The sequence below is a fragment of the Desmodus rotundus genome, chromosome 12 (genome assembly GCF_022682495.2).
Source record: "Desmodus rotundus isolate HL8 chromosome 12, HLdesRot8A.1, whole genome shotgun sequence".
NCBI lineage: Eukaryota > Metazoa > Chordata > Mammalia > Chiroptera > Phyllostomidae > Desmodus > Desmodus rotundus.
The window spans coordinates 91,863,794-92,131,610 of record NC_071398.1 but is presented as its reverse complement, the minus strand read 5'-3'; the positions used below and the strand labels follow the sequence as shown (position 1 = coordinate 92,131,610).

The 267,817-nt window shown below is 46.9% G+C and overlaps 3 protein-coding genes, 1 long non-coding RNA gene and 1 pseudogene across 4 annotated transcripts; 3 read left to right on the top strand and 2 right to left on the bottom strand.

Moving 5' to 3' along the window:
• Window positions 1-1,035: 1,035 nt before the first annotated feature.
• QSOX1 (quiescin sulfhydryl oxidase 1) lies at window positions 1,036-37,359 on the top strand. Its single transcript, XM_024552952.4, has 12 exons — window positions 1,036-1,378; window positions 9,693-9,793; window positions 17,672-17,717; window positions 18,196-18,298; window positions 19,962-20,052; window positions 22,209-22,354; window positions 23,858-23,992; window positions 25,845-25,974; window positions 28,571-28,693; window positions 29,700-29,847; window positions 33,454-33,633; window positions 35,493-37,359. Exons 1-12 carry the CDS (start codon window positions 1,114-1,116, stop codon window positions 36,278-36,280), a joined length of 2,256 nt encoding a protein of 751 aa, XP_024408720.3. The 5' UTR covers window positions 1,036-1,113; the 3' UTR covers window positions 36,281-37,359.
• A 20,069-nt stretch (window positions 37,360-57,428) lies between these two features.
• Window positions 57,429-97,529, top strand: LHX4 (LIM homeobox 4). The gene is made up of 6 exons (XM_053915501.1): window positions 57,429-57,633; window positions 74,385-74,556; window positions 89,519-89,721; window positions 93,948-94,102; window positions 94,452-94,623; window positions 96,671-97,529. The coding sequence occupies exons 1-6, from the start codon at window positions 57,558-57,560 to the stop codon at window positions 97,063-97,065; spliced, it is 1,173 nt and encodes a 390-aa protein (XP_053771476.1). The 5' UTR covers window positions 57,429-57,557; the 3' UTR covers window positions 97,066-97,529.
• Window positions 97,530-113,825: 16,296 nt separating this feature from the next.
• Window positions 113,826-245,118, bottom strand: ACBD6 (acyl-CoA binding domain containing 6). The gene is made up of 8 exons (XM_024552942.4): window positions 244,375-245,118; window positions 238,218-238,282; window positions 235,421-235,517; window positions 202,727-202,809; window positions 187,184-187,289; window positions 176,223-176,312; window positions 133,166-133,196; window positions 113,826-114,111 (listed from the first exon to the last, which is right to left on the bottom strand). Exons 1-8 carry the CDS (start codon window positions 244,594-244,596, stop codon window positions 113,957-113,959), a joined length of 849 nt encoding a protein of 282 aa, XP_024408710.2. The 5' UTR covers window positions 244,597-245,118; the 3' UTR covers window positions 113,826-113,956.
• Window positions 161,342-168,212, bottom strand: LOC128779682 (peptidyl-prolyl cis-trans isomerase A pseudogene; annotated as a pseudogene).
• Window positions 245,119-258,307: 13,189 nt separating the features above from the next.
• On the top strand, window positions 258,308-261,373 carry LOC123478433 (uncharacterized). The gene is made up of 3 exons (XR_006653637.2): window positions 258,308-258,537; window positions 261,040-261,146; window positions 261,275-261,373. It is a non-coding gene; the product is annotated as an uncharacterized lncRNA (long non-coding RNA).
• The last annotated feature ends 6,444 nt before the right edge of the window (window positions 261,374-267,817 follow it).

The window sequence follows — 267,817 nt, the reverse complement described above, 5'->3', positions numbered from 1 at the left end:
TCTCAGTCCCTATTCCCACTAGAAGGTAAGTTCCATGACTGGAGAGTGTTGGTTTTGTTTACTGCCTTATTCTTAGTACCGAGAGCAGGGCCTGGCACAAAGAAACCACATGGTAAATGTTGAATGAAGAATGAATCTAGTCTGAAGTGGCTTACATGCCAGGTGGGCTAACCCAGCAAAGAAAGTGGAAAAAGATCATTTGTGACAACCAACCCTCTAAGGAGCACCTTCTCCCCTTAAAATAACCCAGCATTAGAGCTACAAAAGGTGACAAAGGAAAATTAACCATTAACATCTTAGCACACAAGAACACGAGAGTAGTTATCAGGTTGCTTGTAAGAGGGACATTTGAGTAAGGAGAGCTGCAAGGACGGGGTAGACGTGGGGCACCTGGGCTGGTGGGAGCCCTAACTGGAGTTTCACGCTAACAAACTTAAGAAGGTGGCAGACCTGTGTGCCGAGGAACCCCCGATTCCAGGGCAATGGCCATGCCAATCCAGCCCAGCATAAGGCGGGGAGGGGGCTTCTCGTCCACGATTAGGAAGCCCTCAAATAACGTTTCCCTTAGAAGGTCACGGGCATCAGGGGGTGTGGGCCCATCTAATCCCTGCGCGAGTCATGGTGGTCAAAGACTCAGACACCGTCCTGCCACCGGTCGTATTCTCTCCCACCGGCTTTTAATTTGCAATGTCTTATCGCTTATTCCAACTCATTTTCGGGTGGATACGGGGCCCCTGAGAAGCCAAGTGACCTCTCCAAGTCCCCCGCAGCTACAGGAAAGCTGATCCGGTCTCTGCCCCACGGACGCCCCACTCGTTTCATTTGACGGTGGAGGCTCCACGACCCGGGCCGCGCTCCTGGATCCAGGAGCGCTAGCGCGGCTCTGAGGTTTCGGTAAACCGCAAAGGGGGCGCTCGCGGCCCAGCCTGGGCTGCGGCGCGCAGGTCCCGCCCCACCCACTCGCCGGCGCACTGGCCAGGGAGCAGGCGGGGCGGGCCCGTGTGGGCGGAGCCACGTGGCTCCTCCTACCGGACGGTGGCAGGAGGTGCGGCGGCGCCTCCCCACTCCAACTCACCCGAAACTTGCGCGCGGTGGTGGGCGCAGCCGCGGAGGATGGGGTGGTGCAGCCGCTGCTCGGGGCCGCCGCCGTTGCTGTTGCTTCTGCTGCTGCTGCTACTGGCGGTGCCCGGCGCTGACGCGGCCCGGCGCTCGGCGCTCTACTCGCCCTCCGACCCGCTGACACTGCTGCAGGCGGACACGGTGCGCGGCGCCGTGCTGAACTCCCGCAGCGCTTGGGCCGTGGAGTTTTTCGCCTCTTGGTGCGGCCACTGCATCGCCTTTGCCCCAACGTGGAAGGCCCTGGCCAACGATGTCAAAGGTGAGGAGCCTGGGGCAGGAGGGAAGGACCGCACCCCTCGCCCCATCTGGGCCGACCCTCCTCACCCACCTGCCCCGCGGAGGGCCCCTCACCTCCACTTACCTCTGCCTCTGCCCCTCCACTCCCCCCAGTTTCACATCCTTCAACTCCGATTTTGTTCCCTCCCCTCTCTGCCTTTTCCGCAGGCCCTTGGCCCGAGCCTTTCTCCCCTCCTCGCAGCCTGGGCCCCCAGACCTGCTCCGCTTTCCCTTCCGGGCCTCTGCCGCCTTACTGCCCCCACCCCTGCGATGGGGTCTCCTTTGTTCCGTCTCGGCTGACACCTTAGGGCTTCCTCTAAGTCCAGCCGTGTGGCTGTCTCCTTCCTCTTGCTCAGGGACCCATGTGGCCTTCCTGCCAGGTTGGCCAGCTGCTGTGGGATCAGTGCTGGGGAGAACAGGAACTGACATTCGCTCTGCCCCCCACCCCATCTGTCCCCACCCGCGTGGCCAGTTGACCCAGCTGGTACGCAGGTTTCCTTTCTCAGCGTTATCTTTGAGGCAGACTTTTTCTGTCTCGGTTCCAAGCCTCTTGGACCTGCTGCCTCCAGCTCCTTGGCCTGTGGGCCACATCCTCCTCTCGTCCCCAGGTCCAGGCACCCTCTCAGACTCTTGTTTTAACCTGGTGAACCCGCGGCCTGACTGAACGCAGCCCCTTGGTGTGCGCCTACCCCTTGCTCCGTGTTCCCGTTCACAGGTCTGACCACTGTAACCCTATTGCATTGATTCTAAGAGCCCCATCAGGTGTGAGACACACCATTACTTTACTAAGAGCCTGGGGGACAGAAGGATAAGACCTCTAAATGTAGTACAGTGTACTCTACTACACAAATGTTAAAGTTTTTGAAAACTTAAAACTTAGAGCTGAGGAAATATGGTAATAATAGGAATCAGTATTTAGAGAGTGCTTACTATACGTTCCGGACACCTTCCTGAGTAAGTGCTTGACATGCATTGTCTTAGAGTTTCCGTTCCACAATTTAAAGACCCCTGTGACTCTGCCTGGCCCAGGTGGTGGGTATTTGGGGGGCAGGAGTGGCTTGGTGGAAGTGATTTGCTCCCTCTGAACGGGGCCACTTCCTGACTGTGGAGCTAGGGCCTAGCAGGGCTCCTTATCCAAAATGGTCCCTGAAAGAGGACTCTGGGCCTCCTAGGAAATGGGCCTCTTTATGGAGAGAGGGGAATTGGAACCTCTGGTCCCTTGCTGTGCTGTTGGTATTTTTTTTATAAACTCAACTCTGTGTGGTTGTGTAGCTCATTTGTAGGTGTTGGTTTTTAAACTCGGGCTACCTCTTCTCCTGAGTAGCTTTTTCGGTGGTTACCAAAGTAGCCCTGTGGTCCTGGAGCGTTATTTCTAAACGAAACCGGTAAACCATTTTACCTCCAATTTACATGTAAACACTTGTCTGCATGCTTCTCTGGTCCCATCACCTGAATGTGCCATTTCTCAGCAGCTCTTCACACTACTTCAGTGATGTCAGCACACGCAGTCAGGGCAGGAGGGAGGGAGAATGTTGAACGTGGACTTGGAACACCTGAGGGGACACCAGGTGTTGAGGAGACTCCAGGGGCCTGAACATCATAAAAATCCTGAGACGGGTTTCTGCTTTGAGTCTATAAGACGTCTGTAATGGCTGTAGATGGACTCAACCTAGAAGATTATTGTATCTTCAGAGTGCTTAGCTTCCAGCTGACTCATGTGTTTGTTTGGCCTCTTGCAACCCAGAGTTTTCCCGTGGATTGCACAGCCGGATGCTGACCCGGCCTACTTCTGGATGAGGGTAGCCACTTCCAAAAGGTGTCTTTTCCCCAGTGTGTGGAGTGACACCCCCCGCCCCAAGAAAAGCAAAAGCAGAACGTAACCTCAGAAAGGAAACTGGGAGCGTAGGTCTGTGGGGATGAACCAGTCAGAGGGAGGGGAGAGATTTAGGTGGGAAGTGGGGGTCTCCCATGAGCGGCAGGGGCCGAGTCAGCCCTCTAAGCAAGGTCATGTCAGGGAGGGCACTGGCGACCCTGCAATGGTGAGGGACGCCCCACTCCCATTCAAGGGGGTGTTTCCCAGTGAGGCCCTGCTGAGAAGCCAGGTTGCTCGCCTATCACCTTTATTCTGAGGTTCCTTGAGAAAGTTTGGTCGTGGGCCAGCAAAGGGCTGCTCTCACACCACCCGGGGCCACGGGAGTGTGGCCCCTGCCCCCGGCCGATGATATGAGTATCTTGGGTAGGAGACTATGGAAGGCTTTGGCGGGGGGAGGAATTCTGCAACCCTGCCCGGCTGGCCTCAGGCATTTAATCGGACTGGCTAGGGCTCATTTCTTCAGGGACTTGTGGGGTAGGTTCTCTGGGGCAGTGGTTGCCTTGGGGGCAGAGCACTTGTTTCTAAGGACCTGGCTCACCTCTTTCTCGTCCGGAGCATCTCTTACTTGCCTCTCTGTGTGTGTGGGAAATTGTGTTCATCTTAGACCTTGATTACTCTTCACTGGCTAATCAATCAGCAAATATTTATTGAGTGACCTCTGTGAGCACAGCGTAGTTTGCATTGTAGTTGGGGAATGAGCTACACATGGCAGGAACATCGGCACCAGGAAGAAGCTGTGTTTGCAAAGGGCCCAAGGAGCGGCTCAGTCATTTCTCATGGCAGGAATTCAGGGAAGGGGAAAGTCGCAGGTGGCTCTCTGGTCACCGAAGGCCTCCTATCAAGCACTTTTGTACTCACCCAATGCCTGGCACTTTGCTAAGGGCCTTTCTAGGTCAGTGTTCTATGTAACCTTTATGAGAACATATCTGAACAATAGATACTGTCTTTTTTTTCCCCAAAAAGTAACTTGCCCACGATTACATGGATGCTAGAGGAGGGCCTTGGACCCAGCTCTCTCTGACTTGGCAGAGCCTGGGCAGTGGGAAGGTGGGTGGAGGAGGACGGGAACGCCAGGTGGGGCATGGCCTGCGCAGAGCCGTGGAGAGGAGATTGGTAAGGCACAGATGTCAGCGTGGCGTGAGCAGTGTTGCTTTGCCTCCCTTTCTGTCCCTGGGCGTAGACCCCTACGCCTCCTGCTTGTACCCCTGCAGTGCCTAGTACAGGGGCCAGTGCCGGGTAGGAGCCCACTGAGCGCTCACCGAGGCCGGTGGCATGCGCCTCACAGCACTCATGTGAATTCGAGTGACCGAGCCTTCCGCTGGTGCTGTGGTTCCTCCTGACTCAGGTCTGGGGTGTCAGCCAGGCGTGAGGGGTAGGGAAGGTATTTTGTTCATCTGTGACCTCAATGCCCATAAGCCTGCAACAAGGAAGGAGGGACGGGGTGGTGACCTCATAGTATTGGCCAGTCTCATGTCAGGGCAGTTCCCAGAGACTTTGGTAGGGCTCTAGTTGTGACCATCCCACCTGACTGCCCTTGGTGGGTCCGGCCTCGGCCCCCACAGAGACCCAGCCTTGCCTAACACCCACAGGCCTCGCAGCCATTTTTCTGGCCAGGTGTTTGCCATGCAGCATCTCCAATGGTTGTCAGAGATGGGAGGGACAGGAGAGGACGTGCACCCTGGCCCTCGTTTGACCTGTGAGGAAACGGAGACAGGAGAGGAGACACGTGGAGCCCGGGGCACATCGGCCAGTTATAGCTACAAGCGAGTCTAAGACTCTGGGTCCGGTGCCCCTTCCTGGACTTGTCAGTGGGGGTGGGGATCTGCCCGTGACTCCAGAAGTAGCCCATCTGTCCAGAAGTAGCCCATCACCCCCTCACCACAGGGTGTCCCCTCAGCCACCAGCCCAGAGTCCTCAGCTGTCCTAGACACACTCGCCTCTCCACCCTCCCCGTCTCCCATCTGCTCATTTCCTTCGTTGTTAGCAGAGAAATTACGTTGCCAGGGCAGCAACTGCACTAGGAAATTTCTTCCTCCCCAAGAGCCGGGCTGGACCGACACCGCTGCTAATCCTTTGGTGTTAGGCCTGCAGGTAGTGGTCTTTAAGTCACCTGACACTTTGAAAGGCCCCTCTCCCCCTTTGCTTTCCCCTTCCTCACCCCGGTAAGGTCTTCTCTATTCCTGTGCTGTTAGTAGAGTGATGAATAGTCAGGCCCACGGTGACTCGTGCAGACCAGATCTTTATGTCATTATGGCTCATTAAGGTATTGATGTTGATATTCCTGAGGAGCATTCCTCAGCCAGGACTCTCGCAGCACCTGACGGGCCCCAGCCTCTCCCTCCACTTCCCCCTGGGCCTGGGGCAGGTGAGAAGAGGCCCTGGTTCCATTTCTTGGAGGTATAGTGAATCAAGGTTAAAGAGAAGGAGGCAAAGACAGCCCAGGAGCAAGGGGCTGGGAACTGCTGCGCGCCACCTCTCCTTACTTCCAGCACCCCACGCTCCCTGCGTCTCCTGGTAGGGGAGCCAGCAGAGCAGCTCTCTGCTCCGTCCTGGGCCCTCTGGAGACCAGCAGAGGGCTCCCATTCTGGGTTCAGATAGCAGATTCACCGTCGATTGGCTATTTCAGATCCCAGATTCACCATTAACTGGCTGTTCCAGATCCCAGATTCACCATCGATTGTTTGTGTGCCTTGGACATAGAATGCTAACCTCTGTTTTATAGTCGAGGAAAGCAGGTCTCACGATAAGCACCTTGTTTTCCTCATGGGGTAGTTCTGAGCATTAAACTACATCACTAAGGCGAGTGGCAAACTCTTGGGCCATATAATACAGCAGTCCCCAACCGTTTTGGCCCCAGGGACCAGTTTCACGGAAGACAAGTTTTCCATGGACTGGGGGTGGGGGAGTGGGATGGCTTTATAGTTTGCTACCAGATGCAGCTTAATTGTCACTTGCCACTTACTGATAGGGTTTCGATGTGAGTCTGCGAGCAATTGATTTATTGTGGTCTCTGTGCAGTGACACCTTTCTGCTGATGATGATCCGTATTCATCGCTTACAGCTTCCCCTTAGATGATCAGGCGCTAGATTCTCACAAGGAGTGCGCAACCTAGGTCCCTCGCATGCGCAGTTCACAATAGGGTCTGCGCACCTATGAGAATCAGGTGCCACTGCTGATCTGAGAGGAGGTGGAGCTCAGGAGGTAATGCGAGTGATGGGGAGCAGCTGTAAATACAGGTGAAGCTTCGCTGGCTCGCCCGCCACTCACCTCCTGCTATGCGACCCGCTTCCTAACAGGCCATGGACTGGTACTGGGGGTTGGGAACCTCTGATATAATATCCTCCTCATCAGAGTCAGAGCTGAGTCTGTGGTAGTGACCGTGTAAGGTACAGAGAATGGTATGGAACTGGAAGACAGAGCTGTTTCGGCCATTCTCTCTTTCCTGGGAGGTTATGATCGAACAAACAGCAAAAGTATAAAGGTAGCATCCTGACCCTGGCAAGGTGAGCCAGGGAGCCGTAGGACAGCTTGGAGGCTCTCAGTCCTGTCCTTGTGTGTAAAGCAGGGAAATGACGGCCACCTCCAGTGGGGGTGGTGGCGTGGGGTCACCTGTAGTGTCCTCTCGGTGCTCTCTGAAGGCCAGCTTTCTCTTCTCTCTCTCCCCCTGTGTCTTCAGAGTTTGCGTACCCCAGTGGGCAGTGGGCACTGGCTGCTTTGGCCCAAGGGCTGGTGACTTCCATTCTTGGAGAGGAGCAGAGCAGTTAAGGCCCGTGGTCCTTGGCCACCTTCCCTGGGCCCTCACTGGTGGAAGGATGTGAAATCGCTTCTCCTCGGCCCTTTGGTTTAATTCACTGACTGGCTTTTTGGAGCACCGCCGGGCCTCTGGTGTGGGTCTCCCCAAATAAGGTGACCAGAGCTTTAGATGCAGAACAGAAGGAACCAACTTGGGCAAGGGGAACTACAGAATAAAGGCCCAGGTCCTCTTTCCTGTGATCCAGGGCAAAATCTTATACCTGGGCAGCTCTTCTCTCCTGCATTTGCAGGTGACTGGCGTTAAACTCACTCCCTATCTGGACCCTCGGTACTCTGAGGCCGCGAGCAGCCCTTCCTGGCCTAGTCGACTGTATCACCAGTCAGCAGTCACTGAGCCCTATTGTGTGTTGGGTGATGGGGAAGCTGGGCAGTGGGGATGCAACAGCGAAAAGTCATTTAGAGATGGATGGGCTTGTGACCTTGTGGTAGGAACACAGGCAGGGCCCTGAGCCTTGGGCTGTGAGGCACCTCTTCTGGAGGGTAGCCAGAATTGTGTTCAAACTGAGTTTGTTCCTGACAAATAGGAGTGTGTGTGTGTGTGTGTGTGTGTGTGTTGGGGGCGGGCATGGCTATAGCAGTGAGCTAGATATCGGGGAGGGAGGGAGACAGGGGCCTGGGTGGGAGGGTGGACTGGATTTGGAGGCTGGTTGGGATCCGTGGATCTGTGTGGGCCCCGACTCTGCCCCCATCAAGTGGTGCTGGCACTGGGGCAGTGGTGACAGGGTCAAGCAGAGTGGGGGCGGGGGGGGGGGGGATGCTGTCCTAGCACGGCTACCCTCTGTGCAGGCTGCTCTGCCCAAGTGCTTGAAAGCCGAAGGGTGCACACCAGCTTGCAGCTGTTTGGACAAACCCAAACTGCCCTTGTGTGCCGGGGAGCCAAGAGAGCTCCCCCAAAAGAGCGAGATGGGGGCTGGGGAGATGGCATAATAGGATGGGGCCCACTGTCTCTGCTAAACACTTCCATCCTCTGCCTGTCTGTCTTGCCCCCTACTCCACCCCCACTCACTCCCTCCTGCCAAGATCCCAGAAGCTTCAGTGCCAGCCTGGATTGCCAGCAAGAAAGGAAGAGCGGGGAGGAGGGACCAGGAGGGAGAAGGTGTCGCCTCGGGCCTGCTGCACAGTCCCAGCCCCTCCCTCGTGTGGCCCCAAGAAGGACCGGCTTAGTTGTTGCGAGTGTTCCCTTGGAGGGATGGTCCAGGGCTGTGTGGGAGGGGTCCTGCATCTTCCTGCATCCGAATGGTGGAAGTGAGGGCAACACTAGTCCTTGGGCATAAAATGTTCTTGGGGGCGCTGACGCCTTCTGAAATGCGTTTTTCAGACGTCCTAAGGAACAGGTTCGGGGTGAGGGAAGAGGTCCTGGCAAAGCCACGACTCTCAGGGATGTTGTTCAGACATTAGGATTCTGTACTTAATGGGTGCTCGGTGGGCTGCCTGTGTAAATCCCCCCCACCCCCCACCCCATCTTGTACTCCAGATGGGAGGGGCAGGGCCCTGGGGTGGGGGGAACATGGCTGCCACCTGACAGGCTTCCTCCTTCACTCCTCTGCCAGAGAAGCCAGGGGCTCCAGGGTGCCAGGGGAGGCAGCCCCGGCCCCTCCAGGCAAAGGCTCACACTGGTCCTGCCTGCCTGCCCGCAGGGCCTGCTCTCCAGCCTTCTGGTCTCCAGAGGAGCCCCTCACAGCCCCTGCTTCTCGAGTGGCTCACACAGTTCCCTGTCAACTTACCTGGGTCCTGCTCGGTTTCCACCTTCCCTGCCAGGCCCGTGTCAGTCCCCAGGGCCGGCCTCCCCGCATCCAGACTCCTTTAGGGCTCTGCGGCACGTGGCGTGGCCACCTCTCCATCCCTGTGGCTTCACGTGTGTGTATCTTGCCTTCCAGCTGGAACTGTGGTGGGTGTTTAAGGGCCACCTTGACCTTGAATTGGAGCTGGGAGGCCTGCCTGGTAGATGTGTTTGTTTTCTGTTTTCCAGATTCTGGGCTGTGGCCCAGAGCAGTGCCATTATTCTCTCTGGCAGTAAGTTAGAGAGGCCTTGCAGCCTGGGCTGCTGCTGGGAACTTTAATCTCCTTCCAGGCTCTGGCCTCAGGGCCCTTTCCCTGAGGCTCCTATGTTCCCGGTGCCTTCCCCTTCCTCCTGGAACACCCTGCCTCCATCTCTGGCTGGGGAGCGGGGCCCCAGCACCCTATGCCCCGCCTACCTGAGCTAGGCTGAGTGCCAGTTCTACTGAGGGTCCCCTGGGAGATTCCGGACTTGCTGAGACATGCTCTCTGGCCTTCTGGCACTGGTCCTCTCTTGAGGGCAGCAGGGACGGAGGAGAAGTCAAGGCCGTTCCCCCAAGGGCTGTCTCTCTTCAGCCCCCACATCTATCTCTTCAGCCCCCCACCAGTTAGGGGGAGCACAGATGCCATTGCAAGACAGCATTGCTCGTACTGTCTGTGTCCCAAGCACACAGAACAGCCAGACCATATTGGAGGTCTGGCAGAAGGGGAAACCTGTCCCATAAGAGTGTTGGGGGGCAGTGGGTGGGCCTGGTGGACGTGGGGTGTTGCACAGGGGAGGGGAGCAGCAGAGGCACAGCCCCTCCCTCTCACCTGGTGTTTCTGTCCTTTCAGACTGGAGGCCGGTGCTGCACCTCGCCGCCCTGGACTGTGCTGACGAGACCAACAGTGCAGTCTGCCGAGACTTCAACATCCCGGGCTTCCCGACCGTGAGGGTGCGTGGGGTGCGGGGGAGCAGGTGGGGGCGCATACTGCCAGCTGCTGTGTGTGCACCTAGCTCCCGGGGCTTCTCTGATGCTCCCGGTCTGTTTAAATCCCAGCCCCTGGCGCACTGCGCCTTTGCTGGAGGAGACACCCGTTCTGCAGGCAGAAAGGGATGTAAGTTGGGAGGCGGAAAAGAAAGAGGTTCACTCTGTTTTGCAAATTCTCTCTTTTATTTATAAGGGGAGGGGCTGTGTGTGGGTGCATTGGGGTGAGAGCTCCCAGCGGCCCTTCCCAGGCCCTCTACCTCCTGACCTCCTAGCCGGGGAGGTCTGACCTCACCCTGTAAAAGTCCTCCAGGGCTCAGGCTCGGACTCCAGGGCAGGATTAGACTCAGGTGGCCTGATGGTCCCCCAGAGAAGGACCCCGGAGATATGGGCAAGCCTCACCCTCCTCCAGCAAGTGCCTGGGACCCAAAGATTTCGGAGGTGACCTGTCAGGATGGCCTCACCCCGTGGTCACCATGCCAAAATGCCTCAGGCAGCGGGGATCCCCATCACGTCATGGGAGGCTGGTGGCACACCTAGCCCATGAGGGCTCTGTCACCCTCACCGCCACTCAGGCCAAAGGCAGCAAAGGCCTCGCTGGCCTCACATCTGAATAACTTCCATGGCTCTCCGAGGGGAGGCCTGGGAAGCCCAGGGCAGCAAGGCCGTGCCCCCTCCCCAAACCTCTGTCTCTCTGTCTCTCTCTCTCTGTAAATAATTAGCCTCCCCCCACCAACATGGCATCCAGAAAAGCAGTTTCCTCCGAAGTCACTAATAATAATCACAAAGTGCCTTTGAAAGCTGCAAGCCAACCACGGTCCCCAGAACAAGCTCTCTCTGGGCTCGGGGGCTTCCAGCTCCAAGCAGAACTTGAGCCGCAGCTCAGCCTGATTACTCTGGAAGAATTCACCTGCGGAGCCAGGCCGCGGCTCCGACAGCACCCAGCTCTAACTGCCTGTGACCTTTCTGTCCCTCGTGCCCAGTGAGGTCCTGCTGGGTTCGAGGTTTCCACGGCCCGATCGAGCTCGCTCCTGCACTGCTGTGACCAGTCAGGGTCAGGGTCAGGCCGGTCTGGGAACAGCGTGGTGAGCCAACAGCCCTGGCTCTGTCATTTAGAGGTGGCAGCAGAGAGATTGTTTATAAATCATTCCTTTCAAGTTAAAAGACCTTCCTGGCAGGGCTGTGGCCCCAAGATATGTACCTGACAATATTAAAAGTCACTCCGGAGGGAGAGGACGGGGCACTCTGTCCCTTTTGCTGAGCCAGGGTGAGCAGCCCTGAGTGGGAGCCGTGGGAAGACCAGGGTGGCAGCAGGGAGTCCCTGTGCACAGGCTGCTTTCTACCTCCCCAGTGGGGGGCTCAGTACAGGGGTACGGCCATTGCCAAGCCCCGTGGCCAGGTCAGGACGTCCGGTGGGGCTCCGTGGGGCCCAGCACATGGGCCTTTCCACTTCTGCTTGGGAGAGGCTGGGGCTCAGCAGATGTGCGGGAGGCGGCCAGGGAGTCGCCATCCAGAAGCTCCTCGGAGCCTACCCAGGTCACGTAGCGCACGCAGCCCGAACGCCCCGAGTGAGTAATCACCTCCTGAGCCACCCGGCTGTCTGTGGGAGGGGACCTCCCCCAGCACCTACGTGGGCCAGGCCCATAGTCATCTGTCCATCTTTTAAGAGCCCCAGAGACAGTGGTGTGACCTCCCTGTCTCTCCTGAGGCGCCTGCAGGTCAGTTTCAGCAGGGAGAGCTCTCGATGCCCTGTCCCCAGGACTCGAGATCGGGGTGCAAGTGGGCCACATGGGCAGTGGCCCTCTGCTCTGTGGCTCGTGTGGACGCCCTCAAACCCCGTCAGTGTGACTACGGTAAGGCGTGGCCATTTACCGTGTGATCCTGAAGCTGGCCTCTGTTATCACTGAAGCGAATATTCCATAAAACAATATTTTTACTCAGTGCTGTACACGCTGAGGCTTTCTGTTCTATTGAAGTTTTAAAAAATACTGTGACTCACTACACTGACTTCACAACTGACTATTAGATTGCTTCCCATGTTTGGAAAACACCACTCCAACAGACTCCTGGCTGCAGAGATCCGGGTCCCCTGAGAGCTGCCGAGAGGCCAGAGATACCCCTGTGGCCCGGTCTCCTGTCCTCACTCCTGCCCTTCGGGGCTGAGAGAGCTCTAAGATACAGACACGTGTTGAATAGAGGAGAGAGAGTTGCTGATGTGATGGGGACAGGCCCACACAAGAGTCTGGCCACCCCCAGTGACGTGTTATTGTCCCTTTCCTCTGCCTCCTGACCTTTGTCACCGTGAGCCAACAGCGAGCCTCCACCAGCCCAGCCTGTTTGGCAAACTCCCGGCCCTGCAGGGCGGGTGGCTGTGTCAAGGCCCATTAGGCAGGAGCCCAGCTGGGAGAAAACAAAAGGGCAGGGGAGGGACTGGTTTGCAGCAGGTTCTGGGTGGTGCTAGGGGACCTGGAGGCTGAACCTCTGGAGGGCAAGGGCCACAGGGGTACCCCTCAGCAGGTAATGGACCAGGACCCTCTACGGCCCATGATTACAGGGACCGGCAGCATTGGGGTGGGGAGCATCGAAGTTTCTCCTTTGCGAGGTTCCGAGGAGAGAATGGATGTGGGTTCAAACCCCGGCTGCACTGCTGACTGTCTGTGACTTGCGGAGTTGCTTAACAGTGTCCCAGCCATGGGCCTCAGTGTCCCTGTCAATAAAAGTGGGATGGTGGTATCCACCTAATGGGATTGTTGCCAAGTGTGAAAGGAGGTCTCATGTGAGAAGGTGCGGTGTCACCTGGCATTCACGACACAGTTGTCTTTGTCCCACTGCCCTGGGGGCTCATGGTGGCTCCCCGTGGGGCACAAGATTCGAGGCCGTCCACCCATCAGCAGCTACTGGGTGTGTGTGCTGGGCGCACAGCACTGTGCTCACCATTGTAGGAGAGGCTGGGCGTGCAAAGCACGGCCAGAAACATGAGAGAGGCCGGGCACAAAGGTCGTGTCCACATTCACACCTGGAGCTCACCACCTAGTTGACAGGCAAGGAGTGATCTGCAGGCCGCGAAGGCTGGGGCTTTGCCAGCTCCCAGAGCTCCTTCCCTGAGTATCAGAGAGCATTGCGTGTAGCAGGGAGCACCTGCCTGGTGCTGAAGGATGGATGGGGTTTGGCTAGGAGAGAGGAGGAGTGTGGGCGGGGTGGGTGGTGAGAGCTAAGGCCCTGGGTGGGAAGAAGGTGTGGTGTGCCGAGAAGACTGGTCTGGCCAGAGCGGAGGCTCCAGTGTAGGCTGAGGCCTTGCTGGGAGCCAAGGGCCCGGCCGTGACAGGTCCTTGCATTTAAGGCTGGGAGTGTAGACACCGGCGGGACACACAGGGCCTGGGCCGTTACCTTGTGTGGCCCTTGCCAGAGGGTGAAATGTCAGGGAGGACTCAGGCAGATGTCACCTGAGCCTCTCTGGAAGAGGGTGGCGGGCCCCCTCTCTGCAGTCACCTGCCCTCTTCCAGCCATCTCCTTCACTATTGTCCACAACACAGGGATGCTGAAACTTGCAGCTCCTTGTGGGGGAGACTGAGTGTTTTTTCTTAAAACTTCTGAAAGCTTGGATTCCGTGCCCTTGATGGTCACCACTGGGAAGTGTGCTTCCTGTTCAGCCCTGTTTGGCCCCTGGAAGGCTCCTGGCTGGGCTGGTAAAGGTCTGCCCATTGCAGCTGGTCCCTTGCCTCGGGAGATGCAGAGGCCTTCCAGGGGCCCTGAGTTGGAGAAAGACAGACACTCCTGTGTAAAGTGAGTGAAAGGAAAGGGACCCGGGGCCGACTGCCCCTGGAGGAAAACACACTCACTGCTGAAGTTCTAATTACCTGTTTCCAAGGCATTGTGGTGGTTTTCCTTGGGTAGGGCACATGCCTCCCACATCTGCCTTCATAGGAACACAAAAATGTGCCCTGACTAGATTCTATTGTGATTTTTACGTGAGCTTCCAGGGTGATCAAAGAGATTCTCAGTTTTGCTGAACAGATGCCTTTTGAGTATTCCGTGTGCCAGACACTGTGCTAGGAGCCGTGGGGCTGGCAGAGGTGAGCAGGCTTGAGCTGGTCCTGCGCTCCCAGTCAGGGAGGTGGGTAGCTGGGTGGGTGGGAAGTTCAGATGGAAGTCCGTTGTAGCTGAAGTGTAGGGGATGGGGGGCAGCGGGAGGTAAGTTTGGGGTCAGATCCTGGGAGGCTGGGACATTATTCATTGGCAGTGCCGAGTCACAGAAGAGTTTTGAGGAATGACGTGATCAGATTAGAATGATGCTATAGAGAAGTAAGCAGAGTGGCAGCGAGGAAGATGGTCGCAGAATGAAAAGGCTGTGCGTGCATCGAGGATAGGCGGGGACAGTTACAGCAGGCCAGAGCTCAGAGGCCGGCCCGGGGCTAGACAAGGCGGCGGGTCCAGGGGACCGTTGGAGCAGTAGACAAAGGTCAGATCCACGGGATGTGTGCACTGACTGGATGAGGGGCAGTGGGAGAGGGCGGCGCTGGCCTGGGTGATGGAGGAGGATTGTCCCTGGGTGAGATAAGAGCTCAGCTGGAGAAACAGGCTGGGGGGCGGGGTGACTCAGGCCTGGAAAGGGGGGTGTGGCCCCGACACCTGTGCGGAGGGCCCCAGGAAGAAACAAACAGAAGTCGAGGACCTGAGGCAGAGGGAGCACGTGGCCAAATTGTTGAGACAAAGTAGATGACATTGGCAAGGGGGACACACAGTAGGTTTGTTTGTACCTTCGCTCATTTATCCACCCACTCATCCGAAAGCACCTCGTTTGTGACCGTGCCTCCCCAGGCTGTTTACACGGAAGAGTACCACCCTCTGACGTGTGTCTGTAGGAGAGACTGTGGGTAGGAGATGGTGAGGGCTGTGGGCCTGGGACGGGCGAGACGGGGACAAGGGCGAGGGGCAGGCCATGAAGGTGGTAGGGCAAACCAGGGGTGGGTGGTGACATGAAGACAAAGAAGGAGGGTGTCAGGAAAATGAGGCACACACACAAAAAGGGGCCAATTCTGGCCATGGGGGAGCGCAGGCAGATAACATCAGACATTGCAGAGGGAGAGAGGAGGCCATTGGATTGGCCGAGGAGGGAGTCGGCTGAGTGGTGGGGTCCAGCGCCGCAGCAGGCTGGTCGTGGGCATGGAGAGAGAAGGGAAGCAGAGCAGTGAAGCAGATTCTGTTTGGGGCATTTGGCTGCACAGGGGACCGGCCAGCGGGAAAGCTAGAGAGAGAAGGAGGGCTACTCTCTGTTCCCATTCTCCTTCCCTTACTGTCCTTTTATTCTTTTTTTGTTTTTAAGAGATTTTATTTATTTTTAGAGAGTAGGGAAGGGAGGGAGAAAGAGAGGGAGAGAAACATCAGTGTGTGGTTGCCTCTCACGTGACCCCTACTGGGGACTTGGCCTGCAACCCAGGCATGTGCCCCAACTGGGAATGGAACCGGCAACCCTTTGGTTTGCAGGTCAGCACTCAATCTGCTGAGCCACACCAGCCAGGGCCCTTACCGTCCTTTCTTTAAAAAAGAAAAAAAAAACTAATTAGGATGATTTGCATCTATTTGTAGGCATAGGGAAGAAGATGACAGAAAAAGGGAAAGAGGAAAGAGATTAATTGCTAGGAAAAAGTTCCTAAAAAGCAGGAGGTGTCGGAGCGAGTGCTGGGCTGGGGACATTGTTCTGGAAGGTACAAGAAAGGCTTGGTGGGAGCAGAGGTAACTTGAAGGAGGTGGGACCTTCCTGTAGCCCTGCCCCTCATTGGGCGGGGGCGGGCAGTTTTGGAGTGCCCGCATTCCCCTGGGCCACTCTTGCTAACTGAGGCTGCTGTCTGACTCCATGCTGCCCACGGCTGGGGCCTGCAGAAGGTTCGGGAGGCTGCCTTTTTTTCTTAGGTAACACTGGTATGTAATAGTGTATGTTCCAGGCGCACAGCATTATAGTGGAGGCTGCCTTTTGATGGATGTAGTGCCAGCCTCTCTTAGTAAGGGCCTGAGTGGCCCCCCGGCGGATGAGGAGGAGTTGCTGTGTTACTTTGCAGTAACTAAACACTGCCGCTGTGGCCGCGGGAAAGCTGCCCAGTGTCAGGGTACACGATGTCAGGGGCGCTTTCTGCCTATGGGACGCGCCGAGGTCTGTTCTGTCCACATAAACCGGCTTGTGTCTGAGAAACGACAACAGTCCAAAAATGCCTTAGCGTGCTTTTCCTGTTTGATCCCATGTCACTGTGCAAGGTATTTGTGATCGTTTTTACAGGTATTAGAGGCTGACCTAGGATTTTGTTAATTCCAAACGCTGTTCAGCTGGTGCAGAGAAGTCCATTATAAGCATATAAATACATGGGGCCTGTGTCAGTGGATGGCTTTCACCCAGAGTAAAAGTTTGTAGTAACGCTCCAAAAAGAGAGAGAGGATGAAGTGGTGAGCAGCGTTAGGTCCAGGCGAGGCCCCAGGGAGCAGGAGGAGGGTGCGGGAGGGGAGAGATGGGCAGCTTCTCTGCATCTCTGTTCCTCGGGTGAGAGACGGGGGCAGGTGGCCTCCTCAGGGTTTGAGTTTTCTGCCCACAAAGGACTGGAACCAACAAGTGCCAGGTGTTTCCTGGTGTTCGAGAGGTAGGAGCAAGGGGAGGGGGCAAAGATGGTGACAGTGACGATGCAGCAGTTAATGTTTGGTGACCGCTTACAGCGTGTCCCGGGCACCACGCTAAGCACTTCAGATGTATCACCATCGACTCCTCACAGCAGCCCTCTGGGGTGGATGGCGTCATCCTCCTTTTAAAGACGAGATGGTTCAGGGGGTTAGTGATTGCCCGTGGTCACACAGCCGGGCTGTAGCAGAGCCAGGCCGGAAGCCCAGGTCTGACGGACCCCAGGGCCTGCACGCGGCCACTAGCGTGGGACGAGGCCAAAAGGCCACGCTGTGGGAGGCAGAGCCCAAGTGCCCCTGAGGTGAGGGATCTCAGGAAGAGCCTTCTTCCCAGCCTGTGGGCTCTTTGCCAGGCAGTGAAGTGGCTGTCAGCTCTGTCCCCTCCTGAGCCCGGGAGAGCGCAGGCCAGAGCTCTGGCAGCTCTCTCACCACTTAGGCAGAAGCCCAGATTCTGAGGGCTTGTCCTCCGTTCTGTCCATCCTCTTGCCCAAGGAGTGACAGATGGGGCCAGGAGGACCATGTAAGTGGGAAAAGGGCTAGGCTGTGGGTTAAACTGGTCTGTCTGTAACAAGACTTGCTTCTGCAGAGGCTCAGGCCCACCTGTCAGTAGGACTGAGTGGGGAGCATCTGTTGAGCCAGGCGGGGAGCTCTCCGTGGACAGAGACAGCAGCCTCTGAGCCCCTTTCCCAGATAAGAACAAGGACAGATGGCCTCAGAGGGTGGCTAACATTTCACCCGGGGGGGGGGGGAGGTTTAAAGTGACTTCACTTTATTTTTTCAGATGGGTCTGCAAGGGAAAATAGCAGTGGTCTTGGCATTCATTCCCACAATAAATATTTCCCAGTCGTTACATGCTGGCTCTGGGGCTTTGTAGAAACAGTCCACCTCCTGCCAGGTGTCTGCGCTGCTGCCTGCAGCCCGCCTCGGTCCGCAGAGCTGTGGGGCTAGGGGCTGGAAGCGAGGACAGTGGGGAGAGGAGTTGGGGTCCAGCCCCAAGAGCAAAACTCTCCCCGTTCTGATTCTCCGCGTGAGGAAACGAAGGCTCACCAAAGTCAAGTTCTTTGTCCAGAGCGTGCCACCCCCTCTCGTGCAGGAAGCAGCTGGGTCTACACGCAGCCCCAGGTGGCAGCGCGCCCTGTGCTCAGCTGTACTTGCCACTGACTCTTGCCTTTGTGTTCCTTTCAGTTCTTCAAGGCCTTTTCCAAGAGTGGGCCGGGAACGGCAATGTCAGGTGGGTGTCGTGGCTCGTGCTGGCCTGTGGGTGTCATGGCTTCTCCCTCCCCCCTGCCTCCCTTTGTCCCCCGTTTTCTTCTGCCGAGTGAAAGCGCAGCGACAGCTGCAGAGGGATACGTTCCCCAGCTGAAAGCCTTCAGGAAAAGGCTGAGGATCCCTTCTGGGTTGGTCCATCCAGGGTCCTGGGAGCGGGGACAGTTCCCAGAATCGCCCTTCACGTCAGGGGCTGACGGCCGGAGGGGCAGACCAGACAGCCCCTGGGGGCGCCTCCTGGGCCCAGGCCCGAGGGACTCTTTCTTGCCCCCGAGGGAGGGGTCCCCTGCACAGCTCAGGGCTATGAGTACAGGGGGGGACTGACCGTGCTGCGGTCCCCTCAGAGCTAGCAGCCCTGCGCCCTTGGTTCCTGTGAGCGAGGCTGACAGAATTCCTTCTGCTGCTGTCCTCACGCCCCTGCCCGTGTCTGTCCTCCCTCACAGTGGCCGGTGCTGATGTGCAGACGCTGCGGGAGAGGCTCATCGATGCGCTGGAGACCCATAGTGTCACGTGGCCCTCTGCCTGCCCCCCACTGGAGCCTGCCAGGTACTGCGGACTGGGGCAGGCTGGGTGCAGTGTGAGCCAGGAACACAGGCCTAGAGGTGAGAGGGTGGTGGGCAGGGTGAGGAAGGCGGCCCAGGTTGGTTCTTCCTGTTGCCTTCGGGGCAGACATCTCCGTGGGCCAGAGGGCTCCCTGTTGCTGGAGGTCCTGCCCAGGAGCCGGCTTCCTGGGGCTGATCGGCAGGTGCAAGGACCTATCCCACCGGGTGGGAAGGAAAAGGGACGGGGGCCCTCCAGGTCATAACCTGCTGCTGCCTCTCACACCTGTGTGGGGATACAGTAGAATTTCAGGTGATCTAACCAAGAGGGCGACTGGGAGAGTGGGCATGGGTTGGGGGGAAGGGGTCAAGGACCATTTAGAGGAAAAGGGGGCGGGAGCCAGGGAGAGGAAAGCTGCATCTCTGAAGAGTGAAGGTGGCCATTTTTTCTGAGCAATGGCTGTGACCGAGGGTGGGGGTGGGGTGTGACTGCGTCCTGCGCTGCAGAGGGTCAGACACGGTGGCTGGTGTCCTGTATCCTCCAGGCAGGCTTCCAGGATTGCCTCTTTTCTAAGCAAATGGGGTGCTGAAAATGCACCAGGGGTGGTGTGAGAAAATGAGAGACAGAGGGTCACTGAGAAAGGAAAGAAGTGAGGAGCAGGGAACAGGTTGGCAGGCAGCACAAACAGATGCGCCAGAGAGGTGGGCGCCAGAGCGGATGCCTCTTTCCGTCCATGACTGGGGTACGCCCTGGCCCCCTACCTCTCTGGCATATCCGTGTTTGCTGCCACTGGGCTGGGCTCCGGTGCTGGCCCCGCGGTGTGGCTTCTGTTTAGAGGTGATCACCGCTACGTCACTGGGCCCAGTAGTGGAAGCTAGGCCTTCAGGTTGGGGGTAAAAGGAAGATGTAGTCCCCCAATGCCACCTCACCTGTTGGCCTCTTAAGCATGTGTGATGATGTTCTGCTTTTAAGTAGAGTAAGGAGACCAGCCATTCTTGTGTTATGCAGTTATTTGCTGTTGAAACTTTGAGTTATGAAAACAGTTGGTAGCTTAATTCTCTGATTTGGGGGCACACTATAAAGTTTGTCACCTTTTGAATTTCCACCTATGCTCTGGGCCTCGGTTTCCTCATCTTAAAATAAGAAGGTTGGATTAGATAGCTTCCACAGGCTCCTGTACCCGGGACTTTCTGAGTCTTCAGTTCCCTTTTCATGCCTCCGCCAGGAGAGGAAGAAGCAGATCTCCCACTTGGCAGTGACTTGCCACAGATCAAGGCTTGTCTCTGGCGGGCACTTACCGCCAGTCTCTCAGGGAGCCAACACAGCCCATGTTCTCCAAGCCTGGGCCTTCCCCAGAACACGGAGACAAGTGGTCTCCAAGTGTCCCTTCCCAGTCGTCCTCCCCAGGCCACCTCCTACTCACTTCTCACTCTTAAAGAGACAGGATGGCAAAGCACATCAAGAGGGTGGGTGAGATGAAGACCCAGGGTTAGGTCAGGGGTACCATCCTTGGAGCCTGAGGGTTTGGCTGACTCCCACTAGAGGGCAGGCAGGGGTGACTGCCCCGAAGCCTGGAGCAGAGGGGGTTTGTGTGGCTGTACTCACAGTACTGTGTCAGCTGGGGTTGCCAGCAGTTTTGCTTCATTCCCACTGGCCTCATCTCTTGCAGGCTGGAGGAGATTAATGGATTCTTTGCAAGAAACAATGAAGAGTACCTGGCCCTGATCTTTGAAAAGGAAGGCTCCTACCTGGGCAGAGAGGTGAGCTGCCCTTGGGAGAGAGCCCAGTGAGTTCAGAAGCAGGGCTGTTGCTGCAAATTCTAGGATCTGTCACTGCACTCTGAGCCCAGCACGGGCCTGACCCCTGCTGGGAGAAACAGGAAGTGCAGGAGCTGGATTTTTCTGTTTAAAAACCTTTGTTGGTTTTTGTTGTTTAAAAAATTGAAGTGTAGTTGACATGCAATATTAGTTTCAGGTGTACAACATAATGATTTGACATGTGTATACATTTCAAAATAATCACCACAATAAGTCTAGTTACCATCCGCCACCATACAAAGTTAGAACATTGTTACAAGTCCTGTGTCTATTTTTATCTCTTACATGGGAACCAAAGTTGACAAGACCTGCTGTTTATTGAGCACGGGCTTATATTGCTGGCCCACATAGTTGCCAATCTTTGTGATTATCTAAGATGATCCTATAACATGTTGAAGATCGCACAGCCAGTGACTTAGTAGAACAGAGCTTTGAACCAGCCAGCTTGGTCTGCCCCCAGAGCCTGTGTCATTTCCACACCGGCCCTCCTCTCATCCCCGAAGATTTGGAGCAAAGAAAAATTGGGAGGGAGATAACATCAGAGGTCGTCCAGCCCCTTATGAGGAAAGAGGGTCCCTGACCATAAGATGAGGCAGATAGCAGAACCAGGCAGGCTTGGAGTTCCGCCCCATCACTTACATCATATGTTGTGGCCAGGTTACTCACTTTTCTGAGCCTCGCGTCCCTGTCTGTAAGGTTGTGGTGATCACCTTTCTTCAGCGTGCGGTTGGGGAAGCCAAACGAGGTAGTGTAGGCAAAGGGCCTAGGTGAGTAGCTGGCTCAGACCTGGTGCTGTAGAACCGTCCAGTCCCCAGCCTAATGCAGACACAGGCCCTTCCCCCTCGGGCTTGTGGGCTGCTCCAGGCCATGGGTGGGCTTCTCCCAGATGCAAAGGTGGGTCGGGCCAGAGCGTGGGAGGAGCCTAAGACAGTGCAAGGGGACAGAAGTGACCTGGCAGTGGGGACGAAATTAAACACCACTCCCTGTTGGCCCTGCACAGCTTTCCCCCGAAACTCACCAAGCTCTGCTGAGAGCTCTGGGCTGTCTCCAGGCCCCTGAGCCCTGACAGGGGAAACACAGACTGGTGGGGAGGGGACACAGGGCTTTGCCGAGGAGTGCCTGACCATCCCGGGGTCCCAGTCCAGGCTTGGGGTCACGCCTGCCCACGAAGAAGTGATGGATAACTGTTCATTGGAATCAGCTCTTCCCCCGATTTCCCCCAAGTGCCCTGAGTAACCAGGGACAGGCTCCCCTGTCGACTGTGCCCATCAGAGGTTCTCCGGGGCGATGATTAGTCTGAGAGGCAGCAGGGCACGGTGGCCAAGGGCCCAGGCTCTGGAGCCAGTGCAGGCGTGTGCTAGCTGCGTGACCTGGAAACACGACTTCACCTCTAAGCTTCCATTTCTTTGTTGACGGTAGTTTTATCTTTTAAACGAATACTGATGTACCTACTATTCGCTAGTCATTGTTATGAGCACTTTTATAAAATTAACCCATTCAGGTTGGTATTGTTATAATTCTGCAAGTGAGGAGATTGAGTCAGGGGGAGGGGGCCAAGTTCCAACCCAGCGGCCGGCCCTCCCAACCCGCGCCACCTCACCTGGCCTCCTACTGCTAGTTCCTGCTTCAGTGTTATTTTGACGATTAAGTGAAGCAATCAAGATACAGCACATAATACGTGCTCAATAAATGTTAGCTGCTCATCTTTTTTCCCTTCCTATTTCTTTCTAAAAATAAAATCATTGTGGCTGACTCAGTATGTTTTTCTGACTTGGAATAGAGATAGAAAACCTTATAAATATAAGAGTAAAAGGAACCCACTTTTTATTTTGCCTCTTGCAAATTGCTTTCATTGGGAAGAAAATGATATTAAGTTGGGACTGTCCTGGAAGAGCCGAGATGCGTGGCGGGCACAGCTCCGAGTTGGGCCGTGATTGGCTCTCGCTCCCTGTGGGGTAGATGCCATTGGTGGCCGAGACTCTGACTCATCACAGTGGTCTATTGTTATTGGAAAGGTTTAGGGAGGATGAAGCGCTGCCAGCAGGTGCCTGTCCCTCTGCCCCATGGCCGGGCCCCCTGATGTCTGACTGTCTCCGCAGGTGATCCTGGACCTGTCCCAGCGCAAAGGCATCGCGGTGCGCAGGGTCCTGAGCACGGAGGGCGACGTGGTGAGCAAGTTTGGTGTCACTGACTTCCCATCTTGCTACCTGCTGTTTCGGAATGGTTCAGTCTCCCGGGTTCCCGTGTGAGTGCGGGGTCTCACTGCCCCACCCCGTCTCCTCCCTCCCTGTGCGTGTCCTTTCTTCCTGCCCAGAGAGCCTGCAGCCTGCCACCGGGGCTGAAGGGTCCTTTCTTCTGTGAAGCTTCTGAGGAGCCCATGGGCTGCTGGCAAGTAGCGCCCTCTGCAGGGCAAGCAGTCTTTACTGCCAGGGGCAGCCCAGGACCCTGCCCTCAGAGCCCAGCCCGGGAGCCCTGCCTCAGCCCCCTGGCACGCCCAGCTTGGTGCTTCGTCCCCATCCCCACCGCAGCCCTGGCCCTTTTCCCTGTCCGCCTCCGTTCAGACAGACTCACTGGCAGGCTGCAGCCCTGGCACACACTCAAATATGCCTGACCCTCCCTCCCTTTGGTTTTCTAATTGCAGAAAAGTTCATTAGGAGCCAGACAATAGCCAGTTCCAAAATGCCAAGAGAAAACAATCAGGCCAGCCGCAGCCCCCTGTCAGGCTCCTGCTGCTGAATGGCCCGTTAAATGGCGCCAGATGGTGCCTCGGTGCCCTCCCTGGGCAGATGATTGATGTCAGCGTGGCCCTGCCCACGGCTCAAGGGCCCAGAGAGCAGGGCTTGCCAGAGGTGCCCAGTGAGCTGCTCCTTTGGGCCACTGGGGCCACCGCACCCTGAGGACGGGCAGGGCGGGGCCCGATCTCCAGGCAGCCTGGGCCAGACCTTGTCAGAGCCTTCCGCTGGGGGAAGGAAGTATGATGGCCACGGGGGAAGGGGCACTCGCTTCCTGCACAGGCCCCGAAAACACGGTCCTGGTGGGGAGAGACGGTGGCATTGTTTCCTCCCTGGGAGTTGGTGGAGGGGAAAATTGTTTGTGACGACGCTGCTTCCGAGCCATCTGCTCGTCGATAAACGTCGGGCCAGGACAGCGGAGTGGAAAGCGATGCTCCCTGAGGTGGCTCCCCTGGGGGCCCCACCACACTGGCACTGGTCCTCGCGTCCCTGCCTCCCCGGGGCCCTGACCAGGAGATGCCTCCTGCCCTTGACAGCAGCCCTCTGTCAGGGGAGAGAAGGAAATCAAAAGGATTACAAAAAGGATTTGAGAATTCGAATGGTTTCTTTGTTGCTATTTTGTAAAAGTCACATATTAAACTCCCTTGACTTCCATGGGGAGTGCTGTCGCCTCTGGCACCTCAGAGCGAGGACAGCTGCCACTTTGCACCTTCGTTTCGGGGAGGGTGGTCCTCCTGTCCCCAGAGGGGCTCTGTCCCAGTCTCCCCAGCGCAGGTGGGCAGCTTTGCCAGGTAGGGTTTGGGCCTCAGACAGGGGCCCTAGAGGCTTTCCACAGCGTGAACAGTGACGAGAAAGGTTAAGGTGCAGCATGGGTGCCCGGTTTTGACCTCACTGAGGATGAGAGCGAACCAAGTTCTGATATTTCTTAATAAACGTGGCTGTCCAATGAGCCCTGGCCGCCTCTCCCGACAGGAGCTTGCTCACCGCCTCTCCTCTGTGGCTCTCTGCCCTTGCAGGCTTATGGAATCCAGGTCCTTCTACACCGCTTACCTGCAGAGGTTTTCCGGGGCCATCCGGGAGGAGGCCCAGACCACCGTTGCGCCAAGCACTGCTAATACGGTGGCTCCCACCGCGTGGAAGGTTGCAGACCGGTAAGGCCGCACTCAGTTTTCCTCACCCCTTCCCCACCCCAGCCTCCCCTCTGCTCACAGATGCCTCCTTTGTACCACACTCTGTCCCTTGTCGTGGGCTGAGCCCGCGCCATCCTGAGCCCTGACCCTCTGAGGGCCGGCTGTGCCCAGGAGAGCCCTGGACTGTGGGAGCGGCAGCCTCTCCTTGTGCTCTCCGTGAGGGAACAAGTACTTCCCAATGCCCACGTTCCCGAAGCTTAACTGTGTTCGCAAACAAGTGGAATCCGCTTGGGACGACAATGCGTGGCCTCCAAGCCAGCTTCCCACTCACACAGTGGATTCTTCAGTGAAGAGTGTTGAGTGCCTGCCGTGTGCTAGGCATCGTGAGTACGGATTGCACAGGGCCGTGGATGGAGTCCCTGCCCACACAGGCCCTTCACGGCAGCCCTTCCAGGGAGGCACCCAGCTTCACTTGAATGTCTCTGGTGCCAGGGAGCTCACTGCCTTTTGAGGTCGCCTGTGTCCTTGTGCGCAGCTGCAAGCATGAGAAAACGACTCTTCTCCCCGAGGCTCCGAGGCTCTGCACTGGTGGTAGAATTCCTGCTTTTGGGGGGAGAGAGACAAGGCCATCAACCTCTTGTGCTGGCACCCAGCAGCATACCAGGTGGGATTAGCTGACCAGGGAGCTCAGAGCTACGCAAGAGGACTGGAGGAAAAGCCATCTGACTTCTGGGAGGACTTTCCATCCCAGCCCAAGGGGCTTTAAGGGTAGAAGGTGCTAATGGAGAGAGTTTCAGTGAATCAGGGGAGAAGGAAGGAGAGGCTATGACTGGAATGGTCGTTAGGATCATTGAGTCTGTGAGTATTCGCATCTCTCAGATTGCAGTAGCTGACGCTGACCAGCCTCGGGTGCCAGGCTCTGTGCTGGGCACCCGCCTTCCGTACATTCTGTCCCTCAGCCATGAGGCCACTCCTCAGGCAGAACACGTGGGTGGAGAGGTGAACTGGGGCCCAGGGAGCGGAGAGGAGACTTTGCCACGAGAGCCAAGTGCAGGTGGTCATAGTGCCCACCCAGTTAGCCCCCCTTGTTGGCTCCCTACCACTGTAGGAGGTGATATGACCCCTGAGGCCCAGCCCCCAGAGGTGTCTCCCCGCAGAGCAGAGGCCAGAACTCGGGTCTCAGGAGGCTGCTAGAGACGTAGCCGCACTCATGGAGCCCTTCCCATCAGAGCCCTGAGCCCAGACCCCTAGTGAGCATCGTCCGGGCACAGTGTGGAGCAGCCGCCCAGAGCCTGCACCCTTCCCCCAGGGCTGGGTGACCCTAGGAGGTGCGAGTGGGAGCCCTGCCCCACACCCGAGGTCTGGCAGCTGTGAGGACTTCAGCCCCCAAACCACGCACACACCGCCCTGCTCCTGCCTGCCCTGCTGTGCCCAGCCTTTCCGGAGCTGTGTTGTGTGGACGTGCCTGTCAGTCGTCTGTCTGTCCCTGGGGTCTTTGTTCAGAACTTAGGATAAAACTCACTCTTCCTCTTGTGACCTGATTAAAACACCATTAGTGCATCATGGGAGAGGCGGGGCGGGGCCCGCGGAGGGGTCCTGCTGCATGCCAGGGGCCACTGGTGGGGGGTGAATTTGTGCTTTTGTGTAATCCTCTCAGCTGCCTGCCTGTGAGTGGTTTACTGTTATCCCCATCTCACCCATGAGGCGTTAATATACTCAAGGTCACAGTTACTGGCAGAGCCAAGTGACAACTTGCAGGACTCTGGGACCGTCGGCGATGGCCATCCTCGTCTCCCCCGTTGGCCCCGGGTGCCTGGCCCAGCCCTGCCCTGTGGTTAATACCCCACTCTCCCTGCTTCCCTCTGGTCCTCAGCTCCAGGATCTACATGGCTGACCTGGAATCAGCGCTGCACTACATCCTGCGGGTAGAAGTGGGCAAGTTCTCTATCCTGGAGGGGCAGCGCCTGGTGGCCCTGAAGAAGTTTATGGCAGTCCTGGCACAGGTGAGCAGGGCCTTGGCCCCGCTGTCCGAGTGGCTCCACTGGGGGTCGGTGCTCAGCCCAGCCTGGCGGGGTCAGCCCACCCCTTCCTTGGGAGCTCGTGGTCCGGCTCCACGACAGTTCTAACCCATGTGGGCTGCTGCCTTGCAGCCTCAGCCGTGCCCCACACCACCCCGCACTGCCACGGTCAGCCCCGGGCCGGGGCGTGGGTGGGGTGTGCCCAGTGCCCTGGATTTCCCAGCTGCTCCCAGGGCTGCGGCCCTGCCCCCTGTGGTTGTGCACTGTGGAGTGAGCCTGACACGTGGGCTCTCACTCCCTGCCACGGTCACTGGGAAGCAGGGCCCGTGGCGCCACAGTGGAGGAAAGGAGCCTTTTCTGAGTCTCCTCTGCGCCCTCCCAGACATGGAGCGGAGTCAGACCCAGGGCCCTGGCCGTGGCCTGGCCCTCCCCCTCAGTCCTTTGTAGTTCCCTGCCCACAAGGCCACTCCGGGAAGTGCAGCTGCCACAAGCTGAGGGTCTGGTGTGTGTCAGACATTTAATGCTCCTAACTTTGCTGCGAGGTGGCAAGTGGGACCCCCAGTTAAGGGGCCCGGGATGATCAAGGCCTTGCCTCCTAACCCCCAGGTAGGAGGAGGTGGGATAGAGATTTGGACTGAGCTCTCAGGCTCCAGAGCCTGTGCCCTGTCTCTGCCATGCTCCTTGGCCTTCTCTGAAGGTGACCTGTGGCCTGCCTCCTCTCTCTGCACCTGCCTCCTGCCCCCTCCCTGTGTCCTCTCTGGTGGCAGATCGCCTGCTGTGGAGCCCTATCTCAACCCCTTGACTCTGGCCTCTGGGGACTGCTGCTGAGTCAGATCTGGGCTCTGGTCCCCTTCCGAGCCTCACTGCTGACTCAGCACCCACAGTGCCAGGTACCAGGTCTGAGCCTCTGGGTGCCGGTCTGCGGGTGGCTGGGGCTGTCACCTCTTCGGTGGCCTGCACCTCTCCCTAGGGAGTTGCCTGCCAGCCTGACCCTCAGTGGGAGCTGGACATGAGTTTGGGGTGAAGGACCCTCCCTGCCCGAAGCCAGGGACTCAGACAGGGACAGGGCTGGCCTCGGGAGAGAGAGATGCCAGCACTACCAGGACTGGGAGCAGAGGGCTTGTTTGAGCCGTCCCTCCCATCCCCCGAGACTGCGGAGTGTTCTGGCGCTGCCCTTGGTTGGGCAGCCTCTCCCTGAGCAGTAATAACAGTAGCTGCTACCGTTTCTTGAGCTCTGACAGGGTGCCAGGCCCTGCGAAGTGCTCTTTGTGCTTTGGTTTATTTGTATTTCTCAGAACAAACTCCACAGTGTGGGTATTCCATCTCAGGGGAAAGCACTTTGTCCCAGGCCCTCCAGCCAGTGGTGGCCGATGTGTCATGGAACCTGTGCCCTTGCCCCCTGTGTGCTTGGGGCACTGAGACCCTGAAGGGCAATGGTGCTCCCTCAGCCCCTGGATGGTCGTGTCCGTCCCACCCTCCCCGTCCCTGCCCCACTCTTGCACTCTTGCTCACCCCAGCTGGGGTACTCCCTGCTCCCTCACGTGAGTGGCTGGTGGACTGGCCACTGGGTGGCGTGTGGTCACCAGGGTTTCCCTGCTGCCCGCAGAGAGGGGGGGTCCCTACAGCCCAGAGCCCCTTCCTCCATCCTTCCTCCTGACACAGTGGCCTCGGAGGGCAGAAGGTTCCAAGTCCACTTGACTGGTAGTCCGGTGAGAGAGGCTGACTTGAAGCTGTGAATTGGTGCTGAGAGCCCAAGAGGGAGTGTGGCAAAGCCCAGGATGCTTTCTGGCCGCTTCCCCCCCCTGGGGGCATGTCCAGCCCAGGAGGTTTGATAAGATTAGGGAAGGGTTTTCGCAGAAGACTGGGCTAGTTGGCAGGTTTTTGCTGAGTGATCATTGCTGTCTCCAGAGCCTTTCTGCTCTCGGATGGTTTTCTTTGCTCGGATTTCCCTCTGCAGGTTTCTCAGCGTGTCCTCCAGCCTGTCCGCTGCTGCCCCTGGGGCACGTGTGCTCGCACACACACGTGCACACGTGCAAACGCACATCTGTCCCCTCCCTGGAGCCCTTGTGGTTTTAAAGTGCTGATACTAATCAGATTTGAGCTGACTTATTGTCAGAGCAGCTTTTCATGTTCCCCAGACTACGGGGAGCTCCCATCAGACTGGAGTCTTGGCTGGAAGCCCTTGGGCTGCCTCGTCCCCACGGGCAGTCTGTGGGGCACAAATGAAAGGCTCTGTGTCCGCCTCGCCCGGCCGGTCAGTTAGTCAGCAAGTCAGCCGCTCTGTCGGAAGATTGCCTGAAGAGGGGACTGTGTGGCACAGGGTTCCCAGCAGCCCTGGGGAGCAACCAGGCACTCAGCCACCCACCCCAGGTGGTCTGGGGTCAGCACAGGAGCCCCAGCCTCTCCCCACCCCCCACCAGCCCCCTTGCCCTACCAGGCGCCCTGGAGCCAAGGTGGCAAAGGACCGCGTGTGAGTCTTGGGCAAAATGTTTTCCCACCTTGGCCCACCACCTCCCCGCTGGGGACTGGGGGCCTCTGGGAGATGCTTTCTCATTGCACCTTGCACTTGTCTCTCCCCTAGCACTTCCCTGGCCAGCCCTTGGTCCAGAACTTTCTGCACTCCATGAGTGACTGGCTGAGGAGGCAGCAGAGGAAGAAAATCCCCTACAGCTTCTTTCAGACGGCCCTGGAGAGCAGGAAGGAGGTGAGCTGGGTGGCAGGCGAAGCGCCTCTCCCATCTCTGTGACTGTGTGTGTGTGAAGGGGGGGGTGGGGGGGGGGTGACACTGACCTTGGACCTCCACCAATTTACATTCAGGGAGGAGTCAGTGATCTTGCTTGGGTCCTTTTGTTAATAATTAATAAATGACTATTGATTGCGCTCTCTACATACGTATCTTTCTTAATCCCCCAACATTAGTTGAAGGTGGATATTATCCCCATTTAGCAGATGAAGAAACTGAGGTGAAGCCCTGACTGGTCTGACTTGGTGTATTGGGCGTTGTCTTGCAAACCCAAAGGTCTCTGGTTCAATTCCCAGTCACGGCACATGCCTGGCGTGGGTTCAGTCCCCAGTAGGGGTGTGTGTGAGCAGCAACCAATCAATATTTCCCTCTCTTTCTCCCTCCTTTACCTTCTCTCTAAATTTAAAAAAAAAAATACCTAAAGAATGTTTAAAAAGAAAGAAACAGGTTAAGTACCTTGTCTAAGCCTGTAAGTGGTTGGGCTGGGACTGAAAACCGATGGTGAGACGCCGGCTGTGCGTGCCCGTAACCACTGCGCTGGGTTGCCTCCCAGCGCCTCCTGCTGCTGCCTCAGCCAGGCTCCTCTGGGCCTCTCCAGGTCACCTGTCTGCGCCCCGGCTCACACCGCAGTTTGCAGAGGGGGCCACTGCAGAGGGAAGAGCCAGCTAGACTTGCAGGATGTCTGGGCTGGCAGGAACCTCTGAGATGGGCCCTCATTTTACACATGGAGAAGTCAAGGCTAGAAGGAGCACGTGACTCGATCTGTGTCACAGGTCCCTGTTTCTGATGCTCCCTTGGTGGGTGTGGCCAGAGGAAGGGAAATGACACCTTGAGGTGGTAGCCTGGGAGAGGGACCTCGCTGGTCTTAGGGCTGGGTGTGGACCTTGGAGTCTCCTGGAAGCTTCTCTTCTCGGCTCCCATCCTGTTCCTCTCTGAATACGCACTCACGTTGGTCTCCGTCCCTCAGGGCACTGTGATTGCCAAGAAGGTGAACTGGGTCGGCTGCCAGGGCAGCGAGCCACATTTCCGGGGCTTCCCCTGCTCCCTGTGGGTCCTCTTCCACTTCCTGACCGTGCAGGCGACGCGGAGAAATATAGACCCTTCTCAAGAAGCAGGTGAGTCTGTGCACCCCCAGCCCTCAGCCTGACCCTGGCCTGCCCCCCCTGGCTCCCTGCCGCAGGCCCCCCTGGGAGGAGCCTGCATTTGCCTTTAGCCACACACAGCCAGCCTGGCACCAGGAGGCCAGGACCTGGGGAAGCCACCCAGTCCTGCCCCCTGCCCTGGGGTGGAGCCCCGCACACTCGGGCGTGAGCTTCTCCCTGGCTTTCATGGAGCCATAAGTTTGCTTTGTTTCCAGTTTTCATGAAAATGAGTGGCTTCAAATTTACACTCCCCTGCAGAGAAAAGAACTCTGTCTACGTCACAGTTTACATGCTGGTACCACGTACTTTGAACCATTTTATTGTTTCCCACTGAAAAGTCATTTTCTAGGGGCAGCTGGGGAGACACCTCACGCCCTGCTGCCCGCACCCCCCCCAACACTGTGCAGTGGCGCCCCACGACCCACCCTGCCTCTCCCCTCACTCAGCAACTGAAAGTGGGGCATCCGGTTCCATCCATGTTTACCGGCCACTGCGGGAGAGGTGGGCAGGGGAATGGGCCAGGCCCAGAAGCCAAGGGGAAGAGAAGGATGTTCGGAAAGAAAGGAAATTCTTTGGGAAGGATAAGGGGAGGTGTTATGTTATCCTAGAAATAAAAGGCCAGAGTGAGAGACAACAAGCGTTTATTTGAGCTTAAAAAAAAAAGGTACTTGGGAAGTACTGACTCAGGCAGCAACCCAGACGGTGTTCTGAGGAGGACGCGGGTGTCTGTGAGAAAGGGCAGGGGATCGACGGCGTCCGCAGAAGGAAGGCATTTCTACGGGAGCAGATGAGCCAACACAGAGACGCTAGTTTTTAGTAACGTTTTTACTCTTCAGTCGGGTAGCCCTCAGTCCAGGAGTCATGGGCTCTGCTTTGCAAACAGTCCTTTGCACATAATGCTGCTTTCTGCCCACTCAGAGCCCCAAGGGGTGAGACGGGCCAGGCGGTTCCTCCGGGAGTGGGCAGCTCCGACTCCCCTCGAAGGGCTCCCTGTGTGTCATTTTTACAGTCGAGTGTTGTCGGGAAAACCGGTGTTGGAGCTAGGAGAGGAAGAGCGTCCCATCCCCGACAGAGACAGAGGACACTAGGGGAGCTGCTGGGTGTGGGGACAGCCAGCCAGGCACTGTGTCAGCCAGTGCTTGTGGAGCGCCTCCAAGGTGCCAGGCCCTGCTCTAACAGTGGGGCTCGGCGAGCCGAGATGCGAAGGGCCTGCCTCGAGGGGACAACATCCCAGTGGCCTGAGAGACAGACAGGAAAGAGGGCAGAGCAAAGTGGGGTGCAGGACGGGGTAGGGAGGGGGGTGTTGGGGTTGGGCAGGGAGCTGGGGCAGCCTTTCTGAGTTGACCCTCGGTGGTGAGGAGGGGTGCAGCTGTGGGGCACAGCTGGAAGAGAGCCTTCCAGACGGTGCTGGTTTGCTAGGGCCGCCATAACCAAGTGCGGTGCACAGGGGCTTGGACAACAGACGTGGATTTTTGCACAGTCCCGGAGGCTGGCAGTCCAAGATGCGGGTGTTGGCGCACTGGTTTCTGCTGAGGCCCCTCTGCTTGGTTTGTAGGTGGCCTGTGTCCAGATTTCCCCTTCCTCCAAGGACACCAGTCAGGACACACTCCAGTGACCTCATTTTAACGTAATCACCTCTTTAAAGACCCTGGGTCCAAATACAGCCACCTTACAGCCAGGAGGCCTGGGGTTTAGGGCTTCAACACTCTGGTCAAGGGGTGAGCACGGGGCTCGGGTGTCAGCTTCTGAGGACCTACTGGAGAGTGTAGGCAGGGCGTGATGCAAGTGATGAGTGCTTTAGAAAGATCCCGGGTACAGGGTGGGCTGCAGTGGGGGTGGGGGTGGAGGCAGGGCAGCCAGTTCAGAAGCTGTGGAACTAGGTAGTCCAAGAGAGCCCCAGACTGGAGCTGGAGGTGTGCACATGGAGGAAGTGAAGGCAGAGCTGATGGGACTCAGTGATGGCTTGGATGAGGAATATGTGTGATCTAGGGCTCACCGTGGAGCCCGGAGTTGCTGTGCCTGAGCATGTGGCCAATGATGGTCCTATGAGCTGAGGAGTGGGAAGGCCCGGGTGGGAGGGAGTAGATTGGGGGGGAAGTGGACTGAATAGTCTGTGCCCATTAGACGTCTGGATGGACAGGTAGACACTGAGTCTGGAGTCCGGGGGAGAGGTCCAGGGTAGGGATGCGCATCTCGTGATCATTAGCACACAGATGACAGTTAAAGCTGAGGGACGGGATGAGCCCCTTGGTGGGTGGGCAGAGAAGAGAGCCGAGGCCTGAGCTCTGGGCCCTGCAGCGTCTGGACCTCCGCTAGTAGAGCGGGGAGGCTAAGGAGACTACGAAGGAGCAGCCACTACGTGTTCAAGAGGGCGCCCCAAACAGAGCGATGCAAGCAGGTGTCATCCGTCAGCTGAGTGGGAGCAGGACCTGCGTCTGGGGAGCAGTGGCCAGAAGGCCCTGGTGGACCGGACTGAAGACAGCAGGGCAGGGAAGACATTGAAGAGAACGGGGATGTCTCTGGGGCATAACCGGGGTCGGAGAAGGGATTTCGTTATGTAGCTGTTCTCACCAGTCGGAGTGATCTCACATTAAGGGAGAAATTGGTGATGCAATAACAAAACAAGATATTCATAGGAGTAAAACCTTAAAGGAGGTGAGAAGGGACGAGGCCCAGGGCACAAGGGCCAGTGGAGGGGGTGGGAACAGCAGCAGGGCAGGCAGAGGGTGCTGGGTGGCTGGGGCGGGTGCAGGAGAAGGTGGGGGCTGAGGGGCCTCGGAAGGAAGAGGCAGGGCATGGGTGGGCATGGGCGTGGGCTGTGGTGGCCAGCGGGTGGGAGAACAGCAAGCTGACATCCCAGGGGGACAGGAGGGTGAGACTAGATTGGCTTTTGAAGGGCTGGGGGGTGGCATTTGCAGCAGGAAGGAGAGAGAGTTTGGAAGCAACAGCGCAAGGCTCCTTCCCCACCTGTGGCCCTCAGGTGTATGGAGTGTGTGAGACAGGAGAGCTTCAGCGGGGCCTGGTGGGGGGAGTGACACCTTCAGGGAGGAGCCCAGATTGGGGAGGCGGGGGCCTCATTGGGCCTGGGCTGCTAGGGGTCCAGAGGGCCGGTGGGAGGGAATGCGGGGAGGGGAGGTGGAAACACCCTGGAGGATGTGCAAGCCAGGTCCAGGTGGACTCCTGGTGCCAGGCCCAAGGGAGGAGGACTGGCGGGGAGCAAATGGGAACAGGGGGCCCAAAGCAGGTGGGAGCACAGGGGCTGGGGGGGGGCACTCTGGCCTGCCATCCTCTCTAGCCACTTCATAAGGAGCCCGAGTGTTCTGCTGGCAGGTTTGGACTTCAGTAAGTGACAAGGGCCCAGATGAGTGGCAGAGGTAAGAAACAGGTTTTGGGGGAGACAGAGTCAGCTCTAAAGTGGCCCTTGGAAGGTGGAGAAGCCTGCAAGGAGCCCCTGGGCCCCTCATCAGATGGGCTGGGGTGGGGGTCCCTTGCAGAGGTGATCGTGGTGGGCCTGTGGTGGGGCTGGCAGGGACAGGCTGGCTGAAGGGCCCCATGCATGGTGTCCCCTCTCCCCTGCAGCCAAGGCCCAGGAGGTCCTGCAGGCCATCCGAGGCTACGTGCACCACTTCTTCGGCTGCCGAGACTGCGCTGACCACTTCGAGCAGATGGCTGCCGCCTCCATGCAGCGGGTGGGCAGCCGGGACGATGCCGTCCTCTGGCTCTGGTCCAGCCACAACAGGGTCAATGCACGCCTTGCAGGTAAGGAAGGGCCACCTCCAAGGCTGGAGTCACCTGCAGAGGGAGGATGAGGTGAGAAGCTGTGGAGTCTTGGACCAGAGCAGGAGGCAGGACGCCCGTTGTCCCCCAGGAAATACCCCGTGGGTCTCAGCGTTTCACAGCACACAGAGCCTCTCTCCAGCTCTACCTGCCCCGATGACGCATGTCAGTGTCATTGGACCCATTTTCCAGATGAGGAAATGGAGGCTTTGACACTCTGAGATCCTGGTCTCTGGATGCCCTCACCCTCTTTCGCCTGCACCAGGGCCCCTCCCTCTGGCCTGTCCTGGTCCCTTTCCTGCCTCCCCATTGTGCTTTCTGGCTCTCAGCCCCTGACTCAAACCAACAGAGAGGAAGAGAGCTGGGCTGTTCCACTCCCTGGGAGGGGCTCGTGGTAAAACATGTTGGAAAAGAAACACCAGGCCCTCCCTAGAAATAGCAGGGGGTGATTTCATGATAGGGGCGCTTGTCTTCTGAGGTCCCTCATTGGCAGGGTTCCTGCTCCCCGGGAATTGGATGGATCCAACAGGCAAAAGCTTTAAACTCCCATGGTGACCAGAGCTGGTGGGCATGGAGGGAGCCTGGGCTTGTCTGTGGGGAGAGAGGGGTGGGCCAGCTGGGACAGATCTCCCAGCGGTGGGAGGTGGGAATAAGGCCTGGGGTGGGGAGGTTAAGGGAGCTGAATAGAGCAGGTGGTGCAGGCAGCTGCACTTGGTCTTGGTCTCCTGGGGCCTCCTGGTGGGCTTGGAAAGAAGACACGTGCCTGTCGCTCCTCCCACCCCTCCCCTCCCCACTCCACCCCTGCCTCCAAATGCCCCATCTGACCCTTTAGCCCTGTGACCTCTGCCGGCTTCCAGCTTCCCTCAGGGCCCAGCTGCCCCGGGGAACCACGAGCCAGGGCCTCTCTAAGGGACCTAAGGCCGGCGGGACCCTGCCCTCTCTGGTGGCGTCCTTTCAGATCAGCCTCATCATGTGAGTGGCAGGAACCAGCCGAGTGCTCACTTTGGAGGCCCGCTCATTACTTCTCGCCAACCCTTGGGGTGTACTTGTCGCTCCCTCCCCAAAATAACCACACCACGTCCACACCCCTTACCGCTGCTTCGTCCTAGCCAGCAACTTTTTTTCCTATCATACCCTTCAGAACAGGTGCCTCCTGCTGGGCGGGCATGCTCTGGAGACCCTGAATGAAGGGCTGTGGTGGCCCTCGGGGCTAAGCCTGGGCTGTGCCCGTCTTCCTGGCCCTGCTTGGGGCCCCAGCATCCTTGTGGGTGGGGCAGCTTCCCACCTCTCGGGAGTGTCCTTCTCCTGTTTGGGCCCCAGGCCTCCCCACATCCACCCCTTGCAGCCCACCTGGGAAAAAAACCTCCACTAACTCCTACCCGCCCCAAAGGGCTGCCCTGGGATTACCTGTGGAATGACTGTGGGCCACGAACTCTTGTTTTAAAAAATATCTCCCTGTATAAAACTTGGAAATTTTCAGAAAAAGGCTAAGAAGCTCCCTCTAAATCTTCTCGCACTTTCCCGTGTCTTGTCCAGGGGTCCAAACCAGCAGAGAAGTCGCCAAGGGGAGACCGTGGGTTAATACAGGAAGGGAGTGACTGGAAGCAAGCGGATGGCACCCTCCTGGGAAGCTGGCATGCTGGGGTGGGGGTCGGGCAGCACTCCCCCTCACCCGGGAGCCACCAGGCCTGGCTCTGTGGGCCCTGCCTCCTCTCACCCGTCCTTCCCAAAGTGAGCCCTCCTCGCAGAGGAGGACGCTGGCATTCTCAATGGGAGGAGGAGGCCTGGGCTTCTCCGTGCGTCCCATGTCCCAGCCAACCTGTGTGTGCTTCTCTCCCCAGGGGCCCCCAGCGAGGACCCCCAGTTCCCCAAGGTACAGTGGCCACCCCGTGAACTCTGTTCTCCCTGCCACAACGAAATCCGGGGGACACCTGTGTGGGACCTGGGCAACACCCTCAGCTTCTTGAAGACCCACTTCTCCCGGAACAATGTCATCACAGACTTCCCCCCAGCTGGGCGGGGCCCCCAGGCTGGCGCACAGTGGATGGCAGCCTTCCGAAAGCCAGAGCTGCCGACCAGAAATTCTACTCTGGGCCCTGAGGAAGCTGAGATCGGGGTAGGCCCAGGGACAGAGCTCCCCGGGACTGTCGTCCTGGATGTTTTAGCGGAGAGACTTGGGGCAAGTCACGCTCCCCAGGAGATGCAGGCGGGCCTCGGTGTGACCAGAGCCGAGCTAGACCAGGGACCTCCTGCGCACATAGCAGAGCTTCAGAGGGATGAGGTGGAGCAGCCAAAAGGGCAGCGGCCCTTGACCAAGCGAGACACAGGAGCCGGATTCCTGGCTGAGTTTCTGGCCGAGGAGATACTCCCCAGAGGCCCCTCAGAGCTGGGACGAGTGGGCCGAAGCTCCAAGCAGCTTGCCAGTGTCCCCGAGGGGGAGCCAGAGGCTGGGGCCTTGCGGGGCCAAGGCCCGTGGCTGCAGGTGCTGGAAGGGGACTTATCCCACCTGGACATCAGCCTCTGTGTGGCGCTCTACTCCCTGTCCTTTCTGGGCCTGCTGGCCGTGTATACCTACTTCCGGACCAGGGTGAGGGCCCTGAAGGGCCCTGCCAGCCACCCTGCAGCCTGAGCCGCCTGCCTTGGGAGGGCAGCAGGAAAGGGAGCTGCTACCGATGGGGCTCCCCCAGCCCCCTGCCCTTGTCTGCCCCCGTTGCTCCTTGGCCAGGGAAACCCAGTGAAACCTCGGTCCTCATAGGAGGGAGTGTTCGGAGGCACAAAGACACTGCATGGCCCAGGTCCACCTGACAGCGAGGGGGGGAGGGCATGGGGAGGGCCGGCAGCCTTGGGCAGTGAGGGTCGGAGGCCCGTCCCTGGCCTCTCAGCACCAAATTCCTCTTTTGCAGCTTATTTGAAGACCTGCCTCATTCTTGCTGAAGCTTCAATGTCTCGTGCTTGGTCTTGGCCCTCAGTTTCCAAGGCTTCCCACCATGGGCGGGGCCCTGGGCTGAGTGGGCTGGAGCAGAACCCCTCGCTCCTTTCTGGGGCCCCGTCCATCCCACTCCCTTCTCACAGGAGAAGGAAGGGGTTGCCAGTCCTCCAAGCACTCAGACCTCCTGGGTCGGGGGTCAGGGGGGCTTTAGGGTGGGGGTTGGAAGAGTGTAGAAGTCTTGCTGGCTTCCCAGGGGCCATCTGTGGCAGCAGCACCTCGGCCTGGTCCTTCCCAGACCTCTGCTGCAGGAAGCTCACAGGCTGGGCTTAGTGTGGGCCTGCCCGGCTGGGGGCTGACGGTCACTGGGCTGAGGTGGGGGTGATAAGTGGCCAGCTCAGCAGGACCTGGCGGAGGGGCAGCATGGGGTTTAGCTTGCAGGGGTTAGGACCGCTAGTGCCTTACTCTGGGCTCGGCCTTGGCAGGTAGGGTGAAGTGCAGGAAAAGGGTGGTTGCTTCCTGTGTGCTTTGGCTCCTCCCACTGGACCCACGCCTCCAGGAGCGGGGTCTTTGTTGATTTTCATTTCCAAAATAGATGCTAATCTTTGAACATGGAGGGCCCTGGAGTGAGGGGAGTGTCATCTCTCTCCAGGGTCCACCTCCCATCACGTAGAGGTGAAAGGGTCAGAGGGCAGGGGACGCTGTACACATGCTTGGTTTTCACTCTGCCTGCCCACTGCTTAGGGGGGCTGTGGAATAAATTATTTTTGTTAAGGCAAGCACCCATGTGTCCTTCACCTTGCTACTTGGAGACCTTGTGTCCCGGGTCTGGGCAGAATGTGCAGAATCCTGCCGTTGAGGGACCCGGCCAGACATGATCTCCCCTGGCACACAGAGCTCCTGGCTTGTGTTGGGGACAAGGTGCCCTGGTTGCAGCCCCTTCCTCCTGGACAGGCCCTTCCCCCCTGGACTGCCCCAGCCCCCACCAGTCTCCTTGTGTGCCAGGGCAGGCCCCCACACCCCCAGGAGCCCCTGCCCAGGTGCTCTCTTTCCTGCTGCAGGCACCAGTCTGCACCTGCCTGGCTCTCCTGGGCCTGGCATCCTGCATCGCCAGCTCCTGGGAAGCAGAGGGCTTGTTTGTGGGGGGAGGGCCTGGCCCCACTGCCCAGCAGGAGGAGTCAGCCAGATTAGAGGCCTGCCCCCAATCCGGCCTGCTGGGCTTTACAGGGATCAGAGCACTGATAATGAACCTCATTAAGGGGGAGCAGGAGCCTCAATCCGATTTAGGGTTTTCTCTTTGACATCACTCTGCTCAGACCGTCTGACTCTGGATGGAGGGGGTGGGGTGCCAAGCACACCCCCGCTGCTAAGGCAGCTGGGGTGGGGGGACAGCAAGGGTCAACCCCCCTCCCCTGCTAGTGTTCCCTTGGTGGATCCCAGCCTGGCGCTGCTCTGCAGGCCTCTCATCTGCCCGAGGGTCCCTGTCTGTCCCTGCTCTCTTTGTCCACCTGCCCCCACCATCCTTCTGGGCCAGCTCTGCTCATTTCCCCCTGCCCCAGTAGCCCTGGCTGACCGGTTGAGGGATGGACAGGTTGCGACCCTGGCCTGCAGGGGTGTGAGAGAGGCTCCCAGGGAGCAAGTCTGTTTGAGTCCACCTGTTCCCCCACCACCTGGTGCCTGACGCAATGCCAAGTGCAGAAGATTCTCATCCGCCAGCCCTCAGCTCTCCAGTAATCATATTTTCTAAAACCAAGTTCAGGTATTCAGAGTTAGGGCCTGGTCCTTGGGGGGTGGTCTCCCTCCTCCAGCATCTTTCCGCCTTGCCCCAGCCCCTCTGATTGATAAACAAGGGATGGGCCTCCTCCTTAGCAAGACTGCTGCCTTTCACCTTGATTTCCCCAGGGCTCTTGGCAGCATCGATAAACCGGCTTCGCCCACCAGCTGGTCCCTTCCCCCACCCACTCTGCCAGGCCCGGAGCCGGGGCTTCTGTGACTTGAGCTCCACCTGCCACCTCTGTTCTGGATTGTCCTCTGCTCCTTGGGAGAGCTCCCGCACAGGAGGGGTCCTGGGGAAGCCCCGCACAGCAGGTCTGGGGCCGGACAGAGGAGCTAGCCTCTGCCTGGGATGTTGCCTACTGAGGGCTCAGGACCGGTCTCCTGGGGGAGGAGGTTGCAGCTGGGCTGGACTGGGCTGGGAAGAGGTGTTTGTTAGCAGGGCCAATGGGGAGGGAAGGGGCATGCCACCGAGTCCAGCAAAGAAAAATAGAGCATACCAGAAATTCTAAGCCAAAAACTCTAAAAAAATATTTAAAGGAGTTTTTCAAAGTGGCACTGGCCAAATCGGGGGTGAACAGAGAAGAGGCCCGCGATCCCTCCTGGCTGTCCTGGAGCTCACACTGCGGAGGGAAAGTGGGGGCAAATGAGGGACTGTGCTAGGTGCTCTGAAGGATGGAGACTGGCAGGGGCTGGGGTGGCCTCTCCAAGACCCGAAAGGTGAGGAGCCATGAGTGGGAGGGTGCAGGGGTGTCTCTGGCAGGGGTGGAGGGACACAGCCCTGAGGGATGCCTTCATTCATAAGCCTCCCCCAGGCTGAGTTGGTCCCAGAGAGGTGGCCCACCTTTGGCCTGGCTCTTCCTCAACCACCTTGGCATAGGGTGAGGGTGAGGGGGTCCCGGTGTGGTCCATCCCCTGGGTGTGGAGTGAGGAGTGGGCTCCAGGGGACCCACACAGCCTTGGCACTGGCCGAAAGGCCCTAGCAGTTGAAGGAAGACAAGGACCCCTGGTTCGTGCCCCTGGCTGCTCACTGACCAGCTTGCTCCAGCTCTTGGGTGAACCATTGACCTCTGGGGCCTCAGTTTCCTCATCTGTAAGACAAAGGCCCCTGAAGGGCCTTTACCTCTCTTTCTGTGATGCAAGCTGCTTCACTGTCAGCTCAGTGAGGGTCGTGCCTTCATGGCCTTCCAGAAAGGTCGACTGATGGAAGGAAATTGCAGCCCGTGTGGCCTGTGTCTCCGTGGGACAGCTAAGGCAGGGAAGGCTCACTCAGGCTGCAGGCCGAGGAAGAGCACCCAGAGGCCTCCTGGGCCCCAACACGGCCTAGTTCTCCCTGAGATCACCTCCCTGAGCTGTCCCCAATTCGGGGAAGCTGCGGGGCGACCCACCCCTTCCCTAGCATCCCCCACACCCCGCGTGCACCTCAGGGCCAACCTCTTGTGAGGCCAAAGCTGATCCCCACCCACACACTCAAACACCCTGCTTGAGAACTAAACCAAACTCCAAACAGAACAATTTAATTTTTACCCCCAGCCCCTGTGCCTGGCTTGTAGCCTCCTTTGTTCTGCGTCTGGACCGCCCACAACTGTGTAGGCCCTGGCTTCTCCCGAGTGTCCGGCCTGGCCTGGCCAGTCCCCAATGCCCGCTTTCTCCCTTCCTCTGCTGCCCTGGATGTGGGGGGGGGGGGGGGGTTGGCGCATCATTCATACCCCAGAGGGAAAACAACTGCCCTTCTCATGCCTCCCCCGCCACCCTGGGCCTTTGCTCCATCTGGGCCCCAGCAGTGCGGTCTCCTCAGGGGAGAGAGGACCCGCACACTGGGGGTCCCAGGTCCTGGAGCCTCGGTGACTGCATTGCAGAGCCGTGGTCTCTGCCCTGGAGTACAGCACCCCTGTGTGGGGTGCGATGGCCTCCGCGAGGGTCACTGGGGTGTGCAGGGCTGATGGCCCAGACTCTCTGCTCCCCTCCCCGGCCTCTCCCCTCCAGGTTTCCCCTCTGCCTGGGGGGGGCAGTGTGCAGGTGTGGGTCACAGACAGGGAGGGAAGTGTCTAGAAGTCACAAGTCAGAGGAGGGGGACCTCTGCCAACCTGAGGAGATGAGGCTAAGAGGGACAGTCCGTGGGGCACTGGCTTGGGGGTCCCTGAGGACGACTCGAGGAGCATGAGTGCAGATTGTGGGGTGAGGGCTGCCTGGCAGGGCTGGCGGCGTCCTGGTGCCTCTGCAAGACTTGCTCATCTCTGCACTGAGAGAGCAAAGGCCCTGCACCAGCTGCGGGCACTGTCTGTCAAACCTCCTCCGTCACCTCGGGGCACCACCTGCCTCTCACCTGTGGCTGCCGGGAGCCTCTCCACCACAGAACTGCCGCTGGTGGAGCTGGAATCGGCCGAGTGTCCCCGTCAGGTTCTCAAACCTCAGTGCTTCCGATGGTCGGGAGTTCTGCTTTGGAGAGGGAGGAATTACTGTTTAGCAAGTGACGTTGAGAATATTGATTATTTAGGGAGAATTCAGCCAGGGCCCCCGCCTTCACACCATACGCCCAAACACATTTCAGTGATGTAAAAAATAACACATGGGAAAATATAACGGAATATTTTACTGTTTTTATAGGCATAAAGACAATGAAAAATATAACTAAAGTGAGAATTTGATCTACTTAATGCCACTTTTAAGAAATAAGTTAAAAAATAAAACCAAGTTACATATTAAAAAACTGGGAAAATATTTGCCATAAATGTAACAAAGGGGTAAGACTACTACAAAATATGCCATCTTAAAATGAGACTAGTTTGCAAGTATTGGTACAAGATGTCCAAGGACACACTTCTGTAAACATAAGTATTACTACTTATTACAATGTGCATTACTAAGTATACGTGTAATAATGTAATTATGAAGAGTAATTTAAATGTTTTGAGTGTACATTATTAAATGTAATGTGTTAATATATTAAGTAATGTGATTTAGAATATTCACAGCTGACCCTTAAACAACACGGGATGGGGTGGCCAAACCCCCCATCGTTGCAAATCTGCATATAACTTTGCCCCCAAAACGTAACTACTAATATCCAGCAGTTGCCTGGAAGCCTTACTGGTGGCATAAACGGCCCATACACACAGATTTTGTATCCTATGTGTATTATATACTGCACTCTTACCAGAAAGTCAGCTAGAAAAAAGAAAATGTTAAAATCGTGAGGAAGACAAAATACATTTACAATATTTATTGAAAGAAATCTGTGTGTAAGTGGATCTGTGCAGTTCACACCCGTGTTGTTTAAGGGTCCACTGTGTGTGTGTGTGTGTAAATATACATATAAATGTTTATCTGGAAAAATAGACACCAAACTGTGCCCAGTGGGATACCTAGAAAGTACAGAGCTGGGGTGGCTTTAAATCCGGGCCGGGTCTAGAGTAAGACAAGGGAGGTACCGAGGGCACAGATTTTAAAGGGACACCTGTCCTCAGGTCCCTCCAGTGCAGGCAGCACCCGAGGGTGACACATGCTGAGATTTGACGCCCAGGTGCCTCCGTGGTCTCAGCCTAGTCCTGGCTCGGACATAGGAACTTAGGGGCCATCAATCGAGTTGAATTTTTGCAATAAACATTTCTTTGGGGAAAAAAAATTAAGGAAATAAATAGGATTAAAAGATTTTAAAGTTCTTTTGTAAATAAGACAAGGACTAAAGCCCTTTTGAAAATACTGGGCCCAAGTCTCAAACCCAAACGAGAGATGCCGCTTTTGTCTATTCGACGGCAAAAATGACAGAAAGGATAGCGGCAGCCAGAGTGAGGGGGAAATGAGATGCATGTTCTTTACCACCGTGTGGGAAATGACAACAATTGCTTTGCAACCTGAGCACACGGCAGTACAGTCACTTGGATATTGTCCCCTGTTCCGGCTCCTCTGAGCTCCACGAGGACAGGGACAGTCACGTGACCTTGGCAAGTGCTCCTCTGAGCCTGAATCTCTCCGTCTGTGAAGAAGGTAGCACAGGGTGAAAGGTGCAGCTGGTAGCACCCAACGCCTAACAGGAGTTCATATGTTTTTTTAATCCTCACCTGAGGATATGTTTATTGATTTCAGAGAGAGAGAGGTTGCGGGGGGGGGGGGGGGGAGAGGAAAAGAATCTTTGTGAGAGAGAAACATTGATCGGTTGACTCTCGTACGTGCCCTGGGGACTGAATCCGCAAGCTATGTATGTGTCCTGACTGGGAATCGAACTTGCAAATTTTGGGGTATATGGGATGATGCTCCAACCAACTGAGTCGCCTGGCCAGGGCACTATATGTTGCTATTAATACCATTAATAGTGTGGTAACCCGTTTGCAGGTTTCATTCTTGGTCAGGGCACGTGGCTGGGTTTCAGGTTTGGCCCCCGGTCAGGGCTCGTGCGAGAGGCAACTGATTGATGTTCCTCTCTCACATTGATGTTTCTCTCCCTCTCTTTCAGCCCCCCTTCCCCTCTCTCTAAAAATAAATAAAATCTTTAAAAAATAATTTTGCTTATTTTAATAGGCGACACATGCTTAAGTGTTCAAAAAATTCAAACAGAGAGTGAGACTTCTTTCTCCTGGCTGTCTCCCCGCCACGCAGGTCCCTCCTGGGCAGCCCGTGGGGCTGCTACTGTCCCCATGTCCTGCCAGACATGTGCCATGAAAACCCAAGGAGAAACACCTATTCTAAGCACCGCCCGGCACCGTGCTTTCTGCGCTCAGTACTACACCTTGGAGCCCCTTCTGTTGATTGCTAAGTCAGTTTGCGGGGGGAGAGCAAAGTAGGAGGCCTGCACTACAAGGATTTTTTAAAGTGTGACTTGAGCATAGGAACAAATCAATAGACCAGTGGGTCTTGAGGAAAAGTTCCGAGAAAGAGCCATGAAAATACGGAAATGTCAGATCTGAAGAAGGTGGTGTCAGAAACGGATGGGACAGTGGACGGCGAGGGGGCACGTGGGCTCAATCTGCGGAGAAAGACAACTGGACCTCCACCCCTACTAGAGACAGGCGCCAGAGGGATGAAAACCTAAATGTGAAGGATGAAGAATTACAAAGCTACGGAAAGAAAATACGGGCGAGCACTTCCTGAGCAAGTCCCCAAACTCACAGACACCATCAGGATGCGTTCCTGTTCACTGGAGGAGACCACGGCAATGGGCTGGGAGAAGATATTCGCGGTGTTTAAAAGGGCCCTTGTCACCACCACCTGGTGTAGAGCCAAGGACAGCCCTGTGGGGCGGCCTGGCAGGAGACTGTCCTCGCCCGGATCAGGGGAGGGACAGGGCTGTCGGGTGAATAAGCCGGAGCACGCAGCAGACAGATGACTGTGGCAGCCCGGCAGCCAGGCCGCCCCCAGCCAAGGGTGCGGCGCGGGGCGCTGGAGGGCTCGGAGACCAGCTTCCCTCAGGCCGCCCGCCCACCGCAGGCCAGACCCTGCGCACCGGCCCTGCGGTGTGTGTGGTAACGCGGGCCAATTCCCTGCAGGCCGGTTTGGGAGCGACAAGTGTGAAATGCGGCCTTCATGGTGGATTACCAGCCAAAGGAAGCTGTCCCTCCAGGCGTTGGCAGACAGTGGGGCACGTTCCCTTTCTCCCTGGGAGAATTCCTTTCTGTGTTGGGCCTGTGGCCTGGGCGACGGTCGCTGTTACCCCTGTCCTGCTTCTGTGACCGAGAAGACTGAATCAGTGTCTGTATATTTGGGGGGTGGGGGGTCTAGGTGGGGGGAGCTTTCTACAGCAGGCCACAGTCATGGATTACAGGCTGCGGAACCTGGAGTCTCCTATGGGAGGGCTGGTCCTCACACTTTGTCCCCGCTCCAGAGGAAAGCTTTGGGGGCTGGGGGCTTCTCCTGAGGGGCAGTAACATTCAGAGCAAAGGGTTGTGTGTGCCTTCCAGGAGTGTGGAGTCTAGAGAGGGAGACCCACCTGTGAAGAGGCCCATTACGATGCAGCCTGTAGACAGATGCCCCCCGGAATGGCTGAGGTGCTGTGGGGCGCCAGCAGTTACCTCCCCTTCAGGCAGGGAAGGCGGGGGTCATGCAGGAAGACGGGGCTCACCAGGATATTGGCGTTAGGGACAGGCGTGGGGGAAGGAGAGAGGCGGGGGAAGCACTAAGAATGAGTGGGAGGGCCGTGGCCTGAACGGGGCACTGAAGGAACAGCCTGGACGTCCAGACTCCATCCTGCAGGCAGGAGGGGCTGGGGGTGTTTTAACAACACAGGGCGCAGCCTTGGGTAACTTTTAGCAAGACGTCCCTGGTGTGAGGGATCCAGAGCCGTGGGGCAAGGGCCCCTGGCCAGTAACCTGTAAGCAGGACTTGTGGGTCCCCAGGTCTCAGGCTCTCCCACTCTATGGGCCTTTGTGTGCGCCCTTCCCCCTGCCCACAATCCTTCTCCACCCAACTCCTGCCTGGGTTAAATGCCGCCTCCTCTGAGGAGCCTTCCCGGACCCTCCTCCGCCTTCCCCTGCTGTCAGGCTCTTCCTCCCCTTTGGAGGCCCGGGCAAGCTCCATCCTCTCCCTCTTCTGTCACTCCCATCGTCTTGCTGGCGGTGTGTGCTGACCACTTGGTCTCTGCCACCTGACTGTGGACTCTGGGAAGGTGGAAGGCAAGGGCTGCGTCCTGTCCGCCCCTGTATCTCTGTCACCCAGCTGCTCAACTAGTGGCTGATGAATGAATGCGTGGCCTCCACGTCACCAGGAAGTAAAACACTTTCTGACTTTGCTAGGACTCAGCTCCTCTGTCCTAGGCTGGTTCGGCTCTCTCTGCCCTGGATGCACTCAGCGTCCTTGGGAGAGGAGAGATATCTGGTTCTCAGAAGCACCCTAAGATTTGAGCATCGGTAGACCCGTTGTGGTGAGCTGCTGTGTTCACCTGGGGGCCAGGTGCCTGCCGTGCAGGGGTGCACAGCCATAAATCTGCAGGAACAGGGGCTGGGCTAGCAGTTCTCTTAGACACTTCCAGGCGGAGGATCTGGTCCTGCCATGCCGGAGGTGCTGGGGGTGGGGTGAGGATGGCCAGCCAGCACCCTGCACGCTCACGGGCAGGACCCCCAGGCTCATTCCAGCCACAGCAGCCAAAGCAGGAGGCTGCTGTGGCTCTCTTCCTGTGCCTCGGTGTCCAGGTCATTATCCCAGGCTTTCCCTTTCTTCGGTAGCTCTCATCACAGGGACCACGTGGCTTATGTAATAAAGTCTGCGGGATGCCCCGAGAGAGCAGGAAGTACATAAAAAGCCAGGGACCATTAGGAGTGACAGGGAAGCGGGTCCTGACAGCCATAACCACGAGTTTCCAGCCTGTGACCTCACCAATAACTGGTCCGGCAGCCTAACCAGTCCTGACAGGCCACTGACCCACTGCCAGCCACTCCACTGCCCCAGGCAGGATGCGCTGGGCTCCTCCCCATTCCTGGGCTGCAGCAGTGATTTAATCATCACTCCCTCACCCCTTCCTCCATTCATGGAACAAATCTGTGCTAAGATGCCATCCTATGCAGGGCCTTGTCCTTGGAGCTGGGAATGTAGTGGTGAACGAGACAGCTTCCTCGCTGTCAGGAGAGAGGCGTACAAGGAAAGGGGCCAAGACTTCAGGACAACACTTGTTACCATCTAGGAAACGCCTTCTAAGGGCCAGGCCCCGAGCAGGAGCTTGTGTGCGATCCTGAGAGGCAGGGGTGCCCCCCATTTGCCGAGGTCTCTGGCGCTGTGGCCTCTGGTAAATAACATGTCTTTGAAAAGAGAAGCTAATGAGAATCAACTCTCCTTGAGTGATGGTGGGCCTCCTCAGGGTCGCCCAGAGGTCCCCAAGACGGGGTGGCTGGAACGAGGTGGGCCTACCCAAGTCTGTCAAGAGCAGGAGTGTGTGCTATCAGGGATGCTCTCATCGTGAAGACGGCTGGAACCCCGAGAAGGGACGTGTCCCTCATGAGCTAAGGGGTCGGTGGGGGCAGGGTGTTCTCAGGGCGAAGGGGCCCTGTCAATGGATCTGGTGTGGTGTCTGAGGCCAGGAAGCCCGGACCCTGGCAGACTCGAGGAGCCCTCAGTGGCGGGGTAGAGGGCAGGTCACCTGTGACACCAGCCTGCTCCCAGTACTTGCCAACTACCGTCAGATGCTAACCCTGAGCCCTGATGGTTGGGCTGGGGGCCGGGGGGCTGGGCAGACCCCCTGGAGCCCACCTCAGGTCGGAGCAGCCCTGCAGAGGAGACCCTGGGCTTCTCCAGCCACAACAGACACCACGACTAACGAGCACACAGCCTGGGGACGGGAAGCTCCCTGTCCCCAGCACACCACACTCCTTTCTCTTTCCCTCCCTCGGCATCCTCTCTTTCTGATTATCCGGTCTTCCGCCCTACCCCACAGAGCACAAATCCCTTGCTCTTTGGGCTAAGGCAGCTACGCCAGCCAGGAAAACCTCTGTTTAACCCTTGGTTCCAAGGTTAAGCTCACTGGGGCTGAACTCTGTGTCGCCAGAGTGCTTGGTGGGCTGGAGAAGAGCCTGAGAGAGAGGAAGGCCCCCTGCACTAGAACACTCAGGTGGTGGGTCAGCAACGTGCTTTACACACCATTCTGTGTTCCCAGAACTCATTTTCTGTTGCCTGTCCTTGGGTGTTTCTCCTTATTCTGGAAACTGGGGCCTGCTCTCCTCAGGTGTCTAAAGAGTTGTGTTAAGCAAATGAAGTAATTTTATAGCTGGAAACAGAAGGCAACCAAACAAACTCTGGTCACCATGAAAAAAAGGAAGGAGCATCTCTTCATGGAGCAGGTGGCCCACAGGGCCCAGAGGGGAGTCCAGAGGTTGAGACTGGCCTGTGTATCTGGGATCCTGGGTGCTGGTGGTGCTGGGACATAGGGGACTGGTGGGTGGAGGGCCTCACACCTAGACCCTCCTGCCAAAGCCCGGGCACAGCGTGACTGTGCAAACAGACAACCAATAGCTGTTAATACCGCCCCCCACGCATGGAACTCTTACTGTGAGCATTCAGCAGCACGAGAGCCCCGTAAGGCCCCTGTTATGACCACTGTGCCCGGCTTACACATGAATCTGTTACCACTTAGCGTTACATTATATTAGTTTATCGTGACCTTTGATATTCTCCAAATGTCAGCCACTCGTATTTTTCTGTACCTACTTCCTGGTGTCAAAGGATGCTGACTCAAACCCTGCCCCTTGCCCATCTCCTCGCTTTTATTTTTGCCTTTTCACTCACTGGGTCCCCTTGTCTCTTCTCACTTCTCCACCTACCCGGAGCCTTCCTGTCTTCCAGCCAGCTAGCTGACCACCCTGTGACTGCTGGTCTCTCCCGTATCTGACCTCTGACCCCCTCACCCCGCCCCAGAGTTAAGCAGGGTAAATCCCTGTCTCTGTGAACAGTGGGGCCCTCATGCCCTCCTAGTCACTTTTGAAGAGCCTGGAGGCTGTGAGTGGCCAGATAAGGGTCCCCCCCAGGGCAGGCTGGGGGCCAGGAGAAGGGAGCAGAAGCCCCCAGAGGCAACAAGCCGGGCTCCCCCAGCCGAGGGACAGAGCTCGCCAGGCTCGGGGTGGAGGTGCTGGGCTGAGCTAATCACCTAAATGGACGCAGGCTGTTGAGAGACAGGCTCTATTCCCTAATAGAATTTGCCCTCAAGTGCAATTTAATTTTCTCTGAGGCGGTCTCCAGCCCCTCTGCTCCCCTCCCCCAGACAGACCCTCATTTCCCCAGCTTCCAAGGGGGAGCAGAGCACCTTCTCTCAGAGCAAAGAGGAGAGGGGCCTCCTCTGGGCTGTGTCCCCATCCTCTTCCTTCGGAGCAGCCCCCGGCCTCTGCCGTGCCCCCGCCCCGGCTCCCACCCTGGACAGGACAGACAGGCTCTGACTTCCCCATAGAGCCACCTGCACTCGAGTACAACAGCCGTTGCAGCCTCCACCTCCTCGCCATGAAGGCAGATCCCTCCCCTGACCTCTGGTAAGTTCACTTGCTTCGAGAATTCTCTTTGTCCTGCTCAGTGTCCGCGGCTTGGGGGGAATAGTCAGGAGGAGAGTGAGGGAGATACGGAAGTGGGGTCCACGTGTACCCGTACTTGGGGCCCAGTGGAGGGGGTGTATCAGCTCAGAGCCTGGTGGTTTAGAACAGAGCCCAGCTCCCAGCTCCTGAGCACCTTAAGGCCCCTCCTGGCTCCCCAGAGCCTCTGCTGGAGCTCAGTGTCCCTTCACGAGCGCCTACTCCCAGGTTCCAGACAGCGGTGCCCTGAAACCTGACCCTGGTCCTTGGGACTATGGGAGGATGTGGGGACCTGGCTGGGGTCTGGGCTCTGGGTTGTCCTTTCTCCATCCCTGCCAATTTCCAGGTGGAAGAGGGGGAGCATCTTTAGAAACTGCTTTCCCTCTCGCCTCTGAGCCCCTTTCCAGCTGTGACTAGGGCTCAGGGAGATCAGTGCAGGATCAGGCCTAGTCTGTGCCGATCATGAGCTCCCCCCTACCCCCCACCCACCCCCAGCAGGAACAGGGCAAGGGCCACAAAAAAAGCCCTGGGGAAGGGGAGCAGAGAAAAGGGGCGGTCCCCCCTGGGGTTAGCTGAGGTGGCCTTTGAGGAAGGCAGGAAGGCTATGGGGCACAGAGTGGTCCCTGGACTTCACACAGTCCCCCTGACTGTCCCCTTTATCTGGCCGTGCCTGGGGAAGGAGCACCAGAATTCCTTTTTCTTGGCCATCAAAGCCTTGAAAAGAGCAGAGGGCGGGGCTGAGTGTGAGGGAGAATGGATGGGTGGCAGGTCAGGGTCAACTGCCAGGGGGAGATGGTCGTTCTTCAGGCACAGCCACCTGCTCTGCGTGCGTCTGGCGCTGTCTCATGCAGCTGAGGTCTCTTCATCAGCATGGGGGTGCATCCCTCACGGGGCCACATGTGGGAGCATCCTTCCCTCATTCACTCAGCAAATGCTTATTTAGTCCCTTACTATGTGGCAGAAGCTGTGCGGGATGCTGGGAAGGAAAGGGACCTGTGTCCACGTGTGTGAATGCGCACGCATGCGGGTCAGCACGCCCCAGAACAGCGCTGTCCAGCAGAAGTGTAACGCCAGCCCCTTGCGTCATGTAAAATTTCCCGGTAGCCATGCTAACATGGGAAAAACGTGAAGTTAATAATGGATTTTATTTAACCCAACATACCCAAAATATCATCATTCCAACATGTAACGGAAGTTGTAAAAATCTTTGAGATATTTTCCATCCTTTCCTTTGTACCAAGTCTTCAAAACCTAACATGTGATTTGTGTTTCTAGCGCGTCTCGTTTCTGATCGGCCCCATTTCGGTGCCCAGTAGCCACCCGTGCCTAGCGGCTACTGTGTCCGCCCGCGAAGGCCAAGAGCATCCGCACACGCCGTGCGGCCCCCAGGCCAGCAGCATCGCTGTCGCCTGGCGACTTGTTAGCCTGGCAGCCGCGAGGGCGCCGACCTGCTGGGTCAGAGTCTGTGTTTCTGCGCACGCCCAGGTGCACGCGCCGTGGGGCTGTGGGTTGGCGCAGCACTGTGGGTGGGCCGGGGAACCGCAGGGACAGCCACAGGCGTCTGCCCAGGGAGCTCTCCGTAGTGGACGGCACACGGGCCCTTCTCAGGAGAACGATCTGAGTGTCGTCCCCAGTGAACAGGAGGACAGAGGCCGGAGCGTCCCTTCCTCGACCCTCCAAAGTGGCCATAGCCACAGAGTCCCGGTCCCTTCTCTGTGGGCCGATGTTTTCAAGCAGAAATTTGGTGACCAGGGACAAGCCCCTCATGGTGAGCCAGGGCTGTGAAGAGATGTGAAAGGTGCTGCGTTCCCTGTCCTTACACACTGAAGAGAGGTGACGTGTGGGGTCCTCCCTGCGCCAGGCCCTGCGCTCACAGGGGCTGGCCTCCTGTGACAATACTCTCGGGCAGCACCGTTCCTCTCCCTGCTCCACAAATCTGCACGCAGAGGCTCACGGGGGGTCACAGGCTGGCCAGACACTGGAGCCCATCTGGTCCCAGAGTCAGGAGTGTGACCTCTGCCTCACTTTTCGCCACATGAACCTCCAGGGCAGGGCCTTCCTCCTGTCACCTCTGTCCCCATCTAGCACATCCACACCTTTTGGTTGGAAGTCAGTTCCTGTGAGGAAGCTGCTGAGTTAAGCTCCTCCAGTAAAAAAATCTTTTGCCAAAGGATGATGGTTTTTTAAATAAATTAGCCCCATACCTGTCTCTGTTTTTACATGGAGCTGGGCAGGACTTCCCATGCCTTTCCTCACCCGTAGCCTCCTTGCTGGGGGCTCCGGGACTGAGGTCCACCTTCCTGCCTTGTTTCCTCATCTGCAATGTGGTCGTCAAATCATGTGCTCTACCCCCCGTGGGAGGTGTGGGCAAGCCAAGGTTGGAGAAGGCCCTTAGCCAAGTGCAAAGCGCTAGGAAAAGGCTGGTTCCCAAGATCAGTCTTGGACAGGGAGGCCTCTGCGCCTTGCAGACTGAAGGGAGAAGGGAGGGAAGGGAGAAAGGGCGGCAGCCAAGCAGCCTCTGGCGTCCAAGTTCTTTTGTTAAACAAACTTGCACAGTAAGTCAACTTTGAAAACAAAAACAAAGAGCACAATTGCAGGTTGTGTGGGCAGTGTTGTGTCTGAAGAGAGGCCAGAACTGAGTATCTTGGTGTGAGGTGGAGGCTGTTTGGGAAAGCAGGAGGAAGGAACTAAGTCGTCCCATTAGGGCTGCAAGTAACAGTTACTAACAAGTGCCAGAGTGACATCTGAGCGTCTTCTGTGGGTTGAATGCTGTGCTCTGGGGTTTAGACACATTATCTCTAGTGCAACAAGCATTCTGTAACGGCGGGAGCTTTATCCCCATTTTACAGATGAGAAAAACGAAGTTGATAAGATTGAGGAGCTCGCCCCAGGTGTTAGGGTTTGAGCCCTGCAGTTGGGGGGGCGGCTGACTCAATGCCAGAAGGTTCTTTTCAGGGAAACCCCCTCCCAGCTGGACCCCAGGGATCATGGGCTTCTGTCTTTCCCAATGAACGTTTTTAGGAGCCAAGAGCTCCCAAGTTCTAGTCTTTACTTGAAAACATCCAAGAGAGATTCTTGTCCCTGGTTTCTTCCATAAAAACAAAACAAGAAAAAGGGAAACAGGCAAAATATTACAGAGGGGGGATAATAATGATGCCAGCCAACGTTTCCGGGGAAAATCTTTCTAGGTGCTTCTGAGGACCGTCTATGAGGAGAGGATGTACTATTTTTATGCCATTTAGCCAGTGAGAAGGCAAAGTAAAGAAGCTGCCAAAGGTTACCCCAACTAGGATGTATCCAAGTGGAGATTTGAACGCAAGTACTCTGAGCCCAGGACCCAAATGTTCGGTGACCCGTTCTTCGACTCCCATCAGCAGGGGGAAGGCAGATGCACCTGGGGAGTTTTGCTGACACTATTTCACGGGAATGCTGGGAGTCCTGGAGTGAAGGGAGCTGTGGACGGTCTGTGCTTGGCCCTCCAGGCCCTTGTCTTCGAGGGTCTGGCAAGGAGCTGGCATGTAAAAGATGGTCAATAAGTGCATGACTTAAGGAATGACCTAAGATATTCTAGATTTTGAATGGGAAACAAAAAGAACAAACCCTGAGATTAGAACAAGACCAAATTCCCCAATTCATTCTCCAGCTCCCCACGCACACAGGTCATGGGATGTGGCAGCTGCACAGAGGGACCTCAGAGGACTTGGCCTTGCCCAGTCATGTCCTCTGCATGGATCTACCACCTGGCCATGCCCAGGAACCTTCAAACAAGAGCTGTTTGATGATGCTGGTGGTGCCGGCAAAGGTGGAGCCCAACTACCTGTGACCACACCCTGGTTCCACTGCTTACTACCTGTGCAACATTGGGCACGTCGCCTGACCGCTCTGTGCCTCAGTTTCCTGGTCTGTAAAAGGGGGATAGTAACAGTACTTGCCTGGAAGGCTTGGTGAGGATTAAGTGAGTTCATACACCTGGGGCCCTTCGGGCAGGGCTGGCCACATGCGCCATCTCTTGTCACGTCCCCTCTTCTCCGAGGGTCCCAGCGCCCTTCTCTGATTCCCTTTCTCAGCCACTTCCTGACTCAGAATCTTCTCTTGAGGGTTCGATGCCCACACACGGGGCTCCATCTCTTTTCCATGTCCCCTCAACCCCCGTGTCAAGGACACAGGGCAGGTTTAAGATGAGCAGCAACTGCCTTGTGATTCGCATCGTGGGGGTGGGGGAGACCCCTGCAAGGTTCTGGGAAGAGAAGGAGACAAATGACAAAGTGGTGGGCCCACGAAAGGGACCTGTGACAAATGACTGGAAGGACTGGGTGGACAGATGGAGAGGAGCAAAGGCCCCTGTCCTTTTATTGGAGAACTCCGTGTGGCTCCCTGAACAAGACAGCGGCTCCCCAGGGGCTGGGCTGAGGGTTGGTCTCCCTGGCTCTCTCTGCTGGGATGAGTAATATGGACCGGGGCAGAGGGTCTATATCAATCTAGCCCAGCAGAAAAATGAATGAAAATTGAATTCCCCAAGGAGAATCGGGGAGCTGTTATCCAGACAGAGATAAATCAAAGGATGCCACAGAGACAGGGAGAGCAGGTTTGCAACAGCAGGAGAATAATTAAGGAAACAGTTTCAAAATGCAAATGATAAAAGAGGGTTGGAGAGGAACAGGACAAGGAGGAGATGACTGGAGATAGGGTGACAGGGAGCAGGGGCGGTGGGTTTGCTCCCCCCGGGGGTGGAGAAAGGCCGGGTCTTGCGATTGCGGGCATCTGAGGGGAAACTCGCCCACTCGGTGAAGCTCCTAGAATGGAAGGGTTCAAAGGCTCACAAGTGTGCTGTGTGTGGTGGAAAGGGCACCAGACTGGGAGTCAAAGGCTGGACTGAATTTCCAGTTGGCTCTGCTACTTATTAGCAGTGTGACCTTAGGTAACCACTTAACCTTCCTATGTCCTGATAACCACACCAAGCCCAGGCGTGATTGTGAAGATCCAACGAGCTAAAATATGGGGGAGAACTTTGAAAAATGTGAAGTGCTAGACAAACGCAAGCTATCATCATTTTTCTAAATTGAGTTTCTGGAGATTCTTCCCTCAGAATTGGATCCACCGGCACTTTGGGTTTGGCTCCCAGAAACATCTGGAAAGTCCTGGATCCTCTCACTGACTTACTGACCGGCTGTCTTGACTGAACTGAGACCTGGGGGCCACCCTCTCGTGCCCACCCTCCAACCAAGCCATAGGCAGCAGGCATAGGTCTGAGGTCAGCTTTGAACCCTGGGTGGCCTTCTATGAGAAAAGCCCCAATGAGTCAGCTCAGAGGTTTCAGTCCAAACAAATCCTCCCGAAGGTCTACCTGAGGGTTTCAGCCATTCCTCCTTCTCTGGGGGTAGAGACCAGCTTAGCCCCTGTTGGCCTCAGTGTTAGCATCCACCCAGGAGGTATAAACACCACCACTTACTGACCTGTTGTGAGGAATAGATAGAATTGTGCAGGTGGAAGCACCTACCTGGGGGCCTGGCACTGTTTCCAACTTTCAGGGACTGTTGGTTGCTTTTATTACCAAGTAGGCTTTATTGTTATTATTATCACTATCAGCAGCGATAGGCACTAAAAATCTATTTAAGGAAGCTTTTTTATTGGGGTTTCATCGTTAAGAGAGCAAAGCAGAGGCTCCGAGAGGGACATGAAATGCCTTGGCAGGTGTGGACATTTGGAAGACGTTGGGAAGGGGACCCAGCTCACGCCAGGAAGCAGGTGCCTCTAGAAAAGTCTTGGAAGGTGGCAAGGGCCTCTATCACCTGAGCTGCTGACCACAAGCGCCAGGAATGAGGGCCAAGTGGACCTCCCAGGGCTCTTCTGCCCCTGGGTAGAAGTGACAGTGACCTCCCCTGTATCAGGGCTGGGCACGGGAGAGTCCCCACCGCAGTAATGCTGCCCCTCCCCCAGTGACAGGCTAGTGACAGGCAATAAACAAGAAGAGGGCAGGACCTGGCAGGGTCCTACCAAGGGAGCAGGGGCTGCACAGAGTCTTTAAAAAATCTAATTCTAAATTGGAGAAGTAATTACCACAAGGCTCTACGTTTCACGGCATATACATATTTTATGTTTGAATAATATTACTGAAAATATATAACCACTTTACAGAAAACCTGGAGAAGAGAAAAAAGAAGAAAATGCCACAATATATCTCCCTAATATACTTTTTACACTAACATACTTTGAATGGCATTTTGGGGTCTTTCCTTTCTGTATTTTTTCCCCCAATGTTTTTGAACAGCTTTTTCTGTTTTATAAAATAGTGTGTTTATTGAGGAAACTGAAAGAAAAAAGCAGAAAGAAGGAAATAAAAATATCCACTGTACAGATACCCATTTTTATAGTTTAGCATATTTTTCCATTTGTTTCTCTTTTTAAAATTGTCTTAAAATTCATACTGCTACATATTCTCTTCCCCCCCTTCCTTATAAATCTCAAACACTTTTCTACATTACTAAATAACCTCTGTTGTATTTTGTAATGACAACATAACATTCCATCATATTTACTCTAGGTTATTTAATAATCCCCTATTGTTGGATATGTAGGTTATTCCCTTTTAAAAATGTTATGAGCATCCTTGAAACTACATCCTTATATTCTTGAATATTTTCTGTAGATGAATTTCTATATGAATTGGGCCAAAATTTTAGGCTACAAACATATCGCCAAAATGCCTTCAGAAGACATTGTTGTCCCTTTTTGCATTCCCACCAGGAAATTGTTTTCTAATTTCCAAACACCCTTGCCAACAATGTGTATTATCATTGCTAACATTTTTCCATACTTATAATCATACAATATTGCATCCTGTTTTTACTAAAAATTAGTCTTCATTCCTGTGTTGCTAAATTTCATAATTAGTTTCAAGAATTGTATAACATATTACCAAGCAAAAGTTAATACACTTCATAAACATCTTTTATTTGGTTGAGCACATAGGTTATTTTACTCCAAAACGTAATGCTGTAAACACATCTTTATGTATGAAACAATGATTCTCACATTTCATTATTTTGTGTACTAGACACTCAAAAGTGGAATCACAGGAGCTAAAGGTATGAAAGTGTTATGGATTTGACCCATGCTGCCCAACTGCTTTTCACACGGATTTAAGAGTTTACACGCACACCAGCAATATTTGTGAATTCCAGTTTCGAAGCAACTTTACTAGTACTGAATTCTACGATTTTTCCCCCAGAGGGTCATTTAACAGACAAGTGAGGTAAGTATTGCGTTGTTTTGCTTTGCTTGCCTCTAATTGCTAAGAGAGGTTGGCATTTCCTCGTGTTTGTTGACTAGTTTTACTTTCGAAGAAAATATTTGGGTAAACACGGAACAAACATGTCACGGGGTTCTTTCCCTTTTTCTTGGGGACTGGAGTCACCTCGCAGGTAAACAGGGAAAAAATTGTGCCAAGCCAGTGCCAGTAGACACGGAAATCACTGTGACCTCATTGCAGACAAATGCTAAGCGCAGCCGGTCACGCTGTCTCCCCGCACCCCCATGCTTGTCCCTCTCCAATCCTGGTGTCCCCTGTTTGGAGACCACACGGTGGGGGAGGGAAGCAGGGGACGTGCTGGAAGGCTGGAGAGGGTACACAGTCCTCCCTTCCCACTCTAGCTGGACCCCACTAGGCTGGGAGGACACGTCTGTCTGCGCCGCTGGAACGAAACTCAGAAGGGGGTGTCGCGAGCGCTGGATCCGGAGGGCCGCTGCGTCCTGCGGCAGCGGAGTTGGGTTTCCCGGGCGTGCAGTCAGCCGGCTGAGAGTATCTGATCAAACGTTGGAGAACCTCCACGGAGACCTGCTCGAGCAGTGGGCTTTCTGTTTTATTCCCTCCAGGACCTTGCGTTGAGAATGTAAGCGTTTATATGTGTCTTGTAATTACAATAAGCAACACACGCCCGGGTGTCCGTGTGCACGCTGCCGCCTTGCACGCACGAGGTCGAGAATTGTTCAAAGCGCCCGCGGTTGCGGCGGGCGACGCAGAGCGGTCTCCGGGGACCGAGGGCAGGACGGAGCTAAGCCGACGAGGGCAGAGCGACCTGGGAGGCCCCGCCACCGCCCAAAGGCGCGGGGCTCCAACGGGGCGGAGAAAGAGGGGAGAGACGACTGCAGGCCCCGGCGTAAGGGGGCGCGCACCGTGGGCCCGCGCCCCGCCGCCTCCGCGCGCGGTCCCTGGCCGCCTTCTCCGGCCCGCCGCCGCCCGCTGCGTGACTCGCGCGCTCCGGCAGGAGGGCCGGCTGTCCTGGCCCACCCTGAGCCAGACGCGGCGGAGAGAGAGCAAGGGCTGGGGAGCGACGGCCGCAAAGGAATGGGCCAGAGAGGAGGAGGAGGAGGATGGAGTCATCTGATTAAGGAGCGCGCTCGGTCCGGCGGAGAGAAGCCCGGGACCGAGAGCGCGCGAGCAGAAGACTGCGCGGTGCAGCCCTGGCCGCCGGAGGGTCTGCCCCGCCCTTCCCCGCCTCTGGGTCCGAATGGAGGGGCGGGGAGGACGCGAGCGGCGGCCGGAGCCTGAACCCCCCGAGGACCCGCGGAAACCCGGCGGCCCTCAGCGCCGGACCACCTGCTGCCGCTGTCAAGGCCGCCCGCAGTATTTATACCGGAGAGCGCGCCGCCCGGCCCGGAGCCGGGGTGGGGGTGGGGGTGGGGGGCGGCCCGCCAGGCCCCTCCCCGCTCCACGCGGCGCTGCCCTCCGGCACGGGCGACCCCATTTGGGGCGCTAGGACCCTCACTGCCACCGGGGTCCGCCGCTCGCCGCCGGCGGGGGGATTGGCTGAAGGGCGGGCCTCCCTGCGGAAAGCAACGTCACGGCCGTTCCTGCAGTGTGAATGAATCAAATGCCTGGGTGACCGCGGCCTCCCCAGCGTCCGGCACGCGAAGGGTGGCGGGGGAGGGGGAGGGAAGCGGGCGGGGGAGGGAGGAGGGGAAAAAAGCCAGGGCTGCAGCAACAGCGTCTCAACCGGGATGTGCACCAACCCGGGAGAGCGAGATCAAAGGGATTTGAAACAGACTGAGGACTGGCGGGGGGAGGGGGCCAGCCAGCCTGTGGAATCCTCCCGGAGAGGCGGAGGGTCCAGCTTCCACCGTGACTTCGGCGGCCTGGTGGGGTTTTTTATTATCATTTTCAAATTTCTGAATCCAGCTTGAGCGAGAGAGCGAGAGATCTCCGTAGACTGCGACTCGCTGGCTCTCGCTCCGAGATGATGCAGAGCGCCGCTGTCTCCGCGGAGGGGGCCGTCAAGGGGCTCCCGGAGATGCTCGGTGTGCCGATGCAACGTAAGACGCCCCCGTTCTCACTGATTTAATTTAATAACAAGACAGCCGGCGGCCCTGGCCGGTGCGGGGCGGGCCGGGCGCTGCTGGAAGCCTGGACCAAAGGGGCCGGGCGGGGTGAGGGGCCGGCGGCCCGGGCGCAGAGGCGGTCACAGGGCAGGGGCGAAGGGCCTGGCTCTTGGCTTTGGGGGCCGAAAGTGAAAGCCTCCCAATCATACTGGGGGCGAGCCGAGGATACCCAACCCCGCATCGCCAGCCCATGGCTTTTCTAGGACCGTTGGGGAGAGTGCTGTTTGGGGACACCAAGGGAACAAGCTGCAGGGCAGGCCTGACGGCTGGGGTGTTCTCCCCAAATCATCCCCTCCTCCCCGGGGGCTACAAAGATTCCAGTACAGCTACAGCAACTTAACCCTAGCTGGCGGAAAGTTGGAGAGCGTGTCCCCCGCCCGCAGGGGCTGGCAGCACTGAAGCCCAGACCACCCGTTCTGTTCCCGTGCGCAGAGCGCGCGCGCCTGGTGCGTCCGCGGCGGCTGCTGCTCGCGGCGCCCGCCGCCTGCGCTGCCTGCTACTAGAGAGGCAGTCCCCTCCCCATGTTTACCTACCAAGGAATGCGGAGGAGGGGGAAGCACGAGGACGAAGTTGTGAACTCAGGAAACAGCCTTTGTGCACGCGAGGGCAGGCTCTCGGGAAGTCTCGGGCTCAGAGGGAGAGAGACCAGGGTGTGTAGGTGCTGTGCTCGCCCTATGGCTGGCTTTCCCGCGCCCGAAATTAGCGAGGCGGCGGGATCTCTGGGCTTGTTTGTCTCAGGTCTGCGTCTCTATAGGTGTGCGCGCGCAGGGATTTTCCCGGAGGAAATCTGTCTCTGTCCCCCACTCCCGAACCGGGGAGTCCGCGGTGGAGAATCTATAAGGAAGTCGGAACGCGGGTCCTGCCCCGCAGGTTGGCGGGCTCTTCGGGACTCCCGGGGGCTCCGTGGAGAGACGAAGGGTTCTTTCACTGCTTGCCAAGTGGCTGTGCTTCTGCCCGCGACTTCTTTAAAAGAGCGGTAGCTGCGTCCTGGAGGTTTGTTTTCAGTAAGGATCGGCTCACCCAAGGATGCTGCCTACCTATGAACTGGGGCGCACGAGCGCGCCCTCCTGCGCCTCGGGTCTCCGTGGCAGGGTTTCTGTCCCCGCCAAACCTCAAAGGGCAGCCTGGGTGTGTTTGGGGGCTTCCTGGGAAGTTTCTGAGAAGGGGCTAGAAGAGCTTAGCTTCACCCAAACCTATTTAGGGTATTTTTTTGTTTGTTTTTTCTGTATCCTACAGTTATCCTTTGTGCCTAATTCTGTCAACTGTTGACAAACAGTTCCACGTCTGCGCGGTGTCGTGGGAAGTTTGCTGACTAAGGTGTTGTCTATAGAAAGCCTTGGGCATTCTCCGCCTCCCTGACTGTCCCCACCCCACCCCCGGCAGGGAGGGAGTGGGCTTTCGGCCCCTGCACAAACACAGATCCTGGCGTAGGTGCTGCAAGCCTCCAAGCTGATTGCGAGTCCTGAAGCTCTGCCCAAGTCGGGGGAGTGTGTATGCGTGACCGCCGTCCTTGCTACCCAGCGCTCTTCGCACTTCAATAGCTGCGGTCCATCCACGGGCTGTTAGTTAGGAGGGGCGGGCCAGGCACCCTCTGACGGCCTCTCTCAGGTGGCCTCACTTTTTGTTTCTCTCACTCAGAGACAACTTTGATTTCCACATCAGGAACTTGATTTCCTAAAATACCCAGAACTCTCCCGCAAAGCTGCAGTTGGCCAGGGCCCCGAGTCCGGGTCATAACTGTGGAAAACTTCATGGGCTAGAGAAGGGGACTCCTCCCCAGGTGGCCCATGGAGGCAAGGACCGACCAGGAGGGGGTGGTGTGTCCTTCCCTTTGTTTTGCCCAAGTTCTGCGTCCTGGGTTGGCCTGGGAGAATTTGAGATGCAGCTCCCCCCCCCCTTTAGGATATGTGTGGGTTATATCCGACCCCCTTGCAGCAAATCCGGCCACTGCCTATTGAGCTATTGGTGCTGGGAAGTGGGCGTAGGTGCGGTGGGGTCTCCACACACACACGAGTTCTCTCCTGGGCCAGGGGGCCAGGGCCTAAGACTCCGTGTGGGCGTGGAGGGAGGAGGGACAGTTCTTGAGCCTCAGGGAGGAAGAGTAACCGCAGGCCTGTGGGGGTTCGAACCTGGGGGGAGGGGTGGAGACCCGAGAAAGGCTCTCCAGTTGGGGTCCCTTCACCCCGCCCACTGGAAGGCTTGGGTTGCCCCCTCCACACACACACATTCGCGTTCTGCTCCTTCACCCCGAGCCACCACACTTGGAGCACTTGGGGGCGCAGGTTTGGGGATCCCTAACCCCGGTGCCTCTGGTGCTCGGGGCTCTGGAATATTCTTTTGCTTTTGGGGTGTGAGTGAGGTACATGCACTTAGAGGAACGTTGCCAAGTAATGCAATATTTCTCTTTCTCTCGGCGGTTCTCTCCTTACGCTGTGTCTCCCGCCTCCCACCGCCGCTGGCTCCGGGGAGGATCACGGTCGTCGCGGTCGCCCTCCTCCTGCTTCCCCCGCGCAGAGGTGGCGGGGCGACTCCGGGCTTCGCGCTCCGCTCCCACAGCCCCCGGGCGGCCGGTTCAGGCCCGCTGCTCCCGGGACAAGCTGGGGGGGTCTTCATCAGTGTGAAGCAGGGGTGCCCTGGGACCAGAGCTCAGGAAGAATCGGGCGGGAGGCGGCCGGGAATCATCCTGGAGCAGCATGGGGTGAACTGGAGCCCCAGCCCCTTAAATCCCGGACAGACGGTCGACTGGGCAGCGCCTCCCGCCTCCGGCCAGTGTTTCCTAAGGAACTCAGAGCCCCGGCTCCTTGCTCTGCTCCGGGTGTCAGGAGAGCTCGGTTTGCAGGGGCGGCACCGTCGGGTCACGTCCAGTGAGAGCCGAGCGCCCCTTTGAAAGGCGGTAGTGTTTTTTCCGGCCGGGCCGAGTGCATAGGTTCGGAGACAGACCCAGTCACCAGCTGCGGGTCCTGGCTGCTGGGACCACGGTGTGGGACCGCGGGTTCGTCTAGTTTCGGGCACGCCCGGCCTCTATCCTGTCCTCCCCTCTGCCTCCTTCGGAGCGGTAGGAGCGTCGTTGCCCGCGTCCTCACCGCACCCCTCCGGGGCAACACTGGGTGCGGTGAGCGCCTCCCGCACCTCCTGGAAACTCTCACCCCCCGAATTCAGCAGCACTCCCCCCCGCCCCCGCGCATCTCGGTCCTGCTGGACCCTCTTGCAGGCCAGGACGACCGGGATCGTACGGGACATGTACGGAGGTGGGAGTTTTGCCCACCCCTTGCCAGGTGGTCTCCCAGGCACCAAGGGAAAGGATAAGGGACACCTGCGGCCCCGGATTGACGGCCGGAGAGCGGGTCAACCCGGGCGGGAGGAAGAAGCGGCCTGCCCGCTACAGGATGGGGTGGTAAGTGGAGAGCAGGCCCTTTCTCATCTCCCCAAACATGTACTGCTTGCAGCTCTTATGGACCCCGAAGCTGTGAGAGAAGGGTGTTTGACTCCGGGTACGGTGGCATCTGCGAGAGGGCCTTCTTTGGGACGCACCACTTCCCTTTCCTCTGTCCCTGGGGCTCCTGCCCGCAGTAAATCTCCCAGCACCTCCCCCGCCCCCAGCGTTAGCACCCCCCTGCAGGGTCATTTCGAAAGGGGTGGAAGCGACTGTTTCCCCGGGCTGGGAGTGCCTCAAACTCCGGAGCAAAGACGCGCTCTTCTTTCATTCCTACTTTTACGGGGGAGGAGGCCGGGGGGGGGGGTGTCACAGAAAACATCCTTAGATATTCTATCAGATTCCAGGACAGAAATTCAAACAGCTGTCCCCGACACCGCACACCTCCTTCCCCGCGTCACAGACACAAGTTCGGGTGCGAGCCGAGGTCGGACTGGGTGTCCCGGACGGCAGGCTCGGGCCTAGCAGGCTACGGGTTCGGATTCTCTCACCGCGAGGGCACCGTCCCAGCCGCGGGCCAGAGGTGCGCACCAGCCACGGGGAATTGGGAGAAACCGGGGTGACCGCGGCAGCGGGTCGCTTGGGGTGGGGGGTGGCCGAGGGCGCCCGAGGGGCCAGGGGCTCCCGCGTCGTCCGTTCCTCTGCTAGCATCAGAGAGGGCAGGGAGGGCGGAGGGGAGCCTTCCCGGGAAGCGGTTTAACGCTTTAACCCGGACTAGGAGCCGGCCGGTGGGGCGGGTGGGGGGCGAAGGTCCGCACCGAGCGGCCCCCAGTGTCCGGGGAAAACAGGGAGTCGGGGCTGAGAAGAGAAAGCACAGCCTAACTCAGGGTGTTGCCTTGCTCGGTCCGGGCTCGCGGAGCCTGGCGGGGCTGAGCGGGAGCGGAGTCTTCGGGTCTTGGAGCGCGACCTGCGTGACCTCGCCGCGACAGAGGGCAGAACTCCCCCGCCCCGCGGACGGGTGCGGGCCTGGGGGCCTGGCGACCGACGCTGAATTCCTGCTGCAGCGTTTGCTGCGCACCTGCGCGCGGCGTCGGTCCCGAGTTCTCTCACCACCTGTGCCCTGGCTTTTGGTGGGCTCGCCAGGGGACGCGGGTGCGGACAGGGTGCCCCTCGGAGAGAGCGGGCTTTGCGGGCACCGCGTCCCTCAGTCCGGAGCAGATACGAGATCGCGGCTGAGAAGGAGGGAGGACAGGGACTGCAGCGGTGTCCACCGCGCCGCATTTGGCATCCCTGCGCCGAGGCCTTTTCCCTCCACCCCCCTGGCCGGTTCCTTTTCCTCTTATTCTTTCTGGTGGCCTCGGGCGGGTTGGGAACGCCCAAGCCTGGGACACCTGTCCTACAGCTTTGGAGCGGTGGCAGAGACTTTTTTCCGCGGGGAGAAGCGCGGCAGGCGCGAGCGCGGACAGTGCGCCCAGCGCGAGCGGAGACCCGCAGAAACCTCTCCTTCTCCTTACCCATTTTGCACCAAACATTTGGGAGGACACAAGTGAATCCCAGCGCCAGCAGCACGAGTCTTTCGGTGACTTTTTAACCCTTGGAAAGCGGCTGTCCCGTGTTGGGAGCGGCTCCTCCTGCACCGAGCCTGGAGGTGGTCCGCGGGTACGCGGGATCCGTGCGCCCCGCCCGCGTTCGAGCCCCAGCTCCCCACCCTGCGACCCGCGCTTAGCGGACCTTGAAGAGCGCTGGCAGGCTCCCTCGAGAGATGAGGTCTCGCCCTGGGCAGCCAGTGATGTAAATGAAGTCGACCTGGAGAGGGAGTTGCTGACGCTGTGCGGCGGGAAGGAGGGATGGCGCAGGCCGAAGGTCGCACCCAAGGTCCCCTGAGGAAGCTGCGGGCTGGCCTGGGACCCAGCGCCGGCTTCACGCCGGGGCAGAGGTTGGCTTCAACCAGGATGAGGCTTTTATTATTATTATTATTATTATTATTATTATTGATATATTTTTAAATTTTAAATAGGCAGGGCAAGTGTCTTTTCAAAGGACCTGCAGGGTGGCACTAATCAGGAAGGAGAGGAATTACCAGCAAAGCCGGGGCAGGACACACCCGAGAGCGCCAGGACGAGAGGAAGGAGGACCAGAGCCGGGTGTGCTGCCTCTAGACACGCCAAAACCAAAGCGGGGTTAAGGCAAGAATGCGCGCCCCCTGCTCTGGGGATTACAGCAACGCGAGTCCTCCAGTCGTCTCGGAGACCGCCCACACGACTGCAAATTCCTGCGTGAATTTTTAAAACACCGAGCCCTCCTGGCGGTGAGGCGGGGGTGGCGGGAGGAGGGCAACCGGCCCTTTCTTTCCACCGAGTCGACAAAACACGACGCACCGGGGCGCCTTGTGTATTGAACAGTGACCCGCTGCCCCCGCTGACCAGGTGTACACAGCCTCGAGTCCTAAATGTTTCTATTGTCCTAACTTCCCATTGGCCTCGGAGTTTAGTGCCCTTTCACTCCGAGCTACAGTCAATTAGTGATTACTTAGCCCCGAATTAGCAGACGGCACCCCGGGAGACACCCGTGCAGGGGAGGCGAGGGTCGCACCTGCAGCCGGCCAGGGGCGGAAAATGAGTTAACAGGGACTAACCTTTCTTTCTGTCACGTTGTTAAGAAAGCTCCTTTGAGCTTCTTGTTTTAGTAAGGGATAGAGGATATCTGGTGGATTTCCGTGGCCAGGAAATTAGTCTCCTCCTCCAAATTGAAGACTTCAGGAGGGAGGGGAGGAGGGAGGATGGAGGGCCTGTGTCATTTCTTTCAATTAGGGAAATGTATCAGGGTGAGAGCTGAGGGACTTTGGAATGCGTAGAGGCTGGGGACCAGTTTAGCTGATGGGAGGAAGGAAGGAATAGTGTTCCCCACTTTGGGAAAGCCCAGGCTGGAGACTGACTGAAGCCGCTGGTTGCTTTGTTGCATAGGCTGCCCGGTTGGGAGATGGCTGGGGAGTGGGATTTTTGTGAAGGTTTTCTGCCTTTTCTCTGGAGTGAGTGTGAATACAGATGTGAGCAAAATGCTTTTGGTAAAATTCCATTGTGGCTTGAAGGCCTTCCTTCCCTCTCTTTTTCCTCCCTTTCCTCCCTCCCTTCCTCCCTCCTTCCCTCTCTTTTTCCTCCCCCTCCTCCCTCCCTCCTCTGTGAAACCTTTGCAGGGAGGAACATGGGTTTGTGCCTGAAATCACAGCAAAGGGGTTTCACTGGGGTTTGAGCAGCCAGCAGGCTGCAGGGTGATGAGGTCCCTCTCTCACCCTCTTTCTAGGAGGCCTGGGAGGTGGGACAGTTTCTGGGTTCAGGACTAAAAAGCACCCTGAAGCTAGGGTATTGTTTGTGATAGAAAGAAATCAGCTTAAAATTTTTATAGGAGCCCTGATCAAAATGGAGCACAAACCAACCATTCCGAGGCGGTGCTGTTGGGGGTAGTTGGACAAGCCGGGTTTAATTGGCAAAACTGAAATTGATTCACCCTTGGAAAATGTACCTGGGTTAGCTGTATTACCGGCAGGCTGGAAAATCATCTTGGGAGGCAAGCCCTAACTCCTGTTGTTATTTTGGTGAGTTTCTCTCTCAGCTCTCCCCACCCCCTTCGCTCTGTCAGGCTGGGTCAAGCCACAGATGTTTTACTGCCGTATCTCACCCCCAAATGTCTTTAAAGTATAATTTGCTTTAATTATAATGTTAGAGGGTGAAGGGATTGGTTCTGGGAATAGCTTCGTAGAGACAAAACTTGCAGCCAAATTAATTGAAAGTTTCTTCCTGTGTTGCCAAACATACGGAATATTGCTACAGAATGAGATATCAGAAAAATACATTGTGGAGATGGAACGATGATTAAATGTGTCGATGGAGGGGAAGCAGAGATGCGCCTAGAACATTTCCATAGACTGTCGTGGATTTATTTGATGTGATTTCCTGTTTTATTTGCAATTACTGGGAATACTCCCTATCCTACTGAAGGTCCCAAATTTTGTGCCAACATATAACCTAGAAGAAACCCTATACCTGCAAATCCATATTTACATTGTGTATTTTATTTACTGCAAGACCCCTATTGAAATTGTTCCCAGGATACTTTTGAATGTGATTTTTTCTTGAAGAGGTTACTAGGTTTGAGCTGAGCAGAAAAAGAACAAAGAAGAGTTTCCCAGGGACCCCCAACCAGTACGTGAAACCGCTGGGAACTGTGGTGGGGAGGAGGCGGGAGAAGCTGAGGCAGGCAGTGTTGGGGGGTGATCCTTTCTGATAAGAGAAGGGTTTTCTGACTTTTTTTCCTGGTTGTTAATCATTTGTCAAGACAAATAGAAATCACTACAAATTAGATTAGATGTGTGCAGATTGGTGTATTTTTAAAGTATATAAGTGAATATAATTATAATAGAGAATATGATTTACCTTCAGTGTAATGCCATTTTTTTTAAGACTTTTCCCAGTGTTTCTGTGGCTGGGCCAGATCTCAGTTTAATTCTGTTGTTGCCATTGCAAAAATATCACCATGTTTGATGCACCTTTTCACCTTAAGTTCTAAAGAATTAATATTGGAATTTTGCGCTTCAGCTGTGATACTTATGCTTACCAGGTTGTGAAGATTCCTTAAAAGGAAATTTACGAAACATTTGTTTATTTTCAAGATACATTGGTTTAGAATAAGGAAAATATAAAAAGGAAGCTATAAATTGTTCAATAAAAATGAATTGTCTTGAATAGGGAAATGGCAAATGCAGAGCCAGGAGGGGAAAAAACCCCATACACATCTAGTCGTGGTTTGCCAGGTAAAACAGCATCGTCCACCCTAGTTTTGCCCTGAATGTGGACAGCTTGGATGGATGAGTCCGAGGGTCCTTCCAGCACAGTTACCTAGTGAATTTAGAGGGAAATTGTGACCCAGCAACCGGATTTTACTGTTGTGGGGCTGGCGGCAATTTTGAATGGGAAAGTTTTATTTTGAAATATGTATCCAATAGTAGAACTCTCCATGAACTGAATTGTAATGTAGCTATACCTCTGTTCTAATTCTTTGATGAGGATATCCCAGAATGTGAGTATGGGTTTAGGCAGACACCACGCCATACGTGGCACGTTCTGTGGCCTTACGTTGATACACCTTAGAGTGAGTCAGTCATTCCCAGACTAAATCAACAAGCCGCCACCGAGAGTACTTCCCCAGCCTGCCTTTTAAAAATCACCTTCCTTCTTTAGTACTCGGGGAGCCTTAGGTAAGGGAGCAGGAATGTTTGCCGTTGGCTGTTTTCTCTCTTTAAATTTTTAAAAAATTTATTGATTTTTAGAGAGAGAGAAAGGAAGTGAGAGAGAAAGTGAAACATTGGTTTGTTGTTCCATCTGTTTATGCATTCACTGGTTGCTTCTTCTATGTGCCCTGGCCAGGGAATCAAACTGCCCACCTTGGTGAATCGGGTGATGCTCTAATCAACTGAGCTACCTGGTCAGGGCCTGTTTTCCCTTATAATTGGGGAAGGAGCAGAGAATTCCAGGAAAAACATTTGCGTAATATTTTAATTGCATATGTGTTTCCTTAAAGCCCCATTTGGCTTCTCCCTTCAATTTGTAGTCAATAAAAAAACAAATAAATGAAATTATGTATTTTTGGAACCATACATCAGCCAAAAGTTATTTAAGACAGAACTCAAAAAACAATTTACTCCTGAAGTGGTGTCACCAGCAAAAGGATTTGGGGCGAAAGCAACCGGATAGAGGTGATTTGGAGGAGCACAGTTGGAAGCCCCACAATCTGTCCCAGAGAAAACGCAGGTTGGAGCCCCTGCTTGGCCCCCAGCTGTGTGCCCTTAAGGAAACCCTTTTAAATGTAGAGGTTGACTTCTCCTGGGCCTCTGGGAAGAGTAGATGAGCTTGCAGATTTTCAAGTACTGGGCCAAGTTCCGCGTGCTGCAGTCTTAGCGATCAGAGTCAGGGCTCCCATTCTGCAGTGGGAGCCGCCCTAAGTGGGCTGGGGTGCCCCTGGGTGTCCCAAGAGGGTGGCCAAGCTGACATGGAGTATCGTGAGCTTTATGAACAGGGAGACCTGGAAGCGCCTTCCACAGACCCCTATCCTGAAAGAAGCAAGGAAAACCTTGTCCTGGGCATTAGGCTGTCAAGGGAAATTGTTTGTGAAACAAACAAAAAATTCTATTCATCTGAAGATAGTTTAAAAAGCAATGCCTCCCAGCACTCCAAAGTGGCCCGTGGAAGCCCACATTTTACAAAATGTTAATCTGATCTCACAGTATGGTTCAATGAACATTATTTCTATCAGTACCACCCCCCCTGCTTAGTTTCGCGAATGTTAAAGTATTCATCAGCATTATCATTCCAATGGAAATATCTGAAATTCTATTTCCCCAAGAAGGCACACTTTTTAAAATACATTCTAGAAGTCCTTGTCAACTGTATTGGTTGTAGCTTTAGTCTTTTTAGTGAAAAAAAAAATTTTTTTCCCTCACCTTGTTGATCTTCTATGACCAAGGAGATAGAAAACACCATTTTTCAAAGAATTAAAATCGATCAAACAAACCAACCAACCATTTCTGAAATGTTTCACGGTGGCCCCTGGTTCCCTGAGAGCAGTTTCTTGGAAATGAAGAGACGTGAGTGGGGAGTAAAAATGCACAGTATTTATTATATATCACCAAGGGATATGGGCAATTTGGTGTCCCACAGACCACATCAGACCTTTTTATGTCTTCCAGGGACCCGCTTTCTGAAACCTCACTAATGGAGGACTTGGGGCATTTAACGTGGAATCCATTTTCTGTTGGGCCACTCTGAAAAAGAAGTCCTCTGGGTGCCCACCACGGCTCTTTGGGTGCCCCAAGGGCTGGGTGTTCTGTTGTGGGTTTTATAAGCTTCCTTGACAAAGAAGTAGATCCCAGCTACAGGCAAAGGGTTTTTAGCCATTTCCTATCAAACAAAAACAGTCACTTTTTCATTGGGCATTTTAATGCATCTAGGAAAACGTGTAGAAGCTTCAAATGGTATTTTGAACTCAACGCCTTCTTACCCGAATGCCTTACAGCAAAAGTGAAGTGAGGTCAGGCAGCTGGTGGTCCCAACATCCCTGTTCTCACCGTTCACAGGTGGGGAGGGGACCGAGGTCTGGCAAATGAGCCTTTCTTCTGTGGAGGAAAGAATCTGCCAGATTTTTAAAATTCCAAAAACAGTTAAGCCCTTGTAATGTTGCATGATCTGCTGTTCATATTCTGGGCTTAGGCTGATCAGAAGGAGGTGAACACCTTCCAGGTGCTTTAAACCCAAGGGGAGGGAAGAGAATTTTGAGTGTTTTGGTGAGGGAGTGTGAAGGAGGGCAAAATAGTACAGTGGAAAGTAATGAATCATGGAGTCATTTTGGTAGCCTTTACATACACAAATTCATCTTGCTGGCGAGTGGCCATGAGTGTAGAGAAGGGAGCTGACCACTGAACTCAGACAGTGGGATTCTGGGGCCAGGTGTCTTACATTCATTATCCGATATGATCACACAGCAACGCTGAGGGGCCGGTGTTGTTACTTGCATTTTACAGATAAGGAAACTGAGGCTCCAAGGGGTTGAGCTCTTTGTCCAATATCACATACTCGGCATAGATGGGATCTGAACCCAGGCCTGGCAGGCACTCTGCTCTGAGATTTATTGTGAACAGGTCGGCAGACCTAAAGGTTTGAAGGTGTGAACTCTACACAGAGATGAAAACGTTCAAATTCCCTCAGTAGTTTTCCAAAAGTGTCTGAACAAAGTGTGTCTGCTTCTCCTAGCTGTCGGTGCCACTCACTGGCCACTTTCCCCGCTGCTCCAGGGTTGGCCAGCAGCCTTAGTCAGTGATGGCCATAGACTTCCCAGAGCTTGGCTTCAGAAGAATTGGCTTCATTTCCCAGAATGGTGCTGCCTCAGCCTCTGTGTGAGGATGTGTGTGCGTGCGTGTGTTTGTGTGCGTCTGTGGTATATGTGTGTGTGTATGTGTGCTAAGTGTGCGCCTGAGTACATGCAGATATATGTGGGTGTGTGTGTGTCTGTGAATGCAGTAAGGATGGGTGTCTCCTGTATGTATGTGCATGTCTCATGGTAATCTTTGTGACTGTGTGTGTTTATATGGTGTGTCTGTGTGTGAGTTGTGGATGCAGAAGGCTGGTGGGCGGGACCTGCCCGCAGGCAGCATATTGTGCCGCGTGGTCCACCATCTCTACTGATTCGCTGCTCTTCCTGGGGTGCCCCTGTCTGCCCTCGGCAGAGTCCCGTGGGGAGTGTCGCTGTGGAGTACTAGCGTGCAGATAAGAGGAAGAATTTCATTTTAAATGAAACAACTCACATCAGGAGCTGAGCTTATAGATCCAATTTTGTCTCAGTGACTCCCAGGGCCTGCTTCAATTCCAGTTTTTAAAGTGGAATTTGGTGATATTAAATACCACAGGAAATAAGTGGGCTTCACCAGGGATTTGGAAATCCTCTTGCTCTTTAGAGACTTTAGCTACAACTTTATTTCTGGTAGGAGACCCATAGAACCTCTGTCCTGTTCAGTCTCTCCAAATTGTAAAAAATAAAAATAATAATTTATTGTAAGTTTAAAAAAAATGCTTGTGGTGTTACACTTTGAACATTTTCTAGGTGGCTTGCATTTCACATTAATCTAAGTGATTACGTAAGCACTGTCACCTGTAGGGTGGGGTCTGCGCCCCCTCACTCGGAGTAGGAATGCATCTGACCTTGACAGAGGCCATCACCAAGCTGGCCGCTTGCAGCTGGGTGAAGGCCATCGGCCGCACCGGGCTCCTGTTTCCAGGCCTCCTCAGGGCATTAGGGGTCTGTCCCACACTCACACGCATACTCTGTCCAAAGGACCCAAATCTGTGCCTCAAACATTCCCATCTGCCCAGTTGTTAATGGAATGTTAAACATGTTCCTTTGCCCTTGTCACTGCGCACAGAGCAACTTTGAGACTCTCCCCTTGTCTCCCTCTCTCCATAAAGTGACAGCATAGAGCCAGCCAGGTGAGGCGATGCCTCAGATCCGTCCAGCTCTCTGGTGGGCTTAGCCCACCTTAACATAGGCTTGGCTCAGATCCTGGCTCCCCCACTGTGGGACCTTGGGCACTTTGCGTAACCTCCCCCAGGCTCAGTTTCCTCATCTATAAATGGGGATGCTTACACCTTCCTTACCCAGTTGCATGGCTTATTGAGGTAATTTGCATTCAGGACCAGGCACAGTTATAACACGTTGTTGATGCCTGGTTTTACTGTTGTTAGTCGTATATGATGAAGCTCTTATTTATTTTTAATTTAAATTTTTTTACATTTTTTTATTGTTGTTCACGAATCTCTTAAATAAACCATTACTACATTTTCTTTGTTTTTAAAACGCTCTCTCTCTGAATCTATAGGTTTTATTTTTTTGAGTGAAAAAGTACCCCTAGTATGTCCCTTACATTGTTGCCAAACCCGAGGACCCCCGTTTGGACCCCAGGCCTCTATCTGAGAACCCCAAGTTTGGGCAGCCCAGCCTGACCCAGCGGGAAGCCTCCCCAGCAAGCTGGCGGCTGATGGCTCCTGAACGCGTTGTCTGGCTTGCAAGCCTCTAACACTCGCTGCCCGCCCTCCCCTGCATACATTAGCCTTAATGTATTCTCTCTTGAATACTCATCATATTAAGGCTCCCGCTAGATACCTTGCTCGAAATAAATTTTATGGGCACACATCCTCGCCCTCATCCCCGTGCATTTGCGGCCGGAGGAGAAATATAGCCGCATCTTTCCTCCTAGGCAAGGCCAGACAACAATTAGGTGGGAATCAGCGGCCTCTGGCCCCGGGCCTGCGAGGTGCGGGGAGGGAGCGGGCGCGCGCCTTGCCAGGGCGCGCCCTGTGCCCCGAGGACGGTTCTCGGTCCGGCTGTCCATCTGGTTCTCCAAGGGTGAATTTGCCTCCGCTAGCCTGGTCCCTGGCTCCCCAGAATCCAGCGTCTGCTCACACAAAGCCGCCCCCAGCGGGCGCTGTGCCCGGGGCGATTGCCGGTCACCGGCTGCTGGTGCTCACAGGTTCCTGCGCTCCTCACCCACTTGTCCGCAAACCACTGCCCTGAGCCCGGAGGGCTCCCTGGTTAGATCTGTCCCCCGACTTCCCTGCAAAATGACACCAGAGCAATCTTCCCGACACCCTGTTCCTCAAGCCCCTGGCCCAGCAGCCGCAAGGGCTCGCAACGCAAACGCCGGCAGGAGAAACCCCACCCCCTTGCCCTTTAGGACCCCCTTCGCCTAGTTGTTCCTCTCTTCCCTGCTCCCCAGTCTGGACTTGTCACACCACGGAGCTCCTGTTTACCCTGGTTATCCACCCATCACTCCTCACAGACTCGCCTGTGTGCACCAGGCTCTCTCAGCTCCTAAGGCCCTCTGCTCACCCAGAGTCTCCCTGGCCACCCTGGGGAGGCTGGGTCCTGAAAATGCCTGCAGAGGCAGGGGTGTGGTTGAATGAGCACCTACTGGAGGCAGCCAGGCAGCCCCCTCCCCAGACTTTGCATTCTTGCTGTGTGTTGGGGGTGCTCCCTGAGCCTCCAGGTAGGGTCATGGCTTCTGCACAGGGTTCCCAGGAAGCTTCAGTGGACCAAGCCAGTGCACTTGGTCCTCACTTCCCTGAGCCCCAGCAGCACCACGTCTAACACCTGGTCACTGCAGGTATCTCCTAGTAACAGCAAGCCCTTATGGAGCACCAGCTGTATACTGGATGCTTTGCTTAGTCTTCACAACAATCCAGTAAGATACTAGGTCATCATCGCCTCCCACCCCACGGCTTTCACAGGTGAGGAAACCGAGGCAGAGAGGGGCCAAGTAATCTCTCAAGGTTAAAGAGCAGAGCTAGGGTTCACACCCAGTTAGTCTAGCTCCAGAAACCACAGTCTGGCGCTGCATCGTCCTCCCTACCCCCTCTCCTCCGATGGAAATTCCTGTGGTCAGCGCATGCTCAGCGCTTTGCTGGGCACATTGAACTCCCGGGTAAGTAGTTACTGATTGAACAATTTCTTTGTCCTGGAGGAAACCTTTTGAGTTGGAAAAAAAAAAAACCGTGCAAACTGGGACAGGGAGCGTGTCCTGTCTCCATGTGTCTCTGTAAGTGTGACCCCTGGGTGTTTTCATGGGGCATTTGGGTCTGAGAATGGGGTCAGAGGGCAAAGTACCCGGGGGGTCTGACCTTCAGGCGAATGGTGCTGGCTTGCCAAAGTCAGGAGGGGAACTGGATGGGGCTGGGGTTTAATTGGGTCCAAGACTGACACGTGTTCAGAGCCAGTGATGACAATTTAGTGACTGTCCCAAAAGCCTGTCTCTAAGTTTTGGATACAAATGACAATACTTGAGAAAGCTTTCTCCCTGCATAGCTTTCCAGTGTTCAATCCCCGCCCCCCCATGCATTGAGGCTAATTCCCTTATGTGAATGCTTTTAAATTATGTCACAACCAACAAACATGATGTGAATCAAGAAACGTATGATTCCCGAGAGGTTTGGCTTCAGGACCTTGGGCGGCATTTTGGAGTGTGCAGGAGGAACTCAGGAGGCAGTGTTTCCAGGTGAGCTTCTTAGACAAGACTCGATCAGTTATTTATTCAGCGGTTAACGTCTGTGGTGTTACTCCTGTGTGCCGGCCGCGGTGCTAGGCGGTGAGCACACAAAGCTGAGAAAGAAACAGGGGTCCTGCCCCCTGAGGATCCTACCTTCTCATAGGAAAGACAGTGTGTAAACAAATAGTGAGCCAAAGTTCTGTTTATAATAGAGGGGGAAACACGGGGGTTGCCAGCTCCCCGATGTGCTACTATAGGAGGTGAAATGCTTGCACTTGTATGTTTTTTTCTCAATTTGTTGCCTTCCCTTTTGGGGGGGCAGCAGGGGTCAGGTTAGAGATGCTGGTGCTATTTATTCATCCAGCTTTGGAAGCTGATCATTTTGTCTGTTTTGAAGCTACTTTATTGACTCAAAATCCCTTAGTAAAGATGAAATGGCAAAAAAACAGGCCTTGGGTAGGGAGTCCCTGCAGGAGGGAAGAACAGGGTGGGGCAGTAGTTAGGGTTCAGTTCCAGACAACTGAATGCACTTTCACCGTTCACGTGGAGGCTGGTCAGTTACCGGGGATCAGGCGGCTCTCACCCCAGTGCGGCTAGCTCTGGGTGCAGCTTCCAGGAACAACTCCCAGCCCCCAGCAGTTCATTGCCTCTGCCATGATCGATCAGGACGGTACACCCCCAGGCCCTCAAGGCCGCTGCTGCGTGCTCCACACCAGCACTGTGGGAGCCTGCCCGTTGGCTGGGACTCCCTTTAACTTAGCTCTGAATCCAAGTCCCTTTTAAGTACATCAGATTGGCAGACTCTAAATTCCATTTGGAACCTGAGCTGCAAGGGAGTCTGGAAAAGCAGTCTCCGGTTTGTCTGCCTGCAGCGCAGGGAGGCACATGCGGACGGGATGGTGTTGGGGCCAGTCCACGGTATCCTTGGCAGTTTGTTGAAAAACTCTCAGGGGATTCTCTCAGAACACTGACATTCTCCCCTCCAGGAACACCCTCAGACCTGGACCTCCATCACTGCTCACCCCCCACACTAGTCATTTGGTTTTTCAGCCAGATGGCCTCTCAGTCCATGCCGAGGCAGGGCTCACTTAGGGTCTCGTGTGGTTAGCCCAGATTCCACCCCGTAGTGAACGAAAATGTCATGGAAATGGAGGAGAATGTTGTTGGTCTTCCTGGCCCGTTGGCTGTGGAATTTCAGCTGGCATAAATGGTGTTATGGATGCTGCTAGCCTTGTGGTGCTCTTAGAAACGGAGGCAGCTCGCCCTGGCCAGGTGGCTCGGTTGGTTGGAGTGTTGTCCATGCACCAGATGGCTGTGGGTTCAATCCCCTGTCAGGGCACATACCTAGGTTGCAGGTGCGATCCCCAGTCGGGATACGTACAGGAGGCAACTGATCAACATTTCTCTCTCTCCCACCCTCTCACCCTTCCTCTCTCTCTAAAATCAATAAACATATCCTTGGGCGTGAGTGAGGATTTAAAAAAACCCACTGATGACTCTTGGGCCAAAGCCACCCAAAGCCAAATCAGCAAAGCGTGGACTGAATTTTGGCCCCCTGACCAGGGCCCCCTGTGCAGCGTACAGCCCGCGATCGTATGCGGCAGCCCTGGAGGTTTGGGCTTGTCCTCTCCCACCACTGGCAGAGTGGGAAGGCATCCAGTCCCCACGGGCTGGGCTGGTCAGCTGGGCTGTGTGGAAGGCTCACGCTGCCCCTCTGTCCTCTCCCCACAGAGATCCCCCAGTGCGCCGGCTGCAACCAGCATATCCTGGACAAGTTCATCCTGAAGGTCCTGGACAGACACTGGCACAGCTCCTGCCTCAAGTGTGCGGACTGCCAGATGCAGCTGGCTGACAGGTGCTTCTCCAGGGCCGGGAGCGTCTATTGCAAGGAGGACTTCTTCAAGTAAGTCAGACCTGGGAGGCGGCCTCCCTTTCCTTGCCTCGGTCCGACTCTGCCTCTCCCTGTGCAGCTGGGGGAGGGGGATGGGAGCTGGCAGTGAGCCAGGGTGGGTCCATCCTTGCGGGCAGTGAATTCTTGTGCTGAGAGGCTGCTGCTCCGAGGTCCCCCTTTGGATCACCAGCCCCATCACTGCTAGAGGGCCCAGGGGTCTCCACCTCACCCAAGCACTGACAGGGCGCCAGACTTCTGCAGGGTGTAGCGCACAAAGCGACCCTGCGAACCCTGAAAGGAGTTGCTGTCTCTGTCCTGGCGAGTCCGTGCTTCAGGGCCGTGGCTGTGTCTGTCCGCTTCACAGGCCTTGGAGGCTTGGAAGAGCTGCTTGTGGTAGGGATCCAGTTAGGCTCCCCGAGTGTCATTGCTTTCAATGGAAGAGGCGGTTTCATGCAACAGTTAGGAGCCCAGACCCTGCCTGGGTTTGAACCCACTTACTAGCTGTGTGCTCTTGGGCAAGTTGCCTAACTTCTCTCTGCCTCGGTTTGCTTACCTGTAAAATGGGGCTGACAATAACAGTTCCTACTCCACGGAGCTGCTATTAGCATTGAGTGGGTCAGTCCGTGTGAAGCGCTTAGGATCGTGCCTGGCACCTGCGTGTTAGTTCCTAACACAGTTCCCTCAATTTTTCATTCTGATGTTGGGTCCATCAGAAAAAGGCCTGTTGGAGCTTTGGGTCAGGGTGAGGGGACCTCCTGGGAATTTATTTCTGTGGCATTTAGTCTGGGACTTTTGTCCCAGAATCTAGTACCTGAGGCACTTAGGCTGGTGCCGCTGCCACTGTGGATCAGCTGATAACAGCAAAGCCAAGAACAGGAGGTGGGGATTGTCCATCGGTGTCACCGAGCCCAGGGTGGGTGGCCCACGGGGCCCCGGGAGGGCACAGGGACTACGGGGAGGCTCGCCAAGGCCTGGACACATTTGGCACATGTGAGTAAGCACATCCCTCCGAGGCTGTGTGTTCTGGGGACAGGAAGGAGAAACACCAGTCCTAGACACAGAACATGACTTCTCCCCAGTCCTCCCAAATGTTTAATTGCAGGGAGCAAGTCCTTTGAATTTCTGAGGATTCCCAATTGCTTTTAGCACACCGTGGGTTGCAAAGCACATTAAAGAGCATCTGGGAAACGACTGGGGCTGCTCCGCGGCTTGTGTCCAGCAGGCAGTGTGTCTCACTGTCACTCCCCATCCCACTTGGGCCCAGGAGGCACTGCTGTCTCCTTGTGTGTGCTCTTGTGCATGCGTGTGCGCACGTGTGCATGCCACCTGAGGGTGGGGCAGTTGCCGACTCACTCGACAGACCCTCCATGGTTCTGGTTGGGAGACGGGCCTCTGGTCCTGCACCTGAGCCTTTCATGTGCACTTCCACCGCTTCTCCCGTCCTCCTTCTCCTTCCTCCCCTCTGTGCCTCGCCTTGTTTCCAACCCCTCCACCCACGCCCCTCCTCCGTGCACAACGAGAGTGCGCCTGTGTCTCCTTTCCTCAGTGGTGGCCTGGCCAACCACCGTGGCTGCTCTTACGGACCCCTGAGGGGGAGGATTTCATCGTGTGTGTGTGTGTGTGTGTGCGCGCGCGCGCGCGCGCGCGCGCATGCGAGTGTTGTACCTGCGTGCACTTGGGAACAAGAACGTGTGCGAGAGGAAGGAAGGGGAAAGCGGGGGCTTGGGTGAGTTGTCCCTGCTCCCATAGTCAGGCCACCATTCCATCCCTGTGCCTTTGGAAAGCCTCAGTGAGCTCTGGGGGAGGCAACAGGCCCTGTCACCTTCCTGCTGGTTGGGGACAGGGATGGTGCTGGGATGTCCCTGGGTCAGACCCCTGTCTGGTCCCGCTGGGCAGGTCAGAGCAGCCTGTGGGGTGCAGGCAAGGCCTGTGGGGCGGCAGAAGGAGGACCCTCTCAGCAGAGAAGCTCTTTTGAGCCCCAGAATTACCTGAGGGTGCTCTCTGGTATGTGGGCCGTGACTAGCTAGTCCCAGGGTTGGGAAAGAGAAGTGGCAGCTTGGGTGCAGGTTATGGGGAAAGAATGCTGAGGAGAGAGGGTCCCTCTAGGCCCAGACGTGCTTGGGGTGCGGGCTAGGGAGGGATTAGCACTGGCTTACAGACCACAAGCTCCTGAGAGGAAACAATGACAGTCTCTCACCCAGGCTGGTGCCCTGGCCCCATGCCGTGGCCCTCATTTGGAATTTTCCAGGCCCTTGCCCAGTAATAACCTCCTGGCTGATCCCCAAGCCCCTCTAGCCCACATGCCTCCCACCACACCAGCACCCTCCCTCCCAGCTTAGGTCCGGCCGCCGGCTGCCCCCCTCCCCCCGCTCCCCGCTCCCTCAGTAGGACCCTCTGCCTGCAGAGTATTCTAGGTGCACCGCGTCATCGGAGCCCTCTGCCCTGCGCCCATCCTGCCTTCCAGGCCTTAGCTCACTGCCTTCCTGGGTACCAGACCCCCGCCCCCCCACCCCGGCCACAAGCAGGTTGCCCTCTTGCCCAGGCACGCTTTTCCCACCTCCACACAATGGCCCGGGCTGTTTCATCACCCACAGATGGTGTCCAGCCTTTCAAGATCTCCCTGCCCTTTCACGGCCGTGAGTCCAGAGCCCTGGCCAGTGGGAGCCCCTCAGAGGCATGGCCACCCGGTCCCTCCTGGTGACTCAGCAGGAGTGGCCTTGTTTTGCTCATTCCTCATGTACCTGTTTGATCTTCCTGTTGACTTGAGGAAAGACTTAATTGCTAGTCATTCATATTTCTGTCCTTCACCTATCCACCTGGCCCCAAGCCCTGGCCATGGTCTGTCACCGGGTTCAATGCCACAAAGAGTAGATTACACAGTGAATTTACAACCAGTTGGTGGCCAGTTTTTTCTGTCCCCCGCATGGTGTCCTGTGAGTCTTTGAGGCCCAGGCTGCCTGGAAAATGCACAGGCCCCATATTCAGCACAGTATTCCCCTTGTCCCCACAGGACTGCCCTGCTTCATAAAACCATCGGGTTTTAGGGGTAGAGCTTTTTGTAAAGTGGACGAGCTGTCCACAGCTTCGGTGCTGATTCCAGGCCATTGACACTGTGATGGGGCAGCAGTGTGGAGTGAAATGGAAAACTGAAGTTGTTCTCCCCACTGCCAATGGAGGCTCATACAGATGCGAAGATCGGGCAGCTCTGAGGCCCCCGGACATGTGGGTTCACAGGCAGTGGGCCCTCCCCGCCAGCTCTTTTCAACCGTGGCTGTTTGGTACAGGGAGGCACAGCTGCAGATATAGTCCCAGTCCTAGGTGAGGACAGGGAGTGGGGGAGTTGTCCAGGGTCAGAATGGCTTTACCCCCCATCCCAAGGAGTCTTAGGACCTGATGCCTACTTGGGGCTCAGGCTGTGACGTGGCCAGAATTCTGAGTGCTTTGCTCCTCATGACAGCTCAGGAAACGCCCCCAGGCACCTGCTTTCAAATGGCACAGTGGGGCACACAGGCCATGGGGTGCCGTAAGCAGAGAGAATGTGAGGCAGGAAGGAGGGAGCAGGGCAGTCCCTGGAACCCCAGGTCCCTCTCTGATCTCACGCTAGGCCGTGGGAGCCGGTTCAAGTGCGGGGTGCCCTTAGGCAAGTTCCTCAACATCTCTGAGCTTGTCTGCACCTTCCAAATCGCACAGCTGAAAGCTGTCGGAGGTCTGATGGACGAATTCAAGTGCGAGGTGCACTTGGCTGCTTTCTGACTGCTTTAGAAAACCCGGCATGCTGGAGCATCTTGCAAAAGGGAGGATTTTCAGCAGCAGAGTGGGTTGGGGAACCCAAGCCCTGCACCTTGCACTTGAATTCATCCATCAGACCTCCGACAACTTTCAGCTGTGCGATTTGGAAGGTGCCCGGTCAGAGCCAGGGAGATTGCCTTCTTTATGCTCCTTGAAACAAAATAAAAAAGAATCACGACTGTAATGTGAAGAGTGGCCCCCCGAGGTGTGTCATATCTCAAAAGTCCGGGCAGAACCCAGGGGAAAAGCTGGAGATGAGCTTTGAACTCAGGGCGATGCGGTCATACTGGTGACTGGCAGCAGAGGGCGGTGTTGTTGTGTCACAGACAGAGAAGTATTGCGGGAGGTTGTACTCTGTGGTTGTTGCATTTTTCTTTTGGGGGCTGTTGAATGAACTCTGTCTTACTCAGTAACATTGACTGATTTGTGCTGTTGTTTGCTGTTGTTGCTTCTTGGGTTCTTGGGTCCCCTTCTCCAAAGGAGATAAGATTCTGAGGCCCGAGAGGAGAGTAGCAGCGTGGTTTCAAGGCCATCCAGTTTCAGTCACTAGCCGAAGCTCCAACAGCTCCTTGCACTGCGTTTGCTAAGCAGTTCCTTTCAGGACTGTGTGCCCAGCACGTTGCAGGTCCTGTGTCAACTTGCAGAGGGACCAGGGTCTGGGGATGCTAGGGGTCTGGGAGTAGGTCTTCTGGGTCCCCTCCGGTCACTGACTAGGTTCTGGCAGGAGCCTGGCAGCTCACTGGCTCCGAAGCGCAGCAAAGACAGGACAGGTTCTGTGCTGCAGGAGCTGGTTCAAGCGCTGGGCGCCCTCAGGCAAGCCCTGTGACATCTCTGAGCATGTGTCTCCTTCAGGAAAAGCGGGAATGCTGATTGACGGAGACTGCTTTAGAAGACCTGGCATGCTGGAGCATTTCTCAAAAGGGGGTTGCGTTATGAGCAGAGTGGTTTGGGGAACCCCCTGCTCACTGAGTTCCTGTCCTGTGTTTTACTAGCTGTGTGTCAGCAAACATGGGAACGGGCCTTTCTGACCCTACTCCCTTACCTGTTAAGAGGCTTTCCTGCTAACCCAGAGTTGCTGTGAGGTACAAAGGTCGTGTGTAAACTATGCTGGCACAAGGCGCTTTATCAGTATGTCTGGGTTTCTGGCCCTGATGTGGCCACGTGACCCACAGCGCTGGAGGGCCAGGCTGCCAGGGTCCTCCCTCAGTGCTGGCCTCATTGCCCCTGCCCTCCCCACCATCCCGCCCTCCCCCACCCTGCCATCCTAGTGTGAGACCTTCCCATTCAGGTGACTTTTCACACTAGAACCCCTCCGATGGAGGTGGGGGTAGCCTAGTAGAGCGGGGAGTTCATCCAGCAGCATGCTGGGAATGAGCCCCAGGGTAAAGATGCCATGTGGGTTTACACGAAGATTTGGGGAACAACTCAGTGATTATTTTACTATAAAAACAAACATAACTATAGAATCAAAGAGAGGGTAACAGTCATACAAATACTTAAAGTAAAGCCCAGCCTTCCAGAACATTCCAGGCTTGTGGGGAGTTTCAGACCGCACCCCTGGCCACCAGGGTATGTGCTCACATCTGCCTGCCTAAGGGGCTGTGGGGAAGAGTTGGAGGCATTCTGAGGATGACTGTCATGCCCAGGGGTTCCCGTCTAAAACGTCGTTCTTCTCTGGGGGTGTGTCCCAGTCCCCAGGGCCCTCCCCTGCCTGGCTGGCTAGCAGAGGTGGGCACTGTCAGGACCTGGCAGGATGGAGGGCCTCTGCACCACTTGTCAGTGGTGAGCTGAGCCGTGCGAGCTGCCAGGCGGCCTCCCCTAGCCAGTCAATCTCCGGCAGTCAGCAGGGCTGTCGGCCAAGGGCAGGTAAGTGGCGTCCTTGGGAGCTGGGAGCTGCTGATTTATCCCCGCGGTCAGAACAGCCTGTTTCAGTTCCGGCACACTCTGCCTTTGGCCTGGCCACAGGACGGCTTCTCTGGCTCCTGTCAAGTCTTCCCTCGTGACCTTGACCCCATCACTCCGGTGGCCTGGGCCTCCAACTCCCACCTGGGCAGATACCCATGGGGTGGGGGGACTTCACAGAGGAAGCAGGAGCGGGGCTCAAATCCAGGCTCCGTGGGGATGCAGGGTGTTAGACCCCTCTGAGCCTCACTGTCCCGTTTCTGGAAAGGGGTGGGAGGAGAAACACCTCCTGTTTTGCATGCTGTGAGCACTGAGTATGGTGAAGGAAGTGCTTAGTTACCAGTATCGGCAGCTCTTCTTCTGGAGGTTATGATGGTGGATCTGCACAGGAGGAGAAAAGAGAGAGGAGGGTCTCGGGCTACGAAAGGCCACAGGCCACACAGGGGTCCTATTGTGGGAGGTGGGGCCTGTGTCCAGCGGCAATGGCAGGTAGGCGATGGGAACTACTGCCCCTGATCAGTGTGGGGAGTGCCACCCCTCCCTGTGGGGTCCAGAGCCTGGGGCAGCAGCTGCAGCCCTCAACACCCCCTTCCCAGGGACAGATTCCCAGCTCTGTGCTCGTGTGGCTGCCTCCAGCTGGCACCCTGTTGCTCCAGGAAGACATCCTTTCAGTTCTGGAGTTGCCTGTGTGTCCAGTCTGGGTCCAGGTTTTTGCTGAGCCACTTGTTATGTCTGATAACCACATACCTGTGAGGCCACACACATACCGCTAGCAAAATGTGTTTAAGGAACCCACAGGGGGAGGAGCTCTCTGACGTGTGACTTTCCATAATTTCTGAGTAGTTTATAGTCTTAATTTCCTTGCTAAGCAGACTAAACCTTTTAAGGTAATGACCCGGTGATGCGGGCAGTGGCTGTGCATGTGGACGTTTGCAGGATTCAAACACACAGGTGGGCCCAGGCCCACAGTCCTCTGCCAGGGCCTGCAATCACGGCAGAAGCAATTACTTAGTGGAGCAGCTCCCCTGGGACCCGAGGCCATATATCAGGGTGATGAGTCCTCGGGCTGTCTGTCTGCCGGCCCCCCCAGAGCCCAGCCTCGTGACATTGGTGGTACCTGCATCTCTGAGACTTCACTGCCTTGGGGTGTCTGTTTGGAAGCTAATAGTTGCAAATCATCCTGGGAGTCAGATGACATCTGGGCTGTGGGAATGGGGTCTCCAAGCAAAGAGGGATCCAGGTGACGTGGGTGTGGGAGCTGCTGGCCAGCATTTTTATCCCAGGAAACCCCCAGCCAGCAGCGCAGTCCCCATTCTCCCTCCCCGCCCCACATTCAGGTACCAAGTCATGGGGTCCTGCCTCCAGAACGCCCTCCCTTTCCATCCTCGCCGCTATCTCTGCCAGGTTGCCACACCTCTGCACTACCAGAAGCTTCCCCAATCGGCTGTCCCCGCCCCTGGTTCCCCCCAGCCAGTTCCTGCCTTCTCGCCAGGCCTGTCCTTGGTCATGCTACCCCAAGGCCTCTGGACACTTCCAAGCTTAGCACTCAAGGGCCTGCAATGATCTGGCCTGACCCCATTTCCTGCTGATTCTGTGGCTGAGGTCACACGGTGGGAGAGTGAGAGCCATCTCTGACTTGTTGCATGGGGGTTTGGGGATCTGCCTGCGCCCCAGGAAGCCCTCATGGAGGAGGCTGGGTTCTGCGGTGGGCATGCTGGGTCAGGGCAGTGGGGCAGCCTGAGGGGTGGTGTGAGGGGGCGGATGGGGCCTCGGTCCCCGAATGTCCACACCACTGCCCATCACAGCGCCTGCCACACCGTCACTGAGAGTGAGTCCTTAGGTCTGAGGGGCCCAAGAATCAGCAGGCCATCTGTGGGTGCCACGTGAGGGCCAAGAGCACCTGTCACACAGGGTTTCTCCAAGAGTGGTCCTTGGAACAGCTGCACCAGGGGCCTTGTGGGGGGCTTGTTAAAAGTGTGGATTTGGTTTCTAAGTAAACCTCCCAGGTGGCCTTGGGGTAATCTGATGGGAGCTGAGCTAATGCCATGGCAGAGAGGAATGAACCAGAAGTAAGGAGGGCAGCTTAGGTGCCTGGAAGGACGGAGGGGAAGGAGGGAGACTGTTGTTGGGCCAGTCAGCCCGCAGCTCCCAGCCTGTTCCCCGCCTGTGAGAAGGGAATAGTAACCCCTACCTATAAGAGCCGTTGTGTGGTTTAAATGAGATAGCTCACCTGACATGGCCTGGTGCATGCTACGTGCGTGCGAGTTTACAAAAGTTAAGGGAGGGGGCTGGACTCTTCCAGCAGGAAATGGGGAGAAGTGTGGCTGAGGGAAAAGAACAGCTGGGCTCGAGGTCCTCTTCTGCCACGAACTGAGCTGTGTGATGCTGGGCCAGTCACTAGCCCCCTCTGGGCTCCAGGTGCCTTCTGTGTTAAAAGAGGGGGCTGGACTAGGTCACCGGTTCTAAAGCGTTTCCAGTGGCATTTGTCTCAAAATAACATTGAATGCTTGGGAAAAAGAAAAATGTATTTAAAAACCCCTAAAAGCAGGGCAGTTCTGGGGGGCCTGGGAGGGATGAGAGTGAGAGTGTGCATGGGGAGGTAGTGTAGGTAGTGTAGGTAGTGTAGGCCTGCTCCCCAAAGGGCTAACATTCTCAGGTGTCAGTCCTTGTCCAAGTATGGCCCCTGCCAGTGCCTGGAGAAGGCTGGCCACTCTCGGGCGGGATTGGCGTGCCCGTGACGTGGCCGTGGCGCTGATATATGCTGGCAATACCAGTGCGCACAGTAACAGTAAATATCAGCAGCCGACCTGTCAAGTGCGCTGATAGATAAAAGAAATACATATAGGGAAGTGTCAGCTGGGCAAAATATACGGCCTGCAGTAAATCACCGCCAAGCAATTAAAGCATAAAATTAAGTTGTGCCCTACTTTGTTTTCTCGGGACGGTGCACTGCGCTGTGGCGGCTCCCACACGCGGGAATCTGGCGTGGGCCCAGCCTGCCCCCCTGACTGCCTCCCCGTGGCCACCAGCACGGAAGAGCGTTGGGTTCAGATCCCAGCTCCTCCTACTATGGCTGTGAGGCCCCTGGCAGGTTACGCACCCTCTCTGAACTTGTTTTCCCAGGTGCACACCGCGAAGGGTATCAATGCGCGCTGTAGGCGTGGGCCATTCGTTATTCATTCACCAAGTATTCGCAGAACACAGAGCCGGGCTGGGTGCTGCTGTAGGTGCTGGAACAAAACAGATAGGGCCCCTGCTGGCTGCCTAGAGAGGGAGACAGAAAGTGGACGGCCAGGCAATGCACAGGATGTCCTTTGGAGGTGGGTGCTTTGGAGAGGGGAAAGGAATGTCCCCTCCCCACAGGAAGGTGACGTTGGAGCGGAGACCTGTAGGCCACGCAGGAGTGAGCCACGCAGGTATCTGGGGAAGGGTGTTCCAAGCTGAGGAAGCAGCGCCGAGGAACCAAGTGGCTGGGGCGAGTGAGTGGGCAGAGTGGCTGAGTAGAGGCTAGAAAGTTGATGGGGCCCGGAAAGCGACGTCAACCTTTGCTCTGAGTGAGCCGGCAGCCACTGGAAGGTTTCGAGCAGGGGAGTGAGTTGGTCTGGCTCAGGAGCCCTGTGGCTACTGTGTGGAGAATGGACGTGGGGCGAGGGCTGAAGCCCGCAGGCCTGTTCTGAGGCGGTTGTGGGTGAGGGGTGGAGGCGCCTGAGCCAGGGAGGTAGCAGTGGAGATGGTGAGAAGTGGCCCTGTCCTTGATGTCATTTTGGGTAGAGCCTGCAGGATCTGCTGACAAATCAGATGCAGGTGTCCAAGCTTTGGGCGGGAGTGATGGGGAGGATGAAATCGCCCTTCTTGGAGATGGGGAAGACCTCGGGAGGAGAGGAGTTTGGTCTTGGACAACCAAGCAGAGAGGCCAAGCAGGCTGTGGGATACATGGATCAGGAGTTAGGGCAGAGGTCCGGGCTGGAGGTGGACCTGAAATCCCCAGAGGCGTGGAGTCCTTGGGGAAGTGGGAGGTGGTGGGGAGCTGCCAACAGGAAGAGCAGAGCCAGCAGAGCTGGGTCCTGGGGCCAAGTGAGTGCAGTGTTCTGAGGGGAAGGGAGGCAGGGAGCCAGGGCTGCCGGAAGGTCCAGGAGGCGCGTGTGTGCGTGGTGCACGAGAAGAGATTCATTGCGAGGGTCGTGTGACTCTGGAGGCTGAGAAGCCCCAAGATCTGCAGTCAGCAACCTGGAGACCCAGAAGGGCTGAGAGTGTAAGTTCCAGTCCAAAGCCAGCAGGCTGGAGACCCGAGAAGAGCTGATGTTTCTGTTCAGGTCCAAAGACAGAAGACCAACGCACCAGCACCCATGTGTCAGGCAGGAGCCCCTCCCTCTCACTGCTTTAGGGCCCTCCCTTCGGTTCCAATCAGGCCTTCGGCCGACTGGAGGGGCCCCCACACTGGGGAGGGCGGCCTGCTTTACTCAATCCACCGATTCAAAGGTGACTGCCGTGCAGAAACACCCTCACAGGCACCACAGGCAAACATCCGGGCACCCAGGGCCTGGTCCACTTGACACTTAAAACGAATCACCAGAGTGGATTCAGGAGATGAGGGGGAGCAGGGGTGTCGCTGGAGAGAGAGTAGGAGGGGTAGGTGGAGGGGTCAGAAGAGGGACTTTTTTAAGTGGCAGAAATATTAGCCTGCTGTACGCTGCTGGGCAGGATCTGGTAAAGAGGAAAATTAATGAGGCGGGAGGCAAAGGGGACAGTCACTGGAGGAATCATCTCCTTCGGCGAGAAGGAGCGGACTCTGTGCCCAGGTGGGTGGCTGGCCTTGAGCAGGAGTGCGGATGGTCCTGCTGCAGGAGGCAGAGGGCACGCGGGTGTGTGGACAGGGTGGTGGGTGCCTGTGGCAGATCTTGGCTGAGAGTTCTCTTTTCTCCAGGGAAACAGGACGCCGGGCCACCAGCTGAGGTTGAGGATGGAGAGCTTGAGAGTGAGAAGGTGGGAGAGAGGGTGAGGGTGAAGTGAGATCGTGTGCCCACAGCGGCACACAGTAGGTGCTTGGTGAACAGGAGCCTCTTTTCTCCATCCAGTTTCGGTGACCGGAATATGTTACCTGGCCTGATCACAGGTCAGAACTCACAAGCAGCCATGTGCCAGAACATCGGTGGTGTGGGATGTACATGCACCTGCTTCTAGAAGGTGTGGTGCCTGCAGGGCTTGCTTAGTGCCCTCTGTCTGCAGGACTGACACCCTGCCCTGGAGGGTGGTCCCAGCAGGCCTCTCAAGAGCAGGAATGGTGGACAGACAGACAGACGGGCAGTGGGAGCTCAGGCTGAGCGCAAGGACACAGGCCTGGCCCCCTTCCTGGGGTCCGGAGCAGCCCATGAATGTCACAGTGATAGAGGGTGCACTTCCCGTGCCAGCAGGCCCAGGCCTCTCACTCCTGACCCAGCCAGCAGCACAAAAGGTGGCGAATGTGGTGTGAGTGTTGGTGAGTGTGTGTGTGAGGGGATGCCCCAGGAGGTGAAGGCTCCCAGGGCAGCTTCATGCTCAGTGGCTCAGAGCAGCTGGTGACACTTGAGGGGGATAGGGCCCCTCCACCCAAGTTCCAGTCTAGGGTAAAGGTGCCACAGCCAGCTTCTCAGGGGATGTTTGCTGCCTCTGGCGCCTGCCATCTGCCAGCTGTCCTATCAGAAGCACCAAGTTCAAATCTCGGGTCTGTCCCTTATTTTCTGTGTGAGCTGAGGCCAGCACCTCCCCAGTCGGAGCCTCCGCTTCTCACCTGGTGGAAGGTATTGCCTTTTGGGCAGGTCATTCGGGAGATGTGTGTTGAATGAGTGTGGTGATGACTGCAAAGCGGGATGGAAAGTGTACGCTTTAGGGAACTGTGGGCCTCGTTTCAACCCAGGGTTCAAGTCCCTTCTTAGAAAAGCTTTTGACAGAAGTTGGGTGTCAGTCCCCTGGCGGCTGCAGATGCCGGTCTTCGGGACCAGGCATTCGGCACGCAGGCGGTCGCCCCCATCCAGCAGTCTTTGCTGCCTGCCCTACGCCGGGCAGGGCTGTTAGAATTGCCCATGATGCTGGTCTGAGGACAGGAGCAGCGTAGATCAGCTCCAGCTGCTTCCCCTGGGGTTCCCCGCTCACCTGGCCAGGCAGGGCCAACCAGAGAGACTGTGCTGTAGAGCGGGGCCAGTGCAGTTTGCACCCGAGTGGGCCAGGCCCTGCACACAGTAGGTACTCGGGTAGGATGCAGGGGGGATTGCCTGGGAAATCTCCAGGAAGCCTCCCCCTTGGCCAGTGTCCAGCTCTGCCCCCACCCCCAGCATCCTTCAGATTTGGTCAGGTTGGTTAGAGGATTGTTTCCCTGTGTAGCAGCCAAGTTCACAGTCGCTCCTCGTTTTGGACCAGGGGGCTGTAACCATGCCGTCTCACTGTGGCTGTCACAGAAGGAGTTGGGTCGCCAGGCTGTGGCTGTGACTCTGGCTGGTTCTAGATCTGAGACTCAGAGCCAGCGTCTTCATCGCATATGCAGCCCCGCGGGACTGTACCTGATGCCGGGTCCCCTGGCTCTGAGAGCCAGTGGGGTTGGGGTGCCCCTTGGGGCTGGGCCATGCTGGGGGCACCCCGTGGGCCGAGCGAGTACACGCGGTCCCTTCACTGAGTGTCCCACTTGCTGTGTTCCAGGGGAGCAAGGTAATAAGGAGCAACTTCCTCCTACCATTGGTATAAATCCCACAATCAGGAAAATTGCTTCAATTGCTAAAAAACGCTGGTGGAAAAGTCCATTTATTTTTCATTTCTCTTGTGCACTTGCCACCCTCATGCATGAATCACTGTCGGTATGTAGATTAAATTTATACCCCCGTTATCTTTCATGTCTCTGGGGCGCTGGTGTCCCTGGGTTTCTGGTTACTAAAAGCCACTGTCTGCTTGATGGTGGCGAGGGGGTGCGGCCTGCTGGGGGGGGGAGGCCCCTGGGGGGTCCCACCTCCCCCCTCTGCCTGCTTCGATCTCTGTCCCCTCCCCATCTTTTGGCCGCAGGTTTGGACTTGCCTTTTGGAAAACTCCAGTTCTTCTCTGGAGCTGCCTCTGCTGTGGTGTTTGCACCCAGCTTTGGGCTGTTTCTTCAATGGGGGTCACAGTGAGCGTGATGAAGGAGCTGTTTGCTGTTGAACACCAGCTTTGAGAACTGGCCTGGACTGGATGCAAAAGCCACAGGCGTTTTGTAAACACGCTGTAGTAACACATACGGGGTGGGGCTACAGTAGGCTTACAGTTGTTCGTATGAAAAATAATACAATAATCAGTGAGTGACAGTACAAGAATCAACTCTGTGTTTTGTGTACTCACAACGGTGAACCTCCATTTGCCCACCCCGGTGTATAGGCGTCCTTCCGCTTGGTTCCCCCAAACACACACACACTCACACACACACACACACACACACACACACACACACACTCACACAGGGTAGAGCCGGGTGCCTGCTCACCTTCCTCTCTGACACACAGTGGGCTCAGACAGCTGCAGTTGAGGGCCCTCACCTGTGTGCTGGCAGGTGCGAGAGTGTACTTTGGACTGATCGGATAGGACTAGGACTGATTGTACCCTTCGTTGTCCATCCTCACGCCCAGCCATTTCTGCGTACATCCTTTACAAACATGCTTCTTTGTTTTCTGATTTCTGATTCCACAAATGTTAACTCTACTTTTCTGGGTTGGGCCCCTTTGAGAATCTGCTGGAAGCCCGGGCCCCCCTCTGGATGCCTGATTTTGAAGAGCTTTACAGAGCCCCGTCCTGGCTGCTGTATACAGACCTCTTCCGTGCACCGCAGCCCCCTCCCGCCGTCCTCTACAAAAACCAAGAGCTATTCCAGGAGCTCAGGGGTCCACAGTCCTTCCAAGCCAGATGCCTCAGTCCCTCACACCCCAACACCCTTCTCAGATCTCGTCTCAGAGCAGTCCCCTGGGCCCCACTCCTGCTCTTTCGGGGTTGCCCTTGCAGACTGAGAGACCCCCATTTCTCTCCGAAGCCACAGCTGGTCACGCCTGCTCCAGTCCCCCCAGCAGGTATCATTACTGCGTACGAGGCCCATCATTCTGCATTAATCTGGGATTCATCATGATAGCCACGACCATAATTAATTTATTTGGTATTAATGTGGATGAAATATGTACTGTCCTTTCAGGGGAAATCAGGCTGCCTATAAGCATTAGTTAAAAGGACCATTAAAATCAAACCTTCCCCAGATCCATTAGGCGAAGTCTTTCATCCTGAAGAAGATAAAGTTGTGCTGTGTGAAATGTCATGAATAATTAGGTTGATTGCTGTTTTAAACTCTGCCCCTGCCTCCCCAGCCCCTCCCGTCTCCCTCCTGAAGCGGGGAAGGCTCACCTGCAGCGGAGTGGCCCCCTCTGTTGCCCATGTTTACGCCGGCCCCAAATTCCTGCTGCCCTGTCTGGCCACTGGTGTGGCTCTGTACCGGTGGCTAGGATGCGGAAAGGAGCTTAAAGGACACACTGGACTATATTTGCAAGATGTCCCCGGCCCTTCCCTTCCTAACCTTGGCCCAGGGTGGCTGCAGGTGCCTTCTTCTTGCCCCAGTGCTGGTCCAGAGAGGCATAGACCAGGGAGGGGTCTGAGGTGGTGCTTTTCAAACAGGTCTGCAGACTTCCTGGCTCGAATGGCGTGGGGACGAGAAAATGCAGTTCCCCCGCCACCACATCTCAGGGGCTGTGCATGGGAAGGGGATGGAGGCCAGCCTGGCGGGGCTTTCGTGTGTGCTGGGTGGAGGGTGAGGCAGGAGAGAGAAGGGAGAGCCCCGCTCTGCCACCCCGGTGCCATGTCTCTGGGCTGCTGGGGAGGAGCATGAGCAGAGGGGTTCTGCTGGCTGCTGTGGGCGCAGCAGCCTGGGCACATGCAGTTGCCTCTGGGGCTGGCCCTCTGCGCCCCTCCATGGAGCTGGAGAAACGGGAGGCCGAGATGAAGCTGCCAGCTTCATCTAGGTCCAGGTGTGTCAATGGGAGTTAATTGGGCAGTTTGGAGTCCTGGGATGTCAGCCTTTGTGAAGGCACTGGAGACTCCTGTTCTGACCCAGCCCATTCATTTTGTGGTTAAAGAGCCTGGACTCAAAGCAGCGAGGCCAGTGAGAGGCCGAGGGACCAGATGGCAAGCGCTGGCTGGCCCAGGGGTTGATGTCCACACATGCCTCTGGAGTGGTGGGTGGGAGAGGGGCCCATGGAGGTGGGAGGCTGCTGGACACCCTCTGAGACCTAATCATCTCATGCCACCCCTACAGGCGCTTCGGCACAAAATGCACAGCCTGCCAGCAGGGCATCCCCCCCACCCAGGTGGTCCGCAAGGCGCAGGACTTCGTCTACCACCTGCACTGCTTCGCCTGCATCATCTGTAACCGGCAGCTGGCCACGGGGGACGAGTTCTACCTCATGGAGGACGGGCGGCTGGTGTGCAAGGAGGACTACGAGACGGCCAAGCAGAACGGTAACGGCTCTGCCCTGCGTGGTCCCGCTCCAGACCTTTGCTCGGGCCGGGCCCTCTGCCTGGGGGCCTTTCGGCTGGGTCCCTCAGAGCCCTGCTGCCACCTCTCAGCAGGGACAGTTAACTGTCAACCCCCCGATCCCTCAGCACTAGCCCACTTCATGGGAGCTGTGACCGAGCTGTGGTTACAGAGAGGGCATCTGAGGTCCACACTCGGCTCAGGGCGGCCAGGACCTTGTGTCCTTTCGTCGGTGGCTTCTTGCGTGGCTGGGGTGGGGCCAGAGGGTGATCTGTCTACGGTGGATGCTTGGGGTTGCTCTTAGTCTTGTACATTGGGATGCACAGTTACCTCAGCACCCCCACACTCAAAGGTTTCAGCCAGCAATAGCCCTAGCACTGGCCTAAGTCACCCTTGGGACAGCCAGCGTGGACTCCAGTTCACTGTGCCCTGTTCCTGTCGCGGCCGGGGGCTTGTAGAGGGCGGGGACTTAGGGTGCCGACTCCTCGTGGCTCTCGAAGCCCCTGGTGTGGAGCAAGTGCTCAGCCAGTGTCCACATGCAGGGAGACCCCAGCTCAGCCACGTAACTCCCACCCTCCCGCCACCCTCCCCGCCACCTCAGGGTCAGTGTCCGTGGCCTGCGGCAGATGCCCAGGCCGACACTGACATCAGGCCCCTGCGTTTTACAGCCACACCTGGCCAGACAGGCGGCAGCTGCTCCCACCCTCCAATGCCGTGTTCCAGGGCAGCCCTGGGTCTTTCCAGGGCCTAGACTGGGCCTAGACTGGGCTTGGACCGCCCCCCCCCATTCCACTGAGCTCCCCTCAGGAAGGCCCAGCCTGATGCCCCTCTCCTGCGCCCCACCCCCACTTTGGGCTCCTCACTCACAGCTGTGTCCCAAGGTGGGTACCCTCCACTGGCCCCAAATGTGGCATTTGGCCAAACCCAACCTGGGCATCTCAGAGGCACAAACTCACAAAAACAGTTTGGTTGTTTGCCGTGGATGAGGATTTTATCCGCCTGGGGGGGTCGCTGCGGAAAGAAGCTCCTGGCAGCTCTGGGCTCGATGGGGAGAAAAGAGAGTGATGACAACTGGCTGGGTCGCCTTCCAGAGCTTTCCTGGGCCCTCACACACAGGTCAGTTGGACCGGATCACCGCACCGAGAAACTGTGTTTGCTTAAGGAAGACAGTTTAAAATAGAGAGTTTGCGGTGGTGAGGAGGTGGGGCAGCCTCAGGGCCAGCCGGCGGGAGCCGAGCTAGGGACCCTCCCAGGCTCCCACCACCCCTAGCTCAGCCTTTTGGGGTGGACAGGTCTTCAGCGTCTTTCTCCTCTTTCTGAGGCCTCTGTTAGCCCATTTCCAGGCTCTTCGCCTTAATGTATTTACTATCTGCTCTGGTTCCTTAAAGCTCACTCCATGCTGTTGCTTTGGAGTCAATTATGATGTCACAGGAGATTAGGGAGGCTTGTCAGGGCTAAACTGTCAGAGCGACGGGCTCAGATGCCCTTCACCAGATGCTCGGGCTTCAGGGCCTGCCCGGGGGCCCTGGCTGCTCCCCTGAACGAGGGTCAGCGGCCTCATTCAGGCCCTGAGCGCCCCTGGCCTGGCACCTGCGCTGCTGTGGGTGGTTCAAGGGAAGGACAGACCGGTGGCAGGCCCGGCAACACAACGTGAGGATTATTTGCGCGGGGGTACACCTCTGAGACACCATGGAGAAGGTGGGCATCTCTGCTGGGTCACCCACTAGGAGGGGTCCCTTGGCAAGCTCTGTCGCTGGTGGAGCCTGGGCTGCTCAGCTGCCTGTGGGAGACGAGAGCCCCTGCCACATAGGGCTGTTTCCTGAGGCTGTAATAGGCCGCAGTGGAATGGGATGTTAAATGAGGGCGAGACCTGCGTGGAGGAGAAACACAAACGGGGGTGGGGGTGGGGTCACCTTTAGGTTTCCAAGGAGCTGAAGGTTGCCCAGTATTTCCCATGGGCTCCCTCGTCTCCACCGACAGCGAGGCAGGGGCCACGGCCCCCCCTGTAATCCAGGTGACCCCGAGTGCAGCGGGGGACCGTTGTCTGCTGTGGGACGTTTGGCTCTCTCTTTTGATCTTTTAATCCCTCCTTGCTAGTTTACACCCTGTTTCAGGCTTACTTCTCCCTCCCGTGTGTCCCACAAAGGGTCTGGTGTCTGCTATGTGTTTTTTAGTGTGAATGATTTTGTTCATTTGTTACATCTCCTGGATCTCTGCATTTTCAATGTAACGAGGGTGCGTTTTGTGCCAGGGGCAAGTACTAGGAGACCCTGCGTAATTCAACACTAACATATTTTCAGGCTAATTTTCCCATAGGAATTAATGTAAAAAGTAAGGGGAGGGGGATGTATTCTGGGAGCGCATAAATCCATAACCGGTGAAGTGTATCTTTGCCTTAATGCTACGTTTTATTTTCGCAGCACTCCCTCATACCTCGCAGAATGCTCTCTCCTAAATTAACAGCCCAGGGTATCGTGGTCTTGCGTGGCCTTCCTCATAGCATTTTATCACATTTAGCTTCCGCACCAAAGCTATTGATTTTTGGGTCCATTTTTCAGCATGAGCGCGGCCACCGCGACTTAATGAATACTTGGATGACATTGTTATAGGATATGAAGAAGATTTTAAATTATAATAACAGTGAATGTTAAAATAACAGCATAAGAGTCCTCATAATCACAAGAAGCAAGTCCCGTGCATGCAGAGTGCGGAAGCAACGTGCCACCGACCCGGGGTGACGGGCGCGTCCCAGCAGCGCTGCCATCGGGCCGCGGCACCAGCGCTGTCTCATTCACTAGGGCAGCCTGCTTCGAAACTGAAGCAAGTCTCGATGAATTAGATTTTGGGGGTGGTTTCATTATTTCAAATTTTCTATATAAAGGCTGTATAGATATTTTAAAGTGCACTCTTTTATATTTGCATCAGCAGCTGTTATGCTAGTACCTCTATACATATGGGGATGATTCCTTAAGAGAGAATTTAAAGTAACTAGTGTTGGAGGTTTCCCTGGGTGTCTGCCACAGGGGCTCTGGGATCCTTCCTCTTTGGGTTCAGGGCTCTGGGTGGGGCGAGGAGGGAATGGGTGGGTGGCTGGGGTTCGAGGAAGATGGCAGCTCTGCTGGAGAGGAAAACAGCCCAAGGAGAAGAGAGGACTTGCTGCTTTGTCCCCCCGCCACCCTCCACTGTGTGCATGGCCCAGGCTTTGGAGGGGAGACCCAATATGCCCCCATCCCTTGCTCAGCAAGAACCCAGTTCTTCCGACGCCAAGAACAGCGTCTCAGAATTGTTGGGAGCACTGTATGCCCACACAGCTCTGAGATCGACCCCAGGCAGAGTAGGTGTGTGATGAATGCTAGATGTTACTACTTTTCAGAGAGGGATTTCTTGAATGGAAAGGAAGGGAAAAAGAGAGGAAGGTAGGAATGTGGCAGAGACCCAGTTGTTGACGTTACCCTTGGCCAGTATTTTTAAAAAAATGTCAGCTGTGATCCCTAGAAGAAACTCATTTTACGTCATTTCAACTTAACACACGTGTTTACCCAGCGAACACTAAACAAGCTTCAGGAGACACTGGTTGCCCGATCGTCCCCACCCCATCCTGTCCCATTCATCTCACTTCCTCAAAGTTTCTAATCCACCAAACTGACTCTACAGCCACTAGTGGGCTCTGACCCATAACTCACGCACGTTTTGTAGATGACTAGTGAACGCACACAGGCCACCCCTACTGTGAGCCTGGGGAGCCTGCGGCAAAGGAAAGGGGGCGATGGGTGGGACCTGGGGAGACGCAGGCTCCTGGTGGGGGGAGAGGCAGGAGTGTGTGGGTGGCCCAGAATGGACTTCACGACTTCACTCTGGCTCGATCACCTTCACAGTGCTGGTAGTCACGCACAAGGATGTCCGACCAGAGAATGGGCCATGACAGGGAGGTGCGTGGAATTGGACACCTTCAGTCTGATGAGAGCCCCTGTGTTGGCTGGGCTGGCAGGGGACAGGGAGGCTGGAAGAAAGACGATGGTGTCCTCGCCTTTCAGTGACTCGGGAAGGCCTGTGCTGCAGGAGTGGGCTTTACAGGTTCGAGATGGCTCCACCTTGACGTCCACCATTCCTCTCCAGTGCTCTGCCCATAGCAGGCAAGATTATGTGAAGAACAGGGACAAGACACAGGATCGTTGGGTGGGCTGAACCCAATACAGGGTTTTCCTTGCAGATGACTCAGAGGCTGGAGCTAAGCGGCCCCGGACCACCATCACAGCGAAGCAGCTGGAGACCTTGAAGAATGCCTACAAGAACTCCCCCAAGCCCGCCCGGCACGTGCGGGAGCAGCTGTCCTCAGAGACAGGCCTGGACATGAGGGTCGTGCAGGTGAGACACACCTTTGCCATCTGGGGCCCCGGGGCCTGGGGCTGGGGGCAGGGACAGAGGGTGTTCTGGGCCAGTCTGCGTGATGTCTGTGTCCCCTACATGAGGAGGCTTGGGGAGTGACAACCATGATGTGTCACTGGCCATCAGCAGCGTCACTGACCCTCTTGGGGAAGTGGGCTCAGGGCCATGCCCCCAGGGAATTGGCCACATCGGAGAGAGATTTCTGAGGCTCAGAGTCCTGTCTGCCAAGGCCTCAGTCCCTGTCTCTAGCCACCCATCTTGGGGACCCCGGGGGCTGTGGGTTCATGATGGGCACTGCCCGAGTGTGCCCCTTGTGCTTGTGTGGCAGGTCTGGTTTCAGAACAGAAGGGCCAAGGAGAAGCGCTTGAAGAAGGACGCGGGGCGGCACCGCTGGGGACAGTTCTATAAGAGTGTCAAGAGGAGCCGGGGAGGCAGCAAGCAGGAGAAGGAGAGCTCTGCAGAGGACTGTGGGGTTAGTGACAGTGAGCTGAGCTTCCGAGGTGAGCGGGGCTGGAGGGGCGAGGCCGGGCCTTAGGACTGGCCCCTGGGAAGCAGTAATCCGTGACCCGAGGCCTTCTCGAGGCCCTGACAACTCCCTCCCAAACACAGGCTCTCCCCTGTGACTGGCAGCGGCCCTTTAAGAAAACGGGAGAGCTCTGCTGCTGAGAGTAGAAGCTGGGTTCCCCAGGACCATGGGCCCCACGACCCCCCTCCTTTCTTGCTGACTGGGGCTCCCTCACCAGCCTGAGCAGCTGTGAGCAGAGCTGGGTCTCAGCCCCTGCCCTCAGCCCCTCTCTTGCGTTTCTTCCCTCTGCAGGGCCCCTGGCTCCCTCCACTCCCACCCTGGGATTCCCTAGAGTTACCCCTTTCTCCTCTCCTGGTGGTGGGGAGGACGTGCTCACCAGCCCCTCTGCCCTGGGGAATCACTACTGTGAGTGCATGTGAGACAGGACTGGCCTCATTTCCGAGTCCCCCGCCCTCTGCGCACTTCCTGCTGTCCCACCCGCACAGACGCTTTGCAGCATGCGCTACGTTCAAATCGGTGCGTCAGCAAAATTGCAGATGCCTGCATGTTTTGGGTCCTTAGGTTGTTTGCAAATAGCTATAACTGTTTTCTATCCTGAGCCGCAAACGTGGAGGGCCTTCTGTTGCTGGGGAGGGAAAAGTACGGAGCGGGGTCCGAAATCGGGTTTCTGGCTGTGGCTCTATCACACTGATCCACTTCTCTTGAGCTGCAGTTTACCTGCCTGGGAATGGGAAGTAACCTTGTCCTCGCCCACCTCCCAGTGCTGTTGGGACCAATACACACAAATGACTCTGGGTGTGTTTGGAGACGACTGTCCCTACAGAGGGCCCTGGTCCCACGGGAGGACAGGCACAGGCAAAAGGCCAAATAACAGCTGTTGTACCGTGGAGCAGCGCGTTCATTTCCCTGCCCCCTTTAAAGAGCATGTGCTACCTCTCCTCCTCTTCATGTTCGTGGGTGGAGTGGGGGGCAGGCTGTTAGAAGGGGCGGGTGTTGAAGTCTAGTCTGGGGAGGCCTGGACAGGACGTGGTACACGGGCCCTGGTGAGAAGAGGAAAGCCCATGGGGCAGAGGGTGGGACAGGCTGTCCACCAGGAACATGATGACCTACGGGGACTGTAGTTCAGCCTAGAGGTCTGTCCTGGGCCCTGGGAACAGCTCAAGGGCCTTCTGCTCACGTTCTAGGCCTCTGGACAGGGTGGGGAAGGCCACTTCATCTTGTCTGAGTTGCTGAAATCAATGCTGGAAACACAGAGGGTCGTCAGGTCTTGTTTTGTAGCTCCTTTCTGTTGGGTGCAGACGGGTCCCCAGGATGACACGTCATTGGTCTGTCCGATGATGTAATTAGATAATCCTGTATTTCCTAAGACTCAAACTGCCCACCTCTGTTGGAGAGGTGACTTCTTCCACGTGGCAAAGGTCCCGTTAGATGCCCTTAATGAAATCCTCCAAGAAATGAGAAGGTCCATTCGTCTCAATCAAGCCAACACTGCCCCCAGTGGAGACCTTACTGGATGGAGAATCCAAGTCCTTTGATAGTGAATCTTTTCTAGGTAGACCAGAAGGACTCTGTACTCACGTCTAAGAGTGCTCATCAGCTACCCTCACCACATGGGCCTGCTTGTTTCCCGACCACCTCACTCAAGCACTTTGCTTGCTTGAAAGCTTTCAGATTAAGTCTTGTCAGCACGAAGTTTCCACTGTGATGTGGGGCATTTGCAGTCCCCAGTGTAGCCAGAGCCCCTTAGCACAGGAGTGATACAGAACCCACCTGCTCAGCCAACGCTTTGTATTTGTCTGGGCCCTAGGAATTCAGCCTCTGCAGGGGTTTCTTCTGTTTCCCCCCCTGATGTGGGTCAGTCCCTGGACGCCAGGCTGCTGTATTGGTACCTGACCCCTGCTTGGCGGCGAGGCAGCTGCCATCCCCTGGCTTCTTTCGAGTCATGTGGGCCCCTAGGTGGTGGAGAGTGGGGCACTGGAGTCCTGGCGGCTGACCATGAATCTCCGTTCTTTTGTCCACAGAGGATCAAATTCTCTCAGAACTTGGCCACACCAATAGGATTTATGGCAACGTGGGGGACGTTACAGGTGGACAGTTAATGAATGGGAGCTTCTCCATGGACGGGACAGGACAATCCTATCAGGACTTGAGGGATGGGAGCCCCTATGGAGTCCCCCAGTCTCCATCCTCCATATCGTCCCTGCCGTCCCACGCTCCTTTGCTCAATGGGCTGGATTACACGGTGGACAGTAACTTGGGCATCGTTGCGCACGCGGGGCAGGGCGTGAGCCAGACGCTGAGAGCCATGGCGGGGGGACCCACCTCTGACATCTCCACAGGAAGCAGTGTAGGCTACCCCGACTTTCCTACAAGCCCAGCCTCTTGGCTCGATGAAATGGATCATCCTCCTTTTTAAACATCTGTCCTTCCCACCCTACCTGTCCTCCTGGCTTGAGACAATATCTTCGAGGATCGAAAGAGACTGGCCTTTTTAGGATCAAAAGTGCACCAAGTTAAATTTCCATTATTTTCAATGGAAGTGCTCCGCTGCTCCCTCGGAGGTCACTGCACTAGGGTGCCGCTCTCCTGGGGACGTGGTGGGGGAGCGGCCCCCTGTCAGAACACAGCACAGGGGGCAGAGCCCAGAGCGCTAGGGTGCTGGCTTGTTGGCCCCCTCCCCAACCCTGCTTACAAGCTTTGGCTGCTCAGTGCTTGGTGGCCGAGGTGACCGTGTGAGGCCACCCTGGCCTTTGGAAACCCTGCCCCAAATGGTGTGTCTCCTGAGATGCCCCACCCCCAACCACAGCTCTCACCAGAACTGAGGTTCCTGAAGTGGAGACAGCACATCCCTTAAGCATAAGAAAAACGATTTCCGGACCACCCTTCTGGAACTCTGATTTTCAAAATAAAAAAGTCGCTTATTAAAGGTCCATGGAAACTTTGCTGGCCACAGTTTGATATTGAAACATGCCCCCTCCTTTTTCTCCTGCTGTGAAAAACAGGACTCCTTCCCTCTCCAGAAGTACAAGCCAGAGAATACCTGTCAGTTGTGGTTTGTGAGGAATCCCGTGCATATCACTCAATCCATCCCTGATGGCAAGAAGTGGTTTTCACGGTAGGCGACTCTGAGGCTGGAGCTGAGTGGCCCTGGACCGTCCCAGCGACTGCCTGATGAGTCCCCTCGGAGCACAATGTGCCTTTTTAATTTGCTCATGTCATTTATCCCCCTAGACAGGTTATGGGTTACAAAGTGGTCGAAGCTAAAATCTGGAGAGAACAGAATGACAATCAGTGGAATTGTTTGTAGACCGATTTGGAGCCCCAACGTGCAGCCCGTGAAGCCAGACGAGCAGATGCCAGTCTGCAGACCCTGCTCCTGCAGGGTGAGAGGACGTGGAGCATTTCTTTTGAGGGAGTAGGTTCAGATGAGTTTGCAACCCCCCCCCATCCCCCGCAGCTGGCCCTCCCCAGCCCTTTGAAAACAAGAGCTCTCTCTGCTGTGCTAGCAGGCTCAGTTGGAGGACAGTTTTGGCCTCTTCCAGGCACTAGCAATGCTTTTTGGCCCATTTGGTTGGGAGGAATCATTTAGGGGGCAGCCCTAAAATTGTGCGGGAGGTTCCAAGCGGTCCTCGGCCCGAGTAGCTCTGTGTTTCTGGGTTGCCGGCTGGCCTCTCGCCAGGCCCTGGTGGCGCTCCAGCCCTGCACTTGCTCAGGAAGGGGAGCTCTCCAGCCAAAGGCAGTGCCGCCTCACAGCTTGTGGGTTTGCAATAGCACATCACCAGGCCTGAGGTGAGGGCAAGGCCAGCCTCCGCTTTGTGAGCTGCCAGCCCTCTGCAGACTGCCCTTCGGTGGGAGATAGCGTCACGAATGGTGCTGCGACCCCCACTTATGCACCACACCCCTCAGTCTGGCAGGGGTTCTCCGTAGGCACACTGGGCATTTGCCAGGAATTGGTTTGCTCCTCCCGGTCTCCTGTGTTCTTAACCAAGACCCGCAGAGTAGGGAAGGGTAAGAAGGCATTGTCTTTCTTTCACGTGAAGTGATGGGGTCCAAGAGCCGAGGACCCTTTCTTCCATATTTGGCACCTTTTGAGGACCACAAGGATCTCAGCGTGTGCCAGGGAGGCTCAAGGAAGAAATGAGCACTCCCTCTTCGGCCGCTGCATTTTCTGTAAACACCTTCCCAGGACTAAACTACAGTCAGTTAAGCTTCTTTGTAACATGTAGTCCGTAAATTCCTGGGATCAGCCTTCAGGCCACTTTTTCTCTGCTCAGTTTCGTAGTGGACCCTTATTTTTGGATGCACTGCGACTGTGATTTTTGCTTGGGGAGTCTGCAAATGTGGGTGCTTGGTTTTAGGGTTTTTTTGTTTTTTTGTTTGTTTGTTTTTTGAGGCTCCGGGAGTAGGGATGAGGGAGGGTGGAACCCAGGTAATTCCCAGTAATGTGAACAGTGTGGGGTGGCAGTGGAGACACATGAGCAAGGTCATGAGCCCTGTGAAGGAAAGGCACGTGCTGCTGTCTTTTTGGAAGGTGGATTCTCGAACACGCTGTTCTTAGCAGGCTGCTCGCAGTGCACAGGAGAAAGAATGCGCTGGGCAATGACTGGTCAGGACTGTCCCCCCAGACCACTGTCGCAGCTCGACTACCTGGCATAGGGGGTCCTGGGAGCTCAGAGGCCCTGCCTATGTGGGGTGAGCGTAGTACAGGGAGAGTGGACTCTCTGAAGGAGCATGCCCCTCCACCCCTGGGGTAGCACTGTTTTTTAAGATCAGTTGACCAGCTTTTGTTTAGTATGGGAGTTACTCCTGCTCACGCCCTAGTCCATGGCTAGGGGGAGTGGGAGGCCTTCTTCCACCATATCAATCACAGAATGCAGTCTCCCAAGGACTCCGTGAGCAGTGCGGCTGGGCGTGGTGGGAGCTGCTTTGGTTTTGGTGGGGTTGGCCGGCTCAGAGCACTGGCCACCAAGCCGGGGCAGCTGAGGTCCCCAGAGCCACCTCCCCAGGCAGCAGCAAACACCGGTGCCCCACACAGAAGCACAGCCATGACAGGCCTCAGGTTTTACGCGGCTCTCCTTGTGAGTGGGGTTAGCATTATGGACCGGCCAGTGCCACCAATGGGCCACCGTGTGCCAAGACTTTTCCTTGGCCCTTTTGCGGCTCAGGGACAGAGAGCACAGGACACTACTGTGCGGTCCTCTCCAGGCCCTCCGCTACTGCCCAGCGGCCTCTGACTGACCTGTAAGGTGCTACCTGGGAGCGGTGGCCCCCCTTGCTAAAATGACATGGACGCATTTTAAAAATGAAATGAGACTTCTTAGAGCAATTTGTACCATTCGGGCCTGTCTTTGGCTCCAGGAGAGCAGTTAACTAGCAGCACTTGTCTGCAGCACCCAGCTGACAGACCTTAGCGTAGGGGGTTTCTGAATCTAGGAGCAAATTAATAATTAAAAAACAACACCCCAGTTTCCAGGAGTAGCTGGTATAAGCAAAGATGGGACCCATGGGGCTGTGGGAGAATCTATATTCCCTAAAAAGTAATAAGCCCCAGAAGAAGTCCCCAGTGCAGGGCTGAGCTGGCCCCCTGGGAAAACCCCATTGTTGGGAAGACTGGTCCGGCCCTTCCAGGGAGTTGCTGTGCAACCGGAGGCGAACTCCTTTCTGCCTGTGCTTTCTCTTTCTCGCCTCGTCTGATAACTGTGAATATAACATAAAGTGAAAACCAGCTACCACACTGACACCATATTCCTGCGACCTCAGACAGTGAAATGCCAGGGAAAGAGGACACAACTGAGACATAAGAAAAGCATTTAGCGGGGTCTCTAAAAGTTGGATTTTTTTTTTTTTGGCCAACATAAAATATGAAATCTACTCAGATAATTGGAGGCCATTCGATCTTCCTAATTATGTTCGGTTTGCAAGAAGTGTACGTACTCTGGAGAACAAAAGACACAGCCATCTCTGAGGCTCAGGCTGGTTCTCTTGCAGTAACTGCCTCCCTGCAGGAGCGGGTGGAAGGCTTCGGCTGAGCGAGAGCTGTGTTAGGGGCGGCGTGCCGTCTGGCACCCATGCTCCCTCCCGACCCCTCCCACATGCCACTACTGACAACTTGGTTATAACCATGGAAATAATGACCATACCTCCTTGGCCTGCAGGGTCTGGAAGGACCGAGGAGGCTCATTTTTAAACATTGCACTTTAAAAATTGGAAACCATGAGATGAAGACAAATTCAATTAAGCGGAAATGAGTTTTGTTTTATTGCCTGCTGCTGAGGGCTCTGGGCATGCTGGACGCGAACTAAAAAGCACACCACTGGCTGGCTCTCTCTTGGACTGGTCAGTTGGCCCCTTTTCTTGCAGTAGTTGCTCCAACTGCTCTCCCACGGTGACAGGAGCCAAAAAAGAGAGAGCCCAGCAAAGTCATCCCACCCACACTCTGCTTGGTAGGCCCCCAAAAGCACAGTTTCATGCTGCTAGCTCTGGTGAGGAGAAGCTGCAGGTTTGGAGGTGCGCCGAGCGTTCCTTTGCTTAGGGAGGCGAGCTCAGGTGGAAGGAGAAGGACAGCCCACGCTCATCTGCTGCCCGCCGAGAGACGAGAGTCATTTGTACTCCCCGACTGGAGGACTGTGTTCAGCCAGACGGGCGGGTTCAGGGCTGTAGGGTCCCACATGCTGCCCTGAACTTGCACTCAGACCTCAAAGCCCCAGGCCCCCTAAGCTCTGGATTGTTGCCCTCACCCTTCGCGTAAAAAGTGTAAATTTTGTACAGTGAAAAGAAATGACGTCTCATTTGCTAGGGAAAAAAAAAAAAAGGAAAAGGACAAAAAAAGACCCCCCCCCTTATTTATTGCCACGTGACTTTGGAACAGAGAAGCCGGTGCGTGCGTTTGTACAATATGCCTCCTGTGTGCTGGCATGAGATGTGTATGGTAAAACTATGTCAAATAAACACGGAATTCTTTAGAAGCTGATGTGTCTTGCTTTTTATTTGGCTTTCTGGAAGTTTTTGCTCTTGACCTAAATCAAATGCGAAGCCATGCTGGCAGGGGATGCTTTCATCGCCAGGAGAAAGCCCCGAACACAACGCCGAACGCGAGAACCACTCACAACCATAGATACCAGAACTGCCCAGTGAGGGGCTGGTTAGGGGAAGCTCTCTGACGTTCCTCATGGCAGTTTTCTGGGGCCCAGCCCCTGATTCTAGACGTAGGGACAGGGCAGAGGATGCCCGTTGACCACCTAGTTTTTAGTTATTGTTTCTCCCTGGAGAGAGTGTGCAAATGTCTACATTGGTGTGAGGTGGACAGATGGATAGAAACACCTCACCAGAGTCATCAGGCCCTTGGACAAGCTTTTCTAGGAAAATCTCCATTCAGATTTTTTCTCTGCAGGAGGCTCTGTTAGTGTGCAGGACCTGCAGTTTAGTGGGAGTGGGAAGTGCAAGGGAGAGTCTTTAATTAAAAAAAAGGTCATAATGGGGGGAGAGTGTGGATAATGGTAATTGAACAATAAAAAAAAATTAAAAAAAATTTTTTAAAAGTCATATGCCCTGACTGGGTAGTCCAGTTGGTTGGAGCATCGTCCTGACACGCCAAGGTTGTGGGTTCGATCCCTGTTAAGGGCACATATAAGAAGCCACCAATGAATGCATAAATAAGTGGAACAACAAATGGATGTTTCTTTCTTCCTTTCTCTCTCTCTCTAAAAATCAAAAAACCAACCAAACAAAAAAACCTCATGGCTTTTCTTTAGAGCTGGAGTCCCACCTAGGAAAAACTACACAGTGCTTTTTCCATTAGTGATTAGTAGTTTGGGTGGAGAGAAGATCCAAACGGAAGTGCACTATCCAGCACTGTGGCTACTAGCTGCATGTGGCTATTTACACATAAGTTGCTTAATATTAAATAAAACCAGAAGTTTAGTTCCTTATATTAGGCATATTTTAAATGCTCGAAAGCCACATGTGGCTATTTAAAGTTAATTGACTAGTAATTAAAAGACGAAGCGTTTAGTTCCTCACACTAGCTGTATTTCCAGTGCTTACCAGCCATGTGGGTAGTGGGCACTGCGTTCGGACACAAGCATAAGACATTTCTATCGCTGCAGGAAGTTCTGCTGGGCAGTGCTGAATGGAGTCTGGCGCAGGAGAATGGGCAGGGTGGAGAACACTCCCTCTTCACTTCTTCAGCTACCTGGTTAACCTGGAGTACTTGGCGAAGCATTCTGAGGCTCCTTAGACCACGGAAGTGACAACTGTCCTATCTTGTGTGACTTGTCTAGTCGTGAGGCTGGGCTCTGGGCCTCTGACTCCTCAGTCTTAGGATGCCACCAGATGTCTGCCTAAGCCTTAGCCTTACTCTGTGCCCCGCAGTCTACCCACTTGAACAGGAGAGAGAGTACCTTTCCCGGCAGGGCCTCCCCTGAGACTCTTGGAGGGCTTAACACAGTCTTTCCATGGAGACGCGGATCTCTGCTACGGAGGGAAGGATTTATGGTCCTTCGCCAATCACCTCCTGTGGTACCTACATTACCAGGCTGCAAAAGGCAAAGGGCCTTCCCGGGTTATCTACCAAGGAAGGCTGTTTACTGGGTGCAAGGCAGGGTGAAGACAAGGGCACCCTGTGGGAGTGGGGGATTGGCAGAACAATACAGGAGGTGCTGCACGTGAGGACTCGTGCTTCTTCCCTTGCTCAGTCCCTTGGGTGGTGGTTAGGGTGACTAAGAAGGGCTCTGTTAGTATTTCTAATCACTCATCTGAATATTCCCAAGGCACTCAGAATGGGGCCTGAGAGTTCGCCAGCGCATGCGCAGCGCACTGTGACCTGTGTCTTTCACCCCAACCCCCTCATCACCGGCCGGTCTCTACGGAGCTGGTGTGTGCCATGCACTATATCCATTGCTTTGGGTGTATCAGGCTGACCAGTCCCTAGGCTGCTTCCACTTCGTGTTCTCTGTCCCTTGACCCCACCGCAACGCTAATCTAGTCACATTCTGGAATTATCGGAGGAGTTCTCAGCTCACAGGGAAAGGAGAGGATCCGGCCCTTCTGGTTTGGTTGCTGGTGACCAGCTCCTGAGCATGTAATTCTTTGAGAATGACTTTTCAAAAGGACAACTGCTTAAAGAAGAGTAAAGGAAAGAAATCACCCTCCAGAGAGAATGAAATAAGACACCAACTCAGGAGAACCGACTACGAAGGCTCAACAGTTGGTGTTCACTCGGCTTTTCCTGCCTTCTTCCTCCATGAGCCCAGGATTCCACTCAGCTGAAGTCAGAAAAGGATTAAAGAGTGGCTTAGCTGGTATGGGTGGCTCAGTGGTTGAGCACCGGCCTGTAAAGCAAAGGGTTGTCAGTTTGATTCCCAGTCAGGGCACATACCTAGGTTGTGGGCCAGGTCCCCAGTAGGGGGCGCACAAGAGGCAGCCACACATTGACGTTCCTCTCCCTCACTTTCTCCCTCTCTTCCCCTCTCTAAAAACAAGTAAAATCTAAGGAGAAAAAAAAAAAGAGATCATAAGGCAAGCCGGAGTGTTATAAATTTTAATCGATGGCTGAATTAGAAGTAAAATCGTAACAGAGGTGATCCTCAACGTATCAATGTATTTCCCTAGATTTGATACTTTATACATAATTTAAAAATTGTTCCTTATAGTCTAAGCAGAAAATCGTTGCATCCCTTTGCCACATCTCTTTACATGAACGTTATTTCAGGTTTTGCCATTTAGAAACCCTGGCGTCTCTCCCCATATCGCCCTCTGCTGGCTGTGCAGAGAGCTGTGAGCAATGGGGCTCCGGCTGGGCGCTTGTCTGGGTCTTGGCTGCCCCAGAGAAGCAAGCGATGCTTAGCTACGGCTGCGGAGGAAACACTGCGAGTTAGGAGGAAGGAGAAAAACCCCAATGTTTATAAAATGAGCCAAATCATTAGGAAGAGGAAACTTTTTACAATTATCCTTCTAAAAGGAGTAATAAAAATAACCCATCCAGGCTATTAAATAAAGGTCTTCACATCAGCAGCTCCCGCCCTGGGAGAGCACATCGCATCCCTTCCAAGGGAAAGCGGGAGTGGGCTTTTGGTTTTGTCTCTTGATGACTTTTTCATTCCTTTTCTTCTCTCGTTTTTGTCCAGTATGATTTCAGGATTTTCCTTTTGAAACCCTTTCTTTTGGCCCTCTCCCCCGTTAAACACAGAAATTGAATTTAGGTGCGTTATTAACTGGGATGTTGTCCTGTAATTAAATGAACGAGTCACACAGACTGTCCCTGCTGGCATGCGTGTGACCTCTCTCATGGAAAGGGCTCCTACGAGAGAAACGTGGCCCCGTGGCTTAGTCACCCCTCGGGTGGTTCAGCAGACCACTGAACCGGCCAGAACTTTCTGGGCGGGGCTGTCTCTGGAGCTGGGGGAGGGTTTCTGTTTTTAAAGATTTATCTTTCTCTCATTTGCCTGCCAACCCTGGACCAGGATCTCCTGTTGGTTGGGAGGGGCTTGGGGATTTTGGAAAGGCTGGCAACTGCTTCCTGAAAGATAAAATACAGACCCTGAAGAGTAGTCTTGGCACACACTTGCAGCTGGAAATAAGCAGTTAAATAAAAGGCCATTAGCATGGTAAATAGGTTTCAACAGATGGCTTCAGCACAGCAATGGAAAGCCTAGGCAAGGACTCTGGGGTTAAATCTCCTATTTTAGTCACCTGGGACTAGCTTATCATTCCAGAAAAACAAACATCTGTGAAGTTGCCAGCTCCCTCCCCTCCTCTAAAGTGCAGCCTTAACCACAGCCTCCTTGCTGGCCAGGGACGGGTGGCTGCCAGCCTGCAGATAGCGACCTGGGGTATTGAGAGTCACTTTCTCGACACCTGTCAGCTGCAGAGCTTAAAGGCTAGAGGGATACAATAACCAAGAACCTGTATTACTGATGGGCCTCGACTTTTATACTCAGTGTGTGTGCTGGCTTTATTATTTTTTTTTTTAGAATCATTTTAACATTTAATGCTTCTCAATTAAAGTGATTTCCTGGAGTGGATGCCAAGCCTCGTTTCGAATGCGCATTAACCACTTTCCCTATCGGTAGTTAAAGGCACTGGGGGATTTAAACAGCAATCCACAAGTCTGTTCAGTCAAGGTTCGGTGGAATAAAGCAGATTATAAACAATAATATATGTCTTTCTCTTCTTTGTTTGGAAAGGTTCCAAACTCACAAACGGAGCTAAAGTGCTATAAACGTATCCAGGACTAAGCTTTGGGCCCCACAAATGTACTCTGCGCAAGCCTCCGGCCCTGGGGTGCCACTCTTTATCCCGTGTGTATACTTTAGAAGAGCCTTTTATTACACAAAGTGTCCATCAACTGAACTACCTTCTAAATATTAAAATGGAAACCAGGACCGCTCCCCAAGTGAGAAGGAAAATTAATCCCAGCCGCAGTGTGGGGGATGAACTGGCTGCTGCAGCCCATGGCAAGTCGCCTCCCTGGTCCTTCATGCCCTCACAGTCCCCCCCCCCCCAGGTTCCAATGGTCGTTCTCCCATGTATGAGGGAAAGCCACACTGAGGGCCTAGAGCTCTGCCGTGAGGCAAATGCGGGTCACGGGGCGGCCACTTGGACGGTTCCGTCCGGTTTTTAACCTCAGTGTTCTAATGCGAAGTTAGTCATTCCTCCCAAGCATGTAGCCCGAGTATAACGAGGAGGAGCCTGTCCGGGGCGTGAAGGAGCACGCCCCCTGTGGCCATCCGCTCTGGTTCCACTGCCAGAGGGAGGGACGGGGCCCCTGGGGGCGACTCCTGAACACAGGCTCCCAAGGAAGAGGGGGACAAATGTAAAACAAGGACATTCCTTTTATAACTGTGCCAAGAGAAAGAGATACAATAAAACAGGAAAGAAAATTTTGAAGAATTTATATATGAAAGTAAAAATAGTAAGAAATGAAAGGCCGTGAATGCCCAGTAACTATGGTGACCTATACAAGGTTCAAGCCATTAAGCCCTGCTTTTCGAGGAGAAGCGTGACAGGAATGTTTCAGGGATAAGTGAATAAAGATGAGGTTAAATAGCTTTCCCTGTTCAGTCCTTCCGTGTGATGCCAATTAATGCGTAGGTGAAAATTGATCACACTGGGTGCCTAATAAACGTCAGGTGTTGCGTATAACAAGGAAGCTTTTCCCCTTCGGTCTGATACTCGCGATGCTTTGGCCCCAAACCTCTCTGGTGAAGGAACTGTGACCAGTTACTGAAATAATTAAAGATGCTCAAGGTAAAGCTGCAATAATGATCGTCGTAATTTTTCACATCACATGATCAGAGACTGCACTGAAGCCTTTTCATGTTTCAAGGAGAGAATCCAACGTGCACACGTGAAACCCACGAGGAGGCTCGACGAGGCACCTTTGCGTGTGGCTGCTTTTGCTTGCGCTGCAGCGTATCCTGAAAACAGGTGCAGCGAAAACTTTTGGGCTTGGCGTGACGAGGCTTGGTAATCACCTTGACTCTGAAAAAATAAGATCACGTGTATTGAAGTGCTGTCCCTATGAAAGTCTATATAAAAATGGGCACTTTTATTTGTTTATATGACCTTGAGCAATTTCCCTACCAGTTCAATGTCCTCATTTGTAAAATAGAGAAAATGCTAAGTATTTCTACTTTTACAATTGTTTTGAGGTTCAATTAAGATGGTGGTATATTAAGTCCTGTATAAAAGTAAGGTGTAATTACTATCATGTCTTTGAAGTTCAGATATACGACTGTAAGATACATTAGCTTATGTAGCACTAAGAAAAAAAAAAGGCCGTCAACTCAGTTATGACATACCATTGTTTGTAAAAGAACCAATTTTGGATATGTTAAGATATGAAAAAAAATGTGTACCTTAGAATTGATCAAATAGAGAATTATGAGTTCTATTGCAGCATTTGACTGCAAAGTCCATAGGAACTGGAATTTGAAACTCATTCAAATATTTAAACTCAGTATTAGCCTGAGCACCAACCCCTGCTGCAGCCCAAGCCCAGCTGTGGTCACATGCCGTGTTCATTAATCCTCAGAGAGACCGTACTGTACACGGAATAATTACCCATAGCCAAGTAGTTAAACCTGGCAGGAAGCTGAGAAATACCTATTTAATAGAAAGGTTCACTGGATTATAGCAACCTTTTAGCTGGAAAATGCTGAAACATTAAAAAGATACAATAGATACGCTTCCAGATATTATCCTGTGGTTGTTACCCTTCTACCTGACAAGCGTGAGAGAGAACAATACGTGGCCAGTTGGCTGACTTCTCACATCTTTATTAGAGACACAGGTACCGTAGGTTTAAAACGTTTAGTTTTTGATTAGCAATTTATGAATTTCTATGGGACTTTTCAAGATGTCTCATGCATTGTCTGGACATAACAGGCGCAACTCTAACGCTGCACGAGGATGTGAAAAGGGAAGGCACTGGCCTGGACGGGGCCGCCGTGCAGCGAGCTCTCCGGCTTCTGGCTCGAGAAGAGCTTGGCCACCTCGCAGGAGCCTTGCGCCCTCACAGAAAGGACTGGGTTTCAGCAGCTGTGGCCCCATCGTGGCTCCACTGCTCCTCTCTGACCTTGGACACCTGCACGAACCTGTTTATGTCTCATCCTCGTTTAAGTGGTCTTAATATAGCATGTGCACTAGCTACTTTAGAGGGTTCCTGGGGAGGGGAAGATTAAATTATGCTGAAAAAACATTCTGAAAAGTCAGAAAAGACAAACATACACACAGGCATCATTAGCGAGGAAGCACAGGTGGGGTCATTGCTGTCCTGCGGCCGAATCAGAGGTCAGGGGCCAGTTCTTCGGTCAGTACTCTTTAAAATCTCCCAGTGTGGCGGTCGGTGGTAAAACTATGTATAGTGTTGGAATCTTGACCAACTGTTAAACTAAGAAAGAGCAGTCTTCCATTCGTTCAAATAGGCATGGCAACACCCATGTACCATCTGGCAGGAGCACTGACAACCATAGAAATGGGGTCAGTCAACAAAATAATTATCTCGTTGAAATTCTCTAACAAGGGGTCAGACAAAAATTCTAAGTCGGACCCACAGACCCCTGTGGACTCCGCAGATGAGCTCCAGGAGGTCTGTGAACTCCTTGAAATTCCACGCACAACACTGTGTTCTAGGGGAAGAGCCCCAGTTTCTTGGCCAATGGAATCCCCAAGAGTTAAGGACACTGATTAGACTCAAGCAAGAGTTCTGAACAGCCAATCAGACACGGTTCTTTGCCTCGCCTTTGATGTTTGTTTCCCCATTCTCTGGTTTTCCTCATTTTTCACTGGTGTGCCTGAAGACTACTGGGAAGGTGGCCTCTAAGCTGGTAGAGGGCAAAGGCAATGCCAGTCATGGGTGAATACTCAGCACAGAAACGGTCGTTAGTATTGTTCTGATTACAGTATCTTCAGGGCACGAAAAAGCAACAAATTTACCTTCTCACTTTTTTAAAGACATAGGAAAATGGGTCTAGGCATGATTTTATGTGTAAACACACATCTTCAGAGGTGGCTGGAAGACAAGATAGTAAAATAAATGTGGAATTGAGAATGAGGTAAGAGCAGAAAGGCAATATATAAACAGTACAGAAAATGCAAGTGGTAAAGTAGCAAAAAGTGACTGCTCACAACTCTGACAAATGTCTTTAGTTATTCACAGTTGAGCTGACTTTATGAGTCCTCCAGCCCAACAGGTTTCCAGTTTGAGAACACAGTGGAGACTTGATTTTAAAAATACTCATGTACACTAAAAAAGAAAAAAAAAAAAGAGGTGAGTGAATTCTAATCCCAGTTAAAAAAAAAGTGCTGAACAATTATTTTAAAGTTCTTGTTGAATCATGACCACAAATGAACCTTCAGAGAAAGGTTTTCTATGGTATTTTAAAATCCTGATTGGCTCGAACATAACTTGTCCAGAGACGGAAAGTTCCGCATGGCAGACCCAAACTTAAACTGCATCCTGCATCCAAGTGCATCTTTGTTTCGTCCTGCTGAACTGCACGAAAGCACGGTTCCCCTTGTATCCGGAAGCTAGCCGGCTCTCCCCCCAGTACCCCTGCTCTTTGCTTCGTGGTGCTACCGCAGCTCCTGGCAATGGGGCTCATGGTCTAGCTGCAGTGAGAAGCACTACATAATAGTTTAGTAATTTAAGGGGAATAAAAACAAACCAAGATCCAGTGTTCTTTGACATTTGTGAATGAAACCTCTCCCTTAAGGCTCGGGGAGATAATTCATAGATGGTTATGTGACAGTAAAGTTTTTGAAAATTCAGATTCTGGTGACAATAGAGATGAAAACCTATTTTAAAATGCAGTTGAAAATGTTAAGATGATTATTTTTAGTGATATCTTTGAGTGTAAATTTTAAACCTTTAAAATAAAGTAAATAAATACCAATTGATAGTCTTTGCTTAAGAACAATTTCTAGGACAACCAAGGAGATAAAGAAGAAACATTCATCCAGACCGGTAGGAGGGGTGGAGATGGGCAGCTGGGGTGCACAGGACTCGGGGCAACGCGGCCGGATCCAGAGACGTGGCGGATTGTGGGATGAATGGGGAAGGCAGTGCAACAGCTAGCAGACCCCGCGGCCCCACATTTGTGCATGGATAAACCAGGAGGAACAGCAGGGGAGCAAAACAGACCACGCAAACCAGGACTCTAGCTCGGGGAAATAAAGCCTCAAACCTCTGATTGAAAACACCTGTGGGGGTTGAGGCAGCAGGAGAAACTTCCAGCCTCACAGGAGAGGTCGTTGGAGAGACGCACAGGGGCCTAGAGCATGCACAAGCTCACCCACTCGGGAATCAGTGCTAGAGGGGCCCAGTTTGATTGTGGGTAGTCGAGGGAGTGACTGAAACCCAGCAGAGAGTGGAGCAAGCACCATTGCTCCCTCTCAGCTCCTCTCCCATGTACAGCATCACAGCATAGCGACCATCGTTACCCCTCCCTGGTGAACACCTAAGGCTCCACCCCTTTACATAACAGGCACACCGAGACCCCCCCCCCCCAAAAAAGGTCCAAATGAAAGAACAGATCAAAGCTCCAGAAATAAGCAGCGAACAGATAGCCAACCTATCAGATGCGCAGTTTAAAACACTGGTAATTAGGATGCTCACAGAATTGGTTGAATTTGGTCGCAAATTAGATGAAAAAATGAAGGCTATGCTAAGAGAAACAAAGGAAAATGTACAGGGAACCAATAGTGATGCGAAGGAAACTGGGACCCAAATCAACGGTGTGGACCAGAAGGAAGAAAGAAACATCCAACCAGAAAAGAATGAAGAAACAAGAATTCAGAAAAATGAGGAGAGGTTTAGGAACCTCCAGAACATCTTGAAACATTCCAACATCCGAATTATAGGGGTGCCAGAAGGAGAAGAGGAAGAACAAGAAATTGAAAACTTATTTGAACAAATAATGAAGGAGAACTTCCCTAATCTGGCAAAGGAAATAGACTTCCAGGAAGTCCAGGAAGCTCAGAGAGTCCCAAAGAAGCTGGACCCAAGGAGGAACACACCAAGGCACATCATAATTATATTACCCAAGATGAAACAGAAGGAGAGAATCTTAGAAGCAGCAAGAGAAAAGGACACAGTTACCTACAAAGGAGTACCCCTAAGACTGTCAGCTGATTTCTTAAAAGAAACCTTGCAGGCCAAAAGGGGCTGGAAAGAAGTATTCAAAGTCATGAAAGGCAAGGACTTACATCCAAGATTGCTCTATCCAGCAAAGCTATCATTTAGAATGAAAGGGAAGATAAAGTGCTTCTCAGATAAGGTCAAGTTCAAGGAGTTCATCATCACCAAGCCCTTATTATATGAAATGTTAAACGGATTTATCTAAGAAAAAGAAGATAAAAAATATGAACAGTAAAATGATAGCAAACTCACAGTTATTAACAACCACACCTAAAACAAAAACAAAAGCAAACTAAGCAAACAACTAGAACAGGAACAGAACCACAGAAATGGAGACCACATGAATGGTTATCAATAGGGGAGTGGGAGGGGGAGGGGAGCAAGGTACAGAGAATAAGTAGCATAAATGATAGGTAGAAAATAGACAGGGGGAGGGTAAGAATAGTATAGGAAATGTAGAAGCCAAAGAACTTATAAGTATGACCCATGGACATGAACTTAGGGGGGAAATGTGGGAGGGAGGGCGTGGGCAGGATGGAGTGGAGTGAAGTGGGGGAAATGGGACAACTGTAATAGCATAATCAATAAATATATTAAAAAAAGAACAATTTCTATAGTTTTAGATGTGGCAAAACAGGTTATAAAGCAACTTGTCTAGGAAATAGCACGATCAAATTATAAAAGAGATGAAAAAATGAGTTCTTGATAGTTTCTTGCTCAGATAACTACCCTGTAAATCTTAAATGAATAAACATTCTTTGATTTGCTAATGCCCTAAAAATACACAAAGAACAGCTGACCCTCAAAATAGCACAGGGGTTGGGGCACCAACCCCTCTAATGCCTCAGAAACCAAGATGTAATCTTTGCCTCCCCTAAAAACTTAACTCCTCTACTGTTGACCAGGGGCCTTATCAATAACATAAATAGCCAATTAACATGTAATTTTTGTGTTATATATATTATCTACTGGATTCTTACAATAAAATAAGCTAGAGAAAAGAAAATGTCACTAAGAAAAGCATGAGGAGGAGAAAATGTATTTATAGTATTTACTGAAAAATAATCTGTGTGGAAGTGGACCCGCGTAGTTCAAACCCGTGGTGTCCACGGGGCAGCTGGCCTGTCAGTGGAAAGCTGCACGCAGCATCTTGGGCACTTGTACTGTGACTCACGAATAATGCTGCTTAAACACATTCAGTTAGTGTGGAACATGAGCGTTCAGCTCAACAGCAGGTTGCAATGTGGCCGGGTTGTGGGAAAAGCACCGAGTGAAGAGAAAGCCTGCTAGACAGACGGTACCACTTCAGCCCGTACTACACGCAGGTCACATCCGCAGACACTTAACAAATGAATAGTTTTGGGAACGGTGTGGCTTACAGCTCAGAAAGTAGGACGCTGGGTTAGAAGAGCCACACGGCAAGCAGCACCTGCATGTCTTACGTCTGCCGTGAGGGACTTGTTTCCAGACAGGTCAGCTTGAGCTACGGAAACTCCTGCCAGGGCTGAGGGCTCCACTAAGCAAGCCTATTGCTTGTTACCTAAATAGTGACACGTTAGAAAAATTACTTTTAAGTGGCGATGTTTGCATCTCAACCTGTTTCTTATTTCACTTCTTTTCACATGACAACTTGTCTCCTTTCCTTATACAGTAAGAAACGTCAAGAAATTCCCCAGATGGGGTAATCTTTAGGCTTAAAGGGGAAATTTATGAGCCAGTTTCCATGTGGGCATACTTGTCTGTCCATTCATAAAAACTGTGCTCTACTTGTTTATGCTTTTAGTAAAAAACAGATGCTCTCCTGGTACCCAGAAATAACCTGAATCACACCTAAAGACCAGGGCATTATGGCTATTTCACGCTAGACCCAAACAGGCCCAACAGTTCAGGCCTGAGCTCGAATACAGACTGCCGCCATGCCGTCCGTGACGGGGACATCACAGCCAATTAGGAGGGTTTAGGGAACCTCCTCCCTGCCACGTGAAGGTGAGTTTAAGGTTTCCTGACCTAACCAGTGGGTCCCAGGCCCTGTGTTGCAATCCTAGAGTGAGGTCACTAAATCACTAAAATGCCCAAGGTATTGAGGTTTTCAGTAAATCTGGTTCTTCCTGTGACTTCTACATCCGAATGTGACACAATTCTGCCCTTTCTTTGGCTTTCTTAACACCCCTCTTCTTTCCTGTCTCCCCGATTCTGTCCACCAAGAGATTGGACACTTTAGCTCCCTACGAGGGCCTGCTGCACAAAATGCCACCAGATCACGTGATCCCCACCACGCCGGGATGTCAAGGAACTTCCCCCCTTTGTCAGTGTAGAACTGTCAGTCATGTTTTGCTTCTCTAAGTTTCTTAAAAGGGCAGCCATGTTTAATGTTGTCAAATACAGGGTGTCTCCTCTCCCCTCCCTCGAGCACAGTGACACATTTCAGAGCACGCTCAGCAGAGCTGGATTGTGTCACGCACGGCACACACATTCATCGCCAAGCTGTCCTCGTCGGAATGCATGCAAGTAGAATGCACTGCTGAGACTTCAAAATCCCCGTTCCTCAGAACTGGTTTTATTAGCCAGTGTACACCAGAGATGGGTGGCGAAAGCAGCATTATTTTCCCAGTTTTCTTTCGTCGCCGATGCCCTGTGCTGTTAGACGGTGGCATCCCAGTCTCTGTGTCTAGGCCTTGTCAGCTTTGTGCTGCTGTAACACGAAAGACACGGCTTTGCACCCTGTCACCTCTTCCGGCAGGCAGCCGTCCTGGTCCCGCAGAGTGGGGTCAGCGCCAGACTGGAGCAGCAGCTCCACGATGTCCACAAACTCACAGGCAGCAGCTGCCAGGGAAATGGACAGATACGGAGACAAGATTACTCAGAGACAAAGAGAAACGAGACCTCAGCAGGAACGGCAAGTGCCCGACAATAAGGAACCCAGAACCGGGGGAACCCTTGACTCGGCCAGAGGGCGACTGGGCCTCTTAACCAGAGCTGGGCCGGCACAGTGGACTCGTGAGTATCAGCGACATCAGATTGGTTTGTTGGTTGCCCAGAAGCAAGCAAGAGAAGAAATACATGTTTTAATGGTGAGGCTTCTAGATCCTATTCTTAAGGATGGGGTGAAGGGAAAGAACAAAATAGTGTGTAAGTATCTACTGTACTGTGATCGGGATTATAGGTTTGTGACTCTCCCAAAAGGCTAAAAATCTTGTCAATGTCAAAGAAAAAATTATGTTTTGTCTTTGAAGAGGAGGTAAGTGGGTAACTAACTGAACTTTAAAATTTGTGCGTGAAAGAACAAAAGCTGGCCTAGTTATGAGACCATCCCTCCACACGGTCTTCTTTTCCCTCTACATACTGAATGGTACCAATCACACAAGGCACAGGAAGGGGACAAGGACCTGTAATACCAAGACTGATTATGAAGATGGTGTGGTATTGCCCCAGGATGGAAAACGGACTGAGGGGCCAGACCACAGAGCCTTCCACTCCTGTGCATCCCAGGGCCATGAGGAAACAAAGCCCTGTTAATTAGATGGTGCTGAGACATGTGGGCTGAAGGCAAAATAGGCATTTCACACAAGATGAAACGGGAATGGCAGTACACATGAAACGATGAGCAACCACATTAGTAACCAGGGAAATGACAATGAAAACCAGAAGACACCACTTCATAGCCAGTAGGGAGGTGAAATTAAAACTTAGTTAATACCAAGCCGTGAGGGGGACTGGGGCAGGGGACACTCCCCTTGAGCTCTGGGAGGGTACACTGGCGCGGGCACTTCGGACAGTTTGGGGTTACGCACTGACCCTAGACAAGCGCACACTCTGACCCAGCAACTCTGCGCCCAGCTGCGTGCTCTGCAGGGGCGTCTGCAGGGGCTGGGCTCCGCGGAGATGCCGCAAGAACGCACACGGCAGCGCTGCCCTTGGCAGACGGCAAGTGTGCCACCCCAGTGCCCGGTCAGAATAACATGCAAACATCAAATACTGTTTACTTACACAACGAAATCCCATTCAACACTGAGAACTAATGAACATGAGTTTACATCCAGAACACAATGGTGACGGAACACACCCCCAAAGAGGATCACAGTGTGATTGCACGTAAACAAAATTTTAGAAGACAAAACTAAACACCACTGTTCAGAGACACAAATATGCAGCGAAACGGTAAGGGAAATCGCTAATACAAATTTGGGGTAGTGCTCATCCGTGGGCTGGGAGTGTAGGGAAGGCTGTGTGACTGAACTGACACAGATGTGGGTGAGGTTCTATTTCTAGCCAGGTGGTGGGTACCTTTTTTTAAAGCTACATTTTAAACTCTTCTTACACATTTATCACTCTTTTGTGGTATGATATATTACACAACAGCAACAACAAAAGGTTAGATAAAAGGGAAGAAGGATAAGGAGCTTGATTCAATGAGTATTTTATTGAATATACACTATATCAGTCCTATCAAGGATACAGGTAAGATTTCTGCTCGGGGGAATTTATTATAAAACAGCTGGGAGAGCAATATGTAACTCGGCAACTCTACCACAAAAGAATGAGTAAGTGTTGTGGCAGACACACACACACACACACACACACACACACACACACCCCATGCAAAGGGGGGGGAGGAGGAAGTTGAGGAACCAGGAAAAACAGCATCAGTAGATAATATGTAAGCTGGGCTTTGAAGGACCAGATAAAGCTCCAGGTACACTGAGGAGGAAAGGCGCTGCAGAGTGAGAAAGCACCACTACCAGAGGCTGGGGGCACAGGGAACCCGAGAACTGGCTGCAGGCTCCCAGAGACAATGGAGGGTCTAAAGCAGAGGCTGGGTTTTAATCCCACTGTGCAGGGTGCCTGGAAAGCCACTCTAAGGAGTCTGGCATCCAGGAGCTGGGGAGTGGCGTAATTTGGCGTCCGTGTTCGGATGATCGTTCTGCAGAGAGTGACCTGCAGAGCCAGAACTTTGTGGCAGGAGGCCAACGAGGAGATTGTGGCAGTTCTTTAGGGGGCTTGAAATGCGCCAGTGTCAGCAGGGGCCAACGGTGTGAAATTCAAGGAGTGGGACACACCAACAGACTTAAACAAATGTTTGTGAACACTAAATTTAATAATTGATGAAGCTGATAGATTCAATGTTATGTTGCTAGACCCTTAAACATTTAATTATTTATATTCTTACATTTTCCTTTTGTTTGCTGGGACAAAGAGTATTTTATTTCAGATATATTTATAGGTTTTTGAAAAGCTCATTGACCCAAGGCCTGTGATCATAACGTTTACTGAATAAAACGGTTCAAGTATTTTCTCACTCGGTATGAAACCCAGACACCAAAAAGAAAATTACTGGTAAATCTGAATACGCAGAAACCTAAAATTGATAAATTTGAACACATAAAAATGTAAAACAGCTATACCACACACACACAAAAATACTATACACAAAGGTAAACCACACTCTGGAAAACATTCACATACGTAAGACAGGCAAGAGCTAGTATCCTTGATATTTAAAAAAATATTTCACAAATCAACCCAAAAGAACAATGGGGAAAGAGTTATGAGAACCAAAGATGACACCAACACTTCCAGTCGGGGGAGCCACACAGGGTTGGTGACATTATTTCTAGAATAAGGAACCAGAGGAAGGAAGAACAGGAGTTTGGGAGGGAACAGAAACAGAAAATCACGGAGGGGAAACCACCTTGGGTTGGGACGTGATAAACTCATGGAGCTAAACACAGGTACACCAGGCCGTACACATTGCCATCTACTTTTATTGTCCTGTGTGACTTTCTGAAGACGTGTGTCCTGGTCCCAGGGTTCTTAGCACTTCTTCTGGATACTCTGTTAATCATATTTATACTACGTGACCTAAGGTGGTCTCTCCCGTACCACGCCAGAGAGATATGTTTGAAAATAACATATGGATTACTTAGAATTCTTAATGGTGTCCTTACTAATAGACCCATTTTTGTGGCTGGGAAATAGAAAACTTCAGAGGCAAAAATTGTTAATGCCAGTTATTAAATTTCCACTTGTATTTTTTTGACTACAATTTACATTCATCTACTTTGGATTGTGCCAATTAACATATAGTGTGAGATTCCCTGTCCCCAACCGCCGCTTTTTTCCCTGGTTTATTGAGTTAATGTTTGTTCTTTAAAAAAACGCTGAATTCTGACAGCTATCTCTATTCATGTAACTACTACTGCAGTAGAAATACAGGGAACATCCACCACCCCCAAAAGTTCCCTCCCATCTCTCTGCAGTCACCCCTCCACCCCCACCCACAGCCCCTGGCAACCATTGATCTGATCGGATTTCTGTCCCTACGGTTTTGCCTTCTCCAGAAATGGAAATCCTATAGCGCAGAGTCTTTTGTGTCTTGCTCCTCACTTAGCATAACGCTTCTGAGATTCATCTGCATTGCTGCAAGTTCCTTCCTTTTTATTGCTGAGCGGCATTCTGTTACATGGATGTACGCAGACATCTAGGCTGTTTTTGACCATTATGAATGAAGATCTGATGAACACTCGGACACATCTTTGTGTGGATCTCTTTCGTTTTCACATCTTTTGGGCAAATATCTAGGAATGGGACTGCTGAGTGACGTAGCAAGTGAATAATTAACTTTTTTTAAAGAAAGACTACTTTTTTATTTTTTAGAGAGAGGGGAAAGGTAGGAAGAGCATCATCAATGTGAGAGAGAAACATCGATTGGGTGCCTCTCATAGACGCCCTGACGGAGGACCGAACCTGTGGTCCAGGCATGTGCCCTGACAAGGAATCGAACACATGACCTTTCTCTTTGAGGAACAATGGCCAACCAACTAAGCCACACTGGCCAGGGCTAGTTAACTTTTCGAAGAAACTACCACACGTCCAGAGTTTGTATTCCCACCAGCACATACATGAATTCTTGCTTGGACTATGGGTAACGGAATGACAGAAGGAGGAACTGGGGGGAGGAGGGATGACGCTGCGCATCATACATGGAAGCGGGGCAGCACTACCGATCTCATGGACGCGACAGGATAATCACGGAAACTACACAGAACTCTGTGCCCACAAGTGTGCTAGCCTAGATGAGATGGACCAGTTCCTTGAAAGACAACTGGCCAACACTCGTATCAAAATACAACCTGAAGAGGCCTGTATCTGTTAAAGAAGTCGTATGATACCATAATGACCAATGCACGTCATTTTACACGTGTCCACAGAATGTACAGGAGTGAACCATAATGAAAACTTTGGGTGATTATAATGTATTACAATGTGATTATGATATGTCAATGCAGGTTTATCAACTGTAATAAGTGTACCGCTCTGGTGGGGAATGTTGACGATAAGGGAGTAAGTAGGAAATAGAAAAAATATATATTGGTCTCCACTCACAGTTCCTGGCACAGAGCTCTGTCCGACAACCTTGTACCGTCCTAAGTGATGAGACCACTGGGGGCATCTTTTGTTCTAATACTTGGTCCCTCCAGGTTATCTATCATGTTTCATTGATCTATATACCGATTCTTATATCACAATGTCTTGACTTCTGGAACTTTATAGTAGGTCTTGACCAAAGGGTGGGGCCTCCAACTTTCTTCTTTTTCAAAGTTGGTATGGCTATTCTGGGTACTTTGTTTTCTGTGTCACTTTTAGATTAGCTTGTGAGTTGTTGCAAAAAGTCCTCCTGGAAATTCGTTTAGGATCGCACTGAGTATATAGCTCAATTTGGGGAGAATGAATGGTTTAAGAATATCGAGTCTTGATCCACAAACGACAGTGTCTCTCTCCATTTACTTAGATTTCTCCTAATTTCTCTCAGCAGTGTTTGGGAATTTTCAGCATACAAATTGTGCAATTATTTTGATTTATCCCTAAGAATTTCATGTTTTTTGAGGCTGCTGTCAATGGTATTTTTAAGAATTTCAAATTGGTTCATTACAAGCATGAAGAAAAAACAACTGGTATTTGTATATTGACTTTGTAACTTCCAATTTCCAACTATTCATTAAGAGTGCATAGGAGTATGGTTGATTTCTGTGTATTGATTTTTGTATCCTGCAAACTTGCTGAACTCACCAATTCTAATAGTTTTTTTTGAAACACAGATTTTTGGGGTCTTCCATATAGGTGGTCATATCATGTGTGAATAAAGTAAGTTTTATTTCTTCCACTTACATCTGTATCTGTTTCTCTCTCTCCTTTGCCCACTGCACTGGCTAGAACTTCCATACAAGGTTAAACCTAAGTGGACTGATCAGGACAGCATTTAGCCGTTCACCGTTAAGGGTAATGTTAAGTTACCAATGTCCTCAGGATGAGGAAGTTCCCCTCTATTCCTATTTTGCTTTGTGTATGCACGTATGTATGTGTTTAAATCATTTAGGGAGGTTGGATTTTTCATCTGCTTTTTATACACATGTGGAGACGATTGCATGTTTTGTTTTGGGTTTTGATCTGTTGACATGCTGAAATACAATGGTTTTCAGCTGCTGAACCAACCTTGCATTCTTGGGATGAACACATCTGATGATGATTTACTACCCTTTCTGTATATTGCTGGGCTCAATTTGCTGACATTTTGTTAGAGATTTTTACATCTATATTCATGGGAGATATTGGCCTGTAGCTTTCTTCTCATCTCAGGTGTTCTCCTGGTTTTGGTGTTAGGGTGATGTCGGCCTCACAGACTGAGCTGGGCGGTGCTGCCTCCTCTTTTATTTTCTGGAAGAGTTGTGTGTGGGCTTGGTATTATTTCTTCCTCATTTAGTAGAATTCACCAAGGAAGCAATTATGACCTGAAGATTTTGTTTTGGGAAAGTTTTTACCCACCATTTAGTGTCTTTAATAAATTTAAGGCTATCCAGGTTATCTATTTCTTTTTGAGAGAAATAGTTCATGTTTCTCTTATCTATTTGCATAAAACTGTTCATAATATCTGTAGAATCTTGGTTTCTCTCTCTCTCTTTCTTTTATTGGCCCGGCTAGAGGTCTTTCAGTTTTATTGACCTTTTCAAAGGTTTTCAATGGTTTCACAGATTGTCTCATTAATTTTTTTGGTTTTCTATTTCAATAATTTCTGCTTTGATCTTTATTACTTTATTCCTATGCTTATCCTGGGCTTACTTTGCTCTTCTTTTTCTAAAGTTTTTAAAGGTAGTCTTAGGTCATCAATCTGAGACCTTTACTCTTTCCCAGTAACAGCATTTAATTCCCCTGTAAGCACTGCTTTTAGCTGCGTTCCACACATGCTGAGAGGGTGTTTTCATTTTCATTTAGTTCAAAATATTTTCTAATTTCCCTGGAAATTTCTTCTTTGACCTATGAATTATTTAGAAGTGTGTTTAAGTCTCTTACAATTGGAGATTTTTCTAGATATGTGTCTGTTATTAATTTTTAATTTAATTCTGAGGTGGTCACAGAGCAAACTTTGCATGACTTACATTTGTTGAAGTTTGTTTTAGCGTCTGGAGTATGATCTTTAAAAAGTACTCCGTGTGTACCTGAAATGATGTTTAGTCTACTTATTAGGTGAAATGGTCTATGGGTATCAACTAAGTCAAGTTGACTGACAGCACTGCTCAAGTCTTTCACATCCCTGCTGATTTATTATCTACTTGCTCTACCAGTTACTGATTTACTGCTTGACAATGGGTTGTTTTTTCCTTGCTTTTGTCCCCTAATTTTTGACTGAATGAAGAACACCGTGTGTGGGAGGGCAGTGGAGGCTGAAGCAACAATACTGCTTACCCCCAGAAGGTACACCTCTTCTCCTTTCACACCATGGGCGTGGGTGTCGAGTCCACCTAGTGAGCAGCTGAACTGTGCTTGCGGTCTGTTGGTGCTGCGGGTTCACCTCAGTGCGTCACTCATCTCAAATCCCTCCCCTCGTGGGTTGCTGCCGCCTCACGCTAGTGTGCAGCCCAGGGTGCCAGAGGGCCTCTTCAGTGTTCCCGCTCCACCCTCAGCTTGCATGGTCTCTGCATGTCTCTCACAGGGCGAGTCTCCCGCTCTCTCTTCCCCCATCTCTGACTGCTATTGCTTATTATTCAGGATGAAGCGCATGGTGGCAGTGGGGTAGAGTTCTTTGTCCTCTTGGGCTGGTCTCAGTCTCAGGCAGGCCCTCAGGGGTGGTGGTTTCTCAGTGTCCTTGTATGCCCACCCACAAATGCCAGCCCAACTCTACCTTGTACGAGGGAGAACATGTCCTGGGTGGGAGAGAGGCTCCCGCTGTGCCCCAGTGGTGAGCGATCTCTGTGCTGGTGCAGGGTTCAGGGCCCAGGGGTTGCTTCCCTGTCCCTTCTTCGCGGCAAATAGATTTTGCTTTTGTTCCTCCTGCAAAAGCAGTGGCTATCCGCCTGGGCTCAGGGACAGGAGGAGGACAGAAACATTTTCTGCTTTTCCTCCAGGGGTTGAAGGGTTTTGCTCCTTGTGAAGTAAGGGCCCAGGGAAGTGGCAGGGTTTCACGACTGCATGCCCCGAAGGGGCCCTCTCTGTCCCCAGTTTCTCTCAGAGCGCCCACTTAATGAGAAGGAGCCCTGGAGTGAGGGCTCTTTCTTGGCTCTGAATTATTCTAAAACCTCATTCCAGTCACTTTAAGAATGTGTTCATTTTAGCAGTTTCCTTTTTATCTGTTTTATGGTGGCCGCCTCTTCCCCAGTCACTCCGTCAAATGTGAGAGTCTGTGTGTCTTGCAGGGAGGGATTGCTTGTGAGTGACAAGCAAGACACAAGTGTGTCTTGCTTGTCACTCTTTGGAATTGTTTTCTTTGCTGGATCTTAAGTGGAAACAGAACCCTCCCAGAGGTTGGTTTTCGATGATTTAGTGGGACATTGGCTCTCCGTTGGCACTCAGGTGAAGGTAAGGGCGCTTTTCTGGCTCCCTTGGTGGGTGCTGCCAGCTCAGGGCTCCCGGGCTGCATGCTGGGAAGTGGGCATGGAGCCAACAGCCCAAACCAGGGTGGGGTGAGTTAGAAACTTGGGACAGCGTTGGTGAACCTTTATGTTTCCCATGCTGACAAATTTAGGCACCAAGTGAGAATCCATAATAGCACAAGGTCAGAGGTGGTCCTAAGTGAACAGAGGTGGAGGGCAGAAATTTTTGTGAGTGAAAATCAGACCAAATTGGGAACCCTATCTACCTCTGCTGTCGGTGGTGTGGGATTTCCTAGAAGGCTACTAAAATGACAAATGTTGAAGTACCTGACGACCGAATGAATAGAGACTAGGTGCAAAGCAGAGAAAGGCAAGAACTGCCCGTTCCAGTGCTGGGACGGGGGGCTGGTGGGTGGAGATCGTATCTCAGGTACGGCACAGACAGGGAGGAAGGCGAAGACTGCGTGTATTTACCAGGGCCCAGGACTCCACGGAAGTGTTCAGAATTATAACATCCCATGAGAATTTAAAATTTTCTCCCAGAATAATATAATGAACCGAATACCATGAATCACTGTATACCAAATTAGATTCCAATGGAAGACAGTTTCTTACAAAATATAACAAAGTTAAAGACACACGGCCTAGTAATAAGTAGCTGTGAGAAGAGGCTATTTCTCCTGCACAGAACTAGCTATATGACATTTATATTTTGAGAAATAATCATTTAACCTTCTTGCCGCAGCTACCAGTCTCGACTTACTATGAGAAACACTTGGTTAGGTTTTAAAACTGGAACTTTTAAAGCTGTGCCAGAGGAATAACTTTCCCAGTGCACGGGTCTGCACTACAGGATAACCACCAGCAGGGTCTGTGAGACCCCGCTTCGCTCAAACCTAACCCAGCACTTGAGACGACTAAGCACGAAGACCAAGGCTCAGTGGATGTGTACTCTGGCTGACGGCACTAAGCTGGCCATCTCAGACGAAGGGACATCAGTTGCACACGTGCTGTGCGATGAACTGCCCTCTCCGGCAGTGAGAGATGCTGTCATCTGTGAGCACTAACTGCCGAACGGAGCTTAAATTTTTAAGTTCCACATCTAGAGGACGACAGCCAACCGGCCAAGAAAAGGTTCACTGGGCTGTATAACAATCCACTCACCTAACAAATGTGAATAAAATGTTAGCTCCAGTTTAACTATAAAGTGAGATTTAAGTTTGGAATGTAAGGGTTACTTACAAAACAGTACTTCCGAGTAAGCAGTATGGCATCCGTAAGGAAAGGAGTTTTAGTAATAAATATGCCTGGGGTTTATGCAAAGACAGACTGACAGGAGAGCGTAAGCGATCTGGAAGCTGGAGCAGACACAAAAAGGAAGTGAAGAGAGAGAGACTGAGTGGAAGGACGGGAAACCACACAGGTGAACCGCAGCCGGGATGAGGCGGGAACTACCTCTTGTAGATTCACTGTTGATAGGCATCAGCTGTGTTTATTTTTAGCAGAGCCTACTGGCACACATAGGTGCCCAACAAGTAGTTTTTTTAAAAAGCAGGTTTTGAACCCCCAATTAGATGGTGAGTGACTTGATTTCATGCTTCTTTATACTCTCCCCTACATCTAGCACTGTGCTGGGAACGTAGTGTTTGCTCAAAATTCATTAGTTAATTGATTTCTCTGCCTTTGGCATCTCTGGCGAAGCACCATTCACGAGGCAGAGTCATCCTTTAGAGAGGTGTGAGCTGCCCACCTCCTCCAGATGAACAAAGGCAAAGAAGATGAGAGACGGCCGAGAAGGAAAGGGGGCGACCATTTTACTCAGTTAATGAGGGGATGTATTGGTGCCCACCATGTGCTGGGTAATACAAAAGCAGTCGTAAGCCCATCTCGGAGAAGCTTGAGCCAGTCTGTAGGGAGGAGAGCAGTTGCTGAATTTATGGTGCCCTGGGAGCCTCTATTTGTCAAGTGCCACAGAGGCAGCCCTGACACTGGCACAGGTGAAGATGAATTTTCATTCAGAGCAGTGAGCCTTCTGACTCCATTAATCCTCAGGGTTTTGATGATGAATTTCTTTCTTTTTTTATTTTATTTATTTTCACTCTAACGCCTCCTCCCACTGCCCTGCAACAGCGTGGAAGGAACAGAACAGATGGTGCTTTACGTGGAAGACCGAGGGCTCATGAGGATAGAAAGCCTGCCCACTCTGAAATCACATGACTACACGTGCAAGGAAAAGCCTTGATTTCCCCTGGGAGACGCAGATGCAATGATGTGCGTGTTCCCAGCGGAGGGAGGGGAGGGGAAGGCTAACAGGCCATTTACAAGCAAGACCACTCTTATACTAATACACTCCTCAGCAAGGGCAGTGTTTAATCACAAAATAACAGGAGGACCAGCACCTGAAGACTCGAAATCACCAAAGCAAAACAAAGGCAAACAAGGGCTTTAGGACACTGCCATGCAAAGCCTACGTAGAAAGAACTAGTAAGGTCGGACAGTGGTAGAACGCCGGCCCTGGTTACCCTGCCATTGGCTCTGGCCCAGTTTTAATCGGAAGAAGCCAGGATTTACAACCTGCTTAAGGACGGAGTTTGACAACTGCTCTAATCAGAGGAGCTGCCAACACAAGGACAGCTGTCAAGCCAAACTGTAATTCATGAAAAATAACAGCTAACCCCCAAGACACCCTCACCATTGTCTGCACTCGCTGGATTTAACTGTACCTCCAGTTGTATGAAAGTTCCAAGAGTAGGTTAAGGGTTCTAAAATAAAATTGAATCAACAAATAGCTACTGAGTGCCTATTAAATTTTTAAAAAAGGTTAAATAATATTAAGTAACTAAAAAGATAAAATATGCCCAGCGGATTCCCTGGCATTTGGTAGGGACTTAATAGAGGGTAATTATTATTATTATTATTATTACATGCCAAACTCAGTTTTGACAAGGCTAGAAACTAGCAAAAGTCTACTGACCTGGTTAAAAAAAAATCTAAATTAAAAATAAATTACTGCTATAAGTGATTATTAAGTTAAAATATTAATTTTATGAAACATTCCTGGTTGTCAGAATATTCTAGTTTTATATATTTGTAATGCCAAAACCTCTAACTAATGATCTTATTTTAGTGTTTAATTATCTTGATTATAACATATATGATATTTATTTTGTTCTTTCTACAATGAATAATATGATCTGAGAGAGAGAAATAGAGGTTGTTTTACAAGATCAATTTTGGGCAGGATTCCCGAACCTCGGATGATTTTTATTAATGTCTAATCTAAACTCTCAATAAACAGAAATAAGACTATAAAAGCCCACAGACAGACACAGATATCGATATATGTTTGCTCACAAATACGGTTTTGAAAAACAGCCTTGACTCACTGACTGAGGTGACCAATGATAAAGGATTTTCATTTATTTTGCTTCTAGAAGAGATTATCTTCCACAAAATAATGTCTGCTTTAAAAGGATACCAGGACAGTCATTATGTAAGAAATTATGGGGAGAGGACTGGAAGTGTAATCAGAAGCCCTGGCCGAGCGTCCAGGCTCTGCCCCCTGCAGCTTGTGCCACCCCGTCAAGGTCACTGGCTCGCTGGACTTCAGCCTTTCATTTGCGAACGCAGGAAAAGAAGGCTGAGCTCAGACCTGTGTTGGGAGGGCTGAGAGATTACAGACACGAAACCAGTGACCCCACTCTGTGATAGGCCAGGTTTGGACTTCTCCCTTATGTATGAAATTTTTGTCTGAGAATACAATACATTCAGAAGGGTTCCAAAATTATGTACATACATTTTCTGGAGATGAACTTGTCCATATAAGTAACTAGCACACAGATCAAGAATCCGATCATTATTAGAATATCGGAAGCCACCCTGCCTGTTAACTCCTTCAAATGCTACCTACCCCTTTTCCCCAGGGTCCACTAGGGCTGGAGACGAGTTTTCCTGTTTTTAACCTTTATAAGAATGGAAGTCTACAGTATGTACTCTTTTGTATCTGGCATCTTGAACCCAACAGTATGCTTATGAGAGTCTTTCAAGACTTTGAATGTTGCTGTGGTTCTTTCTCATTGCTGCACAGAATTCCACTGGACAAATACTTATCTTGATCGGAAATCATAATTCCTGAATCTGAAGATTCCAATGTTCCATCAACGGAAGCACATCATCAGTAAATACATTCTCAAATTCTGATCCTTCCCTAATTTCTCCTTTTGGAACTCCTATTGAAAAACACCGAACATTCTCATTTTACACTCTGTGTCTCTTTTACATTTCCATCTCTTTATCTTTCTCTGTTGCCTTTTAGAACTATCGTTTAGTTCACCAGTTTTTTTTCCTTGTGCCAATTCTGCACTTTAACCTACCCTTTGTAAGATTTCTGTATTTTTATTTTATTTTATTGAAGTTCTATTTTGTTCTCTTTCGAAACTGCCTGTTCCTTTTTGGAGTGTCGTTCTCTGGTTTTTGACTCCTTGATTTTATATACACTTATTTTGGTAATTTCAATCTGGTGGTTTTATTGAAGTCCCTCAAAGTCTGATCCTGCGATGTTTACGCCTGCTGGCACTCACCCAGGTGCATTCTGTAATTTTGGACTGTGAGCTCATTTTGGGAAGGGCTTCTTTCTGTAGGAATTTCCGGCTGCCTTGCTTGAGCAAGTGCCCTTTAAGAGTTTACATTTGTTTCCACCAGGTCTCTAGGGACAATCAGCCTCCTGCACTTACTGTGTTAATTTCATGACTTGAGGACTCCTGAGACAATTAGAGGCTATAACTTTAGATGCCCAACTTGTGTGAGGTGGGGCTGTTTTTCCCACCCAGATTCTGGTATGTGGGAGATAAGCTTCTTTTTCTTCCTTCCTTACACCAGTGGGACATTTTCTAATCTTAACATTTCTTTCTTTTTAAACTGAGGGTATAGCCCTTTGAAGGTCCTGGCTTAATGTGCAGAGTCTCAGTTCCTTCTGGCTCAAGAAGTATCATTCTCAGGGTTTGCTGGCATTGAAAACCAAGTCCATGGTTTTCTCAGCTTATACCCAGTGCAGCTCACACACTCACCACTACGGCTATGGGGTCCTTGTTTGCTGGGTGGGAGGTGAAGGACACCTGAAGTCTGGGGCATCCATACGTAGTAGGCGCTCAATAGATATTTGTGGAATGAATGAAATATAATTAAGAAGGTAAGTCACATTCACAGTACTTACAGGTAATATACGTATATGGTTCCAAATACAGAAGGTATTAAAAGGCTGATAGGAAAAAATGTTTATCCTATGCTTATATTCTAGCCTCTCCAGTTGTGAAAGTTCCTCTTCCTTTAGACAACCAAAATTAGCTTTCTGTGTATCCTCCAGAAATATTTTATGCATTTACTTGCAAATGTGTACAGATGTATTCAAGGCAGCACACTATATACACTGCTCTGCACCTTAATTCTTTCACGTATCAACATCATACAACATTTCTTCCGCATCAGTAAAGAAAATATAGTTTAAAGCCGGTCAGAAAGCCCGTTTGAAAAATCCCAACCCAGCTGCTGTCTAGAAATGTATTTTATAGATATGAACCCTAAACAGACACATCCCCACATTCATAGAGACAGACACCCCAGACGGCTGACTAGGGACGACAGAGTGACTGAGCTACAGTCTCAGGGCGCATTCGGTCCCGGTGAGCTGTTCTACAGTTTCCGGTGAGGATATGAAAGGAAAACACGACACGTGGCACAGAGAAGGTGCTAAAGTTTGTCTGAGTGGCAGGTGAAAGAAGGCAGCAGGGGGTGGAAATAAGAACTGTGTTAGCAGAGCATGAGGGCGCGCTGGTGGGGTTGACTTTCTAAGCACAGCTGTGAACTCTGAACCTTATGGCAAACATTTTGCATAAAAGAAAAAACTGATTTCTTAAAACCAGGCATCAGGAATAAAAGGAACCCCTGAATTTTGCTCCGAAGGCCTCATGATCGCTATGAGAGGGTTCTTCTTTCTCCTTTCTGATTATCAGTGGTTTGATTTATGCCTGGTTGCCCAGATTGCATCACGGCTGTGGAGGTGGCCGAGAAGTTTTTTCTGGGCTGAAAATTAGGATTTAGAATGCCAGCTCTTGGTGGTGGTGGAAGGGCTACATGGCGGAATTATAACAGAAACGTTTCTGAGGAGTGAGAGGTAAGTGCTGTGGAGGGAGGCACGGGAAGGCATTCGTTTTCTCTCCTTGCCTAGTGAGTGTATCACTAGGTGAGTTATTAACTTCTTTGGGTTTCGGTTTCCTCAATCATAAAATGGGAAAAATAATAACTACTTTAGAGGGATGTTTATGGAAAGGAGCCTAGAAATTACTTTACCTGTATACTGTATTGTATACGCACAAATTTAATGGTATACCTTTCAAAGGCGTTTGGTGATATGTATGCATGTATGTTTGTGTGTATATATGTAATTTTAATTAACAAATACTTTAAGTACAGTATAGTGAGGGCCTTAAAGATGAATACAACACATTTTTGGTTATTACAAGTAGTGCTGCAACAAATGTTCTTAATCATGTCTCATCATATACATGTTCGGCAGTATTTCTAAGGTTTACAAGGTCTGTCCAGAGAAAGTCCAGCCATTGTTAATGAGAATGGTGTGTGTGACATCAATGTAACCTGGCAGCCAAGGAGAGTGGATTGGAATGTGTACACGTGAACAATGATGACTTCACTGTGCTAGTCAGTGGGGGCCGTTGACGCAGCTGAGTGAGCATGTGTACTGCATGGCCATTGCATTCAAAATGACTGAGCAACAAATCTGCATCAAAGTTTGCATTTAGCTCGAACATTCCTCCATGGAAACTATTCAGATGATTCAGAAGGCCGCAGCTATGGGCACCTGGTGATTGGCAGCTTCATCACGACAGTAAGCCCACTCGTGCATCACGTCTCGTGCAGTTTTTTTGTGAAATATCAAATCACCCAGGCAACTCTGCCCTCCCATAGCCCAGACCTGGGGTCCTGCAACTTCTTGGCTTCTCCCAAAACTAAAATCATCTTTGAAAGGAAAGCGATTTCAGACCGTTGATGAGGTTCAGGAAAATATGACAGGACAGCTCATAGTGATTGGGAGAACTGTGTGAGGTCCCAAGGTGCCTACTTTGAAGGGGACTGAGGTATCATTGTCCTATGTACAATGTTTCTTGTATCTACTTCAATAGATGTCTCTATTTTTCATAGTACACGGCTGGATACCTTCTGGCCAGACCTCGTGTATCTAGAAACAGACTTGCTGGGTGGTAGAATTTACTAGATCTTGCCAAACTGATTTCCAAAGTGGTTCCAACAGTTGACACCCTCGTCAGTAGTGTGTGAGAGTCCGTGTTGCTCCACACCCTAATGCTAATATTAGCAGACGTCTACATGATGCCAGTGAGCAGTGTGAAATCTTATCTAAAGGTTTTAGTCTGCATTCCATGATTATTGTTGGGATACAGTTCTCCAAGGGACTTTTGTGTTTCTGCGCCTCTTCTAAACAGAGGTAATGACAGATTTCATTCTGAACTGTCTTTTCAAGGATGTTTGCATAGTGGACAGAGGTAGTGTTTTCTTCCAGGGTAGAGGGCAGGTTTGTTTACTGTCCAGTATAATGAAGGCAGTGTGTTCTCCAGGGCAAAGGGTGGGCAGGTCTGCCTGCAGCTCGTTATAAAAGACTAGAGTTCTCTAAGCTGAGCTATGACACACTGTGTGTGCAGGATCTCCCTGGGCTTCTCTGTACAGCTGCTGTAGGACTCAAGCTGTTCGCTGTGAGGTTAATAGTCTTTTGTCTCTGATCCAGGAGTTTTGTGTCTTTTTGCCAGCATCCATGAAACCGTGTCAGGCTAACTTGTTAGCCTGCAAGAAGGTTATAATCTTAGATTATTGATACTTATTAGTGAGGTTGAGCATCTTTTCTTGTTATTTATTGGCTATTTGGCTCTTCCCATTTGTAAACTGATTATCCATATTTTGAGGTGTATTTTTCTATCTGATTATCTTCCTTATTGACTGGGAAGGTGTTCTTGATATATTCTGAATAATGATCTTATGTAGGTTATTTTAAATATCTTCTCCCAAGCTGTACCTTCTGTTTTTACTTTGCTTATACTACCTTTCATTTTATAGAAGTTTAAAGTTTTAATGCAGTCATCATAACTTAAATAATGACTTGGATTTTTGGTGCTTTGTATGCTTTCTCTGCATTTGCCCAGGACTCAGGTCCAGTGAAAGACAGCTGGAAGCAGGATGAGGAACGCTGAAGCCCCTCCCCCCATGAAGAAGGCCCCCTGCCTGGGAGCTGGGAGGAGAGGGAGCCTGTATTCTTGGCTCCTGTGTTCTGCAGTAGAGTCTTTGCCCTGCTAAGCTACGAAGGGAAGACGAGGGGGTGACCTTGTTTCAAATACCATGGGCTCTGCCTTCTTTCCAAATTTTCACAGGTTTTCTTGACTAGATGTTCTTTCACTTGCTATGTATCCTTAGGTCCATTCCCAGAAGTTTTAAATGGTTGTATTTTTAAAAATATGTTTCACTGTTTCACAGGGAACCAGGTCAGTGGAGCTCCCCACACGTCAGGGCAGCAGCTGGTCTCTGCCTTCGTTATTACAGCTCTGAAACAACATCTTGTTATTTGGAAGAACAAGTCCCTCTTCCTGTTTCTCCTTCGAAGTGCCTCTGTTATTCTTGGCTCTTTGTTCTTCCATATAAATTAATTTTTTAAAAAAGATTTTATTTATTTTAGACAGAAGGGAAGGGAAGGAGGAAGAGTGGGAGAGAAACATCAATGCGTGGTTGCCTCTCATGCACCCCCTACTGGGGACCTGGCCTGCAACCCAGGCCTGTTCCCTAGATTGGGAATTGAACCGGCAACCCTTTGGTTCACAGGCTGGCACTCAATCCACTGAGCCACCCCAGCTGGGGCTCTTTGTTCTTCCATATACATTTTAGGACAAGCCTGTTAAATTCCACAAAAAGTCTGCTGGAATTCTAATGAGAATTCTGAATTTGTAGTCTAATTTCAGGAGAATCCATCATTACGATATTGAGTTTTCTCATTCATTAACATGGACTATTTCTCCTATTTACATCTTTTGAGAAAATCTTTAAAAAAAAGGAATGTAATTTTTTCTATGAAGGTTTTGCATATTGTAGGATGTATTCTAGGATTTTGTTGCCCTGGTAAATAATACGGTCACATTTTTTCATTTTCCACCTTGTTAGACTAATGTTTAAGTTGTGATTTTTAAAAATTCATCTTGTATTCAGCATCCTTGCTAAACACTGTACTATTAGTTTTAATAATTTGACTGTAGAGACTCTTAGATTTCTATGTAGCTACTTATATTGTTAGAGATTAATGGTAATTTTGTTTCTTTTTACCCATGCCACATAACTCTTATTTCTTTTGCTTTTCTTTCTGTGTAGTTTAGAATTCCAATACAATATTAAAGAGAGATGGCTGTGGTAGGCACCTTTTTCTTGTTTCTGATTTTAAAGGAAATGCTTCAAATATTCCACCTTTAATAATAATGTTTGTACTAGGTTTTGGATATATAACTTAATCATACCATAGAATTTTCCTTCCATTCCTGGTTAATTAAGAGTTTTATCACAAACCATAATATTTGTTAACATTTTTTGAGTACATAAATGTGGTTACATACCACATGGTGTCAGACATTGTTCTAAGCATTTTACATGGATTAACTCATTGTATGTTCACGATGAGTCTCTGAGGTCATTACCCCTATTTCCCACGTGTAAATGGTAAAGTTAAATAAATGACCCAAGTTTAGTACTAGAATTAGAATCTGAATCCAGAAGTCTCACTTCAGAGACCAATGTCTTAATCACTTTCCATATTGCTTCTTAGAGTTAAGTGTTGAGTTTCTTCAAATGCTTTTTTTGCATTTGACTTGACCACATAGTTTTTCACATAATTTGCTAATGTGGAAAATTACATTAATAAATGTTTTAAATTGTTAAATCATCTTTGAATTCCTGGGACAAATTCAACTGGATCATAACGTATCTTTATTTTTAAAATACTATTTAGGATTTTTGCATAAATGTTCAAAAGTGGGATCGACTTACAATTTTCATTTTTCCTGCCATGTTTTGGTACCCAGGTTATACTAGGTCATTACCAGGCTGATGAGTTACCGTAACAGCTAGCCCAATAATTTAGACTGCCAGACAACCCAGTGAGGCTCCTGACACCCAAGCAAATGCGAAGCAGTGGACACAAGCGATCGGGGGCATTTGGGCTACTTACTGCTGATGGGAGATCTGGGATTGCCACAACTGGCAACATAGCCTTATGTCTTCCCTCCGTCAAGGTGGTCGGCCCTTAATCTCTCCCTCAAGGTGGTCGGCCCTTAATCTGATTCAAATTTTGATGGTTGTCTTTTATTCAACCATATTCACACCCAAATAGGATACAAGTAAAAATACTTTTACTGGTACTGTACAGTTTACAAAATACTTCAGTATCTTTTATCTCACTAAATCTATGCAGTAGCTCTTTAAAGCCATGTTTTCCCATCTTACAGATTATTCTCTGTTTTATAGGTGATTTAAATGAAGGTTACTTAACGAGACTAATTAGTAGGGGAAATGAGTTAAAAACAAAATTTATGTTTCTTCATTTCAGTTATGTCAAGAAAGTGGCTTGTAGGACAGATTCTCGTTCCTGCAGTAACAGTGATTAGCATCTTAGTTGTCACTGAGAGTAAAAAGAATGAAATAAATTTTCAAAGGGAGGTTGGAGGAGCCTTCATTTCTGTTGATAGTACAGAAATGCTCAATTTACTATGAATGTGCCCATAACAATTTTAACATATCTCCAACTTTAGAGGTTATTAACCTATTTTTTACATAAAAAGTTACTGTATCTCTGCTAGTGGCCAGGCATTTTTCTAGGTACGATACATTGTTGGACAAAGTTGAGATAATCATATAGAGAGAAGTTTCAAATGATTATTAATAATTTAGAAACATCTTACCATAGTGTAGAGCAGTTTGACCTTCATTGTCCTGTAAAAGAAACAGAAAATACATTTAGAAGTTTAAGTTACTGCAAAAGTGTGGAAGTACATTAGCTACAGCAAACACATATGACATACAAAGTTCCGTAGGTTTATCAGATACAGGAATGAGGAAGTCAGTTCTGTGAGCCTCCCAGTTACTTTTGACAAAGCTCCGTAGCTTGGAGAAAAGGAGACTGTTGACTGGAATGGCGGTCGGCAGGGGCTGGGAGCAGAGAGGAGTTTATTGTTTGATGGGGACAGAGTTTCAGGCTGGGGTGGTGACAAAGTTCTGGAGACAGACGGTGGTGATGGCTGCACAACAATGTGAGTGCGCTAATGCCGCAGACCTGCACACTTAAATATGGTCAAAGGGTTGATTCTACGTTATGTGTAATGCACCGCCATTTAGGAAAGAGAAAACAAAAAGTAAAAGGTGTGGAGAAAGGCAGTCCGCAGCAGGAGAGAAGAGTCTTGACAAAGATAAAAAGAGCAGTGGGAGGCAGAGAGGGGATGAGAGTTTCCAGTTCCTGCCATTCCAACTGCACCCTTGCCTTTTTGGTTAAGGGAGGCCGCTGACAAAATACTCCCAAGACAAGTGTCATCTTTGTGTCACTTGCAAACGAGTCCTCGCTAATACAGAATGCAAGGCAATTTATGACTGAAACCTTGCATTTTCCTCCCAATTCCTTCTCCTTCCAATTTCGTGACCATCAATTACTAATCAGAAGACCCATTTGGACTCCCAGACTCCCACATCTGTAAACGCTCTTCGCTCTGCTGGAAAACTATCCTGCAATCCTTTAAAGATAGCGTCTTGCTCTTTTCTCACATTCTTGAAATTTGTCTTTGATATGCTTGGGCATTTTAAGTAGACTTATTTTATAGACCCTAATAGTCCCTGTATTTCTTTGATTTGAGTTCAAGGAGAGGAGGTGGGGTGATGATACACACGATGTTTGTTGTGCTGCCTGAGGTTCGCTTTTTGCTGACAGCTTCCTGTGTGCTTATGATCTTGGACTGCAAATTCATTTTAAGTGGGGTTTTCTCTGTGAAAAACTCTGGGCTGTGTTCCCGGATTGAAAGTCTTTCCCTCTAGAATGATTTTGCTTTCATTTCTGCTAGGCACCACAGAGATGCTATCAGTCCGAGACCCTTGTGTTGATTTCTTAGGTTCGAGATTTTTGAACACTTATGCGGTGTGAATTGAAAAAGGGCAAATCCCCCTCCCTTCCGTGCTCCCGCTACTGGCCTTGGAGCACAGGCCGAGACAAACTCTCCGTGTCAACTCCGTGTTGGTGGGATTTTTTCAGTCTACTTTTTTCCTGATGGTGGTTGGTGGGTATTGAGACCGGCCAATCCTTCCTGGGCAGCCCACTGTTGGTTTAACTTACCACTTTCTTTTTAAAGCTTTGGGAATTTAAAAAACTTCATTGTACAGTGTTACGACACAGCTCATCTTCTTCAGGACACCCCCGGGACCCCCGGTGCGGTTGGGTGTCCCTCTTTTCTACTACTGTGGCGTGGCCCGCACTGTGTGTGCCCGCCCGTCTCTTCCACTGGGCTGCGAGATGCTTACGGGCAGAAGCGGCGTCCTTCCCCAGGGCCTAGCGGTGTCTCCCACACAGCGTGTAGTCTCATGAAGTGAAGGCACACACTGATCTTTCCTTGCTGATTTACGCTTTGATCTCTTGACTACCTTCTTTCTCTTCTCTGAACTTAATGTTTTTAAGGTCCCCACATACCTCCTATAGCGTGGAGTATAATGTCAGGTGTAATAAGCCAATATGGGCCTAGACAATGATGAACAGGAGACGCAGTTGATAGTTAACCAGGTGCAAATCACTTTATATTCAGGTTGACTTGTGGTCTTTTCTCTATCTGTGCACAGAACAAGCTGGTCACTCTTGAGAGATTCTCTCCCCACAGGTATTCTGCAGTAACCCTTTCTAACTTTTATTATTTTCGATCATGTGCACATTTTATTAATAATTGTCTTCTTTAAGGACTTAGTTTTCTTCTCTCTCCAGATTGGGCACCCTATCAAATGTAGTACGTTTATTTTTTTTATTCCACCGTATGAAGTACTGATGAAAGTATTAAATATTTTGCTCAAAACTGATACACAGGAAACGCTATTTAAATTATCCTTTTAACATCGAGCCCCTAATTACGCTGCTGTTTTCTGTGCATAAAACTCGGTAGGCAAATCCTGGTTTTTTCCTTACTGCTAAAAGCATTTTATCAAACTGAATTAAAGGCCTTATTTCCAAGTCAAGATTTCATACACAGGGCCATGGAAATAACGCACTTCCTAGATGTTCTCCATGGGCAGGAAGTTCTGCCGAGTGTTACTGGATGTCCTTGTTGTGACCACAGTGACACTGACACTCTAATGCAGACTTGATCGACCCTCTCTCCAGCGCCAGTTCTAAAGACGGAGTAGGAAGTAGGGCAGCACGAATCCTCAAAAGAGTAACAGCCGAGCTGAGAGCGGGGATGAATTTTCCCATGTGCCTAATGAGAAGTTCTGTCATTATCCGATAATTTGGTATTAAATACAAATTTTATTTTCAAAATAGAATTCCAAGTGAATATATAAGGAGGCACTGAAGAAAACTGGTTATGAGATATTAGAAGTAATGATAAAAATTATGAGTGAGCAATGCAATTTGGGATAATTTTTAATATTATTTCGAAGCTTAGAATGTACCGCTGTTCTTTATCTATGAGATCTGTGACCCTGTAATAGAATATGATTAAACTAATTTGATGATTTAGAAGTTTGCGAACGTATTTTATTATTATTTTTCTGAGAATTTTTCTAGATGCATGAGTGAAGCCTTCAGTTGAAGGTTACAGGCGTCCCCCTCCCTTGGATCGGCACACTACCCTTTGAACATGCACGTAACAGGAAAAAGTTACTGTTCATTTGCACCCTCTCTGAATTGGAATACCATTTATATGTTTACAAACATGTTTCGGTGCTTGCCATTATTAGCTATTTCCAATAAAACCTGATCAAACCGATTAAGATCATGGTCACTTAGAAATGGCTGTTTTCAGTTACGAGCATGACAGGGTTAGCCCGCCCCACCCCACCACTTCCTGCTCGTGGTGTTCTTCAGATCGCCGCGCCTAATCTGAGGCTTTTGAGTTCCAATGCTGTGAGCTGAAGTGTTACAGTGTTTAATGGGAAATATTGAGATTTGTGATCTTTCAACCTAGAGCATGTCCACCAAGAAATCAATTAGAGCAGGGATATGAACATAAGAACCACGACTCTAGCTGCAGAATTGATCAGCGAGTGGGGAACAAAAAGATAGGAGGACGACCGAGTTGTCTTCTAATTGTGTTATCTTTCCTGTCATCCCAGAGTGCTAGAGAGAAGCACTTTAAAAAGACATCGAGAATTTTCCGCCATTCTGAATTGGTTATAACTACCTCGATATGTCTAAGAACAGGTATTTGGGTGAAAACAACGGATGGCTATTTGAAATGACCCTCGAGTCAAATTGTAGTCTTTAGGAACCCAATGTAAATTATTCCTTCATTCCTCCTTTGTGTGCCTAGCACGTAGTAAGTACTCAAGCCGTGTTCAATCAATGAACTAGATGATTGTAACTAATGTATGCCCTGTTTAGTTTTTAATCATTATTAATAATTACTTAGAATTAACTACTATATTACAATACTCTATTACGATTATGATGCTTTAATAAAACCCATCATCTTGTATCTACAAAATCTTTACCTGTTATTCCTCTTTGTATGTTAAAGTGTAATTTGTATTAAAGTATGACAATGATTCCAAACATTTTTTCTTGGTAACCTAAGAATAGGATATGGAAACCCAAACCTTAGTCTTATAAACATTCTGTTTTAAAATATATTACGAAGAATAAATGGAATTGAATGTCAAGAATGAGTAAGTGAAAGCTTTTACTCATCTGGTTTACAACTTATATCAGCTAATTTTTCTAAATTTAAGTTGATTAAATTTTTTTGGTTGTTTCATTTCAAATGACCACACCAGAGGAGGGTTGTTTGTCATGGTTATTTATGCTTTTCCTTTCTGTTTTAGCTTAAAAGAAATGTTCAAATGTAATAAATATGGAGTTGTTATAAACAGCAGCAAAAACAGTTCCAATAAATTAAAATTGGTCATACACTTGAAATCTTTGTAAGGGATTATACACTAGGGTAGAATAAAAATACTCAGTTGAATTAAAAATAAACAAAATCACACAATAAAGTTAAAATGTACACAGATTCAACCATGCTTAAAATTCAAAGTACGAAAGCATAGAAATGTGCACCCCCTACACTATACCTCCCTGTCCTTTCTGTTCAAATAAATAAAAATTCATAAGGAACACCAACGACAAAACAACATAGGACATTTAAAACCCAGACTCTCAAATAAGAAAGGAAAAACGTCTGTCTGGGCCCCGCTATGTGGTTCTTTGCCATCGTGGGAGCTGCTCTCCCACGGGCCGGGTCCTCTGTTCGGGCTCCTGCAGGGCTCTAAGCTTTCACCCGCTTCTCTGAGACTGGCTTTACAAGCAGCCACTCTTACTCAAAACTGTAAGCAGAACCACGAGCCTCCACAACCCTTCCTTAAATTTTCTCTCACCCACCTTCATCTTTTACCTTGTATCATATGAATATGTCTGTGATCTGCTCTTGCATCTAGCACAAAACTTTGCATAAAAATTAAATAAGACTAAAAAAAAATAAACTACTTGCAGGAAAACCAATATAGTTATACCTCACTGAGCCAGGAACTTGATTTTTTGGCATTCTCAAGCACCTGGAATAGGGCCCAGAGTCTGGGGGGAAATGCTGATATGGACCATACTAAACATGTGACTAGTTGGCTCACTGTAGAGAAGGATTCTTCTTGCTGGCTTGAGAAAGCAATGCTAGGCCAGTCTTTACCTATGAGATATGAGACGCAATGGGAAGCAGAAGGGACACGGAAAGAGCAAAGTGAAGGAAAGCAAGGCATAGAGAGCAGAATTGGTAAGAGGGGCAGCAAAGCCTAATGGTAATTAGAAGCAAGACTGGGGCAGCACTAGCAGCAGCCAGTGGGAATTAGAAGCTGTAACAGCAGTGGCAAGTGGCAGGTATTTCAGACCACGAGAAGAGCCAGCCATAAAGAGGGCTGGGCTGCATGCCAGCCAGTAGATTTCAGCAATCTCAAGAGAGGAAGGGCAGCTTTGGCCCTATGTTTCACACTGTCTATAAATATCATGCTATAGTACAATGATTTAAGAAGGAAGCAATGAAGTGTTGGATACATTTTAGAAAAAATATTTTATAGAAAAAAAACTTAAAAATGTAAACCAGAATGTAACTGTTCTGCTATTTGAAACCAATACTAATCTGGAGTGTTTATCTTTCCAAAGGCTGCTAGATAGTTGAGATTTTACTAGAGTAAGGGGAAAAAAAGGAACAAACTGGCTGAATTCCTATCGTGTGCCGAAAGGTTTAGAACACTGTTCCTTTTTATCCTCACGGCAACCCAATCACATAAACATTATCATTCCCATTCTGAAGCCGGGTAAAATGAGGCTCAGAGAGTTTATATAGAACTTGTCCTGGGTCCCAGGCCCTTGATCATCAAAACCCACGTTTTCTCAGTTGTACTATGCTGCTGGGAAGAAGCAACAGGAATCAAGACAAGTAAATGCCAGTAAGGAGAGAGATGGTTGAACTTTTATTTTTGCAGGTTAAAGACAACAGGTGGCCTAAATTACAGTCTCACATCAGCATGCTGCGCGCAGTTCCCAATCACCACAGTCTGCAAACTGACACATCTCATCAGAGTGTAGTGTTCTCACTCTTCGAGACCATGCTTCGAGATCTTTACTTCCCCTCGGCTGACTGCTGTACTTTTCCAAGGAGGCATATATCATGAAGCTGTAGCTTAGTCTACGCATTGTTACAAGTTAATTTACTAAGCTGGCATCAAGTCAGGTACAGAAGAAAACAGGGCCAAACTGCTTTCTCTCCTGAAGGGTATTTTGCTTACTGCAGTACTGTTGCTATAATACTATACAATAAAAACTCAATACACCTCAACATACTCTATTATATATTGTTCATATGGTAAATAATCAGATGCCTAGTGGAGAAATCCAAGAAATGATTCTTTTCATTCCTACTCATTCACAATGAAAATTTTCAGAGTCTGTTGCGTCCACAAAACAGTTCTCCATCCATAGAGGGTGCTATGAAACAGACACTTTCATTTGATGTTGGTAGGAGCATAAATTAGGAGTATAACATTTAGAAAATGTTCATTGCCTCTGGTTTAGTACTTTTAGAACCTGTTTTTAAAATGCTTCAAATATTTAAAAAGCTTTATGAAAAAATTTTAGTTCATTCCAGTATTATCTAGATTAGCAAGATATTAGAAATAATTCAATGTCCAACAATACAGGAAAAGTTATTAATGTCTGTTGAGTAGATTATTATGTAGCAATTTATTTTTAATTTATATTTTATTGATTATTCTATTACAGTTGTCCCAGTTTTACTCCCTTTGCCCCCCTCCACCCAGCACCCCCCTCCCTCAGGCAATCCCACACCATTGTTCATGTCCATGGTCACATAAGTTCTTTGGCTACTCCCCTTCCTGTGCTGTACTTTACATCCCTGTGGCTATTCTGTAACTACCTATTTGTACTTAATCCCCTCACCTCTTCACCCATTCCCCCACAACCCCTCCCAATTGGCAACCATCAAAACACTCTCCATATCCATGATTCTGCCTCTGTTCGTTTGTTTAGTTTGTTTTTTAGATTCCATTACTGATGGATATGTATTTACTGCCATTTTATTGTTCATAGTTTTGATCTTCTTTTTCTTAAGTAAGTCCATTTAACATTTCATATAATAATGGTTTGGTGATGATGAACTCCTTTAGTTTTTTGGGGTTTTTTTTTTAAGGCTTTATTTATTTTTAGAGAAAGGGAGGAAGAGAGGAAGAGAAACATCAATGTGTGGTTGCCTCTTGTGCACCTCCAACTGGGGACTTGGCTCACAACCCAGGCATGTGCCCTGACTGGGAATCGAACTGGCGACCTTTTAGTTCACATGCCAGTGCTCAATCCACTGAGTCACACCAGCCAGGGCCTCCTTTAGTCTTTTACTGTCTGGGAAGCTCTTTATCTGTCTTTCAATTCTAAATATCTTTGCTGGGTAGAACAATCTTGGCTGTAGGTCTCTGATTTTCATGACTTCGAATATTTCATGCCAATTCCTCCTAGCCCGAGAAGTTTCTTTTGAGAAATCAGCTGACAGTCTTACGGGAACTCCCCTGTAGGTAACTGCTTCTCTCTTGCTGCTTTTAAGATTCTCTCTTTATCTTTAACTTTTGGCATTTTGATTATGACATGTCTTAGAGTAGGCCTCTTTGCATCCATCCTGTTTGGGACTCTTTGTGCTTCCTGTACTTGCATGTCTATTTCCTTCACCAAATTAGGGAAGTTTTCTTTCATTATTTTCTCAAATAATTTCCAATATCTTGCTCTCTCTCTTCTTCTGGCACACCTATGATGTGAATGTTGGAATGCTTGAAGTTGTCCCAGAGGCTGCTTACACTATCCTTTTTTTTTTTTTTTTCTGATTCTTTTTTCTTGTTGTTGCTCTGATTGGTTGCTTTGTTCTTATATTCCAAATCATTGATTTGATTCTTGGCCTGCTCCATTCTACTGTTGTTTCCCTGTAAATTGTTCTTTATTTCAATTAGTATACCCATCGCTTCTGATTGGACCTTTTTTATGTTGTTGAGGTCCTCACTAAGTTCCTTGAGCATCCTTATATTCAGTGTTTTGAACTCCTGCATCTGACAGATTGCTTAACTCATTTTGTTTAGGTCTTTTGCTGGAGTTTTGATCTGTTCTTTCATATGAGCCATGTTTGTCTCCTTGTTTCGACAGCCTCCCTGTGTTTGTTTCTATGTATTAGGTAGAGCTGCTATGACTTCCTGTTTTGCCAGCACTGCCTAATGTAGCAGGTGTCCTGTAGGTTCCAGTGGCACAGCCTCCCCTATCACCCAAACTGGGTACTCAAGGTGTGCCTGGGCTATAAAGCAATCTGAGATGGCTGCTACTTGTGCTGAGCTTGGAGATTCCAAGGTGAAGCCAAGCTGTGAATCTAAGCTGGCTGTTGCTAGTGCCAGGCCTAGGGCCACTTCACAAGAGGTATGGAGGCTGGGGACTCACCGATGCCAGCTGTTGCCTGCTTGAGGAGATCTAGGAAGTTGTGAAACATGAGCCAACACCAGCCACTCATACTGAAAAGTCACAGTTAACAGTTTGGGTGGGCCCTTACGTTTGTCGGGACAGAGTCTCAGGGAATCTCCAGGGCAGGGCAAATGGTATTAGCCAGATTGATGGAGTCTCAGATATGGTACCCACCTGCAGCTCTGTGACTCTGTGGGGGAGGGCTCAGAAAAGGGACAATGGCCTCTGCCCACCTTTCTGTCTAGGAGAAAACTGTCCCCTTGCTCTCATCTTGATGCCAGACACTTCACTTCCTCCCTGTAAGCCACTGGGGCCTTTCAAGCTGCTGTCCTGGTGATGGAGCTTAGAGGGAGTGAGTCTGAAAAAGTCTGTGTGCAGGTTCTTTAAGAGGAATTGCTTGGGACTCCAGAGTTTCTTCCACCGACTCAGTCACCACTGGTTTTTGTAGCCAGAAGTTATGGGGCTTATCTTCCTAGCACTGGACCCCTGGACTTGGGACCTTGGTATGGGGCTGGGACTATTCACCTGAGATACCCCTCCCAAATTTTTATTCACCACACATGGATGTGGGACCAACCAGTTCTGCATCTCCGCCCCTCCTACCAGTTTGGATGGATGTGGTTTCTTTAATTCTGTAGCTGTCAGACTTCCATTCCACTTGATTTCTGATGGTACTGAGTGATGGTTGTTCTATAATTTAGTTGTAATTTTGATGTGGCTGTGCAAGGAGGCGAGCCGTGTTTACCTATGCCTCTATCTTGACCAGAAGTCTATGTAGCAATTCAAAATGATGGTCTAAAGTATTTGTACCTTAAAAATCAGAATATTACTAGTGTAATAAGAAAGAGAATTACAATGTTTTTTATAATATCTCAACGATGTAAAACAATCAAAGAAACAAAATTATGGTATATTAAAAACATTTAAAAAACCTACTACAGCCCTGGTTGGTGTGGTTCAGTGGATTGAGTGCCAGCCTGCAAACCGAAGGGTCACTGGTTTGGTTCCCAGTCAGGGCACATGCCTGAGTTGCGTGCCAGGTCCCCGGCTGGGGACATGTGAGAGGCAACCAATCAATGTATCTCTCACATAGTGATGTTTCTCTCCCTCTCTTTCTCCCTCCCTCTAAAAGTAAACAAATAAAATCTTAAAAAACCCTAAAAATAAAAACCTACCACATATGTACATTCATGACTAAAAAAGTCCATTGTGTACCCCATTTTAAAACATACACACAGCAGCCCACTCTTCAATCTGAGCATCGTAGCGTCCATGCGCTGGTTCCCCTTTATCCAATTACCCTCCATTACAAATGCATGTTTCAGATGGCGCTGTTCCTGCTGTCTATCCCTATCCCCAGCTCAGTGGCCATCGATCGTCACTTAGCCGTTACAGTACATGACCGGCCACAGTTCCCTCCTAAAGATGTCTCTTGACTGCTGTGGCTCATACTGATCTCGCCCTTGTCCCCATTTCCTCTCCTTAAACACTAACACAGTGTACTTCCTCGTGGCACTTGGTCGTTTTCTACCTCACAACTGTTCTTGTTACTTAATGAGTTTCTTCTTGTCTCAACACTAAGCATCCAGAGGGCAAGGGATCATGGCTAATACGTATCTGTGTCCCCTAGGGTCTTGTAGCACACAGGTCATGGAGTAGTAAGTATTCAGTAAAAATATGCGAGATGGATTTAATTAGTGTTTTAATGTTTGCATTGCTGATTTTATTCTTATGGTAGTCTGTGTGCTATATCTAATAATTACCTTCTTTACCACGATAAACAATTCTAAGAAATGTAATGTAGATGAGTTATAGGTATCTATACCCATAAAAAACTGAAAATTTAGTGAACAAGTTTATTCTTAATCTAGACATCTTTATATCATTTTATGGCTTACATTAGTTATTACGCATTTGTTTAATCTGAGTGTTCTGTCAGTTATTTGCTATATATTAAAGTTTCCTGAAAACACAATGAGACATCACTTCATACCATTAAGATGGCTATTGTCAAAAATACAGAAAATATTAAGTGCTGGCGATGACGCAGACAAATTTGAACCTTGTGAATTGCTGGTGGGAATGTAAATGGCACAGCTGCTATAGAAACCAGTATGGCAGTTCCTCAAAAGATTAAACGCAGAATTACTGTATGACCCAGCAACCCCACTTCCGGGTTTGGGCCCCGAAGAAATGACAGCAGGCACCCAAACAGACATCCGGGCAGCACCGCTCACAACGGCCCAAAGGCAGAAACAACCCAGACGTCCATCAACACGCGAAAGAATAAACAAAACGTGGTTATGTACGTGCAATGACATACTAGTCAGCCTCAAGAAGAAGGAAATTCCCACACGTGCTATGTCATGGATCGACCGTGAAGATACAATGCTACATGACGTAAGCAGACACAAAAGGACAAACATGGCATGATTCCACTTATACGAGGTACCTGGAGAGCAGTCAAGTTCACAGAGGCAGAAAGTGGGGCGGTGGCTTGCCCGGGGCTTGGGGGAGGGGAGTGTGGGCACAGAATTTCAGCGAGGGGAGCATGAGACACTTCTGGAGAGGGACGGTGGTGACGACGGCGCAACAGTGTGAATGTGCTCAAGGCCACTGAAGTCCTCACTTAAAAATGGCTAGAATGGCTAATTTTATGCTATGTATATTTCACCACACTAAAATTTTTTCTGATAATGGATATTTAAAAGTCCCCTACAAAGCCCCCCCACTGCTAAGATGTGTTAAATTTGTAAGGTTCACCTACTTTTTATTCTTTTCCCTGTATACTTCTTGCTTTTTTACTTTTTATCTTGAAGAACCATGGTTTGAGTTTAAAAATGTTCACACATGCCTTAGTTCTGAACTGTCCTTACTAATCTAGACACAAGTGGCATGAAACCTTAGTGGCCTTGCTGTCTTTTGCTGCCACACGGGGACATGCTTCAAAATGCTTGAGAATAAGCTGGACTCAAACTTGCAGGAATGATGTTAGGTCTATTTTTTCACCTATTACAAAGTTATTCTATAACCCGTTAGATTTACTGGGGGTACTTTTGTGGCTTTAAAGTGATTTGTGCCTTTATTCTAACAGTACTAGTAGCTAAGTCTTGGTAAAATGGCTTTAATTTTTTTTGACTCTATTCAATAAACCATCATATAGTCATGTGTGTGTGTGTATTGTTTGCTTACATTCACAATCAACACAAGGGACTGATAAAAAATTTAGAAACAAACACTTGTATTTTTATACCTTTTATGTGTGCCAGGAACTATGGTCGGCATTTTCGCATATAATTAAATCCTCCCAGAAACCATTTGAAGTAGGTGTTACTACCTTAAATTTACAAAAGTGGAAATGAGACTCAGAGAGGGTAAGTAATTTGGCTGGGTCACACAATTAGTAGGCAGCACTATCCTTATTTGACCCCGCATCTTTCTGGCCCTCAAACCCACGTGAAAACATCCAATAGTCTGTTAGAAAATAGGGACCTGGAGCTCAGAGAGACGTCTGAACTAGAGCTAAGTGTCTGAAAAACCGTAGGCCAGTGGGAATAACTGAAACCAGGTGTTACTGGGGTAACCTGGAGAAAGTATATACAGTGAGAGGTGGGGTGAAGGGGAGCCTGCGGTTTAAAAAGAGCAGACCGAAGAAAACAAGCCTGGTAAGGAATGATCCAAAGAAGCGGGGGAAGACCCAAACCTGAAGCTGAGGGAAGAGAGTCAGGGAAGAGTGGCCAGTCATGTAAAAAGGTCAAGTAGGCAGGCCAGGGTTCCCCTCCTCTGAGAAGCCCCAGGCAGAAACAAGTTGCTGCATGTGGGGGGCAGCCCAGGGACCTCCGTGCATTTCCGTCAGAGCGGTCACTGAATCACCGTGACGGTGATGCATGTATATCATTCCTGGCTGAGGCGAAGGTGCACCTTGGGAAGGGCTTGGTCTTCCTTGTTCTAACAGTCTCCTGGCTGCAGATCAGAGCCTAGCTACAGCAAATGCACAAATGCTCACTCAGTGAATGGGCCCAGGGCTACTTAATCCTGAGGGGTAACAGGATGGAAGGTTTTGCTTTAGTTAACTTCTTCAACTTCCTGAATGTCACTTACCTGACACTTTCCTACTTTGTTGGATTCCTGCTTCTGGCCTTCATGGCCAGGTCTGCCCTAGCTTACCTATAGTTTTGAATGTTATACAGAAGTGCTAACTATTCCAAGGTTAATACTGGATTCTGAATGGCTGGGGAGGGGAGAAAATTCTAGTAACAGGAAACAAATCTTTGTGGAAAGGACAGTAAGAACTACTGGTAACTGTGACGACAATTACATTCACGGGCCTTACTTATTCTCCCAGAATGATACTGTCCTTTGCCCCACATCTACATGCACACTTATGCGTAATATACAGTTGGTAAAAAACCCAGATTTACTGAGCCCTAATGATTTTTATTATAAACCTAATACTATGGATATTTTCTTTTTCAATTATTTATATTTAACTGTACAGTAGCTGTTATGTTTCTAGATCTTCTGGCAGGCCAAAGATTTTTCCACTGAGAATTTGGCTTGATCTCCACCTACTACAAACACACACACCTTTCTCTGTTCTACTAAACATTAAGGTAAAAGTTGCCTTGAACTTCACTGTATTAAGAGACCAGATAATCATTACTTTTCTAAAAATGTGAATATTCCATGTGCTAGAAGAATCCTAAAGATTAATCAAAGACTTCCTTCAGTGGAGCACAGCGTTTAAAACTGTAACAAAGTATCACGGGAATTAGCGGTTTGCCTCATTTCATGCAAAAGATTTATTCCTGAAAAGTCAGGTGCATATCAAATCATACTCTGAAAGCGATGGGGAATTATAGCACTTATTGATAAATCCTTTTAAGCAGCATTTTTTTATACTTGATCTTAGCCAAAAGGTCAAGAAGCAATAGCAGTATCTGTTTATACTATAACTAAGTATCCCTTATCAGTTTAGTAAGGCAAAATGATGCAGTACTGTATTTCCCAACCTTCACCATATTTGTGCTCCCTTCGGATAAACACGAAAATCTCATGCCTTTGAAACAGCTCACACGAAACATTTCACACGTACACAAAAACAGAACGTACAGACTTCCATTTGCCCATCTTCCAGATTCAACAGCTGTAATGACCTTGCTGTTTGCTTCATTTATTTCTTTATTTCTTACGGAAATAATTTAAAGCAAATTCTAGACATTATGTCCTTCCCCTCACATATGTTTATTACAACTCTAAAAACATGGAAATGTACTTATAGAACCACAGTACCAAATTTTCCTGATTGTGTTTTAAAAATGTCTTTTTATAGTTGACTTGTGCTCTGAGGATCCAACCAAGGTTTACATGTTACATTTGATTGTTATATCTCTTAGGTAATTTTCCATCTAGAGCCGACCCCCTTGCTTTTTTTAACGCCACCGACTTGCCATAGAAATAGAGTCAGCTGTTCAGCAGAACGTCCCGCAGTCCAGATCTGCCATCCACGTTCTTCTGATGTCATTTACATCATTGCCACACATATTTATTTATAGGCTTTATTAGATTTGGGTTCAACTTTTGTTGGCAAGAGTATTTTATATGTAGTGCTCTGTGGCATCTGAGAGGAACGTGTGTGAAAGGACAAGGGTAAACATTCCAGGGAAAGGAAGACACAGGAGCAAAGGCACAGACAAAAGCAGCTAAGCACGTGATGTGCTCAGGGGAAGAACGTGCTCTGGCTAGAGACACCTGTGCAGTGCTGTCCACGGCCCAGCACACACAGGTTCTGCCCCTTCGGCCCTGCTTCTGAACCAGCATTTCTAGGGGCAGGCTCAGCTCTCTCTCTGTTCACAAGTTCTGAAGGACGTTCAGACGCTTGTCCAGGCCGGAAAGCCACTGGCCTGGAGTGCAGTGTGCACGTACGCAGTCTGTCCTGGGTATGCCGAGCTCAATCCCTCCCGTTCCAGGGGTTTGGGGCATGACTCCCAGCAACTTCTCTCCATTGAAGCCTCAGTGTAACCGTGACCTGCCTGGTAAGGTCTGACTTGATCACTCTGCTCGTCTGCACATAGTAACCAATCTGCTTTACTTATTTCTTAGCACTTATCTGAAAGTGACTTTCTTACTCGTTTATTTACTTGGTTTTGGTATGTGTTCCTCACTAGAATTTAGCTCCCAGAGAGTGCGAGCTTGTCTGTCTTGTTCACTGATAATTCCAAGGCTTAGAGAAGCCTGGGTATATGAAAGGTACACACTGACTATTCACGGAATGAGTGGATTAATTTGGCAGATTTAGGAAATTCTTTCTGGAATACTCTTATGTAATGCAGACAGAAAGCAATTTAAGCTTGTCTACACTAATATTAGAATACTAAGTGTCTTCTTTTCTCTTTGCCATTTTGGATATTTTGCTTTATGACATCTCATGTCACCTGATTGTTTAAAAGGAAAAATTTGGGACAGCATTTCATAGGAGAGAACTGCAACTCTGAACATCTATGTAATCAGTTCAATAATAATTTCCAAATGTACTTAATGGACTATTAAATCAGTAATTAGAAATCAAATTCTGCTACGCTGCAAAAGATGTCAAAATTATGTATGCACAGACGGAGATATTTTAAAATTAAAATTTTATTTAATTAGCATTCCTCAGAGAAAGATATTTTGAAATTAAAAACGTATTTAATTACTGTTCCCATAATCTACACTAAAACTTCTTCGTGCCCTGCTGACTTACAAAGACACAGGCAGGGTGAGGGAAATTTGTGGAAGAGCCCGCGGCAGCCAACAAAACTCGGTGACGTGCAACGGTCAACAGCAAGGCCCCAAGAAGCCCAGCAGAGAAAATGCTTTGGGGTTTAAGAAATAGGAAAACAATGTGAGCGAAGTCAAGAAGCTTGTACATAAGTTGTTTTGTGGGGTGTTTGAAAACATTTCTTCTTTCCACCCACACTTTTGTGAGTTAAAGTTAATGGGTTTCTATCACATTCTGCGGCCACTGTTGCCAGATGCTTTCGTGCGGATGAGGCAGATACCTGGTTATTTAAGGGGCAGGATAAATGGGCCACGACAGCTTTCCCGATCCCCAATCCACCAGGGAATGTTTGAGAATTCCACCTGACACGAGGACAGCCCTGTGCTCTTAAACAATCTGCAGTTTGATCCGATTGTTCCCCAGTGGGGGAGGTAGGCCACCGCTCACTCAAGAGTCATTGATTGGATTAACAGCCTAATTCCCAACAGATGAATAGAATACTGATGTCTTGTCAGCCCAGATCACAAAAGGAAAACACAATCTGCTTCTACAGCTCAGAGAGTTAACCCTCTACTTGCCTTGCCGCTACCATTTCAGATTTTAGTGCTGTAATTTCTTCAGAACTACTTGGCTATAAATATTATCGAATGGTGGTCCACACACTCTCATCCTCTTTTAGGGTAATTTAAAAAAATTTAAAAAAAAACAGGGAAAGATTTCTACTTCAGTGTTTACTGTCCAAATTAGTCCTGCTTTGTAAATTCTTTCCTGGGTTTCCTAAAGAAATATTTAGTAAACTGCTTTCTTTGGGGACCCAATAAAATAGGACAGAGCCTATAGGAAGAAAAGTAAAAAAAAAAAATCCATACATTCAAGGATAAAGCTATTTTTGAGCTATTTTTCTGGCATAAGTGACTGATTTTATGAAGGGGAATGAATGACTGTATTAAGGGGAACAGAGTCTCAATAAATGTTAGGTTTAGTTCATTCCCCTGCTCTACCTCTTCCTCCCAGTCCTCCTGAGATTTAATAACTTTTGTGTATGGCTGTACAAATAAGAATCAAATAAAAAGGTCTTAACTTCTGATTCAGGCATAAAAATAAGGAAAAAAGACTTCATCAAGTCACCTATGCATCAGAATTCTGTAATAAAGATATATGCAATGTCTTCTATGAGTAGTAAAACAGACAAAGATGAGCATTCCAGGCAACTTTCATGATACTTAATTTTTTATACCATTCTGCCTATAGCCTGTCAATGTAACAAGCAAGATGGATTTTAGTCGGTTATGAGTAAGAACAATCAATGATGGTAGTGGCTAATCTGTTTATTGCATGGAGCAATTTACGTGTTCTCTTACTTAATCCACCCCAAAACCTTATGACAGAGGCATTAAATGGTCTCATTTCGCACATGAAGAAACTGAAATTTAGGCTAAGTGACTCTGTCTGAGGTCACGTAATTTGCAGGTGGCAGAGCCAGAACTCTCAGTCTCTGGCTCCAAAGCGTATGTTCTTACACACTAGGGGGACTCTGTGGGTTTCTCTGTGTATCCTCATATTTACATGGAGATTTTTCAGTATTGTGAGGTGTTAAAATTAAGATTCAGCCTTCTCTTATAATCAGTTATTATTCTTTTGGAAAAACATCTCCATGTATACAAAATGTCCTCTGTTGGCTTTAGGACATTTTTTCAAGGATTTAATGACAGCCTCTGAAAATTAGCCACACCAAAAATAGAAATCTTTTTGTCCATGGCTTTGGAGACGTATATCCCTTTTCTTTATCTATTATGCTGCCTTTCATCAAGTAAGGTTGACGGGGATTGAACTCTCCGTCTGCACTCTGCCTCTAATTCTTTTTCCACAGTAATGGACCCTATCCAGGTCCTAACATCCTAACCCACTCATTCCTACAAGAGCCTCCCTTATACTTAATCCGGTCTCTCATCCCCTTTGCAAGCACTGTCCTAAGCATGCTATTCTTCTGTTTAAAACTTGGAAGCATATTCTAATTGTCTTCAAGTCAGATAAGAATTTCTAACTCAGCATATAGGAAGTTTAGATAGTTCAAATATGATAACATATAATATAATGTCTATAGATTGTTTATATTGTTATAATATATAAGAATGAATATATTACTGTTTATATTATAGTATAACATTAGATTAGAATCTAATTTTTTATTGTAATATGTTTCCAAAACAACCATTATGTTCAAAAACATTTAAAAAAAACAACAATTACAGGGAAGAAAAACATTTTTTTGAAAGAAACAAGGAAAAGCTCAACTAACGACAATTTAAAAAAACTACCCACAAAACATGGGTGGCGGAAAGATCTTTGATCATAGTGCCTAACTTCACCAGGTCTTTCTTAATTCAGACATGCTTTCCTTTAAGAAAATAAAAATTTGCACTTGCATATCATTTTACAGAGCCCTCGTATACACCGACTTATTTGAAACTAACATCCTGAAGTAAGTAGGCAGTAGCTCCGTTTTATAAATAAGGAAACTGAAATTCATTCAGCACAGTTAAATGACTTGCCCAAAGTCATCTAGTGAGCTAAACAACAGAATTAGGACGTTAAACTTATGTCCTTTGCACAAACGAAGTAAAGCAATGGCAAGTTTTGTAAGTTCAATGTCTAATTCCCACTCCGAGAACACAAGCAACAGTTGTCGTTGAATTTGGATAATGAGCGTCAGTTACTAACATTTGGGCTGACCAAGATTCCTCCTCCATCCCCTGTCAATCTGTCAATATTCATTCAGCTAAACATGAAGAAATCCAACTAAGAGGGAAAAGGACAGTCTCAGTAACTAGAATAAACAATCTAAAACAAGCGTTTAGAAGAATCAAGCCTCATGAGGAGACCCTGAATCCAGATGGCCCCGTCAGAGTTCCCTGGAAGCTGGAAGGCCTGGGGGAGGACGAGCCTCTTCTCGGTCTCTCAGGGAGAGGCAGGAGCACAGAGTGAGAAGAGCCACCTCCTGGCCCGGGAGGCACCTCCGCAGTGGCTGGTGGCCAGGACTGAGGTTCTAATGGCACAGAGGACCAAGCACAAGCTCTGCAGTATTTTTTGGTTTGTCCATACTGGGTTATCTCGTAAGTGCGGAGGAAATGTTTTGTAACCCTCAATAATATAAATGGGGAGGCAAAGATCTTCGTTCTGGACGCCCTGGTCAGGCATGAAGTCAGCTGGCAATGCAGGAAAGCATGGTAGGCCTGACTACTAACCCACTTGAAAAAAGATACCGAGAGGCCTACTGCTTTTAATAATATTTAAGGTTTTCACATTCTACATGTCTATAGGTTTAGATTCCTATCATATAACACAAAAATGGCATTTTAGCAGAAATTCTAAAATAAGTCATATTAACTTTAGTTATCCTTTCAAAAAACAGTAATGGTAACAACATCAAGCGGAAATGAAAAACCAAAACCGACCAAAACAACAACAAAAAGAACCCAATTTAACAACCAGGAAGATCAAATCAGTAGAGTATCCTTTGTGGTAGCAGAGACATATATGCTCGTCTGGTTGTGGAAACCAGGTTAAAGCCAAGGGCTTGGACAGTTGTGCCCTGAAACAAGCAGACTGCAGGTTTTATAAATACATACAGAAATAATTAAAATATAAGGGGTTTAGAGGGATTAATCTCCTTTAAATAATCTCTGCCACAAAGCCTGTAAAGACACTGCTGGCACCAGGCCACGTGAGACCAGCTGTCGGGTATCAGAGCAGCAGGGACTGACCTGACCACTCCTACACTGGCCACCTCCGTGTGGTCTTCTCTGGACTCTGCCTTCAGTCCTCACTGCCCCGCAGAGATAGGTGAGCAGAACAATGCCTGGGACAAGATGGAGCAAGATCATTTGACTTGATTACCTATCCTCAGCCAAGGGAAAAACCCAACCAAAGCAAGTGGTGCTGGAAGGGAACCACGAAATGTGGGCTCAGAGGACTCTGGGGAACGCAGGAGGGCTCCAGAAAGTGCTGACTGCCCGACTCCATTCATTTAACTCAGGCAATCTCAGAGTCACCTTTAATTATTTTCAAACTGAGTTTTAAGTAATGGAGATAGTACCCTTACTCCCAAAGGACGCCCAAGGCAACTGATAACTCTTTAAAAACAGTAACATTTATTGTGTTTCCAAGTGAGCGACAAATTCCACAAATATTTTTAAAAGGTGACAGTGCCAATGATTAAAACAAGAATATTTCTAACAAACAGTATTCTTTCAGCCAGATTCTATATCTCTGTTTTATGATATTTCCACGACTTTAAAAGGAAAACTATAACACAAACAATAGCTTTGCGGATGATACGAAATCAATGTATGTCAATGCCCTTTTAAAGAAATATTTTGCAAATATAAAATATGTACTATTTTATGAAGAGGATTTGTTCCGACGGAAGGTACCTGGGCTGACAGAAGAAGAAGAATTGTGAAGCAGAAGAACGTCACCACTACCAAGCACTCAGACACTGTGAGAACAGACATCAAGTACTCGCTATCGTATGTATTCTTCCACCGGAAGCAAATGAGGTGTGCTGGCCCACCTTCTTTAAGTGGAGTCTGCGGAGGTTACTGAGCCTCTTTTGTTCTAATTTGGCTTCTGTGATTTTTGGATGTCAACAAACCTTTCACTGCAGTAACTTCTTGTCAAAAAGGTAATTTTTTGTCTCCTACTTACTACATTGGTGCATTTTGAGGACAGGTGAATAAACACCATGTATCTAACTTCCAGGCTAGAATAAAAGTGGGCTATGACAACAGTGCTAAGTATTTCAAAGGAAATACTTCTGATATAGCTAGAGTGAAATATTCTAGATAACACAATTAGCATGTTTCCTAAGCAAAATGGTCAAATTTCAAAAAAGCAGAATGTCAAATATAATTCAATTAAAAAAAAAGAGTAGGAAGGTGCTCTGGGTTTTTACATGGTTAAAGGGCAGAAGATCTGGCTAAAAAGAAAATTGTCACTATGAGGATACCATAAAAGACAGCTTCAGTCTCCTAGTATACAGCAGGTCACAGGAAACATGTGACCAGTTTCTACTCTTTTAAATAACACACAGGCGCCCATACCCTTCTCTAAAATGAAACCTCTGTCTTCATGTTCCCCCAAGCCGCCCCACAGAATGGGATTTAAGGACTGCCAATGAGGAGGCCAAAGGTCAAGTACACGCCTGCCCATTCAACTACACTGATAGCCATCAAGACATTTCTCACACATTAGAGTGCTCCCAGATGTTAGTAACTTTCAGACTAAATAATTCGATTTAAATTTTGAATCACTGATCCGAAGATGAGTATCTCTTTTCACAGATCCCTTAGGCCAGAGGTTCTCCCAGTGTGGACCCCAGGCCAACAGCATCAGTTTCACCAGAAAACTTGCTAAAAATGCAAATCGTGAGGATCTGCCCAGACCTACTGAACCAGAGACGCTGAGGGTGGGGTCAGCAATTTGCTGCGATGAGCCAGTGTCTGAGGGTCACCACCCTACGCCGGTGTACTCTCCGTAAATGAGTGCCAGCGTTTGGACACGTGGAAATAAACACCAACTGCAGCAAAATAATTACATGTAATAAAAGTCTCCTAAAACATTATTTTAAACAATTTACCTTTTCCTTAATATTAAACATACCTGACAGGATTTCTTTTCATCTTTCCAATGAAAGGCTGCCCATCAGACAGACCATCACAGTCTGGTGCACTGGTTTTATGGTTTTGTAACATAAACTGACATTTATTGGAGCTTCACATGAGACTTTTCCATCAGCGAATGTGTTGGAAGAGCAATAACCAAGTCTGCTGTGTTGGGCAAACACCTACACAGAAGGCCACTTTCAAAGCCATCAGGCAAAGGGGGTCAGTTGAAATTTTTTTTACTGCACGGCCTAATGCTTTAAGAGTGTCTTGATGGAATCAAGGAAATTGGATTGTCCCCCCATTTGCTGGGCTAAAACAAGCCTTTTTTATTTATCCCATTAGAGGAACACAAGAGAAACCTTTTAAATGTCACTAAAAATTTCCCTGCATTGCAAAACCCAGTCAAAAGGGTTTTAATTTTCTCCGAGAACTCTTTAAGTAATGCAGTATGTCAAGGTTTAATAAATTGTAGGTGGGGATAGTTTTCTTTGCAGGCAACTTTTTTTAAAACAGGTGCTTAAGTGTGCTCAGGCTCCCTGCCGAGGGAGGTCAGGGCCCCACCTCCGACAGCAGTCCAACCTCACTCCAATACCTGTGAACCGAAACGGAATCTGGAAAATAGGTGGAACAAATTTTAAGGACGCTTTTTACATAGAAAATAGTTAGAGCTATTGAAAGTCATGGTTGATCTTTCTGTAAGTGATATTTTTTATTGAGCTTCTTGAAGATGTTCTTCAAGAACTTGGCCTTGAAGAAGCTACCCCAAAGGCAGTGCAGTGACCAGGCCTTTGACAGTCAGCCCACAGAGAGAGGCGCAGCGCAGACTGACACTGTGCGGTCCCGGCGCACAGTGGTGTGTGTGACCCCACACTTCACAATGTTTCAAACACTATAAACACCAGTAATGCAAACAAGCTGATTTATATGTTACATGGGCTGCATATATGTTTAGAAACATATAGTAAATTGGTATATATTTACCTTTTAAGATCATATATTTACTTTGACAAATTTGTTAGTAGATACAACCATTAAACATTCTGGGTTTTTGTTGTTGTTGCTGAATTTTCCCCTTTTCAACAGAATACTACGAGTACTTCCAAATACAAACCAAAATGTTATGGGGGAATACCAGAACGGAGGACTTAAAAAAAAAAAAGGTTATCTGTGAGGGTGGCTCCTTTCATAAATTATTACTTTAATAGAAATATTTTTAACCATACTCAAATGAGAATTGTGTACCTTACTCTATGTCCTATCTCTGAGGGGAGAGAGAAACTATGCCATGCACAGAAAATAATCCCCGTATTCTGAAATACAGTAATTCACAGTTAAATTACGCCAGCTGTTCCTCTTTTAGCTCACATCAGGGCAGATGCTGTGGGGCTCACAACGAGACAGTCGTATGTGGGGGGCAGTGCTGGCTGCTGTGTCCCTTTGCTAACTGCTTGTGTTCTGGGTCTGCCCCGTCACCACAGTTGCTCCAGAGGGAGGCTCAGTGCAGAGCCCGCTGACAAAAGAAGGGTGGGAAGTAGGCTGGGAAAAAGAAAGCTTATCCTTTTGCCCTGTACAATCAGCTATCCTTATACTTTCAATCATTGCTTTAATTGTTAATTAAAATTAGTAATTAGAAGCTAGTATCCTCTTTTAATGGAAAGTCCAGCTTTATTACTGAAGTTCCTAACACCTTAATGCATTTCATTACTAGTCACTCTATCCTCTCTATATAGGGAAAAGTGGGTTTCCACTTTTAGCTGTTTGTAATCAATAACTCAGAAGCTACAGATAAAATTCTGAATTGTTACGGCCTTGAGAGGTAAGTCGCTGAAAGTCTTCCTAGTCCGTAAACACTGATAAAAGAAATGTCAGTTACACAGCGGCAAACCAAGAAGCACTGTGGGAAAAGGAACCGGACACCGGAGTAAGGGTTGTGTTAAGAGATCCCATCGTGACCCTGCCACTGGCTCAACCACACTGTTTTCACAGGAGAACCCATGCTGACCCCCAAGCCTGACATTCAGATAAGGAGAAAAGTTGAGAACATGCAGTGTTCCCTTTGCTGAAATGCAGGGATTCTAATTCTGGGTTCTTCGGTTCCTAGGAGATCCATGGAAGGGCTGCAGCGAGTGTATGAACCTATTAAAAGTCTTTGCACAAATCCTACATGCACGTCCTTTCTCTCTGGTGTGCACTGCTTTCTTCTGTCCTTTCCAAAAAGATTAAAAAGCCCTGCGTGGGGGTGGCGGCAGGGCAGCATAGATTAAACAAGACTGCCTACCAGCTGGTGATCGCTGAAACTGGGCGACGAACACGTGGGATTTCATTATACTTACTGTTATAATTTTGCACATTGTTGAAGTTGCAATTAAAAGGTTGTTTTTAAAAAGCTGTTGTGAAAGGAATCCATTACGTACAAACCAATTCTTGATAAGAGGTCTGTGGAATTATATTTGTCAGTCTAAGTGAATTGCTAATATACGTGACAATTCTATCCTTCCTTATGTCATGGGGTAAGTCAAAATGAAGGTAAGGGAGTGAGAGTTTTATAAAACGTAAGTGTAGAGAAACCGTCCGTAAGTATGGAAATCTTTCACACCGAAACTTTCAATGATCCAAGTTACTTTATTTTTGAATTCCTTACTCTGTTTCACAAAATGTTAAAATTTGACACAAAATCAGGAAATAGGAAGAGAGACGAGGTAACTGAGAGCAAAGGCGACAAAGACAAAGAAGGTGGTGGTGGGCTGGTGCCGGGAGGGGAGGGGACAAAGCGAAAGGCATAAAGTGGTGGGTCTAATCAAATCACTTTAAAAAGCTCGGCCTCTCACAGCTAACCTTGCCAATCAGAGGAGGAAGGAGCAGGAGCAGGAGCAGGAGCATGTTTGTGCACATTAAACTTTGTGTGTCCTTGAACCTGCGGTGCACTTCCTGCTCTCAAGCAGCCTGGGAAGGCTTTGTAATGCTCACCCTTAGAGAGAACCTTGAATTCCATTAGAAAGCTCCACAGGAAGGAGAAACCCTCAAGTGGCAGCTTGAACCACAGAGACAGCTCATACCCTTTACTGATATTAGAAGTGAGCTCATGGGATTAGGTCTGCAAGTCCTGGAAAATTAGAAAGTATGAACACGCTGACAAATGCCATTATAGCAACAAGAACACAAGGTATCTTCTTTCCTTTCCTTTCTTTTCCTTTCTTGTTTTCAAAGAGATGGCAAATATTTAAAACAACGGTACAACAAAGGCTGGTTACTAAGTCTACACTAGAACGCTAACTGGTCTGGTTAAAATATGACTAATAAATATTATAATCTATTTATATCTCTGAAGTGCTTTGCCACAAAAGCGTTCACCCACTTGGGTGGCCTAGCACATTTTACTCACAAATTACACTTTTAAATAAAAGTATAAAGGTATATACCTTGTCTTTTGTGTCACATCTACTACATTATTACAATTCTACTCTGTTCTGTAGTAATGAGAAGATACCTTATATAATTGTACAGCTTTAGTATTACATGTAGGCAGAAGTAAACTCAACAGGTAAGAGAAATTTCTAGTAATTTGAGCTTTCTAAAATGGAATAGGCTACTTTGTGAAGTGAAATGTTCAAACAGAGAGGCTAGCTGGTTTACCCACCCTTTGAAAGTTTAGTGGAGACAATTTCTGACCAGATGATCTTTGAATTCCTTTCTCCCTTTCCGATTTTACAATTAGGCTTTATTCAAGGCCACGCAGTTAGTGGCAGAATAGAAACCAGAATCTTGGCAACTTGACTCCAAGCCTAGTCTTTCTACACAGAGGGTTATACACCCCTCCAGTGACTTCCAGCAGGAAATATGGAAGGGGGGCTAGCTGGGGCAGGAAGCAGCAGCGGGCATGGGGAACGGGAGGGCTCCAGGGCGGTCAGCAGTGGGCAGGCTCGCAGAGCTCTAGCTGACAGCTGCCTCACGGGGATGGGCCCAGGACTGCCGTATTTTCAGGTTTTTCAAGAGAATCCTAAAATCTGTATTTTTATGTGAGATTTCCTGGCAGTAAACTACAAATAAACTGTGGGTGACACTATGACTGCCAAACCAAAAGAGACCTCTGGGCAGCATGCGCCTCATGCCAGTTTGTGACCGTGATACTCTCCTCAGACACTCCTTTTCCAATGGCTGATTTTTAAAAACTATTCTCTAGAGTCTTCGAACTGATCCACATCCTTCTGGAAATACAAAAACCTAAACTGGATGCTTTGTATTAATTACAGTCGTCCATGTATATAGCTGTATTTTGCTCTGGGTTTTCGAGACTGCATTTCTGTCACTACGGTGGCCGCATCAGGTTGGCTTTTCTAAGATCAACGCCACACTGCAGTCTCACTGCTCACCTAGGTCCACGATAACCATCGAATTTTCCACCGATGATATCTGTGCGCAATCAATCTCGATATATGTGCATATGAACACGGCCCATAAATATTCTATAGCACTTGTTTTACAGAAAAATCACCTTTTCTTTGAAAAATCATTTTTCCCGAGTTATCTTATTCCCATCTTTCAGGCATTATTAACCACTCCGTAAGTAGTATATCAGAGTTGGATCATCAAAAAAGCAAGCTTGACCATTTCTAGCCCTTACTCTGTTGACTCATTTGTTACTCTGGGTAATTCTTTCACCTTTAATTCATCCTCATAATGTGACATTTAGAAGAACATTTTAGACTCAGCCAACACGAAGCACAGCCAACTATATTTTATAACATGCATACATTTAAATAATAAACCTCGGAAATCATCCATGAACCTCCACTTCAACATTCAAACAAGTTTTAAGGAAGATGACTGATCCATTTCTTCAGTTCAGTGAGGAAGAATTGCCTGTCTTCTAAAAAAGTTGCAGAATTATAGAGTTAATCCAATTCTGAGCCCACGGTCATCTTTAAATTATGTAAAACATTATAATTCAGTTGCAGGTAGCTACGATGTTTAGAAACATTAATGGTAAAGAAGGTGAATTGCTTGGGGACAAAACAACAGTTCCTTTGTTTTCAAGCTTACGATAATGTAAGATGTCAACAATTTCTGGTTTATAGCAACAGCAGGAGAGAATGTAGCCAGGGGACCATTAAGAAGGAGCAATTTACTATACTGGGACATAACACTTTGACAGTGTCCTATAATTCAGTTAGATGTAAAAATAAGATGACACTGGGTGTTCTGTGAACTCAAAGTAATTTGAACTTGATTCACACTGTACTGTGAGCCAGTTGTTCATTCTTAGATACAAACTTAGCAAAAGGACGGAGTATTCAATATAAAGATGACAGAAAAATATAACTTATTAAAGAAAATTATGAGCTGTGAGAAAAGGGGCATGGATTAAAAGTCACACTGAAGGGGAAAACCTGGGGCACAAAATCACATCTACGCAGGACTATTTCATTATAAACAAACTATGAAGGACACGCAGAAGTTCATACTGTATTCCTCATAAAGCGCATCGGAAGGCTGTGAATTCTCAAAGCACCAAGTCAGTGTGACAGTGTCGGGGGTGGCAGTGGGGTCCGCCATCAACACACGGAAGTGTGAACTCCACTTTCCCACTCACTCACTCTGTGTCCTCGAGCAGTTCACGCAGGGCTGATAAGGATGAAACCAGTTAGCATGTGTAAACTTATTCTATGGAATAGGGAAAAGTGATAAAAATATTTCACCTTAAATACTGAGTTCACCACCTTTATCCACGATTTTCAGACTTCCTTGCATCGACACTTGTTTCTCTGTTAACTGGGTAACTCTTGCCTATATTTTTTTGAGATATAAAGATTTCCTTGCATAAAGGTCTAAATACATTTATTTTATTAATCAAAAAATGTTTGCTAAGTGCTAAGTATTTCATTTAGTATTAAATAATACTAAAGGCTTGGTATCCAGCGAGGACTAGACTTAATCTCTACCTTCATAATCCATTATAGGAGAACTTTTTCTTACAACAAAATCTTATTCCGAAGCCTAACCTTAAAATAGGTCAAAGATGAAGTGGGGAGGGAAACTGCTGGGTTCCTCTGTGGGGATTTATAGAGCACTTTGAAAACCACCAAGTTGGTAGGTAGGCCTCCCCCAACATCTCTATGTTTCCAGGACAAGAGTACAAATGGGTATCTCCAGAACCCCTTCTTTCCCCAACCCCGGCTCCATCCTGCGTCATCAAAAAGGGGCTCACATCCGCGAGTACAGACACCTTAGCTTCCATGTCCTAGCTCAATCCATCCCCCCCCCCCCCCCCCCCCCCCGCCCCATGACCCTTGGCCCCTGGTCAGGCCCAGACGCACACACAGCAGGAGCATGATCTCCCCTCGGGTTGGATCCTGGGAGTGAACTGGGCCATCTGCACTGGTCTCTATGCACACCGACTGCATTCCTAGTGAAGGTGTGCTTTAAAAGTGCAAAAGTGTAAATTTTACATTTGGAGAAGGGGAAAATAAAAGAGAGTATGATTATTTCACACCTCAGCTCTTTCTTTTTCTACTTTTGTCACAAACATCTTCTACCAGTTTTACAAGATTCTCTATATTTCTTTCAACCATTCACAGTTTAAAATGTATGTTAAAGAAGATACTGAATTTCTAAAAAAATAAACAGCTGTTTGAAAAAAAAGAAGTAACAACTACATGAAACAAAAGCAGTCCATTGCCAAGATATTGGCGGAGAGCAGTAAGCCACTGAACACGGGCACTGTGGTCTCGTAACGCGTACCCTTCGCTGCAGAGTACATGTAACTCTTCTCCAGAACAAAGTCTTCGCATCCGCTGCTCAGGAGTCTATCTGATGCGCGTGGGACAGCGTATCCGTTCAGGCCTGCCCCTCTCCAACGACTCTTCACAGAATAAACAAGCGCACTGACCAGATGCCCACAGTCATGAAGCACTCCGTCAATGTTGTTAAGACCAAGTTTTACTAACTGAATTTTTCTTTTTTTTTCTTCTATACATTTCTAAAAACCAGTTTTGTAGGGGTATTATTTCTATTCTAAATCTTTATTCTTTGTTCATATCAAGCACATATTATGAAGCGATGTGTCTGGTAACACATTAGGATTTGGGAACAGAAAAGTCGAAGTCCCTACTCTCAAGGAGCCTAGTCTTATGAAGAGAGATACTTACAACAAGGAATGATGGGTACTGTGAAAGATGCAGACAAAGTGCATCACAGGAGCATGAGAGAGTACCCAGAGGGAGCCTGTAGTCGGAGGAGAAGGATGGGGGTGGGTCAGGTGCTCCCAGAGGAGGTGACGCTTTAATGAAGAAAGGGCAGGGGAAAGGATTCTGCGTGTGTGTGCACGCGCACACGTATGCGTGTGTATGCGTTTCAGGCAGGGGGAGTATTTATCTACAAAGGAACAACTATTCTTCAATATTTCATAATATTTATTGAATGAGTACTGTATCTCAAATGTGATGCAAGACACCACTGGGAATATTAAAGAAACAGGAAACATGCTCTCTGCACTTAACTCACAATCCAACTGGAGAGAAAACACATGGTAGACAATAAAGCAAATACAAGTAATACAGTAACACTAGTTAGCCCTGGCTGGTGTGGCTCAGTGGATTAAGTGCTGGCCTGTGAACCAAAGGGTCGCCAGTTCAATTCCCAGTCAGGGCACGTGCTGGGGTTGTAGGCCAGGTCCCCACAGGGGGCGTGAGAGAGGAAACCACACATCGATGTTTCTCTCCCTGTCTCCCTACCTTCCCCTATCTCTAAAAATAAATAAAGTCTTAAAAAAAACCCCAAAACACTAGTTAAATAAAAATGCTGGGAAACATTCTATACCTTTAGTGACGCTTTCTTGAGAACTGAGGTTCCTCTTTTTTAATTTTATCTTCCTTGGATAGGAATTTTTCTACCATGTTTTCCCGAACTCAGGGTGGAGTCTCTGACTACACTTAGATCCCAAGTGACCCATGAAAAAATACACCTTTGGTCCCCTAATTTTCTGTCAGAGAGGAGTTGTTTTATCATTATTTTATTTTGGTGTGTACATGAACTTATACAAAATAGGTGAGCTCCAAATGAGCAAAGGTTCCAAGCTGCAGAAACACCCTGGAAAATGACCTCATGTTGGACTGCCTTGTTTTTGTTGCTTAGTTTTTATCCCATGCTCATAAACTTCACTCTGCAATCCAGCTGGACTTAGAAGGGTAAGGAAAACATGGAACCCAATGAACTGCAGCGAGAGCACGAAGGTTAGAGAACAGTCCCGGCAGATAGGGATGAAGGGGTGCTCTCCTGAGCTACGGAAGGAACGGCCTGGTGGTTAGGATAAATCACAAGTCTAGTTTATGAGACTTGTCCACAGTCAGCAATGGTGATCTTCTTGCTGGTCCTGCCATTCCTGGACCCATAGCACTCCACGGCTACCACAGCATCCATGCCGTCTTTCACCTGGCCACGGACCACACGCTTGCCATCTGACCACTGGGTCTTGGCAGTGCAGATGAAAAACTGGGAACCACTTGTGTTGGGTCCACCATTTGCCATGAACAAGATGCCAGGACCTGTGTGCTTCAAGATGAAATTCTCATCATCAAATTTCTCCCCATACACGGACATGCCGCCTGTGCCCTTGTGGCGTATGAAGTCATGAATCCGGAATAAAACTGTGAAAGCGGGAAACTTTATAACCGAATACCTTCCCCCCAGTGCTCAGAGCACAAGTTTTCTGCTCTTTGGAACTTTGCCTGCAAGGAGCTCAAAGGAGATGCGGCTCAAGGGCTCGCCCTCGACCATGATGCTGAAGAACATGCTGGGGTTGACTGTGGCTGGGTGTGGATGGCTCTGGGCTGCAGCGTCTGCAAGGCCTGGACTGCCTGGTTGGTTGTTCCGCTAAAAAATATCTTCTCTATAAAGCCTTGATGTTTCCACTTTAGTTTGATAAACTAACTGAAAACTTACCAATCAGGGATCATTTGTTATTGGAAAACTTGGATTTGAACCTTGACATTGTGGCAGCTGTGTGACTTTGGATTATTATGTGGAAAAATTCATCTCACAGGATTGTTATAAGGAAAAAAGAGACCAATATGTAGATACATCTTGCACAATTATCTGAAAAATAGCAAGTGCTCAGTCAATAGGATTACATGTAAATTTGTATCCCTCCTTTAAAACTGAAATCATATCTGATGATTCTAAAGAGTTGTTAGTGACTCACAGAGGAATGGATTAGCTCCACCTGACTGTCTTTACCCTCACTCCTGCTGAAGATGGGTGACACGGAAGGCCTGGCCGGTGAAAATCGGGTTTGCAATTACCAACCTGGCACTACAGACTTACGTGTAGACATTTTATAATTTTGGGATTTTCATCTTCCCAACACCCCTCGATCCCAACTCACCTACTGAGTCATAATTTCTGGAGTTGAAGCTTATTTTAAAAAAATCTATAGTTAATTCTGGTGATCCAGATTTAGGAACTTCTGAGATATCCCACGTGAGCTCACCACCTTCATGAAGTGAGCAACACCAGACGACACCGTTGGGTCACGGAGGTAGGCCTCCGAAAGTCAGTCATGAAGGCTGAGGATTGATTTGTAGGTAAGAACTACTAGAGGGCAGGTGGCAAACACAAGGCCGGTGGGCCGAATCCGGCCCTCCACCTTGTTTTATCTGGCCCGGCACCTTGCTTCTACCCGGCGGCAGTGCTGAGCTCCCTGCCCCTATTTAAGGAGTAGTTACATTTATACAGTCCTAAAATGACATTCAGCCCTCTGAAGGCAACCACGAGGCTGATGTGGCCCGCGGTGAACATGAGTGTGACACCCCTGCCCTAGAGGTTTTGATAACAGAATCATGTAGATAGTGAGGTGGCAGTTAGATCGTGACATTTGAGGAAGACTGGTCTGTCGTAATTATGTAGGATCATAAAAGTCACGTTCGTGAGCTGCCACAACGACACACGGATGCAGGACTGGCAGTCTGGACCAGGTCAGTGTCAGTGGAGATGGGACACGTACCATGAAGCTCTCCACACCTCAGGAGGCCGGTGACTGCGAGTCTCAGTGGTCACTCGCCCACAGTGAGATGGTAGCTGAGACCCCGTGGCAATAATGTTACTAATGGTGGGTGGAATGCAAAGTTTTATACTCATTAAATAATACTAGTTATTATTGTGGATTAACAATAATACAACTCATAAAAAGAACAGCTAAGCTTTTGACAACTAAGTAGAAATTAAAAGTATGAACAGAATGGGACAGAGGGAAACCATTCTTGGTAACACACTGGCCTAATGGTTTTATTACACAGGGTTTTTTTGTTGTTATTTCTTTAATGAAAATATTTATATATGTAGAAAGGTACAGACCTATTACTCATATTTAATCATTGATAACATTTTGTCATGTTTTCTTTCTTTTAACTTTTCTTTACCCTTTTTGTTGAGGTAGGTTAAAGAAACTATAACCATCAAGACATCTTGTCCCTAAATGTATCAGTGTGCTCCTAAGAACAAGGAAAATTCCTACACAACCACAATACCATTATTACCAAACTTAAAGAAGCTAAACACTAACTCCTTAATGTTAGCATGACGTGGTCCTTTTAACTTTTATAGTTACACACAAATCAAGACATCATGGTCTTGTGTTATGCCCTTCCCCCAAAGCAATTCTATACACTCTTTTTGAATTATTAATGGGAAAGTTAGCTCTCAAGATTAATCAACTTTGCAAATCCTTTGGCTCTTACCAGCAATATGATAGGAACTCCCTTGTCACTTTAAAAAAACGTGTCACTAGGGCATGTCCGTCGGGTAATACCAAACAGAAGGCACTGGAGTTTCACACACACTGCTTCCTTAAGACTTTCAAGAGTTCTTGAAAGTAGCACTTCTCTCCAAGTGTCACGGGTAAGGATTGAACATCAGCAAGAACCATGGCATGCTCAAGACTGCCCTTAACAGAACCGGGACCTCTGGCCACTGTCAGATAATCTGTCACTATAAGCTACTTGTATCCAAGCCAGATATTTATTGCTATTGATCTGCCTGGTCCCAGCAAAAGACTTTTGTTCTCCCAGACCGGGACTTTGACCTCAATTAAGTTATGAATTTCAATCCGATAGACTGTTCCACTTACCCTACTGCTCTCCCTGACTGGATTAATTAGAATTAGCTAGGCCGAGAGTCACCCCAAGCTCCTCATGGATCATGTTATTTTAATAATAAATAAAGGAACAGCAGCAATGTACAAGAAGTATTTTGAAAGATTGCTCATCTAGGAGCATCATTCAGGACCTGCCAATATCAATTTCTCTGACTTTGATGACCTCATTTACTTTTTATTTCTTTTCCTTCACTGGAATTTCCCCTTTTATTTCAGCTCTCTAAACATGTTCTTTGCATAGAGAATCAAAGCACTACCTGTCACTTTCGCACTTTGCTTACTTTAGGGTTTCATTACAGAGTAACACATCAAAACAATCATTTGTAAAAATGTAACGTAAAACATTTAGTAATCACAGAGCATCAAGAAAAAAATACCATCATCTAAGAAAAATACTAGTCTTTAGCTAAGTGCACTTTTCCTACAGCTGGTTAATGCATTAAAAAGAGTCAAATCAGAATGTTACCAAGAAGGTGATACGCAAGCTTGAAAAGCATAAAAATGTGCACATATATTTATTTTTAATCCATAACCCACTGAGGCAGATTACACATTGACCAACGAGGATTCTAAATCTTGTTGATATCAACAATAATCAGTGGGATCAGGAATTGCTAAATATATCATTCGAACTTTATGACTTACCCCCTACATATAAAAATTATTTTAAAACATAAAGAATATTATATAAGAATCCTCACATTCTGGGATGTAGTATTTGGTATTTGATACTGAGATTGTAAGATTTTTAGAAAGTATTATAAAGAGAATCCTAAAAACTATTTACATTATCAACTGATGTTCTTGACAAGGTAAAAACCCTTTTACTTCCTTGATTATTAAAATTTTTGAGTTTTGAATGGCTCTAGGAACTATCAAGAATTAACTAGAATGCCCAGTGAAGTAATAATTTTAATATTAAAGGCAATGCACAATCGAACTCTGCCCTCAAAATACCAAGAATCCAATGTCTATTTGGAAGGCATGTTCTAAGTGTAAAAGGATAGGCCATAACACTGTAAACCAGGGATTTACTAAACCTTTAAAAAGGAAAGTGTTCTCACCAAATAATCTTGTAGGAAAGAAATAGGTGTACATGAAAAGAATCCCTATAATAAAAAATAAAACAATTACATATTTTAAAAGTACAGCCATTGGATTTAATCTCCATTCTCTCTCCTTCCCCTCACTATCACATGCACAGAGGAACCCCACCGGGTTCTGCAGATTATGTAAAACTCCATTCATTTCAGAGAGGAGATCTGTGTTTCCCTTGGAAAGGTTCTCTGCTCAAGTACTAGTAAACATTTCTTTCTCAGCACCCAAAACATATTAGCAATCTAGGAAGAAAGTAAAACAGGTCTGAGGGCTGGACTCTACAGAATGAAGGATTAAAGAAATAATTTGAAGGCTAAGGCTATTTTCATAATGATCCACTCAGCAGGAAAAAGAGATCAAATGACAAAATGTATTGTGTTTTGGCAAAGGGTGTCTGTTTTCCCACCTGACTTTCATTAATTGCATATTCTTAAGGGGAATTAAAGCAATTCTCCAGCAAATCATACAGGTGATTTAACACATTAGCCCAGACTTTCCAAATGACCCCTTAATTAGGGTCACAAGGACAAAACACGAGGGAAAACAGGAAAATTTAACATATTTACACCTGTATTTACAGTTGAACTATTTTGAATTGTAGACCATGACTTACCATGTAAATGGTATGGAACTATATCAAAGAAATCAGAGATCTAAAAATCTCAAACATTATTTGAAAAACTTATAAATAGTAAACAGTTTATGGCAACAAAGATTGAATATTTAAGAATAAATTTAACAAGAAATGTGCAAAACCTATATGAGGAAAAATTTTAAATACTGAAATACACAAACATAGACTTGATTAAATGGAAAAATATCTCCTATACTTGAATAGGATGACTTAATATTATGAATATGTCAGATTCTAATTTATAAATTCAATGCCATCCCCTCCCAAAATACCAATAAGCGATTTTATGGATTCATGCAAACTGATACTAAAGTTCACATAAAACAAACACTCAAGAATAGTCAGGAAAACATTTAAAAAGAAACACTCTGATGGAGAAATAGCAGTTCTAGACATTAATATCTATGAAGCCTTTCGTATTATTGCATGAACTGACAAAGAGGACAACTGAATAGACTATGGAGTCCAGAACTAGACCTAATGGAAGACAAAGTGGCATTTCAAATCACTGGGGAATGGACTTCTAAATAAAGAACGCTGGGACAACTGGGAAGCCACTGGGAAAAGACAAAGTTAGGCCCATCTCTCACAAGCGCACATTTAGAGGTCTAAATGCGCAGTAACAAACCACACAAACCCTAGAAGAAAACAGGGGAAACTCCCCTTTAACCTTGACGTAAGAGAAAGCTTTTTAACCGTGACTTAAAATCCAGAGGCAATAAACAGATAAATTTGACTACATAAAAAAAAAATAAATTTTATGACCAAAGATACCATAAACAAAGTTAAAATAAAACTGGAAAACTGGGAGAGAAGATTTACAGCAAATACCACAGAAGAAGGCTAATACCTTCCATATATAAACAACTCTTAAAAAATTGAGCTATATTAGCCCAAAAACCCGACAGAAAAATGTGAACAGACAACACCAAAAAGGGCTATAAAAATGACCTTCAAACCTATGAAAAAACCGTAACAACTCACACACGCAAACTAAAACACACGGAGACACCCTTTCTCCACCAGGCGAAGATCTGAAAATGTAACAATGCTGACAAGATGCGCAGATAGGGCTCTCTCGCACACTGTTCCTGGGAAGGCGGTTTGGTGCCACCCTTCTGGAGGGAAATTTGTCAACACCTGAAGAAACTACACAGGCATGCCCCCTTCTGACCCAGCAATGCTACTTTCAGGAATCTGTCCCGGAGGTACAGTCTCACCTTGTGTGGGTATATCCTTCCTAATTTTAGGCTCCATAATACTCTCTGGTCTCTCCTTAAAGTGTGTATGTCCCATGGCACCTGGCCAACCCACTACTGTACTGCCCTCCTCAGGGAGGGAACAGGGTTCCTTCCACTGCAGCACGAGAGGGGCGTGGGTAGGCAAACTGCCCCGCTGGCCGTGGACAACCAACGCCCACGTCTGAAGCTGGTCTCGTTCCACCTCTTCTCTGTGTGAGTACAGCATTGTTCCCCCCTGGGCTCAACTCTGTTGTGTCTACCTTGGCGACTCTGACACCACGGTGTAATGGACAGGAGTGTCCGTACTTCTCCTTCTGGTGGCTGGCACAGTGGTGACCTCTGCTATGCTGCACGGAGCTGCAGTCCTCCCCTGGGACCAGTAATCAGTGCACGGTACCCCACGCCTATGGGACTGATGCCTCCCCTGAGACCAGTAATCGGTGCACGGTACCCCATGGCCATGGGACTGATGCCTCCCCCGAGACCAGTAATCGGTGCACGGTACCCCACGCCTATGGGACTGATGCCTCCCCCGAGACCAGTAATCGGTGCACGGTACCCCACGCCTGTGGGACTGATGCCTCCCCCGAGACCAGTAATCGGTGCACGGTACCCCACGCCTGTGGGACTGATGCCTCCCCCGAGACCAGTAATCGGTGCACGGTACCCCACGCCTATGGGACTGATGCCTCCCCTGAGACCAGTAATCGGTGCACGGTACCCCATGCCCATGGGACTGATAGCCGATGCACAGTACTCCACTCAACAGTTGGGTCCAACACAGAAAGTAACCTTTCCTTGAGGAAGTTTCTTTGGTCACACACACACACGATTATGGAATAATAGTCATTCCTCCAATGGTATTTGCTTTTACTAATATTAAATTTATTCCCCACTTCTGTTTTGTGCCTTTCTTCATATACAATGACTTCCTTCCAATATTCTATTATAGTCATCTTTCTGAAAACATTTTAAGTGGCGAAGAAAGACAACATAACACTGAGCATAACTAAAGTGACAGTATTAACAACTAAAGACTTAGCTCAAACGCGGGCAGTAACATTACCTGGTTAATAGTGATGTAAGACATACCTCAATTTGAAGAAGTTGAAGTGTAAAATAAATCACCTTAGAATTGATTTAATGTGACATAAAATTAGTTTAATGTCATTCCAACAAGAATTCCATGGCCTCAAGGAATGGCTGCTGAAAAAGGTAAGATAAATCTAAACTAAAAAGGCCCCTCTTGAGAGAAAAATTGTTGAAAAACAAGAAAAACTGGAAGAATACATTAAGTGACTACACGACCGTGTTGAAAACATGAAATTTCATTCAAGTATTGTTTTATATGAGTAATGTGTGTGTAATTTCATTTCCTAGTCCAAAATGATATATCTGTGTGTGTTTATGCATCAAATGATTTTTGGAGCTACTTCAAAGTTCAATTATTTATATTCCCCAAATCTTCAAGGAAGAGGATACTCTGAAAAGATGCATACAATTTATCTTATAGTCTCATATTTTCTCACATATAATACGTATTCCACTATTGTCCTCAGTTAGATAAGCTATAAAAAACAATAAAAAGCTTTTTGAAAAACACTGAGTGACATGAAGAAGTGGTCACCACTGAAGTGAAAAAGAAGTACACTAACCATATGCGTGACTGGAACCTGGTTCAGGTGGAAGAAGATGCGCCAGACTAACCTTCCCACCACCACCAGCACCTGCTTGGGTAAACTGAAAAAGAAAATGTGCATTTAAAGACATGTGAGAGTCCTGGAAGCCAAAAGGGCTGAGGGAACTAAGGCAGAAAGCTACTCTGAGGATGGCAGACCCTCTCCGGCAGCTTTCGTAGTGGCGACATTGGCTGACCCTGCGCACAGGCTGGACCTCGACAGTGGCACAAATGAGTGACGGCGCCGGGGGAAATAAAATCAGCGGAACTTCGGAGGGTTGGGTGGGGGTGGCTCAACAAGTCAAAAACTCCCGAAGTCCCAAACACAAAGTACTGCTCTCTTACATGATTTATTTTACGGGTTTAGGGGCTGCGTGGGAAGCCAGAGTTTGTAAAAGGACACACAACACTCTCCTGCGGTTTTGCTGTGTTTGAAAGATACAGTCCTACCTGAGGCAGAGGGCCTGCCTCCAACAACAAATCCCAGGCTGAACACATCCCTGCGGTGAGAGGCAGGAAGCTGGAGAACAAAGCTCAAAGCAGAGACATGGGACTGAATCTTCCCCAGTCTTCCAGGCCAGGGAGGCAGAGACCCACAGGCTCACAGGCAGGAGTCCTAACGAATCTCCCACAAGATATGTGGGAGAGCAGAGGTAGACCAGCTCCAACCCAAGCTCCAACCCAGCCCAGCCAGCTCAGGTCCTCACTGGCCTATGGTGCCAGCCCCCTCAACCTACATATCTGACAGAGAATACGGGGTACTCTCTTTTGGGGAAAATAACACTGACTTCAGTTGATGGTCCTTTATACATATATGTGCAATACACCATAAACACTACAAAACACAGCGCTTCCTCTTCCTTTCTCGCACAGTCAGTTTTACATCCATTAGATAATGCCGAGGGAGGTGGGTGGAAGGGTAGCGGAGAGGAGCACTCTAATGGTCCAGAGCAAGGTGGCAGAGCCTCGCTGGGAGGAGGACACTTGCCTGCAGTGGCAGTCGCCTAGCATGAGGTGTCAGAGCTCACACAGGACGAGGAAGATCTCCACACCGGAAGATGGCCCAGCACAAGTGTCAGAGACCAAGCGGGTGAAGGAGACAGCCCCACAGAGGGCCGGCATCAAGCTGCACGCTGAAGCCTATGCTGAGTGAGGAAGGCACTCACCAGGCAAAGCAACCCGACTCAAGGAGGCAGAGACCAAGAGGGGCAAGGAGGGCGCCCTCTGGAAAAGTGGTCGGGGCAGGCGGCTTGAGCTTGGGTGTGATGAGGGCACCCGTTGAGGCGGCAGCATGAGGGACGGGCACCCACGGGGAGACTGATCAAATACGTAGGTACAACAAGCCACTGGGAGCCAGGCTTGTCACTGTCGTCGGAAAAGGGAGTTACAGATACGGGAGGAGAAAGCTAAATGCATCCTGTGGTACATAATTGGGCCAAAAAGCAAGTGCTAATTTCAAAATATCGGAGCTCTCCAGAGTAGGTTCTTTGATCATAATAGAGTCAAACTAAAAATGAATATAGAAAGAAAACGGCTGGCAATTAAACAACACACAGCTGCGTAACCCGTGATTCAAAGAAAAAAATCACAGTAAAAATTATAAATGTATTTTGACTAGAGGATAATAGATCAGAATCTGCTAAATGCATTTAAAGCAGTGCATAAAGAGAAATTTATACCTCTGAGTACACCTGTTAGAAAAGACTAGTTGAAAATCGATGATCTAAGCTTCCATCTCAAGAAGCCAGAAGAAGAACAGCAAATTAAATCCAAAGAAAGTGGAGGGAAATAACACGAAGCAGACGTCATGACGGACACCAAGTGTACCACCGAGACAATCCGACAAAATAAAAGCCCATTCTTTGAAAAGACTAACAAACTTGACAAACCCTTAGCAAGAACAATCAGTAAAAAATAAATGAACAGTATCAGAAATTAAAAAATGAGATATCACTACACACCCTAAGAGACACTTAAAAATACCAAGACAGTATTAGGAATAACTGTAGGTCAATATTTTACAACTTAAGATGAAATGGACAAAACTTTGAAAACCCCAACTTATTAACACTGACAAAAGAAAAACGTTTAAAAAATGTGAACAGTCTTGTATCTGTTGAAGAAACTGAGTATGTAATTTAAAGCCTTCCCGGGTCAGACGACCTCACTGGTGAAGTCACCCATGTACAATATTAATTTATCTATAGTGTTTGTTATTGAAGGATTTTAAATGGTTGATCCAGGTATCACTGTATGTGTGTGGAACTTGGTACTGTTTACTGGCATCGCCACTTCACCTCCTGCTTGACGGCAGCAGGCAGTGCCAGAAGAGAGAGATTGAAAGAAAAATGCCAAAAGCTCTGATTCAGGCAGTCATCTCATTTGTCCCCCTACTAAGACCATCGCCTCGGCAAACCCCCAACCTCCTCCCTTGCACTCACACCTGTCAGGTATCTGTCATGAAATGTCCCGTTGAGGTCAGCACTGTTGGTCCTTCCAAAGCTGGTTGCACCCCTGGAAAGATTTCAGACAGGCGCGAGGATGGCAACACGAATCACCAATGATGATTTGATGATTTGGTGATCAAAGGGGCTGGCCCCGAGTCCATTCTACCCCATAGCAGATTGTGCTCCCAAAGAACTTTACTGGATGCCATGGGCTTTCCCACCCACCCAATAACAACAGCAACAAAATGGGCTCAGGATTGGAACAGACATTCCCCAGAGAGCATGTAAAAGTGGCCAAAAAGCACATAAAAGATGCCTGGTGTCACTAACCACGAGGGAAATGGACATCAAAACCACCATGAGATGCCAGCATGGCACAGCTGTCACCGGAGGCAAGGACAGTGCTGACGCGGGTGTGGAGAAACAGCAACTCTCACACATGGCCGGTGGGGATATAAGAGGCACACTGGTCCCTTCGAAAACCACAAACAGGTCCTCAAAAGTTTAAGCGCACAGTTGCCATATGGCCCAGCTACTCTGCTCCTGAGAAAGACCGAACAGGAATGACAATACATGTGTACATGCCCATGTTCAGCAATGTTCTCAGGTGCCTTATTCATAATAGCCAAACCTAAAGGGAAAATACCCCTAAAAACTAAATGTCTGTCAACAGCGGAGTGGGGAAGTGGTGGTATATGCTTGAATGAAATGTTACACAACAGTAAAAATAAAGCAACAAATGATATATGTAACCATATGGATGACCGTCACAAAAGTTACACTGAGCTAAGACGCCCGATCCAGAAGAATCTAGGTTATGTGATTCCAAACATTCAAATTTCAGGAGGAGGAAGAACTAACTAATCGATGTGAGAGGAGGCAGAACGACAGGTGTCTCGGCGTGGGAGAGGAGGTACTGACAGCGACAGAGAGGAGGTTAGGAGAGACTCTCTGGGGTTCTGGAAATATTCTAATCGGACGGGCGGTAGTTGCATATATACAAAGACACCCAGATATTTGTTACTTTGGTTAAAACTGTGTCAAATAAAATAAAAAATATACATGTATATAAAATGCATTAAGTTGTATTCTTAAGATTTTTGTACTAAATGTGCCTCAGTGAATGTGTACTGTATCTGCATTATTTTAAATAATGAAGGAAACTACTCTATGTACCATATTGCACCGAATACCTTTACAATGTTGTATGTGTGTGTGTAGAGAAAGTAAAGATGAGAATGAAATGTACTCAGGTTTCACAGTGGAAGGGATGAGAGCTTGGGCTTCAGAGTCAGAATGGCAGGCTGCAATCTAGATTTTGTCACTTACTAGCTCTATGACTTCTCAAAGCTCTGGCTTCCCCATCAGTACAACACAGAAAATAACACACCCACCTTGGACGGACGTGATGACTAACAGAAACAATACTCGTCAAATGCTTGGTACGCTGCAAATACTAAAGTACTGTTTTATATCCGCCCCCACCCCCATGTAACAGAATTACAGATGGTGCTGTACACCCTGCTTGTGATTTGTTAGTTTTTTTCCGGATGAGGGAGAACTCAGGTCTAATCTACAGAACTGGGAAGCTACCCTACAGGGAGCACAGTCATTAGAGACCCCTGACCAGGTCAGTCACACAGTCCATAGCGGTCTCTGTGGGCACTGACAGGCTAGATGGACTTGGGGAGGAATAGACCTGGCCAGGAGCAGCAGGGCAGCCTCGGGGTGGAGGGCCTGCAGTCTTCATTTTAAGCCCCACAATAGCCAGGTAAAATTGAGGATTGCCATGATCCCCATTCTGTGTTTTTTTGTACTTAAAAATGGTATCTGAGTTTCGTGACACCCAGGGCACAGCGCAGACACCTAACAGGACCAATGCTCCCACCTTGCCCTCCACCCGCTATTTCCTTAATGCTACTCTGCAAAAAGTCTGAGAAAACCTAGCAATAAATCCTCAGCATTCAAATACCTTTTAATGTGCTTTGGGAATAGCTTCAGCCTTTCTCCAGGGCTCGAAAGATCAAAGTTACTCAAGGGGTCCACGGGGCGTATGTGTGTGTATTTAACCCACACCCTAATGTGAAATGCGGTTGAGAGCCTAGCTTCCAGAGTTGAACTAAAAATCAATACCAGGCAGTGGGAAAGACAAAACTGTGTCCGTAATACTGCCAGATAATGAACGAAATCTATAGAGGATCTTTCTGAGAAATAAAATGAAAAGTTCCAATTCCATCAGAGTCACGGAACGTAGAAACTGCAGGGCAATAAAAGTCTGGAAGATACACTGCAGGGTAAAAATGACAGGAAAACACAGTGGACTGTGACATATCTCTAATTACTACGCAGTTTCAGGCTAATGGTAAAAATTAGTCTTCAGATAGTTGATAACATCAGCCTGTCTCAGCTGGGGTAGTACCCGAGATCTGCGGCCACGCAAATACTTCTAATAAAATTGATTTTCTTTTTTGGCAACCAATAGGCCAGTCAATAATAATTTTGTTTAAGAAAGACTGAGTCATGAGAGAGATGAACCTTTACTTCCATTTATTATGTTTGTATTGTCTATATTTTAAAAGAGTTTTCAATAATAAAACCAAAGAAGAAATTACAAGGGGAAAGCTATTCTGAGAGGTAATTTCCAAAAGCCCTCTGACTTGAAAGCATGCTAGCAAGCCAAAGTGACAAAGCCAGAGTCCCCAACTGAAACTGGATGCCGTGAGTTAGGACTGTCGACAACAAAGGAAAATCAAGGGTGGGTCAGTACACTGTGGTCATGTCACTACAAGCAGGACAGGGGAAACACTGGCCAGGAATATAGTCCTAACTGATCCATCCCGAAACCTACATGGAACTTCCACTTTGCACTAAAGCTAATACTCAGTGAAGAGCCCTATAAGGCCACATAAGGCAGTTTTGGGATTGTCTGCCTTATATTACCCAACAAATAGAATACAGGAAACCCGCAGGCAAAAACCTCAGGCTCTGCCTAATTTGGGGACATTTCCCTCCAAAATACTCTGAAGAAAACTAAAACACTAAGTCAAAAAGATATATGCACCCCTATGCTCATTGTAGCGTTATTTAAAATAGCTAAAATAGGGAAGCAACCCAAGTGCCCATCAACAAATGATCGAATAAACATTAAAAGAGAATAAGATCTTACCATTTGCAACAACATGGATGGACCTAGAGGGTACTGTGCTAAGTGACATAAGTCAGAGGAAAACAAATACCATATAATTTCACTTATAAGTGGACTCTACAGAACAAAATAAACAAACAAACAAAACCGAAACAGTTCGTAGATAGTGGACAAACGGAAGGTTGCCGGATGGGAGGGAGGTGGGGACGATGGGTAAAAAGGAGAAGGGATTAAGAAGTACAAACTGGCAGTTAGAAAACAGTCGTGGGAATATAAAACACAACAGAAAGAAAGTAGTCGATAATACTGCAATAACTATGTGTGGTGCTACTTTACAAATTACATCATCACTTCATAAATTATATAATTGTCTAACCCCTATGCTGTATATCTGAAACAAATATAAAATAATATTGAATGTCAACTGTAATTTAAAAACAAGAATTTAAAAATACTGCCTCGCGATCCAAACGAAATAAAAGAGACAAGGGCGGAAGTGGTCTGTTTCCTTATTTTTTTCTTTTTAACTTAGTGATGGTGGTGGAGGTTGGGGGAAACAAGGGTTTGAAAGATGATTTCAGACTTCACACAGAAAAATAAATAAGCAAAAATAACAGGAAAAATTCCAATCAAGTAGGGAAGGAATCTATCCTAAAAGATAATACATCTTTTGAAGCTATAATACTTAAAAAAGCACAGCAGAAGCACAAGAACAGAGAAACAGAGCGATGATACAGAAGAAGAGCCCAGGAACACACTGGAGGGCGACGGGTAGTGACTGCTTAGTGGGAACAAGGGGCCCTTTTGGGGGATGAAAAGTTGTGGGACAAGATAGCAGTGATGGCTGTCACCGTTAGGTGTACTAATGCCACTGACCTGCACACTTCACCATAGTTAGTGGTGAATTTTATGCTATGTGGATTTGACCTCAATCTTTCAAACAAGCTCCCTCTTCATCACTCTTACCTGAGAGTTAATGTCGGCTCTATGCTGTAGCAAGACTGTAACTAGTTCCTTATGTCCTCGATCACATGCCCAATGGAGTAGCGCTCTGCCCTAAAACACAGAGAAAGAGAAGCACATTTGTTATTACAGTTGGGGGGCATATACAAGATATGACGTTTTAAGAAAGACAAAGTAATACGTAAAACTGGGTTAACTGTTCTGAGAATGACTGGTAGAAAATGGGAAAAGCAGCAAACTTTCCTGAATTGACTGGAAACCCTGAGCTCCACTTCTGGACCGTCGTGTTCTGGCCCAGTGCCATGTGTCAGCCTGATCGGTTTCCTCCCCTCCAGAGTGGAAGTACGAGCAATACTAATAACAGTACCAACAATGTCCGTTAAATGAACGAGCTGCAAGATAACGCTTTGTGCAGTTTAAACTACTATTTTATAAATGTAAATGACAGTTTTCTTGAATTTCACATTCACCACTTCTGGTGAAAGAAGTTTGATGGATTAAAAAAATGAGTACTTAAACGTAGGTAGAAAAAATCCAAATTTACTCGTTTATTTCTTAAAATGTAAGAAAATTTAATCAGTTTGAAAGTAAGCATTCCCTTAATATTCCAAATTTACACTTTTAAATATCTCAGAAACACTAGTATAGTCTACTTGGTGTCTACCTTCAGACACTGACTACAAAAGCCACTTGTAAAAGAGAACAGATAATTAACTGTTAGGTGAGAAAGTACTAAATACGAAACATCGCTTTAACTGTTGTCTACCACAGAATCCAAGTTACTATCAATGTGTTGATTCCGTTCTGCACCATCAGAAAATCTTGGTTTAGTTCATGAAAGAAGCCCACGTGGGCCAACGGATAAACAAAACCCCCAAAGCTAAGGGGCTTCTCTTTAGAAATGAGTGAAGTATGGCTTAACATGACTTTTTGAGGGTGGTAGTGATGTTGTTATATTTAAGAACTGGAATGTTTTTTCTACATTAAGTTGAAGTCCTTGCTTTGTGTCATTTTAGAAAAGGTTTAAGTAGGACAAAGTGGGACAAAGATAGTTTTAGAGGAAAAAGCACTTTTCAGGACAGCTTTCTAAACCCACTTACACTCCTTACCTTCCAGACTCTTTTCAAACACCTGTTAGTTCAACTAATTAGACCAGGACCTATTCTTGAAAAAATAAACAAGCAAAAAAAAAAAGGCAACTTCTTCCCAACTAATTGTTCTTTTCTTTCACTTGCTCAGCTTATTTTTATTTATTTGTGAATATGTTTTCCAGTAGGTGTACACAAAATACAAACAAGAAGGGAAACAGAAAATTAAAATAAGCAAATCATTCAAAATTTGCTGTAGTAACAAAACTATTTTGGTCAGAGCCCACGGAGAATCTTTTTTAAATGGATACAATTCTAAAAGCTAAGTAAAACAGTGCTGCCAAGTTTCTGTGTTAAAATTCTCTAAGTCTAATGACCTGCCGTTACCAGGACACTGATTTCAAAACTCTCCATGTAAATAATAAGATATTCTAGTAAGACTCTGAGAACGAATACCAATATATAAAATATTCTATAATTCAGTGTAACTCTTTCACAGCTTTTACATTCAAATAATCAAATACAACTTCAAAGTCTCTATCGTTTTGAGTTCTAACTTTAAGTGTACATTTTATGGCTATAAAGTTAAACTGTTAACAAGAATTACTACATAGTTAAAATGATGTGTGGTACACTTGCACAGGGCACCTACCAGAACTACCTAACAGTAAAGGAAGAAAACATAATATTAATACATCTAGTACTTTTACCGCAAGATATATAGATAATTTCTGCTCCACCAGGTTCTTGATTTCTCCTTAGAATTAACCCAATAGGGTTACATCAATTAATAGTAAATTATAAATCCTCAGCTGTTTCGATGGGAAAGCAGACAAGCAACGCATTTTACTGTTAATGGGAGCTATATTTTAAGTTTCCCATATGTGGTGCCAAAAACTTACTTTATGGGAAACACCTATGACTGGACCTCAGTGGCGACTCTCACTTTGGACGTGTTTTCCAGAAGGGGGGCACCCCCATAGCAATGCTTTAGGGAGGACGATGTGCTCTCAGACACTTACACTGTGCTTTGTAACACGCTGCTTGACCTGCAATGTAATTAATTTTTGTAACACATTATTTTAATGGTACACTAATTAACCTTGAATTAGAATGAATTCTCTGACAATGACTTTCTGTAGAAGTGCGGAAGGTATCTACATTAAGACTGCCTAATGATTAATACTTTTATGCAGTGTTAAAGAAGCTCAAAAACATGAACAGGATTAAACATACTTATAAATAAGCACAGATAAAACAAAAATAAATCAGGCTTGGGAATTTTTGTCTTCAAAATGTTTTTCCCCCACATTTTTTTTAAATTGTTGTTCAAGTACAGTTGTCCCCATTTGCTCCCCACCCCTGCCACCCCCGCCTCCCCCCGTTGACCCTACCCCCCCCTTTGGGTTTGTCCATGTGCCCTTTATACGTGAACAAAGGCCAGCACAGCCAGGTGTCTGAATGTGGGGTGACACTCACTTCTTTCAATCATAAAGTTCCCATAAACATGTTCTAATTTAGGACGATCAGTTCAAGCAATAACATAGCCAATACTTTGCAGAGATACTATCCTCACAGCCATTTAAGGCCAAATCAGGAACTGATAAATACCTGTGGTTTCTTTCCTTTTTCTCAGGAAAAACCATGAATTAGGTGCACATTAAAGCTGTATCTACTTAAAGACTTTATCCAGATTTACAAAGTATTTCACCTATTTTTATATATAATCAACTTCTATGAATACTATATTCCCATGTTTAAATTTACTTTTTACTGCTACCACAGAAGCTGACAATTTTTTGTATGTTGTTTTAACAACCCTTCTGCAAAACACACCCCAGAATATTTGGGAGATAGGGGGAAGCCATTATTGTTCAAAGGAATCTTTGTTAGGCTACCAGAAGACCACAGACACTGTTTGGAGAGTTCTGGAGAAACCCTGGAATTCAAATACAGGAAAACACGGGAGGAAGAAAAGAGTTCTCATCTATTAACCAAACATGGGTACTAATGCTGTCCTGCCTCAGACAGACGAATGACTCTAAAGTGCTTTGAAAGTGCAGGGTGGCAGCTAACCTATTAAGTGGTATTACTTTCATACCTTCTGGAAAATACAGAGCGGGCCTTAATATTTTAAATGCTTCTTTGACATCCTTAGTTACTTGTCCTCAACCCATGCAATTTTTTTAAAATTAAGAGTTTCTCTGGGATATTGCAAATTAAGAGACTGTATTATAAAACAAGTCTTGGTGTTCTTATGGTGTCTGGAGAACAGGCACAAAGCATGCACACTGCACACACAGTGGACAAAAACACGGCAAAGTGGCAGGTTTAATTTCTAAGAGGTATCACCTTGCCACTGCCCCGAAGGTGGTATGATCCACTTCTGTCTAATTAGCAAATGAAGCACTGCAAATAGGTCGCCTTGAATTTCTCTCTGCAAAAAACTGTCTCACTTTACTACTGCAGTAGAGACTGCCTTACTCCCTATAATCTGTAACGGTGCTGTGTCCTCTGTCCGGCCCTCATCCTGTCCCCTCTGCTGCTGACACTGCTGTAGCAGCTGCTACAGTGAAAACTGCCCCCCACAACCACCGGAAAACTGCGCGGTGCCTCCTACTTCCACCTCCTCAACAGGGAGCCGACGATGTTATTTCAAAACCTTAGAGACAGGAGTGGGGTTGGAAGGTAGTTTAAGATCTCAGGGAAGCCGGAGCTCCCTCTGGGGTAATCAATTTGCCAGCATTACAAAGAAAACCACACATGAATATGGGGGATATACATTAAAAATCAGCAACTACTTGATCTCTTCCACTGGCTAAGGTCTAAGGCAGAGAGAAAAGGTGTTGCTGAGTTACAAGGGAATTTTTAAAAAATCCCTTCATACGCATTTACTAAGCCATAATGTTAGTGACTTAAGAGTGAAGGGATAAGGGAGATTTGACTTCATCCTGTGTAAGACAAGTAATAACAGCAACAATAAAGTTGCCATGAAATCCACCCAGATGTCCATCAGAAGATGACAGATGAGCTACAATATAGTCACGTGATGGAATACTGCTTAGTGGTATAAAGGAAATAGTGACCTATGCGCTATGGATGAAGCTCAGAAACATTATGATAAATAAAAGTAGCCTCATACAAGGAAGTACATATTATAATTCCATTTATGTGAAGTTTGAGAACAAGCCAAACCAATCCACGGTAGAAGAATGATTAGAACAGTTGTTGCCTTTGTGGGATTAGGAGAAAGAACCGAACCGCCTGGGAGGGAGTGTGACAGAACTTCCTGGGCCTCTACCGTCAAGGGGTTTTGGTTACACAGGTACATGCATTCGTCAAAATTAATCAAATGTGCACTTAAGATGTGTGCACTTCAATGTATATAAATGTTATCTTCAAAGAAAAACTAAACTAATACTGACTTCTAATTAATGATACGCACGTTGAGGCATTTAGAAGGAAGTGTCTTCAAAATACTCTGATCAAAAACGTATCAAAATATAAGACTGATAGATGAACAGAGGTGGGCAGGTACCGATAAAACAAGCACAGTAAGCTATCAGCGGTAGAATGTAGGTGGGTAGGAACACAGACACTATAAAGTTCAGATTCTTTAAAACGTTCTGTAATTAAGTGTTACAAAAAAATCACACAAAAATTTGTACATCCACATTCATAGCAGCATTATTCAAAATAGCCAAAATATGACAGCAACCCAAGTGTCCATGATGATTTGGGATAAAGGAAATGCAACACACACCCACAACGGAAAGTTGTGCACTTCTAAAAGGGAAGGAGATTCTGACACGCGCTCCAACATGGAGGAACCGCGAAGACGGTACGCTCGCTACGTGAAATAAGCCAGGCACAGAAGGCACATACTGTATGACTCCTTCTCCACCAGGTCTCGAGGGCAGTCGCATTCACGGAGACAGAACGTAGAGTGGGGGTTGTGGGGGGCCAGCGGCGAGGGGGGCGAGTCGGTGTTTATGAGAGCAGAATTTCATCTGGAGAAGGCGAGGAAGTTCTGGAGACAAACGTTGGCAATGTTTGCATAACAACGTGAATGAACTTAGTGCCACAGAACTATACAACTTAAAAATGGTTAAAGTTGTAAATTTTATGTTGTACATATTTTACCACAATAAAAAATAAATGGCCAAGGCTCGTAAGAATAAAACTACTTTCACTAATTTCTAATTTTGTATTAAATATGAGTTTCTGATGTAAAGTATTGCCATATGCTTGATTTTTAAATGGCATTAATGCCGATGAGCATAATTTGACATTTCTCAATGAGTAGTATGAATGAGCAAAGTCCTTTCAAATTAATATTTCAATCAACTATACAACCAAAATCACACATACTCAAATGTAAAAAGTTATTTAAGAGGATGCGCTTTTTTCTTCCTTTCTCAAATCTTAAATAAAAGCATAAATTTAGCCTCAGTGTACTGACTCTGCCTCCTAAAACTTGTGCTTCTGTCAGGTCAGTGCTCACAGGGCTGCCAGATTCTCCAGCAGCCTCTCAAGACTGAAGCATGTAGCTGTGCTCTGCCACAGCCCACGGGTTAAAACAAGGCGAGAAGGGAAAGAAATGCAGTCAAGAGAAAGGCGGACAGAAAGGAAAGAACTTAGAAGTCGCTCAGTAAAGGAGGATCTGGGATTGCATTAGATAAGAATCTATGGAAAACCAATGCACTTGACGACTGCCTTTGGGGGGAGGGGGGAATGAGAGCTTGCACCAGAATAATGCTCTCTATTTTGTTCAAATATTATCACATTGCTACACTGGTCCTAAAAAAGTCTTTATATTAAAGTAGAGATTTAAAATATTATTTAAATATCATCAACAAGCATGTGTTTGATGTCTATTGTACACGGCACTGACCTGAGCAATAATGTACGTGACAAGAACTACGCAGATACAATTCGTGTCTGATGACTGATGACATTCTGCTCATGTCATAAACAGTTTATGCAGTATTTAAATCATTCTTTATCCTTAAAAGATGATTTTTTTTGACAAACTAAATATTTGGCATGTATGGGGAGCTATATTAATAGTTTAATGATAAAAATTGAATCACCATTTAAAAAAACTAACAGGCTCTTAGATCTTTTTATATTTCTCTTCATATTGTCTATTTCAATTTCCAAATACTGCAAATTGTTAAAAAATATAATAAAACTTGTAATTTAAGTAAAAATGAGCACACATAGCACCATGATGCTATAAACTTGGACCTTAAAACATCTGAGATATAGATAGCTTCCTGAATAGTAAATATAATTACAAGACTTTTTTCTATTATGTGAAATGTAGACAATACCCTAATTACTGTATCAGTAGGAAACACCATGTAGTTTCTTCAAATTAGAAATATGTGCCCTACTCTATTACTAGCAATTACAACTCGAACAAATACAAGATATGTATCAGGAATTATACTTATGAATAATGAAGTGACTTCATTATGGAATACTAATATTTTATTTAAAAGGAACCTTCATATGTTCATGTGCTACAATGGCTACAGATCCAGATAAATGCATTTCAGGGAATATGATAATTGTGTTTCTTTCAAATATGTGGGAATGTAAATGTGGCATATTTTATTACTATAATTAAATTTCTTTATGTGCTCACAGCAAATTTGAAGTGCAATAAATGTGATTTTTAGTCATGAAAGGGTAAGACTGAAATTGAGTTAAACCCGTTGGATAAACATTCATTCAATTCATTCATTCATTCATTCATTCATTCATTCATATCCTCACCTGAAGCCATGTCTACTGAGTTTAGAGAGAGGGGAAGGGAGGGAGAGAGAGAGAGAAACACTGATGTGAGAGAGAAACGTCGATCTCTCTCATACATGCCTCAACCACAGACGGAACCCACAACCTAGGTGTGTGCCCTGACCAGGAATCAAACCCTCGACGTTTTGGTTTACAGGACGTGCTCCAACCAACTGAGCCACATTGGCCAGGGCTGGATAAACATTTTTAAATAAAGCCCTACACTATCTTAAATAATCTTAGGTAATCAGTAGTGAAATATCTCATGTTCATATATCATGTAAACACAAAGAATTGGATGTCCTTTCAAAACTGTAACTGTTATCCAACCTAGAGAGAAATGTAACGTTTCTGATAAAGGGGTTAATAGTATCTAGCCATTAACTTAACTTTGAGGTTATGTACTTTTAGTCCTTCACCAAGGCTTACCAAGTTGTTGTTTTACTTGCTAGAGCTTTAAATACCATGGAGCAGTACCATTAATTTTATTTAGGATGTTAAGTTTAATTCTCACTTTAAGCTCTCATCTCCCTCATGTTCTCAAATTAATTCATACAATTCCCTGATTAATAATAAAGGGGCTTGCCATCAGTATTCAAAGCCCAGGCTGAGTTGTCATGGCTGAGGGGGCAGAAATCTGCTCGGAGCGATGAGAGAACCCAGCTGAATTCCTGGCGTCTCAGTCTATGAATGCGTAAGCACTTCATCTAACGCTCGGCAGGCTGGGGGTAAAGGTGGCTGCGTGGGTAACAAAGTGGAAGGGAAGTCCTGGGAAGCTACTACATCAAAGCAACTAAGTGGCCGATGCAATACATTTTACAAGTGTTCCTTTTATTTTTACACACACACAAATGTGTTATTAGTGTCAGCTGTTTGTGTTCGAGACATTTATTTTATTCCTTTCGCTGCTGTCCAATGATCTCTGCACAGGTCATGTGTGAATCTGGTTTTCGGTACTACTTTTATACATTTATCCAACCCTGTATGTAGAACATGCAACACCAAAAGTGAGTGAATCCTGAGGTACACCATGGACTTTGGGTGGTTACATCGTCTCCTTGCAGGTTCTTCCTCAGTGAAAGAAGAGCACCACTCTGGTGAGAGGTGTTGACCATGGAGGCGGCTGTGCGTGTTGGGGGTGGGGGGTGTATGGAAAAATCTCTGTACCTCCCTCTCAATTTTATTACAAACTAAAACTGCTCTAAAAAATTCAGTTAAAAAAAGAGGTAAGTGGCTTTTTCATTCATCTCTTCCCTACATTCTCATTCTTCTTTCATATTATTCATTAAGAATAATCAAGATAGCTAAAGTTTACTGAGTTCTTACTGTGTGTGTGTCAGGTACTGTTTAACTGCTTTATATATATTAACTCAGTTAACCCTCAAAACACCCTGACACAGGTGCTATTATCCCCATTTTACTCATTAGGAAACTGAGTCACAGAATAAACTTGAAAGGTCACATAGGTAGGAACTGACATTGCAAAGACTTGACCCTTGACCCCATGTAGTCCAGCTCACCAGCATTATATTATACTGCTTCTAGTTATTCATTTTTTCAATAATTCATTAATTTGTCAGTTTGGTTTTCTTTTTTTTCTTTTTTTCAGCATTTGGAATATGCCAAGAACTCTGATGGAAACATTTTCAACAAGGGATCTCAAAAGATATACCTTTCTCAGGCAGCTACTGGAGGAAATGCTCCATTAAAACCATGAAATAAATAAAAGAGGGAGTTACTGGAGGAGATTCTCCATCAAAACAGAAATAAACAGTAAGAGATGAAGACCCAGGATCCAGAAAACAGAAGAATCCAGGACAAAGGGGAAGAGAATGCCCAAGATATTGGTAACACATAGTCCTAGGGTGACATCTATACAACAAGCCTGGAGAGCAGCCACTGAAGATTAGAGAGGAAGAAAGACAGAGGGTTCCAGAAGGAATAGCGCTAAACTATATACGGGGTTGATGACCTGATGTGTTTGACTGCACTGAGGAGACCTCTGTTGGGCAAATTGAGGAAAAAATTAATGATAGAAACATAGAAGACTGAGAAAATACAAAAAGAAAAAAGAGATAGTTATTAACCTTAAGAAACACAAATCTGTACCCTGGTATGCAGATTGTATTAGTCATAACTATATAATTATTCATTCCCTTCCCACCCTTGCCTTGCTTCTCTATTATGGAGCAGACTTCCCACCATACTGCCTGGGGCTTAGCCTCATGCCTGGTTTTGGCTAAAGAAATCTGAGTAGATGTGGCACATGCCACATGCAAGCAAAATCTTTAAATGTATTTGTGGGATCTGGTCCGTCTGCCTCTAGCTGCTGCCCCAGGCAGTGTCCACCCATTGAGACTGGGTCTGTGAATGAGAAGATACATGAAATCCAGATTAACTGATCCCAAACAAGGCTAGCAGAACCAGCAAGGCCTTTAGTAATCCAACACCCTTTTGACATATGAGCAAAAAAGATATGCTTTTGTTAGCCACCGAAATTTGGGGGTGTTTTTTGCTATAGCAAAAGCTAATACACATAGTAAGTCCATAACTGAGCATTGAACAATACTTATGAAGTCATAATAATATAATTATATTACATTGTTAATTAAATTGTAATTAATTACACAATAATAAACACTGATTCAACAGATTCAGTAAAAAAACTGAAAGTAAAAGTTGTGATGTAACTATGTCGGAGGATGGAACGAGAGGGAGATGGGGAGAGGGAAAGATGAATAAAACAGCTAAACCCTAACATCACAGAAGAAAATCAATGTCTAAAGTTGGAAAATCAGAGGTACAAGTATGCTATTAAGAATTATGTAGGTAAATTACAACAGAAACAGCTAAAAGAATCAAATTCTTTGAGAAGGATGCAGTAAGGGAGTACTTTTTGTTGTTACAAGACATAGAACAGTATTTTTTTTTTTAACTATCCACATGTATTCATTTTATAAAAATCTTAACTCATGAGCATACAAATAAGAGGCAACAGTAAAATCAAGGGAAACAATCATGCCTGATTTACCTAAAAAAAAAGGATTCTGATCCTGAAAGGCGAAAAAGACCCCTAGCAGGAACCATGACCCGGTCTCATTACCTCACAATCTGGCATCTACTTCCTCTAGCTACAGCTTCCTTGGCTGTGTTGGCTTCACTACTCAGGGAAGAACAAATAGTATTACTGGTCCCCTTTGCTGGAGAATTACAGCCTTACATTTGCAGTTCCAGATGTCACTGACTTCCGTTACAGGAAAGATGGTGCCTAAAAGTAAGATAATAAAGGTGGGGCAAAGGCAGGTTTACAGCTGTTTGAATGGGAAATAATACAGTAACTAACAAAGAGTAACACAAGGGTAAACTCTGTTTCTCGCACTCACAACTGCAAACCTGCTTTTGCCCCACCCTGTATTATAGAGAGAGCTCTCAATTAATATGTAAGTTGATTATTCATCTACTCTCCCTATTATCTATGATCATTCCGTGTCCTCTTCCTAACAAGTGCCACCTCTCGGTCATTTCAATCGGCTTGCACTGCATTATCAAAGACTGAGAAAAATGATTAAAAGTGAATTAGTAAAGCTTGCTCCTTTTTAAACAACTATAACTTAGGGACAATTTAAGCTCAATATGTAAACAGTTTTATTCACAAAACAAATAAACTTAAGAAGTAATACATTTTATAAAGTATATTTAAATATCTAACCACATTTAAATGATTGGATTTACCAAAATTCTGACAGTTTTTTAGAAATCTATTTATTGAGCAAAGGACAATATGCTGTTTAAGATATAATGATAGAGGACACTCAAGCTATTTCTGAATATTTTTATATTACCTGTAGGTTTCACTTAGGTTAACAACCTCTCCCTAATGATGAACAAATACAAGTCATTTGAGTGCAAGTTCCACCTAGTAACTTCTGCAACACGGACCGAAACCTCATTTAGATGCTCTCTCTTAACTCTACTGCACTCTGAGCCGTAGTTCCTAGGCCTGCCATTTGGAAAACAGCGTTGGGGCAGAACAAGAAAGCGTAAGAAAATAACAACAGGAGATGTTTCTCATACCTCTTCATCTTTCACATTCACATCCACGTGTTTCGATGTGATGACTCTGGATATATGGTCGATGTTGTTTTCCCTGCAGTAATCAAATATGTTTTTGTCTTCTTCCCTAGTTAGAATAAAAATAAAAAGTGTGTGTCTTACTAGGTAATCCATAAAAGTTACGTATTTTTAAACAACCTGTTTGCTGCTGACAAACATTAATGAAGTCTGTTTTTATAGAGTTTTACATGAACCATAATGGATTTTCCGTATGACAAAATACATCCAGGCCCTGAAGAGACTCAAGTTCTTAGCAACTATAACTATAGGAAAAAGCTCCATCGCGTTTACACCGGCTCGCTAACACAACGTCTGAAGCAGACCGTCTCAGCGCTTCCTCTCCCGTTACTGTCCACACTGACACACGCATACTTCCCCGGCCCAGGAAACTGCTTGTGCAGCCCCGCAGTGGGCAGCGCGGTACTGTCTGTACCGACTGCACGGAGGTGTCGGAAGATCAGAACGCCGCTTTCTGCCGGTCGCACAGGACAACGGGATGGCAAGTCGATTGCTACCCAAGTTTAGAATGTATACACAGAGGTAATTTTCTTAAGGAAAAGCTAAGTAAAAAGTAATTTTCTTACGGGAAAGGGGTTAGAGCATCACAAAATTCAGGAATCCTTCATGAAATAATAGAAACAAACCCTGGGAACAGAAATTGAGAAGCATACCAGGTACCCAGCACCGTTCTAAGTATATCAATGCACTATACTCACTCACTCTTACCCAACAATTTCACAGACAAAGAACAGGTAAGGACAGATCACATGGCCTACCAAACGGCGTCACGTTTACCAAAGGTAGAACATGGGAGCTAGAACTCACTCGGACCAACTGATTTGGTACATACCACATTTTCTATTACATCTAGCTGCATCTCGACTACTCGATTCTAGTATATTCTAGGAACTAAAGCAGTTCTTAACACGAGGTTTACGAGTTCTCTAAAATAGGACACAGAACCACCTGGGTAAATGTATGTGCAATTTTCTGTGTGTGTGTCGGGGGAGCTTCAATGAGATTCTCAAAAGGATAATTTGGAATACTAGCAATGGAACTGTTCCATACATGGACTTCATTTTCTAGGCTTAAAGGAATGCAATTTGAGTCCCTAAAATTATAACTACTGCTTTACAACTTCAAAGCCTTAGCTTCCATTCATCAGAAATTAAAGTCCCTAGCCATAGGAGTCCTACTTCAAACGTCAATTTAAATACCTTATATCCTATAAAAATTATTTTCAGTCAGAGGTAATTAACTTAAACACACCAGTTTGGCCTTAAATCATCTAAGTTTTCACTTACACAGCTGATGTATTTAATTGAGTGCCGACTACATGCAAGGCACTGGGAGGGACTCTGCTGGTAACAAGGATAAACAAGAAACTTGGCATTCCATACATGCACAGTATAGTTGGGATGGTACTATCAACACACCATTAACACAAGGTAAAACTGGACCTTTAAAAAGGCCCAAAAGAGTACAGGGGAGAAACAGCCTGCTTCAAGCTGGAGAAAATGAGGTATGTGTCCAGGAAAAAAAATATCATGTTTTAAAGGAATACATAGTCTCTTGAAAATGTCCATTTTGCAGAAAAGAAAAAAAATGTCTTTCTAGATTATTTACTCTGAAAGAAACACAGGAGTCTGATTTTTAAAATTAAGGTTGCAAATAGGTTGCAATTAAGGTTACTTCAGCTTTATTTCACTACCATGAAAAACAGTTTCTATGAAAATGTGCATTCAGAATACCAACTTGGAATAACAGGGACCTATTTTCCTCCAATCCAGTAACAGAGAGCCCTCTGATTCATGAGGCAGCAACTTCTGCTGTGAAAGGACCATGTCACTTTAAGTCACGATATGAAACACGCTGTTCTGAATGTGAACGTTTGGGTGGGGGGAGTTGATGGCAGGGCCAGAAAGGAAGGAAAGGGGGTCCTTGGGTGTCAGTTACGCATACCCAGTAAAAAGCAAGGGCTACTCACAGATGAAAGGCCCTTCGGGGAGGTCCCTCTCCCTGAACCCCAAAGGTGCGTGGATACCTACGCCATAAATAGTAAAAGTACATACAGTACAAACATTTAGATTTTTATTTTGCTTACTATATTGTCAATGTTTCTTCTATGCATCAAATATTTTGATTTGGTACATGATTTTCTGGAAGGCAGGGGGCACTTTTCATCTGAATACTGCTATCACCTGCAGTTTATCATTGTTAAATATGTCAGACACGTAGAGGTATTTATAAAATACTTCAGGGTATACAATATAAATTAAATATCAGAAAATTCGATAAAATCCCCACAAATGTGATACCAAGTTGAGAAACTAATACAAAAAAATTAAGTGATTCGCTTGGGTTTATTGTTAGCTACCTACCCACACTCCAAGTCTCTCCTACTTGCCAGCAACCACGCTGTCAATACAATGTCACCACCTAGTGGCCAAAATGGAGAAACATCTGGAACAACACCTCTCCACATCTCCTTTCTTGCCCCCTAACAAGATTACGTACAATATACAAATTAAATTCTCTCTTTCCCTCTAAACTTCCCTGTCAGTACGGCCTCCCAGAGGCAATCTTCCCCTCCACATCCATACTTAAAGGAAGCATGTGCAAGTGATTCCAACCATTGCCAAATGCAGTGCAGCCTGAATGTTGGGGCCCTTCCACAGGTTCTCAGAGTATCCTCCTTTCTCTTACAGTTCTTACCCAGGCACCCTTCTCCCTCTCCTGAGTGTGAGAGAAAAAATTACCCTACCCACTCTTCACGTACTAGTACGGGTTATGTTTGTGATGCTATCCTCGAGGATGTCCCACGTTACCCCCAGCAAAAGACAGAATGTCTCTCTTTTGATTACTCCAAATTTCCCGAAATTGACAGAAAATATATTTATATATCTGAAGGGGAAAAAAACCCCAATGGCTTTCTTTGAAAGCCTTTTGAAATATAAAGGCACACCTTTATGGAAAAGAGGGATGGGGTCTAAGAATGGTGTCTTTCAACAATCACAGACAGAACAGAACCTTGCCCACTCCTGAATACGCTATCTGCACCACTTTCTGCAAAGACTTCATTTCCCTATCAAGAGTATTTCAAATAGAGAGGTTTCATGGCAGGCCACCTAATGTCCATTTTACTACTTCATCCATCTCGTAGAATTAAAAGCCATATTTATGGGGCTAGCTCAGCTATCTATTTAATAGGTACATTCAATAACTATTTCAATTCAATGCATCTATTTACCAAGCAACTAGTAATCAGAGATAAAAACAGTATTCCGGTAAATTGGCGATGGAAAGTTATTTCTTAAATAAAAACACAAAGGAGAGTAGGCCAATACCTACACAAATACAGACAAATGCCCCTAACTGCTCAGACTAAGGGATGCATTCCTGTGGGCTCACAGCCCTTTACAGGGCTATGTAAGTATGGAAAATGTTAAGTGAATCACTTTTCAGCTCAGTTTCTATATAAATGCCCTGTCTCCTAAACTGATCTACCTGAAAAGGCTTCTGTGGTAAATATTTCATCACAATTTCCTTTTCAACATTCCCGCTGCTTAACTGCCCCCCGCCCCCGCCCCAGGCTTAGTTTATAAAAGAAAGGCACCCACCTCTCTGCACTATGGTCCACTTCTAGGAAGTATAGCCAAAAGAGTTTATTAAGATTTAGCAAACGACTATTTATTAAACCCGTTACTCTTCTGCATAAAAATACTGTTTAACTAATATACTAGAAAAGGTTTGGGGGAAATACGGACTGTAGTTTGTACTGCCTTAAGATAGAAAATTTTCCATGGTACCAAATAGAGATAATTTGGGTAAAAATTTGGGGTTGGGAAGCCTTCTACAACTAAGGTTAGAGGATGAAGAGGTGAAATAAACAAAACAAAAAACCGACTTGATGTTAAACTCTGTCTCACTCTAATAAAAACAATATTTATCTGTTAAACTATTAAAAAAAACTCCTTATCACCGATACAATTTCAATAAAATTTTACCTATGTTTAATAATTATTTGACAAAATTTATCATGTATGTTGATCAACTGTATGGAAATAATTATAACTCAAATGAGAAAAAAATTTAATGCTAAAGCTTTTGAGTAACAAAAAATTAAATTTTTAAAAAGTTCAACTTATATACATATTTGTGTTGCAGAAAATTATGGTAGCACGGTAAGACTATACAAAATATATTACTTTGAAATAAAATTATGAGGGGGAAGTGGAATAAAAGACAATGTAAAATTTCTAATGGTTAAACAACTTGTTCACGCATTTTTAAGTGAAGATCAGAATTTTACTGAATGAAACTTTATTTCAAGACCGTTGAAGATTCACATGCAGTTGTAAGAAACAACAGAGTTTCTGTACCACTTTCCCAGTTTCTTTCAATGGTTGCATGTTCTCGTATTTAAAAAAATGGATTCTCATTACAGCATTTAGATTCCATGGGACACATTTAAAAGAATAATGTTTATTTTAAATTTTCATTATTGACAAAACGCCAGAAATTATGCCTTTGAAAATTATTTCAACTTTTAAATAATTTCTTAGCTGTTATCTCAAAAATGTAAAGGGGAATACAGTCTCCCAAAGTTCTCTCAGGGACCATGTCAGCAAGGAGGTCTGAGCATTGCTCTGACCCAACACTCTAGAAAGCAGAGGCTCAAAGCGAGGGCCAGGCTAACTGACCAGGGGGATCAAAGAAAGCACTGCGAGGAGCTGGCATTACAGCCTCGCTTTGTAACTGAAGGCTTCTGCAGAAAAGAGAGAAAAGGAGGAGTACCACCAAAAAGAAGTGTTCAGAGGAACCGCAAGCGCGTGGCTGTGGTCGGGTGCTAAGGTTAGAGGGCAAGCTGGGCACAGACCACAAAGAACTTGGCACACTCACGGCCTGTAACGTAACGAACAAATGTTGAGTTACGAGTTAGCTGGGGAGCAACACAGGTATTCACCTTCCAAGTCTGGAATAAAGGGAAATAAAATTGTCCTCTTACACCAAATAAGCTACTAATGAGGTGAAAAAGGAGTGTCTCCCAGGTAGACTTGAAGAGCTACTTGATTCAGATACTACCCGTAGCACACCTGAAAAAACAGAAACAAAACAGAGAGACGACTAAGGGGAACACGAGTCAGTGAGGCCCATTTTGGGCACCGACCAAAACAGCCTGAGGAAGAAGGTGTACTGAGGCGTTTCTCAGCTGGGAGATGGCGAGTTCACCTGGCGACCCAGAACCTCGGCTAAAGCAACTCTTGAATGACTCACCTTTTCTCGCTCTATTTGCGTGGTTGCCAGTGGTCACCTGACTAGTAATTTGCCTTTCTGGGTCCCTCAATGCTCACACCAAGGGGTCCCCAGGGTCCCCAAGCACTTGGCTCACTATACTGGCATAGCCCCTCCAGTAAACGAATAGGCCTTTTTGTTCACACCTCAGCTTCAGACGAATTTTATTATTGCTACGCCGCCTCTGAGGGCCTGCTCACCTGTGTGTCCTTTCCCTAGGTCTCTGAGACTGAGGAGTGAACTTGATCTGCGGCACGCCCACCTAACAGCCACTCCGTGCAGCTCCGTAGCAGCAGCCGGTCTCTCCAGGCACACCGTCCCAGGAAACCCGCTGGCACTGCCGGCGAACGTCATGTCATCACAGGAATTTAAGTTTCTAATTTATTTGTTGAATAGGTGAAGGATCTGAGAGGTAAAGGATTACTACTTTGTCCAAAAATGATGTTAGGAAATAATGATGTCATCTCACTGACCTCATTTGGCAATGATCTTTAATATCCCATTGTGTGAGCCAAATTCAAGAGCCCAAAGTCTGATATTGATTCTTTGTTATATAATCTTTATATACTGTGAGTGTATATGTAAATATATCATCTTTATTTTATATAATATTTTATATTACTAAACCATCAATATTTTATGAGTTGGATAAAATGTCTACCTAGAAATTAAGATACTCTGTATTTTAAAAGAGCATGTTCTCATTTATGAATATCAACAACATATACAGGCATATTTAATTTTACTGACAGCTGTTCCTTCACCTGAAAGAATCTGTTCTTGCTCACAGGTTTTTAGTGAAGCTGGTGTAAGGCTTCCCTGGGAGTAGCAAAATAGGTGAAGTCAGCTCCTAACTTGGGGACTGAATAGTAGTCACGGCTGTCATATTTAGCAATTGAAAGTCCCCACTCTTAATTAAGATCTAATTCAAATTTCAGATGTTAATTTCACCTTGTAAAACACTGTTTCAAGTCTCAGTCTCACTAAAGACCGTAAGCGAGAGTCTACACTACAACCTCCAGTAAAGTCTTGCCAATAGCACCCTATGTCCTTTCTAAAATGCCCTGAGCCTAAGCCCCGGAGGAGGAACACCTGCGCAGTGACCGTGCTCAGGAAGCCTGGCGCTCACATCCAGGCATTTAAGAAAGTGGGTGTTCGTCATTTGTTGTGTTGTTCTTAAAATAATTCTTGAAATCCTAGATGACAAACAAACATTTAGAAATTGTTCTTAAGGTGCCGGATTCCATTGATTCTAAAGTACAATTTCTTCCACACTTTAACATCTCTGATCGATCTTGTCATGTGCAGTGTCTTGCCACTGATTAGTCGGATGCTTTCCCCTGACGGTAATTAAACAATGGTGCTCCAACACCAATGGTGCTCAGAGTCAATGAAGTGGTAGGGTAGGTTCAAATCGGACAGTGCCGAATGGACAAGTGGGCAAGGACTGAAAGAATTCACGTACAGGGTGGGCAAAGGGAGGGTTACAGTGGTGAGCATGCAAAAAGTTTATGTTCTTGTAGTATTATTTATTATTGTATTACATGTTTGTGTTACAACTGTAAACCTCCCCTGTATACTGAATCACAATCCTCTACTCAGAAGCTACTAGATCTGCAACTGATTTCAGTCATGGGAAATAACCAGTTAGTCCCCCCGCCTCCTGCTGGGTGACAATGGCAACATCTTTCACCAAGCAATAGTTACTTCCCGACTGTGATAAATAAGCAGTGTACCTAGTTTTAGGACTAGAAAATTCTAGTAGCCTCTAATAAAAAGTTTTATTTATTATCTTATGTTGTTAATGTTATTAACATATATCTTTCTCATATTTTTCTTCAAGCAAGCAATGACCCCCCCAAAAAAGATCAATGTATACTTCTTATAGATAACTCATTATACTGGAAAAGTTATTTAGCCATGACTTATAAAGATACTAGTTACTGAAAATGCATTTTCATTGCTTAACACATGCTTAACTCTAAAAGTTGGCTGAAAATTTCTGATACTTCCAATGCTTGCAAGAAAAAACACAGTTCAATTCTGATCAATTCTTGCAAAACCAGTGGCCACATGAGAAAAATCTATCGAATCCCTTGACTAACAGGCTCTGCAAAGCTGAGTTATATTCTCAACCATTAAGGTAAGTCTCAAATCAATAAAAACAATTAATCCAAAGGAAACATCATCATCAGTATATTGATAAATGAAAGGCTGCAGTCTCTAATGTTACCAGGAATGCACGTCTTTAGAAACACTAAGTGGAACGGGATTGACTTAAAATATCTAAACTGAAAATATTTACTATTATTAACACGATACAAACCGTCAAATTCAATTTCATCAGTTGGAGATCACAATGATCCCTCAGACATTTCAGGAGCGGCAGAGCACAGCAGCTCAGAACAGTCACTAACTACGTGAGCTCAAGCGAGTGACCTCATCCCTCTGAGTCTCAGTTTCCTCAGCTGGAAGATACGAAGATTAATAACACCTACATCCTATCGGGCCATTCTGAAGATTATGTGAAATAATATATAACAAGTGTAGTATAATTACTAGCATATAAGTGGTCCATAAATGTTAGCTGACACCATTACCACAGGATTTTAGCATATATTGTAAGCTGGGGTCATTTCTCATGCATCCTTATATGGGGTCAGTCAATTCATCTAACAAATATTAATCTGACTTTCAAGGAAATAAAAATAAGCCAATGCGGTTGGAGCAGGGTGAACAAAGAGGTGGTGGGTGGGGGGTGGAATTGGCATTAGGTGGAGATGGGGAGAGGCCCTGTAAGACATGTTAAAGGGTTTTTAAATTTTATCCTAAGTGCTATGGGAAATCATTAAAAGGCTTTAAGCAGAAGAGTGATATGATGAGAGCTGAGTTATAAATCTGGGGAACAGACAGCACAGGAAGTGGGAAATCCAGTTCCCAAACCACTGTGTGTGTCCTGGGCAAGAGATGATGACTGTTTAAGAGCATCGATGACAATGCAAAGGGCACGACAGTGGCAGTAGCAAAACGCAGCCGAGTGTGGATTACTCCGGGAGTTGAAGAAACAGAATCTCTGATATGTTAGGGGATGTGAGCAGGACAATATTACAGAGAGACCCGGGAATGACACACCGTGAGTTTATACATCTGTATACATGTGTGTGCATGCACACACACACAGCTTTGTAAACAAGCCTAAGCGCCTAGCATTTCACAGGTGCTACACACAGACAAGGATACAAGAAAGAAAGAAAAGACAGAAGAAAGGGTAGATGGAGAAAAGAACAAAGTAGAGAAAAGGAAGAGGGGAAGACATAGGAAGAAGGAGAGAAGAAGAGATGATGGGCTGGTTTCAGCTGTTGAATGACCCTCCTGTTCAGAAAGGGCTGCCGATCTCAGACAGGTGGACTAGCCTGTCTGCGTGGTTGGCACCATGGCACTGAGGACACGGGAGCCAAGTAAAGCATGTAAGAAAAGGGTGACTGGGACAGCCAAAAGACTCTTGCAACAGTTACTGTTTATGTCAAGACCCACCGGTCTCAAGGGACCCATTTTCACATAATCTATAATTATCTCTTCGCTTTAATCGCCTTGTCATTCCTGAGGCTCTCCTGGGCACTGGAAGAGGAAAAGCTCATTAACTAAACCTTTTCTCCTCTCTCCAGCCACCCATGGCTTTTAATTGCTTGGTGTGTTATTATCTAGGAGTGCAACTGGGATCATTTTCATAAGAAAGGGAGGTAGAGAGGAGGAAGGGAGCCAAGAGTCCCTGAGGTACGCACCACAGACAAACCTTTGCTTTCTCAATTATTTATGCCAGCTGAGGTTTTACAGGCTGAATAAATCCATAACTCAAGTTCATTCTGAGCAGTGAGATTCTCAAGGGGGAGTCTCCCACTTGCCTATCCACACTTGTGAAGTCCTCAAAGAATAACCAGAATGAAACAAGACATATGTCATCCAATTTATCACCTATCACCAAAGTGTTAACACAATGTTGATCGTGGGTAGTACAGTGAAATAGGGAAGGATTTCACTATTACCAGCCAGACACAGGAAAGGAGGCGGGATAATCTTTCTGGTGCTAAGGGCAGTGGTGTTAATGGGACTGTGCTATTCCAGAATGACTTAACCTACTGAAAGCATAAAAATCCAAATTTTCAACTTTTTAAAGACACATACTATTGAAGCATCAGAGTCTTACACAGATTAATTAAAAACAAAAAATTAAAAAAAACACCCACAAAACAGATTGCTATCTAACAATGACGCTCTGAATAAATAACTACATGGAATTTCGTACCATTTTATGTCACTTACAGTAAAACATTGCTTGTTGTAGCTTTGTCTCCAAACATACCCTTTTCAGAAAAATTTCAGAGTATGTTTGTGTACTACTTTCATTCCAGCTCATATTTTCATCAACAAATACAAAATTAAAGCATAAAATAGTCACATTCATTCTAGTTTTTAATACTTATATCCTCCATTTTATAATCAGAACCGGACAGTGGCCAATGGAAAGGTATTTCTAAAATATTTTCAAAATCCATTATTGTTTAAAAATTTTAACTCTGTAAGTCAATGGTGAAAGAATCTCTTTAAAATTCTAACGGCTTTTGTGTCTGACCACAGCAGTGACCTCTGGTATTTTCTGCCAAAACAGTTCATTTGTCTCACAGAACAACTAATCAATTCCAGAGCCCATCAATCATTTTAGCTGTATACTGCTCTGGTCTTGCCTAGAGAAGGTCCAGATGGCTGCCTGTGTAAGTGGGATTAATAAAATTCTGATAGATTGCATAGCATCAAGCTACAAAACCTAACAGGGAAGATCAAATCTTACTGTGGGGTGAGATGGACCTGCACACGCTTCATTGTTGTATTTTTAATTCTTCCTCTAATTCCCAATTTACGTGCCAATTTCTACTTACACAAGTCGCGCAAAGTGTTTTCTTGTTAAGTCAGCAAAGTACAGAACCAACTAACTCTTGGCAAAGCCCAAGGCTTCCTAACCAGAGCTTTTGCTGCCAGTCTACACAGTATGAATGAAACACAACTGACCTCAAGACTAGAGTAACTGTGAGTTACAGGATTTCTTACTCTCTTGCTGCTATAGTTTCAAACGCAGACCTGATAGCATTGGTTCTCCCTCCCGTTTTCCAAGTTTCAGTAAAAGCAAACAACCTGTCTCGTATCCTAAAACCGGACTGACATGTGCTTTTAGCTCCCAGCATAAGCCTATGTCCTGGGTCTTGACTGTGGGGACTCTCGGTAGCAATATTATGAAAGCGAACAGTGACAACAGTGACATCATAACTTACTTTGTGCCAGATATTGTTCTACGATGCCTGTGTGTATGTGTTCCTATAATCCACAAAAGCACCATATGTGAACGGTACTGTAGTTACCCCCATTGTATAGCTAAGTAACCTGTCCAAGGTCACAGAGCTAAGAAGTGACGGAACCAACATCTGAATGCTGGCAGTTTGGCTCCATAATTTTTGTACTTCATTAGCCTCACATTATATCCCTTCCATTACATTACAGAACAATTAACTAGCTTCAGAAGGAGAAACTGGTGTCAGGGCTCTGGAATATTAACTCCAGAGATCTGTATCTATGACTATACTGTCGCTTTCTGAGACAGGGTGGAATAAAGGTCAGAACCAGAACAGGCAGGGAGCAAGCCCAGAACTGGCCCCAGTGGCCCATGGCTCAAAAAATTCACAATAAAACTGAAGTGGGCCCTTAGCTTATCACCTACGGTGCACACCAGTCAGGAAAGCTGCCAAGGCAATGGGGCCTAGGCCTTGTGAGATTGTGTTATTCGATCCTGGTTTTCCTGATCTTTACGAATGTGAAAAAAATTAGAAGTTTATATATTAAAGTATCCAAAACAGAACTCAAAGTACATTCTTAATGTCCTTTTTAAAAACAATGGTTCTACAGAGGGAAACTTTTCCTTTCCTTCAAGTTTACCATTTGAAGTTTCCAAAACTCTAAAACCTACAGTTACTTTCATCTCAGTTGAACATAAAATTCTGCCAAGAAACTGCAATTAACTCCAGTTAAAGCAGAACTTTCCCTTGGAAAACTAAAACACCACCTACTACATTTCACTAAAACACAAGCAATATTTGGTTACATAGAAGTCAACAAATAGCCCCTTTTCAATGTTGTAACTACATCCTTATACTTAAGAAACAATAGGGCCCTGACTGGTGTGGCTCAGGGGACTGAGTGCCAACCTGCGAACTGAAAGCTCGCCAGTTTGATTCCCAGTTAGGGCACGTGCCTGGGCTGCAGGCCAGGTCCCCAGCTGGGGGTGTGCAAGAGGCAACCATAGAAGTATCTCTCACACACTGATGTTTTGCTCCTTCTTTCTCCCTCCCTTCCCCTCTAAAAGTAAACAAATAAAATTTTTAAAAAACAAAACCAAAAAACAATAGGGATTACATCTGGTCCTTCACTGGAGTAGCCCAACATTTCAATATAGAGTAATTTTCATCGTGAATCTAGTTTGTTATGCTGGAACTGTGTTCAGTTATAAAACGAATTCTCTATGTAAGAAAATTAGTGGCTGCTGTAATTTCTGTCCTGCTACAGCAGTAATAAGATTACTGTTTGTGGTAGTTAAAAGGCTTTCAGTGGCTCTCATCTTCACGTTCCTTACTGTTTCATACTTAACAATGTGTTCTGGAAGGCAGAGACTTAAATCATATCATAAAAGTAATATTTAGATGACTTAATGAAATAAGGCCAGGACTAACCAGTTTTGCCCATAGCAAAGGTTCGTATCTCATTCCATTAACTAATGTTATTAAACATACATGTAGATGTCAACAGAGAATATACTATGAAAAGGTGAAGAAGCTGAGAAGCACAGATATTCACAATGTTTTGTCTCATAGATTCATAATAAATATATGTTGAGTTGAATTAAAATCTCTATAAAAATATATGACGTTGCCTTGGCTGGTGTGGCTCAATGGATTGAGCGCCAGCCTGCAAACCACAGGGTCATGGGTTTGATTCCAGTCAGGTCACCTGGCCTGTGGGCCAAGTTCCCAGATGGGGACGTGTGAGAGGCAACCACACATTGATGTTTCTCTCTTTCTCCCTCCCTTCCCCTCTGTCTAAAAATAAAATAAATAAAATGTTTAAAAATATATATATATATGATCATTTGTTACTGTTTCTTATGATCAAATTCTAAATATTGATTTCAAACTAAAGAGTCTCTGATTTAGAAATTGGATGGAGGATAAGGGAGCGGGTAGGCGAACTCTTCCAATACAGTTTAACTCTACCTGAGGAATACTTCAATTGTCCAGGGATCTACTCTCACTTCAACTGGGGTGCATTTGATTTGCTTCCTGTTCTGTAGAGATACAGCAATCAGGTCACTGGGCAGTACAAAAGGAAGTGCGTACAGCATGTCATTGTGAAAAATACTAGTCTGGGAGCCCTTGAAGAAATTGGCACACAAAATAAGGATCATTATTACTTATAGATAAGTGATTGGTATTATTAGTAAGTATGGCAGGGGAGAATAATGGGAGAAAATGGGGACAACTGTTAATTGAAAAACAATAAAAAAAGAAAATATATGTATACTAAATTTTAAAAAATGCAGCACAGGGAATATAGTCAATAATATTGTCGTAACTATGTATGGAGCCAGGTGAGTTGTAGCGTTATTAGGGGGTCACTTTCTAAATTTATAAATGTCTAACCACTATGCTGTACACCTGAAACTAATATAAAATATTAAATGTCAACTGTCATTGAAAAATAAAATAGAAAAAAATTAACACCACCCCCCCCCCTCCAAAAGAAAGTATACATGGTGATTTTTAAAAAGCAAAGTGAAGAAACTATCTCAATTTCTTTACCTAGGAAAGTAAAGTTGCCTGTACATTTTCTTACGTGCTTAGGGAAAGAGGTGAGGACAGGCACACCACCAGAAAACCAAACCGGCACAGCAGTCTCTGCTTTGGGACAGGGCCCAGGCTAGTGCAGTGTGAGCTGAAATCAGTACGCTGGACAGTGCTTTCCTTCGGGCAGGTCGCGCACACCTCCCAAGCCCTGGGCACTTTCGCCAGGTACCTGCTAACTTCTGGGCACTTGCTCAGATGGTGAGAATACAGAGATGGATAAAATGTGATCTGTGACCTCCAAAAACTAAAAGTTTAGTGGAAGGATAGAGTATTTTTAAAAATTATAATTCATTGTGGTATAATATGATCAATGCTATAACAAAATTATGAACAAAGGACTGTGGGAAAACAGAGAAAGAATGCTAACCCCTATCCTATCACGTAGGAAAAATGACTTGAACATTTAGTAAACTTTGATTGGTGGGGTTAGGGTTCTAAAACACCATTTTGGGGGAAGACTAAAGATGAAAAATACAAATTAAGAAGCTGAAACACTTGTTGAATATATAAGGGTGAAGGGGAGGGGACACTAATCTCTGAAAGTGTTTTTTAAACCACGCTTCCTCAGGACGGTGCGGGCTGCTCAGGATTCTCAGGGACCAGGGTGGCAAACGCACTCCACGCCAGCGGGCAGCCTTAGAGGGTGTCTGCATTCCCCTCAATTCTGCAAAAGCCTTGCCCCATCCCCGCCCAAATTAAACATTCAATCCACGGAAAAATGGCATGCTTGCTATGCAATTAGATTCATCAGAGGACCCCTAGTATTAACTGACTGGTCACTAACTGGAAACAATGAGCATTTAAAGTTTTTGACTCACAGTGGTAGCAAAACTTCCCTCCCAGAATGCTACCTGGGAGCTCGTATCCCCACTTCTTTATGTGGTGGGTAATGTCAGCAAAATCTTCTGCAAGAATGCAGCATACATATTTGGTACCACTTTCTCTTCACTCTATGAAGGTAGATTATTTCCCTTCAATAAATTTAGCGAATCCCCATTTCCCACTTGAAAATTAGATTTCATTTGTTTCATGTTAATAAGTAAAAAAAGTAAAGTTCAGATAACTCAAAAAGCATAAGAGCATCAGAGATTCCTATTTCATTTTTATTCATAAAGGAACAATCTCTAAGGTGTCACATGACTTAGAAGCCTTTTCCTGATTTACACAAACACAGTGGCGAAAGAAAAGCATTATCCAAAAATGTCACACATTACAAAATTTAAGTCCTTTGTTAAATAATACAAAATGACCTCTACAATTTTTAAGTTGTGGTGAAAAACACATAAATTGCACCATGGCAACCACTGCTAAGTGCACAATTAAGCAGCTAAGCGGTGCCGGGTATAGTCACATGCTGTGCCACCACTCTCCAGAACTCTCCCACCCTGCAGAACTGAAACTCGGGGCCCACCAAGCAACACCTCCCATCTACCTCCCCTTCCCCCAGCTCCCGACAGCCACCCTCCTACTCCCTGTTCCTGTAAACTTGTCTGCTCTTGAGACCTCACATGACTGGAGTCATACAGTATTTATCTTTTTGCGACTGGCTCATTTTCGCTTAGCATAATGTCCTGAAGGTTCACCCATGTCCGAGCTATGTTTCAGAAGTTCCTTCCCTTTTGAGGCTAATATTCCTCTGCATATACCATATGCTGTGCACCTGTCGCTGGCCCCCTGGATGGCTTCTACCCCTCGGCTGTTAAGAACAGCGCTGCTTTGAACATGGCTGCGCAAACGTGTCGTTCAGACTCTGCTTCCAACTCTGTGGAACGCAGAACTAGAACGAGAACTGCTGGGTCCTACAGCGATTCCCTGCTTAATTTTTTGAGGAACCTGCATAATACGTTCTTTCGTAAAGCATTTTACACTCCAAAGTGATTTTTTATTGGCAGCTCAAGTAAATAAACGATAAAAATTAAAAAACTGGTATTTTGAGGAAAACTAACACCAACAAAACTCCATAGACTTTAGATTGTCTGAGACACCTGCCCTATCAAGTACTTAAATGCTGGACAGGGCTACTATCTGGTACTGTCAGACACTTGTTGATTTTAAAGATTATACACCTTAAAAATTCTTTCCTGCCAGTTATTATCCTACTAGAGATACCACCACGTCAGCTTCAGGTTAAGGAAAAGTCCTTTACAAATGGAAGTTTTCAGGATTAAAAACATGTAGACGCATCCCCACAAACACACATCTGGATGATGCACACAGAGATAGATAGATGGACAGCTGTGTTACCAACGACCAGGGAGAAAATCACCTGATGATTTCTTCATGATACAGAGAACTAACAACTGGTCCGCCAAAACCAGTACTTGCTTCTTTTCCTTTCTTCTCTGGTGACTGTGGGGGGAGAAAAAAGACATGTGGATTAAAGCTGCGTGTGTTTAAACCAGTTACAAAATACTACCTGGCTAAGGAATACTAAAAGTTCGACTGTCCCCCATTTCTCCAAGGCAGCAGTCACAGGTTCGAGACGGTACCAGAAAGGCAAGGGGCCTCTCAGGTCATCAAAGCATTGGAATGAGTACCCACCAGCGAACTAAGGTCATTCCACAAGGTCATTCCACGACTGCCTCTGGTGTCACTTAAATGCCACTCCCCTAGCTGATTATTAAGAGCTTAGGTATGTTCACTGTAGAAAATATGGCTGTTCCATGTGGAACAATGAAAACAAAATATGAAATATAAATACCAGATATAAAAGGTGATCCAGGAAAATCACATCTACATTAACAAAATTAAAGTCCCCCAGAAAGAAAGAAACTAAACTATAGTAAAACTTCAAATTCAATCATATTTCTAGGTGGCAAGAAGGAAGGAGAAGGCGGAAGGGAGACAGAGAAAGAGCGCTGAAGTACAAGGAAAGAAAACAATCTCACGGCAACACTTTCCAGAATCAAGTATTCAGCAGGCCCTGCCCCTCGATATTCTCAACAAGATGAAGGTTAAATTTAGAAATAAGATTCTTCCAAAACATGTAACGTGAAGCAGTGAACTTGGATGTTCCTACTGTCTGAAAAGCTTAAACTGCAACCTCTGGAAAAGCCCACAGGTCCTCCAATACTGAAAGTCTCGAAACCCTTATTGAAAACCAACGGGCCTTAAAAGTGTGGGTTTATTTTCAGACTCAGTTCTACTCCACTGGTCTACCCTAATGCCAGTACCACACCATCATCATAATTAGAGTGGCTTTGTAGTAAGTTTTGAAACTGCAAGTGGTGTGAATCCTCCAATTTTGTTCTTTCTCAATAGTGTTTTGACTATTTGGGGCCCTTTTTTTCACATCCATCTGAATGTGAGGACTGGCTTTTTCATTCCCGCAGAAATGGCATTTAGAAATAGTTCTGAGAGAAACTGCACTGAATCCGTAGGTCACTTTGGGTTGTACTACCATCTTAACAATATAAAATCAGACAATCTATGAACATGGGATGTCCTTCCACTTACTTAGATCTTCTTTAATTTGTTTCAGCAACGGTTTAGTTTATAGTTTTCTGTATAAAATCTTTCATCTCCTTGGTTTACATTATTTCTAGGTATTTTACTCTTTTGGATGTTATTGTAAATGAAATTATATTTGGTTCCCATTTTGGGGTGCTCATTGCAGGTATATAGAACCACAACTGATGTTTGCATGTTGCTCTCATATCTTGCAAATTTGCTGAATTCATTGATTAATTCAAGTAGTTTTTTCGACGATTTTTTGGATTTTTATATGTAGGATGATGTTTGTTATCTGTCAGCAGAGCTAGTTTTACTTCTTCCTTTCCAATATGGGTGCTATTTCTTTTATTTGTCTAATTGCTCTGGCTAGAATTTACAAGTACAATGTTGAACAGCAGTGGTAAAATCAGGCATCCTTGTCTTATTCCTGATCTTAAGGGAAAAAGCTTTCGGTCTCTCACCATTGAGTGTAATGTCACCTGTGGCTTTCTCATAAATGACCATTATCGTGGTAAGTAGATTTCACCTTCATTTTTGACAGCTACCTTAAATGGTATAGAATTATGAGTTGATAGTTTTTTTTTCCTTTTGATGTTACCCCTACTGATTTCAGGCTTCAGAAAAGAAGTCTACCATACTTTTTTTTTTTTTTTACCTGTGTTCCTCTGTATCATTTTGGGAGGTGGGGGCATCTGGATGCTTTTAAGATTTTCACTGGTTTTCACCAGTTGATTATAATGTGTCTTGGTGCTGCTTCTGCCTGGGGTTCATGGAGCTTCTTGGATCTACGGGTTAATGGCAGTGACTATCAACTAGGGAAGACTGTTGTCTCCTCTTTCCCCCAAGGATACCTGGCACTGTCTGGGGTAATGTGCCGCAAACAGGCGGTCCTACTGGCATCTAGTAAGCAGACTGGAGTTACTGCTAAACATCCTACAATGTACAGTTCAGTCTCTACAACGAAGAATTATCCAGCCCCAAATGTCCATGATGAAACACTCTGATTTATACTTTTCATCAAATATTTAAAATTTCAGTTATCGTTTATTAAATTTTTGTTCATTGTCTTCTCTCTTGTGCTTTTTCTCTTCTTTCTGGGACCCCAATATACTACATTGTTTGATATTTTCCCACAGCTCACTGGGGCTCTGCTCATTTTTTGTTCAGTCTTTTTATGCTCTGTGCTTGATTTTTATTAGTTTCACTTGCTACATATTCAAGTTCACTAATCTCTTCTAATGCAATGGCTAATGTGCTGTTAACCCTACCCAGGATATTTTTTCGTATCAAATATTATTTTCTTCCTTTATAAGAAGTTCCATTTGGGTCTTTTTGGGTCTTCTATTTCTCCATTATGCTCACGTTTTCCTCTACTTTCATGAATATATAGAACATATTTATAATAGCTGTTTTCATCTCTATTATTTCTGCTTTCACTGACAGCTTTTTTTCTCTTGGTTATGGGTCATACTTTCCTGCTGTCCTTGAATGCTTGAAAGACTTTTACTGTAAGCCAGACATTGTAAATTTTGCACTCTAGTTCGCTGATTTTGTCGTGTTCCTCTAAATTATGTTAGACTTTGTTTGGGCATGCATCCCGTTATGTGGAATCAATTTGATCCTTTCAGGACTCACCATAAAGCTTTGTTAAGGCAGAGGCAGAGCAGCCTTTAATGTACAGCTTAATTTAGCCTCTCTACTGAGGTGAAATCCTTCTGAGGCCACTATCAAATGCCCCATGTATTACATTTTCTTTCCACTCGGACTAGTAGGAAATGAAATACTCTCAGTCCTGCGTCAGCTCCAAGAATTGTTTGGCCTACTGCTTTCTCGTATTTCTTTCCCCAGCCTGTTAGCTTCCTCTCTCACACACACACAGATTAGTGCTCAGTCGCAGGGACCCCTCTGCAGATCTCTGGGCCTCTCTCCTTCTGCGGGAACATACTCTCTGGTGTTTGGCCCAGCGTTTTCTAGCTCAAATTGGTGACACAGCCAGGCTCCTTTGATCCCACCTCTTCGCAGCAGCCTGAAAATGGCTGCCAGAAAATAAGCTGGGGCAACTGTGGCACTCCTTTGCTTCCTTTGTCTCCTAGTTTTCTACTACTTTTAGTGCCATTTCTGAAAATTATTATTTCATCTATTGTGCCAAGTTTTCTTCTTGTTTTGGGCACAAGGGTAAATCTCATCCCTATTACTCCAGGCCCAGGAGCAGAGGTCCCACAAACATTAATTTAAAAGCCAGCGTAACATTCCATGCAGCAATGCACCGTAATCTACTTAACCATTATCTGACAGTTGTCTATTTAGGTTATTTTCACTTTTCCTCTTACAAAGATATGATGAATATCTTTGTACATAAAGCATAATACAGTTGTAATTAAAATCTTTAGGGAAAAATATGACTCCATAATTTGACTGCAGTGTATTCTAAATATATTTCTTCTTCCTGAGATTAATTCCTCTTTCCGAAGCAACAGCACAAAGCATGTTAGGATGCTGCTGACAATTTTTTTTCTGAGGGTGGAAGGGAAGGGAATATTATATCTTAAGCAGAAATTATATTTCAAAAAATATCTGCCATTATCAGATTGAATTCAGAATAAAGTTGCCAAGGATGCATTAGTTTTCGTCTCCAGCCACGTCATCTGTAAGGGGTAAACTTTGGCTACTGTAGGCTCTGGATTTCCACTCCAATGAAGTGTTTCTCATAAAGGCTTAAGAAGTTTATTTCATTTCTCTCTACTCAAAATCCATTAAGTTATTTTTATGTTGTGTCAGCAGTTACAGAAAGAGACTCCAGTTTGGCAGCCAATAGGATAAAATTTGCCAATTCTGACATTGCCTCAGACTGCATTATTTGAGACACTGAGATGCTCCTTCACTCAGAGGGGAAAGGATACGTCTTTGGCTGGATCTTTACCATCTGGATTCAGATTCCACATCAGTTGCAGGGTCAAGATTTAAAACCTTGTAAAACTTTCTTTTCCAGCTGAAAAATAACTATTCCAAATGTTATCAAGCTAATATACACAAGGTCGGGTTTGTTGCTTCCACGTGCTCCCTTTTTGGCTTCTGTTTGATTGATTTTTTTTCCCTTAATTTGTCCATAGGTCTAGCTGTACAATGTTGAGTACAATAATCTCTCTGCTTCAAATTCCTCGTTTGTAAAAACAGGAATAGTAGCTATCTCATATGAATGCTTAAAGTATTTAAAATATATATACATAAAATAGAACAGTGCTCAGCACAAAGTAAATAGTATATAAATGTTAGCTAAAGTAACAATGATTATACTAGCCCATCCTGAATTACAGTAACTTTGTATAAGGCTTCAACCACAATCCTTCCTGTTGCTCATCTTTACATGATATTAATATTCTTAAATTTTGAAGACAGAAGTGTGGGTCAGGATAGATTTTAGGGTCTATACACCTCTCTTTTCTGTTGTTTTCATGACGTATTTAAAAGTCTGGCCTCTGGGGTACTTTTAAATTGCTTGGCTCTGGTCCTCACTCCCACTTTTACCCGGTTCTTCTTTTTCCTTTTGTTTTTATTATCCTTTTACTGCTTGGTTTTGATTAACTTCCCAGATCACTGTGTGAGGCTTTGGCTGGTTAATCTTGGGAGTTCTACAGCTCAGGCAGATCTGGAGAACCTTACCATGAACCCCTTGTACTCAGATAAGAATTGAAGTGTGCAAAACCCCTCTATTCCTTACCACTGGTAGCTTTAGGGTTCTGCCATTCTCAGGTCCGTCAGACTCCCTCGTGTTCTCCCGTCTGGAAACACCAAAGCTACACAGATCCTGTAGCTGCTGCTGGTTTGTCCCTGTTTTCTTTGGTCAACTAGTTTTGTTAACAGATACTGCCTAAGAGCTTTGGGTTACGCTTTCCTGATTATTCTGTAAAGCAAGCATTTGGGAATAATCATAAACTATGCTACAACCACTGCCATCTTCCCAGAATTCCAATAACCATCAATGATTTCTGATGAAATGCACAAATGGGAATACCCAAATGAATGGATTAACATTGCTAAACTAGGTGTATTTCCATTCCATACCCTTTTCCATTACATTTGCCTCCATTCAACCAACCATCTTAATAGAATGAATGATTTCATTAAATAGGTTTAGAGAATGATAAAGCAAGACAGTTTAGTGTACATCTGTTGCTGGCTTATCAAAGTCTTAGAACACTATCTCAGCATTTTAACAGCCTCCCCATATTGTGCATCCCAACTTTCCAAAGGGAATTTCCAAAACCTCACTTCTCAGACTCCCTCACAGCAGGATATGCAGGCCCATGACCTAAATTCCATCAATCAGACATACAAACAAGCCGCTTGCGTAGAGAATGAAGTAGCCTATCATCGACCTAGAGCAAATCACACTTCTTGACTAACAGCTCAAAATTTGGTAGAAATAGTCCCACCAACAAAAGCAGTGTGTTTGATACACAGCTGACCATTCGACACAGTTTGAGCTGCGCAGGTTCACTTACAGGGGGATTTATCTTGTCGTATGGTTTTAACATTTTCTGTTCTCTAGCTTACTTTATTGTGAGAATACAGTATTGATACACAGAACTACAAAACACAAGGAGAGACCCCCCAAATCCCAGAATTTATTTATAAAGAATTGTGTGTGTACTCTTACATGTTTAATCTTCAGTCGCCTTCAAAGCACTCTCCATTTGATGAAATGCACCTATCGAGGTGTTTTTTCCACTGCTCAAAACGCATTTTGAACCCATCAATTTTGATGCCTTTTAGTGCTTCTGCCATTTTTTGTTTCACCTCTTCCACATAGGCAAAACATTTCCCTTTGAGGACTTTTTTCATCCAGGAAACAAACAAAAAAATCACTCAGGTACAACTGGGTGAATAGGGAGGGAAAGATATGGGAGTCATGCTGTTTTTTGATTAAAAACTGCTGACTACTCAGTGCAGTGTGGGCAAGTGTGCTCATAAATCACCCATCATGAAATGGGCAAATGTATTGAAAAAGTCTTCCCCCAAAAAATTCGCTGAAGCAAAATGCAGCCTCTCACAACACCACCAGCTGGTACACTGATACAGATGGGTTCCTAGGACATTCATCTAGCAGATGAAGCCTGTACTACAAGGGGCATACACCCCGCTAGAAGATAATTCTGGGGTTTTGGGGGGGTCACCTCTTGCATGTATCAATCAGCTGTTTATGTTATCAGTAAGGCTTCCAGACAACAGTTGGCTATAAGAAGTTAAGATTTGGGGGAGTCATAAGTTATTCATGGATTTTCAACTATGCAAAGGGGTCAGAACCCTTAACCCCTATGTTGTTCTAGGGGTGACTATAAGCAAAATTCAAGCAATTAAATCAAATTTATCATATGAATTCCTATTTTCATTTTAATTACTCAGGAGAATATTAATTAACATCATACAAGTTCACAAGTAAATCAATGTTACTCAGGTAAGTTTCTAGTGGCAAAATCAGTCTCTGACCCTGTCCTATGTATCACCTTCATCTATAGTTGACTCAAGACACAAAAAAGCATGTTAGTCAAACTTCCTGATGACAGGATCAGTGAAAGATAGTTCACAGAGTATGTGATACAATCAAGATCCAAAAGAATATCTTAACATTGGAATAATGTGATAAGTCAAATTATGACACACACAAAGTACTGAACTTAGCATAGAACAGATACTGCGTAACAGAATGTGAAAAAGACTTGAAATTTTTAGTAATATGGCTGCCAAAAATCTTAAGCTATATCAGAATCACAGTATTCAAATGAGAGAGAAGTTTTACTCTACGTGAGCCACACTATGTCTCAAACAGCCTGTTCACTCCCCCAAGCCACACGGGAAGAGAGGAGCTGAGGAACTGAAACGTGTTCACACGGAGTGACTGGGCAGCGGCACCTGATGGCTGCGGGGTAAAGAACAAGTCTAGAAATCAGGCATGTCCTGCCTGAAGAAGGGGAGACTTAAAAGCTGTTTAACACAGTGAAGGATTCTTATGTAGATGAAGAATTAAGACTTATTCTATGTGACCCTAGAAAGCAAAATTAGAACAGATTAGAAAAAAATAACATTACCAACAAAACAGTGAAACAGATATATATAGAAAAAAGCTTCTAATAACTTGGTATCTATAGAGAATATCTAAATAGAAATATCGATATAGATAATGTAGAAAGAAGCTTCTAATAACTAGAGTTGTAAAAAAAATCGGGCTGATTTCTTAACAAATATTATATTTCCATCACTTCTAACACAAGCCAAAAGACTGCATATTAGAATAAATTGGAGACAGAAAGCTAGACAACCACTAAAGTTCTTTCTAGCTATAAGATTACAATCCTACAATAAAAGAGAAATATGATTTTTAAAAAGTATAAGCACACAAAAAAGATGCTCAACATCATTTATCATTAGAAAAATTCAAAATAAAACCATTTTTGAAAATCATTAAGATACCACTTTATACCCACTAGAATGACTATAATTAAAGAATCAGAAAATAGCAAGTGTTGGCAAGGGCACAGAGAAATCGGAACCATCATACACTGTTGATAAGAACGCAGAATGTTGTAGCCACTTGGTAAGACAGCCCGGCAGCTCGTCAGAAAGTTAAACACAGAGGTACCACTGACACAGGCACTCCACTACCAGGCACGTCTCTGTGGGAAATGAAGACGAGTGTCCGCACACAAACTTGCACACCGAAGTTCTTAGCAGCGTCACTCGTGTTAACCAAAAGGGGGACACAACCCAAACATCCGTCAGTGGGTGAATGGGTGAAATGTGGCGTACTCATACCATGGAACATTATTTGGCCATAAAAAAACGAAGTACTGATTCATGCTACAACTTGGAACAATCCTCATTCTTCTGTGCTACACTATACTAACTCAAGCCAGTCACAAAAGATCACATATAATATGACTCCATTTATTTGAAATGTCCAGAATAGGCAAATATATAAAATAGATTAGTGGTTGCTTAGGATTGCGGGAGATGGGGAGGTTGAAGCTAGCAGCTAAAGGGTGTGAAGCATCTTTCTGAGGTGATGAAATGCTCCAAACTGACTGTGGTATTGGTTATGCACCTCGGGAATACGCTGCAGACTGGACTGGACACTCCAGATGGGCGCATTGCACTGCGTGTAAGTTATCACGCGCCTCAGTTAAGCAGAAACAGCCAAACAAAAGAGCACAAAGGTAGGAACAGTGGGTGAAGGGATAAAAAGATATTTACCTTAACTAGCTTTTAAACTCATCACATTAATTCTTACTACGACTAGTAAACATAATGTGCTTAGTAAACTACGTTTAAGGATGCTAGCAGACTTAATGACCACATGAGCAGGAGTTTTCACCTAAAAATAAGAAAGTTCAGCTATTTAAAAGAATGCATTTGGTTTGCTGTGGAATATAAGTTTATTCTCCAGATCTGGAGTCAAAGAGGCATCACTGTAACAGGCAATCTCTAATCTAGAGCCACGTGACTATGACCTTGACCTATTGCTACAGTCACAAAATAGAATTAATTCTAGATTATGTTGGGATTTAGCTAGGATATATACTCTTATAAAAAGTACCACCACCTTAGAATGACATTTCCTGAACTGGGGCCAATACAGTACTAATCCATAAAGGAAATGTATTTATAATTAATTATTCAGAAATACAATTACAATCAATGAACCTTCAAATTTTTAAAAATTATATTCTCATTACTGTCAAACATATTCAGGTCAGTCTTCTAAAAACAAAAAAAGGCAACAGTAATTTTATGGTTTTAAAATTTCAAAGTAGGTAAGTTTATAAGCAAAAGCTTCAAAGAGTTCCCAAAACTCTCTCCTCGTTTTCTAACTCCGTATCAAGGCATCGCGCGCACGACTGCCGCAGGATGAGAACCTCGGGTGGACGGGACTGTATCTGACAGCAGCAGTTACATGCGGGGTTGGAGACTAGGGGACCGTGAATGTGCGGGCAGTGATTGCTCTGCTGTTTTCTGTTACTGTTGAGGGTCAGTGTGAAGAGAATTCACGGCAGACTTCAGCTTGGATGCAGCTGGTCCAGGCACAAGTGAAAGCACTGGCCAGAGGAACAGCAGGCAAACAGGCGTTCATTTGCTAAGAGACTGCTACAGCATGACATAGAAACAACTAACATGCAATACTAAAAGGTATTCCCACCTACACCTTTCCATTATCTGTGAAGAATATCAGAAAAATTCACACAATGAGACTCCTCAAATTACAATGGGATTAAAGTCCTGATAAATTCATCACAGGCTGAAAACATCATAAGCCAAAAATGCACTGAATGCACCTCACCTACCAAACATTACAACTTAGCCTCGCCCGCCTCAAACATGCTCACAACTGCCTATAGTCAGCCAGTCTTCCAGAGTTCCATCTCCAGAGTCGATGCCTTCCTCCTCTTCTCACCAGAAGCAGGGGACGCAGATGGGCGTTTTGTGGACGTGACGGGACGTGAAAACACGAAACACAACATCCAACACTTGACTGCAGAGTCCCGTTGGTTTGCCCTCCCGATGGCGAGGCTGATCGGAGCCATGGCTCACTGCCGCGGTCCAGCATCACGAGACGGTATCGTACTGACTAGCTCAAGAAAGGTAAAAGTTCCAAATTCCAAGTAGAGTTTCTACTTGAATATGTATCACTTTTGCACCATCATAAAGTCAGAAAATCATAAGCAGGGGACTATGTACATGATCCAATGCTGACCTTTATTTAGTAAGAGTTCAAAGAAATGATCTTTGATAACATCGCACTGTAACAAAAGCTTGCTGAGTATTTGGAAATTACATTAAATAGAAACCTTGGAAACCTGACAACTCTGGAAACATCAGAAAGAGAGCATTAACAGCAAGCTTATCCTGAAAACAATAGAAAAGCGGCAGACTACAGATCTTCAGCTCCCTCTCCCTCCACTTCGCATACTGGAGTAACCCGGCAACCACCACAAGATTGGCAGACAGTATGAGTACACCTAAACGGAGGGGCCGGAGGTGCCAGAGGCTGGGACAGAAGTGTACCCTGGCAGTGAAACATGAACAATCAGGGGCCTAACTCTGAAGATATATTCCCTTAGCAAGTAGAGAGGAGTGCCACCTGCCACATGCAGCCCCTTACGTGCTGAATCCTGCTTACTCCGTCAGACCTGAATCATCCTGGTAGGCTGAACTGTCCCCAATCTCTTTGTTGGAGAGGGACTGACCTTTTCTAAGCAGTCACCTGCAAAGTCCTAAGAAAGGTCTCTTATTCTGTCTCTCCTGGTCTCAGTGACAGACTAGAGCTTACTAGCCCATTGGTGCACCAAACTAGAAAGAAATCACAGCGGCCTTGCCTGTCAGTTGAGTATTGCTCAAATATCAGATCAGACCTCAATAATCAGATCAGCACTAAGAAAACTTAAAACCAGTAGTCAGAAAAAAATTGTAATCACTTAAAGAGGGGGAGAAGCTAAGATTAATCAGGTGACTGCCTTCTTTTGAGGGAGGAAAAATGAGTTGAAGAAACAAAAGAAATCTTCATACAATAAATGTAAAGACATACAAGCACACACAAACACTTCACGTATTATTCCATAAAAATCTGCTGTACTACGAACATCAACTTTTTATCAATGTCGATAATACACATCCTGGTTTAATGTCTCTCTCCTACAGCATGGCTCACAACAGCCCGTCAGTAAATAAGCATGATTCAGCAGCTGGAATGTTTTCAGGAAGACGATGGAAAATGTACATAATGTTAGAACCACAGTCAAAGAGCAAATGCGCCACAATATGAGGCATAATTTATGCTGACAAACACCCCTAACTTCCTTCAGTTCAACTCAGTTCAACACAGTAAGTACTGATAAGGCACTTCCTCTCTCAAATACTGAGCTTATCTCTGAAAGGTATAAGATCAAATATTGAAATGTACACTATAAATGATAAAGGCAGATTTATAGAAAAGGGGGCAACCAGGGTGGAGTGAACAGGAATTAATCAGGTCCAAATAAAACCACAGGTAAAAACAGTGAAGGCAGCATCTCAGGAAGCAGCATGAGATCCATGGGACCTGAGGGATGACAAGGAAGCCTGCCGAACAGGAGTCCATTTATCGTATGTCCAGTCAGAGGTAAGTCCAGGTTTACAACACTAGCGGCAGAGCCACCGGTTACAGAGGACTTGAAAATGAGAATTAAACACTCGCATTTGAGTTTATGGTCCCTGAGAAGTTTAGTGTAAAAGTAATTGCTGTTAAACTTCATTATAAAGAGAAACAAATGTCCCAGTAAAAAACTCTTCCTCTTCACTCGTAATACAACCTCACTGAGAAGGTACCAAATTTTAACACACACAGTTTCAAATGTTCTAATAAAAGTAATGATATTTTTCAGGATCTTAGTAGTAAAAAGCACTAAAAATAATTCATATTATAAAACTCTACAACTACTCATAACATGAAATGCTGAAAGCGACAAGTTCAAAGGGCATTCTGGTAGTATACCGGACAGCCCAGTTATTCAAGGGAAATACCTAATATTTTAGTAATTTGGCTCCAGTCCACCTTAACATTCCTAATTTTGAAACCATGGTCAATAATTTAACTTATTTTGCACTTTTCCATAATTGATATTTACTATTCTATTCCTACAATTTTCTCCAAACTTTATCTGTACAGTTTGTTAAGGGTGCCCTTGGGTGGGAGGGAACAGGGCAGTTCATCAAGCCAGAGCCTGAAGTGTTCAACCTTAGCTTAGCCGAGGAGACCCCACTCCTGTGAGTTAGGCCTCCCGGTGGATGAACAGCCAATGAGTATCCTGACAACGACAGGCAATGAGAAGACTGGTCCTCCGTGACTACTCTCGGTCACAATACTCAGGAAGGGTTCGCCAGGGCCTGGGCATCTCACTAAGAGCTGTTAGTACATTTAAAAGGTGTTCTCACACATTCCTTTTAGTTTAACTAGAACATACAGTGTGAGAGAATTCTTCTATTCCATCCGGTAATATATGAGGTCTGTCTGGAAAAAGTCCATCCATTGCTAATATAACGAGAATGGTTTGTGCAACATCCATGTAACCTGGCAGCCAAGGAGAGTGGACTGGAATGTGCATGCATGAACAATGACGACTTCACTGTGCTAGGCAGTGGGGGTGGTAGATGCTGTTGAGCAAGCATGTGTACTGTGTGGCTGTCACATTCAAAATGACTGAGTGAGTAGAGCAAGAATCTGCATCAAATTTTGTGTTAAGCTTGAACATTCTCCCAGAGAAACCATTTGGATGATTCAGAAGGCCACAGATGTAGACAACTGTGATTGGCAGCTTCCTCACAACAACACGCCCACTCGTGCATCAGGTCTCCTGCAGAGTTTTCTGGCGAATCAAATCACCCAGGTGACTCAGCCCCATTAAAGTCCAGATTTGGCGCCCTGCAACTTCTGGCTTTTCCCAAAACTAAAATCACTTCTGAAAGGGAAGAGATTTCAGACTGTCCGTGAGATTCAGGAAAATATGATGGGGCAGCTGATGGCGACTGGCAGAACTGTGTGAGGTGACAAGGTGCCTACTTTGAAGGGGACTTAAGTGTCACTGTTCTACGTGCAGTGTTTCTTGTATCTTGCATCTTCTTCAACACATGTCTCTATTTTTCATAGTACATGGCTGGATACCTCCTGGACAGACCTCATATGTACCATGCAAAGATCCTCAAGTTCCATAGGAAAGACGAAAAATTTAAGTCAGCTAATTATTTAAATAATAAGTTACTCTTATTCAGGATTTTATTAAATGAGGGATGCTTGCATAAGGAAAATTCTGTTATACATCTAGTTGTATTATAAATACTCTTAAATTTTACAGATGGAAAGATCAAACAGACACGATCTCAAAAAAACATCTAAACCTGGTAAATTGTATATTTTTCCTCAAGATGTTACTTTGGGAGCAAAGGTTTAATTTAGTAAGCTTCGACTCAAAACATAAAATGAAGCCTTAGCGTATTAGTATTCTAATTATATTCCATTTTAAAGCAGCAAACCAACAACATAAAATTGAAATGTAAATACAGCATATTCGAGAGGCATTTCCTGGGACTATTTACGACCATATTTCCACAAAAACATCTACTATACATGTGACTCAGAAGCAGTCTCTTGCAATGAGGTTGTAACCTCTGTAACAATTAATAAATTGCAGTCATTTATTTTCAAAGCACCCATAATATTTTGTGAGTTAAAAGTAAGCTTCACAGACTGTGTAATTAAATATAAATAATAAGCATTATAGTCTAAGATGGTGATTTTTTAACTTTGGCCAAAACATCAAAAATCCCAAAAGGAAATTCCTAAGGTTATTTCTTAAATTACTACTAACTGACAGCCCAATCTGGTCTATTTTGGTACTTCCAAAACTGTCAGAAAGGAGGATACTTTCAGGCTATATTAAATAATGTCCAAGAGCTCTGTGATCCTAAAAACAAAACAGAACAAAACCCCCACTAATCTGAAAGAATTCTGTCAGGGCTCAACACGTGACGTGAAACTGGCAACCCGAACTGCCCACCACCCCGAAGTATCTTCACCGAAGGGGCCTTCGCTTTTTCCCTGAATTCGCTGGTCGCTGCCTTAAGACGAGAGTGATGGTCGTTCCTTCTGCCATTCCCTCTTGGCGAGTACGAGTCATGACAGAATCTAGTAAATAAGATCTATCTCACAATAGAGCTGAGCCCACAGACTGACTGTGTGGGATACCAAAGGCTTATGAAAGACAATCCTTCAGACCTTGGTAAAAGAGAACAGCACAGTTGAAATGACAAATTTAAAAGAGAAACATCCTAGAATAGTCCATGGACACAGACGACAATGTGGTGAAGAGGGGGCGGGGCTGAGTGGAGGGGACAAGGGGGGAAAGGGGGACACCTGTAATAGTGTCAACAGTAAAATAAATAAGAAAACATCCTTGATAGAATTTTTCCTATTTCTAGATCTTGACAAGTATACACATACTAAAATCAGTAAGAAAAAACTGAACATTTTATAAATTTTATTATTATTTAAGAATGTGTTTCAATTCAGAATTCAAAAAAATGTTTTCAGTTTTTCTTTAAAGATATTAGACCTACATATTGCTCTGTAATTTTCCCACAACAATCTACCCTTAAAAATATAAAAATTTAAGCATGAAAGATACATTCACACTCTTCTATCTCTTCATTCTTTCAAATAAAGTCATAAAACCTAGTTCTTCCATGTATAAACCTTTCTAGATCAATATCTAAATTTCTTACCTTTAAGTTTAAATCATTGCATTAACAATTGCCAAGTAATAATATAAGGTCTGCCAAGTAGTGGGCATTTAAATATTTTTGAATATATGAATGAATTAGAAAATTCAAAAGCAAAGTGCTTTTCCTTTCGAAGAACTGTAAAGGGTGGTTTCCCTTACGGCACAGAACTTCGTGATGCCCGAACCTACCTATCCGTGTTTCCCTAACCAACGACCTGTACACATGAGACTTCTCACCATTTTCTGAATATGCCCAACGCTCTTATACTCCATTCCCTTGTACCTGCTGCCTCTACTCAAAATGCTGTTCCACCTCTTCTTCCACTAACACACCTACTCAAACCGTAAGGCCCAGCTTAGGTCACCTACAAGGCTTTCCAATGGTTGACAAGCAGAGTCACTCCCGTGGTTCCACAGCCCTTTGCTCACAATGTTATTAGTAGTCTTCACACTCCACCAAGATGACAAGTTTAAATGTTTTTTCTCTTTTACTAGGTTTTGATCTCTTTGAGAGAAAAAGGACTGTTTACTTTTGTATCCCCAAATCTAGTACTAATGCCAGGCAAGTTGACTGAATGAAAAATAAGTAAACGAGTAAATTTTGGTCATACCAAATGAACATATCATTAAATCTTTCTTTGTAACTCAACGGCTGTAACATAGCAGCACAATGCAAATTACAGGCATTTACTATTTTGTATGCTCTCTTAACATCCACCGAATTACAGAACCTCATGACTGGGAAGACCATTAAAAGGCATTTAGAAAGAAAATAAACCATTAACATAATGAATAAAAATAATAAAAGTAAAATGATCAATACACAGTTTAAACAATGTCCTTACAGTTACCCATTTTCAAATATTTCAAAGGTGAAGCATCATCATATTTCTTACAGTAAGAAAAATATCCAGTACCTCAAACTAATTATCCATCTAAGTTTAGCTATAGACGATCATTCTACTACCTAATTTGGATTACTACTGACAGTATTTTAAATATTCTAAATTAATTTTTTAAGTTCATTGGCTTTTGGCGGTCACTGGCAAGCTACCAAGTGATCTGCAAGTGGTTTCACAGTTTGATTATAATGCTCATTCAACAGGAGCCTGGCACCTTCCCAGGACCTGTGGCTTTCTTGACTTGCTGAAGGAAGAAATTAAGGATGTATTATTGGGTGTATTTAAATTTTAAATAAATATTTCATTTTATTGTTAAAACAATTATGACAAATCTTCATTAAAAGTTATGTTTATTAGTAGTTTGCCTATGCCAGAAATAAGACTAAAAAGCTTAAAAAATACTTTCTAGTGGTCCAGAAAGCTTGCTGCTTCTAAGTGATATGTTTTAATTTTCTTGTAATTGTAATCAAGATTACTGAGCTTTTACTATTGAAAAGTGAGCGCTGAAACACCTACACAGAGACTGTCAGTGATAACTTAGAAGAAGAATCAGCATAAAGGGGGTAACAACTCTCAAATCCCAGGGAACCTGCCATTCGCTTCACAGGGACTCGCTAGTGGCCTTAAGCTACTCATTTGCAAGTTGGCTCAAGTAAGCGGTAAACACTCCTTTGGGGCACATCATTCGTAACACTGATTTACTGGTCTGCTGTCTCCCAGAACAGGCCTGATCCCGAGTTTGTAGTTGGGCTGCATAAGGTGGACGCGGAATGGTGGCTCCCATCTCGCTTTATGAGATGGCGTGGACATAGAAAATAAAACTGCTTGATTAAATGAATTGAGAATGGTGGTTTAGCAACATCCTATGTCCAAAAAGCTCAGTAGCTGTAGATCTACAAGTGACTTAGAAAACAGATATCACACTTCACTCTATATATGTCTTATTTCTCATTTATTCACTAACTCACCTTATGGTCGCTGCTTCCTAACTAGGAGTACAATGGTTATGTAGACAGATATGCTTTCTTAACCTCTTGGAGCTTAAAGTTTAAAGGAAGAGACAAACATTCCCAGTCAATTATAATGTCAGTAAATACAATGAAAGGAAAATTATAATCTGCATAGATTTTAAAGTTACAGTTCATTCTTTTCCTCCAAACCCTATGGGATAATATTCTCATACTCTGTTTCCATCCTTCACTATGAAGCAACTCTAGCTCATGGTGTGTAGTCACAGATTTACCCAGAGGAAAATTCTGAAAATCAAATGCGGACACAAACCCACTTGATTTGTCTACTGACTTCGTGTGTCAAAATGGCATCAAAAATAACATAGTGGCCTGCACTTTATCTCACATAATATACCATGGACAACTGCCTATGTCAGTCTTTTTGTTGCTAGACAGTACTCCATTATATGTAGTTATTTAACCATTTCCCTACTGGTGACCATTTAGATGACTGCCAACTCTTCAGGAAGGTAAACAACACTGCAATGTATATCCACATTTATACGTCTTCTAGAACTTCCAAATATTTTTGTGCAATAGAGGTTCAGAAGTGAGATTGTTAGTTTCTTAGCCTACATTTCCTAGGGAAAAGAACCTGAGGAAAAGCATCCAAGCTTAGGAATTCTTAGGAGGTCAAATCCCAGGATATGAAAAATGAGAGGGAAAGGGAGGTAAGGCAGGTGAGGAGAGTAAGGAGGAGAAGCAAATAAAACAGCACAGTTACTGAGCTGTCTTCACTGACCTAGGTCACACAGGACAGTCAGGCTGAATGAGCCACCCTGTCTCAGAAGAGGCAAGGAAGAAAGGAAAAGCAATTTCTCTGACAGTTCCGTCCCATTTCCTGCCTCTCCTTGGTCAATGTTTGCCCCCTAAACTGGGCTTGCTACCTAACACGTCCAAGCAGCTGCTAGGGACAGAGCTTCTATCACACACTGCAGTCCTGTCACCTGATCCTGGAAGGAAGAGAAGGAGTCAAAGTTTCCACGAGTCTGGTCAGCTGAAGCTGGTCCTCACACCGAAGGAGGCTAAGTGGGCAGGTGGTTTCAGGCGGCAAAGAAACGTCTCCTAGAAGACTGCTGTCAATGTACACTCCACTAAAAGTACGTGCCCGTGATTTCCTTGTGCTCTGCCAACAAGCCTTCCAATTCATCTATCAGCTCAAAAGTATACACTGTTCTATCTCACATTTCTTCATTAGTAGTGAGGTGGATCATCTTTCACTATTTATTGGCATTTGCATTTCTTCTGGGGATGGCTTATTCTTACAAAATTCAGGTGCAATTTCTCATTACACATTTCTCCTTCCACTAGGAGTCTGTAATGAAACTACAGGATTCTGTTACTATCAGTTCCGCCCCGTTTCCTAAACTTACTCCAAGCTACCTATAAATCAGATCCTTAAGGCTATCCATGAGCTTAAATACAGCATCATGAAATCTTCACTCGCTATTCTGTCCACAGCTATAACAGAAAAGGACAAGGCAAGCACACGACAATTTCCTTACCCCCAGTTCCCACAACCATAGTTCACATGGTTAGGGAAGCATCAGCATATAGGAAAAGCCAGCAGTTCCACCCAGTTTGCTTCCGTCCTTGAGCTCTGGCTGGGGGGACAATGGCCCCTGCTGGCCATCACAGTTGTCTCTGAGCCGATCAAGCATCACTGCTAGTGTCCATTTCAAATTTTCTTTCCTCATAAGACAACCACCTCCAACATAGAACCTTTTTCATACAAGGAAAGGCACCAAGAAATTCAGACCCAGATTTGTAATAAAAATCTCTATTCTTCTTATGCTCTTTTTTCCTTTCAAGAATTACCCTGATCATTGTTTTTAATTGGATTTTTTAATTGTACCCAAGGGTCAACCCATCACCCCACTCTCTCTCCCTTTTCATCTCTGCCAGACTCCAAATACTAAAAGCTATATGACCAATAACCATATAGTAGCTTTGGCTGCGAAGCTGTAAAGTTACTAATATTTTTGGTCTCAAATTGTAAATTGTGTCAAAGAGCTGCAAGTCTCACTTGGCCCGCGCTGGGACGTAAACAGAACTGCACTGCCCCGAGAGGACCGCGCCACAGTGAGACCGGAAACACTAGCGTCCAGACAGTGTTTCAAAGCCAAGCCTTTGTAATGTTTTTAAAAAATGAACATATTTATTTTCAACTTGGTTAACAAAATCTAATTCATACAGCTGACGGATTCGATATATATGGGGAAAACTGTATTTTCCGACTCTAAATTAAAGGAATATGACTTAGACTTAACTAAATCAGTTCTTTATGATTCAGGATTTGCAGCCACAAAAGGAAATGCATTGACTTTTCCCTCTGAATAATTTCTCTGTAACTTCAACCTAGTCATTTATTCAGCACAGCCTACCATGTGCTACGTTATCTATCACTCACTAACTTCCCCAGCTGCACCAACACCGCATCCCATTTACTTTTTGGAAGCATATTAATAAAATTCTTGCCTGTTAAATATTATAGTTGGTATAATAATAAAAATAATTTATATTGGCATTACACTCTACAGTTTACAAACTCTTCTACATATATAATCTCAATGAATTATAATCTTCCTTCACAACTTTAAAACCTAACAATACACTACAAATTCCCAAAAGTAAATCATATCAAATATTGTAAATAAGATTCTAATAATAAAAGACCAATAGAAATATAAAGAAATTAACCTGCCATTGCCTTCTTACCTTGCTCCAAAACACCTCCACATCTGCACTGTTGGTTCATTTTCCTAAGGTTCATTTTCCTAATTTAAGCTTTTAAAAAAATACATACTAAATTTCCCTGTATTGTATTTCAATCAATTGCCTGAGCTGAGGCTACGTCATAAATAAAGTACTGATCATAAATTTCTCAAAAGACATAAAATCAAACGCACCCAACGCTTACAAATTAAATGCAAAAAACACAAACTAAACAATGAAAAGGAGTTATGATATGAAATTCAAGTTGATCAGTTAGTTAACCAATCTATTCTGAACAGACTTACTCTTTATTCTCTGTACTGGTATTAAGATTACAACCCTGCACCAGAATCATCTTGGCCTAGTCTTTTCATTTTATGTTTTCTTATAAATTATGGAGTAGTGGGGAAAAAGTCAATCGCCTTTCAGATATCTGACTGCAAAAGCAGTCGTTAGAATAGCAATGATGTGAGTTATTTAAATACAGGGCTCTGCGTGAAATGAGGGCTATCTGTAAAACAGCACACACTTAAACTAGGGAATATACTACATTTCAAATACCTAGAAAATCTCAAGCCTCCCACGACTCTGTATTTACACAGCAGACGAGGCACTGTATACTGTACTCCAGTATACAGAAATTAAAAAAAAAAAGAGTGGCCTAGAAAAGTAAGCAACACAGCTTCTACTACAAACAAATACTATATCCGCAACATTTTATCATATTCAGGCATTAAAACGCCACTTTGTGCTTACTATAAAATATATTTTAAAAGAATATGTGAAGTTATGTTGAATATTTTTTAAAGATTTTATTTATTTTTAGAGAGAGGGAAAGGGAAGGAGAGAGAGAGAAATATTAATATGTGGTTGCCTCTCACGTGCCCCCTGCTGGGGACCTGGCCTGCAACCCAGGCATGTACCCTGACTGGGAATTGAACCGGCGACCCTTTGGTTCGCAGCCCACACTCAATCCACTTAGCTACACCAGCCAGGGCACGTTGAACAGTTTTTGAAAAACTTTTTTAAAAATTTATCTTGAGAGATAGGGAAAGGGAGGGAGAAAAAGAGGGAGAAAAACATCAATGTGTGGTTGCCTCTTGCACACCCCCAACTGGAGGCCTGACCCACAAGCTAGGCATGAGCCCTAACTGGGAATCGAACCAGTGACCTTCGGATTTACAGATCGGCACTCAGTCCACTGAGCCACTCCAGCCAGGGCACAATGAATAGATTTTTAAAGTACATGATTGAAATGGCATTTAAACCAAATGCCATTGTGTAGAGATGGGTTAAAATATTTAACCATATTTTTGTTGTTGTTGTTAAAATAACCCAACTTCTTAAAACTGTTACTAAGATAGAAGTATATTCTAAGTTTTCCAAAATTTCAATGCATTTAGCATTAACCTGTGAAAATAACTTAATAGAAACTCGCAACTTAAGAATTGTCTTGATCACTCTGCAATTATGTATTTTCTTGTTCCTAAATGACATAAATAATCGAAAGTTAATCTGTCATCTTGGAAAAAAGGAGATTGGTGACACTTCACTCTTCCAACAGGCATAAGATAGTAAAAAGACTAAGAGTTTATCTAAGCACAAAAATGATCGAAAAAAAGTGTGATTGGTATAGCAAATTGTGAAAAATACATTTTTAGCCTCAGTAGAGGTTTATACCAATGCTTCCTTAAAAACCTCTCAAAGATGCACAGAGACATACACATTTGTAAGCACAGAAAACTGTTTACATCTCTGATTACTAAAGTTATGCTTTTAATGGTATCATTTCTGAGGTGCTGAAATACCAGGAACTTACATATTCATGGGGCAAGGCCTGATCTGGGGGGTTCCAAGTACAGCGTCAAACTCTTTCTTTAAGTTAACACATCCTATAATATATTTAGGTACCAAATATGTTAACTCTTCCATTACTTCATTATTCGGAGTTGATTTGCATGCGTAGATAACAGCTGGCAAGACTGTGAAAGGAAGCTACACACCTTATTGACAGACAAGAATGATTCAGAGCAAAGAAGATGACAGACTGCCTCACGACTTCGGGGAGACTCGGCGGAAGCACCCCATCATGCTTCCCTGGAAACGCCCGATAAAGCCAAAGGAGGTCAGTCGTTGGTCTGAAGACAAAGATCCACAACTTAAATTTCCTTGAAAAATACCACAAACACAATGGTACAGATGTGTGTGTGACCAATGATTATTAAAAAATCATAGTATGTTCTATTCAGTTTTTTTAAGTCACAGAGCAATGATAGTAGTTAAACCAGATGATTTAATGATTTTCCATCGATCAGCAGAAATGCTAGAGAAAAGATGTAAAAACTAAGTGATCTTTTATCTTGAGTTTACTGGGAAAATCACAAAGTGCATAAATTCTTTAAAAATTTCAGATGACATATAATTAATCATTATTATTATAAGATTTCAGTGGGATTACAGCATTAGTTTATGCTAAGTAATACAACCTGAAAGGCTCAATAAATCTTAGCTCAAGTGAATCTCAAAGGACAAATTAACATAGTCACCCCTAGGTTTTACAACGCAAATAGATCTGAAGAGAAAACAAAGATTACTGCACTCGCAAGTACAAAATCAAGTGCAGTACAGAGTAGTGAACAAAAATATCGAGTAATTCCCTGGAATAAAACATTCAAGAGAAACGCTCCATGGATTACAAAAACTAACATGGAGAAGGGACACACAGGTTAAAATAGTAATAAAAATGATTTAGTCAACTATTGTACAAAATACCAGGTATTTTAAGCATTTAATCTCTCAATATATAAAACTTTTGTACATGATACAAATTTGGGGGATAGGAAGGGAGATAAACCTTAAAACTTATCCTTCTAGGTTTATAATACAGAATTTTAAAATCCCAAAATGTTAACAATTTTACAAACCTTTAAAAAGGTGATATATTAATTTGTCCACACATTTCTTGCAAAGTACACAGTGGAGACAGGATTATTTGGGATGAAATGTTAACACGAAATGCAGGCACAGCTTTCCTACTCTTTAGGTTTTAATGTTATCCGATTTCTTAGTAACACCATCGAACTCCCTCTGCTGTAACTATTGATACTGAACGCTAAACAATGGCAGGCAGGATGAAGGGCATTTCAAAAGACACCCACACACAACACGTGTGCAGACGCACGACAGACTAACAAAACTTCACCGGCAAAATGGAAGCTTCGGAGTCACTTGATTAAAGTATTTCTTATAATCTTATACTTGTATTAAGAGGCTAATTAATACCTATATTGATATCTGTTTATAGGTACCCATACAGTTATCCTTATACATAACAAAGTTGAAATTCTGAAATTCTAATATTCATTCCACGTTGAGATTTCTCCTCACTGTAAATCTCCACATAAAAGTAACACTTCTAAATACTTCCAAAGACTAAATTCTCACCAAAATATTATGGAGACTTTGGTTTCAGAATAAAAAATAAAGACCACTTTTCTACTATTTTACAATTTCTCATTTATTAATGATTCTGTTAATATTCACTTATATCCAGTGAGAAATATTGTCCAAGAAGTAATACTATGTTGTCAAGGAAGAGTACAAAGCTCTAAAGCCGTCTTGAAACAAACCTAGTATATATTTCTCTTTAAAAAGTCATAAAAATGGGTAGTGTATTAGACTGGCTTAAAACCCAGTGAGATCTACACTTACTTTTAAAGGGCTAGGTAGTCCCAGAAAGGAGGATCAGGCTCCAACACAGTAGGGGCAAATATTTGATGAATACTTAAGGAACAGACAGAAATAAAACAACATATCCATGAAAATGTTTCGAGCAATGTGGTATGGGGAAACTAAGGCACGTCTCTGAGTCAGGCGTGCATAGGTCTGAACTCGTGTTTTTGCACATTCTAGCTACAGGCTGGTTATTTAACCGCTGGGTTAGAACACTTAACCCCTCTGTGCCTTGGCTTCCTCTTCTGTTAGAGGGGGATAATAATATGTATGCCACGGGACTGTTAAAGAATTCACCGAGACTAGTAACATCTTCTACTCTGAATCTTAGGTACATATAGGTAGACAAGTATAAATTTGTCTGAAAGATAAATACTTTTTTGGTATATATTTGAATAGAAATAGAATACATTAGACTAAAAATAATACATTTATTAAATTTCTGGGATATCATTTGACTGACTTTTGTACCACTGTATTTTTTTTTAAAATGGGGGCGCTGGCTGCGGTGGCTCAGTGGATTGAGCGCCAGCCTGTGAACCAAAAGGTCACCGATTAATTCCCAGACAGGGCACAGGCCTGTGTTGCGGGCCAGGTCCCCACCTGGGGGCGTGTGAGAGGCAACAGATTGACGTTTGTTTCTCTCCCTCTTTCTCCCTCCCTTCCACTCTCTCTAAAAATAAATAAATAAAGTCTTTATAAATAAATAAATAAATGGGGAATTAAAAAAAAAATCTTCCTTAGGTTTCAAATCCAAATTAACTGATTTTTCAGGCCCTACTTTTAAAATGGCCCAGTGTTCTAACTACTATATAAAGTGTTAATATATAACAGAACCTAATTATGTGTTTAAAAGAGTAGGTAGGATACATCTCAATTTTAAAAAACTATCTTTCCTATTTCCCCTTTACTTAAATTAAAATGACAGATGACTAAGAGTTCCACCAAAATTTTTAAAATACATGAAATGTCCAACCTGAGAAGAAGCCTCAAAACTGGAAGATGACAACACTTAATCACTAACTACTCTGTCTCAGGTAATCCCAGAAGAAACTCTGAAACTAACCCCCATGCTTCAGAATCTGGTTCCAGTGCGACCCAACCCCATTAATATCAATGAAAACAACGGAAGTTTATCCCAAGTAATTTTGTCTGAGATCTTCAATGCAAAAGTATGATGTTATTTAAATATAAAATGTGAGTCCTAAAAGCATTCACAAGTCTTGTTTACGTTATACCACTAGATTACTTTTTTAATGAAGAGTGAAGCTGTCACTTGAAGTTTTTACATACACACACGTACAGGCATACACACACACACTGCCTCCTTTCTTCAGTGGCAAATGTAACAAAAGACAAGTAAATGCATGGAGGGAACGGGAAAATACCCACAATATAGATGCATACAGATGAGCATTAATTTGTCAACTTCCCTTGGAAGCTAACCAAAAATTACACACTTAAAAAAAAAGATTTTATTTACTTATTTTTAGAGAGAGGGGAAGGGAGGGAGAAAGAGGGGGAAAGAAACGTCGATGTGTGAGAGAAACATTGGTTGCCTCTCACTTGTCCCCAAGGGGACACCTGGCCCCCAACCCAGGCACGTGCCCCGACCGGAAATTGAACTGGGCGACCTTTCAGGTTGCAGACAATGCCCAACCGACCAAGCCACACCAGTCAGGGCACGCCACACATTTTTAAACCACAAGTGGTGACCACTGGATTGGCAAACACACATGAACACACATGAGCATTAAAAACCCTCTAATTCTATACCGTACAACCCTTTACAAAGTCAGTAGGGTAGACCACTTTCTGTTTTTACTAATACACCACGCTTTTCTAACACACCATACAAGTTACTTGCATATAGAGGCTATTAAATTTTACTTCAAAGGAACTATTCCTAGATTATTCTTCAGTCTATGGCTTTACTATCATAATTCAATTAGTCTACTCAACCCTGAAATTGCTTTAATGACAAAGATATATATCCTGTTTTATTGTACAAATAAGAAAGTCTTAAGAATTGTCTTTTAAAAGAAAATTTTAGTTACACAAGATATGAATTGTCTTTAAATTTTCTAGTAAATTTAGATTACTAAATAAAATTTATGTTGCTTATTTTTCTTATATGACTTGAATAGGACAACAAAATATTTACTCATTTTTAGTTCTCATCTATTATTCCACGACCACACATTTTGGATATAAAGATAATATGTGTTTTATTGAAGCTCTATCTTTATCTTTAGTTAAAACACTGTATTTTGATTTATTACCTACAGTGAAAATTTTCAATTTTTAACCTTACAGTTACTGTAATATGTGTCTATAAAGGAAAAAAACACAAAAAGATACACAGTATAAGTGTATTTATCATCATAGGAAATGACAGTAACTTCAAACTGTGAAACACTGCCCTCTACAGACAATTCCATTTCCCTACATCTCCACATCATAACCCAGGCTAGGATTTCAGATTTTCCTGCCTTGTTCTTGACTCAAAATTCTTCTGCTCCGTAAGTCTCTTTTTTAATAAAAGACTTATTCTGGAGAAATGCCTATTGCAAGTATTCTTCAGCTACTTTTAAAGTCTCACCTTCCCTCTGGCTCACCCAAAACTGCATCTGTATTCCAGGTGAGCCAGAAGACAGAACTGAGCGGGCCCAACACAGAAGAGGGAGCACACGTAAGAGGTGCTGCAACAGCCTAGCCAAGAGATGGTGCTACGTGAAGATAAAGAGAGCAAGGATGGAAAGAAAGTGATGAATATAAAATATTTAGAAGGTAGAATCAGTGAGACTTGGTAACTAAACGGGCCACTAAGAAGCAGAAAGGAAAGATCAGGGATTACTCCTAGGTTTCTCATTTGAATTAACTAGGTAATGGCACTACCATTAAATAAGACAGGGAAGAAAAGAGAAGAAAAATCACTGAAGGCAGCTGAGGGGAAGAAAAAGTTGATGAGTTCTGCCTTGTATCTGAGTTTGAGGTCCCACTGCAACACGAGTGTAGAAACGCTCAGGAAGTATTTCAACGCATTCAACTAAAACATGTAAAAAAGGCAGAACCCCTTAAGTTGAATGTAGCCTACTGCAAATATGTTTGATCTGGCTCATTTGCGTTTAACTTTTTTTTCAAAGTCTCATTTAAAAACCAAGAGATTTCACATAAAAACCTAGATTTCGTATCCGACCCGGCACTACAGGGCACTCACAGTAATACCCGGTTGGAGCGAAGGCCCAATTCCCCTGTTCAGGCAGGGAGGGCACTCCCCTGTAAGTCCCGACTGTGACAAATTCCAGCCCACTCTGCTCACCTGTATAATGAATGGCCTGGCCCCTGCAGGCATTTCACTTTTGAAAAAATATTTCCTGTGACCCTGGTCTAAAAACCCTGAGCCCTGATCACACAGGAAAGGTCAGGGCTTAAAGGTAAACTTAGAATCAGCATAGGCTGTAGTTAAAACTGTAAGAACAGCAGGGAGAAACACCAGCATGGGCTAATCCTTGGGCAAAACAGCATTTAATCATGTAAACTTTTGCTTCATGACATTCCTATCACCTTAAAAGTGGCGAACATTCAAATCTTAGTTCAAAATTCACTTTCCCTATGTGTGTATATTTTAATCTCTTGTAACACTGTTAGTCCTTAACCATAAATGCTGAATTTTCTACTTACTTCCAGGTAGGTTTTTTGACAAATTAAGAGTATCCTATAAATGCTAGCTGAATTAAATAATCACCTAATGGTGAGCAGAAAGTATGCCCTCGAACTTGAAGAAACAAGAAAGGAGCCAGGAAAGGATTAGAAATAGGTGATAAGAGAGAAATTCAGAGGGATTACTGTTACTTGAGAAGGACACTAAGATAATCAAAGAACTATTTAGAGGCACCTGTGCCCTGTGCTAAACCCTGTAGCTAGTACAGCCAACACATGAAGATGAGCCCAACGTGGTCTGAGGCTCTGAGGAGTCTACAGGTGACATGTAGTCCTAGCAAGAGAATGCCTGTCTCCAGCAAGAGAATAGCTGCCTCTAGCATAAGGCAGCTGGAGAAAAGAAACCCAATCCAGTACTAATGCCTGAGAGTTGACAAAAATTAAATCTGAATGATGAGAAAAACATCAAAGAAGATAAATTTTTGGCAAAAAACTTATCTAATTATTTTTTAAATATAAATTTCAAAAGTTATGACACCACCTTTATAGTTAAGTATATTACATGTATGATTTTATCTACTCTGATGTTCAGTGAGTTTTCTTCATTTTATTTATTTATTTATTTTTGGTGGATTAAAGCGTTCGGTGAATTCTTATAAGCAAAAGATAAGTTGACAATGCTATAAAAACTCCAGATAAGTAGAGCAAGTTTTACAAAAGGTTAGATGCTGCTGGATAGCTACATAACCACTTATTTGGCTAGCAGAACAAGAGAGTTGAGTATGAGTTCTCCCACGCATGCTATTTATCTTTATGAATAATACACAAATATAATTCAATGATGCTAGTCTAACAGTCATCAGACCAGTAAGATGAAGAGAAATAAAATTACTAAAGTGAGCATAAAAGTTTTAAAGATCTAAGGAGTAGCCCTGGCAGTTGTGGCTCAGTGGATTGAGTGCCAGCCTATGAACCAAAAGTTAACTGGTTCGATTCCCAGTCAGGGCACATGCCTGGGTTGTAGGGCCCTCCCTCCCTCTCTCCCTCCCTCTCTCCCTCCCTTTCCCTCTCTTCAAAAATAAATAAATAAAATGTTTTTTAAAAAAAATCTAAGGAGGAAAAAAAAGGCAAGAGACTAGATGGTCAGTGAGAACCAAGGTATTAACAATACCAATGAAACACACAGAAAGCCCTAGAATTCCTGAGAATAAAAACTTATCTTTTTTAATAGTGAACTTTGCTCCCTCTGGTGGTCACAAGAGGTTTTACCAGGTGTGAGTATAAATGGAGGTAGAGCAGCGATTTTCAGCCTTTTTCATCTCATGGCACACATAAAGTACTCAAATTCTGCGGCACGACAAAAAATATATTCTGCTAATCTGACAAAAAATAGGTATAATTTTGAGTGATTTACAAAAAATAATTACCTACCCTTTTTGCTCCAAAAAGACTTTTAAAAAAATCAGGTGCCTATCCTTGTATAAAAGGATTTATGGTACCAAGAACTAACCATTCAGAGGCAACTTTACTATGCAGCACAACCAACGAGATGCAACTCTGTTATATGACCTGTCTACTCATGGCTCAACACAGGGCAGTCACGCCGCACCACTACTGCTGTGTTGGCTGTTGTCATTTTTTTAATTTGGCAATCTAAGGGAAAATAAGTCAGTGCCCCTTATGAAACTATCAGGTATTGCATGTTTTAAAAATTCTTGCAGTACACCAGGTGAAAATCGCTGAGGTAGAGAGCAAACAGAAATGAAACTGCAGGAAGTGTCCTGGTTAAGCCTCATCCATATGTCAGACAAGTAAATGTTCGACTTACAAAAACCATTTCTTTAAAACAAGGAATTGAGAGTTTAGTGTTACAGAAGGAGCAATGCAGAATTACAGAAACACACCAAACTAAGAGAAACAAGGATCAGAGTATTTTACTAGAGGATTTGGGGGGAGGGGGGAGGGGGGGAAGAGGGAAAAACCTTGGCCCAAGGTCACAAACTTCCAGTTATAAGACAAGTTTGGGGGAATCTGATGTACAGCATGGTGATTATACTTAATACCTTTTATATACTTCACAGTTGCTAAGAGAGTAGATCTTAAATATTCTTAACGCAAAAAAAGGAAACAGTAATCACGTGACACAACGGAGGTATTAGCTTGGTGGTAATCAGTTGGCGATACACAAGTGCATCAAATCAAATCCACGTGTTGTGCACCTTAAACTTACAGTGTTGTGTGCCAATCATATCTCAATGAAGCTGAAGGGGAAAAGTTAAGATGAGACCTAAGGGGAGCCCTAAATCCAATGACTGGTGTCTATGTGAAAGGAGAGGGGATTTGCATACAGAGAGACAGGGCAGAGGGCCACATGAAGATAGAGACCGGAGACTGGAGTTACGTTGCCACGGGCTACAGAATACCTGAGGCCACCAGAAGCTGGTCCAGGCAAAGGAGGATTCTTCCCTAGAGGCGTCAAAGAGAGAGCATGAGTCTGCAAGAACTTGATTTCAGACCTCAAGCCTCCAGAACTGCGAGAGAGCAAATTTCTCATTTTGAACTACAAAATACCAGTTTGTAATTCTTTGCTATGGTGACTGTAGGAAACTAATGTAGCCTGACACATCTTGTGCCAGAAAGAAAATGCTCAAAGAATGATGGTGATATGTCAAAAGGACACAGGAGCCATCCTGAAGCGGTTCTCAGTGGCCAAATAAATAATGATGGGAATGGATAACAACCCACCGACTAAAATAAAGATCCATGAATACACACTGATACACATACATGAATGCTGGGAGAGGCAACAAGCCAGGGACCCTGAGTGTTCCCACCCCTTCTCGTTCAGTGTGGCAGGCAGGCTCTGACCACTCCCTACCGGAGCCTTGCTCAGGGTTGTGTGAGCAGCGGGCCATCTCCAGGGATGAGGGCATGTCTTCCCAACCCCTGACAACGAGCAGGCTTGCTTCCACCTGGATAAAAGTGGGGAACACCCAAAGCTCAGTGCTCCTTCCCTAGAGCACGACCCACTGCACACGCAGGAATCTACCTAGGCCGACCTGCGCCGTCCCCAGGGGACGTGGGTAGGAACATGAGAAACCAATGCAAATCAGTGAAGCTCATGCAATGTGCCATGCCATGAATAATGAAGCCCTTTGGCTCAGACCCAAAAGTCTTGTACCTCTGCCAGCATCTAAGAAACAGTAAGAGGCTAACGTATTAGCTTGCAAGCAGGATATAGCCCTAGACCTTTCCCAGCTCTTGACAATGAATAAATAAATACAAGGGGGGAGAAGGGAAAGCCCATCCTTACAGAGGAATGGCAAATGATAAATGTGGAGAAAATTATGGAGTTAGAAAATCATTAATGGTTATTAAAACTAGAGGGTAAAATCTGATTAGGAAAAAGATACTTACATAATCTTAAAGTATCTCCCCAGAAATTACTCACTAATTACAAGGAAAAATAGGAACTTTACAGGAGAGAAATCTGGCAGACTCCACCTTAGGCAAATGATCAAAGCCAACATAACCAATACTGGACAAATAGACATCATGTTTCTCCTGGTGCAATGTACTAAGAGGGACACAATTCTGTGGTATTTCCCCCTAAAAATGTATAATTGAAATATAATTATAAAAAAACATGAAACCCAAAATAAGGAACATTCTACAAAAAACTGGCCTATATTCTTCAAAAATATCATGATCAAGAAAGAAAAAGTTGCCCTGGCTGCTGTGGCTCAGTGGATTGAGCGCTGGCCTGGGAACCAGAGTCGCCAGTTGGATTCCCAGTCAGGGCACATGCCTGGGTTGCGGGCCAGGTCCCAGTAGGGGGCGCATGAGAGGCAACCACACATTGATGTTTCTCTCCTTCTCTTTCTCCCTCCCTTCATCTCTCTCTAAAAATAAGTAAATAAAAATCTTAAGAAAAGAAAGAAAGAAGTCAAGAAACTGTTCCAGATTAAAAGAGATTAAAACGACATGACCACTAGATGCAATGGATGATCCTGGATTGGATGAGGAATCAGAATTTTGAAAAATAACTACAAAGGACATTTTTTAGATAAATGATAAATTTGAATACGAACTATGGATTTGGCAATAATATTGCATCAATGTTAACATTCCTGATTTAGAGGAAAGAGAACTGTTGTGCACTGTTGGTGGGAATGTAAACTGGTACAGCCAAAACAGGAAACAGCATGGAGGTTCCTCAACGCCCACATGACCCAGCAGCCCCACTTCTGGGTACGTATCTAAAGGAAGTGTAGTCAGATCCCAAAGAGGTATCTGCACCCCATGCGCACTGCAGCAGGGTTCACAATGGCCAGGACACAGACACCACCTAAGTGTCCATTTACAGACAGAGGGATAAATAAGACGTCATTTATATACACAATGGGCTATTACTCAGAAAGGAGAAAAAAGCAAATCCTGCCACTTGTGACAACGCGGGTAAGCTGGAGGACGTTATGTGAGGTGAAAGAAGCCAGACGAAGTACTGTATGATCAGACTTACATGTGAACTTTAAGATCATTAAAAAGTCAAACTCAGAGAAGCAGAGAGTACAATGACGTTTAGCAGGGACTGGGGCGGGTGGGGTGGGGAGGGGATGGGAAGGTGTCAGTCAAAGGGTCCGAAGTTGCAGATAAGCAGGATGAGTAGGTACAGAGATCTACACTGTACTACGCTGGAGATACGTCGAGAGTAAATACCAGATACTCTCATCACAAAAAACAATTAGCTATGTGAAATGGTATATTAATTAGCGTGACTGCTGTAATCATCTCATTATGCATATCAAATACATCAATGCCCTACAGGGACTCTGAGCCCAGGGGTTCTCAGAAAGAAGAATTTCAGAAGAATTCATAACACCAAAAAAAAAAAAAAAATCCAAAGATTTCATGACAAAAAACATACAGGAAAAAAAAATCCCAACTTGGATAATTATGGTGTACTTGGGTAAGAGAAGGTCCCAATCTTAGGAAAAATTGAAGCATTTAGTGGTAAAGAAACGGGACCACCAACTTACCTAAAAAGACTCAGAAAAAATTTATTTACATGTATACGTGTGTGTGGGGGGGTGTAAACAGAGTATGCCAAAGCAAACGAAAAACAACTGGTGTTTCTAGGTAAAAGCCATCCAAAAGTTCCTTGTATTATCCTTGAAACTTAAAAATACATATATCAGGTAAACATTAGTGAATAATAATGCATTGTTATTAGTTATTACTTAATAATAATTATATATTTAAAATTTGCTGAGAATATATAATCTTTAAGGTTCCTTACAAATCTGACGTTTTAAGATTTCATGATTAATGGAACAAAATTCCTTCATACTAGTAATTAATATGTACTCAAGAATTAACTTTATTATCAGAAAACACTGAAAATTGTCGAATTCATTCACTGCTAAAAAGTGTGGCCTAAATATTTTTACTGGAAAGAAATACATTCAGTTCATGATTTCACATGGTGCTGATCCAGCCGTTATCCCTCCGAAACACCTATCAAACATGGTTTTATAAAATTTAAATAAAGTACCAACCCCACCTTTATCAAATTCTTTATAAATGTTCTCCAAAAGTATACTAAAAAAAGACAGTACATGTAAGTGAACAATACCCAACGCTCCCAAAGTCCAAAGGAATCTCTGCTCCCGCCGGATGCCCCAGCACGCGGCTGTTACTGTTCTGTATGAATGACGTCTGGGTATGTTTCATCTTCTCTAGTCTCCTTTAAACCGCGCCAAGGCAGCAGCATGTGTGACTCATCGTTTTTCCCCATCACTACGCATTTTGTACTTGCACAGAAGGAGTTTATTGAAAAAAACCCTGAGATACCTACCATTTCTTAAGATGATAACGATGATCTGATGTTAAACTCTTTCAAATTCTGAACCAGAGTTTTTACGTGGTTGAAATTATTGTTATGCTTTTAAAAAGTGTCTATAATTCAGAGATGTTTTCGGTATTAGTAGCTGGCTGGTTATGTGAATGTTTAAGCAACAGTATTTTTATATGGATAAATACTGCAGTAAGTTTAGAATCTTTTGATTTGGGAAAATAAAACTTAAGAATGGCACTTAAGCCTAAGTTTAGATTTAAACACTGACTTGAGAGAAAGATGCTGGGTTTTGGGGAAGCGCTATGTGTAATCGTTAAGCCTCACCTGAGGAGTCCAGCCGGGGTCTAGCTTTTTAACTGCTGCGATATACTCCCGCATTGCTTGGCTCGGGCTCGAATCACCCAGGGCTTTCCATGCTTCCCTGTGGGACAGAATATCCAATAGGACCCATCGTTAGCTGTGTAAGCAGCACAAACAGCAGGTCTCTTTTCATTTAAAAAAACTGACAGACACATTGACAGGCCGGGGGATATGGATACGATAAGCCACAGATGAGCAGCCCTCGCTGTCTGCATTTACGCTGATGTGCAGCCACACACATCTTACCACCCCGCCGAAGGAGCATTCAGATACTTTCTCCCTAATCACCCTCCCCCAGGAAATTTCAGTAACCCAGATGTACTGCACATCTGTTGAATTCTGGGAGACCACAGACCATTACACTATCTCAAGATTTTATGATTCCCCCAAACCAACTTTCCCCTCTGTGGAAAAGGTCTGATCTACAGACCAATAAAAGTAGCTTCTATCTCGCGAATTAGCATTTCTGTGCTCATAGCATTTTCGGAAACTAATCGTCAGGGGAAACCACCTTCCCTGGGAAAGTGCCTCAGACTTGACTTCTTCTTTAAGGTGTGAGAAACACACTCCCCCTTCTGCTGTCTTCTCATCTACAAGCTGCTCCCAGCGGATCCTGAGGCCTCAGGCAGGGACTTCGAAAGTGAGGGCTCGTGAGGACAGAAGTAAGAATACATACACACATGGGTAAGAAGGTAGGGACTTCCTGCAGCATAAATACCAAGAGTAATATTTTTGTCTTCTTCTCTGCAAGCTGCCAGGACAGGGTCCCGCTCGGTCTTCCCTACCAACTCAACTTCCAACCAGGAAGTAGACCCACTGATCCACTGTGAACCACAGCTCAGTCCCACGGGCTCTTAACCATCTTCCTGCTCCTGTGATAAGTATAACATCTTTCTGAGGATTTCTTTTTTTTTTTAAATTTAACCTTTATTGTGTTTTTTTTCCATTATCATTTAGTTCCCTTTTACTCCCTCCCCGTAGCAATGAGATTTGCTAGATTTATTTTTAATGAATCTCTTGAGAGTTTCTTGTAAGACATTCTAACACTTCAGCCCTAAATATATCAGCATATTTCAAATTGAGGAAATTTCACATCAATACAATCAGATTTCCCTGATTTGCAATAATTTCCTTCACAGCTTTCGTTTCCCAGACCAGAAGCCATCAAGATTCATACATGAGCTTCATGTACCTTTAGCTTTTTTTGTCTTCCACAATATTGATATTTTTAAGAGTCCAAACCAGTTGTTTTATAAAATATCCCTCAGTTTGGATTTGTCTGATTGTTCCCCCACCCAGAGTGTTCACGCCAAAAACGTTAATAATGATTAGAATCAGGTTAAATGCTTTGTGGAGAGCAAGGCACAGGTGACGTGCCCTTTACAAGGCATCCTGTCAGAGGGCACGTGGTATCAGTTTGTGCCGTTGTCAGTGATGAGATCGAGGACTTAGTAAAGCTGTTCTCTTCTTTGTAATTAATACATTAATTGTGGGTCAGATTGAATACATATTGCTCCCAGTAGTTTTTCATCTAATGGTTTTGGCATCCAATTGAGATTCTTGCCTGAATTATTACAGTGGCTGTAAAATCTAAAAGGCAAGTGTAGGGAAAAATAATGACCTTAGGAAATTTCATAAATTAAAACAAAAAATTTGCAACAAAAGTTACGTCAGGTATTCTCTACAACAGTGAGAGAGAGCAGCCAGAGAACTAACTATTCGCCATCACCGGCAAAGAAACCCGGGGCCTGGAGGAAAACCAAAACACTGCTTCCTTCACTGAGAGTGTTCTACACACACACACACACACACACACACACACACACACACACACACACCCGCAGAGATGAGCAGTGTACTTGACACTGTGACTGATTTACACCCCACTTCCGGCTCTGTGTCGCCTTACGGCTGGGCAACAGACAGCTCACAGGCAGGCAGCGTGTCCGGGGGACCACATTTTGAGCAGCACTGCTCTAGGATGTAAAGTTAGAATCCACTTCTAGCACTTCTCTCTACAACCGTATTTCATTGCTTTAAAACCTCTGTACATTTAATTCCAGGACGAATTAAGTCCTTCGTGCTTCAAAGTCCTTCCTGCTATAACTAAGGTACCCTATTGTATGAAATTTCTCTTTTTACATTTAGACAACATAAGAGGAAATAAGGCCTCATATGATAAGAAGGAACCTCTGAATTATATGTAAAAAATATATATGGTCAGGGTATAATCTTTTTATGAATTCAGGAAAGCAGCAAACTTGGCATCTGTTTTTTTCCCTTCTGTCCACGAGGTTATGGCCAGCACTTCTTTACTGTGGTCGGTGGGGCGAGGAACCAAAGGGCTCTGGAGATGAGATAAAACTGGGGCGGGGAGAAGAGAGAGAAATGGGGCTTTACCCTGCTCTTCTCCCGTCTCAGCCGCCTGGCCTTCTTCCAAAGACCCCTCCAGGGGGAGAGGTGGTGACCGTAGGACAGGAGAGGAAAGTCTCCAGCGACAGCTCATACGGTCACTCTAAGAAGCTACACTTCTGTGAGGAACACTGTTGTGAACTATTTATATACCAACATCAGGCACAAGCTTCCTGTAGGAGACTTAGCTAAAATCGGATTCTTTTAATCTCTCTCCCAATTACCTCACTGAGCAGTCTACAGCAGAGAGATTAATTTACAAATAATTCTTTAATCTGCTCACTCCTTTCTAATTCCTAAACTCCTAAACCATGTCCAACAACCTCAATAGATCCCAAGAATTTCTTACCATTTCTGCTTTCCTTCAAAATCAAAGAAGCTTGGTTTAGGAATATTGCAATTTCCAACTTTGACCTAAATGAAAGGGGAGAAATCAAGAACTTATTTTTCGAAGAAATTCCAGAGAAACTTTTTACTTTCAAATTTACTATGTGTACTTAGAAGCTACAGGTTAGAAAATATTTGCATCCATGTAGAATAACAAAATTTAACATTCTTCGCAAAAGCAAACAAAAAAACAAACTTTAAATACAGGCTGATTTGCTCACTGCATAAAACATTATCTAATACAATACATTAAAAAATATGGGTGACAGCTGCATCCCTAAATTAACAAATTATATACATGACGAATTACAAATATAGATCATGCAATCCTAGCTACCACTTACAGAATTTTAAAACATGCCATAAACTTTAAAGTACAGTTCATCATAATTCATAATACTGTTTGTTTATGCTGATGCTCATAACGCTATGGGCATTTTATCTCTCCCACATTCCAGGATAAAACACTATTTTTAAATTGCCCTATTACGAAACTAATCAATATAAATTTTACATGTTGGAAGCTGTGCAAAAATTTCAACGGTTTCTCCACAACATAAATTTTATCTATTCCACAGTAATCTTTTCTTGATTGCGGTCAATGCTTAGGTTTAACCCGGTTACACTGCAGAGTAATTAGCTCCACTGGGAACAAGCACAAAGGAAACTGACACAAGTTCCGAATGCACCATCCAGCCCGCTGCCCGCTGCCCACTGCCAGAAGTGATCTCCCTCTCCGAGGACCTCTCTCAGCGCTTATTTGGTGTGACACCGTCTGTGAAGGGTCTACGGCCATACCACCCTGAATGCGCCCAATCTCGTCTGATCTCGGAAGCTAAGCAGGGCTGGGCCTGGTTAGTACTTGGATGGGAGACAATCTGTGGTCGCACTTTTCACTTAGACTTTGTATTGGAAAGTTTTGTGTAAAGTCTCAACTTTCTATTAGGACACAGCCTATAAGAAACCATTAACTCAATCACTGTACCTGATATAATGCTTAGCTTAAGGTAGTAAAAAATGTTTGTTGACTATAGAATGAATGTATTAGGCATGTGTTCAGCAAAACACCTACTGTCCCTAATGCTAAATACCCCCATCTGACCCCAATCCACTTCTCGGGGACCTTCCCACTACCGTGTATTACTCTTCTACACCTGAATTTTGCTGAAGTCTAAGTGATGGCCTACTCGCTCGCCAGATTAGTCTACTCACTGCCTTAGGGATTTGGATTCTGCGTTGGGCTCAGTGTAATTCCCCTCACCAGAAATGCCTTCTCTTCTTCCCTCAGCTTTTCAAAATACTATACCTCCTACTCAAGACTCTAAGCACCCTTTCAGTCCACAGGGATCGCATCCATCTCTGAAACCGTAGCAATGATCACCTCTATCATTTGCTTGGTAGCCCGTCACAATCAATCTGGTTGTTCCTGAAGCACACACTCACACAGGAGCAACTCTGTGAGGATGGACACTGGGGAGGTGAGACAGCAGCGGCTGCAATGGTTGCACAAAAGCTCCACCCATGTTGTGTCATACGGGCCACTCGACAATCCTGTTAGGTTTGCTATTACAAACTCGGTTATACACGAGTATAGAGAAGCTGAGGAGGGGTGTGGCAGGCCACACATTAGTGAATCCTAATCAGTAGCAGGATTTGAATCCAGGACCTGTTGACTCCAAAGTCCAGTGTTCCTCTACTATAACATTCCGTTGTCCATGTTACACAGACTCTAATCTTCAGTTCTGGCATCTCTAAAATCACCTGAACTACTGGACTGATAGAAATATAAGATTAACTACTAGACTTCATAAAAATAGCTGTTATTACTACTCTTGTTTTTTAAACAGATACCAGCCAGTGGCAGAAACAAATACCAACACCTTGTCTCCATTTCTCCTACAGTAATAGAAGTCTCAGCCAGACGCACAGTCACCCGGCCAACCATTACATGTAGCCGGGCAACTCCTGCCCAGGAACAGGGGACTGAAGCGTGTAAAAGTGATACAAAATATCTTTCTTAAAGAGAAAGGGGGCTCATCCTTCCCTTTCCCTGTGCCCTGGCTAAAACATGTGTGGCTGTGGTGAGCCACCTCTGGCCACGGAAAGAGGACCTGAGGGCAGCAGCTCTCAAACTTTTTGGTCTCGTGATCTCTTTACACTTTCAGAAACTGAGGGCCCCTAAGAGCTTTTGTTTATGTGGGTTATATCTTTTATCATATTAGAAATTAAAAGACATTTTAAATATACATTAATTCATTTAAAATAATAAACTCATTACATGTTAACATAAATAACATTTTATGAAAATAACCACATAGTCTAAAGCAACATTAGAATTCGTGAAAAAAGTGACGGTGTTTTACATTTTGCAAATCTCTTTAATATATTCTCAGAAATCTACTTCTGTACTCAATCTACTGCAATATGTTGCTTTGGTTGAAGTATATGAAGAAAATTGAGCTTCACACAGATATGCTGTTAGAAAAGAAAGAGGTACTTTAGTAGCATTTTCAGATAATTGTAGATATTCTTTGTTGATACCACACCAAAATTCAATTAGTGGCAATTTCTTTAAGGTTACTTGCAATCTGGAATCTGAAGTCATATCAATGAATTTTTCATACTGTTATATTAAAATCCATTGGTCTGACTTACACTTTAGAAGGGTTTCACCCACACATAATTTGAAACACTATTCCACACAACATTTGGGAAACAGAGTTACTGAGTTATGCAGACCTTCCAAATATTCAAATAGCAAAAGTTCACAATCATTAAAATCACCACTCATCTCATCAAAAAAGTAAAAATTATGAAGTATTAGGAAGCTGTCAAGCTTGCGTGGCAGATTTTCCAAACTCCTAATTTTTACTTGAAAGCTCAAATGGTATCATCGGCACCAAACATTATCAGCTGTTTTCCTTAAAGTGATGGGCTCACTTCATTCATTTTCAAGAAACTTTCTGCTAAATACTCAAATCTGAATAAGCATAGTTTATCTGTGAGTTGTTCTATAAAGTAAAATGATGTTTAATAAAAAAAAGTGGACCGCTCAGCTTGGAACTCAAAAAATTACATACGTGCTTTCCCTCAAAATAGCCAAATAATTCCGTGCGGAGCAGATGCACTGTGTGCACACCCCCATTTCACCACACACGGCACCGAAGGGACTTGTACTCAGGAGTTCGTATTCCATAAGAATCAGAAATTTTTGCTACTTCAGCGAAGACGTTTTTAAGTGACACTGGCCTTTTTACTCTGAGTGCACAATGGCAAAGAAATGTGACTATTAGTATGCTTTAATGCCACTGCCTTGAATCATGCTAATACATCCGCAGTTTTATCCAACATGACAGCACAGGAAAAAGGCAAATGGTGTCTTAGTGTTGTTATGAAAATAGTTTGATCTTACAGATCCCCCGAGAAAGTCCAGGCATTCCCTGCGGGCCTTAGACCCTAATTTGAGAACTGCTGCCTTGGGGGGATGGCTGAGCTACAAGACAGAAAAAGACACGGAGCCCCTGGGTGATCTCATGAAGCAGAAACACCCTACCAGTCCCAGCTCACCTACCTCCAGGCCATTTATGTGAGCTGAAAATAAAAGGCCAGCAGCTGACCCGTACCCCAACCCACACAGAGCTTTTGTATTCCCAAATCAAAGAACAGTTCTGGATCCAGCAAAGACTGAGAAAATAAAACTGTGGGATTTTAGGACATCATGAGGAACAGTCTCCAAATCACTAGGTAATGAATCATGAGTTATAAAGTAGAGTTATAAAATGTACCACTTTAACGGAGCATCCAAACTCTGTTTCCTCTGACATACAGTATATGAGATATCCAGTGCCCTTGAAGTAGTGTATTCCAACAAAGGCTGTCAATGGCAAATGCCAGTAGATCAAGTGCACCCAGGTTAAAGCAGGACAGTAGCGTCTAAATGGCATTAGGGCTGAAGGCTCCAATACAATGAGGCCAAAAGGGGTCTGAAAGTTTCATTGTCCTATTGTTTTCATAGGTGTCAATTAGTTATCTTTTACTGGGAGAATGTGGGCTAGTGAACAGAGGAGGGAAAAAAACCTGTTAATTGGTCTGATCTTTTTGAAATTTCACTAGATGATTTTGGAGCCATAAGCTTATCTGAGACTAACAAAGCAATTAGGTAAGGTTAGGGCTCTGCCTGAGGTAAAAAAGGCTTATAACTTAGCTTGTTTTTACCACCTTTCTACTGACAACCTTACCTCATTCAGCCAAAAAAATAGGGTGCTAGTCTAAATACAAATGTAATTATTTGATGAGAAATTGTGATCCATCATGCAGGAATTACACTGGACTTCAATTTCATTATTCTATCAAAGATGCTACTTTTAACACTGTCTTGGAATTTTGTTAAAAATAAGATATCTAGACGATGCTGATGAAAACTCTAACTGATGTCATATCTAAGTAAGCATAATCTTAATCTCTAATAATGAAGAATTTTCTTTTCCAGATACAGAGTATCTCTAGACACCCTACTGTCGAGTTCTCGAAATGGTGAGGGACACACCTCTTCCAGACTAGCTGGTTGAAGTGAGTATACCTGAGACAGAGTGGTTGACAGGTGACTGTAGTTCACTGATGACTTAAAAATCAGATCTTTAATAATGATGACACTAATATCAATAACAAACATGTGCTGGAAAGAATGTTCTCTAGGGAATTTGGAGAAAATTAATCTTACACTTCCCAGAGAATCATCAGTCAGACTTGCTACAGGTCCTAGCACAATGTTAAATAATCAAAAGTCTCATTTTAATGTTACTAGGACACAGTAAGTGACCAAAGAGAAAATAGATATCCAGAACTTTGCAAAGAAAGCAAATTCCAAAGCCAATTTAGAGGCAATTTTCATTCAACACTATGATTTATAACATTTGTATCTACAACTGTATCTTTCAGGTCAATTTAACTGATACTCATCAATTTTCAAAAAAAGATTCATCTTTGTGCAGTATATTCAGCTGAAGAATTCAGAGGGACCCGACAACTTTTTTTTTTTTTTAGAGAGAGAGAGAGAATACAGGGGGAAATAGATACCAAGAGGCAAAAGAAAAGTTTTTAAAAATGTAGTAAAGTAAAATGGGCTATTATCCAGCATTTCATTGTTTCCAGTGTTCTAAAGAGCTGTAGTTCCCCTGAGTTGTTAACTTGTCAGCACATTTTCAGTGTCCAAATCTAGACTCCTCGGGTAACTCTGTAAGTCTCTTGAAGGCAAATGCCATGATGCGCTTGCTTCTGTGCATTCCCCGTGGGCATAATGCCGGAGTGTTCTGCATCTAAAAGATGCTGAACGAGCATTTGTTGATTTTGATAAAGCAATTATTTTTTTCTTCTAGTACTTAACCCAATGACTCTTTGAATGACCAATTAAATGTCTTACATGATATATATATATATTTTTTATCTCCATACTTCCGAGAAAAGTTCAGAGCCTTAAAGTCAGGAGCTACAAGCTAGTTCTAGTTCTGATTGATTTATCTGTATGACCCTAGGCAAGCCTCTTCTCTCTTCGGGAATCCCTTTCCTTTTTCATAAAGAATGGCATTATTTCCTCTGATGTTGTGGAGCTCTAGAATTTTTCTAATTGTATCCAACACACAGAAGCATATTTAAACCCTAAGGAACTGAGGCTTTAAAAATCACAATAATAAAATTAATAATACTTTATTTTGTATCGCATCACCCTTTTTATTACAATCATATTCTCTTGGATCTCAAAAAAATTTTTAATAGTACATCCATATGACCCTTTGGCAAGGGTGAATGACAAATCTTATTTTGTCATCCTCATTTTATAAAGGTTCTAAAACTGGTAAAAGCATAGTGCAAGGTCACTGAGCAAGTCAGAGAAAAACTGTCATTCAACGTCTAGCTAAACATCACTCCTAGGACAGCAGACAGGTCCTTTCCGTGTCCGTACCGATGCTAGTTTTTAAGGGATGATGAAAAAACAAACTAAATCAGAATCCACACACACTTCACGACTAGCCTTTTACCAAACACGTTTACTATTAGCTTTTGTTGGAAAAGAGAAGGCCTCCTGTCGCTCCCCGGCATCCACCCCTTCCCTGCGACTTTACCTGCTTGTACCTGGCATACAGGTAGAGGAGCTGCTCCCTGCTGGCCACGTGAATCAAGCCCTGGAGGTGCGCTGCAGCCTTCTCAAACAGCTCGGTCAGGTTCCCGGACGCCTCGGTTTCTGGGCTCTGGAGCGATTCCACATCCCCGGAGTCGTCCCCCGAGCTCAGCTCCCCGCCGCTGTCTCCCGTGGTGGTCCCCGCGGACAGGAATGGAGAGGCCATGTGTCCTTGCCCAGTGCGAACCTCTGTGTCGCTCCGTCCTCTTTAGGTCGGGGGTAACCTGCTTGAGAGGGCCAGGACGGCGACACCGGTTCGAATCTGGGCAGGGGTCGGATCCCAGCTCACTTAATCCGCGCTCCCTCCTCTAACTCCGCCTCCCTCCCCTTCTCTTCCGGGGCGTGCGAGGCAGTCTCCGCTACCCGTCGCGGCCCTCTGCAGTCTACCGATTCTCTTCCGCCTTCCTGGGGATAACTGTAGGGTCCGGGTGGTCTGGCAGCCTTGCAGCCCGGTGGTCCGGGGGAGGAGACTGCGTGCGGCTGGGGCGGGGGGGACGTGAGTGCGGCCGCGTGCGCGCCCGAGTACGCGCGCTGGGCGACGCTCTGCGCCGCTAGGGATAACGTGCGCGTTCCCACGTTAGGGGCACTTTTGGGACCGTGTTTGGGCGACTACAACTGGAGACGTTCCACTGTGTTGCTGGGGTGTCTCTTAACCGTTTAGCTACAATTGGTAGTCACAAACGCCGGAACCGTTCCCCGAACAGGCCGCCGGGTAGAGGAAGGAGGCCTTCGATTTGGTAGTGTAGCCTTAGCAGTGGAGTCGCGGGAAACAAAGGTGAGAACTAAGGTTCCGCCTGCGCGCCCACCTCCAGTGATTTTGTGCCCGGGGCGCTCCCAAAGAGGCCTGGGATCCCTGCAACTGTTTGAGAGTTTGGCTTGAAAAATAAAATGGAGTCACCGTAGTCGACTGCTAAATTACTAAATTCAAGTAGATTGAGTTACGAGGAAGTGATTCTGTTCTTGTTTTTAACTAGCCCACAAACAAACTTGAAACTTTCCAGTTCTACGAAAATGCCTGGATATACATTAAACTTTAAGATAAACTTCCGATAACCTCCAGAAGGTCAAACAAAAGAATGTTAACCTACCCAGACTACCAGTCATCTAGAGGATTAACCATCCAGAACCAATCCAGAGGCTAAGAATGCAGAACAGATTCATCTCAAAAATGTACTTTTTACTATAAGAACTCTCAGCTCTTTTTTCTTCTTTTGCCCAGTTGTTTGTCTGGTTAAAACCTTAAGACTCTTGCAAAAATATCTTCAATTTCTAGCCAAAGCCTCCCGATTTCATTTATGATCAGCCAACAGGCTCTAACTCGAATGATATTAAAAAGTTGGGAGATGGGACCTTCGTGGCCCAAACTGTGTGATGGATTGGCAACTCTTCTCCGTGCCTTGCTTTGCAGCCTGCGGAACCCCAAACTCTCAGTAGGTCCCTAGTCCCTGGTCCTCAGCAAGAGTTTCCTTCCAAGGTCATCAGCCTTTGCCACTGTGCTTTCCAGACACTAAAGTGAAACCAAAAAGAAGCTATAGTTCTGTCCTAAAGGAACTTACAAAAAGCAAAAGCTGTAACATGATTTTAATAGTTAATGAGTACTGTGTCCTAAGTGTTGTTTTTTTAAAAAATTAATTCCTTTAGTACCCAAAACACTGTAATAGGCGCCATAAAATGGTACAAAGACAGTGTTCTAAAGAGTGGTTATTGACCCTTTGGGGTTAGGCTTTAGACAGGTGGGCAGGGGAGAAGGGTAGACAGGATGAGAAAATAATGAGAAAAAGCAGGAAGATGAGAAAGTTTGGATCAGGATTCAACAAACATTGCTTGAGTGCTGTCAAAACTCATTAAAAAAAAAGTAGAACCAATAAATCACTTGATTATAGTAGATGTTTATTATGCACACACCAAAAAGTTTGGCAAACTCCGAGCTCTCAAACATGGAATGAGACTCAGAAGTATATTATAAAGCAGCTTATATAGTGTGGAGGCCATGACTGTTTATTTGCCACAGTGATTTGTCGTAATATTAGAATTTTCTTAAATGGAAGAGAATTGGTTAGTGGCTATTTCATTTCAATTTGGGGGGGGGGGATCTGTTTTGCTTATGACTTTCAGAAGCTTAAGTAAAAGTGACCCAGGTCAAGTTAGCCTCATTTGCCTTATTTGCAAAATAAGCTAAATTCACTTTTCTTGTATGACTAAACTGGTTTTGTCTGCTCAGGGAATTTTCAAGTCTGGTGGCCATTTGAGTTTGATTTTAACAATATCCAGATGTGCCACTCTTAACCCCTTCCCTCAGGGCACTCACCATCCAGGCTAGGGACAACTGATGAACAAATTCCTGTAATTGAAAGAGGGTGAAGAGATTAGCCAAAGAACATATATGCAAAGCTCCCAAGTAGGGCAACAGTGTGGTGCCGACCAGAGGGAGGGGGGAATAGGAAATGGGCGGAGGCAGGCAAAGGTGGGGAAAATGGGGACATCTGTATTAATGTCAACAATAATTTTTTTTTGCAATTCAAAAGTGATACCTTATTGAATCCCATATGTTTAGGGGACTTAATTCTTACTACTTTTGGTAGGTAGAGTGATTTCCACATTAGTCATAGGAAATCAGCAGGGAATGGTTAAGCACAGCTAATGAGTAGGGAACAAGGTAGAGAAGCTAATAAGAGAAGCTATTAAGTAGAGAAGCTATTAAGAAGAGAAACCTCTGATAATCAAAAGCTGCCCTGGTCCTCACAGCTAAGCCATGTTATTCTATTAGACAGAAATAATCCTATGAAATACCAAACTCATACAAGGTCATTCTGAAACGTGATGAGCACTCCATACGTTTACCTAAGTACAGACAAAAACAAGATCACTCTGCCAACCGTAAAATACCAAACAACCCTTTTCTTGGCCAAAATTAGTGATTAGTTGTACCTCTTTACCATTACAGCTTTCTTCCCCTGCTGGTCTTCTCTCCCTGCAGATAAGATTTATTAAGATCATAAGTTGCCCTGTCTTTCTGAAACCATCCAGTCCAGAGCAAATCCCTGCTGCCTTGGCCTCTTCCTCAAGTCCCCAACCAAAGTCCAAATCCTATAATAGGTTCTTCCTGAACACCTTCCTACAGAGACAGCCCGTGGCTGCCCACGGTATGTGTTCTTCTTCGCTGCAACAAGTAATAAATACACCTTGGTTTACTACAGGTGTCTTTCTACAGGTCTCTGGCTGGAGGGCATTGGCACTTGCAAACATTTGATATCCTGCAGATTCAGTGAAAACTCTAAAGCTATCAGGATCTGGAGACTGTGTGCGAAAAGATATGTTACAATTAGTGTTCCCATTCAAGCATTTCTTGGGAACTCTAGGTATTTTTTTTTTTTTTATTCTCAAGAAAAACCACCCAAGAAATCAGAAAGACAGGAGAAAGTATTATGGATCTGCTAGAACTAAAGTTTAGCCATCATCATAGAGGAGTTACGGTTGAAAGGGACCCACTAACAAACTGAATGCAATAGAAGGAAATGCTGAGTCTTGCAGTCCAGGGGAAAGAGCAGGCAGGGAAAGATGGTCATGTTCTCCTCAGCCTCTCTTGCAGTGGTTGCCAGCTTGTACATCTGTTCATGGCCCCCTCTGCTGCTAACAGCGAGTCATTTCTGCAAGTAAAATAACTATTGTACATATGTATAGTATACTTTATACAAATTCTATGAGTGATGTTCTGAGGAATAAGTTTTAGAGGCACAATAATTCCTTAAACAGGCAAATTTCTTTTAAGTGATTCTATGTAGTGCTGTCAAACTTTGCTGGGAGATCTGAATGTCATGTTATTAGGTTACCTACTACCCAACAATGTTTTCTGACATTTTCCAATGTTTACATTCTCCACTGACTATAGTCCTTTGTAAGTACTTTAACAGAAGAAGTGCAAAGAGAAGACGCTGTGAATGGGTTTGTGAAATACTCCAACAGGACATCCTGAATTAGGCTGAGATCTGGGTGAACAAACGTCATATCTGTTTCAGTGGCAACACCAAAGTTTGGGCAAGCAGGCAAAGTGTTTTCATTCAAAGGTAACTGCATTGGCCTTCGCATGATTCTGGTTTTGTGAATTATTGACATTTTTATATTACTATCAAAATACTCTTTAATTTATCAAACACGATGTTAATTCCTAATGTTTCAGACACAATACTAAGCCCTAAGGATGACGGGATAAACAAGATTCTTCTTCCTCTCTGTCACCCTGCTCCAGCCCTTGGTCCTCCTCCAACACACTCCCGTTTTAGAGCCTTTTCCTGTGCCAGTCCCTCTTTCTGGAGCTCCCTGTCCCGGATTCCTACCTGGTTTGTCCGCACTCCTCCAGGCCTTTGCTCAAACATCACATTGGTCAAACCTTCTCTGACTGCAGCCCCATCCTCACTAACTCTTTTCCGCGTCTTTAGCACTTAACCCCATCTAACTTACAATATATTCTACTCATGTATTACGTCATTTTCCCATAAGTTCCATGAAGGCAGGGATTTTTATCTGTTTTCATCATTGCTGTATTCCCCCGCCCTGGCACACAGCTAAATCTTTATTGAACAAATGAATGGGTGAACATGTAAAAGACACAGTTATAGTTCTTTCGGGCAGCGATTTGCAACCTTATTCACCTCACGGCACATGTACACTAATGACTAAAATTCTGCGGCACACCAGAAGATCAGTTACATTTTTTTGCTAGCCTGACCAAAAAAAAAATAGATATAATTTTGATTTGTTCACACTGGACAGTTATTGTTGTGTTGGCTGTTGCTGTTTTTTTTGTTTGACAATTTAAGGGAAAAGAGGTCAGTGCATGTTTTAAAAATTCTCACAGCACACCAGGGTGCCGCGGTGGCACATGGGTTGAAAATTACTGCTTTAAGGACTTACAACTAGAACATGGATAAGGGCAATAAAATATTGCAAGTGATGCGGAAAAGGCACACCAGGGAGAAGTCGTGTGGGGCAAAAGCACATTGGTGTAAAAATAGCAAGCAATGTTGCTTGTTTTCACTTAATAAATAAAATTCAATAAGCAAACAGCAGGAACGTAGTTAGCAGTTTTTCTCTCTTACCAAGCATAAACTAAAAATTGGAATATATGTTAATCTACTCCTAAGAGGAAGAAACTTCCTTAACAAAGACTGCATTATTTTTGCAAATATTAAGAGAATAGTGTTCTTACAGGCCAGTGGCTTATTTTTACGTCACTAAATCAAATTGACGTATTTATCTAGGACATAATCTTCCAGGAAACCCATGGCCTTTAATCCAACGCTTTAAGCACATTAATGGGACTCTAGCATGTAGACAGATAAGCAGGTAGAGAGAGATATTAGACTGAAATATCTAATTTGCATAATCTTAAAGATCGTTTGGCCACTTTCAAATAAAATAACCAGCAGAATTATACAAAATACAAAAAAATAAAATGGCAGGGGTGGGGGGGTGAGGGGGGGTGGAGAAGAATCACAAGGGAAAATCAGATTCCTGAACTTGGAGTCTCTGTGAAATCTTTATCATGAGCAAAATTTAATTAAAAAAATTCAAATCCTCAAGTTCTCAGGAATAGTTAGATATTTTCCACTAAAAATTAAGAAAAATGTGATTAATTTGAGGCCACCCCGGCAGAGGCTGTTTGATGATAATGGGCAGCTTCATCTAACGCGAATAACAGAAACTTCTGAGGGATGGGCTTGTGGGTTTAGAAACTAACTTTATAGTCGAGTCTTATGCAATGCTATGTATCATTACATGGATACAATTATAAGGGCAAATCGTATGCCACAAAGCAAAACAGCATTAAATAATACAATCCCGGCATACTCTTAGATATTGGTCCCGAAGAGGTTCCATGGTGCGAGATAAATCTGAAGCAAAAAGCAGTCCAATCAGTGGGCTTAGTTAAGAGCTCCGTGCTGGCTGACTTCTGTCCCCCATTTGGGACATTTTGGTGGTTGTTGTCAATATAGTAGCTAGTACATTGATGGAGTTTAGTCAGTATTCTTTATTAGTAAGTGTATTTTTAAATTTTCATATTGTTACTTTGACTTGCCAAAAGTTAATTTAAAATGAAATATTAAATGTTGACTTAATAATCTTTCAGGTAATGTAATATAGCAAAAAGTACACAGGCTGGGGAAACTGATATCACCCTTGCCATCAAGTAACTTAAATTTTAGTTGGAGAACTAATATGAGGACTCATCAAACAATTAGAAAATTAAATAAGACAATAAAATTAAGTGCTAAATTTTATGAGGCTCACTGAAGTCAAATAATGGTAGGTTTTTTTAAAGCTCAATATCTTCCCCATAAAAGTCCTCAGGTGAGCCCCGTTCTTTTTCCAGAAGAGGCCCTTTAAACATTAAGTGATTTGCATTAGGCCTCGCCTTTAAGTGAGTGAGTGGCCAAGGGCATCTAACACCCCAGTCTTCTAAGCAGTCTGAGCCTTTTATATCTGCTAAAACACACTGCACTCAGAATTCATTAAATGGAAAGGGAGCTATTAGTCGACTGGAAGAAGCTAAAATGAATTATCTCCATGTGCATTAGAAGTCAGATATTCAAGGATGTTTGAACTTTAAAGTATGAAACTACACATGTTTTCATCCATCTCTGTAATTTTGGGATATAGTTACTGGATTGAAGAATAAAGAAGCCAGCAAATAAAAACAAAATTAACACATTGTTCCTTTGTAAGATATAATTTCTTTATATGAAAAATGTGTGCTGTGGGATTGAGTCACCTCTCTGGGTAGCTCGAGATTACAGATGCCCATCTTGTTGGGCACCAGCCTGGTGGAAGCGCAATATACACATTGACCGCTTGGTGGCGAAATAGAGCCAGGTTAGTTTTCGTCCGTGCGACGGGCTTGCTGGGTTATCTTTGCCCTTTGGGTCTCTGTTCACGAAGGACACAGACCTTGCACATCGTCTGACACAGTGGATGGAACAATTATTTAGGCAATTATATGTTTCTTTTAAACAGCAGCAAAACCCTAGTTCTGTTTCTTCTTTAGACTTGGAACCCAAGACCTAAGAGTGAAGAGGAAAACAGGCGATGTTAAGTATTGGTTTAAAAAACTGTTCTGACTATCCACTCATTTTTCTGTCACAGTAAGAAATAGAGGTCATACAATGCAGAGTGAGATAAACTTTGCCTTGAATGGATGTCACTACCCCCTTTTGATTGTTGTTGGTTGTTTTTGTTTATTCTTTTCTTGATTATTTGTAAGTTAACAAACAATATTAACTCAGTGGCTATAATCCATCTATTAAAATGGCATTTGGTTGACTTGGTTTTCTTTCTTTTTCCTTTATCCCTTTGTTCTTCATAATAATCCTTTATCTCTTTTCTTTATTCTTCATAAACATTGTCGAATATTTGACCAGACAAAAATTATATTAGTGCTTATCATACTGAAGTATTTCATGGTTATATCCAAAGCATATATTAGAACTGGGTAGTAAAAATAAATATATTATAGTAGCTTCCTACTATAAAGCCTGTGCAATCTATTTCAAGCCCAACCTTGGCCTCCCTGACAGATGTACCCGGGCAGGTGCACACCTAAAAGGCCCAATCCCCTTTAGGGGGCACCATTCACCCATCTGAGAATTCTGCCGCATTAACACTGAGCAGTTGACCTAAAGAACTTACTGCGTGACGAACATGTATAAAGGACCCGAGGACAAAGCCAAAGGGGGAAGGATGGAGGGCAGGAGGTGGGGGTGGGGGGGTGGGGAGGGGGAAGTGGTGGTGAGAAAATGAAGACAACTGTATTCAAACAACAATAAAAATGATTCTAAAAAAAGAAGAACTTATTGCTGATGTTGTTCACAACAGGGCAGGTTATGTCAGTAACAAAAAAAACCCAACCAGATTTGAATGGCTTAACACCACATGTCGTTCACTTCACCCATGCTCTGTCCCTTGGCTCATCGGGGTCATTGGGGACCCATGCTGACAGAACCGGTCTTGGTACCTGTTTCCACGATTTCTACAGCAACAGTAAAGGAGCACGTAGCAAACTGTGCCCTGGCTCTTAAAGGTTTTTCTCAGGAGTGATGTACGTCACTTCTGCAAGCATTTTATCAGCCCAAGTAAATCACACGGTCATACCTAACCTTAAAAGGCCCAGAGAAATGCAGTCTTCTGTGTTCCTGGAAAGAGAAAAGCAGACTATTTGTGAACATCTGTAATGACATTCATTATCTTACTCTTTTTTTCCTTCCTTCCTCCCTAGTTTTTCTGAAAACACATTATATTATTTAAGGGGAAACTCCCTGCCAAGGCAGGGTCACTTGCTGAATGGTAAGAGATGAGCTGCTCATGCACATGACTCCTTTGAGAGGTGATTCTACCCGGTATTTTAGAGGACTGGAACATCATTCCTGCAAATACCGGCCGATTCAGGGACCATCTGTAGTTTATGGAAAATATTAACTGTAGGGAACATAATGGCACTGAGTCACATGTCAGCAACATCTTCCTCTTTGCCATGGAAACCAGGAGACATTTTGCAATTTATCAACAAGTGTGCTGCCAGATTAGCGTTGAAGGCTTGCTTCCAACTCATTGTGCTTGTCCAGGCACGGTCCAATTATCCCTAATGCATGGGAGACGGTGCTGCGTATTTCCCACTGCGCCTCTTGAACTTCAGCTGCTGGCTGAGTCCCGGGCAGCGTCTTGTTATGTTGTCACCTTCCTGCAGGGTCAGTTGAGGGTTTTCTGTTTTCATTATGGGGATGACGAGCATGCCTTAGCAGTCAGGAGGAGTCAGTTACCCGATACTTTATGGTATGTCAAGGGCACTGGCCTTGACATAGAGAGAGCTTTGCACAGGCTTGCCACCCATGTGTGATTACTTCCTTTCTGCCATTAAAACGATTTCCTGTTTTGTTTTCCATTTTGCCACCTGTTGGTTTTACATTTCTCGACTTTGGAATTCCTTCTCAACATTGTTCCGTGTTGATGAGGAAGGTCATGGCTAAAGACTAGTAAGACCACACTTGGAGCTGTTTTCCCAGGAGGGCAGAAGTCAGGTGTGTTTTGTTTGCCACCGAATCCCCATTGCCTGGGATGGTTCCTGGCACATGGTGCTCAATAAATATTATTGAATTAATAAAATAAGGAATCATAACCAGATAGAGAAGACATTATTGGTTCACTTGCATGGTCGTTCTCTATTTTTCTTTGATCAATGGCAAAAGATTCTGAGCTTCTGGAGTGGAACGAGAGATGCAGAGACCTTTTCCCCGTTAAACTAACAAGTCCATAGTTTCCGCTGTCCATTATTTTAGTTGCTAGGCTGTTTTTGTCTCCCACCTCTCCCTGTCACACCCAATTTTCTAGCCAAACTGAACGACCAATTATTCTCAGAATAAGCCTACTCCTTGTTAAGGGTTGAATTGTGCCCCCACTAAAAAAAATGTTGAAGTCCTAACCCCCAGCAATTCCAAATGTGACCTTGTTTGGGAAAAGTGTTGTCACAGATGTAATTAGTTAAGGTGAGGTCATACTGGAGTAGGTCGCCCCCTCATCCCATATGACTGGTGTCCTCAAATGACGGCCATGTGAAGCCTCAGATGCATGAGAGAATGTCATGTGACAATAAGGCAGACACTGGAGTAATGAAGCTATTAACCAAGCAAGGCCAGATAATGCCAGGGAGGGACCAGAAGCTGCAAGAGGCACAGAAGGATTCTCTCCTGCAGCTTTCAGAGGGAGCCTGGAGCTACTGACACTTTGATTTCACACGTGTAGCCTCCAGAACTGAGACAATACATTTCTGTTGTTTTAAGCCACCCAGTCTGTGGCCCTTTGTTACAGAAATGAATACACTCCTCACACCTATAAGCTTTGCTTGCTTTCTCCCGTCTTCACCCTACTGTCCATCTTGAGAATCTCCTCGATATCTCTCCTTTGGTGGAATCTCTAAATCATCTCCAAAATATTAGACAGGCTGTCTCCTCTTCCCTCCTGTAGTGCTTTTGTCTATTGTGGAGTGGATGGAGAGGAACAGGCAGGGAATTTTGAAGAGAGGACTCTAAAGGTATTAAGGTTAAACAAAAGAGATAAAATGAGTAAATTAAGGGGAAAGCATAGTGGTTGTTAAGGCTTGGGAGGAAAACAAGGGGTGGGGGGAGGCCAGGAATACCTTCTGAAGGCAGGGTGAAGGCTCCAGGAAATGCTGCCCTGCCCAGGTGAGCAGACACGATGCCTGGCGCCCCCAGCAAAGAGCCTTCCTCCCTTTGCTAATGACGCCGTCAGGAGAAAGCGGCTTGCAGTAGAAACAGTGAGTAATCAAAGGCAGAGCTAGTTATGGTCCAATAGCCCCACTCAATTCCAGGAAGGTCTGAGGAGGAGTCTGGGGCAGGGGGTGCCACAAAGAATGAGGTCATGGGATAAATATTTGAGTTATATGTAAAAGTGGACTCGTGTGTGAATGCACATTGATTTAAAAAATAGATAAAGAGAAGCAGAGGGAGGGAGGGAGGGAAGGAAAGAGAAGGGCATTCTTGTGGGTTATTTATTTATAAATGCCTGTTATTTCTCTCATGGCCTTTTGGTCAAATCAATTAGATAATAAATTATGCATAACCATCTCTACTGGCATTAAAATGCTTGCAGTGAGAAATGATGGATGTTCTGGTGACCTGTGTAAATTTGCTTGGGGTCAGAACAATTGTCGCGGCCTGTTGCTTAAAGTGTTCTCGCTAGTCCAATTATCACCTAGGAGGATTGGGCCCGGCTAGTGGAGGAAATGACCGCTAAGCAGAGAGTCCACACGTGTCTCTATGGCAATGCTTAGCTCTCGGCGTTCTAGTCATCTTGGTTGAAATAGCAATGAGCAGCCATCAGTTCAGTGAGAGTGAGTCAAAGAGACCAAACAGATATACACACTGTCTCGGACGGATGGAGAGGGAAGGGGAGTGGCGGCTTTACTGGGAGGTAAAAGCTAGAATCAAGGGGTGGGCCCACGGGCTGTGCTGGTCAGTCCTTACAGGCACCTAGGATTCAGCAGAGCATGGGGGTGGGGGGCAGGGGAGCTGTGGGGGTGGGGGAGCATACTTGCTTCACCGATAGGCAGACTAAATGCAAGCTTGGAGCACTAGCAAATCAGGCCTCCAAAATACAGGGTCCAGCACAAAGAACGCCCCTTTTTATTACAAAATCATAAGCATGTAATTCTGTAACATAACAATATCACCCCCAAGCACACCATATGGCATTTTAGGGGAAATGTTCAAATTAGAACTATAAGTTATTACACCCATGTTATTACCCGACCACCCACACTCCAGCAGGAGTTACTTCTGCCGGACCCTGTATTTGGGCAGGAGGAGCATTTAACAGTTAAAAAATAAAAAGCATTTAAAGGGTCACCATTTAATGTGCTGGAGTGTATACTTATTTTATGGTCTATAATTTAAAAATGACAGTCGATATGTTCTTTTCAGTGCTTGGAGTCCAGTAGTAGGGGTTTGAGATGGAAGAAAGCTGGGATACCGTCCAAAGGAGGTCAGGGGTTGAAGCTGGGGATCAGTTCCAAGTTGAAGGACGGGAGCTCAGGTGTGGAATGGAGAGAGGTGAAGTGGGCAGGAAGGGAGAGGTCACTACGGCAAAGCCAGGAATAACAAATGAGGAGCAAAGGCGCATGTGGGGGGCGGGGGTGGGGAGAAACTGTGGAGGCTCAGGGCAGATGCTGCAAAGGGCTTTCCAGCCATTTGTGTTGGCAAACAAGATAGGAAATGAGTGACAGCAGTTTAGCTGGTGCCCTTGACAGAGCTGCTGACCTTCTCCGAGACATCATGGGCAAAGTGGGGAGACTCAGCGGCACCTGTGAGTAAGAGCCTGAGAATTGGTCCTGGCCCTGTCGGATTAGGAGCGCCAGCCCTGCCCCCAGCCATCAGAAGGCACTGGTGCCTGTTAGGAGCCCCGAGCTGGAGGCAAGCCCGTGGTGAGCGTGGTGGCCCGGGGGCAGGTGCACTATCCGAGGGGCTTCATGAATTATTCCTTTGATGGGCGCAGGACTCGGAGAGCATCCCTGCAGCCCTGCACACGACATGGCAGAGGCCGGAAGCCATCCTAGACATCCTTCCCCGTTTTGAGCCAAGTCTTTTTTGTGCTGGTATTAATTTTCTTTTTTTTTAAATTTTTATTGTTATTCAATTACTGTTGTCTGCATTTTCTCCCCGTCCCTCCACCCCACCCCGTGTGCTGGTGTTAATTTTCATTTTGCGTATTCCTGAGGCTGGCGACCTGCGGAAACTTGTCACGAAGAGGAAAAGGCCGAGTGCACAGAGCCACAGCTGACACTCGGAGGCGCTGACTCTGAACTTAGGGGGTACTGACCAATTAGAATGTGCTAGAGCTCCTTCAGGTGAGTCAGGCCGACCTAACTTAGGAAGTGAAAAGCTGCCTCCAGGAGGAGGGCCCAAGAAAGCCTTTCTGTTGACTCTGGGCTCTGGGCTGGTCAGTTTGATACACTAGGGATTACGTCCCCATTCCTTCTACCTGGGACCTGTGTGCGTGCAATCTGGATGTTACTCCCTTTCCTGCCTTTGACATTCACTGCGAAAACCTTGCTGCCTTCCTTAACACATCCGTCCATCCGCTCCAGCTCGGAAGTCCTGCTTCCTGTTCAGTCCTTTCAGTCTGCTCTCTGCTTTCCCACGGCAGGCAGCCAAAACACAGACCCCACCTGTCTCCTTTCTCTTGCAGAACGCCACTGACATAAAGCAGTTGCACATAACAGACTTTCCTGAAGATGAGAGCAGACAGTCATTATAGCCCGGGGCAGGAAATAATTTCAAATGCAACATCCAACGTCATCGCTCCTACAAGTTCATGGCACTTCTCTCCATGGGGCATTTCACTCTGACCGCACCCCTCTTTGGTATCCTCAGGGTGTTCCAAAGCCTGAGTTGCCCCCAAAGAGACTGAGAAATATCCCATCCTTCTTTGTGGATGGAACTACCATTTATTAAGGGATCGTATGGCCTGCTTGTATAATCTCACTTAATCCTCTTGACAACACTGTGGTGGACTCACTCTTTTTACACACGAGGAGACTGAGACTCAGAGACAGTGCCTTGGCCCTGGACACACCAGTGAGATTTGAACCCAGCTGCCCCCGCTGCAGGCTCATTTTCTTCCTGTTACAGTTGCTGCCTCTTCCCATACTCCTTAGGTCATCGAATTCAAATCTATTACTCACCCCTTAACTCAGCAGAGTTTTCTGTAGAGTCAGGTAAAAATTTCCCTAACCTTTCTTCCATGCAATTGGATCCTGCCCCCAGAGCTCTCACTCAGAAACGACCCTCCCTCTCCGGGGGTAATTGTCACATCCACTATGGTATCTCTATGGGATTGTTTCTCCTCACTTGCTCCTCGAAGTAACTTTCTGCTATCTCCCTCCACTCCCCTCCTCCCAATTCCTCTGCTTTGTCAGCTCTCCTATGGAAAAAGCCTCAGTTAATCGAACCCCCTAAAAAAGGCCACAGCAGGGTGGCTGAGTCTGGTGCTGAATCTCCCAGGTGTCTTCTCCCACTGCCGGAGGGGGACAGAAGGAGGGACCCTCCTCCCCCACCCAAAGCTGTCTTTTCTCCCTTCTGTCTCCCTGGCCTTCTTGGAGTGGCGCTGGGCACTCCATTAAGCCAGGAACTCAGCCCCCCTGCATCCTCATAATTCTTCATTATGTTCTTGCCACCGGTTGCGCTGACAGCCAGCCATAGAGGGGAGAGCACACATTCAGACAGAGTTATGAAGTAAACACTGTGTTTCTCCTCCCTGACCTTGCCCTTGAGGCGCTGTAACAGCATGAGTCCACAGTCCACCGACACCTTAAACCAGGGAAGGCTGATAGGGGACGGCTCTGTTACCCAAACCCCTACACAGTCCACCCCCAAGCACTAAGAGATCAGGGTTCATGAACCCATCAAGAGGGGGTTCTGAGCGTCCATCGAGCCCGAGGCATGCTATCAGGGAAATTGTATTTTTCAAGAAAGAAAAACAAGGAGGAAAGATGTGCCTGCACCGGTGGGAATTGCAGCCCGTTTCTCGAGACGGGACATAAAAGGTAATTATCCATCTGAGAGAGGATATGTCAAGTTGCAAATGTATCGGGCAGGCAGTAAGGGCTCCAGGAGTTCGGGGGAGGGAGGCAGCACTGGCCTGGGAAAGAAGACGAGTGGTTTGGCTGGACTTGAGGCTCTCAGGCACGTAGCCTTTCTCGGCAGGCCAGGCGGGGCAAGGGCATGGAGAGGAGAGGGGCAGGAGCCAAGGACGGGGGCAGGAATGCCACGGATGTGCTCAAAGGACAATGAGTCATCCCCTGGGCTTTCTTGACAGTTGCCACATAATAGTGGGCACACAACAGGCTATTATCTTTTCTTTTTTAAAAAACCGCAAAAATAAAGCGAGACCCAAATCCTCAATAGAGAAAACACATGCCTGTGATGTCAGTGCTCAGCGACACTGAGGACGTGAGAATTCCTGAGCCCGATGTGAACTTGAACCTTGACGACATTCTCACCCTCGTTTGCTGGAAACTCCATTTAGTGAATGCTGTTGGACAGGAGTCTGTTCTTTGGGAAATGTCAACAATAACCTGGTCCAACCTTACCTTTCTTACTAAGCACAGTGTCAAGCAATTATTTTGGCTTTGTCATAATTGATCACAAACTTTTCTGCCGTTTGAAAATGCTTGAAAGCTCTTTGGAGCCAGGGAATGTCTCCATGTGGAAATTAATCCCGGTAACATTACCTGCACACATGTCTGAGTCCTGCCACATCAGCAGTTGGTGTGGGGGAGGTGTGTGCGTTTTAAGGTGCATTTCCCGAGGATCGAGAGTGCTGAGATTTCTGGTACATACTTGCGTGTGTTCCTGAATTTCCAAGTATGTATCAATGGTGGGGGGTTATCTTGTGGGTCCCCCAGCCAGAACTGAAGCAGTTCTACCTCTAAGACATAGCAGGAAGATTTTTTGCTTTTCTGGTATTTTCTATTGGAGATGTTTTTGTTTTTCTAGTATTTTCTGTTGAGGAATATCAGCTGCCTCTCACTCAAAACTGACGGGAAGTTCTCCTTGATTTATCCTCTTTTAAAAAGCAATTTTTAACCTACCTACATCTCCCGAATGGTTACCATACATTTCCAGTGCATTTAGAAAGGAAATTAATTCTCACTGCAGGACTGTAGCAAAACCAAGGTTACCGGAGTGCAGAAGGGACAACCACTTTGTGTTCTCTTAGTCACAGGCACATACTAGGAAAAATCCAGCGAAGCCTCCAGTTGGGTGTATTAAAATAGCCCTTTTCCCAGCTCAGAATCACATTTCAAAGGGTGTCTAGGTGCAAAGCTAAGTCAAGTATAAGCTAGCCACACAACAGAGCCAAGGGTAATACATTGTTTTCCGTTTTGTTTTAAACCCCAGAAGGCAGCATGGAGCCACTGTGGACATGCAGGGAGCTCGTGGTGACCAAAACTGAGCAGCAGGGAGCTGGGTGACCTTCACCAAGTCACCTCACCTGTCTGGGCACCAAAAAGGAGGGGGAAATGCCATCGTTTGTGGTCATGCCACAATGACCAAAGGAGAAAATATATGCAAAGTCCTTTGTGAACTGCAGATTTTTTCTAGAATGCTTAAAGGAATCGTAGAGGTGGAGATGAGACACGGGCAAAGCTTTCTCTTTAAAAAGTAATTTTGATATATATCATTGTAAGTGACTTCCATTTAGCAATTAGAGGATTATTAATTAATATCCCAAGAAAATACTATTATACCACTACTGTATTTTCTAAATGGCCCATTTCTCTTTTTCCTGTCATTTGGAATTTTCTCCATGGAAGAAAGTATTTAAAAGACAAATTACCTGACAGATGATGGGGTAAGATTTTTTCTAAGTCTCTTCTGCCCAGAGACACAAGACTTTTTCTGCTATACCCCAAATACAGCAGCTGAATATACCGATTTACATGACTATATAACATTGTTTTCAAATAACGTAAGGAAATAGAGGGTGTTCCAGAAAGTCCTATAGAGGGAGGTGTTGAGGGGAGGGTGTAGGCAGAGAAGGAGAAGAGAATATGGAGGGGAGCTGAGCAGGAGAAGTATCAGGCAACCATACTGGACACCTTCAGAACTGCGGTTGGATAGACAAGGCCCCTCCTGGGAGAATGGAGCACTTTGGCAAGTCCCCATCCGCCTGTGAAGGTGTCTGGGTTCAACTGGCCCCACCTCGCCTCCCCACCACTCTGCTCTTTTTGGAAGGCTGATCAGTAAGAATGGCACAGCGCGCTTTGTCAAAAGGGCCGTTATTCAGGCGGCCGTGATTACATCTCCTCTGGGCAAAGTGGATGCACCAACCTCCGCATGCCTGGCTCTGCTGCCTGAAGCGGGACAGGCGCTAAACACCCAATAGGTCACTGTCCCCAAGTGGAGCTTATCTCCAAAGAGCTGAACTTTTAACTCATTTTCCTTTGAGGCAAGGCAACAGTGACCCCCAGCTTTACTAGGTGAACTGTTGTTTCTCAGCTACTTTTCAATATCCCTTAACAGTTGCCTTTGCCCATTGACAGGAGACGCAACTGCAAACAACCCCGATCAGCCCTGCGACAGCTGTCTGGGCCTCCTCACACAGTGATGGTATCCCATTGGCTGCACTGCTAACAAGCCTGGATTCAAAGTAATCCCCGAAATCCCCTTTCTCCCCGGTGGTGGGAGGGCAAAGCCACGTTGCAGTGTGGCCCCAAGGGGCAGTGTTTCACCCAAGCATCTCTTTCTCCACCCACCGCCCTCTAATCCTGTCTCTAGGTGCTGGGATCTCATATCCACAAGTCTGAAGTCCTGACTCTTTTTCATCCTTAGCCATCGCAATAACAGCTGTGAGGCTGATCTCTTATTTAAAAGCAGACCAGGAAATTTGTATTTGAGTGGGATTTTGTCACAGTGGGATATGAGTGAGATTATGACACATTCCTGTATCTTGCTAGTATCAATGGAGTCCTATACCCCCCGAAAAAGCCTCAGATAAGGCTTGGGGGGGAGAGGGAGTTAATGGATAATGTTTATTGAGAACTTTCAAGGTTGCTTCCTGTAGATATAACCTGAGCACCACCAGCTGCCTCTTCTAAATTTAGTTTCTATTTTTTAAATTTTTTATTGTTGTTCAATTACAGTTGTCCCCATTTCCCCCCATTGTTCTCCCCTGACTTGACCCTTCCCTTTCTTTCCCCTTATCCCCCTCTCCTCTCCCCTCTGATCACTGTCAGTTTATTCTTCACTTCTATTCTTAACCAAATTAATTCCCCTGCTTCCCAAGTTGGCTAGCCAAGACCACAGTGGAAGTAACATAGGAATATATCACTGAGAATACAAACAAAAATATTAGTTCACTGATTTACTTATTTGACAAATACTTGTCAACCATTGCAGGGAACAAGTGAAGTGTAGGTATCTCTGTTCCCTAGGAACGTGTAGTCTAGTTGGGAGAAAAAGTATGCAACCATTGTAATTTAAATGTGTTCATTGCAAAAAGTTAGAAAATAAGAAAAGGAAAATTTTTAACTTTTTTATAGGGTTCCTTATAGTATTTTACTTCATTTTTATGTGTTTTAAAAAATAAAACTGCTGTCCTACTACGTGCACAGTTTTGTATTGCACGTCTTCCACTTATTTTCACCTGCCATGAGAACTGGGAGAGGAAGGTTTTAACCCTCTGGCCAACTTTACAACATATATAGTGAAGGGTTCATATCACACAGATAAGGGCCCTTACAAATTAAGGAAAGAATGAAACGTCAATAAAATGGTCAAAGAACTCACGAATAGATAAGTCACCAAAAAAGAAATACATGATCAATATACGCATATTTAAAATATTCAAATTCCCTAGACATCAAAAATGCAAAATAACTCATGGCATCTCATTTTCACCTATCCAGTTGGCAAACATTTTTATAATGTTCAGAGAAGTGACATTCAAAAACCACCAGGGGAATATAAATTAGTACCACTTCTCTAATGGGAAATCTGGCAACATGGATCAAAAGCCTTAAAATGTTTATATCTTTCTCCACTGGAATTTTTATCCTTAAGAAGTAAGCATTACAACTTACAATAGGAAAAAAACTGGAAATAATTTAAATATTTGACAATACAGCATTTGTTAAATTATTGCATATTCATCCATAAAATGTATAAAGAAATTAAACATCATGTTTTCAAAGTACAAATTTCACAATGTTCACAACATATTGTTGAGAGGGAAAAAGTAGGTTATAGGACTGTACATAATATAAGTTCAGTTTTTTAAATATACACATTTATTTATATACTTAAGTATTGTTATATACCAGATAATTAACAAATGGTTATTTCTGTGCTTTTAAAAAATATCCAAGTTTTATATTGTGTTCATGTATACTTTAGTGATTAGGAATAAAAGCAATTAATTACGCTTTAAAAAGAAAGATATGTATCATTGCATTTCATCTTCCTGAGATAGAAATGATTATTATTCCCAGTTTACAGATGAAGAAACTGAGGCTTTAAAAGGCCATGAGAGGCCACCTAACCAGTAGGCGTGAGGCTGGCATTTGAACCCTGGCAGTCTAGCTCCAGAGCCTACACTCTTTACATCTACACATAGATTCTTTCTCCTTTGCAAAGAACTTGGAAGGCCCATTCAATTCATAAATTCAGTAAAATCAGGCTTATTGCATAGAGAAGAGGGTATTGGTCTTGTTCAATAGGAGATTGTGGAACTTAATGTGAATTAGCTGGAATTTTGCTCCCAGGGCTCCGGAAGACACTGGCTGCACACGCTTGTGCAGCTGGTGACAGAGCTGGGGTCAAACCCAAGCCTCGGAGTTCGAGTGCCTTTGCCAGCCACCGCACGATGCCTCTTGGGGGTCTGCCCAAGTCTCCATTTCTGGAGAGCAGTGGGAGTGAAGAGGAGATGTTTTCCACCTGCGATTCCATCTGGTCCCCTGATATCTCCACCACCCAACTGGCAAATACCCTTCCCAGGCACGAGGCCCTCCCCAAGCCCTCGTGATTCCACTGCATTTCTAAGTATTCAATATGCTTATGTGTCTCACTTTTTCACTCTTCCAACTCCTGTCTCCAAATTTCCTCTCATCACTATATTTCATCCACATAGAAAGATATCTCACTTCACTGTTAAAAATCCAGTCCACATCTCAGCATCTCAGAAATCGATTGCATTGTCTGCTGAGGCGTGGGAAATTTGTTCTTGAGGATAAGGGTCATAGTAAGAAAATATTAATGTTTAAAATCAGAAGCTAAAAAAAACACAAGTATTTCCAAAGGAAGAAGTCCTAATGGTTTTTCGAATGCACAAATGATAGCTTGTGAGAAGCTTTTAAAAGCTTTCCTGCTAACTCTAAAGGTCCAAGGTTTGCTTGGTCTTTTTTGAGGTTTCTTAATGGAATATAAACACTTCATTGTGTTCAGAGCAGCGAATTGAATACAAAGTGGCAGGCCTTCAGAGGGAAGCCAGCAAGTTGGACCACATTTAACTGCATGAGGTCGGTTAGGTTTTTTTTGTTTGTTTTTCTTTATGGTATTTAAATGTTCCTGTGAGAGATGAGTATTAGATTGTTTCCTTTTCTCACTACAGGTCACGCTAGCAGGCTCATCATCCACTCCCTCTGCCTCCCAGGCGTCATGCCCAAGTTGCCACTTGGGGGCACTGTAATGCCTCCTTGCCTTCCCATTGCCATTTTCCTTGGGTGTTCTCTACACAGGAGTCTTAGGCCCTTGACCTGGCTTCTGGTCTATCTTATAATATAATGGTCATTACCAAGCTCAGCAGTTTCTTGAAAAGAATCAAAGGGCCACATTCTTAGCATATTAAAAAATAAGCCATTACATGCATATAGTTTTTTTTAAGGAGAGTCCAGATGGACTACTATTCAAAGGAACCTCCTGAGAGGGGCAGGGCAGATACTGTGATAACCATTTTCAGAACAGACACCTTGGCTTGGGGAGGGTAAGTCAATGTTGAAACTTCGAATGGTTCCTAAGAGCCAGGGACCTTGCCTCTAATCATTCTGGAATAAGAACCAGCCTTCGTTTTGAAGGAAGATCTTTTTTTCTCTTTTCCTTTTTTTAATGAAGACATCCGAACAATAAACAGCAGTAAGAATAATACAATAGAAAAAGAAAATCACATATAATCACATTTCTTTTCTGGTGTCTATGCATAAAATGGTTTCAACCTCAAGAAAGAAAGAAGAATTACAATCCCCTTCAAAATTTAATATAAATCCACTTAAGCAGGGAACAGACAGCTTGCCCAGCTCCTTTCCCCACCCTTCCATCCACACGAGGCAATTTAATTAATGGGCAAATGGCCCAGTGGCAGAGTTTTCTGATAGAGTGACATGAAGAGTGAGATCCATCCTTGCACGGAGTTCGTTGGCACAACACTTTGGCTGCATTACAAAAGCGAACAGAGCCGTATGTTTCCTGGAAAGCAATTATTTGGCAGGGCTCCAGTCTTGGGTGCATCCATATAGAAAACGCACTCAGGTGGCCCTCACTGGTGCCAGGGCCAGGGTGGATGGCCGAGGGTGTGCGTTGAGTGTGTGTGTGATGGTGTGAGGTCCTGAGGTGGGGGGGGGGGGAGGACACAGCCAGGGAATACTGAGAGACCCATAAGAATGAGACTGTAGATCCTTCCTGCTTCTTCTGCTCCTCTAATCCATTCATCTAGCCAACAACCATACACAATATCTATCGCATGCTCAGCGTTGACCTAAGAGTTTTCCATAAGTGAGCACAAGAGATGAACTTTTAAAAGATTAACAACAACAACAACAACAACAAAAAGGCCATGCTTTTGATAAGCTTCCAGTTCGGATGAGAAAATAGTTTTTTCAAGGAGTACTTAAATGTTTATTGAGCGTCTGCCCTGTGCAGTGAGGGCATCTCACAAGCCTCAAGGCTCCAAGTTGAAACATTGCCCTATCATACCGTAGAGAAGTAGCTTTTAGAGCCTGGTTTATTGGCATGGTCCATGTCATACAGAAGCGCAGAGGAGATTGCTTCTAAAACTACTCCAAGATGGGGGTCGGTGTTAAAGTTTGAATCAACTTAAGAACAGGAATCTGTTGGAAGCCTTTCCAGGACTTTTGAAAAGGAGTGGGCAGAAGGGCAAACTCCCATCAAATGTAGGCCAATCAGGCATTTGCTCCATTCCCACCATCAGGACTTGATCTGAGAGATTCCCAGCCCCCCAACCCACACTGCTTCATCTCAATGTCTCTTACAAATCTGAACCTCAAGCATAGCCCGTGTCCTGTGTCTGGCTTAACAGAAATGTCCTCAGCATTGTGGTTGTGGATTCCACGTCCTTGTCTGCTCCCAGCCAATGGCAGCAGCAATCCTCTGGACAGTTTAAAGGGCCTTAGGATCTCCCTTTTATATGAAAATGCGTCTGAGACTGGAGACTGGTGCCCGCGACCTCACACTCCACAAACACCAGTGGTGGCACATCAGCCTCTTTCTGCAGCCGAGAGCTGGTCAGGTGCTCAGCCAGTGTCCAGCCTGTCCCCTGCTGTCTTTGGATCCTCTAAGCTGGGACGTCGGGACACTGCACCAGTGCCGCCTCTCCCCATCCCATGCCTGCGTTTCGCCACGTGATGTAGATCCAGATCTGTGCAGCATCACGCAGTGGTGATGACAGCCACTAGCCTCCTGAAGGTGCCACTTGACATCACCAGCGTTGCCCACCAGCTTTACATGCAAACCAGGACCCAGAAGTCCATCCAGCTTGTCACAAAGCCTTTCAAAGAGTAACCCTGCCAAAGAGAGGTCTGCACAGAGAGCAGAACACACCTGGGTTTCACCCTGTCCCTAGCTTTGCTTTAAGCAAGTCATTTATCTTCTTTGGACCTGAGTCGTCTTATTTGTGAAACAAAGGGTAAGACTTGTGACTTGCAAGGTCCTTTTCAACTTTAACTTCCTAGGTATGTAAAAGCCAACGAGAGAAAAAAAAGTCAGGCAGGAGCCAGTAAGATTCACTGCCCCAGAAATAGCAAAGATGTTTCTGGCTTGCACCACCGGAAGGGTAAGTTGCCAGATGGGGCAAGTGCAGTGGAGGCAGGTTTGCAGTGAGAGGCAGGAGGCGGGGTGCACAGAGACTGGACGTCTAGTTTGGGACGTGTTTGAGATGACCGTTCGACTTCCAAATGGAGGTGTTGAGTAAGCAGTTGGATATATGAGCCTGTATGGAACTGAATCAACCCTTCATCATTGTGTGGGATGGAGAATCAATTTCTACCAAGAGCACTAAGAACTGATTCTGCTCATTTCAAATCAAGGATAATGCCAGAGCTCTGAGTTCTTTCACTGCTTATTTCTTTATGACCCACATTTCCGAAGGAGGTGGAAAGATCCTTTCTTGACGAGCTAAGAGCTCCAGGATCATTCCAAGCAACTTCCACTACAGAAAGAAGATCTGGGCTTTGGAAAAATGGAGCTAGAGTGGTACTTAGCTCTCCAAACTTCTGGTGAAAATTACCTGAACTCTCTTTATGCTAGATTTAGCTTTTTTATCTGAAGTTCTACCTATGTGGTAATTTAAGGAGGTTTTCCCCCAAAGAAAAAAATATATATGGTAGCATTAGCTAGTTCTGCTCAGGGTACCTGACAAGAAACTCCAATCATAGACTACAAGAAAGTGTATGTTACAGAGGAGCCCAAACACCTCACTATAATTAACTGTTTTATCAGCTGCTTTGAAAACATATTATTGAGAATTTCCAGAAGAAAAAGACTTGGGTTTCCCCGCTGAGACTGTTTGGAACCTGGCCGCTGGGGTTTCCATGAACTAAACTATCATTACCCATTTCTACCACCCAAGGGGGTCATTAGGTGCGCAAACCCATTTGATTTAAATTCCGACTTACTTTGGTGGTGGATCTCTATACGGATTTGTTTCCCAAGGCAGAAAATAAGACAGTAACATTTATGCATCTTAACCAAGTATTTTCTCAAAGGCCAGATGAATAGTGTAACTAGGGCTGCAGTAAATGGTGGAAGTTTACACTCAAATATTTTGCATCAACAATGAATTCTTGTTTTATTTCCTGGTTAATAAAGACTACCAGGAACTGGCCAAGAGAAACAATTCTTCCCTTGTGTTTACTCGCCTGCCACACAGACGTACTCAGCTCTGTGTGAACACTCACAGCAAGAGAAGTCGGGCTGGGAAAGGCCCAGGAAATGACTGCCACCCACAAGGACAGTCCTGGAGGTGGCACACTAGGTGCAGAGAGCAATGCCTCTAGGTCCTTCTGCCACATTAGGCCCTCAGATCTCCAATGG

Bases quoted from the DNA above. Each gene is read 5' to 3' on its own strand.
- QSOX1 (XM_024552952.4), top strand. From the start codon at position 1,114: ATGGGGTGGTGCAGCCGCTGCTCGGGGCCGCCGCCGTTGCTGTTGCTT. The intron at 9,794-17,671 runs GTGCGTGGGGTG...TGTTCCTTTCAG, and splicing joins CGGGCTTCCCGACCGTGAGG to TTCTTCAAGGCCTTTTCCAA. The intron at 17,718-18,195 runs GTGGGTGTCGTG...CCTCCCTCACAG, and splicing joins GCCGGGAACGGCAATGTCAG to TGGCCGGTGCTGATGTGCAG.
- LHX4 (XM_053915501.1), top strand. From the start codon at position 57,558: ATGATGCAGAGCGCCGCTGTCTCCGCGGAGGGGGCCGTCAAGGGGCTC. The intron at 89,722-93,947 runs GTAACGGCTCTG...TTTTCCTTGCAG, and splicing joins CGAGACGGCCAAGCAGAACG to ATGACTCAGAGGCTGGAGCT. The intron at 94,624-96,670 runs GTGAGCGGGGCT...TTTTGTCCACAG, and splicing joins CAGTGAGCTGAGCTTCCGAG to AGGATCAAATTCTCTCAGAA.
- ACBD6 (XM_024552942.4), bottom strand. From the start codon at position 244,596: ATGGCCTCTCCATTCCTGTCCGCGGGGACCACCACGGGAGACAGCGGC. The intron at 235,518-238,217 runs GTAAGAAATTCT...TCTGTCCCACAG, and splicing joins TTTGAAGGAAAGCAGAAATG to GGAAGCATGGAAAGCCCTGG. The intron at 187,290-202,726 runs GTGATTTTCTCC...TATTCTAACTAG, and splicing joins TATCATGAAGAAATCATCAG to GGAAGAAGACAAAAACATAT.